The 288358-nt window shown below is 41.2% G+C and overlaps 3 protein-coding genes, 1 long non-coding RNA gene and 2 pseudogenes across 10 annotated transcripts; 5 read left to right on the top strand and 1 right to left on the bottom strand.

Annotated features, from left to right (window-relative positions):
* Positions 1-87862: 87862 nt before the first annotated feature.
* On the top strand, positions 87863-96311 carry CIMIP5 (ciliary microtubule inner protein 5). The gene is given in 5 exon segments (XM_082425865.1): positions 87863-88432; positions 88435-88476; positions 88479-88515; positions 91187-91226; positions 93404-96311. Coding segments are annotated over 5 exon segments (864 nt in total). The 5' UTR covers positions 87863-88275; the 3' UTR covers positions 93992-96311.
* Positions 96312-104500: 8189 nt separating this feature from the next.
* SLC66A3 (solute carrier family 66 member 3) lies at positions 104501-116053 on the top strand. Of its 4 annotated transcripts, none has more exons than XM_082425872.1 (7): positions 104501-104778; positions 107333-107415; positions 107491-107560; positions 109996-110053; positions 112319-112439; positions 113176-113217; positions 114919-116053. In XM_082425872.1, exons 1-7 carry the CDS (start codon positions 104636-104638, stop codon positions 115008-115010), a joined length of 609 nt encoding a protein of 202 aa, XP_082281998.1. In that variant the 5' UTR covers positions 104501-104635; the 3' UTR covers positions 115011-116053. The 4 variants fall into 4 exon arrangements, 2 of the variants coding, with proteins under 2 accessions (XP_082281998.1, XP_082281999.1); XM_082425873.1 differs by lacking the exon at positions 114919-116053 and adding an exon at positions 113297-114421; XR_014253654.1 differs by lacking the exons at positions 109996-110053; positions 113176-113217; positions 114919-116053 and having other exon boundaries at positions 107491-108664; positions 112319-112387.
* Positions 116054-118039: 1986 nt separating this feature from the next.
* ROCK2 (Rho associated coiled-coil containing protein kinase 2) lies at positions 118040-255324 on the bottom strand. 2 transcript variants are annotated; one of them, XM_082425819.1, is made up of 35 exons: positions 254676-255324; positions 200654-200735; positions 199524-199624; positions 184184-184321; positions 172717-172977; positions 164431-164575; positions 161920-162058; positions 159425-159516; positions 158447-158606; positions 156833-156893; positions 156229-156240; positions 154036-154115; positions 153820-153868; positions 153104-153239; positions 152918-153009; positions 152456-152702; positions 151961-152067; positions 149071-149230; positions 146909-147069; positions 146357-146541; positions 140909-140978; positions 140076-140179; positions 139723-139909; positions 137636-137729; positions 137447-137541; positions 136478-136657; positions 135797-135965; positions 135289-135459; positions 133533-133603; positions 132437-132525; positions 131922-132000; positions 130610-130871; positions 130309-130522; positions 121603-121700; positions 118040-120341 (listed from the first exon to the last, which is right to left on the bottom strand). In XM_082425819.1, the coding sequence occupies exons 1-34, from the start codon at positions 254814-254816 to the stop codon at positions 121616-121618; spliced, it is 4419 nt and encodes a 1472-aa protein (XP_082281945.1). In that variant the 5' UTR covers positions 254817-255324; the 3' UTR covers positions 118040-120341; positions 121603-121615. The 2 variants fall into 2 exon arrangements, with proteins under 2 accessions (XP_082281945.1, XP_082281946.1); XM_082425820.1 differs by lacking the exon at positions 156229-156240 and having other exon boundaries at positions 135283-135459.
* LOC309643250 (pantothenate kinase 3 pseudogene) lies at positions 121707-127486 on the top strand (annotated as a pseudogene). The gene has a single exon. The product of its transcript is annotated as a pantothenate kinase 3 pseudogene (transcript).
* LOC309643258 (large ribosomal subunit protein uL22 pseudogene) lies at positions 166061-167968 on the top strand (annotated as a pseudogene). Its single transcript has one exon. The product of its transcript is annotated as a large ribosomal subunit protein uL22 pseudogene (transcript).
* Positions 255325-262160: 6836 nt separating the features above from the next.
* On the top strand, positions 262161-277460 carry LOC309643267. Its single transcript, XR_014253664.1, has 2 exons — positions 262161-276933; positions 277016-277460. It is a non-coding gene; the product is annotated as an uncharacterized lncRNA (long non-coding RNA).
* The last annotated feature ends 10898 nt before the right edge of the window (positions 277461-288358 follow it).

The raw sequence follows: 288358 nt of genomic DNA, 5'->3' as shown, positions 1-288358 counted from the left end.
CACATATTAACCCCATTTTACGAGTGAAAACACTGAGGCCCAGTGAGCATAATTGCATGCTTGAGCTCATCCATCTGGTAAATGGAGAAGCCAAGGTTTGAATCCAGACAAGACACCAAAACTTGAGTTCTTCCCACTGTGTCTGTTGGAAGCCGGCAGTTACCACTGCAGCTCACAGAGAAGGAACGGCCTGGCCTCCAAGTTGGAGATGCGTCCGTGCATGCCCCGTTCCAACAGTCCCCGAGGACCTCTCACTGCCAGGTTCTGTAGATCCCGGCTGGGAGGAAGGGGCAGCTTTCATGTGACAACCGCACCAGGGTGTCTGATGCCAGGAGGGGTAACACCATTAGCCAATCCTAAACGCAGCCGGTGGTTTGGGTTTTCCAACCAGCCTCCTGTGAGTCTGTGTGTGTGAGTCTGGTGGCCTGCACGTGGGCCCCGGGCCCCTGGGAGACCCGGCCAGGCAGGCAGCTTGGTATCCACAGGGAACAGAATCCTTCCATCAGGAATGTCTGCTGAGCCTCGGATCAGGCGACCTCAGTTTCCACTTTAGGGGTTTCTTTTCCTTGCTTTGCTTTTTCCGTATGCTGATAAACCTTGCTGCTTTCTCATTAGAATGATGTAATTGTTTTTCTAAGCCAGGACCCATTTATGGATAAAATAATATGAACAACAAATTTAGAGTCCTATTTTATTTCTCAGTAGATGCAGACTGAGGGGACAACTCAGTGATAAAATGCACATGGTGATTTCACAGTTATTACTGGCCTTATGAGGTTTTGCAGCCAAATAATCATTTCACCAATAAAGGATCAAATTCCAGAATATTGCTCTTATCTATGGAGTCTAATGCCTCCTGATTGAAATAATAATGTGAAACAACGCTGGGATTTTCAGTAGGCTCCACTTAAAGGAGCTTATGGCTTAGGGGTACAAACGTCTCAGAGATTCAAGCGGATTTCAAATCCCGGGGTCCGTCTACAATGTGGGCTCCTCACACTGGCTTCCTCTTAAAAATAGACCAATGCAACCTGGCACTGAGCTCTGGCTCCTGCTGCCTGCACCTCCCAGCAGGGGCTCAGCTCGGGGTGGGGGGGTCAAGGCTCTGTCTTCTCACCTCCCCAGGCTCCTCCCCTGGCTTCCCACTTGGCCCTGGACTGACATTCGGCACCAGCTGGGGGCTTAGCTGTTTTCTTGCTGGAGACAAGGAGCCAGACTGAAAGATCTCTGGGGGACCTTTCCAGCTGTGGAGGACCAGGAAGCCACGAAACGAGAAGGATTCTCTCCTGGGAGGCGAGTCTAGCTGGAGCATCTGCTCCCCTGAGGGTCCCGGGGGAAGGACTTGGCGCTCAGGCTGGGAGATGGTCCCCGTCAGCTGCCTCTCTGGACTGTGCTCTTGGGCCCAAACATCGTGAGCGCCCGGCCCCCGAAACAGAGACGCCCACTTCACAGGGCGGTGCGAGCCGGTCCCAGGCACGGTGCTGTGCTCAGCCTGCTGACACGAATCCGCTTCCCGGAGAACGTGCTGCTTGGCCCGCTGGCAGGAGGGGAAGCAGCCTCCACGCGGTCACCAAGACAGGTTGGTGCCAGGCGTCCGGTGACTGTGCCCGGAGCTGCGTCCATTCACAGGGGAAGAGCATCCCCGGGTTCTGCACAGCTTGGCGGGCCAGCCTCAGAAAGAAAGCCGCAGTTCCGGTGTTGCCGGTGTCCAGGGGCCAGTGCTGGGGAGCTGGGGAGCTGGAGACCCCCAAAGGCCCACAGGGGCTTGTTCCCACCCCTGCCATGTCGCAGGGAACCAAGATGCAGGACAGCAGTCTGGGGCCCACTGCCAGGAAACGTCCCCACGTTATCCGGCCATGGGACAGGGCCTCCCGCCTGCACAAGGCTGGTCAAAGTCTTACAGTCCCTCGTCACTGCCCCAAACCCTCCGTGGCCCCTTTTGCCCAACAGCGTAAAGGCGGAAGCCTCGAGGCCCTTATTTGAGGCTCCCCGACATCTGGCCCAGGCCGTAGTTCCTATCTTCTATTCAGACTCTGCACTGGAAGCATTCATTCAGCGGTTAACTGGGAGAGACAACTATGGCCCAGGCGCTCTTCCCTTGTATTTGCCCAGGTTCTCTGTCCGCCAAGCCTCCCAGCCACCCACCCTGTCTGCACGTGTGGCGCTCTCAAACGGCCTTCAGGGCCTAACCGAGCCGCCTCCAGATAAACGACGGGTCCCCTCTGCCGGCAGGAGCCCTTCCTGAGTGCAGAGCCTCTGGCATTTGACCTCCCCTCTCCTTTGAGACAGGGCTCTCTCTAACTCACCTTCATCCAGTAACATCTGTAGCCTGTGAGCTTGTCTTGGCAGAATCGGTGTCTAATTATCCTGTGTATTTGCTGAATGAAGACAATAAAGAGGGATTGTTCACTGGGTGGGTGGGAAAGAGTGAAACCAAGTTATCTGCAGGCTCCTTTCAAGAGTCGAATTCAAACTTCTTTCAGATTTTAAGAACCTTGGAGTTTAATCATGCATTTCCCATAGCATTTTCTAGAGATTACTATGTCAAGAATTCTTAGACTGAGAAGACCTACAGACAAGAATCCCATTTATTGGTTAAGTCCAGCGTTGCCCAAACTTGCTACAGCCCAAGACTTCTTTCAAGTAATAACCACTAACATCCAAAATAAAGTGATGCAACGCATGGGATAAGATGGCTCTAGTGGAGAAGGTTGGTGAAAATCCAGCCCAGACTGTGGAAGACCTCAGTTTTTAAAACAAGAATTTTTATTCATTGCAACCCCAGAGGAATTAGCCCTTAAGAATCGGGGGAGGAGCCATTCCTGGACAAGACCACAGTAGCTGCCCACCTCCAAGGGGCTGGGGTATTGCTGACAGCAGGGCAAGCCCACACCCCTGCTGACTCCCCTGCGCCCTCCCCCTTCCCTTCTCCATCTCTTTCGAATTGGGTGTCATTTTAAAGAGAGAACAGGAGGCTAGGATCTAGAGTAAGAAATACGTTTACATTGCAACCCAGTACACACAGGCATAGGCATATAAATAACTAAATTGAAAGTTTCACAAAACAATACTTAACCTTGCTACATGCAATACAGCTTGATATTTTCTATCCTATTCTCTTTCATTTTAAAAAATACGGGCTGTGATCTACTAAATAGATTTCGTGGGCCTCTAATGGGTCACGACACGCAATGTGAAAAACACTGGACCGGACTGATCTTTTAAAGAATGAAAGTTCCTGGTAAGTTATGAAATCTGCCACGATAGAGACTGGATAAGGGCAGGGACTGGAGAAAATTAAGATCATTTAGTGTGAAAGCCCTGGCGAGTCGGATTGCCTTATCAGCTGGTTGTATTAGAAGGCTGTAAAGCAGGGTTTGCAAACCCCGAAGGCTAGCAGAGCCCATTGGGGTGACTTCCATATCAGAGTAGGTCTGTGTCTGTGACCGGGAGTGGTGGGCCATTGGAACCAGAGGACGCATGCTCCTTCTAAGGGGGTAGCTCCTTCTAAGGAGGCAGCTCCTTCTCGGCTCCAACCACTCTCCTGGGAAGAAAGGTCGGCCCATCGTTGGCAGAGCCTCTGATTTGTCAAAAGAACCTGGAAATTGGAATATTTTTGTGAAAGATCTGTTTTTTTTAATGTTAGCAAATAATATTTTAAAATATGTAATGCACTATGAAAGCAGCTTCATAGATCAAAGTCTGTCTCCAGAACATACTTGACCTGTGGGCCACCTGTTGGAAAGGCTGCAGAGCTGACAATGGGTGACAGAAAGCAAACTCAGAGAGAAGGGAAAGGAGTAGCAGGTACTGCAGGTGGGACAGGGCAAAGGCCTGAGCTAAGGTAGGGGCAGTGGGACCGCAGACCCCAGAGCCATGTGGGAGGTCCAGTCAACAGGTCTTGAGCACCTATTAGATGTGGGAATCCAGGGACGAAGGCTAAGAGGCAGCAGAACGATGGGCCAGGAAACGGGGAAGGAAGGAGCTTAAGTTCTGGTTGGCATCCCACAGAGGCAGCTAGAGAGCACACAGCTGAAGGACAAGGGGTCCTGAGCTGGTGAGACGGCCCAGTTACTCCTCGGAGAGGGGGTGGGGGACTCATGAAAGACAAACGTCTGCCCAAGGCTGTGCTGTTCATGACTTCTGCCAAAGAGGGGAGAAAATGACTTGGGATTTTTGCATCCACAAACATTACTGAGCCCTTATCAGGAGTCAGACACAGGGCGTTTCAAAGAGGGATCATCTTGCCTACAAAGAACTTACTGTTGACATATATACACTAATATGTATAAAATAGATAACTAATGAGAACCTGCGGTATAGTACAGGGAACTCCACTTCGCTATACAGTAGAAACTAACACAACATTGTAAAACAACTGTAACCCAATAAAAAAAAGAATAACAAATTTTTAATTAAAAAAGTAGAACTTACTGTTTACCATGCAGTTGTCTGCCATCATAATAAACTTTCCCTCCAGAATTCTAGAAAATTCCTGAGAAAGCAGAGAGGATGAATAAGTCAGGCAGCAAGCAAGATGAAGAAGGGGAAAGGAACTCACATTTACTGAGTAGCTACCACGTCCCAGTACTGGTTGAGAAAGCTAATTTTAAATTTATTTATTTATTTATTTTTAGCTGTGTTGGGTCTTCGTTTCTGTGCAAGGGCTTTCTCCAGTTGCGGCGAGCGGGAGCCACTCTTCATCGCGGTGCGCAGGCCTCTCACTGTTGTGGCCTCTCCCGTTGTGGAGCACAGGCTCCAGATGCGCAGGCTCAGTAGTTGTGGCTCACGGGCCTAGCCGCTCCGCAGCATGTGGGATCTTCCTGGACCGGGGCACGAACCCGTGTCCCCTGCATTGGCAGGCAGATTCCTAACCACTGCGCCACCAGGGAAGCCCGAGAAAGGTAATTTTAGAACAAGAGAAAACATGACAAGAGTGGGTAACAAGCAAGGGTATCTCTTCCTCGTGTAACTCAGGGTAGGCTATCCAGGGGCAGTGGGCCTACTCCACAAAGCCAAGAGGGATCTAGTCTCTTCTCTGTATTTCTCCTCCACAATCCTTACAATGGGGGGGCGGGGGGGGGGATCCTTGCCCTCCTGGTTACAAAATGGCTGCTGCACTTCCAGACATCACAATTTGTTTCCCACTTAGGAAGATAGCAAAATCCCTTCATTCTTTCAAGGCTTTGACTTTTTCATTTGGAGTGAAAGCTCTCCCCAGTAGTTTTCTACTTATATCTTATTGGCCACAACAGGGTCATATGGCCACCTCTGACGGGAGGTGACTAGAAAAATTGTTTTTAGCTTCCCAGGCTCTAGAGAAGAAGAATGCAAAAAAAACCACAAACAAACAAAACACAACAAGGAGTTGGGAAGAGCTTTTGTGTGGTCAATCCACAGTGTCTGCCATAGTCTCTTGCTGAGCTAGGAAGTTGAACTTCATCCCATGTATTCTGGAAAGTGACAGGTCTATCCCACTAATGCCTATGGCCACTGTGGAATGGACTGCAGGAGGACACGACTGGAGGCCAGAGAGATGGATGCTACTGTCATCCAGGGAAGTGACTGTCAGTGCAGCCAGAGGCTTGGGGTCTGGGGGGAACGAGTGAGAGGAGCACCAGCAACAGGACTTGCTGAGGTCGGGGGGACGGAAACATCAAGGGACCCCTAGATTTCTGACTTGGGAACCTTCATGAATGGTATCAGTGCCGACCACACTCAGGACTGAGGAAGACAAGCTGACAAAGGACACGAGGCCCTCTGTGAGGCTGGAAGTCGGAAACCAAGGTGTCGGCAGGGCCCCGCACTCTCTCCCTGAGGCTCTAGGAGAGGATGCTGCCTTACCTCTCCCAGCTCCTGGTGCTGCCCCCAATCCTTGGTGGTCCTTGGTTTGTAGATGCATCGCTCCAGCCTCTGTGTCTGTGGTCACATGGCACTGTGTGTGTGTGTGTGTGTTTTCTCCTCTTCTTTTGAAGACACCAGTCCTATTGAATTAAGGTCCCACTTGACTCCAGTGACTACTTCTTAACTAATTACCTCTTCAAAGACCCTATTTCCAAATAAAGTCACATTCTGAGGTTCCAGGAAGGAGGTGACTTTTGAGGGGACATTTTCCAACCCAGTACACTTAAACTTGGTTTTTATCTCATTCATTTTTAATTTATATTTTTGTATACAATATATTACTAAAGTAGACTGAATACATAAATATTTCAATGTAGAACTATATTGCAGGCGCATACCCGAAAGATTTTCACTGACTTTTGGAGATCATTGGTCCCTATCCCAGTCGTCCACGTGAAGACACTAGGGTGTCTCTAGGATGAAGCCAAGATGCTTCAGTGGCAGGTGGTCTGGAGCAGGGGGTGAACCAGATGCTCCTGGGGGGCCCTTGGTGGAGAGAAGGACAAAGCTCCCATTCTTCCCACGGTCCAAGGAGCTGCATCCGTGCAGACCGCCTGCAAAAACAGGGAATCTGTTGGGCATCTAAGTGCTGCTTGGTATTTTGCTAAATGCTAGGAAGGCATCATCTGCCTGATGCATCTGTTGATTTGTTCTCTTATTTGAAAGCAAACAAGAAAAATAAAACAAAACTCAGAAAGCCTTTTTGTTGATGGACGTCCTTCAGAACCGTCTCCAAGCTCACATGTTGTGTCAATACACACCTGCCTCTTTCCCGCAGCAGTGCTCAAGGAGCGTGTGCCGCAGAAAGGTTCAATATAGCAAAACTGGGGCAGAGGGAAGGTTCTCACAACACCCACTCAGAACCGAGTGGGCCTGGCCCCCCGGCTGACCTGCCCTCTGGAAGACACATGCCCTCCGCCCAATCTCCTCTCCACGTTCAAGTTCTCAAACTGGTTCCCTTGGGCACAGCAGACCCTAATGTGGCAGGGGTGGGAGTGGGTCAGGGCACAAAGATGCTCTGGGCTGCAGTCAGAGGGACGGAGCTGGCCCTGAGGCAGCCCTGGCCCAAAGTAAGAGCTCGATCTTAAGGATCTCCGTTTCCAGAACATCTTGCCCAGAGGTAAAGTGGAGTTTTTCCAGCTCAGATCCTGCCACCTCTCCCTCAAGAAAAGGAGCCTGCCTATTTCCTCACAGAGGTTTCCCACTGAAGGTCCAGCCCAGGGCAGTGTCGGCTGATTTAAGCTTCTTACCCCTCTGTCCAGCCTAGATGCCCCCCTGCCTCTCCAAGAAACAGGTCTCCTGTCCTCAGATTCAACTCCGTCTTGCTCTGTCTTCACCTCTCAATTCCTGGTTCCTTCCTCCTTTCTTGATTCCTGAGATCCATGAGCCAAGTTCTTTTGAGAAATTCTGGAGGCTTCTTGTTGCTATACTTCACTAGTCAACCTGGCAGCACACTCTATTTTATGAATATAAGAGACAGAAAAATATGCTAATAAAAAGAAAAAGAAAGTGGTGACGGCCATGTTTCCGTGTCGTAAGGAAGGGAGAGCATTTCACTCTTTTGTTGGAGAAAATATCCAGAAGGGCGTTTGGGTTTCTGAGGCAGGACATCACTTTTCTTTTTTTAATTAATTAATTAATTAATATATTTATTTTTGGCTGCCTTGGTTCTTCGTTGCTGTGCGCGGGCTTTCTCTAGTTGCAGTGAGCGGGGGCTACTCTTCGTTGTGGTGCACAGGCTTCTCACTGAGGTGGCTTTTCTTGTTGAGGAGCACGGGCTCTAGGGTGCGTGGGCTTCAGTAGTTGTGGCACGTGGGCTCAATAGTTGTGGCTCTCAGGCTCTAGAGTGCAGGCTCAGTAGTTGTGGCTCACGGGCTCAGTAGTTGTGGCACACGGGCTCAGTTGCTCTGCGGCATCTTCCCGGACCAGGGCTGGAACCCGTGTCCCCTGCATTGGCAGGCGGATTCTCAACCACTGCGCCACCAGGGAAGCCCTCCCAGACCAGATGGGTGAGGAGTGAGGCAGAGAGAGGGCTAAATTGTTCTGTATTACAAAGTACTAGGAATTTGGGGATTGTCTACTGTCAGCATCTTAGTGACCAGAGAAGAGACTTGGGCTCCGAATGAGAAATCTGGGGGAAAGAGAGGCCTAGAAACATAAGGGAAGCCAAGATCCAAAAGGGGACCCGAGCCAGCGAGAAATTCCCCTTGTGAGGGGGTGACTGGTCCATCTGTACAAACAGAGACACCTGAGTTTCCATCTGAAGTTCTAAACACCTCCCTTCCCCTGAATCTTGAGCGACATCGGCGATAAACACCGTGACCTTAATCCACCAGGGAGCGAAGGGGAACGGGTGGCATTCATGTCCCGGGTGATGATGGGCAGGGAGAGGGCAGTGGTCCCAGAAGGCAAGAGGGCAAGTGAGGACTGGAATAGTCACATGGTGATGACCCCAAGGAGCCTTGGACGTAAGGAGAGGGCACTGGGCTGGGACGAGGACTCAGGCCATTTTATCTGAATGTTAAACAAAGGGAAACCCCTAGGATGGAGGCCTTGAGGACCTCTGCGCTCCCTAAGCAGGGCTGTTTCCCCAGGACTGCAGCCCCCTCCCACGGATACACCCCTACTGAGCGTGCCCGCCACCCCCGGCAGGGGATGTGTGTGGGAACCCTGAGGAGGACGGGCGGGTGAAGCCCAGGAACTGACTCCCCCGGCCTGACTCCTCCTCCCTGCCCTATGGTGTCAGGGTGGGAGGTAGGAGGGAAAAGCCCACCCCAGGTCCTTTGCGCTTCCACTCACCCCTCCTCCCCTGCCCCAGGCAGCCGCAAGCCCCCTGCTCCCCATTCGCTTCCCCTTGTGTCGCTGCTCTTCCCTCTCCCATCCCACACCTTCCACGACCTCTGTGTCCTTCTCCCCACACGGAAGGGAAGGCGCCCATTACAGCCGCGAGGGGGGGGGGGTCTGGTGCCTCAGGGGTCGTTGCTGGCTTGGGTAGGATCGGGCTGGTGTCTTCTATGGTGTCTGCTGGAGTAGCAGGATTATTGTCTCACATCGTCTGTCCTGCCAGGCTGCCCCTTTCCTTGTCTTTTGGCTTGAAAGAGAAGCTTTTGTTGGGAATTTTGTTGTCTGATTGGCTACAGCTTAAGCGGTCGCCTTATTTAGAAAGGACTCCTTGGCTGTTTGTGATGGGTTGTCCTTAAATTTTGATTTCTTAACCTTGAGGCTTAGTTTGGGTTTCTTACATGGTCTACTAAGGTGATACAGCCTCTTGCCATGGTCCCGCTGGTGAACCCCAAAGAAGGCCATCATGCTGAGAGCATGACCTCGGGGTGCTGGGCAACTTTACACTCCCAGACCTCCCCCTTACCATCCAGGGCACCAGAGCCAGTCTGGTGACCCATCAAGTCAGAGCCATCCCCATCCTCAGCATCGGCCCTTCCCTACTGACCCCGATCTAATGGCCTCCTTGTTTAATTAATTTAACACCACAATCTCTCCTCAACGGGGTATTTGGCATCAGTCACTAGCCCAGGAGTCTGTTTCTGGCTCAACCTCAACCCTCCTCTTCTACAAAAGCCTCAGGAAAACTCTCACTGGGCTTGGAATCAGTCAGAGCCATGCTTTTCCTTGGCAACGGGTTTATTTTTACCTTACAGACACTGAGAGTTAAGGGAACGATCATGTTATCATGTTTCCCTGTTCCCATTGGCTGCTAGAAAGCTCAGAGCCAGGATGTAGCTTATCCCTAGTAGGTGCTTAGGACGTAGAGTCCTGTATTTTGTGTGACAGTCCCACTCCTGGCTTCAGCTTCCTTTCCTATACTTATTTTACCCTTTCCGTATCTTTCTTATTACTAACTTGACATATCTATCTTAAAGTATTATTTGTATCTTTACAAGATTTCTCCTCTTTTCTAGAGGGAGGTAAATAATGGAAGGAAGGAAGGATGGATGGGTGGGTGGATGGACAGAGAGACTGTTACTGAGTCAAGATCATATTGCTCACTGCTTGACAGGCCAATAGATCGAGAGACAAGTTGTTAGGGAAAAGAGTCGAGACTTGATTCAGAGAGCTGGCAGACAGAGAAGATGGTGGACTTGTGTCCCAAAGAACCATCTTGCCTGAGTTAGAATTCAGGCTCCTTTTATACTAAAAAGGAGGCGTCATTGCGGGGGGGGAGTTAAAGTCAAACATTTCCTGGTTCCACTCAGCCTCCAGAGGGGATGTGTTCTTTCTTTCTTCCTATAGTCATTCACAGGTGGGGAGGCAGGGTTCCCAAAAGTGGGCCATTATGTATAATTTGAGCTTATAGGCAACATCCCTTTAGTGACTAACTTACAGCAACAGCAATAGAATACAGAGGTGAAAGTAAAAGAAACAGATCCAATATGGAGTCAGATTTGTTCTTCTCTATTACAGGAGAGCTGTAGAGTGAGTCATCTGCTCTGCTGGGGTCTTGATCTACTGTTATTTCTGGCATCGTCCTACAGGATCTGACGTCTCTCCCAGAAGGTGGTGACCCACCATCCTCCTGAGAGGCCCCTACCATGAGGCTATGCATGTGACATGGAATGTACAGACCTCTCTGAAGACAGCCTCAAAGTCCAGCTGGTCCTGTGTCCACAGGGATCTCTTTTCTCTCTAGTGCATTTTGCACACATTCTGCTACGCTTCTCTTTCTATAAATCTTGGATGTCTCTGTCTCATTTTCAGAGAGAGGGGTCATTTCTTTCCCTGCGCAGAAAGGAAGAGGGAAAAAGTCTGAGAATGAAATGCGCTACGTGAGAAAGGGGAAAGAGAAAGGAGAGCCAAAATTCTGGGATTCTGGGGCTCTAGATGAGATTCTAGCAACCTCAAGCCTCTGGAATACCATCAGAAAGCCAAAAGGAAGCAAAGAAGACTCTGGAGAGCTGGAATATCTGTCATGACGCCCATAAACTTCACCCCAGAGAGGAGACGCTCCTTCCTACACAATCTGACCAGCTTGGTTTCATGGTTTCCTAGTTCACAGTAGATTAGCCGCTTCCCATGAACTGTCTTCTTTGCACTGATTAAGCACCTTTTTCTCTGGACTCCCAGCCCACCTACATTCTGCATTCTCAATAATTAAGTACCAACTTTCTGTTTTCCTGAACTAGTCTGTAGGATTTCTTATGTAGTATTCATGTCCTTCTAAAGAGTCTGTTAAAAAAAATGGCAAAATAGTACCGTTCCCCCTCTTTGTAATTTTCCTATTTCCTTTGATCGTGTTGATAGCTCTTCTTTCTTTTGTAGTTTTCTATAAAAGTGACATAAAAAATTAAAATTGCAAATGTCTCTTTTCATTTCATTCTCCTCAGGAAAAGTTGTGGGACTTCAAAGGCGTGAAGCCAGAAGAAAGAAGCTGAATCTATAATTTATTTTTGGAATAATCAGTTCCCAGTTAATTTGCTCATTAATTTCATGACTAGCTGTGAGCAGGGGGCACCAGAACAGGCCTGATGACTCATCACGTCACAGGCGTCACCGTCCTCATCATCCCTCCGCTACTGAGCTCAGCTCTGAGAGATCAGGCCAGCGGGAAGACCAGTGCACGGGTCTGAAGCCAGGATGAACTTGGTGTGCTCAAGAACCAATGTGGTGGGAGTGCAGTCATGGAGGGGACTGGGGGGGAGAGGAAGGAAGGGGCTAGACCTCAGATGATTAAGCAAGGGTTAGATTGGGTCTGCTAACCACTTGAAAGATCACTTTTGCAGCCATGTGGACAAAGGATCAGGAAGACCAGTGAAGAGGCTCTCGCAGAGACCGGGGGAGAGGTTAAGATACTCCTTAATTAATCAATTACCTTATTTAAGGTAACAACTAATAACTAAGGGTAAGCTCATGGCAGTCAATATGGAGAAAAGTCATGTTTTAGAAGGAGAATGGCCTCTCCACAGGGCTTGCTGATGGGTTGGGTGGATGAAAAGAGGGAAAGAGAAATGAAGAGTCACGTCCAGACTCCTACCCGGGGCTCTGGGTGGACGTTGACATCACAAAGGCAAAGACGGCTGGGAGAGAAACGGGTGTGGGAGCTGCTGAGAATCGGAGCAGGGATGTCAGGCAGGCTGTTGGGAACATAATGCCTGAAGCTTCTAAGAGAGGGCCGGTTGTGCCTCCGCTCCCTCCATGCGGGGAGGAGGGTCAGAGAGGTGTAGGGTCGAGTAACTTGCCACAATATATGGTAGAGCTTGTGTTTGAACCCATTCCTACTTCTAATCAACTTAGAAAATGAACAATTTTGCATAATTAAGGTTTTCACATTACTGGTTTTCCCTTTTAAGAAGTGAAACACTTGCTTTAACAACTTTGATGGGAATTTTCATAGAACAAATCACAGAGGAGCTTGACTTTTCCTGTGGCCTCACGGGTGACCGCGCTCTCAGAGGTAATGAACACGGTACAGCCTTGGGGGAAGGATGCATTCCAGGGTCTCCTGAGTGTCGGGGGTCTACCCTGGGCTCAGGGGCCCCGACTGTCCTGCTTTCCCTGGATCACTTAGAAAAAGGACTTCAGACACACACACCTGCCTTCCCCCCAGGCTCTCCATTTTATTCCCCCACTGCCGTCACCAAGAAACAATAGGCTGTTCTTGCTGTTGCCAATTGTTACTACTTTCTGGGATTCGTTGGCTGCTCATGTAGGTTGCAACATCAGAAATCAAGAGATCAAGTCTGTTAAAAAAAATATGAAAGATAAGGTAGTCTAGGAGTGAGGGCCAGAGAGGTTATCCTATGGAACAGTGTCCCAGGGCATCGAGGTTTGCACGGAGATCTTCTTGGGTTCGCGTCCATAATCAGAAAGCTGCAGAGCCAGAGGAGTCTGATTTCTGGGGAAACAAGAGGTTGCAGAACCGAGCACTCAGCCTTCCTGGGTGACTAAACCGTTGTGCAGATACCACGAGTTACCCACTAGACACAGGATCCCTCATTTTACTTACTTGAAGAATCCCAGTTGGGGGTCATGTCAGTGTGTCTAGCTAAGTCGACTTGATTTTTAGTCTTCTAGGCTGCCTTGCAGCTGGGGGTGGCCACATGACATGGGACTTACTGTGGGTTGAATCGTGTTTCCCCAAAATATATGCTGAAGTCCTAACCCCAGGTACCTGTGAATATGATCTTATTTAGAAACAGGGTCTTTGAAGATGTATTTACTTAAGATGAGGTCATTGGGAGTAGTATGATTGGCATCCTTACAAGAAAAGAAGAGACACAGAGATCAAAACACACAGGGAGAACATGATGTGAAGACGGAGACAGAGGCTGGAGTGACGCATCTACAAGGCAAGGAAGGCAAGGATTTCCAGCAACACCAGAAGCTAAAAGAGACAAGGAAGCACCCTCCCCTAGAGCCTCCAGAGGGAGAACGGCCCTGCTGACTCCTTGATTTCAGACTTTCAGCCAGAACTGTGATAGAATAGATTTCTGTTGTATTAAGCTGCTCGGATTGTGGTATTGAATATTTTGTTGTGACAGCCCTAGGAAACAAGTGCAGTATTGAACAATGAAATAGAAGCAAAAATCTCTGTGTCCTTTCCCTTATGGAAAGGGAAAGCTCCTGCTCCCTCGCCCTTCCCACCTGGTACAGGACATGTGGCCTGAGGTACAAGCACGAATGAGGCAAGCATGGGAACCAAACCAATATGCAAAGGACAGCAGGGCAGACAGACATGATGGCTGCCAGTGAAGTGTCTACCCCACCGAGGCACATGGCAGTAAGATTTCCAAAGTCGCACATCCTGACGTTTCCATCAGACAGGATGGTAAGAATTTAGACAGCTGCCGGCTTCTCTTCTCAAAGAAATAAAAGAGGGCGTCACTGCAAGTAAGTAAGAATAAACCAGGACAATTGTTATTATTTAAAAGAAAGCCATGCAGTAAAAATCACAACTGAGCAAGTGAAGTCACTTGAGAAAACATAAGAATAATTGAATTAGAAAAGAAAATCAAGAGTCTAGTTGGGGGGATGATATTGGAAAAACAAGGACCGAGGCTGCAAATGGAGAAGGTTCACAGGGTCTGAGAGGAAATTTACAATCAGAGACGGTCACCAAGACTGTGTCTCATGAAAATTTTAAAAGACAAGGGGAAAGATAGAATTCAGCAATTACCCAAGCAGAAAATGCAGGTTACAATGAAAGGGTATGAATCACATCTGCCTTTGACTTCTCCAATAATCTAACTTCCCAACAACAAAAGAAATAGATCTATAAGCCCCAGCTCCGCAGAAAATGATGTGCTCTGAGAATTAGTTACCCAAACAAGTTGTCATTCATATCTGAGGCTGCAGAATGACACTCTCAGATCTGCAGAACGGCCTTATATGGCTGTGTGGATTCGCAGATCAGAACCCCCAGAGCCCCCAGTACATATGAGAACCTATTACACACCAGAATAAGCAACACCAAACACTGCGGAAATAAAAGGCTATTTATTAAATGAAGTTAGGCTAATTGCACAGGGATGTGGAATTTAATTTAGACCTGCATCCGATATCATGTTCCCAAAATAGACTCCAGATGCTTCAAGGAGTTAAATCATTTTAAATATGTAAAATCCGAGGGAAACCTGCTAAAGATAGATTTGAATATTTATCTCAACTTCAGAGAGAGGCTAGCTTCTTCAAAATGGAGTCCATAGAAGACATTTCAACGGAAAAGTGCATTTGACTCTCATTGAAAATTGAAATCCTTACTACAGCAAAAGCCAACAAAAACCTAAAATCTAAAACCACATCTGGCAATAACGTGTTCAGCACGTATTAAGCATTAGGTCCTGCACGAGGCACTTACACGCCACCTCATTTCATCCTTGCAACAGCCCCGTGACGAGCGTGTCTACCTTTGCTTAACCAGCGACGGGGAGGCTGCGTCGTTCCCAGCCTTGCGGACAAGAGCTGATAACAAAGGTGTCGGAGGACACGGTGTGACCTAGAGACCGGGGAGCCACTACCACTTCCAGGTGGAGATGCAGAGCGGGCAGGGGGTGCTAGGCAGACATGAGGAAGCCATCAGCACCCTGGGTTGGGGCCACCACCGAACTCACCCCGATGCTGCTGGACCGGGGCTGCTGCTGCCCCAGAGCCGCCACCAGGAGCCTGAGGGTTTCCACCTTTGCCCACCTTCTGATCTGGCCCCAGGGCCTCCTGTTGGCCAACTCCAGATGGAACCCAGGCGAGGGAGCCCGGGACATGCGATCGACGGGCTTCTAGCCCCATCCGTGTGTAGACAGAATGATGTCCCCAGAGACAGCTCCGTCTTAATCCCCAGAACCTGTGAATCCACTAGGTGATGTGGGGAAGGGGAATTGAGGTTGCAGATGAAATGAAGGTTCTAATCAACTGGCTCTAAAATAGGGAGATGGGGCTTCCCTGGTGGCGCAGTGATTGAGAGTCTGCCTGCCAATGCAGAGGACACGGGTTCGAGCCCTGGTCTGGGAAGATCCCACATGCCGCAGAGCAGTTAGGCCCGTGAGCCACAACTACTGAGCCTGCGGGTCTGGAGCCTGTGCTCCGCAGCAAGAGAGGCCGTGACAGTGAGAGGCCCACGCACCGCGATGAAGAGTGGCCCCCGCTTGCCGCAACTAGAGAAAGCCCTCGCACAGAAACGAAGACCCAACACAGCCATAAATAAATAGATAGATAGATAGATAGATAAATAAATAAAAATATAAATAAATAAATAAAAATATAGATAAATAAATAAATAAAAATATAAATAAATAAATAAATAAAAATATAAATAAATAAATAAAATTAATTAAATAAATTAATAATTAATTAATTAAAATAATAAATAAATAAAAATAATAAATAAATAAAATAATAAAAAATAAATAAATTAAAAAAAAAAAAAAGATCCTGGATTATCCGAGCGAGTCCAGAGCCCTTACAAATGGGAGAGGCAATCGGAAGAGAAGCAGCGAGAGGCGGCTACGTGAGACGGTCTCGTTTAGCATCGTTGGCTCTGAAGATGGAGGAGGAGCCGGGAGCCAAGCAGGCGGCCTCTAAAAGCTGCAAAGAGCGAGGGGCCCGCTACTCCCCTGGGCCTCCAGGGAGGGAACGTGACTTCCTTTGAGCCCACGGAGACCCATGTTGGACTCCTAATCTACAGAACTGTGAATAGTAAGTTTGTGTTGTTCTAAGCCTCTAGGTCTGTGCTAATTTGTCACAGCAGCTATGGAAATCAAACGCACTTTACCATCTCACAGGAACGTTCTAAATCACCAAAAGTGTTTCGGCTTGAAAGGGGAAAGCAGTGGGCCCAGGACTCTGTGAACAGAGCCAGGCCTCGCGGTTCTAGTGACCCAGAGCCTCCAAGAAAGGTGCTATTATTGTCTCTATAAATTAAGAAATGGTGACACAGAGAGGTAAAGCAACCTACCTAAATTCACACAGCTATTTTGTGACCCAGGCAGTGTGACCACAGGGCTGTATTCTCACCCACTCCCTGATACTGTCTTAGGCATGATAAACTGGTTGCAGATACAGTAGCAAAATACTGGAAACCATCTCCTTGCCTAACAATAGGGTTAAGTAAATGATGGGGCAGCAACTCAATAGGATTTAGGGAGGTTTTCAAAATGGTAAGTATGAGCAACATGGGGAAATATCTACAAACAACCTGAAATGCCAACAGCAGAACGCAGAATTATACTTACCCCACGATGGCAATATGCCAAAGCCTTGACGAGGTAAACGAGAAATAGAGAACTTAATAGCTGGGAGGAATGAGGGGCCAATGTGACCTTTTGTAGCTCCTTAAAATAAGGAGTTCCACAAATGGGATGTTGCAAAAACAGGGGGAATTTGTCAGACTGGTTCCAGCAGACACCACTTGGCTCTGTCACTTCTCAGTACTGTCATGAGTCATCTGTAAAATGGGAAGAAGACACCCCTGGGCTCCCAAGCTGCTGTGACTGTCAAATCAGAGGATGCTGGCAAAGCTGTGGCTTTGGAAAGCTCAGGAAACATGGCTCCCTTTCCTCTCCCTGACTTTTATGTTAATATAAGTTGTAAAGAATATAACTTTTTAAGACCCTAGAACTCTAGGGTTTATTTGGGTTCACAAAATATTTGAAGATAACTTACTGAAGAGCAGGCAGGAAGAAGCCTCAGCCCTCATGACAACTGGCAGGCGGCCTTCAACTCGACGGAGCGAGCATGAAGTTGACGTGTTTGGCACGCACACCTGGATGTGTCAGACGTGTGTGATCCCGAGACCACCCCCCAATCAGGATGACCAGCATCCGTCACCCCAATAGTTTCAGGGCCCCTTTGTCATTCCTCCTCTTCATCCCTGTCTCCGGGGAACCACGATCTGCTATCTGTCAAACTGGAGGTTTCTAATCAGTACTTCTGATTTGTTGCCAGTGATGGCTGCTGTCAGAGTTTATACCCTTGTTTGTAATGAAATAGAAATGAAATGATGTCATTAAGCTCTGATGGGACATGCAATTTCAGCCATCATTTGATTGCATATTTATAGCTGAGCCCTAATTAAATAACTGTCAGGAAAATATCTCTGTAAATCTCTCCTCGGGTGTGATGTGTACTCAACCAGCAAACAGGTGAGCAGGTCTGAAAGCTCTTAACTGTCTATTGACAGATATTAGACGTCCAGATGGAGCCCACTGGGTTTATTCAATGCCACCAACACTGGCTTAGATGACAGATGTCCCTGCTGCCTGGCACAGGAGCCCTGGTTTCTGCTTTCTGCCTCTCTCCTTCCTCCTTCCCTCCTGCTGCAACTCCTGCAGTGGAAAATCTGCCCCTTCCCTGCCCCTCTCCCCCAGCTTCCTTTCCTCCATTCAAAGGTGGCTGCAGTTCTCCCTTGCCGGTTCTGTGAGGGTCATCGTCTGAGCCTTCCAAGCCCAGGGCTTGTTCCTACCCAGCACACGCAAGGCCGCTTCTCTGGATGTGGCTGCCTTGGCTGGAATGGCTCACAGAGAGGCCTGCTCCATTCTCTCCCTGATTTACCCGAGGCCAGGCAGGCTGGGAGGTGGGGCTGTAACGCAGGTGGGAAGATACGGGAGCTGTCGAATCTGGGACATCAGCTATCTAATTGTGCCTAAAATGACAAGTCAATTTCACTACCTTAAAACAGTTGTAAAAAAAATGTCAGAAATAATAATGGGCATCGGCCTTGGCCTTGGTTCTCCTACTGATAAGGTACAAAACAATCACAGCCTGTTGTGGGCACTTGGGCCTGGAACCAAGCAGAATCTGGACCTGTAACAGAGGCTCAGACAGAACAAGGTGGGTAGAAAGCGCAAGGTTTAAAGTGTGTGTGGGGGGCTGGATCCCCTCTCATTACATGAGGGTCGTATGGTGTTGGCTTTGGTGAGTTGCGGAAACCCTCAGCCTGGGTTTTCTCTCACAGGATGTCACAGCCACTTCCATGACTCCTAAGAACCAAATTAAATAGCACAAGTAAAGCATCTCAGTGTCGAGGAATAGACCAGGTACTCAATAAATGCCCTCCCCCGCCCCCCTCCCCCAGATAGCACCCAAACTCTATTTACTCTTCAAAGCTGGAGACTTTTTAAAAATTCATGAAAGCTGACAGATGCGCTCTAGAATAATTCTCGGAGGGTAGACAGATCCCAGACGTTAGTGAAAGTGATGGCCAATGGCCTGTGATGCCCACTTCAGACCCCAGGAAAGCCGTGACTACTTGGCTTTCACCGTGGCTGTAGGGCACTAGTTATGAATTTGGAAGGAGGCTTCCAGGCCAGGAATGGGAGAACACAGCGCCCCAGCTTAAACTCAGTGTGGTACAAGGCGGGGTGGGTATAAACTATTTACCAGTGCCAGGGCTGCAGAACAAGAGAAAATTTGCCCAAGTTTCTCTTGTTTTCCCAGACCTGAAAATAAACTAGTCTCCATGGAACAAACATCTAATAAATTAATCGTTTGGAATTCTACTTCACGTCAAAGATTTGGTGAATGTCTTATTAACTTGGATACTCAAAATAATTCCTAAAATAATCAAATAGACGTCTAAATTATTGTTTTACATTATTTTTACAAGTGTTGGGGAATACCAGATGGCTTGTAAGAACAATGGATTCTGCAACTACCTTTTTATTATTGTAAAAAAGTGAATTACGAGTATGCATGGATATTCTGGCTCAGAAACTCAAGCTTTCCAATGATAATTAAAATATGTGATACTGGCACGTGGATGGAAAAATCCATGGAAGAGAATAGCAGATCCAGAAACAGACCTATGTATTATCTATTTAGCATATGATAAAGATGATTATTTCAAATCAGAAGGAAAAAGACAGATAAGTCAACAGATGGTATTGTTACAATGGGCTGTCCATTTAGAAAAAAATTAAGATGGCGCCCTACCATACATCTTGCACATAAATTCTGGGTGCATTAGATATCTAAACGTATGTCTTTAGATCTGGAAGGAAATGTAATAATCTTTAAAAAAAAAAAAAAAACAAAAACAAAAACGTCAAAGCACCAGTAAGGTTCAAAATGAGGGTTTTCTGATTTCGAACCCTGTGTCTCCCTGATGCTATGAAAAGGGATTTTTCCCTACAGGCCTCCACATTTTGTGATGACAACTTAAATCTTTTTGGCTCTTTCACCCAGGCCCCTCCTCACCACCACCGCCCCCTCTTAAGCCAAATACCAAGATGGAAGAGAGGAAGTAGAAATTACTAAGACCTTTGGCAAGAAAACAACCTCCAGCCCACCTTTTCCTATCTCATCAATGTCAATTCCTTCTTTGGAACATTTCAATATATTCTGGATGAAAGGAAGTAGGAGGAAGAAAAACATAGTTGTACCAAAATGAGAAAACATCTCAGATGTGCCTGTTAGATTGAGGCTAATGATAAATGCTGGTTACAGAGAAATAATAGAAACCAAGTAATTTACAAAGGCTCCTAGGAGGAATAAGTATTGCTCAGGAAGACAGTGGGAAATAAACAGGGGCAGCAGATGAACTGAAAGGGAAACTTGCAAAGACAGAGGTAGAGGAGGAAGGATGTAAGGGGTTTTTGCCACCTGAGAAAGAGAAAAAATAATCAGCACCCCAAAACATCCCCAACAGATAACAAAGACTTGGAATAGAACAAGCAAGAAGAACTTCAAAAGAAAATTCAAAAGAAATCAGATTGTATGAATGAACAAGCATTTAATGGGCTCCAAGTACTGCACGATTGCCAGTTGAGCCTTTTCGTCTTCCCACAACTCTGCCAAGCTGCCCTGAATCCTTAGAGAGGGCGAGGACAAGCCTCCAAAAAATGAGTAGGTTTGCCCAAGGTCACATGGTCAGAGAACGACGGAGCTGGGACACAGACCCAGCCTTTCTGACTTCAGATACGAGACAATTTCTTTGGCTTCACAGATACTCTGTTCAAAATTAAAAACAGGGAAAAGGTGAAGTCAGGAAGTGAAGGTAGAACCCCAGAGGACCCAGAAGGACTCCAAGAATCTCCAGACGTCCACCAAGGTACAACTGAAGACGAATTCTGGGAATTTAGTACTTTGAGGCAAATAGTATGTATTTTCTGGCATGCTTCCAGTTTTTAAAAGCAAAACTTCATGTCGAAGACTTGTAATTAAAGCCCATATAAGCAAGTATCCATGAGTGCACTCCGCTCTATCCAGGAACACATCCATCTCCCCCATCCCAGACGAGGCAGTGTCGCTGAGGCAACACACCCCGAAGTGACAGAGATTTCAAATGAGGGCACTTACAAAAGGAAAGAGCCTCAGCGTTTATTTTTAACAGACTTTCAAGTGGCATTCTTTCGACTAACTGTTTCTTCTTTTTAACCATGCTACCCCCAGTCCACCTTCAGAAGGCAGGCAGGCGGGAAGGTCCTGCGGAGAGGGCTTGCTCATGGGTGCGGGAGGGTCAGCAGTTGTCTGATTGGGTCCAGGCTCTCTTTCTCCAATCACGGCACCCTGTGGTTTCAGACCCAACCGCAAAGTTCTGGGGTTAAGAGCAATTTCCAAAATCAGAAGAAATAGCTGAGCCTGAAGGTCAAAGCAATCAGGCACTTTGGGGATTAGACCAAGGCTTCCAAGCTGGGCAATGCTAAGCGTCCTGCAGGACCCTGGATGGAGCAGCTGGGAATACTGGGGAAAGAAAGACCTGGATCTGCAGGTAGACCAACTGGGGTGCAAACTGCAGCCTCATACTTGCCTGCACAGTACTCTTGGGTGGTTACCTACCTGTCTGAGACTCAATATCTTTCCTGGTAAAATAAAACAAGGCTGGCCTCCCAGTTGGAAGAGAACCCAGGAAAAGCAAAAGGTACCTAATAGATGCTCAGTAAATGACATTCCCGTGTGCTGGGCTTTGGAGTCTGACAGCTCTGTGTTTAATCTCTGCTTGGCTCCTCCCACGCTGTGCAGCTCTGGCCAAGGTCCTGACCTCTCTGGACCTCAGTGCTTACCCCTGTGACAATAGGGCCAACAATCTCCAACTCACGAGGCCCCTGGGGGGTCAGCGAGGGGATGCAGCATCTCTGCATTCTGATGAGCAGCGTGCAGCCGCGTGTGGAGAAAGGAATCAACATGGACCGGTTCTACTTTTCTTCGTGATCTCCCACCAACGGTGTTGGGTCAAATCCTCCTTTTCCTGCTCCCTAAATTACAGCCTGACCAAATCTCAGAACACTTCAGCCACTCTTGGTGATTGGAAAAGTCCACTAAAGGGACCAAATCCCGTCTGTAGTTTTGTTTTTTTTTTTTAATTTATTTATTTTTGGCCACGTTGGGTCTTCGTTGCTGCGCGCAGGCTTTCTCTAGTTGCGGCGAGCGGGGGCTGCTCTTCCTTGCGGTGCACGGGCTTCTCATTGCAGTGGCTTCTCTTGTTGCGGAGCACGGGCTCTAGGTGCGCAGGCTTCAGTAGTTATGGCACGTGGGCTCAGTAGTTGTGGCTCGCGGGCTCTAGAGCGCAGGCTCAGTAGTTGTGGCGCATGGGCTTAGTTGCTCCACGGCATGTGGGATCCTCCCGGGCCCGGGCTCGCACCCGTGTCCCCTGCATTGGCAGGCGGATTCTTAACCACTGTGCCACCAGGGAAGCCCCCCTGTCCATTTTTTACCTTGGTCTCTCGCCCCCGGTCCTCACCCCACCCCAAGGTGGTCCTAGGGTCTCTGGCAGAGAAGAGCCGGGCAGAGGGTCCCACAGGCTTCCTCCAGCACTGACCCAACTCAGCTCTCTGGGATGGAAGAGGTGGGGACAGAGGGACAGAGGGCTGTGGCTTCTCTGCAGTTTCTCTGCCTACCCTGAATGCCCAGCGTTACCCTCTGTGCCTCTGGTGTCCAAAGGGCACTCTCGCCAGCACATGTCTGGGTTCCCATGAAGACCTTCCCACCCGACACGGTGCTGGTGGCTCCAGCTCAGTCTCCAGCCTCCTTTTCCACCCCCAGGACAGTCTTGCTGGGGGACCGGTGCCCCAGCAGGCAGCTCTCTTGGGCAGGACACTGGCAGATGGATCAGGGGCTGCCACCTTCCTCCAAGTCTGCTCAGCTCCCAGGAGGCTCAAGCGTCCTTACCCGGTGGTGGGGACACAGGCCGCGTCACTCCGTCGCCGTCTCACCCTGCTGTTCTCCCTCCTTCCTTGTCTCCTGCTCCCAGCATCGCACCAGATCAGCAGTCACTGTCCAAGCAGACCCCCAGCCAGGGGTGGAATGCAGCCCCCCTGCTTGCAGGTGCCCCTCGTACTTACAAGTGATTCTCGTAGAGCCCCTGCCCTTGAGTGGAGGAAGGAGAATAGCTCTCACCTCACCGAGAAGGCAGCTAACTGGCTGCCGTGGGGAACCTCGGGGAGCATAAAGTCTGCGCTTACGGTCTGCCTGGGGCAAGCCTGCCCCAACTCAGCCAGCGTTGCTCCTCTTCCCGCTGCCTGCCACGCACCTCGGGAAACAACCAGAGGGAGGGGAGACGCTGGACAGAAAAGGCTGCCTGTCTGCCTCCAGGAGGCTGCGAAGGACTCTCCGTGTACCCGGCCCTCCCTTCTCTCTGCAGCCACACCGGCTCTCTTTCAGTCTCCTTCCTTTCCCGGCCGCCTGGGCTGGGCAAGGAATCCCACCTTCACAGACCCACCTCCGTTTTCTTTTTCCTCACTGATAATTGACCCCTGTTGCCCTGCATTCATCGGTTCATTCGTTCACTCACTCCACAGACATCTACTGAGTACATACTCGGAATCAAGTCCTGTGTTGGTCCCTGGGAATAGAGGGGCCAGTAAGCAATGCACCAACCCTCAAGTTTAGGAGAGGCAACAACTAGGTACACAGTAAACCAGCAAATTGTCCCCTCCCACCACCATTAGAAGAAGAAAGGGAAGCCAATAGAATTTCATCAGAACAGATGCTCCAGAGATGGGACCATGTCACCCACGTGGCAAGGAGAAAAAGCATGGACAACTAATGTTATTTCTCTGGGAAGGCAGCCAGGCCAGGGAGGGCAGGAAAGAGCCAAACCTCCTTGGCACGATAACATTATTATTATTATGTTATTCCCCAAAGGCGCAACCCCAGAGGCAAGAGGAGACACGGCCTTTCCTCAATATGAGGTTAGACCATGAAGCTGCTAAGAAACATAGATGCTCGCCCTAGGCAAGGCGTGCTGACGTTAGCACTGACATGTCCTCCTACACGTGGGCCTAGAGTCCGTCGCCCCACCCGTCACACCTGGGTCTCCAGGTGAGCAGAAGATCTGGAGGCGAGAGAGACAGGTCAGAAATGGAATGAGCTGTATCCAGAGGCAGTTCAAGGGAGCGGCTACGGGGACAGCACAGCGTTTGGGCTCTGACCCCGTAATACCCTCTGCGCTTTGCCACACCCCCTTGGAAAGAAGAGCATGCCCTCACCTTGCCATCCAGAGGGGCCGGTCTGGTACAGGCTAATGGGGGCGGAGGGCAGGTGACCTCAGGAAGGAGCACCTCCCGTGCACTGTCATCCTTTGCCAACCTGAACAGAGAACAGACTGGTGGGGCATTGGCCACCCACCCCCCCCAGCCCTCTACAGGTTGTGTGGGTCACCTTCTGCTACAGGCAGCCACTGAGGACACTCCCCCGAGCCCCTGGTTAAAGCCCAGATTCTAGAGATAAAAAGACCGGCATCATGATTGCCCCACCAGGTTCCCGGGCTCACCCTATGCCACAGGAATGGGAGTAGGTGGGGAAACGCCAGGATTGTACGAGCAAGTCAGTGAAATCAACCTTTGCTGGTGCTGAGACAGGAGTCTACCCAGGGACCTAGAGGGGACTCACATCTCCCTGCCGGGGTTCCCGGGAATCACCCCCAGAAGGTGTGGCTCACAGCTAAACCTAGAAAGCTCAGTAGAAGGAAAAGAATATTCTCAACAAAAGGGGCTCCTTAGATCATTCGTTCATTCATTCACTCAACAAACGCCTCTGTGTGCCTACAAGGCTACCGCGATGGCTTAGCCCCGTCACCGACCCCCCGAGCCTCACAGCCTGGCGCAGAGAGGGTGGGTCACAGTTATTCAGTACGAAAGGGAATAAGATGGAGGCTTCGTGCGGTGCCACGGCGCCCCCGGGAGCTGAGGGACTTCACACTTCCACCTGCCTGGAGAGGTCTGAGTGCTTCTGTCGCCCGGAGGAGACTTGAAGGCTTCCACCCAGAGGGTGAGAAGAAGCTTGCAGGCAGTTTGGAAGAGCAAGGAGAGCCTTGAACGCCAAACTGGAGCTCCAAGCGAAGCCTGAAGACTTCTCTTTTAAGTAAGGGAGTCGTACTCTCAGACCTGCATGCTAGAGAGAGCGCTCAGGCCGCCACCTGAAGGTGGACCAAAGAGAAACAAGACTAGCTGAGAGGCTGTTACGACAGGCTGATTGACAGGAGGTGAAGGCATAGAAATCTTCCAAAGGAGCCCGAAGAAACTTGGGATGGGGCAAAAGCAGGAGGCCCCCACCCCCAAAAGGCCTCAAGGGTGAGGAATGGGGATAAACCAGGGCTCAGTGAGGGGACAAAGTTTTGTCCTCCGTTAACTCATCCAGTCCTCGGGGTAACGTGGCCTCAGGGTAACAAGCAGATGTGAATGTCCCCACGAGAACAGAGCTGGGATGCCCCTTAGGTCACACAGCCGGGACTTCCCTGGTGGTTCAGTGGCTAAGACTCCACGCTCCCAATGCAGGGGCCCCGGGTTCGATCCCTGGTCAGGGAACTAGATCCCGTGTGCCGCAACTAAAGGTTCCGCGTGCCGCAACTAAGACCCCACGCAGCCAAATAAATAGATAAATAAATATTAAAAAAAAAGAAAACAACTCACACAGCAAGTCAGCATCAGAGCCGGGCTCGACCCCCAGGCTCCTGACTCTCCACCCAGTGTTCTTTCCACAGCTGCCCTTCCCCACCCCAGACCATTCTGTGCCAGAAAGCATCAGAAGGTGGATGTGACGTGCATCCCCATAGAGGACATGAGGTCTCAGAGAATCAATGAAGACGTTTCTCCCGTCACGGAAGTGGTATCCGTACATTTAAATTAGTATCCTTATAATCAGCTTAAGGGCTTTTTATTTTAATACAGCAGCTGAGAGGCAAAATCAGGTCCCGCTTCAAGTGCTACTAAAATCTGCTGTGTGGGCAGCTCTCCGGAGTGGAAGTGAGGCACCCTTAACAGCTACCCACACAGCAGCCTAATTTTCACTCAGGAGTCGTTATTGAAAAAAAAAAAGAAGAAGAAGAAAAGGTGACTCAAAACCACCAGCAACTTTGAATTTAACTTCTGAAAATCTCCAGTGATGGAGCGGGGGCTCATCCGAGAGGTCAGAGCACAGAGCCCAGTGAGGGTGGGGCTGGACTCCAGCTTTGGACCTGGTCAAGGTCTCGCGCACCTGGTGTGTCCTGCCGTCCGCACTACCTCTCGGTCGCTATTCTCTGGACAAAGGTGTGCGTGGCCGGACACGAGCCCACGTTTACACCTGACCCCAGAACCGCAGTTGTAAACGCATCTCTCACAAGGCAGCTGTGAGGGTCCGGGAGGAGGTGAAGTCGGTCCTCCCCGATCCAGGGAAACTTGATTCGTCCTTCGGCCTCATGACAGCTCTGCCTCTGCGGGCCCCATCACCTCCTGCCCGTGTCACTGGGAAGGGGCAAGCTGGTCTTCCCTCCTCCAGTGGGTCCTGCCAGGCTCTGCTCCCCTGGGATGCTGTGGTCTCTCTCAAGTAGAAATCAGACCTTGTCGCTCCGCTACCCCAGCATCCAGTTCCTGAGAAGATGTTCCAAGCTGGCCCTTCTGCCTCCTCCCTCCCCTCAGGCCTCTGGTCACACTGGGACCTCCCAGGGATGACTTCGTGGCTTCTGGGGCAGGGGTGGGGTGAGGTGGGGGGGCACAGGAACAAAGCAAACAACCAGGCTGGATCAGAGTGAACCTTTCCCCAAAGCTTTCAGACATGGGACTGATGATCCTGCATCCCCTCTGATGGAGGAGCTGGCCTCCGAGTCAGAGAAGAAGGTTCCAGAGCAGGCTATAAGGTGTGGGAGAAAGCTCGCACGCCAGATGAGCTGTGAGTGGCCCCAAGCTGGGACCCCGCCCTCAGCGCTCAGACGGGGTGAGACAGGTGCCCAGAACCAGAGGCAGACGTGATTCCTGACCCAGCTGTCTATCCAACACGCATCCTCAGTAAGAGGCATCCTGTAGCCTCCTGCGGGACCACGCCCACCGCCCACCTGGCGGGTCCTTTGCTTTATCACCTGCTGTGCTGCCTGTCTCCCTGCAGGCTCCATTCACACATCTTCACATTTCAAGAGGCCAAGTTTTGAAAGAGAACAGCTGCTTTTTATTTTTTAACATTCACAGAGTGTTTGGATCTGTGAGAGAAAGAAAAAGGGAGAGAGACAGAGCAAGAGAAAAAAAAATATTCACACATGGTTAAAAAAATTAAAAAACCAACATGATATTTAAAAGATGAAATGTCCCCTATCCCTCCCCATCACCTAGCCTTGGTTCCCCTGACAATATACAAATATCACTGTTTTGCAATTTGACTCCTGACTCTACAGATGAAATATTTAGCTCACACTATCTTTTACCTCTCTTATCTTCCAGAATTTTCTTAGTTATAACAATAGTTTCTGTTGGATTAATTTAATGCATTTGACTCTAAAAATAAATATTTAGCTCACACTATGTTTTACCTCTCTTATCTTCCAGAATTTTCTTAGTTATAACAATAGTTTTTGTTGGATTAATTTAATGCATTTGACTCTAAAAATAAACAGAAACCTCTATCTCTTGTTTCAACAACTATAGACAGTGTTCCTCAGTTTTCTACTACGTAAGGTGAAGGAAATGTTTCTCCGACGCTACTCTCCCCTGCTCCATCTTCCAGGCTCCCTGCTTTGTCAGCACTATCATTACTTTTAATTTATCAGGCCTTATAATATTACTATGTTTATTAATTATCTATATCTAGATAATTATGTATCTCTAATTAACCCTGTATCAACAACTTAATTGCCTATAGGTTCATTTTAAAAAACTAAAGTCAATGGAGTTGATATTATAATTATACAAATATTATCGTCGGTAAAGAAGGGTGATTCAATACACAGAGAAGGAAACATAATTCCATGTCATTAGAAGCTTCCTCCCCATGAGGTGGTGCCACCTCTGGCAGGTCTGCATCCTTGGGTCCCCCCTGCCGTCCTGCACACCAGGTTCGTGGTCGCCCCATGTCTGTCTGTGTGGCCATCCCTGTCTTCTGAAAGGAAGCAAAGAAGCTTATAACATGGGTCAAATCTGACACGTAAAATGATTAATACTCCACAGCAACCAACTGCAATGGGCATTTTCCCTGTGGATTTCTGAAACTGTAACTGAGCAGGACCCTATGAGACTTTCCCAAAATTGACTCCCACCCATGTCCTCCGCCTGCCTTTTGTCTGTAGAAAAACTTTAGTCAAAGAATAAATTTAATCGAAGTGACAAAATGCAGAAAGAAAGGAAAACAGTCAAGCAAGACAAAATAATAATACTTTAGCCATTAAACAAAGTCAAGGACCTTTAGTTCCTCCTCAAGGACTGTAGATAATATACTGAGCCATCTCCTCTGAGCTGTTTTGCAGATACTGAAACCCCCATTAAGTGGGAGGAGTGAACTGTATGCTGCCCATAAGCATGTAGACCCCAGACCGTTTGGAACCAGAAGGTGGATAATGCTGACTCCCTATTACCTCATCACCAACCAATCAGAAGAATGTCCACGAGCTGATCACTCCCCACTCCTTGACTCCTCACTACCCTCTCCAGAATGGGACACACTCTTGAGGGCATTAGCCCGCTGTGGCCCCCTTTGCCTGGCAAAGCAGTAAACCTATTCTTTTCTACTTCACCCAAAACTCTGTCTCCACGTTTCTATTCGGCACCGGTGAAGAGAGGCCAAGTTCCCACAACAAAATCAGCTGGACTCAAAGCCCACATCTTGGTACCAGGAATGCTACGCTGTCAGGTACAAATGGCAGGGACAATTCTGTTTGTCAGGTAACTCGCCCTGCACAGCATTTCCGGCTGCTCCCCACTCCCGTTACATTCTGGCAGGAAATTCCTCAGCTGTCAACACAAAGTGGGTCATAAAATCCTCATTTTACTTTCTCTTTTAATTCATCTAATCAAAGAATGTTGACTGTCATGTACAGCCTGAAATTTGTAAAGTGAACGTGGCAGGATTCACGTCTGTGCACAAGAATTCTTGTGTATAATTTCCCATGATGGAAGAAGGGAGTATTCTGTGTCCACAGATCAAGTGGATTCAGTATCTGCCACAACTTTCTTGTACCGTTTTTTGTTTTTCTTGGGTTTCTAGTTCTTTTTTATTTATTTATTTATTTATTTATTTATTTATTTATTTTTTGGCTACATTGGGTCTTCGTTGCTGCAGGCGAGCTTTCTTTTTAGTCGCAGTGAGCGGGGGCTACTCTTCGTTGCGGTGCACAGGCCTCTCATTGCAGTGGCTTCTCTTGCTGCAGAGCACAGGCTCTAGGCACGCAGGCTCCAGTAGCTGTGGCACGTGGGCTCAGTAGTTGTGGTGCACGGACTTAGTTGCTCCGCGGCATGTGGGATCTTCCCGGACCAGGGCTCGAACCTGTGTCCCCTACATTGGCAGGCGGATTCTTAACCACTGCGCCACCAGGGAAGCCCTCTAGTTCTTTTTTACTTTTGAGAGAAAAATAACTGTGTTTTTTTATCAGTAGGATCTTCCTGGTTCTTTATCAGAGAGCTTGCTGAACAGAAACTACTTTGTTCTTTTTTTAAAAAATTCCTTATTTATTTCTTTGTTTCATGACCAATCTCACCAGCTTCTTCCAAAGGGAGAAAGCATAAATAACCAGTATCAAAAATGGTAAAAGGGGCATAACCATAGATCCTCCAGTTCTTAAAATGTTAATGAGAAAAAAGTGTGAACAACTTTATATGTCAATAACTTGGAAAATTTAGAAAAATGAAAAACTTTCTATTAAAAAAAGGAACTTATCAAAATAGACAAAAGAAGTAAAAAACATAAATAGTTATTTAATGATGAAAGGAATTGAATCCATAATTAAAGCCAAAGAAAATTCCCCATCATACAGATTCACCAATGAGTTCTATCTATCATTCCAGAAGAAATAGTTCCAATCTAAAACTCTTCTAGAGATTCGGAAAATATGATACTGTTCCCAATTGATTTTATGTCAGAATAACCTTGCTACTACCTACTAACACGTGAAAAAAATTTCACTCATGAAGAGACATGCAAAATCGTGAACAAAGAAACAGAACTCAGAAGTATGTTTAAAAGATAGATACATAGTAACAAAGTTGGGTTTAAGCCACTGTTGATTTAACATTTTTACCAGACATGGTTTTGCATTACTTCAAATCCTCTTGGCCCTGTGTTTTACTCCAGCTACTGGGAAAGCAGTAGCACATCAGCTTTAACCATCTTTGCATAGCTACAACCTGACGGTACCTAAGCCGGCCACAGACACTTCCTCTTGCTCCCTGCTTGATGATTTGACACCTCAACACGAAACTGCTGTGTTCTTAAAGTCATTCTTTAATCTCTTCCTTTCTTTCCTGTTTTCCAGGCCCACTGCAAAGCTGTGTTCCTGACATTTATTTCCCTCATACACCTGAATTAGATCCAGTTTCCTGGAGCTCGTGCTTTGATTTTAGTAGATCCCTTCCTTAAGTTTGCTAGAGTTCATCCTTATGTAGCTGTGTGTCTGTGTGTGTTTCTCTTAATGTACAGGAGATAAATGTTTTTAACGCCTTCCGTGTAGGAAAATGTCTTCATTTTCCCATAAGCTTCATGATCATTTGGCTGGATACAGAATTCTGGTTTCAGAATTATTTGAAATGGAAGTTTTGACTGAGACCCAAAGAAAACAGATAGCACATTCCACATGGAGGGGCAAGGCCACCGTATTTTTTTCCTGTGGTTGCTGTAACACCTCTCCACAAACCAGCGGCTTTGAAAAACACAGATTTATTATCTTAAAGTCCTGGGGAGTCAGAATTACCCCAACTCCATTCATTAGATAGTTCATCCTTCCTTCACTGACCTTCAGTGCCAGCTCTGCCGACATCACATTCCCACACACGGGCAAGACTTGTTGGACCCTCTCTGTTCTGCTCCCTGAGCTCTGCATGTCCATCTCCGAGTCAACACAAAACTGCCTTAGTAGCCCTTGCTGTGTGACATGCTTGGGGATCCAGAGGGCAAGCTCTGCCCCACACCCCACTGCCCCCGCCCGATCTGGTTTTCCCCCAAGGAGTTCTTGAGCGTTCTTAGTCTATTATTCTTCTATGTAGATTTTAGAATAATCTCATTGAGTTTAACTTTAAAATCCTATTGGAGTTTTAAATTTTTTTAATCTAAAAAATGAAAATTATATTTAATCTATGGATCAGTTTTGGGAGAATTCATACCTTTATGATATTGAGTCTATCAATGAACATGACATATCTCTAGGTTTTCCAAAATGTCACTCAGTAAATGTTACCATTTTCTCCACAAAAATCATGCATATCTTTTTTTAGATTTATTTCTAGGTTGCTGGGTTTACTTTTGTTTGTTTTTATAGCTGTCCTAAATGTTATTCTGTTTTAAGTGACGTTTTATAGCTGTCTGATGTATGGTCTAAGGAAATACAGTTTTTTAATTTAAAAAATAATCCATGCATTTAATTTAAAAAATAATCCACGCATTAATTTAAGGTCAATTAATCTACGACAAAGGAGGCAAGAATATCCAGTGGAGAAAAGACAGTCTCTTCAATAAGTGGTGTTGGGAAAACTGGACAGCTACATGTGAAAGAATGAAATTAGAACATTCTCTAACGCCATACAGAAAAATTAACTCAAAATGGAGTAAAGATCTAAATGTAAACTAGATACTCTAAAACTCCTAGAGGAAAACATAGGTAGAACACTCTTCAACATAAATCGAAGCAATATTTTTTTGGATCTGTCTCCTAAAGTAAAGGAAATAAAAGCAAAAATAATCAATAAACAAATGGGACCTAATCAAACTTAAAAGCTTTTGCACAGCAAAGGAAACCATAGACAAAATGAAAAGACAACCTACTGAATAGGAGAAAATGTTTGCAAATGATATGACTGACAAGGGATTAATATCCAAAATATATAAACAGCTCATACAACTCAACATCAAAAAAAACAAACAACCCAATTTAAAAATGGGCAGAAGAACTGAATAGACATTTTTCCAAAGAGGAAATGCAGATGGTCAACAGGCACATGAAAAGATGCTCAACATGGATAATGGCCAGGGAAATGCAAATCAAAACCACAATGACATATCACCTCACACCTGTCAAAATGATTATCATCAAAACGAACACAAATAACAAATGTTAGCAAGGATGTGGAGAAAAGGGAACGCTTGTGCACTATTGGTGGAAGTGTAAATTGGTGCATCCACTGTGGAAAACAGTATGGAGGTTTCTCAAAAAACCCAAAATAGAACTACCATATGACCCAGCAATTTCACTCCTGGATATATATCTGAAAAAAAAAAAAACCCAAAAAAACTAATTCAAAAAAATACATGCACCCCAATGTTTGTAGCAGCCTTATTTACAATTGCCAAGATATGGAAGCAACCTAAGTGTCCTTCAACAGATGAATGGATAAAGGTGTGAGATAGATAAATAAATAGATGGATAGATAGAGGATAGATAGATAGATAGATATACAGATATACACGCATACACACACACACACACACACACACACACACACACACACACACACACACACAGAATGGAATACTACTCAGCCATAAAAAAGAATGAGATTTTACCATTTGAAGCAACATGGATGGACTTAGAAGGCATTATGCTAGGTGAAATAAGCCAGACAGAGAAAGACAAATACTATATGATATCACTTATATGTGGAATATTAAAAATACAACAAACTAGTGAATAGAACAAAAAAGAAGCAGACTCACAGATATAGAGAACAATCTAGTGATGACCAGTGGGGGGTGGGAGGCAATATGGCGTGGGGAAGGGAGAGGGGCAAACTAGTGGGTGTGAGATAGGCTACAAGGATGTATTGTACCATATGGGGAATGTGGCCAATATTTTGTAAAAACTGTAAATTGAAAGTGACTTTTAATAATTATATAAAAATTTAAAAAATTTTAATAAGGATATTTTCCAAATAAAGTCTATAAATAAAAACCTGGGGCTTCCCTGGTGGCGCAGTGGTTGGGAATCTGCCTGCCAGTGCAGGGGACGCGGGTTCGAGCCCTGATCTGGGAAGATCCCACATGCCGTGGAGCAACTGGGCCTGTGCGCCACAACTGTTAAGCCTGCGCTCTGGAGCTCGCGGGCCACGGCTGCTGGGCCCGCGTGCCGCAGCTACTGAGGCCCGCGCCCCTGGGGCCCGTGCTCCGCGATGGGAGAGGCCGCTGCAGTGAGAGGCCCGCGCACCGCAATGAGGAGTAGCCCCCGGTCGCCGCGGCCAGAGAGAGCCCACGCACAGCAGCGAAGGCCCAAAGCAGCCAAAAATAAAAATAAATAAAATAAATAAATTTATTTTTTAAAAAAATTATAAGTGGATGTTAAATTTTATCAAATGCTTTTAATGCACCTGTTGAGATCACTGTATTCTTTTACTCTGTTAATGTGCTGAATTACATTAACAGAATTTCTCTGGGGGCAGAAGAAATTAAGGTTTTTAAAAATTAAAGTGTATCTTGTAATCAAAACCCTTTGCTTAGGGCTTCCCTGGTGGCGCAGTGGTTGAGAATCTGCCTGCCAATGCAGGGAACACGGGTTCGAGCCCTGGTCTGGGAAGATCCCACATGCCGCGGAGCAACTGGGCCCGTGAGCCACAATTGCTGAGCCTGCGCGTCTGGAGCCTGTGCCCCGCAACAAGAGAGGCCGCGACAGTGAGAGGCCCGCGCACCGCGATGAAGAGTGGCCCCCGCTTGCCGCAACTAGAGAAAGCCCTCGCACAGAAACGAAGACCCAACACAGCCAAAAATAAATAAATAAATTTAAATAATAATAATCTTTAAAAAAAAAAAATCCTTTGCTTAAACTCAGTGTGAAGATCAGTTGTTGCCAGAGACTAGGGCGGCAGGGGAACAGGGAGTGACAGTCAGCGGGTACAGGGTCTCTTTCAGCAGTAATGAAACTGTCTAGAAGGGGTGTTGGTTGCTCATGTTCATAAACATACTGAAAGCTTTTGAATCGTACACTTCAGTGGATATAGTTTATAATATGCCAATTATACCTCATTTAAAAAATCTGAAATCTCTCTCGTTAGATTTCAATCCTTGTGCTGCTGAGGTTGGACTATCCCAGGATAGAGTCTACTGGTGAGTCCTAACATAGTCCACACTTTCTTCTGGAGTTTTCTCCCAGAGGGAAAGGGAAAGAATGGCCTTGGTCTGGATTCCCCAGAAATTCCGCCATCTCCTTTCTGTTCTTTTTCATGGCCTCTGGTTCTTATTTTATGGAAACAGTATTTTATTAAATCACACTGAGATGCCAAATATTTTTTTGAAGTTATCTTTTGTTCACTTCTGTTTCCTCTCGTATTTGCTCCTGTTGGTGCCCTTCTCGTATACTGTTTGTTTTTTTTAAATGCCTAGTGATATTTAGTTGTCTACGTATATTTATAAATGAAGGACTTGGTTGAACTATGGAAATCACTATCCTGAATTGCTTCCTCTTCTGTGTGGCTCTGTTTTCCCTGGGTGCCTGGGCACTAGATATATGAGATCTGGGTGAAAGCATATGTATGGCAGACTTTATTTTGAGATTCAAGGGTGAGAAGCAGACAAATGTGGCAGTGCCCACTCTCATACCCAGGCTAGGATGCTTTTATTCTGGTGTGCAGAGCTCAGGCTACAAGATCCAGCCCTGCCCTGGTCGATAGTTCAGCTTTTTAGTAAGTGTTTCTCTTCTTTTACTGCCAGCTGGCACACTGTCTCTATGTCTGTATGTGCCCCGCATTTAACCCTCTATCGCCACCCAGGCTCGGAGGGCAAGAACAGCTGCCATTTCCACTGCAGCCCTTTCCTGGGCTATTCCGAGAGCAGCTTTCTCCACTCTGCTTTACCCAGTGCTGTCTGCTATCCATTTTCTTGAAACCCATAAAAATCTCTTGCCTTCTGGTAGTTTTTCTGCACACACCCTCCCCTTTGTTGTTAATTTTACATTTCTTTAATATTATTCCAGTGGTGATTTTGGAGGCAGGAGAGATAAATATATATGCTAGGTTTACCGTTTTGAATCAGAACCCAGCCATATTGTTAATGTCTAGTAAGTCATCCAAGGAGCCCATCATAAAAGCATTTCCCTTCTTTCATGCTCCATCCCTCTTTCCTCTCTTCTCTCCCTCTGGGTAGCACCTGCCCCATGGGGCTCTCAGCCAGTGAAGGCAGGAACCACGTTCTCTCTTCCCAGTGCCAAGCACAGGGCATGGCCTCCAGCAGCTGTTCTGCAAAAGGCAGGGATGGCTTTCTGTAAGTGAATATTTGTTGAATGACTGAACAAATGGGTTAATATTAACCTTATAGTCAGATGTTAAGAATGCATCTGTAAATGTATTGGACAGAAGATTTCCTTTTTCTTCCTCATTTGAAAATCAAGGAGGAAGTATTTTTAATTATGAAAAATTGGGGGTTTTTCTTATCTCAGTCCCACAGCGCAGTCTGCACAAGCTCCAGCCAGCCCTGCTGAGAAATAATTGACAGACCCTTCCGGAAGCTGTGCCATAGCCCAGGCATGAACAATGCCAGGGAGATTCCACCCCATTCCAATACTGAAAGCTGTTTTTCAGGCCAAGAAAAAAATCTTTCAAATGTCCAAGATTTTCTGACCAGACTTATAAAATAAAGGCGATGACTCTAGGGAGGTAATAAGAAACTTTTAAAATTGCACTAGAAAATTCCTAGGGCTTAAGCCAGCCAAATTTATGCATACACATCTCTCATTATTGGGTAGAGTTAGTGCTCGCTTCGGCAGCACATATACTAACATTGGGTAGAGTTAGATGTAAGGTGAATCAAAATAAATGATCCAGATTTACCAGGTCATAAAACAAACCCCACCCCTCTTCCTGCCATTGATGTATGTGGGCACCTCCACGAGTTTTATATTATGATGCATTGGGGATGGCGTATGCTCTAGATCCTATCTTCTAAGAGGGGGTAGCTCCTCAGAGGGGAAATTGGAGCTGCGGGGAGATCTGGAAGCCCAGTTTCCTGCAGGGCTTTCCCTGCAGGACACGGATCCGCCGTCTCAAGCAGCATCACCTGCCTCAGCCCACACCTGACAGGAAACACGAGCGAGATCAGATGGCACACCTTTCTCGCCTGAGCTGACACACCAGGTCTGATCTACCGCCCACCTGCCAGGTCCCACTTGTACCTGACACCCAACAGCCTAGATCTTTGGAGAAGATCCCAGTTTCCAGTTCTGTGGCCCACAGTCCTACAGGGACGCTCACTGAAGGGTCATTGTTTGGGATTTGAGTTTGGTCATCTCTCCTTCCAGCCTGTCTACCTTTCTGTACCCTCAACCCTGACCTGACATGTTACGGGAAGTTCCACCTTCCTGCTGCCCACATCTCAGGATGGCTTAACTTTGGGTGTTTGTGACCTACCTACATGGGCTGAAAGAACTCAGCTTAACTGGCAGCAGATCTCTACAATGTGGGCTCTGACATCCAAGCCCTCATCCTGTGCCCTGACCCACAAAGACAGCTTTGAAAAGTGAGGCTTTTAGATGCCTATCCCCCAAAATGAGACAAGCCTTGCACCCAGCACCTATTCCTTTAGGTAATAACAGTTTTGGTCTGTGCTCATCGTTGCTGACCTCTGTTTTTTGGGGCCTCAGGCTACATCTGCTGGTGATAAGGGCAGTCGATAAACATTAACTAAACTTCCTTCAAAATGCAGGTGTCTCCCACCCAGAGCCAAGAGCCTCGTTTCTAAATACGATTCTCCAAAAAAAAGGAAACAGGGTTCCTTGGAGAAATCACTGATTCTAGAGATGAAGCAGGGGAAAACACAAGATAAGCCTGAAGTATCCTATAGTATCAGAAAGTAATGCAGTGTTCAAAAATGAAAAACAACAAAAAAAGAATGGGGCATGTCCAAGGAACACAGAGGCAACTTTAAAGAGCCAAAAGCTGGAACGATTTGAGCAACAAAATTTATAATGTCCTGGATTACAATCCAAAGTATAAAATAAATAGGCATGGGTCCGTACTGATATAAAAGAAACACTTGAGTTAGTAAATAAATGGGAGAAGAGACAAATCTCCCATATGGAAGAATTCCAAGTAATGTAAGTACAAACTACCCATCTAAGAGGTGGAACTTACCCTCCTCCCCTTGAGAGCCTCTGGACTTAGTGACCCCCCTTCAAGAGCAGATCAAGGGAAGGGAAATGGTACCTTTACAGTGGAGAAACCTGGCAGACACCATCTCAACCACGTGATGGAGGTTAATATCACCAGTGACGTCATGTGCATCTCATGCAGCCCCAGATGTGCTGTGAGGAGAAAGGCACTTCACCTCTGTCGTATTCTTTCCAAAGTAACAAAACCCCAGTCTAATCATGAGAAAAACGTTACACAAACCTAGATTGGGGGAACGTATTACAGAATACCTAGCCAGTTACTCAAGGTGATCAAGGTCCTAGAAAAGAAGGAAAGTGTGGAAAACAGTATGGCGGTTCCTCAAAAAGTTAAACGTAGAATTATCATAAGATCCAGCAATCCCATTCCTAGGTATAAACCCAAAAGAACTGAGGGCAGGGACTCAAAAGGATGCTTGTGCACCCATGTTCATAGTGGCGTTATTCACAATAGCCCAGGTGTCCCTCAACAGATGAATGGATAAACAAAATGTGCTATATGCGTACAATGGAATACTGTTCAGCTCTAAAAATTCCTTTTGATAGGTGATACAATGTAAATGAACCTTAAAAACATTATGATAAGTGAAATAAGCCAGACACAGAAAGAGAACTGTTCTATGATTCCACTTACATGAGGTGCCTAGAGACAGATTCACAGAGACAGAAAGTAGAATAGAGGTTATAGGGTGGGGGGGAAGAGAACTGGGGGTTATTGTTTAATGGGTGCAGGGTTTCTATTCAGGATGATTAAAAAAAAAAGTTCAGGAAATAGACAACGGTGATGTTTGCACAACACTGTGAATGTATTAATGCCAGTGAATTGTGTGCTTAAAATAGCTGAAATGATAAATTTTATGCTATATATATTTTACTAAAGTTAAAAAAAGAAAAAAGAAAGGAAAGCGAGGAGGGGGGCAGTGAGAAGGAAAGACCGAGAAATTGTCACAGACCAGGAAAGACAGGGACAGAGTGACAACAAACTGCAACCTGTGTCCAGGATTGGATCCTGGAACAGAAAGAGAACTTTAATAGAAAAATTGGTGCAATCCAAATAAAGGCAGGGGTTCATTAACAGTAATGTACCAATGTCAGTTTCTTAGCTGCGACACAGGAACCATGGTTGTGTAAGATATTCATAGGGGAACCAGGGAGGGGTATACAGAAACTCTCTGTGCTGTATCTTGGCAACTCTTCTGTAAATCCCCAAATTATTCCAAAACAAATTTATGAAAAAAAAAAAATTAAAAACAGGTGTCTGTAAATCCTCAGCCCTGCACAAATGAACACATCTCCCAAGGAAAATCTCCAGGATGGAAACCCCAGTATTGTTCCTGCTTCCAATGACAAGGGACTGGGGAAACTTGACATTCTTTCTTAACCTCCATTAAATCCCTGGAGCAGGGCAAGCAGCTGGGCCTGACCTGGTTATCCGCTCAGCCAGGAAACACAGCAGCCCAGAAACTGCGAGACCAGGTGTGACGTTAACAGTGCCACTGCAGGCGGACCAGCAGCCATCTCGTCCCTCTCCTGATGGATAAACTTGGAACAATTTCCAGATTGTTTGCAGATAATATGTAAAAACAGTGAGAGTACAGAAGGGGGTCAAGGGATGATGGGATTACCTCCCTGCTCACCAAAGCTTAAAATGAAAGGCCTGCAGGAAACGGGCATTTTAGGAGCCTGCAAGGAGGTGACAGAGACAGACCGCTACCGTGGAGACTGTCAGCAGCGGGACACGGATGTCTTCAAGCACGTGTACACGGGTAGTTAAAAGTTACCTCACCCAGAGTACGTGCCGTATATCCTCACGTTCGGTGCCCCCAGACCTTGTGAGCTGGGGCATCACCCGCTTCCTGAAGAGGAGACCCAGCTTGAAGGGGCAGCTGGGGTGTGTGCTGAGCCAGTGGCTTCACAGTCGGGCCCCGGGGGACGGCCTGCTGGCCCCCCAAGCCCACGGTGCTAATTGAGATGCTAGGTTGTGAGAACCCCCTCCACGCCCTAAACGCCACCTGCGGGGAAGGGGGCTGGAGGAGAGGGGAGCCCAGCTGTTTGGAAGGAGGACGGGCTTTACTGTCCACAGGCAATTGATGGGGAGATGGGGGGGATCCTTACCAAAGACAGGAAGAGGCGCCAGGGCCAGAGGACTGAGCCCAACCCAAGAGCCTGGGTCAGCACTGAGGGCAGACCCCAGAGAGGCCAGACACGGGACAGAGGTCCAGATGGCCAAGACAGACACTTGTCTGCTGGGCCCTCCAACACCACTGAGCTCACAGGAAAGGCCTGTGTATTGCTAAGGAGCTAATCCCCAAGGCAGAGGAGATGTGAGAGCCATTGCTATGGACCAAGATGTGTCCCCCCCAAATTCGTGTGTCGCAGCTCTAACTCCCAAAGTGATTGTATTTGGAGATTGGGCTTTTAGGAGGTAATTAAGGTGAAATAAGGTCATAAGGGTGGAGTCCTAATCTGAAAGGACTGATGGCTTTATAAGAGGGAGGGAGAGAGATTTCCCTCTCTCTCCCTCTCCCTCTCCCTCTCTCTCTTTCTCTCTCTTTCTGCCACTGTGCACGCACCAAAGAAAGGCCAGGTGAAGATACAGGGAGAAGGTCGCCATCTGCAAGCCAGGTAGAATGTGCTCACCAAAACAGAATCCACCAGCACCTTGATCTTGAACTTCAGCCTCCAGAACTGTGAGAGATAAATGTCTGTTGTGTAAGCCACCCACCCAGTCTGTGGTATTTTGTTATGGCAGCCTGATCAGACTAAGACAGTGATATAGAGAGGGTGCTGCACAGACTCACAGCCGCGAGCCCCCGCTGCTGACCGGGCAACCAGGGAAAGCTCCCTGGAGGAGGAGAGCCTTAGCTGAGAGGTGGGGTTCAGGAAGGACTGGAGGGGAGAGCTCCCCAGGAATATGGTGATTGAAAAGGCAAAGGTACCTTCTCAAAATATGTTCTGGGAAGACCTTGTGCTCTTTTCTGTGGTTAAAATTCCACGTCATGTCAAGAAGATTTATATTTCCATCTTAAAAAAAGAACCATCCCAGGCATTTTTAAAACCTGTTAAAAATAGAAAACGAGAAGAAACAAGTGGCCAGAGAAGTAAAGATGTGAAACCAGTGTGTGTCCTGCTTTAGAACAGAGGGAGGGTTGGAGGCAAGTTCTGGGGTCTCCCCTTCATCCTGCCCCAAACCCACACACCCAAGATACAGTGCTCATACCTGTCTACAAAGAACACCCACCTGGAGCTCGGGGACTGGCCAGAAAGCCCTCCTCTTGTGTTTAGAACACACGTATTGCTGGTGGAACCAGCTGTGAAAGGAGGAGGGTCTGAAGAGAAGACCTTTGTTTTCTACATTTTGTCTCGAAGTAATTCTCCAGCCTGGCCTTGAGGAGAGGGGTAGAGTCTGTTTTTGTCCCGACTTAGGAGACATCCAAAGTGCAACCTAGTACGCACAATCAAAGAGGCCAGGATCTGAACAAAATCCCAGATAGAGAGGCGGGACCCCAAGCAAAGGAAGCCTGAGGCTGGTTCCTCAAGGGTGTCCAGGAGGCAGGAAGACCCAGAGGGGGGCAGCTGCCTGGCTGCCAAGGACGACACAGTCATAGAGGACCCCAAAAGTAGCGTGGCCCTGCAGGTGATGGGGGAAGCCTGCAGGGGAAGGGGGGCAATTACCGGGCAGGCGTGGCCCGAGCGAGCGTGGATGAGAGAGTGATGTCGACCTGTGGGCTCTGACACTTGGGAGGGACGGAGGACACGGCAGCGGCCGCAGGAGCAGCGGACCGCGGGAGTCCATGTGGACACGTGGTGCTTTGACCTAAGCCCCTCGGTACCTAGATGCTACCCAAGGAGAAAGAGGAGACCCCTGTTTGACCAAAATTAAGTTTCTACCACCTCAGGAGAATGACAACTCTAAATAAAAATCATGAATAACGGATAAAAGGGAAGTCTTTATTTCTTGTATACCATTTGCTGCTATGCTTCATTTCATGCAACAGATTTTTATTCTAAGGTCCTACTGTTTTCACTGTACACTTGGAAAGAAAGAAGGTGACATAGATCCTCGTTCATGGGTCCAGAATTGAGAGTTGGAGCTAAGGAGAGGAACTGTTTCTAGAACAAAAGAGGGGTGCACGTTGGGTGGGAGGTCCACGGATGCTTTCTGGTCTCCTCCTACGTGCCACCCAAGTGCCAAGGGCTCTGCAGGAAGTCTGGACTCAACCTCGCCGCCCCCTGGAGCCCCCGTGTCACTTCTGTGCCTCCATCGCCCGTTAGACCTTTGAGGATGGAAGCTGTGCTTGCTCATCTCCTTGCGCTTTGGGGAAAAGGAAGGAATGTAACAAAACAGCAGAAAACAGCATCCCAACTGCTTAAAAGGAGAAAAGGAAAATGAAGCCAGTGTTTCTTGAATACCACGTGCCATAGTTACACTGCCATGGGTATTTAAGTGTATTAATTCTTTATAAATTTATTTATTTATTTTTGGCTGCATTGGGTCTTCGCTGCTGCGTGCAGGCTTCTCTAGTTGCAACGAGCGGGGGCTACTCTTCGCTGCAGTGTACGGGCTTCTCATTGCAGTGGCTTCTCTTGTTGTGGAGCACGGGCTCTAGGCGCGTGGGCTTCAGTAGTTGTGGCACACGGGCTTAGTAGTTGTGGCGCACGGGCTTAGTTGCTCCACGGCACGTGGGATCTTCCTGGACCAGGGCTCGAACCCGTGTCCCCTGCATTGGCAGGCGGATTCCCAACCACTGCGCCACCAGGGAAGTCCCAAAATACCTTAATTCTTTAAATACACCCAACACCCTAAGGTAGATACACTATTTGCATATCGTAGATGAGGAAACACACCCAGGGAGGTTAAGTAATTTTCCCAAAGTCACTCAGCTAGTAAAATGGCAGAGAAATGATTTGAACCCAGCTCTGTCTTACTCTAAAACTTATATTCTTTCAATTAAATCGTCTGCCTGTGACAGCTGTAAATGAATGCTTGCAGGGCTGAAGAATCACCGATTTCCCTTTTGGAAAATCACACACCCTTTTACAGCCTTTACCCACAAAATGCATATGTACTGACCATCTTCCTGTGTGAGGTGCCAGGGCTGCAGGTGCTGCAGGAGCCCCTGACCTCCACACCCTCCATCCAGTCAGGCTGGAGGAAGAGCCCTGACTCAGTCAACGAATCTTAGAGTTTAACAGGAAAACCATCAAATAGGATCGAGTTAAATTAGCATAAAAGCGAATTAGCAATTACCAAGCTGTCAAGTTACAGCAGAAGCCCAGGAATTTCGACAACTATCAAGACATCATTTAAAAATATTAAATTCCACTTAGATCATTCCAGCTGGGGGATCAGACTGCTTCTGCTTGGTTAGAGGTGTTCTTTGGGGGAAAGCATTAAAAGTGCCAATAGGTATTTTTTTCCCACATAATGGGCAGACCCATGGAGAGGTGTGTAGACATGGGGTAGTAGATTCTTGTGCAAGTGGATTTTGTAATGTTCGCTGAGTTACCTGGAGAAGCAGTATTGGTCCTTAATGTGTGAGTTTGAGGTTTTTCAGTGTGCGTTTGAGATTTAGATGGAATAACAAAGCATTTTTATCTGGCTATCCAAAAACAAGATGAACTTTAATTAAATAAGATTAAAAAATCCATCACACATAAACTTTTCAGATAATTAGCAAATTTTACTGTTTGCAGCGTTTAATGCCATAACATCTTAGGATCTTCCCTTTTCACACTGAAATGTCTGAAAAAGGACTCCAAGGACAGGCAGTAACATGCAGTAACAGGCCCTGGTGCTCTGAGGGCGCGCGTGTGTGTGTGTGTGTGTGTGTGTGTATCCCCATGTCCTTGTCCCCCAACGCCCTGCTCTCATTGGGTGTCAAGGAGACTCTGCTTGTGGTATCGGAGAAACCACAGGCTCAACAGCTGGAGGACCTGAGTTCACACCATCACGCCGCCACCCACGAGCTAGATGTCGTGGAACAAATACCTCCAATTTCCTCTTTTATAAACTGGAGAAGATAAGACCTATTTCGTAGGGTCGTTACAAGCACCCAGCCACATAGCATACTTCAAAATGCTTTGCAAATTGTAAAATGCTTAAGAGATGTAGAATTGCTAGTATTATTGAACTAATACGTTGTGAGGTACACATTACTGATAATGGCTCATATTCTGAGCTTTGTCACTGTGGGAGATAGAACAAGCACGCCTCGGAGACATTGAGGTTTCGTTTCCGACCCGCACAACAAAGCAAATATTGCAATAAAAGGAGCCACACGAATTTTCTGGTTTCCCAGTGCATAGAAAATTTATGTTTACACTATACTGTAGTCTATTAAGTGTGCGATAGCGTTATGTCTGAAATAAAAATGTACATCCAGTAATTAAAAACTACTTTATTGCAAAGAAAATTCTAACCAACACCTGAGCCTTCAGAAAGTCATAATCTTTTTGCTGATGGAGGGTTTGAAATATTTCAAAAATTACCAAAATGTGACAGAGGGGCAGGAAGTGAGCAAATGCTTTTGGAAAAATGGCACCAATAGACTTGCTCGACGCAGGATTGCCACAAACCTTCAATCTGCAAAAAACACAGTATCTTCAAAGTGCAATAAAATGAGGTCTGCCTGTATAGTGTGGTGGTTAAGAGCAGAGGCTTGGAAAAAAGCAGACCTGACCCGCATTCTGGATCCGCCTCTGCCCTAAGAGGACCCTGAGACCTTGTGCGAACGGTTTGGTCTTTTCGAGTGTCGGTTTCCTTATCTGTGAATGGGAATAAGAGAAAATCACAGGGTTGTAAGAATGAAATTAAGGGAGACCATGAAGCAAAATACATTAAAGAAGATAATTCACATAAAGTGCATGGACTATGTCATTCACTGTAACTTTTATTCTTAAAATTTAAAATGGAGTCGGCAAACCAAAAGCTGACCTTTCCTGGGTGGAATGGGTAGAGGAGATATCCATCTGGGGAGAAGAAGTCGAGTAGAGATACAGATTAACTACAGGGCTCAGTCCTATAGGGTTTACCAAGGCAGCGGGAATATAGTAGAACATCAGTTTGCCAAATGAATGGATGAATATGAATTATATACCTAAAAGCCCACCTGGACAGGATGCAAAGCTTTTAGGAGAAGAATTTTTATTTTAATTTTTTACATTTATTTTTATTGAAGTATAGTTGATCTCCAATGTTAATTTCTACTATACAGCAAAGTGATTCAGTTATACATATTTCTATTCTTTTTCATATTCTTTTCCATTATGGTTTATTACAGGATATAGAATATAGTTCCCTGTGCTATAAGAATCGTTAAAATTGAAATCGGTAGAAATACTTTCACAATCAAAAGCACATTTAAAGCAAGGCTCTGACCCCTGCTGGATGAGTCGCAAACACCTTTGTCCCCATGTTAACCCTGCCTCCTGCTCTGAACCGTGTATAGACGTCCAAGGTGCTGGTGGTTTTGTTTTCCCAAAAGGCAGGGTCCAGTCACCTGAAGTTCTCTCTCAACAGCTGCTCTCCCGGATGCTGGTCTCCTGCGACCTGAGCTGAGCTATCCTCCTAGGTTTATCCATCCCATCCCTCCTGCCAGCTCTCTCATCGTGACTCACGCTGGTTTCAAGTGAAAAGCATCTGGAGGCAGAAGAAAGAGGCCTGAGGCTTAGATTCTTAGCTGTACCACTTTGCAGGTGTGGGACTTCAGACAAGTCACCTCTTGTCCTTCTACCTCCATTGCCTCATCTGTAAAATAGGTACTCATCCTTGGCAATTTGAAAGGAAGAAAGAGCCACACAGAGAAAGGCAGCCACATGGTCCTGGCTGAGCAAGGTAAAAAGAAATGGTGTCTCCAGTGTAACTTTGGCCAGGAAGTTTGTCGATCATCACCATTTAATTGAAATACGTCCTCATTTTCCCCCTAAAATCTAAAAAAGTTATCAATGACTGCTTTACCCAGGAAGCTCCAACAGCTTCCATTCAATCAAATAACATGAATGTCTTCTTTCACTCATCCTTTTCAAACAGGGAAGATTCCTGTGAACAATCACAGGAAGAAACTGTGACAGAGACGTCTTTGAGATTATTCTATCAAATACCTGTCTGTCTCCTCTTCAGGTTCCAGAACAATCTACCTGCGGAGAACAAAGCCAACCGGCATGCTTCTTCCCACGCAGGGACTACACAGGCTCAGTCCCAAACCTGGACCACCCACAGTCTCTCCAACAAACAAAAACCTGACATTTGTGCCGGTGCTTTTTTTAAGGTCAAAATACCGAGGAAAGATTGAAGAAATTTGCATTTAAAACACACAGATCCCTGATATTTTAGATCAGGATCTCTGCCCCGGACCATGAAAGAACATACAAGTCCTCAGACACACATCTGTACACAGGGTGGGTTCCCTCTACCCTCAAAAGTCCCTGTGGAAAGAGGTTCTGAGGAAGGCAAGCCCATTCATGTCCTGTGCATTGACTAGGTTACGACAAAATCTCTTCAAAAATTTATTCATTCAAAAAAAGTGTCGAGTACCTATGACGTGCCAGGCCCTGAGCACGTGCCAACAGCCCAGTGTAGAACACAGGGACAGGGTGCTGCCAGCAGAGATGTGACGGTCCAGCCTGCCAGACTCAGATACAAATCAAATAATTGCACAAATGGTGTTATTTCAAACTATGATGAAGTCAGTGAAGGAAGGGGCCAGGACTCGCATGAGGATGAAGGTGAGGATGGCAAGGGAGGATTCACGGCCACAAGCCCTGGGCCTTGCACATAGTACGTGCTCAATAAACACAACGGACTGAATGTTTGTGTCCCCCTCAAAAAAATTCATGTGTTGAAATCCTAACCCCGGTGTGATGCTATTAGGAGGCAGGGCCTTTGGGAGTTTCCACCCTCATGAATGGGATTAGTGTCCTTATAAAAGGGAACCCAGAGAGCTCTCTCACCCTCTCTTTCCATCCTGTGAGGCCAGGGTGAAAAGACAACCATCTATGAACCAGGAAGCAGGTCCTCACCAGACACCTAATTTGCCAGTACCTTGATCTTGGACCTCCCCGCCTCCAGAACTGTGTGAAAAAAGTGTTTGTTGTTTAAGCTCCAGTCTATGGTACTTTGTTATAGCAGCTCAAACTAACCAAGACAATAAATATTGAATGGATGGATGTTAGATCTGAGTCCTGAAACACAAGTGGGAGTTAACTGGGCTGGGGTATGTGGGGCAGAGAGAAGAGTGGTCCAGGAAGAGGCAAAGGCTTGTGCCAATGTCCTGAGGCAGAAGGGAGAATGACTGTTTTGAGCTAAGGAAGAAAGCTCAGCGTGGCTGGTAGGCAGAGAGCAAGTGCAGACGATAGGGGAGATGAGGTGAGGAAGGCATCAGGGCATCAAGCTCTTTGCTCATTTCCAGAACCAAGAATTGACAGTGAACCCATTCAGTTCCCCTCATTTTGATCAGTTCCACTAGCACATATTTAATTCTTACAGTACAGGTGCTAGATATGAACAGAGATCAATCAATTTGGGCCTGCACGCAAGGGTCTTGCGGCCTTTATTCAAAAGGCTCAGGAAGTAGGAAATTCCTGTGTCAAGGTACCAGGCAGAATATTTGCACAGATAAACGAGAAAGACTAATACTAATGATAGTTTTGAGCACCGCTCTATATACCTGCCATTATTTATACAGCACGTCTCAGCCCTCTTGAGTTTCTCAAGTCAGCATTACCTCAAACCCCCAGAAAGACACAGATTTAAAATCCAAGGGAAGGGACTTCCCTGGTGGTGCAGTGGTTAAGAATCCACTTGCCAATGCAGGGGACACGGGTTCGATCCCTGGTCTGGGAAGATCCCACTTGCCGCGGAGCAACTAAACCCATGTGCCACAACTACTGAGCCTGTGCTCTATAGCCCGCACACCACAACTACTGAAGCCCACGCGGCACAATTACTGAGCTCGCGCTCTAGAGCCCGCAAGCCTACTGAGCCTGCGTGCTGCAACCACTGAAGCCTGCGTGCCTCGAGGCTGTGCTCCACAACAAGAGAAGCCACTCCAATGAGAAGCCCGCACACCGCAACGAAGAGTAGCCCCCGCTCGCCTCAACTAGAGAAAGCCTGCGCGCAGCAACAAAGACCCAACGCAGCCAAAAATTTAAAAATTTTTAAAAAATAAAATAAAATCCAAGGGATGAATATCATTAGGACTTAATCCTGGTCCAAATATTCTAGGTCATGTGCCTCCATTAGCACAGCAACAAATAGAGGGGAGAAATCTGTCCCCTGCTCTAGAGGGGGCAGGTGATGCTGTCACACTCTCAGAACACACAAGTGGGTAAAGAGTTCTAGAGTCCCTGACTGTGAGAGCCAGAAGGGACCCCAGAGATAGTGTTATACAAACCTCTCTTTCTAAAAAGAGAAGACTGAGGCCCAGAGAAGGCAAAACACCCTTCACAAGATCTCTCATAGAGCTAGTGAAAAGCAGAATCTAGAATTTAGTCTTTGGACTTAAAGTCCAGTGCTCTTTTTATATGACCACTCTAGCTCCTGGTATGAAGAATATAGGTATGTATATAAACATTATATTGGGTGAGATTATAAGCTATCTGAGCTGACCTCTCTTGCTTTTTTCAGTTGTCATTAGTTACAGAATTTCCCTTATCCTCTCTAAGGCAAAGACATCCACCAGTCTCCAAAGATCCCACCAGAACTTTCACGTTAATGAACTTACTACCTGCATAAAGATACAAGAAGAGAGATATGGGGAGATTAGAAGAGTTCATTTCCTTCTCTGTTGGTGAGGATGCTGTCAGTTGCAGGGGGAAAAAATGTATTATCTTACCTAATAAAGCTTTCCAAGGCAAGATGGGTCCAGGATTGTTTAATTCAGTGACTCGGTAACATCTTCAAAGATCCCAGTTCTTTGCACCTTCCCCTTTGTTGACCTATCTTTGGGCTAGTTCTCCTCATGGTTGCAAGATGGCTGCAGCTGTCTAGCCATCACATCCAAATCTAACAAGGGCTAGAAGAAGAGTTGTTTCTCAATTTCATACCTAAACCAGTCACAGAAAAGGAGAATGACCTTCCCTGAATCCCATGGGATGAAGTGGATACCTAGACAAAATCAGCCAAGATGAAGGAGAGATGGATTTTGAATCAGGAGCCAGCTGCCCACTTTCCCCTACTGGGTTCCAAGCACTTCTTTCTGCCTTCTGTACCATTTCATTTTTAGTCACTATAAGCAAGGAGTGTGAATGCCAACAGCACAGCCATTACAGAGGAATTCGGCTGCACCAAGACAATAGGTGTGCCCTATGGAGTTTATTATATTGGATTTAAATTCCATTTCATTTTGTTTGGTAGAAAAGTCATATTCACAACTCACATTTTCCTCCCCTCCGGTGGCCTCCTCTGTTCAGATTCATTCCACCAATAAGCACTCCTAAAAGCCTGTTGAATAATATAAATGAAAATGAGAACAAGAAGGATTTCTGTGCTATTTGTTCTTAATATCCTGGGGCAGGACTTGGATTTACTTATTTGGAACAATATTGTGGCTTATGAAGCCTGTGACAACTTCCAGTGCTATAAAATCTTCTAATAAACGCAGTTCTTGAAAACAAAATTCTTGCAGGAACTGTTTCTTTGTTATTCTGTAGCTTAAAAAAAAAACACTAACATAAAAATTAATGTGGTATCTAAACTTTAAGCCTCAGATGGTTTTAGTATCCATGCTCGGGCATAAGATGTTGCTTCACAGAATTTGCAAATACAATGACAACTGCCCACGTTGTAAGAGCACTTTGTGTGTGTGTGAAAATATACATTACCCAAGGATGCTCTGACCTCTTCTCCTATTTCTCAGTGTTGCTTTTAATTCAGCAGCTCCCCGTCCCCTTCGTGGTGATGTCCGTGAAGCGATCACTCCCCCTCCCCTCAACGGCCCACCCCAGCACACATCTTGTTCACAAGAATCAGATGTGGTTTCTCTGAACGTTGTATATTTTCTCACACCTCCGTTCCTTTGAAGGAGGTTTTCCCTCTGTCTAAAATACCCTCCCCATCAGCACTCCCTCTTGGCCTGGATGATCCTGACTCATCTTTGAAGCCCTCTTTCAAATCCTGCTTCTTACCTGCCAAGAACAGGTCCCTAATTCCCGCCCCCCCCCCCCCCGCCATCAACTGTGTGTAGGGGCCCTTGGCGACCCCTCCACGTCCTGGATGACCCCTTATTGCACCTGAAGTCAGGTGAGCTTTGCCTGTGGACGCTGCCCTTGGCCCCACGTTTCAGAGGTGCCGCTCTGACCTTCACCATGGCTCAAGCCAATGCTGTGCCCACCTGGAGCCCATGCCTCCCCTCTCCCGGACCAAGTGCCAGGTGCCCAGGGTCCCGGAATTCCCACCCAAATGACCCCAAGTCTGCTGCAGGCCCACCCTCCCGAAGGGGGCACTGGGCTTGCACACTGCCAGGCCCAGGGGAAGCTTAGTGGTGGCCCCTGGGAGGCTGTGACAGCTGAGGCCTCTCATTTACAGGCTCTGGTCTCTCCAGATGCGGGGAGAGGAGAGAAGGGCAGACATCGGGGGGGGGGGGCGAGGCCTGGGGCCAGCAGTCATAGCACAGCCACTTTTCTCATGAAACCCGTGAGAATCGCCCAAGAAATAGAAAAGCAAACCTTGCCTTCCAGACACAGGTGTCAGGGAAGGAGACTAGGGTACGTTGTATTGAACAGTTGGTACTAGGCCAGGGACTGTGGGCCTCCACTCACGCTCCGGCTTAGGCGCAGGTCTGGGGACGGTCCAGTCGCGTGCGTGGTGCGCGGTGTCTGGTGTCCCGGAGTGGAGTTAGTGTGGGTCCCCCTCCAGACTTCGGGGGACTGGCCGGGGTCACCATTACCTTGTGGGGACCGTCAGAGCAGGGACACCAAGCCTCCCCAGGAAGCTTTTCTGGAGAACTTCTTCAGGTGTTGACAAGGTATTGCAAAACGTGAGTTCCAACCTGTCTGGTGTTTAACATAAATTGTTCCTGTTTGAATTTTACCTCCTGGGAATACCGATGTTTCCATTTTTGAGATTATATTCCTTTGTGAGGAAATTTCTTCTGCCATGATAAATTCCAAGGAGGCTTTTCTGGCAGTGCTGTGGCTAGGGGCTGAATATTGGCGTGGGGAATGTGCACAGTTGGAGACCTGTCTGGTGGTCACAGTTTTGTAACTTTAAACACTCTGGGCCCGTGGATCTCAAACGCCAGCGCACGGAAGCGCGAGAATCGGTGCGGGGCAGGCACAGGGACCTGTGCTGGTCAGGATTTTGTGTGTTTTTGTTTTGTTTTGAGTTTCCAAGATGATTCCACGGGTCTTTGTGTGGACACCTTTGCCCTAAACTAGAAATGGACACAGGACCTTTATCACCTGCCAAGCACTGTACCATTTAATTGTACATGTAATTTTGTTTTCAAACTTTCCAGCAGTCCTATGAGACAGGATGTGTATTCTCCTCTCCAACAGATGAACAAACTAAGATGAGAGGGTCGGGTGATTCGCTCAAGTTCACAGAACAAGCTCATGGTGAATCCAGGGCTTGATAAAAAGACTTCCGGCTCCAAGCCCAGGGGTCTTCCACGGGAGCGCCAGCAAATGGCCGGCCTGAGGAATTATGTCAGCTTTCACAGTGTTACCAGAAAGGCTTATGGCTTAGCTTTCTCTTCAAAGAAAGGATAATTTGTCAGGATAATTCCAAGCGGCTGTGCATTTTCAACATTTAAGAGAAAGTCTGGCATTAGCGCTTAGAAATTCAGGTGGCCCCATCAATGATGGAATCGGGGCTGGCAAAGAGAAACCATGGCATTTCTAAAGACGTGGGTTTCTGAAGCAATAATAGACCATTATTGGAGGAAAAAAGGCTCTCATTCCATTAACAACACTGTTTAAAGCAAGAGCATACAAAAGCTTTCAAAGCTTCAAGAGCAAACACCTGACTTTTCTCTCTTTAAAAAGAAAAGTTCCCAAACAAAAGCTCTGCCCTTAGAATGGTCCCCAAATGATGGGGGTTTTTTTGCCATTAAGTCCGCAGTCATAAACACATCAGCTTGTTTTCCACAGTTCCTTCAGGAAAACGAGTGAGCAAACACCGTCTGTTCAAAGACAACTGGAGAGATGAAATCTGCTATAAGGGATTGCTATCATCCAATCTCAAGTCGCCTCTTCTTTACAGCAGAAGGAACTCAGGACTCACCCCACTTCCGTCTCATCTCCTGGTCTCCTCTCCTGGGCAGAAGCCTGAAGCCTCTCCTCCCACCCTGAGAGCCCCTGTTCTGCAGTCTAAGCACAGAGCACCTCTCTTCCTATTCTTCACAATTTTTCTTGGACCTCTTTTCTTCCTAGATGCCTGGATTTCCTGGTCACACTAATATTTCTGTGGGCCACAGGGAAAGGCTACCATGACTAGGTTTTAGCTCTAAAGTAGCGGTCCCCAACATTTTTGGCACCAGGGACTGGTTTCGTGGGAGACAATTTTTCCACGGACTGGTGGGGACATGGTTTTGGGATGATTCAAACGCATTACATTTATTGTGCACTTTATTATTATTACATGGTAATATATAATGAAATAATTATGCAGCTCACCAAAATGCAGAATCAGTGGGAGCCCTGAGCTTGTTTTCCTGCAACTAGATGGTCCCATCTGGGGGTGATGGGAGACAGTGACACCCGAAGCGTGTTGCTTTATGTCCCGTCTACTCCATAATCTCGTTTTGGTTGCTGTCACTGCAGAAAACCCTGCTTCACAAGGATAGGATGCTGGAAATGGAAGCAGGCTTTTCAGTGCTTCTGTGGCAATCTCAGGCTATTCCGCCTTGACTTTAATTTGGAACGTAAGGAGATTTGAAGTTGTCTCAAACATACTTTTGAGGGCACCGTCATTTGCCATCTCAAGCAGTGCATCCTCTTCTAATACAGACAAAGTCAATTCACCTGGCTTATTCACAAATGGGTAGTGGATCCATTCCTTCCCAGTTCGGGGGTCTTTTGTGGTTGGGAAGTGATGCTCAAACTCTTTTGAAAGCTGAGATAGGTGATCATGCACCAGCTGGGAGAAAGAAGGCCCTGGCTCAGTCTCTTTCAAAATCTCTACTAATGTTTGAAACATGACAAAAATCCCAATGTTCACCGGTGGCTCCCATAATTCCAGTTTGGCTTTGAATGCAGCCACTTTCTCTGCCGACTTGAATACAGTTATCGTTCTCCCCTGAAGTGACAGACTGAGTTCCTTCAGCAGGTTGAATATGTCACACCAGTGAGCAAGTTTTGTGACCCATTCTGTGTCACTGAAATGTGCTGCCAGTGGTGACTGTTTTTCTAAAAGAAATCTCTGGAGCGACTCTTGTAACTCAGAAACTCTGGCCAGTGACCTTTACCTTTAGAAAGCCATCTCACTTCTGTGTATAAGAGAAGACGTATGTGCTCTGTGTCCATCTCCTCACAAAGCTGCGCGAACAGACGTGAGTTAAGGGCATGTACTTTAATGGGGTTGATAATTTTAATCACATCCTGCAAAAAGTTGTTAAGTTCAGGTGACATTTTTCGGCTAGGCAGCATTTCTCTATGGATGACACAGTGCGTAGATTCACATTCAGAAGCGACCTCTTTGACCCGAGTAGTGAAACCAGAAAGCCATCCGGTCATGGCAGCCGCTCCGTCCGTGCATATACTGACACAAAATGACCAATTCAGTTTTCCTGATATGTAATCATTCAAAGACTTGAATAGTTCTGCAGCTGTGGTGTTGGTTGGCAACAAAAGTGCACATAACATATCCTCATGCACATCCTCCTGAAAAATATATCGCACAGAAACAAGCATTGTTGCCTTGTTGTCAACATCAGCAGACTTGCCACCCTGGATTGCGTACCACGGTGACTCATTAATCCTCTCTGACAATTGTGCTTCAATATCCCCTGCTATTTCATCAATTCATCTAGTTATGGTGCTAGCCGAAAGAGGAACACGTGCCACCTTTTGAACTGCAGTCTCTCCTAAAATTTCACAACAAATGTCCTTAGCAGCAGGCAGGATCAATTCTTCACCAATAGTAAGGGGCTTCTTAGCTTTAGCAATGCAGTTAACCACTAAGAATAAGGCTCTCAGTGCAGACACATTTGATGAAGTGGTGGCCTTCAATAATTGCTTCTGTTCTTCGTGTTTACTTTTTTTCTTTTGAAAAACCCCAAAGGCTTGTCTTTTAATGCAGGGTGCTTGGTCTCCATGTGGCGAAGTAGTTTTGAAGATTTCATGGCTTCGTTGGCTAGCCAGTCGTCACATATTATACAAAGCGGGCTTGGAGAATGTGAATCACCTGTTGCAACGAACCCATAATTTAAGTAGGAATCTTGGTATTTTCTTTTAAATGCAGCTTTCTTTTATTGGCAGTCTTAGAGTCTTCTGCTGTCTCATCATTGGGTCTTTCCCCCTTTTCACAGAAGCTCTCCAGCGACGTTCGTTTTTCACTCATTTTGCTAGGGTTAGCTTGTGGGCTTACCAAAACTGTGACTGAGACAAGTGTGCAGTGTGGGAAAGAGGCACGGATGGAAGTGGTGAATAAAATAATGGGCAGGCCACACGGGGACTAAAATAAGTGTCGGATTCTGACTTAAAGGCTGCCACCAGATGCAGCTGTACAGTTGAAGTACATCAGCTCACTTGCCACTATAAAGCCTGCCACTAGTTGCAGCTTAATTGTCACTTGCCACTCACTGATAGGGTTTTGATATGAGTCTGCAAGCAATTGATTTATTATGGTCTCTGTGCAGTTACACCTCTCTGCTAATGATAATCTGTATCTGCAGCCTCTCCCCAGCGCTAGCATCACCGCCTCAGCTCCACCTCAGATCATCAGGCATTAGATTCTCATAAGGAGCACGCAACCTAGATCCCTCGCATGCGGAGTTCACAGTAGGGTTCGCGCTCCTATAAGAATCTAATGCCCCCGCTGATCCGACAGGAGACAGAGCTCAGGCGGTAATTCGAGGGATGGGGAGCGGCTGTAAACACAGATGAAGCTTTGCTCGCTCGCCCGCCCCTCACCTCCTGCTGTGCGGCCCGGTTCCTAACAGGACACCAACCGGTACCAGTCCACGGCCCGGGGGTGGGGACCCCTGCTCTAAATCAGACCCCATTTCTCCCCGCAGAAGCAACCAGTGGTTCCCCTTCTTGGGTGTCCCTCCAGAGAGAATCTTTGCATGGCTAAACATATCCGGTAGATGCATATTTTTTATACACAAATGCTTACAAACTATATAACTAGTCCTACACTATGTTTATATATATATATTTGAAGGGTATTGATTTATATAGTTTTTTTGTTGGTTCTTTTGGGTTTTTCAGCTAAATAATGATAACATCTCACAGTAGTGATAGTTTTACCGCTGTTTATCTAATCTGTATGCTTCATTTTTCTTTCTCATCTAATTGGCATCAGCTATCCAACAATGATAAATAATAGTGTGATAGCACATTTATATAAATTAACTCTCTTAGGCCACAAAGAAAATCTTGGTGAATCTCTCAGAATGGAAATTGTACAACATATCACATAACACAAGAGTTGTGATCTGATCACAACACATACAAGATCATAACACAAAAAGAGTTGTAACATTAGTAATAAAATAAACAAAAAAGTCCTGCTACCTGGAATTAAAATACATACTATTAAACAATTCTTAGGACAAAAGGGAACTACAAAAGGAGTTTACACAACATCTTGAAAATAATGGAATGAAAACATGATATATCAGAATCAATGGGATACTGCAAAAGCAATTGTCAGAAAAAATGTATATATTAAATTATAATAATAATATATATGGGGAAAATAAAGACAATGAATTAAATACAAATTCAAAAGGCTTGAAAACAGAGTAAACTAAAATAAAATAGGAGAAACTGCTTAAAGATAAAACACGACTTAAAGAGTTAGAATAAAGCAGTAGTTATAATAATCAAAAATCTGGTATTTTAGGTAAAACATAGACAAGAAAATAGACAAACCACTGGGTAACATAATCAGGAAAGAAAACACAAATACGAAAAATCAGAAATGACAAGAAGGATATAAACATCACAACAGATACAAAAGGTGAGACGACTTTGCAAAATTCTATGCAAATAAATTTGAAGACTTTTATAAAATGGATAATAGTCTACAAAAATTACAATTTACCAAAATTGATGGGAGTGGAGACAATTCTGAAAACACAAAGTAGTTCATAAGCCCCACACCACCTCCCCTTTCCCTCAAAACAAACCAGGCCCAGATGGTTTCACGGGCAAATTCTACCAAACCTCTTAACGCTCAGATAATCCCAATGTTACTTACATTATTCTAGAATATAGAAAAAGAAGGGATTATTCCAAATGATATAAAATGAGCATAATGTTAAGCCATACACCTGATGCACTTGTTTAAAAAAACCCCACACAGACCCATCTTGCTCATGAACACCAGTGTAAAAATCTTAACTAGAACATTAGCAGACAGAACCCAACAGCTTATTAAAAAATGATACATTGGGGCTTCCCTGGTGGCGCAGTGGTTAAGAATCTGCCTGCCAATGCAGGGGACACAAGTTCGAGCCCTGGTCTGGGAAGATCCCACATGCCGCGGAGCAACTAGGCCCGTGAGCCACAACTACTGAGCCTGCGAGTCTGGAGCCTGTGCTCCGCAACAAGAGAGGCCGCGATAGTGAGAGGCCCGCGCACCGCGATGAAGAGTGGCCCCCGCTCGCCGCAACTACAGAAAGCCCTTGCACAGAAACGAAGACCCAACACAGCCAAAAATAAATATAAATTAATTAATTAATTAAAACTGGTGATTTGAAATTTCACTACACTATAACTTTAAAAAAAAAAAAAGATACATTATGATCAAATGCAGTTTATCCCAGAAATGCAAGGTTGATTCAATATTAGGAAATTCATTAATGTAATCCATAATATTAATAGTGCTAAGAAGCAAAATTACTGAAGAGGCAGTTGGCAAAATCCAAAACCCATTCATGTTAAATAATCAGTAAAATACGAATTCAAGAATATTTTTCTTAATATGATTTCATATATACATATATATGGAAAATATATATACATGTAAAGTCCAACATTACATTAAATGGAAAACACTAGAAGATTTTCGCTAAAGTTAAGAATAAGACAAGGATGCCTTTTACTACCATTACTATTTAGCATTGTGTTGGAGTATTAGCCAATGCAATTAGGCAAGAGGAAACAAGAAGAGGCATAAGATTTAGAAAGGAAGAGGTAAAACTCTGTCCGCTAATGATTTGTGTGTGTGTGTGTGTGTGTGTGTGTGTGTGTGTGTGTGTGTGGAAAAACCCCAAAACACCAGTGGGAAAACTACAAACAATAAGAATTTAGAAAAAGTAGGTTATAAAATGAATACTGTATAGAAAAATCAGTAACTTCCATGTGTTAAAACAAAGTCCACTTTAAATGGCATTCCATTCACATAATAAAAAAGGAAAGAAGATATACTCAAGTGTAAACTTGAACATTTAAAAATAAATGTTCATTGCAGTGTGGTTTCTCTGGAAAGCAGATGCCAAGATAGAGTCAAGAGCAAAAAGCTGAAAGCAGACGAGGCAGATGGGACAGAGAAAACCCTCAGACCCGGAGTTAGAGTTGTCCTGTGTTGGGCAGAAATGGCCAGGCTCTCATCCTGGCCTTGCTCAGCTGATTGCCTCGGGGCGTCCTGAGAACACTGTAATTGGCACAAAAGCTGAGACGGATCCTGTGTGCTATTTTGTGATTTATAATAAGAAATATGTATTTGGTCTTGTCAGTTCCCCTTTCTGGAAGAGCTCCTAAAACCCTTGGAATTTCCTAAGTGATGAGAGCAACAAAGGTGTCTTTTGTTATGTCAACGAAGGCACTTTTGGAAAACACTCAAGGATGGGGCTGGTTGCCAGGAGAACGAATCTGTCATTAGAGGGTCTGATCTTCCAGTCCTACACCACCTCCCACGACCCCCCCCCCCCACCCCAGGGAGAGGAAAGGGACTCAAGGTTGAATCAATTGCCAATGTCCAATAATTGAATCAATCATGCCTTTTTAATGAAGGCTCCATAAAATCCCGAAAGAACTGGGTTCAGAGAGCTTCCGGGTTGGCGAATACAGAGATGCAGGGAGAATGGTGCGCCTGGAGCGGGCATGGAAGCTCTGGGCCCTTTCCCTCGCCCCGTGCATCTCTTCTATCTGGCTGTTCCTGAGTTATTTCCTTTTATAATAAACTGGTAATCTAGTAAGTAAAATGTGTCTCTTAGTTCTATGACCTGGTCTAGCAAATTAATCCAACCCTAGGAGAAGGTGGTTGGAACCTCCGATCTATAGCCATTCAAAAGCACAGGTGATAACCTGGACTCTTGCCTGGCATCTGCGTCCATGTTGAAGACGGGGGAGCAGTCTGCAGGACCGAGCCCTCAATCTATGGGATGGGACGCTCTCTCCAGGAAGGTAGTGTCAGAACTGGGTTGAATTATAGGACACCCAGCTGGTGTCGGAGAATTGCTCACTGGTGTGGGAAGACTCACACACGCATTGGAATTGGGTACAGACTCTTACCCTGGGCAAAGCTACCTGCTGGAGGCTGTCGACTAACCACCTGTTCCTAACTGAAGATCTATCTGAGCAGCAGTTTCTCTGTCTTCATAAAGTCCAAAACCTGTATGAGAAAGAGACTAGAAAGTACCGTTGAGAAGACAAAGAGAAACATAAACAAACAGAAGGACATCCTAGGACCTTTGACAGGGAAACTCAGCTTCATAAAGATGTTAGTTCTCCCTAAATTAAGTTATAGATGTAAATGCACGAGTTGATTCTGAAGTTCATTTGGAAGAAGAAGTAAGTGAGAGCAGCCAGGAAAATTTTTTAAAAAGAAGAACAACAAAAAAGAGTCACACTTGATCTTGAACAACAAGTTTGAACTGTGTGGGTCCACTTTATACGTGGATTTTTTTCAATATAGTATCCATATTTTCATTAGACAGATCTTTAAATTAAGTGTGGGGAGAAAACTTTGTGCTCTATTAGAGATCGCAATAAGTGGAATCAAAAGAACTGGAGTTTGAATCTTGATTCTATCCAAACTGTTTCAGCTTCCCGCCCTTGGGTGAGTCATTTATCAATCCCTCTGTTTTTGAGGCAGAAAAAGCAGGACTTGGAGTTTTGACTTTGAGAAAAGTCAGTGCCTTTAACCTCCAACTTGTTCAAGGGTCACTATATATGTACCAGTTATAATCTCTTCAACCAAAATAGTATGATATTAGTGAATGAAGACGGACCAACGGAACAGAATAGAAAAATTAAATTATAGATCCAGACATGGTATAAAATAAAGGCAGCCTCCCAAGTCAGTGGGGAAAAGATGAACTTTTTAGCAAGAGGAATAACTGGGTAAACAAGAAAAAATGATAAAACTGGGTCCCTTTCTCATTAATCAACACCAGGATAGACACCAAATCGAAAAGACACATAAGTGCAAAACATAAAAACCTTCAAGTACTAGAAGTAAATATGGGCAAACTCCTCCATACTCTGGGAGTGGGAAGAACTTTCTTAGCAATGACTCAAAAGCCAAAAGAAATAAAAGGAAGAAAGGATAAGTTTCAGGCCTGCTTTGCTTCTCCTTCATACGCCACGTGGAGAGAAGCCCAAGCACGTTCAGCATAAGACCCGTTTGATCATCTTGTGACTTTCTCTGCACAGCTGTTCAGCTCAGAGAGCACTACCGCCAGCACACCTTCCCAAAACGAAAAACAAAGAAGAAACCAGAGCAGAAAAAGCCTAGTCAGATGCAGGCAGGTTTAATTATGTCACCCACTGTGCTCTTCACGCCAGTGGAAGTGTGTGGTGAGGCTGGTTTTTATTCCGAGGCCAGTGTCACTCTCGGCTATTGTCTGCAGCTGGCACGCTCTCTTTTCTAATAAATAGCCCAGCTGCTTTCCTTTCCATTTGTCTCACTCTGACCTGGTGTAAAATTTAAAATGGCAGCAATAATGGGTGACCGTGCCCCTGGAAGTATATAGTTTGGAGACAGCACGTGGAGCCGTGGGAAGAATTCCCACTGTCTTATCCAGGAACAGAGGTGCCATGGCCACCTCTCTGCCTCGAGCTGGCCCATGGCCCTGCTGGGTCACTCAGCCCCTCGCGGCCTCACCTGTAAGACGTCTCACCTGTAAGGGGCCCACAGTGACCGGGGCTGGAGTCCCAGAACAGCTGCCAGGAGGGTGACTTGGGATAATGTCTTTGAGGACCCACCTCCCTTCTCCGAGGGACTGAGCTGGAGTGGGCAGGGTCACGCAGCCAGAAGAAGAAAGGGTGTGCGGGTTGGTGAGAGATGGCATCAGAGGTGGCCAGGTGAGAGCTCCAGAGGAACGGATGGGGCAGGCAAGTCCTGGGACGAACATGGAAGACAGAGGAAAGGAGAAGGATTGAAGGGAAAGCCGGAGCAGGTGGGGACGTGAAGGGCAGGAGGGGAAACCAATGCAGGGGGCTAAGTACCGGGAGCAGCTGCCCAAAGGCAAGAAACAAAGCCCACCCTGCAGCCCCCTTCACCGGGCCAGGGCGCCACTCCCCACAGCCTGAGCGACAGGTGGATGGACAAACAAAATGTGATCTATACATACAGTGGGACATTAGTCAGCCTTAAAAAGGAAGGAAATTCTGACGCATGCTACAACCTGGACGAACCTTGAGGACACGACGCTAAGTGAAATAAATGAGTCACCAAAAGACAGATATTGCATGATTCCACTTATAAGAGGTCCTCGGAGCAGTCAAATCATAGAGACAGAGAGTCGAATGGTGGTTGCCGGAGGCTGGGAGGAAGGGGAAGGGAGAGGTATTGTTCGTTTGTCACAGAGTTCATGTTGGGATGATAAGGTTTGGGGTATAGATAACGCTGACGGTTGCATAACATTGTGAATAGATTCAATGCCACTGAATTGTGCCCTTGACAAATGGTTAAACTGATAACTATCATGTAATGTGTATTGTACCACATTCAAAAACAAGAACTAAAACTGACCTAATGAGCCAGGAATGGGCTGGGTTTTGGCGCCAGAAATGAGGAGAAGGGTGGGTGTGCTGGGGGAGGGGTTCCGGCATGGGAAGGTCAAGTCTGGCCTGTCACACAACAGGGCGCAGACACCTGGGCTGGGCCAGGGTCTGGAGGAGACCTGGAGAGGCTGTGGCCTGGGTTTTGCCGTTTCCCAAACCTGGCCTCCATGGGCCCCTGCCCCACGGGAGCTTACGGCCACCCTGACCCAGGCATCTTTAGCAGATTAGGCAAATGAGCAGCCCCACCCAGACCCTCTGCCACCAGTGGGTGACAAGTGATTATGATTAAGGAGGAAAGCGTGGTCCCTTTGTCACTTTTGACATTAGAAGCCCAGAAGGTCTTGGTGACTGTGGAGTTCCCTTCCTGTAGGATGTGACGGGCCATTTATCAGGCCGGCTCTGGGATCTTTTATAGTCATTCAATTTACAAGGAGCGAGCACAGCCTGGGGGATTGAAGCAATATAATTTTTTTTTTCAATTTAACATAATTTAGTCCATCCATTTTATTTTATTGATTTATTTTTTTTAACATCTTTATTGGAGTATAATTGCTTTACAATGGTGTGTTAGCGCTTAATTACTTTGCTTCCTCCTTGACAAGACAGCTGCATCCAATGCAGTTTGTCATTTCATTAAGCAATAAATATTGAAAACAGTCAACAAACCACAGCGGGCAAGCAGAGCTGCAGCGAGGCGGCAGCAGCTCTCGGAGCTGCGAGGGCAGCGGGACCGCCTCGCCCCTCACTCTTCCTCGAAATCAGATGAAACCACGTGTCTGTGTTGCATTCGCCGCCACCGTCAGCTCCAACCACAGGGACACAATAGCAGGTGAGGTCAACACTCAACTGTTGGTCCTTTATCATAAAGACACGGAACCACCGTTCAGAAGCAGAACTGTTTCCCTGCCTCCTGTTTGCAGGCTCGTGGTGACCCTCGTCTGGAGCAGAGCATCTCCTGCGACGCGTGGAAGGCAGGATAGAGCTGCGAGGGAGGAAGGAGCATAGGAGATGCCGGACAAGGTGAGGCGGTGGTGCTGGCGGGGGCTGGGAAGGACAGCGCGGGGTGGGGGGAAGTGCTGGGAGCCGGAAAGTCGGTCCAGACCCGGGGAACAGGGGCCAGGCAAGGAGAACTGTGGCCGGGCCCTGGGACAGGGAGGGGACCCGGGGCCAGACCAGAGGCGCTGCTGGGGGTCTGGTCGCTGAGAGAGGTGGGCTGATTACGCAGGGTCCTGAAGCTCTGCAGAGGACCTGCCTGTGGAGGAAAGCCTGCTGAGCCCCTCTCCAGACAGGCGGTGGGTCAAAGGGATGATCCAAGTTCACTCCCCACTCCCAGACGCCTTCCAGCATCATCGCCGTCACGATCATCAGTGACCACTCACTGGGCACCTACCAGGGCTAGGCACTGTGGTGAGGGCTTCACAAGCACACACTCTCTCTCTCTCTCACACACACACGCACACACACACTCCGATACTCAGCTCTGCTCGCCCTCTCCCAGCCGCTTGGGGTGTCTGAGGCAGAAACAGCACCAGACAGGCCCCCATCAGGTTCCTGCAGGCTGAGGAAAGTGCGGCCAGCAAGCGATCAGATCTGCCAGTGAACCCCTGTCTGACTGTGGGTTCATCTAGAACGAGAAGGAAGAAGCTGCCATCGACTCTCAGAGCGCCCGAACAGGAGGAGCAGGAAAAACTCCTGCGTGACACCAGCCCAGTACCTCCTCTGTGGCTGGACGACATATGTTATCACATTTAACTCCAAATGGCCGTGTGAGGTAGGCGCCTTTATCCCCAGAGAGGCTAAGTCACCTGCCCAAGGTTACTCAGCAAATACGTGACGCAGTGAGACTTCAACCCACATCGGTACTTGTTTTCCTTACTGCACGCAGCTGCCTCCCTTAGCAAAGCTGGCAAAGCCAGGGGTTTCTCTATAACCTCTCTTCTTGACCCTTCAACCCACTGAATGACAGACTCTCTTCTAAGCCTTTCATTCCTGGTGCTCTTTCCACTCCTCCACCCAAAATCAGTACACAGATCTGATAGTAGTCATGTACACTTTAGTCTAATTCAAGTCCCAGAGCTACTCTTCCAAGGAGGAATTTGCAGGTCCCACCTCCATTCGAATGGGAATGGGGGTGCAGGGAGGGACACAAACATGTGGTTCAAGTGAGCAGACACAGGGAGACTAAGCACTCTTGAACTCCTACCAGTAGGGAATCAAATACCCATCCTAGATATCCGGTTAGCCATTTCCAGTCTTTATCAAGCCATCGCCCATTTGTCTCAGCAATGACATAAATTAATCACGAGATGAGACAAGTGGTCCCAAAGTCCTTTTAAACCTATTTTTTAACTTTCTCTTGTGCATATATACACATCAAATTTTTACAAGAATGCTTAAGTGGGAACACATCAATCTCTGAACCATACTGTTGTTTTACTGGTTTTTTTTTCTTTGGGGCTTATGGCTCCCCTCTCCCCCCACAACTGTATCCTCTTGGTCTGTTTCTCCGGAAAACCCAGACTAATACAGATTTGAGAACCCAGGCTAATATTATACCCACAAAGCCCAAATTAAGAATTTAGCATGTACACATTCATATTTTCCTCCATGCCCATATAATCCTTTACAGACCAACAAATACAGGAAGTCAGCATCTTTTCTAAAGGTAAATTATGGAATTTCCTAGAAAAAGGCTATAAAAAATTCTATCAATTCTACTTCCTAAATACCCTCATCCTTCCCTTTCTCTCCAATCCCGCTGTGTCTCCCCAGGCGAAAGCCCGTCCTAACCCTCTTTCCTGTACCTAAACTGCTTCCTGACAGGCTCCTCTGAATCATCTGCCCAGCTTCTTCTCTTTTTATAATAACAGGTAGGTTTCCCAAGGGCAGGAACCACGATTCTCTCAGTCACCATGGTGAATAAACACCTGGGACTTGGCCTGTCACATAGTAGGTGCTCCCTAAATCTTTGTTGAATTAAAAACCTGACTGGGGAAGAATAAATACTTTATCTGTCAGTGGAGGAGAGTAACAGTTGGGTCTGTCTGGACAATGGAGTCAAGGCCAAGAGGAAATCAGTGTCATCTGGGAGCTGTAGCAGGATTACTCAGTCCTCTCTGCCACTGATCGCTGCACTTGGGGGGTCTGTGAGGGGCCTCCATCACCATTAGGAATGTCTGCAAAGAGGCAAAACTGATCTTAAGCCACTTTAAAGATAGATGTTACTCATAACTTTTATTAGAGGCAATGTGGACATAAGGTAGAAAATTCTTGTCAAACTAAACTTATGATTCAGTATCACATCAAGCAAGAATTTGGAAATCATTGGCCTGGGTGATTACTTGAAAATATTAGAAACAGAAATGATTGATCTATGGCCAAAAATGCATCCAACACAGAACACAGAAGCCAAGTAGAAATCCATCTTTAATCCATAAACATCTTCTCCGTCAAGAAGGAAGGAAGGACTGCCCATCATGACTTATTTACAGCCCCTGCTTGTAAAGCTCAGACACTGGCATGCAACTATGCTTAAAATAGGAATTGACAGTAGTACTGCTTTCTTGGAGGCTAAGAGCCACAAAAAGATAAATCATAAAACAGCCTGAGAAGTAACTAAAATCAACAGGGCATTCAGACTAGGAAAAAGGATCGGGGAACACGGGTAATGCATGTTTTAGATTTGACAGATATGACTCATACGTGAAAAACTTTGAAATAGACCAAAATGATTACTGGGTGTCTTCAAGGGAAAAGTAAGCATGGTCTATGCTGGATTTTCTCATTCTGTGGGGTTTACACCTTTCATTTTATTTAAGCTGTTTTACAGTTCTGTAAATTATAACTAACACTAGCAAGCCAAATGTTTCTTGTCCATAGATATGCCAATTAACTCTATCTAGAAGGAAAATGGCTTTCCCCCCCTCCCTTTCCTGTAAAAAGGCAAGTTTGAATCTATCCATAAATTCTTTTTTAGCATTACTTGTTCGTGTTTGTCTCTGAATTTTCCTTTGAACTATTGTAACGCCTTGCTGGTTCCCCCATTAATAAATGAATTAAGTAAAATCTTTGACATAGTTTATTTCATATGTCTATGGCAGTTATTATCATACCCTCTTTTAAAACACATATCAGTGCATTCCGATGTTCACTGCAGCGTTATTTACAATAGCCAAGATATGGAAGCAACCTAAGTGCCCATCAACAGATGAACGAATAAAGAAGATGTAATATACGTGTATATATATATACATACACACAATGGACTATGAGCCATAAAAAGAAAAGAATGAAATTCTGCCATTTGCAACAACGTGGATGGATTTAGAGAGCATTATGCTTAGTGAAACAAGTCAGACAAAGACAAATACTCTGTGTTATCACTTATATGTGGACTCTAAAAAAGAAAACAAATGGATGTATATGACAAAACAGAAACAGACTCACAGATATAGAGAACACACTAGTGGTTACCAGTGGGGAGAGGGAAGGAGGGAGGGGCAGGGGAGGGGTATGGGATTAAGCGATTCAAACCACTGTGTGTAAAATAGATAAGCAACAGGATATATTATACAGCACGGTGAAATATAGCTATTGTTTTGTAATATTATAAATTTAAAAGAAGTATAATCTGTAAAAATATTGAATCACTATGTTGTACACCTGAAACTAATATAATACTGTAAATCAACTATACCTCAATAAAAAAAAACAACAAACACTCATCAGGGAATTTTTGACTACAAGAAATAGAAAACCCGGACTCCACTAGCTTAAGCAGTAAAGGAGATTTATGACCTAACATAACGATAAATACAGGCTAGGACAGGATAGGACAGCTCCAGGGCTGGCTAACCCAGGTTCTCCCCATCTTCCTGCTCTGCTCTCTGCTGTGTGCAGCTCGCCACATTGGCTTGGCTCCCCTCAAAGTGACAAGATAGCTGATGCAGTGCTGGTACCTCAAGGACACACCATCATGTCCCGTGGAACAGGGCAAGAAGAGCACGTCTTTCTATACATTTCTTTCGGTGAGTAAGACTTCCACTGAGGCCCATGGGAGACAACCTCTCCCATACTTCATTGGGAAGAAGTTCACAACGGGCCCATTCCTAACCCATTGCTGTAAGGAGGTGACAGCAGAGTAACTGGCTTGGCAGGGCGTGTGGCCATGTGACAAAGAGAGATTATCTTCGTAAAATCACGTATCAGTTGGAAGGAGGAATAGACAGTACAGCTGTTTAATAAGCATCCACACACACTGGAAACCACACCTGCTTCTGCTCCGTCCTTTCCGAGGTCCCTCCCATACTTATGATGCGGGATGTGATAACACCCCAACTCTGGTATCAGAGCCAACTACCCTCTGGCCTTCCCACTTCACGCCCCTGGGATTTGAGAGCCCAGGAGATAGAAGGAGCTCTCAGATCACTGGTTCTCTTCACTCTCAGAAAAGCCCAGATAATAGTGGCTCAAGCAAAATACTGTTTTCTTTTCCTCTCCTGAAAAGTCCAGTGGTGGGCAGCCCAAGGCCGGCACGGTGAGCGCCCCAAGGTTATCAATTCCTTAGAGCCCTTCTCTCTTAGGGGCTTATCATCCTTCAACTATCCTCAAGGAGTCCCCGGAGAGGCGGCTGCTGCCACTCAAGCATCTTGTCTGTATTGCAGGTAGAAAAAGGGGGACATGGATCTCAAATGGTGTCAGCCAGCAGAGTCAACCCCCTCTTCACCTGAAGCTTTACCTGAAGCCCCACCGCAAAACTCCCACTACATACCACCTAGACACCGCCATAACTCCGTCACACAGCCACCCATCTACAAATGAGTCTGGGAAGTACCCTCTCTCTGCTAGACCCAGCCCAAAAGAGCTGTAAGCAGCTCTTTTGCCCCTTTCCTGCTTGCCTATTTCTGTTGCCCTTAAACCTTAATTATAAAAATGAAATCACTAGGTAACATTTAACCTAACTCCTGACATCTGCTCTACTAAATGTATGCAATGCCTTGCCTAACCTGTTTGTCCCTTTCCTGGATCAAAAGGAGTAAGAATGAAGAATTAAGTAGTTAAAGAACGATTGCCTCCCACTACTGGGCATATACCCTGAGAAAACCACAATTCAAAAAGAGTCATGTCCCACAATGTTCATTGCAGCACTATTTACAATAGCCAGGACATGGAAGCAACCTAAGTGTCCATCGATAGATGAATGGATAAAGAAGATGTGGCACATATATACAATGGAATATTACTCAGCCATAAAAAGAAATGAAATTGAGTTATTTGTAGTGAGGTGGATGGACCTAGAGACTGTCATACAGAGTGAAGTAAGTCAGAAAGAGAAAAACAAATACTGTATGCTAACACATATGTATGGAATCTAAGAAAAAAAAATGGTCATGAAGAACCTAGGGGCAAGACGGGAATAAAGATGCAGACCTACTAGAGAATGGACTTGAGGATACGGGGAGGGGGAAGGGTAAGCTGGGACAATGTGTGAGAGTGGCATGGACATATATATACTACCAAATGTAAAATAGATAGCTAGTGGGAAGCAGTTGCATAGCACAGGGAGATGAGCTCGGTGCTTTGTGACCAGCTAGAAGGGTGGGATAGGGAGGGTGGGAGGGAGACGCAAGATGGAAGAGATATGGGGATATATGTATATGTATAATTGATTCACTTTGTTATAAAGCAGAAACTAACACACCATTGTAAAGCAATTATACTCCAATAAAAATGTTAAGAAAAGAAAAAAAGAATGATTGCCTCTCTACCCCTGGCTTCCCCCTTAGCAAATTTGCAAGTGGACCACGCGGGCAAGATAGCATCCAAAGGAAGATCAGGAGAAGTCAGCAGGTCTGTGCACAATGGGAAAATGACAAAGAATCTGACCTCCTAACTTAATGATTAACTGAGATTGTTTCCCCTTTAAAAATTGTCATGGCTGAGCAGAATCTTCAGAGTTGGTCTCTGGACACGAGTCCAACTTCACCCCAGATTGCCGGCTTTCTGATGAAAGCAACTTTCCTTTCTACCAACCTTTGCCTCTCAATTATTGGCTTCTGAGGGGTGAGCAGCCAAACCTGAGTTCGGTTACACCTCATCCCCTAAAATAAGACTTCAGGTGTTAAGGAAGAAGGGGAGAGAGCTTTCAAGATGGGCAACTAGGAGTTTCTGCAGCATCCACCAACCTCCTGGCCCAGAGGCCTCCATCCTCCCCGCTCCCTGACACCTGCTCTCTTAGTTTCACATCTTCGTGGTTTCCAAACCCCACATCCCTGTGAGCTGCCACTTCCTTCAGCAACCTCGTTCCACCAAGCAGTCAGAGGCTTAGTTGATCCACCACCCTTCCCCCAGGGCCCCCTGCCGGGAGACAGGGCCAGACAAGGATCAGGGTTTTTCTACATGAGGAGTTGGGGTCTAGCTCCTGATAATCTGGGAAATGTTCTCCCAGTCCCTCCCTTTGCCTAGCCCTGTCATCTTCTGTTCTCCATTTTTACTGGGATGCAGACTTGCTATTTCCATTAAGACAGTCAGTTCTGGAACCTTCACTGAAAAGGTTCTGAGATGCTAAACTAAAAGCACTCCGTCATTAAAATAGTGCTGCTGATGACAGATGTAGCTGGGGAGTCGCCTGGGGGTGGGGAGAGCAGACAAGTACAGCACTCACCGTACACAAACCTGGAATTACAGGCAGGGGCTCAGGAACACCCCAGCTCTGTGATGAGAAAGTGTAATAGACTCCATACCACTTGGATGTTGGTCTTACACAGAAGATTAAACCCATGGTACAACCTAATCACCTCCCAAAGGCCCCACCTCCCAATACCACCACACTGGGGCTTAGGATTTCAACATTTGAATCTCAGGGGACATAAACTTTCAGTCTATAAAGTCACTGGGCTTTTGAATCATTTTTGCTAAGTGCTTACTCTCATATGTAAGTTGGATCCTCTTTTAATCCCTAAAAATTCTCCCAAGGTATCTGAGATCTGTCGCATCATGCCTAGGCAAAAAAGCTTTGTCTACATTTATTGACTACGATTTTATTTCCTCAAGACCCTTTTAAAAACTTGCTAATGAAGTTGCAAAATGTTCACAATTTCAGTTAGCCTGCTTAAAATCCAGAACTTTGTGCAAGAGAGAGGGCTCATTGTTTAAGAAAAAAGGTACAGATATCAAACTAGATTGTCTCTATCTGGGCAACTCTTGAAATGCATGATGAACAGAGAGGCATTTTGGTGTTGGCAAAACCCAAAGTTTCCTCTCTGTTTCCTGTTTTTTCCCAATTGCTCTGTAGAAATTTATGGATTCCACAATCTTAAAAACATATCTTAGTACACAATGGGTCCCCCAAATGGGCTGGGTAGATGGTAGCTATTAGCCCAATGGATCTGCCACATTGTTTCACTTCTCCTTTATTACCTCTCCGCTTGTCTCTGGGTCATTATAACTCACCTCAGTAATACATCGGCACCTCGCTCACCATTTCCCTACCAGTATTTTTAAAAACTGTCCAGGTGCAGAAGAGCCTCTCAGATGGGTAATTAAGGAAATTGCAAGCTTGTATTTTTTCAGTAATGGTTTTTCAGATCTGTACACGTGTAAGGCAGCATGATAATAAATTCAATATTCCCAGGGCTTGCTTCCACAATTACCAAAGAAATGAATCCAATTTACCACGAGTCCAGCCAGCTTTCTTTGGAGCTGGACATATAGGAAAGAGTCAGCTGCTTTTCACACAGCACAGAATCCCTGCTACAAAAGCACTGGGTATGCCAGAGCAAACAGAATGCTGGCTTTTGAAGGGAGCAAGAGTGAATTCCAAAGGATTAATAACAATGAATTTTAAAGCACATTTCCCCCAGTATAACTACAGTGTGAATCTCTCCCTTAGAAAAAGACTGCAAAATTGCACTTGTAACAGATAAGCTCTGCAGATTCATTTTAATTTTCATAACAGAAATTATGCAGAAAACAAGATTTCACCATTCCTCCCTGTCTTTCTTCCTTAAAACATCCGTTGTCTATAGTTTGGCCAAAAAAGTAATACTGCAAATTCCAACAAGTTCAACATTACCATGTCTTTTCCTTGCTTGACTTCTGGAAACTCTGCCAACTTCCCCTCAATGTTTTTTTCAAAATTTTTTTATTGTGGTAAAATACACATAACACAAAATTTACCATCTTAACCATTTTTAATTGTACAGCTCAGCAGTATTAAGTACATTCACAATGTTCTGCAACCATCACCACCATCCATCTCCAGATTTTGTCTTGTAAAACTGAAACTCTGTCTCCATTTAACAATAACTCTCCATCTCTCACCCTTGTGGTCCCTGGCAACCACCATTCTACTTTCTGTTGCTATGATTTGACTGCCCTAAGTACCTCAGATAAATGAAATCATTCACTGTTTGCCTTTTTATGACTGACATTTCATGTAGCATAATGTCCTCAAGATTCATCCATGTTGTAGCATATGGCAGAATTTCCTTCACTTTTATGGCTGAATAATATCCCATTGTATGTATAGACCGTATTTTGTTTATCTATTCATCTGTCAGTGGATACTTGGATTGCGTCCACATTTTAGCTATTGTGAATAATGCTGCTACGAGCATGTGTGTAGATCCATATAATGGGAAGTTTTCATCCATAAAAAGCAATGAAGTACTGGGGACTTCCCTGGTGGCGCAGTGGTTAAGAATCCACCTGCCAATGCAGAGGACATGGGTTCGAGCCCTGGTCCGGGAGGATCCCACATGCCACAGAGCAACTAAGCCCATGAGCCACAACTACTGAGCCTGTGCTCTAGAGTCCACGAGCCACAACTACTGAGCCTGCGAGCCACAACTACTGAAGCCTGCGCGCCTAGAGCCCATGCTCCACAACAGGAGAAGCCACCGCGATGAGAAGCCCGTGTGCAGCAATGAAGACCCAACGCAGCCAAAAATAAATAAATAAATAAATAAATTTATTAAAATAAAAAAATAATGAGGTATTGACATAGGCTGCAACATGGATGAGCCTTGAAAACATTATGCTAAGGGAGAGAAGCCAGAAACAAAGAGCCACATATTGTATGAATTCCAGTTATAAGAAATGATCAAACTAGGCAATGCATACAGACAGAAAGATTAGGGGCTGCTGGGCGCTGGGGGGAGGGAAGATGGGGAATGACTGCTAATAGGGACAGGGTTCTTTTGGAGGCGAAGAAAATATCCTGAAAGTAGGCAGTGGTGATGGTTGCCCAACTTAATCAATATCCTTAAAACCACTGAACTGTATACTTGAAACAGGTGAATGTTATGGTATGTACATTATAGCTAAATTTTTTTTTAAAAAGGCATACATTGCTGCCTCCCTCAGCCCCATGCCTGCTCACACAGGCTGGGCAAAGCTGTCCTGGTAAAGGGGAGCCAAGGAGGAGAAGACGGGAAAGTGCTGTGCATCAAACTGCAGGCAGTTCCCTCAAATCAGTGTCTCTGGGAGAAAGGATCAGAACACGGGAGGGGCCCAAGCAGACAGGTACCCACGGGGCCTGGGAAATGAGAAAGGACAAGTTATCCTGCCGTAAGCAGCACCCACGTCAGCAGAGCTGCTGAGCCCACGCCTGGGGGAAACACCAGGACACGCTCCTGAGCCCTCGGAGGTGCACGCACACATGAGCAATGAGTGGATTCCTAAAATCTGAAAAATCAATCAGTGCATCCTGCTTGCAATGTGTTTAGAAGAGCTGACTACTTAAAGGGAATCCTATCGTGGAAGAGATTGGGTTATAAATCAGAGTCAACTATGATCTTTCTGTTGGATAAAACTAAATTTTCATTATAGGGTTTAAGGTATACCTGGTTCCTCCTGGTTTAGTCATGTAAAGTAATGAACAATTATTAATTGCACACTGACTGCCAGACATCAAGCTTGTTCATTCCGTCACTTCGTATCCATCACCCCCATCACCCCAGAGCATGCGACGTTTCAGATAGGCCTTGCCCTCCAGAGCTCACCGCTGTACTAATACCAGTCATGCCCTTGTGATGCTGGTAGCCGGACAGCTCCCCACCTGGAAGTGTGGGTCCAGAGTAGAAGCCCCGGCATCATCTGGACCTTGTTAGAAATGCAGAATCTCAAGCCCCACTGAGATCTGCTGATTCCTATGGACATTAAAGTTTGAGAAGCTTAAACATATATATTCCTGCAATTTAAAAAAAAGCCTTAATTTCCAATTTATTCCAATGCATAGCGTTGTATTACCACAAGCAATGCTTCTGGGCAACACAAGGTCTTCACAGACAATAACCTAGCATCCATTCTTTCCACTACAGAGAAAAGCAGTTCTCAAATGAACGGCTGTCCAGATTAATGATTTGTGAAGACAATGCTTATAAAGTACTTGTTAAGTGACAGGCTCAGGGAGGGGCTTTCCCACACATTACTATCTTAATACCTTCCCCATACAAACCCTCTGTGCAAGCCGCTATGGCACCAGATTTTCAGATGGCTGCAAGTCCGTGAACAAATAGCAGCACTTATCGGGTCTAATGGTGCACTTAGCCACTGAGGAGCCAGGAGAAAAGAAAATTCAGCTAACAGATGATTATCCCTCATAACTGAAATCTTTCTTTCCAAACCCACCTAAGTGGAATTTATCAATTGCACACTGGACACATCAGCTGCCATCTTCTCCCAGAGCCTAATTAGGATATACGTGTCTGTTATCCCCAGTGAGACCAAGAAGTGCATTTTCTTCACTGTCTTCGGGAACAAACGTCACCCCTATTTTCTGACGCACTTAAGTTAACATTTATGAGGGTAATTCTTTCAGGCCCCCCGCACTGACTCCTCAGTCTAAGAGCTGGGCAGAGCTGACCAAAACAATCTAGAAAGAGAAAAGTATTCTCACCAGCGGTGTCATTAGCAAGCTGACTTTTAGACCGTGTACCTTTTGGTCACTGAATTAGGGAAATTGTCATTGCAAAATAAGGAGACCCCACACAGTTCCAAATCCCTGAGCCTAGGGGGAGGGTGTGCACCCCCTTCAGATCCCATCATCAGCCCGACAGAGGGAGGGAGAAGAACGATTTCAGGCAACCGGGTGAGGGCACTTTGCACGTCTCCACGCGTTCCAGCACCCGAGCCACGGAAGAGTCCTCCGAGGGAAGAGATCCCACCTGCTGTGCCCTCAGCCAAGTCACTCCATCTCGAGGCTCCAAAGTCCCTGGCATCAGCCAGTGCTCGGGGCTCATAGTGACAGCTACCGCATGCCAGCCCTGTGCCAGGCACTGTGCTAAGCTTCCAGAAGCCTCCAGAACCACCGTGAGGAACATCAGTGTTCGATGTCAGGGTCCATCAGGATCACCTGGAGGACCTCGTAAAACACTGATTGCTGGGTCCCCCCAGACGTAGATAAGTATGCCCCAAATATTGCATGGGTAATATCCATCGTCTATCTAAAATTCAAGTCTACCTGGATGTCCTGTAATTTATTTGGCAATCCCACCCCCCGGGTTTCTGAAACAGCAGGTCTAGGGTGGGGTTTGATAATTTGCACTTCCGGTAATTTCCTGGGTGAAGATGTTGTGGCTGGCCTGAGGGCCACACTTTGAGAACCACCGAGGAAGGTGACAGTACTATCCCCATTTTACAGGTGAGTAAATGGGGCGCAAAGAGGTTCAGCAGCTTGTCCAGGACCAAACAGCCGTGACTGGGGCCGACAGCCTGGCTCCTGACCTGCTCCTGAACCACGTGCTGCAGCGCCCCAACAAGAAGAGGTGCAGCAGCCTCCCCTGGCGGCGGCCTCCTTACCCGCCTCCCCGCCCAAATCCATCCTCCACACAAAGCCAGAAGGATCCTTTTCAAACTGAAGTTGAATCACATCACTCCTTTGCCCAAAACCCTTTGATGTCTCCCATCATGCTCACAGTAAAATCCACATCCGCGCTGTGGTCCTCAGGCTACTGATCTGTCCCCTGCTTCCTCTCTGATCTTATTTCCTGACCTCCTCCCCTGGTTCACTCTTCTCCAGGCACACTGGCCTTCTTGCTGGTCTTGGGACACACCTGGCAGACTCCAGCCTCAGCTGCCTCAGGGCCTTTGCACTTGCTGTTTCCTCTGCTTGAACACTCTTTCTCCGTGTATCCCCATCGCTCCCTCATTTCATTCAGGTCTCCACTGCAATGTCACTTCATCCGAATCTTCCCCAGTCACCCTACCTAAGACAGCACCCACCTCCTTTGCTCTCTATCCCCTGCTCCTGACTTATATTTCTCTGCAGCACTTATCACAAGGCAACATTTTATATGCATTATGTACTTAGCTACATACTTGTTTATTGTTTTCTTGTATGTCTCCATTCACTAAAAAGTAAGCTCCATGAAAGCAAGTCGTTTGTGTTTTTTTTTAATCAATTTTTATTGGAGTATAGTTGATTTACAATGTTTTGTTAGTTTCTGCTGTACAGCAAAGTGAATCAGTTATACATATACATATAGCCACTCTTTTTTAGATTCTTTTCCCATATAGGTCATTACAGAGTATTGAGTAGAGTTCCCTGCGCTGTACAGTAGGTCCTTATTAGTTATCTATTTCATATATAGTAGTGTGTGTATGTCAATCCCAATCTCCCAATTTATCCCTCCCCCCACTTTCCCTCTTGGTAACCATAAGTTTGTTTTCTACATCTGTGACTCATTTTCTGTTTTGTAAATAGATTCATTTGTACCATTTTTTCAGATTCTACATATAAGTGGTATCATAGGTTATTTGTCTTTCTCTGTCTGACTTACTTCACTCAGTATGACAATCTCTAGGTCCAAATCATTTGTGTTCATCACTGCCTAGAACAGTGTCTGGGATAGAGTGGGTACTTGAGAAAAAATATTAAATGAATAGATTGTGTATGTCCACCCCATTCTCACCCAACTCATTGTTGCCAATGAATGATGCCAACCTGTTATACAAATAGTGTTAGACATTTTTTTAATATTTATTTATTTATTTATTTATAATTTTTGGCTGTGTTGGGTCTTCGTTTCTGTGCGAGGGCTTTCTCCAGTTGCGGCGAGTGGGGGCCACTCTGCATCGCGGTGCGCGGGCCTCTCACTGTCGCGGCCTCTCCCGTTGCGGAGCACAGGCTCCAGACGCGCAGGCTCAGTAGTTGTGGTGCACGGGCTTAGTTGCTCCGCGTCATGTGGGTTCTTCCCAGACCAGGGCTCGAACCCGTGTGCCCTGCATTGGCAGGCAGACTCTCAACCACTGCGCCACCAGGGAAGCCCCGAGTGTTAGACATTTTTATGCAAAATTATCATTCAAAGTATCTGTCAGAAATGTCTGAAAAATACTAATCATCATGTTAACTTGGCTTCGGGAAATAAACACAGAAGTGAAGTATCTAGTGCCATGTAGGGTACATCCCACAGCCCCACTTACACAAAGCTGCCTTCTTACTCTGCTACCGCCTGCTCAGAACTTAAAGTGTTAACACACATGGGCTATTCCCTAGCAGCAACTCAACATTCAAGCAGAGGCCTGGAATTAAAACGTCTCCACTTTTCTTTAGTCAAATGGTAGTTCTAATTATAGCATTCAGACTGGCATGCATATTTATTTACTCATCTCTAGCCTTGGCTTATAATTAAGAGTTAGTGCCTTCTACCTTGGAAAATGGATGACAAATTATTACAATGTGTTCTGGGGTTGTGTATGATTAGAGCAGGGGGGTTAAGGAAGCTCGGGGTGTTATCCATTTCTATAATTATGCCATCACATTACATCTAGTGCGTGTGGCCAGGGCCATGGCAGGCGCGCGGGGAATGAAGCTGCTAGTCTAGATCCTATGGGAAAAGAAAGCAGGTTCATCCATAGAAGCCTAGAAAGGCAGGAGCCGGGAGACCCCAGTTCTGGTCCTTGCCCTGCCCTGACTGGCTGGTAACCCCAGAAAAGCCATTTAGCGCCTGGCTGAGGGGCTCATGACACCTCCTTTGTGTGCCCCTGGTGTGCCGCTAATACAGCACATAGCAGGTGCTCAATAAATATTTGTAAAATGACGGAACTGTGTGAATAAATGAATTAATGAATGAAAAGCACTCAGCCTACTTTGGATTTCATTTCTGACAGCACGTCTCTTACCTACACTGCCCCACAGTCATAAGATCCCTGTGAGCCCTATTTTTCTGTAGCAGATTCTTGCATATTCAGAGGTGCCGGGACCTTAGGAATTCAACACATCTTTTTGGAGGGACACAGCTGAACCCATAACATGCCCCTCCCTGCGGGTGGGGGCAGCCTCCATCCCATGATGGTCATCATGGGGGTGTAAAGGCCTGGCCCCCTGCTCCAACTTAGGGAACTTGGAAGGGCGGCAGAGCACCCCCGGGGAGTAGCTGAGATCCCCCGCGCCCACTGTTAGGCATCGCTGCCGACCTTCTCCGTCTGGCCAGCAGGGCGGCCCTCTCTCCTCCCACGGACGATGATCCCAGAGCACTGCCCTCACTAACCTGCCTGAACTCATTCTCTGTCTCAGGGCGAGCTTCCTGGGGGACCCACCCTGCGTGGGGAGATGGGCCCCCAACACACCACACACGGCAGCCAAAGGAGGGTCCCCCCTACGGTCACATAGTGAAAGGACACACTTGCTCCAAGGATGATGCCCTTGCTCAGAAGCTTCCAGAAACCGCCCCTGATTCCTTTTATGAGCAGGTGTGGGAACTTCCTCCCGCTGATAGTTCATCCCGCTTTGGTGACCTCCTGGTGTATAAGCCTTGGCTTGGGTGACTTTTAGCTATTTTCAGTTTTTATTCATTCCTCCACTTGAGAGAGATTCGTTGGGCCTCTGCTATAGGCCAGGCTCATGCTACGTGCCAGCGACACCCAGGAACTCGGGATTGCAGCTCCCTGCCTTCAAGCTGCTCAAACCCAGGTGGGGAGAGAGAGACAAGCAAGTGCCTGCAGTACAGGGGAGGGGCGTGAGACAGGGGAAGTCCCAGGCTGCGGGGGAGAGGGGCTGTCCAGAAAGGAGAGGATGGAACCCGGATTGGGGCTGGGGTACCGGACGGTGAGTCCTGTGGGAGGATGATCTTCTGGGAAGACGACACTGCAGGTGCTCCTGACACATCTTGGGAGTGACAAGAGGTTTAGTGTGTCTGGAGCAAAGGGAGGACGATGGGGAAGCAGTAGGGGGTGGAGAGGGAGGGCAGGGGCCAAGTCTCGAAGGGGCTTGAAGTATGGGCAGAGGAGTGACTCTTAGAAGCTGAGTGCGATGCTCAGGTTGGCAGCAGCTGGAAGGCTCGCTGGGCGCAGTGGGCGGGGAGTGGATGAACGGGATGCAGATAGTAACGAACATTATGGGCTCACGCAGAAGATGTGCCTGCGAACTTGGCCCAGCTCTGAGGATGGTCCTCATGCAGCCCTCGCGTCCCTCGCAGGGGGTGAGCTCCTGGGGACCACACTGCCTTGCGGGGACCCTCCGATGCACCACATTGTTTCACGGTCACCACCCCCACCCCCGAGCCAACTCCCATCTGTGAACAGTAAAGGGAAATTCCATGTCAAAATGTGCCCAGATTGTCAGTCACTCTGCCTTACTTTTGGAATTCAGCTTCAGAGCCTCTAACAGCTGCCTGCATTCCCAATTAAAATATTAAAAGAAATATTTTTGTTAACAGAATTTTTCTGCTTTACTAGAATCTTGCTGTACATTTGCAATGATTTTCTGGGCTCTTTGGAAGGCTAAGGAACAGCACAGAAAGAGAGGGTAGGGAAGGACCAGGGCAGCACTGCCGACTTACACACCAACAACCAAGCTACCTGTCCGCTCAACTCTGCCATCCTAATATCACCTTCCCAGTTTAAAAGAAAAAGTGCACATGAGCCCAACACAGACATGACAGTGGGGAAAATCAGCACCAGTGCTTGCCCTGTCTTCACTGAGGACAGAAGTCAGACCCCTTGCTGACCTGGGCCCCCTTTCTGTCCGACCTTAGTTTTTCCACGTTGCGGTAGCTGGAGATATAACTTGGAGTTAGAAGGTCCCCAAGATACTATTTAGCCCACCCCTTCACCTCGGCTTACAGATTGGAAAACTAAACCAGAGGGGGCAGTTACTTTGTATATACCAAGAAATAAAAATAAAATAAAATATATTTAAAAGATTGATGGGTCCATACATGAATGTACAATGAACAAATAATTAAATTCCACAGGTTACAAAACCAGCTGTAGGCAGCTCTCCACCATCCTAGTCAGGCCACACAGCAGTGTCTGAGGCTTCCAGTGGCTGTAGGATTTGTGGAAGGGTCTGGCATGTGGCCTGGGAAAGAAAGGAGTTAAATAATAACTGTTAGTCTCCACCCCCTTCCCTTTCCCGGTCCTGAGGTTTAACCTGAATCCTACTCGTTCCACGTGGGGGGCTTTTTTTTTTTTAATAGCTTAGTCCTTAATCTGGCCTACTGATGCAACTTCAACTCTGATCCACACACTCTGTTACCAGACTTCTCACATCGTAGGCATTGCATTATCATCATTCCAGATAAGAGAGAGATGGTAAAAAAAAAAAATGTTTCTGGTCCCATTAACTAATTTCACAGTTTCAGAACTAGACAGTTCGTAGCCCAGGAAAGTGAAAGAGTTTGAGCCCTCATTACAGATCAAATGCAAGAACACGTAGCAAATCAAGAGAGGAAGAAAGGGGGCAGTACACTGAGGACAGGAAAATGTGATCCAGTTTTCAAGAATGGAGAAATGGTGCAATCTAGAAACAAACTAGCAAGACTGACCAGTTTTGAGCAAAATTCCAGAATGATGTAATTTTTAAAACTTTTTTTCAGTTTTAGTTTTTTTATTGAAGTATAGTTGATTTACAATGTTGTGCTAATTTCTGTTGTACAGCAAAGTGACTCAGTTATACACATAGAAACCTTCCTTTTTAATATTCTTTTCCATTATGGTTTATCCCAGGATATTGAATATAGTTCCCTGTGCTAGACAGTAGGACCTTGTTGTTTATCCATTCTAAATGTAATAGTTTGCATCTACTCACCCCAAACTCCCAATCCTTCCCTCTCCCTCCCCCGCCTTGATAACCACAAGTCTGTTCTCTATGTCTGTAAGTCTGTTTCTGTTTTGTAGGTAGGTTCATTTGTGCCATATTATAGATTCCACATATAAGTGATATCATATGGTATTTGTCTTTCTCATTCTGACTTACTTCACTTAGTATGATAATCTCTAGTTGCATCCGTGTTGCTGCAAATGGCATTATTTTGTTCTTTTTTTATGGCTGAGTAGTATTCCATTGTATATATATACCACATCTTCTTTATCCATTCATCTGTCAATGGACATTTAGGTTGCTTCCATGTCTTGGCTATTGTGAATAGTGCTGCTATGAACATAGGGTGCTTTTATCTTTTTGAATTATAGTTTTGTCTGGATATATGCCCAGGAGTGGGATTGCTGGGTCATATGGTAATTCTACTTTTAGTTTTCTAAGGAACCTCCATACTGTTTTCCGCAGTGGCTGCACCAACTTACATTCCCACCAACAGTGTAGGAGGGTTCCCTTTTCTCCACACCTTCTCCAGCGTTTGTTATTTCTAGACTTTTTAATGCTGGCCATTCTGACTGGTGTGGGTGGTACCTCATTGTAGTTTTGATTTTAATTCCTCTAATAATTAGTGATGTTGAGCATCTTTTCTTGTGCCTACTGGCCATCTGTATGTCTTCTTTGGAGAAATGTCTGTTAAGGTCTTCTGCCCATTTTTCGATTGGGTTGTTCGTTTTTTTGTTGTTGAGTTGTGTGAGCTGTTTGTATATTTTGGAGATTAAGCCCTTGACTGTCGCATCATTTGCAAATATTTCTTCCTGCAGAATGGTGTACTTTTTAAATGATTAGAGGAAAAAAAAGAGCTAATTGCTGGGAGCTGGTGAACAGTCACTGGGAACCAATCTCATTTCACTTTAATGAGGTTGTTAGGATGACAGCCCTGGGGAAGGCAAGGAGCTAAATCATCTTTATTTTAGCAAGAAAAATTGTCCACCTCATTCCACAATTCTTTGTAAAAACAAAAGAAGCACCAGAATCTAGAGATGAACAATGACATATGGTAATTGGCGGCCTCTGTGTGACAATAAGGGAGGCTGGTGTCACCAAACCACACTTCCCAGCCCAAGTTGTCCACATACCTACAGGCCCATGAAGGTACTGGTAGGGTCTCTGAGCCAGATGTGGTATCTCCAAAGGCCTAATGGGAAGCATGCTTTTACCCACAGGTCAGCCTGTATGTTAGCAGGGTGTAACAGAGGGGGGTGTGGTCTAGCTCTGTTCAGGCTGCGTGGGTTTGAGTTAGTCATAAAATCTATCTAGATCTTTTTGTCTCCAGCGACACAGAAATCTCCATTATCTGAAAAGCCTATTGCCACAAAACACCTACAAATCCTGGGTAATATATGATAAATATCCTCTTAAACGCATAGCCATGCATGCAATCAAGTAAAAGAAATCCCCAGGTGCCAAAAACAGAGGCGAAGCTGAGAACTCAAGCTCCTGCCCTTTGGGGACATTTGCCAAGTTCGGAAACAAGGAGGCTTGATGTTCACGCTGTTTTGAAACCAGAACAAAACCGCGGACCTGCACGAGGTAGGGACTTGGAAATGAGACTCCTCAGAAATGCAGGATCCTTGGAGGTCATACCCTCAGTTGACAAGGTGTCATGAAAAGCTTAACAAAGCAAGATGACAAGGAAACCTATGTCTCAACTCCCACTTGCTAAGGGGGAAAGAGAGGCCCCCATGAGAATCCATATCTACTTACCTGCCCTCATTGGGTTTGGGGTTTGAATTGACACTGTTTGGCCTGAAAACCAAAGTCAAGAAAGTATCTATGAGTGGCCTTGTCTTGATGGTTCCCCACGTGCAGAAACAAGAGCAAATTCTCTTTGGAGTGACATGCCCTCAGCCCAAGGAATATAGGATTTCCAAGCTAAATCCCAGCCATGTGTCATAAGATGAACCTTTATTGAGTACTTACCTTGTACTTAAATCCTTTACGTGTATTATCCCACTTAATGCTCACAACATCCTTTTGATGGTAGGTATTTTCCTTATTATTGTACCTCTGAAGGGCATCCTTCAAATTTTTCAGGGTCCCTGATAGAGATGACGTTGAAGTACTTAGAAGCACCCATGTCATAGGAGGAATGTTTAAAGAGACTGGGGGCTTGGCTTGGAGAAAAGCTGACTCACTGGAGGTCTGAGAGACACCCTCAGTTACTTAGAAGGCCATCTTGAATCTTGTTCTCAGCAGTTCTAGGGGCAGAATGGAGAAGTTCAGACCCTCTCTAAGAAAGCCATTTCTAACGGGAGAGCACCAGGCATGTCACAATGGAGAGCTCTCTGCAGTGGACATGGCTCAACAGAGGCACGGGAAGGGTGCTGCAAGAGGGACCACTGGCTTGAGAGGGATGCCAGACCCAGGACGTCAAGCTCCTCTTCCAACCCCTTAGAATCCTATGGATCAAACAGGGAAGAGTCATGTGTAGGGATATTCCTTCCTCCTTCCTTCCTTCCACAACTGTTTACTGAGTACCTACTACATGCCAGGCGCCATTCTAGCTGGAGATGCATTTGTGGTGTTTTGTCTCTAGTGAAGGAAACAGACAGTGAACAAAATAATTTGAGATAATAATGCTAAGAAGAAAATAGTGATGAGACAGACTGGCAGAGAGCCGGATGGGAGCTCGTTATTAAGAAGTCATGAAAGGGATGGGGTTTGAGCTGAGACCTGAATGTCAAGTAAGAGCCAACCACAGAGAGAGTCCCAGGGTGCAGGAAGCACGGAGATGTAGGGTAGGGCCAGCCTGGTGCAGCTGGAGCCCAGGTGCAGTCATAAGGCTGTGGGAAGGTTTCGCTCCAGTTTCTATTGGGAAGAATGATCATGTGTTGGCTTCAGTGAGACCCAAGGCTTTGATAGCTAAGATCCGTATAATCATTGAGAAAGTGAAAATTCGCCCTGCTGGCAGGCAAACCGAGGTAAACGAGGTTTCCAACAGGACACGGATGAAGCTAACAGAACAACAACAAAGAAACCTAGGCAAGGCCATCCTGCAGCTGCAAAATGACTAACACTCTCCCTAGAATTCCCCAGCACAAGGCCAATCACAAGGCTCTTTTCCAAGATGGCCTTGGGTTCCTGGCTGCAGCAAGCCCCGTAAAGCCAGCATTGGGGCTGCAGGAATGCTCCTGGGGCTACTCTACTCGGAGGCTGCCACGGAATCACGACAGTATTAGCCAGCACTACTCTTAACAGCTGCCAGGCAGTTTGCTAAGAGCTTTACACATGCTTTGGGACATTGCATGTTGCCGTGACCCTCTGGGGTGACTACTGTTATTACCACCTTCCTCCGAGGGGGTAAGACAGGGATTGAGACAGGAAAACTATAAGTAGCAGAAAGGGGATTGAGACAGAGTCTGCCCCATAAAGAAGCTTGTCCGACAGCTATCTGCAAACCAGGGCCTTCACCAGCAGAGCTGCTCTCAGCATTCTGAGTGCTAGCGAGGGCAGGAGCTAGCGCTCGCATCCAGGTCTGACCCCTAAGTGCTTGCTCATAACCACCATTATTTTACCACCTTTCTGCAGGTAAAGTCACTAAGTGGATTTCAGACCCGATGCAAAATGCAGGAGGCATCCCGTTCTAGTGCCCTTGTTCCCGGGAGAATTTACAAGATGCAAATGCAAACACATCCTCTCTCCCCGGGAGGCACTAATCACCCGTAATTCAGACGCCGGGAGAGTCGATAACCTGCAGCAGAGCACCTTTCTTCCACAAGCAGCTGCAGCATTTTAAGGGGCTTTCCCGGGCCCGGGCTGAGTTTGTGGCGTCTCCCGGGGACCCCTTCTGATTTACAGATTCCCCGCTAATTTGTAGAACCAATGTGTCTGAGGCAGCTGTTGGCCTTTGCAGTAATTAAAACAAGGCTAATATTGGCAAAACAATAAGCAGGAAATCGTGAAAGTTCCATCAGTAAACAAAATATTTTTCCACCCAATTTGGTTGTGCAGCCCAAAAGCTAACTCTTGTATCCCCCAGCATTTGCTTCAAATATTCCTTCTTCCTCAAAAATCACTGTCAGATGTTTTCCTTTAACAAGGCTTCCTTTAGAAAAGGAATCTTTTCCTTTTCCTCTAAAAATCTCCTTCCTTTAGAAAAGAACAGAAGATTCCCACTTGGAGAGGGAGTAAAGAGAGGTCAGAGAACACGGGTCCTGGGAGGAAATGATGTGAGATTGACCCCAAGCTGCACAACTTTCTGGCTTCAAGAGCGCAGGCAAGCTCTCGGAGCCTCTGTTTCTTCATCTGTAAGTTGGGGTGAAGACAAATCAGACACCAGCACGAAGTCACCCAGCACAGGGACTACAGGGGAGGAAGACAGATGAAGTGGCTCAGCCAAGGTCACACTGAGGGTGAGGCCGGAGCTAGGATGGAGTCGGCCTGACACACATCCTGCGCTCTGTACCTGGCCAGGTGCTCTCTTCCACACCCCCTCCCCCAACCTGCCCAACCGCTCCAGCTCCAGCACAGCCCAGGTCAGAGACCACGTGGGAGCCAAGCCTGGAGCAGGCGTGAGGTCTGCCAGCCCGGGCTCCTGGGGACCGCGACCTGCGTGAGTCAGTGGGGGGCAGGGGGATAAGCCATGAGGACTCAGATGGGGGCTCAGAAGGCCAAAGCCAAGGCGGTCTGGTCCACTATTATAGTGTAGTTTGTCCCCTTGTCTTGGGAAAAAAACCAATCCTATGAGCCACTGACACCACGGCACTTGGGCTGGAAGGCACCTGGGCTAATATTCCGACTGTAAGTACTGGTGCAGTTGTTAAAATATTGATATCCCCCCATACCAACCGGAAAAGAGCTGGCCCTGCTCCTCCACCCCGTCACCTCTGCACACTTGCAAGCGGGAGGCCTCCGGTCCTTTCCGATTGGCCGGGCCAGGCCCCTACCTGTTGTTAAAGCCTCACCCCAGCCCTGAGCCACTGCTCACCGAGGGCTCTGTGCCTGGCACGTCTTCCCTCAGGCCCGCTGCTGGGTTCCATCACGGACACCTTCTCTGGACGTCACACTCATTCTCACAGCGCCTCAAACCTGAAAGACGCCTGGCTTCTTTCGGGAACCCTGGGAAGACTGTTGGAGAGGTACCTGGTGTTTCTAGGCCCAACAGAGGATGCAAAGCTACAGGCTGCCCCCTGCTGCCCCAGATAAGTATTGCAATCATCCCCAATTCAACTTCTTTCTCCTGAAACGCACTCAGCTGCCTATTAGTGGGAAGTTACAGAACATAGAAAACAATAAAGAAAATAAAGACAATGGCCCAGAATATTTTTTCCAATGCTCCCAACTTCCAGGAATCCAGAGCCTCCAGAGTATCAACCACTGAGTTTCTTTTGTGCATAGCCAAAGTAAGACCGTTTATGAGGGATGCTTTTCCTCTGCAAATAACAATTTAAGAAGAGACCAAAAATGGCAGTCAGCAGGGGCTCTGGTCCTGGCACCGCATCTCCTGCCCGTGTAAGCAGTGAGGGTGGTGATTTTTCTGAGCCCCCAGGCTCTGCGCCCAAATCCAGCCATGATCAGCCCTCTGCACAAGGCTGTCGTGATGCGTCAGGGAGAAATGCAGGCGGGCACACTCTCAGTCCTGAAGTGCTACACAAGTGCTATTTTTAATGTAATTACCTATCAGGGAATATTTAAATTATCTCCCAGAGCCTAGATTGGTATTGAAAATGTAGAGCGCCTAATTGCTGGAAATTTTCAAGGACGCTCCTGGGGGACACGGGGGGGGAGGTAGTGTTAGGCAGCCACGTGGCACAAGCACAGAAGACTTGACACAGCAGGCCTGAGACTGCTGTCCTCAGAAGGGCTGCTCATAAGACTGGCCCTTCGCTGGTGTCTGGGACCCTGGATTTCGGGAGGGTCCCCTCCATCCCCTGAAAAGAATGGCTCACTGTGCATAACCAGTTTGTGCCCCAATACGGTTTAAGCAGAGCCCTTGCTTTCCTTCCGGGAGTCTGGGATTTTGGTATGTGCTAGGCAGAGGGTGCCTGCGTGACCAGCCCCCTGGGAGCTGAGTCTCCAAGGGGCCTCTCTGGTGGACAACGTTTCACATGTGTTGTCACAACTCGCTGCTGGGGAATCGAGCTCATCCGTGTGGCTCCACCGGATGAGGGTTCTGGAAGCTTGTGCCTGGTTTCCTCTGGACTTCAAATCACGTGCCTTTTCCCTTTGCTGAGTTTGCTTTGTTTCCTTTTGCCATAATAAATCACAGCCGTGAGTATCACCATAGGCTGAGCCCTGTGAGTCCTCCTAGCCAATCATCAACCTGGGGTGGCCTTGGAGACCCCGACACACCACCCAGCTTCCAGTTCTGGCAAGACCAGTAAAGCCGACACATTCAGGCCTTGCTGGAGAGCAACACTGCTCTATACACTGAAAGTCATTAAAATGTCTGTGTGCTTTGACCCACAATCCCATTCGGGGAATGTGTCCTGTTGAAACAATGCAACAGAAAGAAACAGAGGCAGGAAGATATTCATCACAGCTAATGCCACACCCGAAAACAAAATAAATGCCCAAGAACAGAAAAAATGGCTAAGTAAATTAAGGTATATCAACTCTAAGAAACGGATTAAAGGGAGAGGTATGAAAAGAGAAACACGAAAAGATGTTTCCAATAGGTTACCTTTTTTTTTTTTTAAGCAGCATACAAAATGGTGGGGACATTGACAGCGAGTACATAACAAGCAGTAAGATGGAAAGTGAGTTTTCAAAAGTGAAAGTGGTTGGGCTGCGTTGGATGACAAAGGGGTGTCGATTTAGCTGCAGATAAATTACCTTTCATGATGCTGTCCTAGTAAACTAAGAAACTTTCTGGGGACTTGGTAGGAGCAGTTGGAAAGGTGTGAATGGTGGCCCTGAATCCTTTCTTTATTTTCACCGCCTTTTATAAAGCCTTCAAGGTGTGTGTGCACGCAGGGAAAAGGGGATTAGTGTTGAGCCAAAACTTTCATCCGGGAAAGGGAGGTGTAGCGGAGAAGAAGGAGGCCTGAAAGATGCAGACAAACATTTCCTGGCAGCGACCCTGCCTTCCCCGAGCCCCGCTTCTTCCGGCACCCCATCCCCGCCCTCTCCTCCGCTGACCCTCATTTCTGCTCCCTCCCGACGCTTGCTCAGCTCTTTAAACCTGCTGCAGGGTATCCCCCCGAGGCTCTCGGGCCCCTCTGCCCTTCCCCGCAGTGGGGAACTACAGTTAAGGACTCTCTCTAGACGGCCAACACGGAAGGGGCGGAGTCTACACGAAGCGGGCGGGGCTCCTGGAGCAAGCCCCGCCCCCACATGCCCGGCCCGGCGGGGCCTCCCCCAGCTTTGGGGACCTCGCCGGGTGCTGCTCCCACCTGGCCGAGTCCGCAGCGCCTGTCACTGCACACCTGAGCCCAGGCTGTACGGATCCACCAGCACTGCGGTTCAGGTCCTTCTTGGGGTTGAGATAAACCCGATAAAATACAGCTCCAGCAACCCCCCAAATCCAGGGATTTTTGTCCTCTCTCAGAAAGTCATGTGTAAAGTTATATCCCAAGTCGTGAGGTGTGCAGGGGGCAATGACTTGCTCTGGGACACCTGGCAAGTCACTGGCAGAGCTGGGACCGGAACCGGTGTCCTGATCCCACGGGGCTGGGGAGGTTGGGTGGAGGGTCGTCCCGGGCTGGGGCTCAGTGAGACCCGCCCAGACTGAATCTGGACGCTTTTCCAGGGCAGTGACTGTGGAAAGAAAATGTGTTCAAGCTAGACTGGCAGGTGCAATCTTTTTTCCCATCAACGTTTTATTTTGGGAATTTCTAAACACATAAAAAAGTTGAAAGACTGGTACAGTGAACGTCCATATACCCATCCCCTAGATTTACAATTAACATCTATTGTATGTGCTCTGTTGATATTGATCCATCCCTCTACCATCGATCAGTCTGAAATAGTTGCTAAATAAATTTTAATCTTTTAAAACCAAGCCCCATGGAAATATTCAGCCTCTCCATGCATCAGGCACTTGGTCACCCTGGAGGCCCCTGCTGGCCTTTCTGGTCCTGTTCCTTATCTCTGGAGCATGTGGCCGGGGGACCCGGGCCACGGTACCTGAGCAAACTGCACAGCTGTTCCAGGCTGTTCCAAGCTGCCCTGGACCACAGTCCGCAGTCAGCCTTGTGAGTGGTTTTCCACGTAGCAGGCACTGTGCTCTCCAAACGCACTCACGGGGCCCCTTCCAGAGGTTCCAGGAGGTCAGAGCCGCCACTCCTCAGGCACAGCAGGGACCTGTCCTGGCTGTGCTGGGGTCACAAACACCCAGGAGAGAACAACCACCAGGGAAGCCTGTTCCTGGGCCCCAGGGGTTTTCAGTTCATCCTTTTTGGAGAAAAACTTCAAAGTCACCAGATGCCAGCCGTTCTCGTCCCAGCTCTGGAGGAAGAACAGAGGGAGGAGGAGAGACAGGGTCCCAGCCCCACAGCCTCTGCTTTTACACTGATGTCCCAGCAGGGCACACCCGCTCAGTTCCTTCCTCATACAAGTGCTGGCGGCTCTTTGTGGCCCGGCGGCTCTCACCCCGTCTCCTCCGCTCCAGCCCTCTACCAAGGCCAGCATGGGCTCCACCACCTCCTCTCACCTGGACCACGGCCATGTCACCTCACCTGCTTGTCCTTTCCTGATCTTCTTTGCCCTGTGGCTTGAAGGCAGCAATATCCCCGTTGTGCACGAGCTCTCGACACAGCTCCAAACAGCCCGGGACCCAGGGCCCCCCTGCAGCCCCAATGCCACTGCTCAAATACCAGTGTTCTCTCTTGCATCCAAGCTTTTGCATTTGCCCCAGTTTTTCCAGCTGGTAAATCCTTTTCACCCATGAAGACCCAACTCCTTGGCACCTCCTTCATGAGAGCAGAATCCAGAAGAGGTGCCCAGGGCGGGGCACACGGAGGAGGGTTGGTATGTTGGCTGCACCTGTGCCTGCACGCTGGGGCGCTTCATGCCCCCTCCACGTAGCAGGGCTGTGTGTGTGTGTGTGTGTGTGTGTGTGTGTGTGTGGCCATCCGCCCCAGCGTCTGCTTCCCAGTCATGCAGAGGTGGACGCACCACGCCCAGCTGGGTCAGCCCACAGAAAAGTTTCATGGAAAGAACCGTGACTCTGCCAACACACAGGGGGTAGGAAGGAGCCGAGAGCCCCAGAAGTGTGGCGTGCCCAGGGCAGAAGCCACGGGGGGCGGCGGCTGAGGAGATCCGAGCAAGAGAGGCCCGGGAGCTCGGGGCGCAGCGGGCTGCATGCGTCAGAGCGGAAGCGGGGCGCAAGGTTCCGAATGGGAGTCCGCACCCGGCGCTCTCCTTGTTTCCTTCTGAGGAGTCAACCTTAAGGCCCGGCTTCAGCTAGTAACGGAGTGACCTTGGGCAGTCACTTATCTTGCTGGTGAGGGCCTCGGTTCCCTCATCTGTAGAATGGGGTTGGAAACGCCTGCCTTGCATGATTGGAGGGGTTAAGCAAGATCAAGGGCAGCACTTTGTAAACCCTCCAGGTTCATGCAGAAGAGCAGGTATTAATGGTGCAGCATCACTAATTGTCGTTGCCTGGCGTGTACTCGTAACCGCTTCCATGATTCCAAGAGAGAAACAAAGCGCCACACTCTAGTTCACAAAGCGCCTCCCGTCCATCTTCTCCTGCGAGCCCCACGGCTTCCACCAGGGGGCGCATCAGGATTATCGTTGCCCCTTCACACACCCCCGAATGGGCCAGGGCTGCCCAAGGTCATGTGCCTGGGCCCAAACCCACATGTCCTGTCTGGAACCCCATGTCTTTTCTTACTGTCCAGAGGTCAGGGCTTTGGTCCCTCTCCACTCCCCCATGCTGTACTGAGGTCTCCAGCAGGGGGATGGGGGGAGCAGGGGGCAGAGCTGAGGGGCAGCTGAGCTGGGCATGGCACAGACCAGGAACTCTCTCCACCCGACCCTGGGGCTCAGGTGTCTCTCCACACACACACACACACACACACACACACACACACACACACGGCCCGCCCCTTCCTTCGTACGCTGGGGAGCTGCCGATTCCCAGGGCAACAGTCAACACAGGCAGAAGCTCAAACACAGCAGGGCTCGAATGCTCTCTCCAGCCTGGAGGGTCTGGTCCCATCAGCCACGCTGAGCTCGGGTCCGGGGGGCGGTGAGGAGGGCTCCTGCACAGGCTGTCCTGGGGTTAGGAGGGAGGGGAGGCGTGGGAGAGGTCACACGCGCACACGCATACACACACACACACACCCCTGCACCCATGGGAAGCCACCCCCGCCCCGAGCTCCAGAGAACCACATCAGCTGGGTACCGACAGCCTTCAACCAGGCCGCCAGCCTTTGTCTCCTCTGCTGCCCGGGGTGGCCCTGCTGTGGGCAGGAGCCCTGCTGGCGCCCCCCAGGCCCCGACGGCCGAGCGAGTGCCCCGGGAGCTGACGGTGTGCAGCGGGACCAGCTGTGGAGGGGCGTCTAGAGGCCGAGACGAGGAGCCAGCAGCGCTGGTGAGTGCCCTGCCCCCCCTAGAGGCACCCCGCACCTAACTCAGGGTCTAGGAAGCTTCTGGAGAAAGAGAGACGAGAGACAGGGGTGAGAGGGAGTAAGCCAGGCAAAGGGCGGCGGTGGAAAAGCGTGTAGGCTGAGGGGGGAGAACCTGAGCTGGGGGAGGTGAGGGAGCCCAGCCTTGGCCAGACTCAACAGAGTGAAGAGCAGGGCCCGGCAAGGGGGGCGGTGCATCCCGGGAGCCCATCAGCCCTCTGCAGTCCCTTTGCAGTAAGCCCCCCAGCTGGAGCTCAAGGGATAAAGTGCGCCTGTGGGTAGGGGGCAGCCGTGAAGCCGGGGCTGCAGCCTGGGGAGGAATGCTGGCCCTCCGACCCAGCAAAGGACGCGCCTTCAAGCATCGCTCAGCCCGGAAGTTCCTAGGAGAGCCGCCCTGCCAGGCTGCCGTGGGGGGCAAGACGGGCCCGGTCCTGGCTGCACGGAGCCCTCACGCTCAGGACTGGCAGCCAAAAAGCAACGGAGGCACAAGCAGGAGCCAAGTGTGGCTGGTGTCGGGAGGAAACGGGCTGGGCAGAGCGCACGCCTTGCTTTCCCAGGAGCTCACGGAGGCCCCTCCGAGCAGGCGACATCCAGGCTGAGACCTGGAGCATGAGAAGGGGCCGCGGAGGAGTCTGGTGTATTTAAAAAGAAAAAAACACCACCACATAAAGAACGTGCATGTGGCCAAGGCGGTGATGAGGGGACAGGAGCCTGGGGATGAGGAGAAGGAAACGCCCACACACTTATTAAAGTCCAGGTACTTTTCTTCAAATGTCATGAGACGCCCTGGAGGGTCTTAAGCAAGAGCCTGATGTGACCGATTTACAGTTTAAATGACCAGTCTGGCCGCCATGCTTAGAAGGAATTGAAATGGTGGGCAGGGGTGAGGAGCAGAGTGCCGGTTAAGGAACTGGGGACAGCAGGGCGAGTCCGTGGCGGCCTGAGCGCGGGCGAAGTGTAGCTGGAGGTCCGTGGAAGAATGCAAGGAATGTTTTGGTGGTAGAATCGCGAGCATTGCTGATGGATTGGAGAGAGAGAGTGTGTGCGCGTGTGTGTGTGTGTGTGTGCATGTGTGTTGGGGTATAGGGGACGTTTACAAAGACAGGACCGTTTAGTGCCATTTAATTTTTCCAGCTAATAACAGAATAAAGGAAGTTTTCTTTTTGAAAAAAGGAGAAAGAAAAATAAATTACTCAGAAGAACAGTACAGTGGAAACCATGAAAGAAGAGCTAAAATCTAGAGAACAGGGCAAGAAGGTCCAACATACCTTCAAACTGAGCTCCCCAAGGAGAGAATGGGGGACATGAACTACTTGAAGAGAAAATGAGAATTTTCCAGAACCACAGAAATACATGAATGCACAGATACTGGAGGATGTGCTTCACAACCACAGGAGGGAAAACAAGCAAGGAAGGCACAGGGTCCACAATGAGGGGAGTCCCAGCATGGTGGTCCTGGAGAGCAGCCAGCCCCAGGGAGGGGGAGGACCCAGGGTCCCAGGGCTCGGGCTCTGGAGAAAACTTTTTTTTTTTTTGGCCACGCTGCGTGGCCTAGTTCCCAGACCAGGGATCGAAACCAGGGTCCTGGCAGTGAGAGTGCCAAGTTCCAACCACAGGACTGCCAGGGAATTCCCTGGAGAAAACATTTAAAAGAAATTGTTCATGACCTGATGCATTTGATTGTGTGGAAAATAATATTGAGAGGGAGCCTTACAATTTATTTGGAGAGTTTGGAATCAATGATCAGTACATAGAAACCTAAGATAATCAGGGAAAATATCATTATTAACGCTAGAAAAAATTCTAAGCTGTACAAAGAAAGGAACTGGGGTCATATTATGCAGTAAGTAGTATAATTAGTTCATCAATGAACAGTATTTATATAACTAGAAGGATATAAACAATACATATCAAGTGAACCAAAATCTATAATGCAGTGATTTTGGAAGAAATGGGGAAGAAGAAAGGGTCAAGAATGCTAATTCATAATCTCCCATAGTAGAAAGCCAATAGATAAGCTTACATTTTTAGGACCTCAAGAAATGGCAGTGCAGGTTTATTCTTTCAGAATATGGACGTGAAAGGCTTGAAGAGACAGCTAAGAAACTGACTCTAGGTTGTGGATCTCGCGGGCTCTGAGGATTGGGGCAGAGAAACCTGCTTTTCTTCCAAGTCTTAGAGAATTGTTTGACTTTCAAAAAATAGATTAAAAATTAAACTACCAGCACAGCTGACGCCATTTTTCTCATTGTCACTTTCCCTCCCCCGCCCTACCTTCCTCTGCCACACACACTGGAAGGTTACCAGGCTTTGGGGAAGTGAAAACTGGTTTTTCTTCACAAAATACTGGCAGATACCCCAGCAGACCCCGGCACAGGGCGAGACGGCATCCGGGTTCCTGACGCACCTGCTACACCCTCTGGCATCAGAGTTTCCGCTCCATTGAAATGTGTGTTCATTTTACAGGCTCCACCATAAACACTTGTTGATCCTTGGCATCTGTTCCACTTACTGATTTTAGTTCCTCCATGATGTAATCCATGCATCCGTGGCAGCAACTGATTCCTGTGACCCGGGGACAATCATGGTCAAAATGTCACAGGGAAGGCTCACACTGCCACCGTGTTTTCTTTCCAGGGCTCAGAATTGGAGTTTCCTGAAAGGCTATGACCCCATGGTAAGACAAACCACATTCCTGTCCGACATACTTGCACTTAGAATGTTTATTTATTCATCTAATGTTTATTGAGGACCTACTGTGTGCTTGATGCTGAAATGTACAGAGACCAATAAAACACAACCTTGTGTCAAGAAACTCGGGGTCTGGTGGGAAAGAAAAGACTTACGTAGAGTATTTAGAAATTACTTTTCCCCAGTGTTTCTTGATTTTAGTTAAGACGAACCCATTGGAAACGACAGGCATCAGCTGCTGAAATGTTTTCCTCTGCCTGAGGACGTCAGCATTGTAGAGTGAGTGGGGTTGGCGCCACAAGGAGAATGAGTTTGGGTGAACACACTTTGTAAACTAATTCCCTGTGTCTAATATGACCACCGACAGTCCATCCTCCACCAGAGTGATTTTCCTAAACTGCAGAACTGACTATATCTCTCCCTGGCTTAAAATCCTTCAGTAAATCTGCATTTTTCAGGATGGTTTACACTTCCCATGATCCAAACTTGCCTCCCTCCCCATCCTCCTTGCTCACCCCACGGTGACCCACAGGCTCTCTTTTATCCATGCCTCTGTGCATGCTGTTCCCCTGCCTGAAATTCCCTTCCCACTTTGTCAGCCTGATGGCCTCCTATTCATCCTTCAAGACCCCGCCCAAGTGGCTCCTTCTGAGAAATCTCCCCTTCCTGAGCAAGCATGACCGGACCACTGTGGTCTTCTCTCACTGGCACATCTAACCCGTTCCTTGGGAACATCGTGTAATTGTGCAACGAGCAATCTCACCTGGCCGTGGGCTCCCTTGGTGAAAGAATAAAGATGGCTTCATTACTGCACAAACACCCCCAGCACCCAGTAACTATTTAGCACTCAGTTCATGTTGGAGGAATGAACAAATGGGAGAAGGAATCTGGCTGTATAAAGTATGGTTAGAGAACCAAATTGGAAGCCAAGCAGTGTAACAAGCCAACCAAGGTGGTGGCCACACTGGCATGGCCCTTGTGGGGTTTAGGGAAGGTTTGACATCTGTATGGCTGGCCTTGAGGGGTTGCTGTCTGCCCTGCGATCGAAGATTTAGTTCATGGGGCCTGAGTTCCTACCCTGAGCCCCTGGCCCAGGCTCACAGGCTACAGAGCCTCTCCCTGCCCCGGGCTGTGTATGAGCAACCTGACCCCTGAAACCCTCAGCCCGCCCAGACGATGGGGCCACCTCGGCATGGACTTTGCCAGCTGAGAGCCCGGATCCTATTTCTTAAGACTGGTCCTGTCTCTTCTGTTTGACACGGAGCAGCACAAAGTTAACTATAAACAAGGGCAGGGAAGGCTTCTCAGATTAGTCATAACTCAGACATTTACTCACTCCTCCATCCATCAGTGTCAGAAGTCACCAGAAAGCATGTCCAGGGCAGCACCGCTCCTAAGGCCCCAAAACTGGAAACAAACCCAAGTGTCCCCGTGGCAGAACAGATAAGTAACTTGCGGAGTATTCGCCCAAATCACACGGCGGAACACCGTTCAGCACTGAGGGCCAAGCAGCTGCCATCACACACGGGAACACAGGGGAACCTCAGGAACACGTTCTTGAGAGAAAGGAGCCAGAGGGAAGAGACCGGGACCTGTCAGGTAAAGTTCAACGCCAGGCAAAAGAAGTCAAGACCAGGTCGCCTTGGAGGTCGGGGCAGTGACGGAGGGGTTAAAGGCGGCATCTGAGGTGGGTCGCGTTCTAGTTCCTGGTCCAGGCAGGGCTGCATGGCACTCACCGCGTGGGCGCTGGCTGAGCTGTACAGTTGTGACTGGTGTACTTTTCTGTGTGTGTGTTAGATTTCAAGTAAAACTCAACCAAAAACCAAAACCACCCCGTGGCGTCCCCACCACGTGTGAGGCAGCGTCTTAGGCCTGGGGGGTGGGGTGGAGGAGGGGTTAGGACGTGGTCCCTCCCTCGGCTGCTCAAGCATCCCGGTGAGGGGGTCCTGGAAGCACCTGTGTAAGGAGCCCTGGGTGCGAGGAGGAGGAAGCGAGCCTCTCTCGGCTGGAGAGTTGAGTCGCGGGTCCAGAGCGGAATCTGGGATCGCATCACCCAGGGGATGCTTCCCGCAGAGGCCATCGTCCCCCGGCTCCCTTCTCTTCCCCGCTCAGGCCCCTCCTGTTTTCCCGCAGCCGGTGACCCTAACTGTCCCCTCTCCTCAGGGCAACAAGAAGGGGCCCGTGAAGCTGCTGGGGTACGTGCCTCTCTTCTCTGACACAGTCCCCAGTTCCACGAGCCAGGCTGTGGGCAGCAGGGTGGACACGCCCCGGGAGAAAGCCCTCATCAGCCTGGACTTCTTCTTTGCGGAAGGATTCCGGAAGAAGGAGCTGGGAGACGAGCTGCAGCCCATCCGGGAGGAGGGCCGGGCGGGCCTGCCCCCGGTGGGTGCGGGGCGGCGGGGGCACCGCTGTGGGCCCGGCACCTGTGCCCCGGACAGCGCCCTGCGTACAGCCGGGGGTCGTTACCCGAGTCCCACGCGAGCCTTAAGAGGGCTCCTGGCTCATCTCCGCGCCTGGCATGGAGAGGACTCAAGGACCTGCCCGAGGCCATATAACCGGCAACAGGGGGGCTTCCCGAAGGGTCAGGGCCCCATGAGAGGGGGCCCTGCGTGTGGCCAGGAGCACCGTCCCCTGGCTTCGGGTCCTGCTCCTGACTCTGAGCAGCTGCAGCCTTGGGCACGTTGCTGGAGCCTCTGCGCCACCGTTTCCCCACCTGTAGCATGGTGTGTTCGTTTCCCGTCGCTGCTGTAACCGGTGACCACAAACTGAGAGGCTCAAAACAACACACACATGTTATCTTGCAGTCCTGGAGGTCAGAAATCCAAAGTGGGTCTCACTGGACTGAACTCAAGGCGTTGGCAGGGCTGCATTCCTTTCTGGAGGCTGGAGGAGTCTGATTCCTCACCTTTTCCAACTTCTGGAAGCTGCTGACATTCCTTGGCCCGTGGCTCCTTCATCCTCAAGGGCAGCAGCGTGGTAGCTTCAACTCTCTCTCTTCCTCTCTCCCTCCCCCATCTTTTAAGGACCCTGTGATTACACTGACTCGCCCTGATCATCCAAGACGATCTCTCCAGCTCATGGTTCTTAATTTAATCACATCTGCAAAACCCCTTTTGTGTGCAAGGTGACATATGCGTGGTCCCATGGACATCTTGGAGGAGCCACTTTTCTGCCTACCACGTATAGGGATAAAATGGTAGATTTTGTAAGGTTGCTGTGAGGATTGAACGAGTTACCCTGTGTAATTCTTTAGAGCAGTGCCTGCAACACGGTACGAGGATGTGTTTGCGGAGGACGGCCCTCTCTCGGGGGGAAGAGCACCATCCTGGTGTGGTCACCCGGGGAGGATGCGGGTCCTCAGACAGGGGCTGCTGAGAGGGTCGGCTCTCCGGTCAGGGTCTCCATCTCCTTTGTTACCCGTGTAAGGGTCAGGGGGGTCAGAGCGAAGCTAGAGCCAAGAGGGGGGAGCCTGCCTACAGGGGACCTGAGTCGAGGTGGTGCTGGCCGCTGTCACAGGTTCCCTGGATCCATCCCACATCCTCGGTGCTGTGGGGCAGACAGAGAGGCACCTGGACCTGGGCTCGGGCCAGAAAGGGAAGCAGGGAGCCTGGGGTCCAGGTGACGCTCACGTGAGCAGTGCTGGCCCAGGGCCTGGAAGGAAGGGGACACTTGCTAAGTGCTGGTCTCCTTCCCTCCCAAGGGTCGTGTTAGCAGCCCGAGTAAACTTTACGAAGGAACTGTTTTCCAATCTGCAGAGTCCTTGATCACCACCAAGAATAGGTCCTCAATGTTATCAGGAGTTACTCAGGACGCACTATTTACACACAACATAAAGCCCACCCCACTTCACTGCCAACCCTTGACTCCTGCAAAGTGTAATGGAACAAACCAGGCCTGATTCTGACCCAGCTGGGAAGAGACAAGGTCACCCACAACAGGACACAGCCCTTTGCACTTGGACCTGGAGGCTGCAGCCTTCTTTTTCAGAGTCTGAGACGGAAGCTGGGTTCCCTGTCCAATCTGATATCACATGCCTGGGCAAAAGTCAGTGGTCAGTACAGTCAGGGTCAAGGTCACATCGTGGCAGCATCACAGGACGAACAAGTGTCCCCCCTTGGACTGGGCTGGTCAAAGACAGCTGCTGGTGGCTCCTTAAAGACTCTATCTGCATTTTTGCCATAAGGATGCTCCATTTTATGTTTATGCCCAGAAAATAAAAACAACACAATAAAGTTATTTCCATTAGAGACAGAGGGTCAAAGCAAGAGGTGTTCTGGGAACTCCCAGGAAGTGAGAGAAAGCGAGGTTAAATATGGATGCAGATGCCTGCTCCAGGAGGGAAGGCAGGAGGCCGGCTGGCTCACACTTCCTGGAGCACGGCCACCCGGAGACGGTGCGGTGTATTGCGCGCAGACGCTGTGCCTGGCGCATCACCGAAATCGCCTCCTTTCTAAGTATTATTGTCACCATCTGAGAGATTTGGAAACTAAACCAAAGACTTCATTCAAGCTGGTCCGGGTCCCACAGCTAGCAAAGAGTTGGGATCCCATCTCACGCCATCTCCTCTCCAGGCCTCAGTCTCTACGTCGATGCGGGAGGGGAGACAGATTCCTAGGACATCCCCAGCTAATGGCTCCGTGCTCTGAGCATTCGGTGAGCCCTGAATCACAGAGCTTTGGGGGCTCTTTTAGAGAGTTGGTACAGTCATGCAGCGGGACACACCAGCCCATTTCTTGCTCACAGGTCCACATGGAGCTGGGGCTCAGCTGGACTTGGCTCCAAGCTTCGGACGGGGTTCACGTCTGTGCACGTGTCTCTCGTGCTCTCGGACCAGCAGCTTCCTGGGAGTGCTCTTCTCATGGCACGTCACTAGAGCCCAAGAGCCAGACCAGGCAAGGCTTCCGTACACCCCATCCGATAACCTTTATTGGCCAAAGAAGTCACGTGGCCAGCCCCAGCCTCACTAGGGCAAGAAAGCATACTTCACCCCCAGCAGGAGGGTCAGAGGGCAAATACCTGACCGATTCCACAAGCTTTGGACAAGAGTTTTCTGTAAGACACTTAAAACAACATCTGAAATAGAGCCCTGGGTCTCCGGCTGCGTGCAAAGTCCTTGGACTGAAAGGATCCCAGACCTGGTCTGTCCAGACTTGGACGAGCCCTTCTAGAGCCAAGCACCTGCTCCTGTTCCTGCTCCAGCTTATGCCTGACCCCACCCTGGGGCTGCGGACCCTGGCCCTCTCAACCTGTGGGAGCTTAGACACTAGGTGCACACTGATGTCTGTCTGTGGCCCCGACGCCAGCCTCGTGCCTTGTTTGGGCCAGAGCAAAGGAGGCTGGATGCACCAAGCCTGCAGGGTCAGCACCAGCCAAGGCAAGAAGGGGCATTATCAACAGGTAAATGGGGGCATCTCAGAACCCAGGGGCTAGGAAGCAGCAGGTTCTGGGAAGGACTGGAATCGGGGCTGATGAGCCAGAGTGAAGCCTGAAGGCTTCTTTCATCAACTTTTATCACTGCTTCTCTGAGCACGCCGGCCTCACTCTCCTCTCCATGGCCAAACCAGCATCCCTGCTTCCATGTGATTAAAAAATGACCACTGCCCAGGGAACACCAGCCCAGGGCGCCTTCCTATGCCAGAAAGTAAGGAAGTGTTCAAAACAGGAGGGAGAAATGTCAAAGGGACATAAGTGCCCACCTGAATGGGCTCCCACGGGCTAAATTTGGGATAATTTGAGCATCTAAACGACGTTCATCCCTGACTGCACCTGTGAGAGCAAAGCCAGTGCCCACAAATCCCACCCGAGAACAATGCTACTAATAAAGAATCCACAAGTTCATACCAATAATTTTTAAAATTTTACGTAGAGGAAGAAAAGCTCTTCTCAACTGAAGAATACAGAAGAAATGATATAAACAGAAAGTTACCATTTTATAACTAATTGATTTAAACAAGAATCCATAAAAGACACTGTAACCACTGGGTCAGAGAGTCTTAGGGAGCGGCAGGTGGTGAAATCTGGGAGATTCCACCTTAACCAAATACTTATTAAATGTAACCTCCCCATCATAGGCTGCTGACATCATGAGTCTCCTGGTGGGACCCACAGTGGGGAGACTTGCCCGGGGAGTACTCCCAGCCGCCTCACCCAACCTGAGGGTAACTGAAGAAACACCAGATTCCCTACAAGACATCAATGTCATAAAAGACAAAGGACAATTGAGGACGTGATCCAGATCAAAGGTGACCTGCGTTTAAGGTTGTGACCAGCTCTAAAGGACACTGTGAGACTAAATATCAGATAATGGACTAAATATCAGATAACATGAGCTAAGTATTAGCTAATGGCACTGTATCAGGGTTAAATTTGCACAGGGTGATAATTATATCTGGGTTAGGTAGAAGAACACCCTCGTCCCTGCAAGATGTATGCGGAAGTATTTACGGGTAAAGCCACATGTCTGTTACTAACTCGAATATGGTTGAACGACAACAACAAAATGTGGGTGGTGTGTAAGTCGAAAGACAGGTGAAGCAAAGGTGGATAAAAATGTTAGCAACTGATAAACTTAAGTGAAGAGCATATGGGTATTCATTGAACTATTCTTGTAACCTTTCTACGGGTTTGGGGATCTTCAAATAAAAGCAGGGGTGAGGGGAATGGCCATGACCAATGGCCCCTGAGTTGACGGCTTCCCTGTTGAAGAGCCAGGGTGAGAACGGAGTCAGTCAGTGCTTGATGCCAAGGTCCCTGGGAAGGTATTTCCAGGCCTACTTCAGTCAGGGAGTTGCCCTGCTCCAGTCAGCTGTGGCCCTGGGAATGGGGTCAGGTTCATGTGACAGGCTGCGTCCATGTAACCGTGTAGAGGGGAAGAGGCAGCGTTTCTTTCAGATGAGGACACATTATGGGCTGCAGAGATATCCCAGTGGGTGTGCACTGAAGAACCTCCCCCATCCCAGCACTCCCCACCTTCCTGAGGATACAGAGAAGCCCTGAAGATCAACCATCGTGCTAGTGGGGTGTCCCAGCTGGGACATGGGGGCTGGGACCCGCACGCCTTCCTGCGGGGCCCACACCTGACTCCACCTCGGGCCACTCTCCCCCGCTGCTTCAGGAGCAAAGCCAGTGCCCACAAATCCCCAAAACGTTTTGCTAGTTTGCACGTGGTAGGGAACTACCATATTTTGAGCACCAACTGTGTATCTCTCAATAACCTTACGAGGTGGGTATGGTTTCCCCTATTTTAAAATGAAGAAACTGAGGCCAATGAGAGTCAAGGGCTTGCCCAAGATCATACAGCCTGTGAGGGCCATGCTGGGGGGACAGTAGAGGTGTACGTGACACCCAAGTCCTACACCCCACGTCCCGTCCCGGGTTTCAGAGACAGCCCTCAGGCAGCCAGCACTCCCAGAACAGCAGGGGAGGGCTGGGCCCCAGGCTGAAGCAGCTCTCCTACGGCTGGTCCTGGGGCAACAAGATAAACAGAGTCCAAGACGGGGGGAGGGAGAAGAAGGAGCCACAGCCGTGTGGCAGGACTAGGAACTCCCAGCCAGGACCACCTCGACATGGGAACAGCCTCCTTGCTTCCACAGATAAATGGAACAACTTAACGAAAGTCAAACACCTGGCACACAGCAGGCGCGCAACAGATTCTAGCCACATCTATAGTTGTCACTGCTGCTGTTGATAAGCCTCTGATGCTTGTAAGAAAGCTCTTTGCTTCAAAATAAACAAATGGGACCTAATCAAACTTATAAGCTTTTGCCCGGCAAAGGAAACCACAAACAAAACAACAAGACAGTCTGCTGATTGGGAGAAAATATTTGCAAATGATGCAACTGACAAGGGCTTAATTTCCAAAATGTACAAACAGCTCATACAACTCAATAGCAAAACAACAAACAACCCAATCGAAAAAATGGACAGAAGACCTCAATAGACATTTCTCCAAAGTAGACACACAGACGGCCAAAAAGCACATGAAAAGGTGCTCAGCATTGCTAATTATTAGAGAAACGCAAACCAAAACTACAATGAGGTATCACCTCACACCGGTCAGAATGGGCATCATCAAAAAGTCTACAAATAATAAATGCTGGAGAGGGTGTGGAGAAAAGAGAACCCTCCTACACTGCTGGTGGGAATGTAAATTGGTGCAGCCACCGTGGAAAACAGTGTGGAGGTTCCTCAAAAAACTAAAAATAGAGTTGCCATATGATCCAGCAGCCCTACTCTTGGGCATATATCCGGAAAAGACAAAAACTCTAATTCGAAAAGATAAATGCACCCCAGTGTTCATAGCAGCACTATTTATAATAGCCAAGACAAAGAAGGAACCTAAGTGTCCGTCGGCAGATGAATGGATAAAGAAGATGTCGCATGCATATATATATGATGGAATACTACTTGGTCATAAAAAAGAATGAAATAATGCCATTTGCAGCAACATGGATGGATCTAGACATGATCATACTAAGTGAATTAAGTCAGACAGAGAAAGACAAATACTATATGATATCACTTATATGTGGAATCTAAAAACTAGTACAAATGAACTTATTTACAAAACAGAGACAGACTCACAGATAAAGAAAACAAACTTATGGTTCCCAAAGGGGGAGGCTTGCAGGAAGTTCTGGAAGCTGTTCCTGAGGGACTCTTCCTCACACCTGCACCTCGTCCTTCCAGTGACCCCGCACTCCGCTTAGCGCCTCCAAATATGACCAGCTGCCGAAGGAGGAAGATTCTGTAGTCTGTAGTTGAACCCTCACTGACACACTCTTCTCGGCAGAGACCCCTTCTGGACCCCTCAAAGTTCCAGAACATTCTGTTATCTCCCAGGACTCTGTCTGGGTGGCTCATGGGATTCATTTTGAATTTGCCACAGAGAGTGAGCTCCCAGGCATGCGAATCTGTGACCCGAAGAAGAGTGATGTTGACTCTTTCGTTCCCAAAGGCTGTGGTGAGGGCGGGGTGGGCTGCTCTCAAGGTTACTTGATTTTATAAGCTGGTGCAACAGGGTCTTCCATGCAGCCAACCGGAAGGAAGCCGCTCCTGTACTGAGTCACTTGGCTGTCTTTGAAGGTGAGCTGCACTTTAAATGGATGTCAGGCCTGCAGACCGGTCCATCTGTACCATTTTTCTAGGTTCCACATATATGCGTTAATATACCATATTTGTTTTTCTCTTTCTGACTTACTTCACTCTTTATGACAGTCTCTAGATCCATCCACGTCTCTACAAATGACCCAATTTCGTTCCTTTTTAGGGCTGAGTAATACAGAGGCACAGATGTAGAGAACAAACGTATGGACACCAAGGTGGGAAAGTGGGGGGAGGTGGTGGTGGGATGAATTGGGAGATTGGGATTGACATGTAGACACTGATACGTATCAAATGGATAACTAATAAGAACCTGCTGTATAAAAAAATAAAATAAAATTCAAAAATTCGAAAAAAAAATGGATGTCAGGGAGTAGCGTTTTGAAGTCACTGGGTCCGTTATGCACGTAGCAGAAGTTTGGCCAAGGAATCAATGTTTATGACGGAGTCCTACAGGGAGGGCAGTCTCCTTCCTCAGTGCTCTAGCCAGTGCTTCTCAGCTCAGTGTGCGTTTTATATATATATAAATGTATGTGGGGATGTGGGGATGTACAGAGTGCATATGAACATATATATATACGTCTATTGTGGACTGAATTGTGTTCCCCCAAAACTCACATGTTGAAGCCTTAACCCACAATGTGATAAAATTTGGAGACAAGGCCTTTAAAGAGGTAATTAAGGTTAAGTGAGGTCATAAGTGTGGAGCCCTAATCCAATAGGATTGGTGCCCTTATAAGAAGAGAGAGAGACACCAGGGATGTACACACAGAGGAAAGGCCACGTGAGGCCACAGCGAGAAGACAGCCATCTACAAGCCGAGGAGACAGGTCTCATCAGAAACCAATCCTGCTGGCACCTTGATCTGGGACTTCCAGCCTCCAGAACTGTGAGAAAATAAATTCCTGTTGTTTAACTCACCCAGTCTGTGGTATTTTGTTAAGGCAGCCCAAGCAGACAAATATAATACACACACACACACACACACACACACACACACACACACACACAAAGAGTCTCCTGAGAGGGCAAAAGCAATGTCATCTCAAGAGCAATAAGCACATCCAGTCCCAGTGAGACAGGGTGGGACCTGGGACCCTTTATTGGAGAGTTTGCACCTGGACAAACGTCTCCTTGAGCAACAAAATACAAAGACACTTTAAGGGACCGAAAATAACTGCATGCTTGTGCAGTTGGGGCAGAGTATGAACAATAAGATACAAAAAGGCCAAAATTCAACTGCCACTTCTGAGGTGCTGGGGGCAAAAGCAGGGTTTCACGCATGACCCCTGCACACGGCACCGCCAAGGGGGTGGGCAGACCACCTAAGCCACCCTTCTGGATCGACCCACCAATCTGCTGGGACCCATGTCCCAGTAAAGCCTCGCCTGAACTTCTCGTCTGGCTTCTTATTGATTTCTATTGCTTCAGGAGTCCCAGAACCCAGGTCAGTTACACCAGGACTAGATCTAATCCCGGAACTCGGGCTCCCTCAACTTTCTGGAGCTCAGAATCCGCACATTCAGAGTCACAGCACTTCATACACATCCTCTCTTTTGTTTTTGAACTTTTTAATACGGAACATATCAAACCTGTGCAGAAGTAGAGAGTCTAGTATAATAATCCCCCATACACCCATCACCAACTTCAAAAATTATCAGCTCACGGCTCTTCTCGTTTCATCTACATCCCCACCCTACCACCCAAAACCCCGATATTTTGAAGCATGTTCCAGACATATTATTTCATCTGTAAATATTTCAGGATCTCTAGAAGACAAGGACTGGACCCACTGACACACACACTCTTTGTTTTCCTCTGAAAGAGTTCTTTCTAATGCATCCCGTTCTCCCTTAGCCATGGAGAAAGAACTCAATACCTTCTGGGTTTTCCCAGCGGGTGGGGATGACGGCCAAGTGCGGGCTGGAGGATCAGGGACGGAAGGTGGGGCAGACAGAGGGAAAGCCTCAAATGCCCTGCTGAGGTTCACAGCACAAAACCAGCAATAATGGTGTCCACTGAAAGAAAAACACACACGGTAAAAGTTATGAGTTAAGTTTTTTTTTTCTTGGTTTTTGAAATGATTTTATTTTTTAAAATAGATCTTTATTGGAGTATAATTGCTTCACAATACTGTGTTAGTTTCTGTTGTACAACAAAGTGAACCAGCCATATGCATACATATATCCCCATATCCCCTCCCACTTGAGCCTCCCTCCCACCCTCCCTATCCCACCCCTCTAGGTGGTCACAAAGCACCGAGCTGATCTCCCTGTGCTATGCGACTGCTTCCCACTAGCTGTCTATTTTACATTTGGTAGTGTATATATGTCCATGCTACTCCCTCACTTCATCCCAGCTTACCCTTCCCCCTCCCCATGTCCTCAAGTCCATTCTCTATGTCTACGTCTTTATTCCTGCCCTGCCACTAGGTTCATCTCAATATCAAAAAAACAAACAACCCAATCCAAAAATAGGCAGAAGACCTAAATAGGCATTTCACCAGAGATGACATACAGATGGCCAAGAGGCACATGAAAAGATGCTCAACATCACTAATTATTAGAGAAATGCAAATCAAAACTACAGTGAGGTATCACCTCACACTAGTCAGAATGGCCATTATCGAAAAATCTAGAAACAATAAATGCTGGGGGAGAGGGTGTGGTGAAAAGGGAACCCTCCTGCACTGTTGGTGGGAATGCAAAATGATGCAACCACTATGGAGAACAGTATGGAGGTTCCTTAAAAAACTAAAAATAGAATTACCATATGACACAGCAATCCCACTACTGGGTATATACTCTGAGAAAACCATAATTCAAAAAGAGACGTGAGTTAAGTTTTATTTGGGGACCTTATTGAGGACCATAGCCTGGGAGACAACTTCTCAGATAGCTCTAAGGAACTGCTCAGAAGAGATAAGGGAGAGCCAGGATATATATGAACTTTTTTGCTGGGAAAAACATGTAGTCAAGCATCACAAGATGACTGCCAAGCACAAAGAACAGATGTCTCAAGTTAATGATTTTAGGGCTTTTCTCTGTACAGGAAGATGCAAGAATCTGGGGTCATTAGACGTTTTTCCTTAAACATGCATCTTAACTAGCTAAAAGGTCAGTAAATCTAACGCACAGAATGCTTCCTGGTTTTCTCCATCCTGAATTCCCCTCAGGGCACACTGGTGGTGGGCAAGTGCAGTGGCTAACAGGCTTGATCCTATAGAAATGGAAAGGCAGGCAGCATTTTTTTCTTTACAGTGGTTTCTGGCATTGCATTTTTGTGACTTTTCTGTTTCGTTGTAACCTTGACTCAGTACCTATACCATTTTGAGCCTGAAAATGCACCCCCAGCCCCGCAGTCTAAGTTACCTTCTTTTGTCAATAGAAATCTATTTTTACCTCCTTAAGAAAAAATTTCACTCTTAAGTGCACGTCTCTGGAGGGGAGTGTTCGGGGTTAAGGACCAAGCCCTCAGGAAGGAAGCCTCCTGCCCTTGGGGAGGACACGTCCCCACTCTCGGCTGGAGGAAAGCGCGGTCCCGCAAGGACTGTTTCTCCGTCTGTAAATCGAGGTGGACGCACAGAAACTAAGTTGGGTCGTTTTAAGTTTTTACCTCTGAAACGCTTAGTGAGAAAAAGAAAGGAAAACACTTTTCAGGAGTGAAAAATCCCAACAAAATGGCCCATTCCCCCGTGAGGGGTGGCCCTTTGCCCTCCTGCGGTTCAATTTCTGCCCATCCAACCCGTGGGAAAGCGGGAGACATCGCCCGCAGGCTCAGAACTGCACGAGTTGGTTTAACACGGAAAAGTGAATCAGCAGCGGTCAGATCACGCAAAGGCCAGCGTTGACCTGCCTCTCGGGCAAGGGGCGGACCCCGGGGCGGAGGGAGAGGGCCTGGGGAGGGGTCGGGGCGAGGTCGGGGCCGGACGACTGGGAGGGAAGCGGAGCGGACCCCGACCGTCTGGACCCGTGAGGGGCGGCTCTAGACGCAGCGCTCCCGGGGATGGGCCGGGCCAGCGGGGAGGGGCGGAGCGACTGCGGGGACGGGGCGGACCTGGGGAGGCGTCGGGGCGAGACAGGCGCCGAGCGGACAAAGGGACGGGAGAGGGGACCCTGGGCGGGGCTCGGGGCGGAGCTCGGGGCGGAGGGGCGGACCCCGACTGGGCGGCCCGGGGAGGGGAGAAGGGAAGGCGGAAGGACCGGGCGAGCCCGGCGGCCGAGTGCTGAGCGGCAACCCCTTCGCGCGGCGGCCGGATCCGCTGAGTCCCGGAGTCCCAGCCCCGCCGGCGCCATGGAGACGCGGTTGCTGTGGTTCTGCAACTGGAGCGTGTTGGGCGTGTGCGCGACGCTCAAGCTGCCGCAGATCTTCGCCGTGCTGGGGGCGCGCAGCGCGCGGGGCATCAGCCTCCCGAGCCTACTTCTGGAGCTGGCTGGGTAAGGCCGGGGCGATCTGGAGCCGACGGGAGCCCGGGAGACCCTCGACTCTAATACAGTAGGGGCGGGGGAAGCGGAGCCGAAAGCGCGGGCCGCCGGGAGTAGCGCCTGCCCGGGCCGCTCACTTCCTCTCTGAATTTGCTGCTTCCCCCAGCCTTGCGCGGTAACGAAAGACGGCGCACGCCCATTTTACAGATGAGAAAACCGACACTCAAGGAAATCATCACTCCAACCATTAGTGACAAAACTAACCATCCAGCTTAGAGCAAGGCCGCTTGCACGTCGAGGCTCTCTCATCTGCATCCTCCCTAAAGCCACCCCCCACCATCCCCCCCTCCGTTCTCGGGTCTCGGTTTCCTCGCTTGTAAAATGAGGGGTTGGACCTTCTGGCTTTTAAAAGTTACACCTTTGCGGGCGGGGGGCGCGGGGTGTCAGAGAACGTAGAGCTTTTTGGAGGGAGAGGAGGACTTGACTGGGACTTGGGCTTTAACTGGCGCTTGAAAAGCGGGAGCCGAGACTGCTCCAAGAGCCGGTTTTTCTATCAAAATCGGGAATGGGTGCCCTGATCCAGTATTTAAAAACCTGAACGTGACGGATGTTAACTAGACTTATTGTGGTGATCATTTCACAATATGTACAAATATTGAATCGTTATGTTGTACACCTGAAATTAATATAATCTTGTATGTCAAATATACCTCAATTAAAAAAAAATTTAAAAGTACTCTTTTAAATAAGCAAAGTAATAATAATAATAAAGACCTGAACGGTGAAAAACAGAGTTGTAAGACTTGGTGGGGAAGACGTGAACCCAGCAGTCTAGCTCCTCGCCCTGCAAGGCCGGGCCCCCTCCCCTCTGCTCCTCGACAGCCGGGGACCCCAGTTACCCTCCGGCGGCTCTGAGGGCCGGTCCTCAGCGGAAGCACTCCTCGGAGGGGCAGTGGACCCCGGTTTCCCGGGCTTGAGGACCCCGGTTTCCCGGGCCAGAAGGAAGGCAGGGGGGAGAGAGGGAGAAACAGGAGACCTCCAGGGCACAAGGGGTGAGGGGCCACCCGTGGACCTGCGGGGTCCCGCCTGGGACACCCCCATCTGAGGGGTCAACCGTAGGATGTATTTGAGCCACAGGCCCCTTGGGGAAGCACATCCTGCCTCAGAGCGACCCCAGTTCTCTGAGGAAAGCAGATAATTACTAGGAGGAGAAGTTCCCCATTCGGGGCAGGGGAGGCCCTGATCTGCGCCCCAGGAGGGGAGCCACCTTGGCGTCCTCAGGCAGGAGAGGAGGTAGCCACGTAGAGAAAGGGGCCCTCCAGGCAGGGGCCCTGTGATCAGAAGCCTGGAGGCTGAACTGGAAGCAGTGAGGCCAGAGAAAGAGGCAGAAGACATGACCTTAGGTAACATGCTTAAAGCATCCGTGTGTGCAGATACAGCGCATGTTGTCCCCATTTCACAGATGGGGAAGCCGAGGCCCCAGAGGTTAGTAACAGCCGGGGATTGTGAGCCCAGCACCCTAGCCCTGGAGTCTGCACTCCACTTAGGGCTCCACACTCAGCAGGTGATGCCTGCGGGACCAGGCCTGGCAGCCTCGGGAAGGTGGCTCAGCAGGCAGTGGAGGGGCAAGCGCTGGCTGGGGTCACCCAGAGTGCCGCCTGGGTGAGGGCGTGGGGCTTTGTTAACACCACATCCTGGCTTGAAAGGTGTGAGCCATTACGTCCACGTGGTCTGTGGGTTCTGGCTCACGCTGGGGGAGCAGGGGGCCTGAGGGGTCCTCACAGCCTGGGTGCGGGGACGGAGACAGACCCTGAGGGGACAGTGTGGGCATTTCGATTCTGAGGGAGTTGGCTGGCCAGGGTGTGAGCTGGGAAGGCAGGAAGCTGGGGCCTCTTCTTCTGAGAGGAGTGGGACTCTGGTGTCTGTGTCTCCCACCCTTCCAAGCCGAAGCCTCTCCAGAGCTCGAATTTTCTTGAGGAACTGAAGAGTTGTCCCTTCTGTCCCCACCGCCAGCCTGGGCAGCACTCTGGGAGGCCACCAGGCTCATCTAGGGATGTCCTTCGTCTTCAAAACATGGCCTCCCCAGCTCGCTGCTGGGCCCTACGTGCTCAGTCACTTAGAAGCCCTGCCCAGGAACCCCACCCAGGGATGGCTCTCGGCCCCCCCTCAGATATCTTTCTCGGCCTGTGCGGCTGCTTGGGTGCGACCTTCTGAGGGATCTGCCTGGGATCTCGAAAGAGCCCAGCCTCAGAGACAGGCAGGCCCGGGTCCAGAAAACCCTGTCTCTTCTCATCCTGGTCGGTGGTTCTGTAAAATTCATAAAATTTGTCTGTAACTGACCATCCAAGGGACTTGACAGACACCAGTGCCCAGCTTCAGAAATCAGGGAGATGATTAAAAATTGATGTTTCACCCTTCTTATTCTGTACCTCCCTCCTTGACATTTGCAGACTCCCGCCACCAGTTCTAGGGTTTTGCAAATGAACCTGTGCTCCTGGGTGGCGGCCAGGCCTCCGGGCTGTGGGTCAGGTTGGTCCGAGCTCAGATGCGCCCTCCCTCTCCCCAGGTTCCTGGTCTTTCTCCGGTACCAGTGTTACTACGAGTACCCACTGCTGACCTACCTGGAGTACCCCATCCTCATCGCACAAGGTAACCGACGCCCCTGTGCCCAGCCTCGGCCCTCGGGGCCCCTCCTCCCTCTCACTCAGAGCCTTTCTTTTCCAGGTCTCATCCTCCTGCTGTGTGTCTTCCATTTCAAGGGGGATGTGAAACGGGCAGCGCCGTACATCGTCCTGTATCCTTTCAGCAGCTGAGAATCCGAGATGGAACTGGGGGTGTTCCTTGCTAACAGGACGTTATTAAGCAGGGTCCTTTACCAGATATGTATTCTTTTGGTTAAACTAAAAAAAAAAAAAAAAAATCCCCAATGCAAGATTCCATGTGAGCAAATATCTCCACAGCCTAGAGATGCTCTAGAACAGTCCCTGCCCAAGGGCCACCCCTCTGAGACCAGGGAGCCCCATGGTGCCCTGACCCACCAGGTAGACTTAGTACCTCACTGCTGAGCTGCAGAAGCACTCCTGCTAAGAGCGACATTGTCCAAATGTATTCTTTAGGGGAAGGGAGATATTTCTTCCTTCCCCAAAAATGTCCCCATGTAATAACGAGTATGTCTGGCGTGTAACACGCTGCCACTAACACACCTGGTCAGCTTGGCTTCTTACTGCCTGTTGGTGGGTCTGGGCTCCTGATGGCTGGTTCAAAGTGAAAGTCAAGACATTAGGAAGGTCTCCGTGGATTCTGGTCAGCCACACAGACCTATCCCTGCTAACATCACTCAGCATCTTCTGTGAACGAGGGCCAGCCTTCCATCTTCACTCTCCTTGTAAAAACTCTTTTATTCTCTTGTTGAACTTCACTCTCCTTAAAAGGCCAGGAAAGCCTTTTAAATGGCAGTCAGTTAATCCTGCCACATCTGTGAAATGATCTGAGCTGTTTATTTATATGTCTTCAGGGTGGAGGAAAGAGGGAGGGGACGGCCAGGTGCGCTGAGCATGTGAGGAGGTGGGTGTGGAGTGGTGGGAACTCCCAGTGCCACTGCCATCTGGGTGGCCTTGGGCACTGGCCTCTAAGCTGCAGTCGCCCCATCTGTGAAGAGCGATCATAATGCCTACCTTTTAGGGTTGTTTCCAGAACGAAAATACCAGGAGCACAGGACAAGCTGAGGAGGTGGCAGGGTCGTGGTGGCTCTCGTGCTAAAAGCCTGTCTGCAGAGGGGAGCTGGGTGCGGACTGAGTCCTGACCCTCTGCTGTTCAATGGAGTTGTAAGCCCCCTGACTCAGTTTCCCTCTGCAAAAAAGAGGAATCGTGTGGCTCTACTGCCCCTCAACACTTCAAGGTCAGCCCCAGCTGGTTAAAGGTTTTTGAAAACAGAGTACTTTGAAGAAATGAAAAGCATTGTGTGATTTACTTTTTAAATAAAATGCAACAGCTTATCTTTGTGCAAATGGTGAGGCTGTAGATTAGAAAACTTAGGTACTGATGGCAACTCTGTAGTGTCAGCAAGATGTTTTATGACCTCCTTCTGCCAGTTGTGACTTACAGAGAGCCGATAAGCAGGGCAGCCATATTAACAATGCATTTTTTAAAAAGTAATAGTATGTTCCAGATATTACACAGGACATACTTATGCTAAAAAAGTATTTGTTGTTGATCTGCAATTCAAATTTAACTTGGTGTCCTGTATTTTTATTTGCTCAATCTGGCCACTCTACAAATCTCTAGGATCTCAATTGCTGGTGCTACTGCTGAAGTTTTATAAAATGTATAGTTGGAATGAATGGAATGAGGTGCAATGGTACAAAATTGGGCAACATTAGTTTAAGACTTGAATTAGAGAGTGTGCAAAAAGCAGGATTCCATCCCCCTAGATTCAGGCTGCCTTTCTGGTGTTGACTAGTATCTAGTTCTACTGACTTTGAGCACAGGGCATTGTCTGTTTCAATCTCTTCATTTAAATAATGTTATTAATTATAATCACAGCTGCCTGTTGGGTCCCTACGATGTGCCACAAAGATAAGCAAACCAAGGCCCAGAGAAGGCAAATGACTTGCCCAAGCTCACAGCAGAGGCTCCTGGCCGTCCCCTCCCTGGCCTGGTCACCACCTCCCTGTGTTTGCTTCTGCTTCTCTAGCTGGGCTCTCTTCCTGCAGCATCACTGAGCTTGATGAAAAGCCATTATCATTCCTCCCATCTCCTAGCATTGCTCACCCCAGCCGCGTCATTTTTACACTGGAGTTAGTGGGAAAGAGGAAATCAGTAAACAGCTTCACGTGACACCAGTTTTGCAGAAGACGCCTGCTATATCATTTGAACCTAAGTGCTTCACTGTTGACATTACGTTGGAGAGGTCTGCATGCTCAGGAGTTAAACCGGCAGTTAAAATCATCTGGGACGTTCCCAGCCCTAGGATCGGTCCGAGAACACAGGGTTCTTTGTAATTTTCTTCCAGAATCTGCTTCTGTGCTTTTGAACTCCTAGAAGGTGTTCACTTGGATCATTTTTGTCTTTTCTGAATCTGACGAGGTCTAGCAGAGCTGTTGTTCCCAGTTCCACACTTAGCTTAGGTATGTAACCTCTCTGGCCTCGGTTTGTTTCCACACGCACGGGGTTGGGAGGGGAGTGGAGCTGCCGGCCGAGCCACTGCTGTGTCCCTTAGCACGTGGTAAGCTATGTGTCTGCTTGGTTCCTCCTCACCCTGCAGAAGTGGATCATAGATCTGGCCATGGTGAGTAAATCGCCCCTGGAGAAGAAAGTGTGTTCACAGCAGTCTGTCTACCTCTTCTCTCCATGCCACCTGCCCTGCAAAAAACTTTACAGATCAAATGTTCAACCTGCTCATTTTTCAGCTGTACCAAAGGATAGTGGGATGAAAGCCTAGTGCTATCCAAATATTAAAAACATTATTCTCACTTAAATGTACGGCACAATTTTTTTACTTCCCTTTTTTGGGGCCCTAGAGAACCAGATTGGGATCGGGTAGGTAGTAGTAGAATGAAGAACTGAACATAAATTAAAGAGTTTCAGGTTATTATCAGGTTAATAATTACACATGGGCCACGTACTCATTATTTTTCTAACTTTGCCCCCCCCCCCCGCAAACACTTTTTTTTTTCTTCCTTGGAAAAGGGTAAGCCCTATACTCTTTTTCCTTCCTTGGTTAAGGGCCAGAAATTCCCTGCTGTGAGAATAGGATTCTGGCAGTGGGTCCGGAAGCATTTGACCACAGATCAAACGGTGGCTGACGTGAACTTTTCCACCCAGTGGGAAAAGAAGGAGCAGAACTAATCGTGGTCACCGCCTGCCACACCCAGACTCCTGAACTTCCACTCATTCTCCCTCCAGCATCTAGTCGGAAAGTGGACTTGGCTCTCAACCTTATGACGTACGGAAAGCAGATTAGTAGGGTTACCACGCTGACAACAAATAATTCTTTAGTATAATTATGTCCCAAATATTCCGTGGGACAAACTTGTGCTAAAAAATTATTTGTCGTTGATTTGAAATTCAAATTTAACTGGGTGTCCTGCACGTTTGCTAAATCTGGCCACGCTACAAATAGGGCATCTCTAGGCTCTCCGGAGCTGCCACTGTGGTCACGTGGGTGCAGGTCTGGTTGTTTGGGGGATGGTGTCCCTTCACCCCCAGGGACATCATCCCGGGAATGTGCCGCTACAGGCTCGTCAGGAGTCAGGTCCAGAGGCCGAAGGCTTCGCGTTTTTCTGTTTCTTCTGTTCCCTTCTCAGCGAATGCTCTATTCTGACCACACGGTGATGCTCTAATAGTTCATCAACTGTAGTTTCCTTTTTCCCTTGTCAAGCAGGGACTGTCCACAACACGTGTTTCCTGGGTGCCAACTCGACAGCAGCCACTGGGGCCTCGGCACAGGGTGGCTGGCTTGAGGGTCCTGGAGCCCCAGAGAGGAGAAAGCGCTTGGGTTTCAGAGCTCCCGCGGGGCAGCAAACCCTAGGATCCTGTAGGGGAGGGATGCTGTTTGAATTCACGAAAAAGCCAAGTTATAGAAGGTTTACGGTTCTATGGCTTTCAAGAGCGAGTCCCATTTCAGACCGACAGATGGTTTCCACGGAAGTCCTACACTGTGCTTTCGTGGTTAGATAAATTGATAAGTCACCTCCTCCTAGTTCATTCACAAAGATATGATTCAAGTACTTAAAAATGACCGGCGCAACAGCCTGAGCACGCTTCTCCTCTCCCGTCCTGTTCTCTACTAGACTCTGTGTTACGGGAAAACCTAATAATCTGCAGTTGAATGTGTATCATAAGATTGTGCAGGCCTTGGTTATGCCCCCAAACAAGACCACTTCATGATTCTAAAGATGGCGTTTTCTCCTGGAAACCAGTTGACGGGGTGTTTCAGCTGATGGAAAGCCTGGTGAACGGCAGCCTGGGCCCGGCTTAGGGTGGAGGGTGCTATACTCTTGCCTCGCTGGGGACCAGAGGGCAGGAGCCTCACCACGTAGCTCATCAGAACAGCCAGAAACTCAGAGCCGAAGCGCTCCAGCTTGCTGCTTTGGGTGGATGAGTCTGTCAGTGCAACGCAGCATGGTTCCCCACAGGCTCTAAAAACACCATACTATCTATACATCTGTTTGTTTTTGGCAGGTGGGGACAGATAAACCTTTGTAGTCATTGCAGATTCTTTCTCTCAGCTTCCAACTACCTGCTGCCCGTCAGTTACTCACTAAGCAGTGGAATTGGTGGGTTATACATAAATGTCCCACTGCTGCGTCCATTCTTTATCGGGAAACTTGGGTTTTGTCCTTGTGCAAGTTGGTTATCACTTGACATGAAAATTTGGCTTCAAAAGCGATTTCAGGGGATTCCCTTGGTGGTCCGGTGGTTAGGACTCAGTGCTTTTCCGCAAGCCACACGACGCAGCCAGAAAGAAAAAGAATGCTTTAAGCATCTGGTGTATCTAGTTTCTGGTGAAACTAAGGAACTCCTAACTTCCTCCTGTTTTATCTTCAAACAGAATTTCTGTACTTTCATCAGTGCAGCCAGTAAGTTTGCACAGCTCCAGTACCTGTGGAAAAGCAGGGACTCAGGAGCCGTGAGTGCTCTCACGTGGAACCTCGCTTCATATACCTGTGCCGGTAAGAACAAGCCTCTAATTGGTGGGGTGTCCTTGGTCGGCGTGGGGTGTCTACCCGGAGGAGTGCGGTATGTCATAGACCCTTGAGCTTAAATCCTTTGCAAGTAACTATTCAGATAGACCCTCCCGTGTATCCATATTTACAAGGCTGATTTAATGCACACCACTCTCCATTGTCTGCAAGTTGCTAAAAAAAAGTGAAAGCACACTTTTCTCCAAAAATCTGGCCTAGTATTAACAGTCCTCTCTTGTTGTTTGAAAAGCATCATGAGTTTGGTTGTATTGAATCCACTAGCTTGTTTTAAAAATGTGAATGTTTATGATGTAACAGATTAAAGAGATGAGAATCATACATTGCCTTTTGCGAATGAATGTGATTTGCAGCAGTGGAGTTTTTCTGGAGCCATAGTGTTCGGTCTCAACTTTAGAATTTCCACTGTTCATTTGGATTCTTGCAGGAACTACCTAAAATGAATATATGCTATATTTAGGTAGGAACATTTAAAAATTTCAGAGCTATGACATTAATTAGATTTACTAGTTTTAGATATTTGAATTATACTTCTTCATGTTGCGTCTGTATCTTAAAGGACCAGCTTCTCCATCGAGGGTTCTCTTCTACCCACATCTTTCAAGAACAGTTAGCACATATTCCTGCATTTAAAACGGAAAGATATTAGCTAAATACCAAAATGTCTGAGAAGTTGATATTTATTGCTGAAATTTTGCTTTTACAGCAAGAATAATGACAACTTTAATGACCACCAGTGATCTTACAAGTAAGCAAAATATTTTTCTGCCCACTTCCTTTTTGAATTTTATGCCGTCTGTGCCTCCTTCACTTGTAAATTGTCTTAGGGTTTAACGGAGCCACTTAGCCCCGCTGGAGGCCAGCGACAATATATTCCTGGTCCTCATCAGTCACCATGTATAGTATTAAGCATCTACTTGCTGTACCTGGGATAGAATCTGCACAAGATAGTAGATTCCTATCTTCGTGAAGCTTCCACACCAGCAGTGGAAATGAACAGTGAAGTAATCACACAATTGACTATTGAAAAATATTGTGAAACATTTTTTGAAAGAGTAGGACAGGATGAGCACCTGACATGGGAACCTGACCTAGTTGGAGGGAGCTGGGGAGATTAATTTGAAGGAGAGAGAGATCGGGAGGAGGGAAGAGACTGTTACAAGGAGCAGCGTGTGTGGAGGTCGTGAGCAAAGAGGATGGAGAGAGCACCAGTAGGGCTGGCGTGAGAGCACGGGGGCGAGTCTAATGAGAGGGAAGGAGGTGGTAGGGGCCGGACGGTCCAGAGCCTCAGAGAATTGCCCACAAGCAGCAGGAAAGGGAGTGACGTAATCATTCGACTCCATGTCCTTGTTCTGTTCTTTTTAAAGGAATACTGTGATGGAGGAGGAAATAAAATATACCTGGGTTAACTTAAAGAGAATTTCATTAATTCCTTAGGTTGAGTTTTCAACTCCCAAATTAAGCATATAAATTTTTGGAAAAATGATTAAAACAGGTGGTGTCACCCATTCTATGAAGACTAGAAATATGTCCCTTGTGTGTAGACCTTTTAAATAAGCTAATCATTGTCTGAGAAATCTCGCTATAGAACAGAATGATGCATTTGCTAGTCCCTTCCCGGAGGCTTTTATCTTTGGTTCAAATGCTTTCCATCAGCTCTGAGAGGAGTAAAGGTGTTCTGGCCAAAGCATAAACTTGGGTCAAGTGGGGAAAGGAAAAGAGAGACCTGAGTCTTCCCTACAGGACTTCAAGAATTCTCTGCTTGGAAAGGAGAGTCAAACCATAATTAAACAACAAAACAAACCTCATGTTAACTGTGATTTGTTCCGTATCTAAGGTGACAGCTGTTCCTGAAAGTGATCAATATATATGAGAATAATCTTTTAAAAACAGTTTAGCTATCTTAAAAGTGTTTTACAACCCCAAAGATACATTAAATCTCATAAACCTTATTTATCAGGAGAGTGTTTGTCAAGTCACTAAGGTTATTTTTTTCTTTTTAACAAAGAGCCACATTTCCATGGTTACCTCAATATAAAACATGCTTTGACGTTTGGGCTAGTTTTTCACAATTACCTTAACTGAGTGCGGTGTACCACCTTTGCTTAATTAACATGGAATGTTCTGAGACACCACCATCCTCAAGACTTGAAAAATGAGTAACGGGGTTTTAAAAAGTTGTAGTATTTACCAACCAGAGTCAGATTCCTCCAAATTAAGCATTTAGGATGAAATTATTCATGAAATCAGGCCAAGTGACCAAAGGTAGTCATGATAAGAAGATCATTTTTCCAGAAATATTTGGAACCAAAGTTGTTCAAAAGTCCACATGATCCAGTTCTGTTTCATTTGGGGGGGGCGGGGCGGTGGGCTTCTCCTTAGAGGTGGTGATTTTGTTTTATGTGAAAACAGTATTTTTTAACACATACTTCTTTTTGACCGATTTCAGTTCTTATACGTTTTGTGATCATGCTGGCCTTAAATATATGGGTAGCAGCTACAATACTTCACTACCGCAAGACCGATGTGAAATCTGAATGATGGATACATTATTCCCACACACAAAGTGGATTTTGAATAACTGAACCAAAGGAAAAAAAAAGCTCATTGCTAAACCAGGTCTTTTATAAATTTAGCCAACTGTGCCAAAGGTATTTTAGACTTGGAAGAGCCCGCTTAAACACTTGTTTAAAAACATCGATTTTTAAAATCCCTGTCCCCACTTCATTAGGTTAAGGTAGGGCTCAGACATCTGCAGTTCTGATAAGGCTGGTGATTGATGGAAACCTCCCAAGAAGCCCATTTTGAGGAGACAGCGTTGACCGTTATTCTTCAAGTCATGATTAAGTTCCCTCCGAAGAGCTAACTACATCTACTTCTCAGCTTTCACAATCTTTTAAAAAATAAATCCTCTCCACAACACAGACGAACATGAATGGAGTGGGATTTTGCTCAAGTGGAATTGTAATAAATTAACAGAGTTCACTTTCTGGGACTAATGTTTAATTGTAATATAGACATAACAGGATGGCCTTATTGTATCATATTACCGTGTAATACCTCCTTAGGTTACAGCAAGGATCTGAAGGCAAGCAAAAATGTAACTGGCTTGAATTCATATACCAAAGTAATCCTTTAACTTCATACTGTGCCTTCAAGTAATTTGTAACAAAAGGTACCTGCAGTCTCTACTCATGAAGAGGCAATCCCAATATACTTTCTGATTCAAGCACAATGCTGCTGTTTTTAAAAGGATCACACCTACACAATACCATTACTGGAATTTGGTACAAAATACAGCTGACCTCGACCAGGTTTTGCCTATTGAAAGTATATGCAGTGCAGGGTATTGCTGGGGTCTACCAAGTTCTTATGGATTTTATTCTCATTATAGTATACTCTGAACATGATGTTAAGATTACTGTACACTGTGTTTTCCTGTAAAAGCTTATCAACTCTAACATTTTAAGAACTCTCTTTCCCCTAATAATTGAATGGCATTATTCTATTATATGCAGTAAGTAAATGATGCTTCCTAGAAAATATTTGTTTCCTGTGTAAAATAAACTTTATTTTGAACTCTTCTGAGTCTTAAAACTCAATTGTTTAAAGTGATTAGTTTTAGGTTATGTAAAGTGCAGTTTTAAAAAATATAAACTGTGGTTAATCCTTTTAGAACTACTGCTTGGGACCAGCACGAAGAGAAACATGGCATCTAAAAGTAAATAATAAATCACTCTGTAGTTTTAAAAATCATAGTTATCATTTAAAAAAATTCAAATGAGTCTTTTCTCATATGCAGTTATAATCTGACCATTAGTATAAATTATGTGATTTTTAGTCCAACATATTTTATTTAGATATACTTTATCAATGCTTAAAGCAACTCCTTGAAGAAAATATACTATCCTAGGTGAAGAGTTCTCCATTTCTCCCCTTTGGGAGGGAAAGGAACAAACATTAGAGCTACCCGATATTCTATACACATCATCATACTTAATCCCGCAACAATCCTATAAGTAAACAATCTCCATTTTACAGATGAAAACACTGAAGCCCAGACTGTATAACCTGTGCCAGATCAGATAGTTAGCAAGTATCCTAAAAAAGACCCCAAAAAAGTGCTTTCTAGAAAACCACCTGTCAGCACAGTATTCCTAACAAAACAGGCTCCCTGCCTCTTTTCCTTATCCTCGACACTCAAATGAGATTCTCAAGTTTGCATGCCCCTTAAAATACTGACATTAAGTCAGACACAAACGCCTAGTTGAAATTCGATTTTGTATTCTCCATGGATTAAATGATAGGGCTGAAGATTCCCAAGTCGGTAACCTTAGTTGAGACTTCTTTGCTATACCCATCTTTCAGGGTAGGTAATTTTGGGGGATAAATTTTAGAAGGTTGCAGCATTCCAGGACTATTTCACAGGAAAAGTATGAAAATGCTTATGTCTTAATTTCTTTTATTTAATTTTTTAATATAAAAAGCAGGCATAAAATACAATTACATTACTACAAAGATGCAACAAAATTAAAAAATATCATGGGGGTATGATTTTTGTTCAAGGGACAGCTGATCAAATATTCATGATTATCTAAACCATGCAGTTCATAACTTATTACAATTCCAAACACAACTATTATGGGGAAGGGAATCAAGGAGAGGCCCCCCAAGCATAATATTCAGCACTGTCACACAGTGCTTATCTTCAAAGTGCTTTACAAACCAGCTACGGTATCTTCACAATATAGGGAAACTGACATCTTATCCCAGGGGAGGAGCGGTGAGTCAGTAGCAGTGTCAACAGAGACCGAGAAGCTCAGAAGTGACTTGCTTTCATCGGATTTTTAAAACATGTTATTTAAAGTATGTTTCAATAAGGTAATATAGTGTCCAAGTTTCTCTATTTTACCACCCAAATCCTGTAAGAATAGATTAACAGCAGCAGCATAACTTCTTAAATTGTGGTTTGGCAACCTAGAGTATTTCTTCTTGAGGATCTGCACATAAACTGGGATAAAGGAGCTCCTTCAGAGCCAGAATGGTGTAACTCTAGCATAGGTTAGTTTTAAAAACACTAACCTTTATTTTAGATTTATTGGTATACTTATCCTTTAGTTAGCTCCAGAGCATTTTAAACTTTCAGACAGATTTTTTAAAATGTTGCTTCTAGATAGCATTTTTTTAATTAATACTTTTCAAAAATGCACTATACAGTAATCCTCAACAGTAATCCTGGCATCAGTTTTCCTTCTACTTTGTCTCACTATTCCCACAAAAGTAAAAAAATCCAACTAAGAAAATCCCAGTATTCACTACTTCTTAGTTCTCAAAAGGAGGTATTTATGGCTCTAGGAGAAATCAAGGTGTGACGAAATAAGCAACTTTTGGTCTTAAATTTATCTTGGAAGTTTTGGAGCCTCAAGAAAAAGAGAAGCTGGCACAAAATCAGGCTGTTAAACCAAGTCAATGTCATATTTAATGAGTGTTGGGAAGAGAGCATTTGGATGGGTGTATGCACTCATGTATGTACATGAAACCAGCAACAGGGTATAAAGCAAATTCTTACCCAAGGTCAGAATTTTTTATTAAGCACATTTCCATTAGTTGAACAAACAACCTTATAAATCCTTATGTCAAACCATATAATGTGAAGACTCTTCATGGAGAGATTTTTTTCGCCCCTTAGGATATCTTTTTCCCCCAAAAAAAACTTCACATTTATTTTCCTTGTATAGTTGCATCACACCATGATTCTCCATATTCTTTAATATATACAGCATTCAAAATTTAAACTTTTGCCATTTTTACTCAAATATTTCAATTACTCATGTGTAAACTTCAAATTATTTCACCTTAATAAAGTTTATTAAAAATATATATATATATATATATACTCTCCAATTCAGAATAATATGATAGAGCCTCCCATAGTGTAACAAAATCTTTATATAAAATATTAATTCAGTCTCCTTTTAACAAGTCTAATGAATGGAAATATTTATTCTATATAAATTTTATATATTTTTCATTTTTTAATCTTACTTAAAAAAAAAAAAAAAAGAAAGAGCTGTGTCCCCAAACCAGAACAGACCTGCAAGGGAAATGGCATGCATATCTAGTTTTAGCACAGACAGCATGAAAGAGTGCAGCCTGGATAATGTAATAACAAGATTCAGTTTCAATACATCAGTAGCCAAAGGCCACTCTTCAATTTCCACAATAGTATCTATAATTGGGGATCTAACTCTTTAAACACCCTACACTGACCCCAGAAGGAATCAATGAAAAATGTCTACTTCCTTCATAGAAATATTAGATGATGTATTTCAATATCACACCAAACTCTGTGTATGTGTATGTATATAAAGAAAGACTGATAAAAGACTACATAATTTTTTTTAACTTGATTCTTACTGATGTACACTGTAGCAGTATAAAACATACACTTTTCTGGGATAATGAGAAATAAAGCAGGAATAGTCCTGCATAAACTGTAACTTTAACAGCATTTAAAAAAATAAAAAATCAAGTTAAGTGCCTTTGAGGCAACTTCTTCCCAGTCACCAGTTTTCTTAACCCAATACTGAAATATTGCCATACACAGTTGTGTGTTTAAGGGATCACATTTAAATATTTAAAATATATCTACAGTATGTCCTAGTTTTCTTTGTATTTGAGATAATTTTTGAATCTTGAGTGTGAAAATGTAAAAATAGTCACAAATATCTTTATCAGAAATAAAAACATACCTAGGGTAGCCAGGAAATTAAAAGAAAACATTTCATAGTCACACACTAATACTGAGGTCTGTAAAAAGGGTTGGATGAATAATAGATATACATAAAAGATATATTAGTTCCAATACTATCCATTACTGTTTCTATCACCAATACTTAAAAAAAAAAATTCTCTTATACAATCAAAATAGGCTGACATTGTTAACTATTATGTGTAAAAATAGTGCACTATTTTTCTTCTGCAAAGCAAATTTGCATCCTAAGAGCTGGTAAACACTTGTTCTTTTTTTTTTTTTTTTTACTACAGAAAAGGGTGGAGATTTTGAAAAAAATTAAATTAAGGCATTCAAAATGGGTAAAGTTGCCTATTATGAAGCATTAGGAAACTGATATAATTAACTTCAAACTTCTTGTTACAGTAATTGCTTAAACATGAACATGCAGCTTCCATCAGGTACACACAAATGAGTGATATAAACTCCAACATTATGGCTTTATACAAATGCATAGTTGCAACTGCAGTAAGTAATGATATCTGATTAATGTTTATAAAAAAATAAAGTGGGAAGTTAAAAAAACCCTCTTGCAGTATTACAGTACTATATAGATGTATGTGTGTGTGTGTGTGTGTGCGCGCGCGCATGTGTATATATACATCTACACACACACACACACACACACACATACACAGTATAATGGTCACTTCTTAAAGATGCAGTCTATATCACTGTAGTGGAATCCATTCCCAGATTCTTCTGGCAAATGTGCTGGTGAAATCTCTCTGCTGAAGCTGAAAAGATGATTTCTTTAACTCTTCTCAGTCCTTTTATGCAATGTAGTGTGAGTGATGCTGAGAGAGCTTTATGGAACAAGTTTGGAAGAGTTGCACATGATACTCTTACTCTATTAACCAATCACTGTTGGTTCAACTTGTTGCTCCAAAGGAGCCCAGAAAAATCTATCCAACATTTAGAATTTATATTGCAGGAATAAAGGGAACATATATGTGTGTGTCGGTCTCTCAGGAAAATATAGCTTTTTAATAAATTTTGGGCCATCATATTTCAGTCTTGTTTCAACTGTAAGAATATGATCACCTTGAATAATGACTGCATTCATAGAAGGCAGTTAGCTGGAAAGAAAAGGAAAATAAAGTTAGTTGATACAGTGAAATAATTTAAGAGATTGTTATCAGTTCTTTGAAAAGGCATTCCATTTACATCAAACAATATAGTCTTCCAACTACTATACTTTTAACACCTGAATCATGCATAAAACATATTTACTGTATTACTTTTCTTATTTTTTAGGTACATGCAATTATATTCTTCCTCATATTTTCTCACACTGGCCACAAACATGACACACAAGTTTTAATATGGTTAACTGAATATTAGGGTGAGACAATATGTCACTGAATAATTCAAGTGAATGTCAAGTTTGACTTGGGGTTTAACTGTTAGCTGCCTCATGTAGCTGAAAGAAGAGTGCACTTATGGACCAGCTTCTACTTGACTGTTTGACCCTATGCCACATTTTTTAAATCTATGAAATGGGAACAAACACGTTGTAGTAAAATATATGTAAAAAATACTCTGTAAATCCTGGTTATAAACAGATCCCAATAATGTGTGATTTAAGTATGTATTTTGCAACATGTTGCTTAGGTTAAGATAGACATTACTTCTTTTAAATTCATTCCATATAAAAGGTCTAACTCACGAGTTTCAATTTTCATTCAAATCTCTGTTAGCCACTATTAACCAAACCACATTTTCTAAAAGCACAAGAGCTTTCACAGCATATACCATTAGCATTCCTCAGCAAGAGTAACATTAAATTTTCAAAAAGTAAACATTTCACATCACAAAAAAAGCCAGATCAGAAACAGCTAGTTCACAGCATTTATTAGACTTACAAAGTTTTTATGGTTTTAATTCTTGCAAGTTAGAAAGAAGGAAAGAGGAGGGAAGGAGAGAGGGGTGGAGGGAGAAAGGAATCCCATGCTATGTTCACAAACTAATACAGTTGTAGGAACTTGAAAACACTGTAAATTTTACTTCTCTGCATATGGCTTCTTTGGAATGAACAGAAAGTACCAGAATTAGCTCCATTTGTTATTTCTACATGTTTCATTCCTAAGATAAACAATTACAATTCCAACTGCATTGAAAATATATAGCCAATAAAGAATCTGAACATAGCATTTCACTTTTATACTTAACATGGAAATTTCAGTTAGAAACTTGTCTGAAAACTACTTTTCAAATAAGTACTATCAAAAACAACTTACTAAAATTTCAAACTGGTCAAAAATAATGAAAACCCAAAGTGCAAACCACATGCACTACTTGGAAATACTAGAACAACTCATCTCTCATGTTTCGATTTACCCCATTTACTTCTTCAGAAATCAAAAACATCGTCATCATCACCACCATCAACGTCATCAAATGACCAATCCCAGTCTTTAAATGCCAAATCAAGCAATCTGCAACAGGAGGTTTGCAAATTTATACTCTAACACTCTTTAGAAACGACAGTTTAATATGCTATGATCAAAAAATCACACTTTGTGCTGTAAGCATTTTAACTTTCCCTTCATTGATAACAACATGTTTAAAATTAAGACGGAAGCACACAGGGAAATCTTCTTTCTCTTTACATGCAAATGCATATAATCATGTTGACCAGGTATGCTTTCCAAACTACCAGAGAACTGAGGACAGAGATAATGTTTCGGGGTAAGACACAATCTTCTTTCCACTGGGCCCACATGAAGACGTAACCACCCTGATGCCCAGTTTGATTTAAGAACTGAAAAGCTCAGTATGTGTCAATGTTCCCTTCACAAAAGTGCCCAGTTAGCTCACATTTTCGCAGAATTGTACCATAAGCCCTAGTATGAAAGGTGAGTAATATTAAGAATGTAGCTTTCTCAATTCCAGCAGGACCCTACTTTTTCAACAGGTCACCAAAAGTTAAGCCTTCCATAAAAAAACTACAGATAAAGGGAAAAACACAGGTAGATAAGCAGCATTAGCAACTTATCTTGGCCAAATAAACTGGACTGAGAACAGGGGTATATGTGGTCTTTTCTTTCCAACCCAACCCAACCATCTAATAGTGCAATCATTTTTATTTTTAAAAATAGGAGTAACTTTCTCATTGTTTATAACTGTGACGTTCATGAATACATTTGTGCCAAGGACCCATCTATGGTCACTGTGTCAGTGGTTCTTAAACTTTAGTGTGTATGATTTACCCAGTGCTATGTATAATGCATATTCCCAGGCTTCATCTCAAGAGATCCTGATCTAGTTAAACCGGGGGTGGAGGGGTGGGGGAAGTATTTGCATTTTAAGATGAATTCTGAGATGAATTCTGACGCAGCTGGTTGACTTTGAGGATCATTGACAGAGTAGGCTGATGGATGATTACCCGACTCAAATTACTCCAATATGTGCTAAACGCAGAATATTTGATGAATAAGCACACAAACTTATAGTTATTTATTCACTTAAAATATATCACAGCCTAGTATATACTCATACTCATTTTTTTAGGCTTACATGTAAAGTAACTTATAGCTATGGTTTCAACTCTACTACTTGGGAGACTGAGATCAGTAAGCCTTCCTGGGTATCCAAGCCCCCGTTTTAGCATACTTTATGAAAAATCTGCATTTCATATCCTTCCGAAACCTTTGAAGAACGTGTGGAGTGTGTGCCCATGTCACAATCTTCAAATTTTAAAAGTCTCATCACTAGGCTATCAGTGTAATGCACGACAAGACTTCCCTTAAAACCTCTCCCTCCTCCCCTCCCGCTCAGTCATCTAATTCTTGTCATTTCAATGTAAGAATCTTTCTTTAGAGTACTGCGGCGGCGGCTCGGGGGCCGGGGCCTTTTGTTTGGGGCGGCGGGGGGAGGCCTGCGGCTTCCCCTGCTCGCTCGGTCCCGGCCGCCCCTCGCGGGGGTGGGGGCCGACCCCTGGGCCGGGGCCTCGTCTCAGCGCCCCTGCCCCGCCCGGCCCGAGGGGAGGAAGTGGCCCTGCCACCACCGGAGTCGCCGCCACAGCCCTCTGCGCTCCCGACCGAGGCCGCCTCTCGCCCCTCGGGCCGACACCATGAAGATCAAGGATGCCAAGAAACCCTCTTTCCCGTGGTTTGTCATGGACATCGGGGGAACTCTGGTAAAGCGCTCATATTTTGAACCTATCGATATCACAGCAGAGGAAGAAGAAGAAGTTGAGAGCTTAAAAAGTATCCGGAAATACGTGACTCCTAATGTAGCCTATGGATCCACTGGTACTCGGGATGTACACCTTGAACTGAAAGATTTAACACTTTTTGGCTGGAGAAGGAACTTGCACTTTATCAGATTTCCAACCCAGGACCTGCCTACTTTTATCCAAAGGGGAAGAGAGGAAAACTTCTCAACATTACACACGGTGCTATGTGCTACAGGAGGTGGTGCTGACAAGTCTGAAAACGATTTTCACACAGTTGGAAACCTCCACCTGCACAAACTGGATGAAGCTGACTGCCTTGTAAAGGGCTTGCTGTATATAGATCCTGTCAGTTTCAATGGACAAGCAGAGTGCTATTATTTTGCTAATGCCTCAGAACCTGAGAGATGCCAGAAGATGCCTTTCAACCTGGCTGATCCCTATCCACTGCTGGTAGTAAACACTGGTTCTGGAGTCAGTATTTTAGCAGTCCATTCCAAAGACAACTATGAACGAGTAACTGGGACAAGCCTTGGAGGGGGTACCTTTCTGGGTTTATGTAGTTTATTGACTGGCTGTGAAAGTTTTGAAGAGGCTCTTGAAATGGCATCCAAAGGTGACAGCACAAAGCTGACAAGCTGGTCCGTGATATTTACAGAAGAGATTATGAAAGATTTGGTCTGCCCGGTTGGGTTGTAGCATCTAGTTTTGGGAATATGATTTATAAGGAGAAGCGAGAATATGTTAGTAAACAACATCTAGCAAGAGCTACATTAGTTACTATCACCAATAACATTGGTTCTGTGGCACGAATGTGGGCTGTTAATGAGAAAATAAACAGAGTTGTCTTTGTTGGAAACTTTACGTGTCAATACTCTCTCGATGAAACTTTTGGCATATGCACTGGATTACTGTCAAAAGGTCAACTGAAAGCACTGTTTCTAGAGCATGAGGGGTATTCTGCAGCAGTTGGTACACTTCTTGGGCTGCCAAATTTCAGCTAAGCATCGGGTTTCTCTCTGTTAATAAATGTCATTCGAGAGGAAATGAAGACCAGAGGTGTTATTACTGCATTATTTGTCACTGGGAACCAAAGGATAAAAGAGTAGCACTATTCCTGTTGATTTTTAAGTGTCAGAATGGTTAGCTGCTCTATGTTGCCATATTAAAAAGAGAGCTTCAGTAATGTGAAGTATTTCTAAGTGAAATGCTTTCCCTTCTGTATATAGCCAGTGTTAAATCCTTAAATGCAATACAGCCTCTGATGATTGAGCCTCCTCTGAAAAAGATCTGTTTATTTTATTTTATGTAGCCAACATTGGAGTACTGTATGTTCAAACATGAATCTTAAAGTCTCAGAAATGTTTAGCTCATGAAAAGAACTGATTCTGAGTATTTGTTACAAGTCTGTTCTATGTGTGCTTTGGTTACTAGTAAGTGGACAGTAACACACCCTGCATCGAAACTTACTGAAATGGCAATCAGAGATGATCATCTTTATGTGATTTTAGAAATGTTAAAGCAATATTAATTATCCATTACTGTTGTTTTCCAAACATATCTTTTCCCAAAAAGCATGTTTATGTGATCCTTCCCCAGAAGTATAACCTTTTTCAAATGTCATAATTTAATTAAAATACTATTGTTAAACATTAGTCTGAATTTTAAAATGAATCCTAGAAAATGCACATAATTGGTGATACTGCATTTTTTGTATTTTAAGTTTATCAGATAGTACATTTTAAAATGTTTTTTAATTGGAGGCTTAATTACTTATTTGAAAGTCCGTTCAGTGAGGTCCCAGGACTATTTGAATGGAGTATGGTTTATGTGTAGGGTTACTGGTAGGGTTCTGTGCTCTTCTCTCTATACCACATTTATCTTAGGCCCAAAGTTAGCCATTTCTGTTTAATTAGGTCTGAACCATCAAAGCTAAAGACTGTCTTCTACTGTGAACAGCAACAAAATCATTTATTCTAAACGGATGTTATGGAAATTTAAAAGACGAGTTGTTTTGAAACTATGGGAATCTGAGGCTGTATTACAGAATTATAAAAGGATCAATGTTTCATACATTCTGGTAATAAAAGCATTAATAGTTCCCCCCCCCCCCACCAAAAAAAAGAATCTTTCTTTAACTTGGTTTCTTCTCTCCATTTTCACTGTCAATACTTTAGTTCAGGATCTCATTAAGTCAAAACATACTAATCTCTTGTTGAAAGCCTTCTATCAGAACAAAATCAAAACTCCTATAGCATAGTGAACATGGTCCTTTTCAATCTGGCTCAGAGCTTTCTCTCCAGTGTCATCTTCTACCACTTCCTGTTATTACCCTCTCCCCACCCTAACCCAATACAACATTACAAACACATGGGTAATTCTGACAACTAGTGTCTCTACACATAACATTTTGCCTAAAGCTGTCTTTTACCTTATTTCTTTGCCTGGGAAGTTACTTATCCGTCATTTTTTTGAGACCGTTCTTGATGTTTTAATGGCAGAATTCTCTATGCTTTCCTTTGTTCTCCCATAACACTTGTTCATGCCTCCATAATAAACAACATGTTAAACAGTACTGTAATTATCTGTTTGATTGTCTATGCTCATCCATTAATTGATCAATGGGTATACACTTCAGGCCTGTAAAACTTATTGCCAAAGACTGCTTCAGAAGGGTTTTAGTTTTGAGTTCTACTAGCATTTAGTTTTGAGTTCTACTTAGCAGCACATGACTGGGCTTGTTTCTTTACATCTCACCAATACTAAGTTTCTTAATCCTTACTACTTTGGCAGGTGAGAATAGTTTTACAATATAGTTTTAATTTTAATTTCTTTGCTTAGTAATCAGGTTGATCACTTTTTCATATTCATGGTAATGCCTATATGTTCCTCACTAATTTTTATATTGGGAAGAGTCAATTCCCTTTTTCTAAATGACTTATATAAGAACTCCATGCACAAAGATACTAACCCATCTTTCGCAGATGTATTATAAAATATGTGGTGTTTTTAAATCTACAAGGCTTTAATTTTTGGTTAGTCAATCTTTTTATTTTCTTTCTTTGCTTTTATTATTAGGAAGTTCTTCTGTAATCCAAGATCAGATACATATTCCCCTATTTCCTTCTACTTCATTTATGGATTTATTTTTGACACCAAGTTGTATATAACTTTATTATTTTTTTTCCCAATTAGTCTATTAATGTGCTAATATTTAGAACTGGAAAAAATAAAGATGAGATAATGATAAAATAATAGCTCCCCCCACCCTTAAGTTTTAACTGTATTGGCAATGCTTTATTTCTTAAAACTGAATAAACTAGTATTGGTTGCATTTTTGCTTTATATTTTTCTATGTGGCTTAAATAATTTTAAAAAATCTTTAAAGAAAAAGATAATTAAAGAGAAATGCCCTCAGCAGGGACCAGTATTTTGTGTCTTGCACTGGAACAAATTAAGATCTCTCCAAACTGTCTTCATCAAAAGTAGGCATTTTATTCACAAATTTCTTACTTTTCCAGCATAGTATTTTAACTCAAAATTACCGAGGAAACATTCTTCTAGAATAGCATTTCTATAAGTTGCTTTATAAACTGTCAATTAATTCAAGTCTACTTGAATCACTGTGAGGCAGTGAAGTATTACAGTTGAGAATGCAGGATCTGGAACTAGACTATCTGGATCTAAACTCATGGCTCTGCTACTTATTAGCTGTGTGACCTTGGGCACACAATGTTTCTGTGCCTTAGTTTCCTCATCTGTAAAATATAGACATAAATAGCTAAATCACAGGGTGGTTATGAGAATGAATGAGTTAGTACAGTTAAAGCTCTCAGAAGAGTGCCTAGCATATTATAATATGCCCTCAAAAATTATTTTACATAATAAAATTGTTATTTTATATAATAATAGTAGCTAACATTTATTACTTTAAAGCACTTCACTACAGAAAAATGGAAGTGCTGCAAAGAGAGGTAAAAGGAGAATCAGAACAAAGAACGTCACAGAAGCCAAAGGAAAAAAATATAATGATGCAGTTGTTAACAAAGGAATAAAAAAAAAAGATCAGATGAATATTTATGGGTACTATGTTTTAGTGTGTATAGAAATATATATATTTGATGATGTCTAATGAAGCCAAACATTTGTTTTAAGAAAGACAGCATGTGAGTTAGTTCAACTAAAGCTAGACTGACTAGTGCTAAGACTAATATTAAATAAACACAAATGAAGAGCTAAATATTAAATTACTGGTGATACACACCAGAAATTCTGTTCCTAGGTTTTCTTGGATAATCGTTTAAAGCTCTACCTGTTCGTCCACAGGAGTAAGTTATAAATTAGTAGGGTACTGGAGACCATCCAGTCCAATGCTTAACTCCCCGAGAGCCATGCTATGCGACATCAGACTGCATACACAGGACGGATCAAGGAGCGCTGCTCCCTCACAGTTCTGCCAAGCAGTCATCTAAATCAGGTGCACACCTGTGGCGACAGGGCACTCACTATTCTAGAGCAAGCCAATTCTTTCAATTTTGCAAATCTGACTGCTTGATAGTTCTTCCCAGCTGACTGAAAAATATGCCCCTCAGCTTGGTTCTTCCAAGGAAAAATCCTTTAACTCTTTATTGTTATGTATGATCTCCCATCCTTTCAAAACACTTCCTCAGAAGACTAAAATATCCTTAGTTCCTTCACTTGCTACATGTGTATGTAACACCTTCAAATGACCCACTACTCCCTCAATAATTCTCTTCTGTATACCTTCCAATTTGTGTATGCTACTCATAAAATGTGACACCCAAAATAGAATGCAAAATGTAGGGTTATTCACCTAAGGATAGACACAGATACAATTTTATGAGTTAATGAAGCAATGGAGGCACAGATGTTAAAAGCAATGGAAATAATGTTGCAGAGGCATAATAAAATGCAAAACTGTATTTTAAATTTGCCCATCTTTACATTTAAAATTTTAAAGAGCATATTAGATTTTAAAATTCCAAAAAAAAACCCTGTACATTTTACAGTCAGTTTTGGTATTAGTTTTATCTACATGCATAGTTGTGAGAGAAAGAAATCCCTATTACTTACTGTTGCTATGTAAAATGTGTTAAAAAAAATCAGTGAAGAATGATTCGAAGGGCAGGGCCAGAACTAAAAAAAAAGTAACAAAAATCAAAAGTAAATGTGCTTTCAAATAAATCATAATGCTGAACTGGGGGGCAAGAAAATTATAAGTCAGCGAACATGAAAACTTACATAATTGAAAACATGCCTCACTTGGTCTGAAAACTGCTTCGTAAACTTATGTCTTAACACATGTAGTGAAATCATTAACTTGTCAAATAGCACAAAAGAATAAAATATACTAAAAAAACTATAGCTCTTATAGTCTTGAATCTAACAAATTATCTTCCTTTCTAGAGTCTCAAAAAGAAAAAGAGTAATACCTATTCTACTCCATGAGTATTTTAAAGATCAAATGAAAGAATATATAGAAAGTTAAGAGAATATATTGGGTTGGCCAAAAAGTTCGTTCGAGTTTTTCCATAACATCTTACGGAAAAACCCAAACGAACTTTTTGGCCAACCCAACATATGGAAGCACATTGAAAGCTATAAAGCACAATATATTGTCAGGTATTAAAATAGCTTGGCATTTATGCATTAATGGTTCTACAATATTAATAACAGAAATTTAATTTTTAGATGTTTTGCACAGGGTACATGGAATGACCTTCAGTGTCTCTGAATTCTTTGAGTTTCTTCAGGTCAATTACTATCATATAATCACTAATTCTACAATATTTAGTTTTATCATATCTCACACAAAAATTCAACATTTTCACTGCTGAAACACCAATTCTACCTTTGCCATTCTAAATTATTTCCTTGAGATATTAGTTTCAAGAACAGTTTCATACATGATGTTGTGGTTAGAATGAAAATATTTCTGATAATACAGCCAATGCACATCATTATTCATATACTGAAGGTCCTGTGTTAGGGAACAAAAAGGACACTTGAAATGAGATACATGATCTAAGTGTATACTTTATCCTTTAGCTAAACAAATCTTCATGTTCATTTCAATGAATAGCAGTATTTATTTATAAATACTGTATTAGCTAGTAAGTCAAGAAATGGTTATTCTGAATCAAAAATTACTATAATGCAGCTATATGAAAATGGCTCCATCAAAATGTTTTTGTGCAATAATAATCTCTATCATTACTCCATATTCCCAACTCCACCTCAATTATAAAAAATGCCCACTATATTCATTAGTTAATCTTTGCATTTTTAAAGCTGATCTGTATTACTCTTTAAATCTGAGACAAGTTATTATTTTAAACTTATAGATCTGAATTAAGATTTCAGTCCTGCCCCCACAAGTCTCTAACATAAAAGAGGTTTAAGAGGTTTGCAATAATAAAAACAATGTGTGTACCTGACACTTAAAGGTCTGTGTGTGCATCCTGTCTACTAAATCAATAAGTTAAGTCAATGTGCTTATAAAATACTAAAATATTATGATTATGTATTGGGTTAGCCAAAAAGTTCATTCTTATGGGAAAACCCGAATGAACTTTTTCGCCAACCCAATACATATACATGACAAAAATGAGCCCTTCATATATTTTTGGTTGAATTTAATATATGTGTGTGATTTAGTAAGTAAATTTATTACATCCAGCTGAATAAATGAATGAGACATGCACAATGAAATAGTTTCAAACATTTGGTATTCCATAGATCATGAAAATACCAAAGAAAAATTGCAATTAAGAAAGTCTGTAATTTGAGTATAAATAGCGAAATATTTTTTTAAACACTTTAAGTTTTACCACACTTTAATTTATTACCTTGGTTTGTTTGGGGCAAGCTGTCGACTTGGCCGCCTAATAGACTGGTTTTGTTGTATTTTCATTGAAGTTCTAGGAGATGACCGTGCAAAAGGGTCTGGAGCTGGAGGCTTTTTAGGTATCTTTTTCACTAACCGACTAACCCACTTCTGCTGCTCTTCTGTAGAATTTGCTAATAACAATAGATTCTTTGCCGATGAAATATCATAATACACTATAAAGAAATATTTGAAAAAGATTAATATGTTTAAAATGATCTGAACATAAATAATATTGATGGAGCAAGTAATTTACTATTTACCTTTGCAAGGTGCTATAATTTCCTCCTTTTTATCCATGTGATCTTTATGACATTTAATGTGACAGCGACGGCACTCTAAAGCAGGAGGAGGTTTAAACATATGCCACAATGGCTTCATACATGCCTCACAATTGGTTGGGAAATGATACAGAGTAGGAATAAATTCATGTCCCTTGTGGCAAATATAATTTGATTTTTCTCCCACCGGCTCCACTGGAAATTCTTGTTCCTTCTTACTTTCCCCTTCATTGGCATACAGAATCTATAAACACCAAAAAGAACAATGAATGATCTTCAAAACATAGGTTATTTTTTATGTAATAATGATTCTTATAGTGTAAATAAAATTAGCCTAAACTATTCAATGAGAAGAAAATGCATTTGATGTTCTAATGCTAGTAGGTTCAAATCAAGAGCTCAGATGAGAAAAGTCATTAGCCAGTCACTTTGGTTCACATTTCAAAAGAATCAGTCCTGTTCAAATGATGCCTCCTTATTTTCTCCATGTTATCTTACTATGTTTCAGCAATTTTATCAGAATAGGCTAGCAAAAGGTAAATCTGCACCTGATTAGTGTTAGAAAGTTTTTCTGGGAGGGAATGTTCAAAACACCTGAAGAGATGTGGCAATTGTATGAATTGAGGCTCTGTGATTCTCAAAAATAGACAACTTGGTGATAACTGCAAATATAGCTTTAATTGAAAAGATTTGTATTTGGAGAGTTGAGGAAGAAAGGAAAAGAGGAAAGGATGTATAATATACTCCAAATAAACATTCTAAGCATTCAGAAAGTAAGCAGCCAACTTTCCCACAGTACACTAAGCACAATGGCTTTTACACAGAAGGAACTCAGTAATTGTTGGTTTGACTAATTTTAAAATGGAAGTAATAAAGGGGAGAATTTGTCTTCACCTTAAATTGGAAGTAAAAGGGCTCCTGGGGGCAAAATTTAACTTCACAAGCAATTTTTTTAACTTTCTAGAGAGCTGAGCATAAAACTAAAAACAGGAGAACATTCATGCTCAAAAAATATCATAACCAACCTTGAACAAAAGGATACACAGCAAAGGCTAGAAACATGATATAAACACACTACAGAGTTTAACAAGTAAAATGGAGAGAAGAATTAAGATGTATCTAAATAGCATAAGCATGAAAGTCACAAAGGAACAAACCACCTTTAAATGGGACTAAAATTGAAAGATAATCTGAAAAAGCCCCAAAAATAAAGAAATTTGTTATGTCATGTCATGCTGAGAATGTATAAAGGTGAAAAAACAAAACAAACAAACCACAAAATAAAATGGTTTACCTGGAATATCCTTGGAATTTCTTTAGCATCTGCTCTATATACATCTGTCTGTGTAACTGGTCGGACATGAAATAACTTGCTATAAAAGATTTTTAATAAACGAGTAAAGTATTACCAACGGATCAAATTACATTAGTTATCCTATACTTATGGCAGAAATTACAACTGACTACTTTGACCCTTGTTAGAAGGTCAGAGAATATCCTGCTCTATAAATTCAATCACTCCTTGCTTTTTGAGAAATTTCCAGTAAGTCAGAAATTTTCTAATTAGTTTCAGAAAACAACATATTAAAGACCCATGAAATAAAGACGTTTTAGCCAACTCTATATCCCAGACTTTCATCTGTATGAAGCAAAATAAGAAAATGTAACAACAGTATGCTAGCAGCTATACTATATGAGTATATACATTGTACTATATGACTAATAAATTACACTAACTTGACGAAAAGGTCACGTTACTCTTAAACTTTAAAAGATAAAGTTCCTAAATATTCTAATAAAAATACTTACTCTATATCTAAAACCATGTAAGGATTAGATTGTTCTTTATCCTGTTCACTGTCATAGAAAAGGATCTTCTTACTGCTTACAATCACATACTGTTAAAAAGAAAGAGGGAAGGAATTAATGATTGAAGTTAATATATATCTTATTCATTTTTCTTTGAAAATAAATTCTATATTAGCAATAAAAATCATAGAAAATATAAATTAAATACCTAAAAAGTTATCTTAATGTATCCTTAAAAAAGTCTTCCTCAAAATAACAATAAATGTACATACTTTAAACAAGCAAATTGAGGGGGCGGGGGGGAATAAATTCAAATATTTTTTGGACTGATTTCACTTCAAGATCCAATAGCATAAGTAACCTTATTGCTATGGTTTGAATGTTTGTATTCCCCCAAATTCATATGTTAAATCCTAACACCTAATGGGATGGTATTAGGAAGAGGGGTCTTTGGAAGTTGATTAGGTCATGACACCAGAGCCCTCATGAATGGGATTAGTGCCATTATAAAAGGGGTTCCAGAGAAATTCCTACACCTTCCACCATGAGGACAGAGCAAGAAGTCTGCAGCCTGGAAGAGGACCTTCACCAGAACCCAGCCATGCTGGCTGGCACCTTGATCTTGAACTTCCAGCCTTCAGAACCATGAGAAATTAATTTCTGTTGTTGACAAGCTACTCAGTCTGTGGCATTTTGTTATAACAGCCTAAGGCTAATAAGACACTTATCAAAAATGAACATAATATCGATAATCATAGTACCAGAGGAAAAGAAACAAATGGGACTTTCTGTCATTTCCAGAGTTGTTTTCCCACTGAAACAACAAAAGCACCAAGGTCAACAGGCTTCTATTCTCCTAACACCAAAAACTATTTTATTATTAACAACATGGTAGTGATGAAAACGTTTTTTTTTTCCACAAAGATACATAAAGTTAAAAAAAAAAAAAAGATACATAAAGTTATATTATTCCAAATCAGAAAGTGCAAACAAGTTTTATGTGTCTAAAAGTTCTAGTTATATATATCTTACAACTACAAAAGTGAAATGGCTGTAGCTAAACCAAAAGCAAAACAAAAGAACCATTTTCAAATACCTTTTTAACCCATCCAAATTTCTTAGTGTTGTTTCGCACAGGCAATGAAAGCCATCCTTCTAGTCTTGATTCTATAAATAAGCACAAGATATGAGAATAAATATAACAAGTCTCTTAAGAAAATGAGGAATTTAATAAACTTTTAATATGGAAGTCACAAATCAAATATGCCGTTCAGAATTTACCATTATACATCATCTAAAATATAATAATAATGCAGGATCAGTATAAGCAAGTTATACAATGCAAAACAAAATCCAGGTTATATCACACTGGAAATACATATCCTGTAGTTTATAACGTCAAATGCCCTGTTAATTAAATTCATGCATTTGCAAAGTTCCACAGAAAAGTTGCAAAAAAGAAAAGCAGCTCTCTATTCTCACCAGTACACCTGAATTAGAATCCTCTATTTTTCCTTTGGAAGAAGGCCTAATTACAGGTATAGTGCACATCTTCTTTGAAGAGAAAACATTTTAAGTGAGTAATTACGTGTTCAGAGAAAATGGACTTTTAGAATGGCTATAATATAATGAAATAAAACTGTGTAAATTACAGATCAAATATGGCTAATAAGCAGCAATAAACCAAGATTCCTAAATTCCAAAATATTAAAATCAATAAAGTTCTAGTTCAACCAAGGAAACTCTCTGAACCCTTAGAATTTGTTCTAATGGTATTTGATCAGTTTATTTTAGTGAAATAATTAAGTGAAATAAGCATTTTTGGAGGTTATGCTAATAAGAAAAGTGCCTATCACTTAACATCTACTATGTGTCTGAACTGTGCTAGACACTACATAAATCTTCGTTAACCCTCACAACAACCCCACAGAAGGTCACATGGGGACACGTCTCTGACTCCAAGGCTTATACTCTCTCTCTCACATCAATAACCTTCCAGACTCCATGAACAGAAATGCTGTCATTAAAAACAGCCATATTCTCAACTGTCTGGACATGGTCCTATGCCAATTCAAGGGACTAATCAGATGACCTCTAACAATATGGGTAAGACTGAAATAATTTTATTGCTAAGATCTGAAACAACTTCAGTATAATCACCTATGATTTATACTGATATATACCTGGGAAATGTGACAACAATGTAAATAAATATAGCTAGTTTACTTTGAATTCAACTAATAGATTAAATTTTACTTTACGTTCAACTGCTTATACACTACTTTCCTGTGGCATTTACTTTAAACGTTTTTTGTACTCACACTAACTTTGTGTTAAACATAACAGTTTAAGGCTTTTCCATCTGGTTTCTTCACTTAAACTATAAATCTTTTCAGCACAAGGATCAGGTCAAATTGTCTTATGCTTTTCTTAAGGCCTAGCACAATGTTGACGCAAGGAAAACCTAAAAACATCCTCTAAAACGGTCTACACGTGCTTTTTCTGTACTGTCATTCTTGATATGAAACTTCAGAAAGAATTTCTTCTTGGTTAAAAATGGAAGAAACAGACAGTGAAACCGTATGTTCTTAAATGATATAAAGTACTGCTCTATTTCTTGTAAGCTGAAAAAATAAATCTATCAATTGTAATAGCAATGCCATGTGAAAATACTTTAAAAAACAAATTCTTTGTTCATGCAGCAGTTTCTTTTTAACTGAGACTTGTTAACTGAGCAACTTGTTAGAGTTAGTGAATATTAGTTAATGTTACAACAATTTTTCAAAAGGACTAAAATTATGGGTAGTGGAAAAAAACCCAGAGGCGAAAGACTTTCAGGATATCACCTGTACCATTAGGTTCCGATGAAATAGGTAAGTAAGGCACAGATTCTTCTTCTGAGTCAGAATCAGAGTCAAGAAGCATATGAGAACTGGAAGGCTTAGTGGCAATATTGAGAGAAGTAGAGGAACGTTGGTAGGTGAATGACATGGATTCCATAGTGTGTGACTGAGTGATATGAACTGAACACCCAACATAAAAGGAAGTAAGAATGCAGAAAGAAGTTAAGAAAAAATAAAATGAAAGCCTTAAAAGAGAGCTATGTACAATATATAAAGAGTTAATTTAAATAACTAAATATGTGAAATTTACATTTGTATTTTTAAATAAAAAATTTTGTGAAAAATAAATAAATAAAATAGTTTAAATTGTCATTGGAACCTCCACTCTAAGGAGTAGGTTTTCCCTTAAAGAAATGACAAATACTTTTCCTCAAGAGCAGTCAGTCAATGTCTTAAAACAATCAATTGATTTAACTTAAGACAAAAGTAAACATAAGGGCTGGAAACAAATCTGTACCTGGAAACCCATCATCTGCTTCAGCATCCCCTGGTCCGCTGCCTATACTGGAACTATCCAGACCAATATGCAAGGCCTGGAGCTGGGACCGCAACTGCTCAATGTCACTGTCTTTACTGTCCAGTGTCATCTGTAGTTCAATTCGAATCTGACTCTCTTCAGCTATTTGCTATAAGAAATCAAATTACGTTAAATTAACTGGATGTTATACATCTTATAATTTTGCTTCCTAGTTCAATAATACAGTAGTCTCTCCTAATCCAAGGTTTCACTTTCTGTGGTTTCAGTTATTCAAGGTCAAATGCAGTCTGAAAATATTAAATGGAAAATTCCGGAAATAAACAATTCATAAATTTTAAATTACATGCCATTTCTGAGTAGTGTGATGAAATCTCACATTGCTTGGCTCTGCTTGCCTGGGATGTTAATCATCCCTTTGTCCAGCTTATTCACACTGTATATGCTACCCACCCCCTTACAGTATAGGAAAAAATATAGTACGTATAGAGTTCAGTACTATCTGTGGTTTCAGGTACCCACTGGGGGTCCTGGAACATATCTCCCTTGCATAAGGGGTGACTACTGTAATTATTAATAGAAATGCTCCATAAGCTATAAAATATATACAGACATGAAAATAATTCTACTTCTTAAAAAGAAGTCTTCAAAAAGTATTCTTACAGCCTGCATTTCATTCAGTTCTTTCTGATACTTGATCATCTGCTGGGTCAGTTTTTCACGTTCAGATTTAAGCTCCATATGTAGCTTTCTATTCTCCTTTTCTTTTCTCCGCACATCTGTGTCACTACCACGCTTGACAGGTTCTTTCCGATTCATGATCTCGGCCAACTTATTCACAGCCTTAAAAACATAAAGATTAGTATGTAAATAAATAAAATAAATTATGTTGATGATTTCTTGGTCATTCACCAATAGCAAGTTACAAAACCTTCCCTACACACAGGGCCACAAAGAAACACTTTCTATATTAAAAAATACACCCTCTTCATTACTCATCATCCTTTTCCAACCAATACTCTATTACTTTTTCACTCTCATATTTTCTGAGAACCGTAATTTAAAATGTGTATAGGTTCACTCTAATGTCACTTTCTACCACTTTGGGTTTTTAGTTCCAAGAGAGACTTCTACAAGGCAGATCTTCTTTTACCCTAGAAGAGAGTTGTGCATTGGCATCACACTAATAAAATACAACATGTGTCCAACCACAGAGCAGAGCATCTCGGACCCCACAAGTATTCATGCTGTATATACAATCATGAGAGCTGAGAAAAAGAATAGTTAATAATCATGGTGCCTTTTCAGAGTGACACTTTTTCAGGCTGTCAGCAAATGGTCATTCTCTACCGTTTCTTAAAAGCAGAAAAATTTATCAGATTACAATAAAAAATTAGGATGGACTGTGACTCCATATGGAAAAATTAAGAAAAACTTTAATAAACACTGAACTCAACAATGTTAATCAAATCTAGCTTCTCCCAACCTGGTAAAAATCACATAATCCTGACAGTTCACAAGTACTGATACCAACAATGACTGCTACAGCCAATCTGTAATGTTAGAAGTAAAATGTAAAAAAGGTAAACTAAGAAAAATTTCAAAATCATATTTAGAGCATATTATACACACCTGAGTTTTGAGTGTTCTCTCTGTTAACAGCTGCTTTTCAAACTGTGCTTTAATAGCTGCGGCACTTATCTCTTCATCCTTCAACCTTGATAGTTCTGAAACAGAAAAATGTAAAAATTATACTGATAATTCAGCAACCGACAAGCATTAGGCATACTGAAACTAAATGTTATTCTTATTAGTACATACGCTCTTGGGCATCTTTCCATTTGTTATTTAATTCTTCTTTCTCATTTGCAAGATTGGCAACATCACTAGTCAGTGTCCTATTAGTTTCTTCGAGCTAAGAAATGAAAGTAGAACAAAAATCATATCCTAATTTACAAAATGTTAAGTTTTAAAGCAGTACTTCAAAATGAAAATATCCTAGAATGTTGCTAAAACTCTTGTTTTTCTAAGTACATCTATCTCTACACTTCCTGCCTTTGTCCTACCTTACCAAACTTCACCCTTGATGAAAATTTTGCTAACCATACCGACCTTCATATGCACCCAAGGAAGCCAAAAAATCGCCCTCTTTCAAAAATCCTTAGCAGTATTTTAAATGAAAAACAATTTAGTAAACTAAAAAAAGCAAATACTATAACAAAGCTCTGCATTCCATCATGCAGAATAAATTTTAAAATCATAATTTAATTTCTTACCGAACATTGCTTTAAAACAGAAAATAAAATTTTACTAAAGAAGTTGACATTCTTTGGTATTCACTTCAAATCCTATTCCTCTTCTTCCTTCCTGAAGGACATTTTATTGTGAATTATGTGTTCATCCTTCCCATCCATGATTGTATACTTTTATTACATATATGTGAAATAATATAATGAGGTCTTATGTGATTTTAAACTGTCCATAAATAGCATCATACTGCATTTATCTTTCTGTAATTGCTTTCACTCAACATTATATTAAGAATTAAATTGTTGATATACATAAAGACCTAATTAATTCATTTTAACTGATATAGTAGTTCTATCTTCTACCACATTTCATTTATCCATTCATTCATCTATTAATATAACATTTGAATTTTTTGCTATTACAAACATTTATGCTGCTAGTAGTATTGTGTCTGAATTCCTCTAGCACATTTATCTTATTATGGACTTTCTTTGGATTATATGAATATTTAAAATTTACTGGAAATTGCCATACTATTTACTATACTATAGTGTGCCATATTAAATTTACACTCTGGATAGCAGTAAATAAGAATGCCATTTTCCAGACATCCTTCAAACATTTGAAAGTAGTCAGATACTGAATTTTTGCCAAAATGATGGGTATGGAATGGTATTTCAAAGTTATTTTATCCAGCTTTTTCCTAAAAAATAGTGAGGTTAAACATCTGCTCATATTTTTAGGTTTTCTTTTTTGGCCAATTTTTCCTTTGGATTATTTAACTTTTTCGTATTGAATTGTAGGAGTTCCACTTATATTCTAGATACTAATCCCTTGTTCAATAAATACATTACAAATATCTTTTCCCTGTCATTTATTTGTTATCTTCTGTTATAAGTCAATTTTGGATTCCATTTTAATATTTAAAAATTTTTATTTTTCATATTTAAAGTTCTTAAGATAGCTAGAATTTACCACTGTATATGGTAAATGATAACAAGAAACTAATTTTATTCCTTTCCACATAAAAATGTAGTTATTCCAAAACCATTTATTAAATCTGTATCCTTTCCCATTGATTTGTATACTGCCACTGACACCGTATGCCAAGCTCCTGTATGTGCATGATGAATCTATTTCTGGGCCCCCTACTCATTTCCACTGAACAGGATTAAATATCCCTGTTCTAGTGCCAAACTTTTAAATTACTGTAGCATTTTAATAGGTCTGGATAATTGATAAGGCAAACTCAACTACTTGATATTTTACTTCTATTTGAAATTTTTCTTGCAATTTTTTCAACCTACATATGACTACCTTCATGATTAAACTCATCTTCATGATTAGTTTTAAGGTTCTTTTAAACTAAGACTGGTTTAACAAGGAAAAAAAGACAAACTGTTTTCTTTTTGGTATTTCCCTTTCACTTTAGTCCTTTAACTCTGAATTTACCAACAGGTGAAGCCATTGGAAGTAGTTTTTTTTTGAGCCTCTCTCTGCCAAACACTGAGAAGCTGATGGTTCACTAGGTCAAATATCTTGTAGCCAGCATATACACTTTTTCATTTAGATCTATGTTACTTTCTTAGTATTTCTAAGGAAGATTTATGATACAGTAATTTAATTAGAACCAAAAAAGAACCAAGCATTTTACTTACAGACGCAATTGTAGCATCTTTTTCAGTGAGCTCCTGTTTGTGTCTAGCCATCATCTCTTTGATCTCCAGCTCTTTCATGATTTTCTCTTTTTCCAAATCAGAATATTGTTCTTCAGCAATTGAGCGAGCCAGTTGCTCAGAATCTGCTTTGGTTAAGGTAATCTCCAGTTGAGCAGCCAAGGAGTCCCTACATTTTAGAGGGATTAAATTTTAATGTTCAATTTTTTACTACAAAGTCAAATTTTTGTCTAATTCACTTCATCAACAAATTTTTATTTGGAGTATATAGCAGGTACTGTTCTAGGAGTAGGGTTCATGGCCATGAACAAAAGGGACAAGGATCTTATCCTTACCTTTCATCCTGTAATTCCTGTTTCTTCTGCTGTAATTCTTTACAAAGCTTGGTCTTTTCTTCACATTCTTCTTTAAGTTCCCTAACCTGTGTCTTATAGAGGGTCTAAACAGCAAAATATAATACAAATATATATCATCATCATCATCATCAGGAATATTATTTCCACATTCAGAAGCTATCCAGACAAAAAGTCCAGCTGAGCACATACAAATATGCTCACAAAACAGTAATGTTGAGCCCATGAGCAAATTAATAGTTTAATGAGCTTTTCTATTTTCTGGTAATCAACCAATTAACTAATAAAAATTCAGCTAATAATTTAGAAGCATGATTTTCAACTGGATATCACAGTGAGATTTCTCATTAAATGACACAGATTGATAGGATGAAGAGGCAAAAAAAAATATTACTAATTTAGACAAGAAAATTTTATTGGCTTAAAATCAATGAAACAGAGGTGACAGTTACTACTTCATATTTTAAAACTGATCTCAAAAAGTACAAAGGTTAAAATGACAATTTTCTTTCTTTCATTATGAAAATATATTCTTCCTCAAAAATCAATGCTTTTAATCAACTTCATAGGGTATGAGTATGTGCCTAGAACCATTTTTTTAGCAATGACAATGGATTTCTGTTAAACTATCTACAGTCTCTTGCCCAGGTGTTCCTTTTGTATGTGTGTGGTACAAAACATTATTCCAAAATTCTGTCTGGGGTTGCTATAAGAATCTATTCTAAAGACAAGATCAGTCTCCTGGTTTTGCAGCAAAAATTTTTTAAAAATTCTACAAATACAACAATTTTCAAAGTAACACGTCTGGAACTTACTGAGAAATACTGCTCTGCTTCAAGCTGATCTTGGAGCTCTTTCATTTGCCCATCTGCATCTTGACGTTCTCTGTGGGGACATTGAATCAAAGGTTTAAATAAGTTAGACACATATTAAGCCAGCAACTCTTAAAATGTGGTCTAGGAAACCCGTGGGAGTACTGAGACCCTTTCAGAGAATTCATGAGGTAAAATTATTTTCATAATACTAAGAATCATTGCTATTTTTAAAGCTTTAATTATCTCAGTGTATATGGGCTTTTCTTGAGGCTGTATGACATATGATGATTTCATCACTCCAACAGCTAATGAAATGTGTGCTTGTATGCTCTTGTGTTTTAAAATTTTCTCAGTTTCAATTTCTAACACAAAAAATAACATTAGATATAACTCACAGGAACAAAAACTCTTTGGGGTCCTCAATAATTTTTAAGAGTATAAAGGGATTCTGAGACCAAATAGTGCTATATTAAACCAATAACACTAAATCACATATTCTCAGGCATGCATTTGTGATCAGCCATTTATGCCAACCAAGTAGCAGAATCAAAAGTGCACCTGAAAATTGATTATCTTAGAATGAGTGAAGAAATGACTGGGAGGGGGCCTGCAAGGAGGTAAAGAGTATAGGTTTTTATATCTAAATGTAAATGGTTAACTGCACAGATCTGAACACTTTGTAAAAATTACTGAGTTCTACACTTACCATTTGTTTACTTTTTCTGTACATATTTTAATCTTCAATAAAGAAAAAAATTAAATAAAAAAATAAATAAAATAAAAAATGAGCCTAACAATGCATTTAAGAGGTTGGGTTGAAATAAGTTAAAGTCTAGGCTTATTAACAAAATATATGTATTACAGTTATTACAAGTCAAAGCTAAGGGGGAAAAAAAAAAGTTGGAGAACAACACAACATACAATTAAAAAACAAAAAACACAAAATAAAATCTACAAAAAACTCAACCCTATAAATATGGTATACATGTACAGGTACAGGCACAGAAAAGGGTGTGGAAGGATTTTTCAAGTAACAGACTGTTAAGATATATTACCTCTGTAGAGATTAACTATGTCTGCATTCATAAAGGAGACCTTATATTGTTTTCTCTTTATCTTTTAATATAGTTCTGAATATTTTATAGTGAGAAAATATTTTACTACCTATTAGATATTTAAAAAATGTATCCAGCTGGACTTCCCCGGCAGTCCAGTGGTTAAGACTCCACGCTCCCACTGCAGGAGACATGGGTTTGATCCCTGGTTGGGGAACTAAGATCCCACATGCTGCAGGGCCAAAAAAATAAAATAAAATAAAATAAAAATGTAGATAGCAAGAAAAAACTCAGAAAGATTAAATGATTTAATCACACCATCTTCAATTTAATATTACTTAGGACTTTCATCCTTATTTGCGTTTAATATAATTTGGTCACTTTGTTTACTTACTTGGCCCTTCAACTTCTGGATAAAAGGGAAATTATCACTCAATGTCACTTAATTGTGTGAATTCTCTATTTTATTATTGATGAGTGTATTATTAAAGAATCATGATTTTTATTTCTCTGAGCGGAAAATGTGAAAGATACTAATTAATAACATATGAAAGAACAAGTTTTAAAAATTTAAAATCATCATCACCAGCTAAGCCCGCTTGCAGAAAACCCCAGTGTAATTTTAATATCATGATCTTCTTGAAGAGCTACCATTCATTATATGTAACTTTTAAAGCTCAACATTCATTAGGTATTTAAGAAAAAATATTTTTCAGAAAGTAACCACATAATATGCACATGGTTACAATTAGATAGTACAGACTAGCACAGAAAAAATTCTAAGTCTCCTATCCATATCCATCCATGGGCTAACCCTATTCCCCTAGAGAAAATCACTTTGTTTCATTTCTGTGTATTGTTCTTTTTGGTGGTCACCGCCACATCTCAGCTTATTTCTTGACATACATTTTAATTATTTACCAATTCCCTGCTGCCAGATGTGAGAATTTAGCTCTTACCATCCCTAATGTAGTTGTATCACTGGTCTAAGTGACATAATCAAACCTCCATTTCCTATTGCCATAAGAACATGTCTAAATGTGAGTCTTTTTTCATGTATCTTTGCTGGGTCCTTTCAATTTAAAGACTTCTTTTCCAGCTATAGGAAATTCTTTTCTATTATGTCTTTAATAATTTCCTCCCCTGGGTTTCTCTGGAATTCTTTGGTGCTAGAGCTCCTGGAACAGTCTGTCTGTGTCCTAGCTTTTCTCTCATATCTTCTAGTTATTCCTTCTTGTTCTATGTTTTGTGAAATTTCTTTGATTTTTTTCTTCAAACCCTTCTAATAAGTTTACATTGGCAATAATTTTTCATCTTCAAGAGCTCCTTCCTATTCTGGCTGTCCTTTATTATGTCAGGTTCTTGTTTAATGGAAGTAGTATCTCCTAGAATCTTTGATCAGTACTAATTATTACCAGCAGGTTTTTAAAATTTGTGCTTTCTTTTTGTTAAGTTCTCTTCTATTCTTTGATATATGTTTCATCTGGTGGCACTTTTTCTTCTTCTTTATCATAGTCTTTCTCTTTCATACTGCAGGCTTTCCTCAAATGCCTAGTGATGAGTAACCAGGAGGCATCAGAAATTTTAATCTCTGGGTACAGGGGAGGGGTTTTCTAAATAGCAAACTTCAGTTTAAAATGAGAGGCTTAGGAAGTCAGTCATAAACAGGAAGACCACTAAATGCCAGAATGAGAAAGGCTTTTCTCTGAGCTGCTGACCCCATACTAGCTGTTCTAATTATCCACAGAGGGTATGCCCCATTTCTTCAGAGGGAATGCTCTGTAGGAACCCTAGTGGTGGCAATGCCTGAATACAGACATTTCTGCAAGGGGTAGTGGCAGAGTATGAACAGCAGATTGCTCCATTTATAACATCACATCTTACTCCAGCCCTCCAAGGTATTTGCTTTGAATAATGAAACATTTTTCTTCTTCACCTATATCCCACTTCATATATACTCCTGGCTCTTGCTTCCGCTGCTCTACTTCATTAGGCAGAAGGTTTCCACCCACCTGCCACTATCTCATTAACTAATTTCCTGTCCTCCAATCCACTGGAATGACATGATGTGGGTTTACACATTTAAAAAATTCCTCTACTAGAGTTTTACTGGAATCTTGGAAGGAAGAAAAGAAGTCTACGTTGGCCATTTTCAAGTGCAAGCCTACATAGCACTTCATATGTAAATTCTCATTGCATATATATATATTTAACTTTGTATTCCAATTATTTATGTACTTGCCTTACCTCTTCCTAAGGAATAATTTCTGATAAAATGCTAGTAAGCTTAAGGGTAGGAAATACATCTGACTCATCTTTGAATCTCCTATAGTGGTTATCAGTGCCTTACACATGATAGATATGCATTCATTCATGCAACACTTACTGAGGATGTCTTATGTGCAAGAAATTAATCAAGGGTTGGAGATAGCAAAATATAAGTGTGGTTTTTCTTTTTTTTTTTGCCATTCAATGAATTTATACTCTGTTAGGTGATTAAGACAGCAGATGTGGGTATCTTTGGCAAGGAGGGGTTAGGAACTGAGGGATTAAGAAACAATAGATCCAAGTGCACTTATGAAGAAAATAATAGGCATATATACTAAGTAGCATAAATTAGGTATAAACAAAGAGTAATTAGAACAGGAGAAGAAACACAGTCTAGATATTTAACTAGCTCTTGTATTCATATAAACATTGCTGTTAGAATAAATACTATGGAGAATAGCTGTGCAGTCAAATAGTTTTAAAGACTGTGTTCCCTAAAACTGAGGATCCACAGTTTAGGCTCCTGACCAAAGCCAGGCAAATGAGTTCCATCTCAGGACTTAGAGATCCAGAAAAGCCAAATCAGGGTCGCTCCACATAAATGAAGCTATAAGACATATCTCTAGAGTTTGTCCTTCTTGAAGGACCAAGTTTTCTGTTAAATAAAAAAATGAGAGGGAAGAATAAAGCTAACACACAGGGGAAAAAACAAAGAACAAAAAAATATTGGACAAAGATGCCTGAATACTGTTCAAGTTTCTAGTTCCAATTTTTAAAAGTTAAAATCTCATGAAGTTTAAGAGTCTAGGTTTACCCAGGCAATAGATCAGCAAAAAGAACAAACTCTTTTTGACCATCCTTTCCTAGGAAGTGTCAATATTTGAATATTTGACCATCCTTTCCTAAGCAGTGTCAATCTTACTGACCTGTCACAGGTATATAAAAAGCAGGCAAAAAAAAAAAAAAAAAAAAAAAAAAAAAAAAGCAGGCAATTAGCAAAAGTGATAGGAACAAAGTAATAGTCCTATAGTAGACATACTAGTAATAGTAACAGTAACAGTTGTAGTAATAATGGTCCCTACCATTTACTATGTGCTAGATGCTGTAAATAAGTCATTGTTATCCTTTACAACAGTGGCCCCAACCTTTTTGCCACCAGGAACTGGTTTCATGGAAGACAATTTTTCCACGGACCAGGGCGGGGTGGGGGGATGGTTCAGGCGGTAACGCCAGCGACGGGGGGCGATGGGGAGCAGCAGACGAAGCTTCTTCGCTCACTCACTCCTGCCGCTCCCCTCCTGCTGTGCGGCCCGGTTCCTAACAGGCTGCGGACCAGTACTAGTCCGTGGGCCTGGGGGTTGGGGACCCCTGCTTTACAAGATCCCTAACAAGGAAGCTATTACTGCCCCCCTTCTGTAGGTGTGACAAAAGGTTTGGAGAGGTTAAAATATTTTGCCCAAAGGTGATCAGCTAGTAAGTAGTGGAAATGGGATTCACACCTTGATCTGTCTGGCCCCGAAGCTTATTTTCTTTTCACTCTGCCTCCTATCAAATAACTGGAATCCAATATGACCTTTGGTCATGATTGGGAAGAACTAATTATACTACTAATGACTGATGGGGTAAATTTTAACAGTATATTACTGTATACTTTAAAAGTATTTTACCAATGTTTTCTATTTTCTAAGTAAATTAAATATAGCACTAGACTGTATCCTAAAAAATGATTAAAAATTTTATATGGTGTTTGTTTAACAGTCAAACATTTCCAAGTCCCAGAAACTAAAGAAACAAACAAAAAGCACTTATGCTTGAGGGACAGTCCTGAGGAAAAATCCTAAGAGCATGGAGTACAAATCCCAGAAATTTTCTCCTTCTTCAACACCAACACTCTATATATTATATTATAAGGTGGCAGTAATAAAAAACTGTCGGGGAAGCAAATAAAATCTTTTTAAAGGACAACAGTGGCACTTAACACATTACTTAAAACAGAAAGAAAGAGAAAATGTGGTCAACAAAATAAAAGGGTCAAAAGAAAATCCCCAGATAAATCAAAATTAAGATAATTTACATGTGGATAGTTGTGCATATTAGTAAATTTTGTCTCAAACAATTAACTTACTTTCGAAGTTCGGCATTCTGTTTTTCCAAGCTCATTTTCATTTCTAGGAGATGATTATTCTCTTGTTTCAACTGCTTTTCAGACATTTTTAGTGTGTTAACTTGCTGTGTTTGCATCTTCAAGTCATTTTGTGTAAGGCAGCGCTTCTGAGTTTCCTGCTCTATTTTTAACGTCAAGTTTCTAACCTAAAAAATAGTGTTATTGGTATGTAAGTAAATTATTTTGACTTTCTTATCAATGAAGCTGGCAGTAAATATGATGATATAAAACAGATTTTTCCCCTTAAACAGTTAATTCACTTCAAAATAAAATATTTCTTGGATTTTCCATAATGACATATTTTTAAAATAAAATATGGTCTTTAAAAATGTTTTAATCATGATTCATTTAGTATATCATCCAAATTCGGTAAAATTTAAAGATTATGGAATATTATTTTACAAGAAAAAATTTTAAATTATAAAACCATCACTGAAAGTTTATAAATAAACCTAGTTTACTATTAATTCATTAAATAGTTTACTATTATTTATTAGTAAACTTCACACTTACATCCTCATTTAGCACATCTTTCTGTTTGAGGAGTTCGTTTATTTTCTGCTGTGACTGTTTGAGGTCACAGTCTAATATAGAGCATCTTTTCTCAGCCTCCAGCAACAAGTTCTCTACTTTCTGTTTTAAAGTTCTTTCCTCCAAGAGCTTCTTCTCCATTTCTATTGCCACAAAAATGGACATAATCATGAATCAAACAAAAGAAGCATATCAAATACATGACACAGTGGTAATAAAAATTACAGTACATGATGCTGCCTTAATAATTTTTTAAATTTCCAATTTAATATTTTCATCTCTCCTCTTAATATAATTGAAATGTCAACAATTTCATGCTTGAAAATTAGGTGTTTCATTTGCAGGGTATAAAATTCTACCACACTCCACAATATTACATCCATTTTAATGAAAGCAAAATAATTCATTTTCCTATATTTTCTAAATGATTTGCAACAAACTTTTAATTTGTTTTATTAATCAGAAAAGACTTCTAAAGACCTTTTTTCAATCTCAAAGTGAAGAGCAAAGTTTATGTCTAATCAAGTGATTTCATATTAACTGCAAGTTATTACATGTAAAGGATTACTGATGTACTGATTAGAAAATCTGTTCAAATTCAATAGATTCTTCTGCTCCTTCATACCTAATGTTCAACCTCTAATGATCATTTATTACAAAGTTATATTGGGTAAAAATTAAACCTTATGAATTTTCAGTTTTTAATGAACTGTCTTCAAAAGTGTAGAAAAATGAAACCATTTTTTACACACTACTAAAAATAGCTAGCATTTCTAAGCACTTTTCAGGTATCATTATACTTGGTTTTCACAACAACCTAATACAGTAATTGTCCCTTTACAGGAAACAAGGCACAAAAAGGATAAGTAACTAGAGAAAGTCACATAACTAGTAATTCATTGCTAAGCCATATTCTTAAACAAAGAATGCAATGCAATGACATGCATTGGAAAGACCAAAGGCTTTATACCAGATGTGAGTACCATCTATAAAATGTAAGTTTTGTGTATTCATACAAAATATGAAAGTCATCTGTATCTTACGTTACAGCTGTAAAAAGGAATTTTAAAAAATGAGTTATTATTATGCTAAATTGGTTTATTTTCAACACTTCAGAGAATAATCTATAAACAAATGTACTCATTTTAAAAACTAATCACCCTAATGTGGGCACAGCAAATAGAAAGAGGCATGAGTGAACTCACTGAGATGAGGAAAATAAAGATTCTGTATCTTGTTTTGGGTAGTGATTATATGTGTGTGTTACAAATGTGAAAAATGTTTGCATTTTATTGCATCTAAATTATGACCTCAAAAGAAATTCAACTTTGTCTTTTTAGGCCATGGACAGGGAAACATGGCCCACTAACTTTCTTGTTAGATATTTCTAAATAAAGCACTCATTTCATCTTTTATCATCTAGAATCAATGCCTTAAACTAAACTGTTTAAAAAAAAAATCTCCAATTTTAATTACATTCAATAGTTTAAAGGCTATTTATTGCTAAGTTATTAATAAATGTTATGCTTTAATATGAAGTGAAATTTCTGTTTAAGAGTTTTATAAATCTTTGACAAGAATACTTTATTTCCTTTGGAATTTCAAATCCATCATATATGAACAGTCAGTTTGGAAGACAAGAAATTATCTAAAAGACAATTAATTCCAAGATACGGGCTTGGTCTGTGGAAAAGTTCACTTTGTTATCTTACCCTACACTCATTAGTATTGTGTGACTTTGACCAAATCTAGCTAGTATCTTTATCATGCCAGATTTCAAAATATTCAGTGAACTTATATTCTATAAACTCGCAAGACTTTTGTAACACCAGCTGGTGAAATGTCAAACTAAATATTATAAAAAGAGCATATCCCCCAGATCTGAATAGATGTATCTAGAGCTTCGCACTCTGCATGCCTGCCACTGTTGATAGCACTGAACTATTAACTTCTCTCTGATCTAGAAATTTGGTTGAGTTATTCTGTGTTGGGGGCTTACTACCTTAGAAATGGCTGCTGCCTTCAAGGAAAAACATATATGTAAAGCTTTCCTAATACTTTTTAAAATATTTTTCAAAATCAGAGTTGAATACAAAATCAATTCTGTAAAATGTTGCTGAAAACCCTCTTATGAAAATGCGTACCTTTCATGGCTTCTGATTTAGCTTCTTCAATGGATTCATAAATCTTATTTTTATCTGCCAGCCGTGCTTTTGTAGCCTTATGTTCAGCCTCTTCTTGTTCTAAGCTCTGCTGTATAACTTTTAGTTGGTATGTCATATCTATTTCCATGTTGTTCTTCTCCTATTAAAGATTTTAAATGGCAGCTATCAACAAAAAAGACTGGCTTGCAATTTCAAAAACGTAGTCTTTTTTTTAAACAGGTTTACTAATAATGTTCAACATGTTCTCTCCGATCTTCAAACTTCTTGTAAAAGTAATCGATGTACTCTACCTGTTCACTTCCCTCTGTACCCATCTCCCACATCTCCGCTCTACTGTTTTGAGATCTTCATTGAGATTGCTTGAGCTCAATAAAGTGACAAATGATATCTCAATATCAAATTCAACAGACATTTATAGTCTTTATTTCATTTGAACTCACTGTAGCCCTTGAAACTATTTCCTTGACATACCTGACACTGAACTCACTTGGCTCTCCCCATCCTGCTCTCATCTTTTCTGTTGCATGTGAAGTTTTCTCCCAGCTGCCCCTGAAATGTTGGGTGTTCTCTGGAGTAGTGTTCTTTAGCCATAATGCTTCTCCTCTTCCTACATTATTACTTCTCAAACTTTTAAAACATACCTAATGTTTCCCTTTGCTATATCTAAAAAAAAAAAAAAAAAAAAGAAATCTCAGGATCCTCTACTATTCACCCTTATTTTCCACATAGGAGACTTGTTTTAAGTTGAGAATCTTTAATAGAAGTCAGTCTATTTTTGATATATCCTCAAAAGATTTTCTAATTCTTTGTTTTCTACAATTTATATTGTAAATATAGGTATTTCTTTTGTTTTTCAAGAATAAAAATGATTTTTTTCAAACTACACAATCCACCAACAGAGTAATTTACTCTGCTCTGAAAAACCAATCCTCTAAGCAATCTCTTTGCAGATGGGCTCTTCCAGTCACATGGTTTGAGTTACTTCTATATCGATGACTCTCAAATATTTCTAGCTGCTACTACCATAGCTTACTTCTTTGTAGACATCCTAATTTGGCTGTCTCACAGGCACCTCAACTTAGGACTAAAATGGATTTATCATTGTCTCCTCTAAAACAGCTATTTTTCCTTTATTCTTTATTAATTAATGGTACCACTATAGACTTCGTCACAAACTAGGAACCCGAAACTCATTCTTGAGTACTATTCACATGCCATATCTAATCAATCACTAAGTGTTCTCAAATATTCCTCCTCCAAATATTTCTCAGATTCATCCTTATTTTCCATCCTTTGAACTACTGTACTAGTTAAGTCTCCATTATCTAGGTTACTGAAAAAGCCTCTGACTAATCTACCTACGTCATCGTGTCCTCCTCAAACCTAGTTTCCACATGGTACATAATGATCTATCTTAAATGTTCCTCTAATAAAATCATCCAACTTAAAAGCCCTTCAGTGGCTAGTCCATTACTTAGAGCAACTAAGTGTTGTTAATAGAGTATTCAACATCTTGCATGGCCTGGCTCATGCCTGGCTCTGTAGCCTCACTCAGGCCAGTGAATTCATCACACTTTAACATTAGGTTTTCAGGCCAATTTTAGCCTGACGTCTATTTTTGTAAAATTTCATTAGAGCATAGCCATGCCCATTCCTTTTACTGCAGCAGAGACCATATGGCCTGCAAAGTCTAAAGTATTTACTGTCTTTCCCTTAAAAGATTAAAATTTGTTGACCCCTGCTCTTTACTCCAGAAATACTGAATGGTTTGCATTTAAACAAACTATGACTTTTTTATTTTCTATCCTCTGTGCCTTTTGCCCATGCCGTCCTCCCCAACTTTACCCTGTCAACCAATCCTGCCCCGTCAGACTGGGAATTCATTCTGTGCGCCCAATATACCCTGCCCATACCTCTCATTCTACTTACCACACTGCATTAGAATTATCTGTGTACTTTATTATTACTTTAGAAATTACCCATTAGACTGTGAGATTGTTAAGGGGAAGAACTGCATCCTGATATTTCTACCACATATGATACATTAAATACTTAAATGAATGAATAAATAAGTGAATGAAAATAAAATATTAACTGCACAGAGCCTAAAAATTATCCCTGGCTTATAGTACTTTTTGGTAAACTTCTAAATGAAAAGTCGCGATAACTTTACGTCGTTTTAAAGACATATTGTAAGATGGGCTTCCCTGGTGGCGCAGTGGTTAAGAATCCACCTGACAATGCAGGGGACACGGGTTCGATCCCTGGTCTAGGAAGATCCCACATGCCGCGGAGCAACTAAGCTCGGGAGCCACAACTACTGAGCCTGCGCTCTACAGCCCATGAGCCAGGACTACTGAAGCCTGCGCGCCTAGAGCCCGTGCTCCACAACAAGAGAAGCCACTGCAATGAGAAGCCCGCTCACCGAGCCCGTGCTCCACAACAAGAGAAGCCACTGCAATGAGAAGCCCGCTCACCGCAACGAAGAGTAGCCCCCCCGCACACAGCAACAAAGACCCAATGCAGCCAAAAATAAATAAATAAAATAAATTTATTTTTTTTAAAAAAAGATATATTGTAAGTCAAAATTTGCATTTTCCTTGGATGCCCAGGAAGAAGCATCCCCATTATACACCCCAAGAGAGATTCTCCCTTCATAAGCATCTAACATCTAAAGGGCTGCTTGTATAGTGTTATGGTAAGCCTTAAAATACACATCCCTAATCTACATAACCAAGTGTGAATATAGGAAAGTACATGAGTGTTGGAAATATTTCAGTTACTAATTTTCCTTATTTTAGAGTAAGTTTTTCAACCCGAAACTGTCTAGTCATTTACTTACACAAACGTAAAACTTAACATGTTTTACCTTTTCCAAATCAGTAAGTCTCTCCTGTAGTTGTCTCTTCTCAATCTCTACTTTTGCTAATAAGATTTTGCCATTCTTTAAATCTTCTTCTAGGCCAGATATTCTACCTAAAATTGAAACATTTTTAAAAACAATAAACTCATATAGTATATATATTAAACTTAGAGTAAAAAATTTGGAATTCACCTCATTCCTTAAAGTTGTTATTTATGAGCAGAACTTCTATAATTGTTGGTATAGGGCTTTAGAGTTAATTCGACTGGAATCCAATCTACCACCTTTAGAAGTGGTTTGTTACTTAAAATACTTCATACTATTTGAAAGTAAATCTTTCATTCATAAAATTTTGTAACAATGTATTTCTAATATGCTAACCTTACATAACAGAGTAGTATATTCAGACATGTACCATTCTAGCACATTATCCATCATCTAAGGTTATTCCCAAAACACAAATCATTAAGATGAACTTAAGTGCAATATCTACTTTAATACCTTGTAAATCATTAATAATCTCTGATCCATGGGTTCGGTCCCTCCTTTCAGATTCTAGCACTGACTGAAGATTGATAAATTCCTTTTCAAGTTTTAACTTGGCAGTCTCCAGCAGGCAATTTTTATCTTGTAGATCTCTATTGTTAGATTCCAGCTGTTGAATCTGTTTTGAACTTTCTGCCTGGGTTTTTCTTAGCCGGGCTGCAGTATCAGATTCTGTTCGCAGCAAAGCATTGGTTTCATCCAGCTGTTATTCCATTCAAAACCAAACAAACAACAAACAAACACAGGTATATATGATGAAAATACCTTCAATTTATTACCCCATTACAAACTATTTAAAATAAACAAAAACCTAAAAATATCTTCCTAATGATTTCCTTTTTGTAACACTGACAATTAAAACAAATGTTAACAGTCATAAATAAAATTCAATATCCTTATAAATTGGGATCAACCTACTTGTCTCTGGAGTTGATTCACTTTCTCAGTGGATATTTGAGAGTTCTGATTCCTTTTTTTCAAATCTTCAAGTTGATCTTTTAAACTGTTAACTGTGATAAAAAGCATTTTGGTGGTAAGCTTCAACACAACACACACATACACACAAACTTTTTCTCTTAGTATTTAATATTCTACACCACAAACCATCATTCTCCAAATTTCGCTTCTTGTCTGCTTCTTGATCAGCTTTCCGCTGATATTCTGCATTTTTGTGCTGAAGAAGCGCCTTTTCTCTTTCTAATTGTCTTAATGCTGATTCCACATTTTTCCTTAAGGTAATCTGAAATAATGCTTGAAGTTATTATCAAAGGAAAGTATGTATAAAAATCAAACGAAAACAAAAAATATTTCAGTTACATCAAGCAAATAAAAAAGACCTTTAAAAAAGCTATTAACTGCCCTTTTGTTAAAACTACAATGTTTTCCATATTTTTTAAATAGCACACTATTCTTAAATAATCAAGACCACAAGTGTTTTGTTTACTATTGAAAGTCAAAATTTCTGTAACATTCCATCACCACTGAACCATCTTTACTTAATACAAACTATGGGTCTGAATAAAAAAAGAAACAATTGTCAATTTCTATTTTTAAGCCATATAAGTAATATGAGTGCAATTTTCTTTTTACTTGAAATATCTACACATACTAAATTGACTCATTTGCAAAAACATAGCAAAATGAAGCCTATTATCATGGTTACCCTATAATCTGAGAGTCCTGTCCACCAATGCTACAAGGTAGATTTTACTATATAACAAGATATGTATTAATATGGCACTAAAAGAACTCTGTAGATAAGTCAGGCATCAAAACTTTTTATGAACAAAAATGTTAATAAAAGCACAGAGCGACTTTACCTCTTCTTCTAGCTCCTTTGCTACTTTCTCTAGGCGAGTATTAACAGATCTAAAGAATTTCAAAGGCAACAGTAAATAATTCTCTCCTAGTTTACAATAAAGACATTTACCATAAATTATAAAATTATCATATAATTACTTTGTAGCTCTTCTTTTTTAGTAAAATGTTTAAACTTACATTTTAAAATATAACACTTAATTATCTACAAAACATACTTGCACTTCTGCTCTAGTTCCTCTTTGGCTTGTATCTCACTGCTAAGGTGTTCTTCTAATGTGTATAGTTTTTTCTGAATCTGTCAGAAAATAAAAAACTATAATTATAAAGTCTGATCATATTTAAAAGATGAGAGGCTTAAAGAAAACAATGATAATCTCTTTCCTTTCAACTTAATATAGGTACAGTTTTTGTACCTTCTTAATGTGATTTTTATTGACAGAGAGAAAAAATCCTCCATCTCTTGCTTTCTATTACAGTACACATGTATGTATGAACACACTATGTAAACATAAGAATAAAAAGCTCCAATCTTGGCAGAATTCTTCTATGACACCAAGTTTCTCATTCATTATGAACAAAGGACATCCTTTGATACCCTCCATCGTTCTTTTGTAGATTATTTATTCGAAAATACTGTCACCATTTGTGCTTATAAAGATAAAAGGTCTACATCTGAAACAAATATTTGGAATATTTGACTGAACACGCTCAAAAACATATTACTTTTCTTAAAAATAATAAAAGCTCTTCCCATTTTTCCAAAGGAGACATGCAGATAGCCAAGAGATCTATGAAAAGATGTTCAACATCGCTAATTATTAGGGAAATGCAAATGAAAACCATAATGAGATATCACCTCACACCTGACAGAATGGCTATCATCAAAAAGACAAAAATAACAAATAGTGGAGAGCATGTGGAGAAAAGGGAACCCTGGTGCAGTGTTGGTGGGGATGTAAATTGGTACAGCCACTATGGAGAACAGTATGGAGATTCTTCAAAAGATAAGGATAGAACTCCCATACAATCCAGCTATTCCACTTTTGAGTATTTATCTGAAGAATATGAAAACACTAATTCAAAAAGATATATGCACCCAAGTTATGGAAACAACCTGAGTATCCACGGGTGGATCAACGAATAAAGAAGATGTGGTATACACACAGTGGAAACCACTACTCAGCCATAAAAAAAAGTGAAATCTTGCCATTTGCAACATGGATGAACCTTGAGGGTATTAGAAATAAGTCAAAAAGTGAAAGACAAACACCATATGGTATCACTCATGCGGAAACAAACACACACACACAGAAAAGGAAAGAAAATAAAACAAAAACAAAGACAAACTCAAAGACAGGGAACAGACTGGTCATTACCAGAGGAAAAGGTGGTTAGGGCTGGATGAAGTGAGTGAATGGGGTCAAGTGTATGGTGATGGATGATTACTAGACTTTTGATAATGATCACTTTGCAATGAATACAGAAGGAGAATCATAATGTTGTACACCTGAAACTTATGTAATGTTACATACCAATTTTCCCTCAAAAAAAGATATATAAAAGCTCTTCTTTATATCTTCCTACACTGTGCCAGGCACAATACTGTGAAAAGTTGTCAACAATAACTCTTTTGGATAAATGACAACTAATTAATTACAAGTCATCTTGCCATAAGGCCAGATATGTCGGGCTTTAAACAAACTAAAATTATCGAAAGTATTAAATAATTCATTTTGGGAGGCTTACTGCCTTTATAAAGGATTTAACTTTTCAAGTTCCTTTTGTGTTTTAGGTACAGTGGCAGGCACTTTACAAATACTGTCTCATTAATCCTAACAAAACCCCTAAAAAGATGGGTAGTATTATATCTATTCAATAAAGAAACTGAAATCCAAAAAAGGTGAACAGCTGGGCCAAGATAGCATAGCTAATAAGTGGCAGTGCCCCAAAAGATCCTGATCTATTAGATTCCATGGCCAATGTTCTTTCCACTATTCTTTCTAGTGATTAAGTTCTCCATGATTTCTTAAATATTTCATATACCTTAAGCAAAACTGTATACTTCCCTAGCAAGAAAATACAGGCCAATGAACTAGTCAAGTTTAACAGCTTTTGGCTGCTACTATATTAGTATAATTTGATCACACTAGTTATCACATGCTAATCAAAAGTCCTTGCTGCTACTTATATATCCTTAATAAATAAAAACAAGAAAATTACGTAATATACACTTTAAACAACAGATCCATAGGTGCAATAATAAAAAGAATACTTGGTAGAAAAAAGGTTGAGAACTTCTCTCTTGGGTAGGTGTAGTACTCCAAATGCTAGGTGGAATACGATTATAACAAAACATCGCTAGCGTGATGAGATTTTCCTGTTTTTCAACATATTTGACATCAACATACCTCTTGACTCTCCTATTTAAAACAAAACAAAAACATTAAAATGCTTGTTACGCTTTGTAAAATTCCTAAAACACAAATCATACCAAAATTACCCAACTAATTTTTTTTAGCTTTTATAGGTTTTGAAGAGAAAAATGTTTAGCATCCTCATTTATGTGTATGTGTGTTCATGATTTAGCTTTGTATAGAGGTCACAAAATATTGTAACATTTTGATAAAATTATCCTTTACATGAATTCATTGCTAAATAGTCAAAATTTAAATTATCTACTATTTCTATATCCTTACAGCTTATTATCTGTACTCTTTTATAGTACTAAGATCATAAAATTTTCTAACTGGTAGAAAATACAGCTGTTTGTAAACCTAATTCTATCACTTTTGCTACTAAAACTAAACCTAAAGCCATGTATAAGTCATCTTTTCACTAGCCATTGGATCTCACACAGTGATACTTGTCAAATAAATGAATCACTTCAATGTTATGCTGAACTGGATTGCAAGAAGGAATGCCATCTAAAAGTAGCATCAAGTGAACTTTAAAACTACAGCGATATTACTAAAATATTTGAACACGTATAGAGTAGTAAAAATTTATACATACTTCGTTTTTCCTTGATTGTATTGAATCATTTTCTTTACAAGATGGAGAGTCACTTAATAACCTAGAAGGAAAGGCAGGAAATAAATTCTTTTGCATGTCATTTTAACTCATTTTCTAATACCAAGTTATTCTCAGAATTAAATTCCAACCACAGATTCTCTTTCTTTTCACTTCAACATATTTAAAATGAAGTAATATTTTCCCCTCTAGAGATGTATAACATTTTCAATCATTTAAAATGATAAATATTTCTTGCCTCTCGCTCTTAAGCGGATGTTCTAGTCTTTAACATCGTTGAGACTGGAGTCACTAAATAGAACTACACTTTTCTCCCTATTCATCTCATTTTGAGTTCCTGTAACTATCTTATTCTTTTTTTTCTAGGAATCTTCTAGAAGGAGACAGCTCTCCTCCTTTTCAAAAATAACATCTCTTGATCTCCAGGTCTTAATACACAAATCATCACTTCTATCGAACTGCCAATTTCTCGCTTAGCTGGGTCCTTCCTCACTGTGTATAAACATGCTTGGGCTTCTCCTGGCACTGATGTCCTCAGTTTAGTCAGCACTACAGTAGCTTTCAGAACACTGTCCTTAGCAGGGTGAATAACTCATCCTGGTTCGCCTGGGATTTTCTTGGTTTTAGCATGAAAGTCCCACACCACATCCCAGGAAACCCCTCAGTCCTGGGGAAACCATAATGGTTGATCACCCTGACCATTACACACATGGAAATACCAAAAATTTCTCAAATATATGTTTCTCAAACGTCTTTAACACTTCATTCAACTGTTTAACAGTTTTCAGTGGCTCTTCACTGCCTGTCAAAGTCAAAAGTCCCTTAGCACAGTACACAACAATCATCTGTTGCATTATGCTTCCCCTAAACTCCAACTCTAGTCTGTTTTCTAATTTTATACCCAATACTCACTCCAGTTGACCAATATGTATTGAATGATCTTGTGCCAGGCTCTGCACTACATGGAGGGATTACACGCAAGAAAATCACAGTCCCATTAAATCCTCCAAATGGTCATGATACAGTGATATATATATGCCCTATGTTTGAACCCTACTGGACTATACCACTCTGCTCCCAAAGTATGCTTACATTCCAAACTTTTGCTTCCACTATTCACCTCCCCACTATACTCACCTAACCTCCTTGCATCTCAGCCACTCAAAACCCTTTCTTAACTTTAGACTTGGCTAAGATGCTACCTCTTCCCTGAGGTCTTACCTGACTTCCCCCTACCCTCGTCCCAAAGAGACGTGACTTTTATTTTTCTTCTGAACCATCTCATATCTTTTTGGTACCTTTCTTAAGGCAAATATCAAATTTTACCCTTCATTATGACTATATAATTCTCCTATATCCCTTATTAGTTGACAAGCTCCTTCAAAAGTAGGTGTTTGGTCTTACTCTATATCCCCCAAAGAACACAGAACATTGCCTTACATTCATTTGTAAATTAATATCATATAAAATTCTATGAAAAAACTCAGTTTAAAACAAATTAACACTTTATCTTCTATAATTCAGAGTCTCGAAGTAAGACAACTCTTTATAGCCAGATGCTGAAAACAATAAAAATGTAACAAACAAATCACATACAAATTTTCTCTATAGTAGGTAAATCCTATAAAAGGCAGTTGATTTCCCACAAAAGCTTTAGGAATTGGGAAGGTTTCTACATCTCCTTTATCATCTTCAATGTCATCAAAATTGCTGCTGTCTATGTCACTGCTGAGTTCAGGTACCACAGGAGCTGCCGCTATTAAAAGAAAAGAAACAAATTATTTAATAATAATATATCTGATTTAAAATTATATAAACGACCCCTGTTTTGTTTTATATTAGTAATTATATATTATTAATAATATGTGATATAAACATATTACATATTGATATTTGATTCATTAACAATACTATATTATTATGATTTACTATAGAATATTTTAGTAACAGATTTTGTTTTATCATTTCAAAGAATTGAAATTTTATGTGTTTTATTATTATATTAGATTGGTTTTAAATATAGATAAATCAAACAAGGAAAGCAGGATGATATTATTCTAGGTGCTAAAGTTACAAGCAGCAATAACTTGCATATACGTTCTTTAGTCTTCAGTTTTCTACCTTCTTTAAGTAGAAATATTTCTTACTCTTCAAATGAATTAATGTTAAATATACATGAAGTTTAAGTGAATTACTATGCTTACTCTAGTATTCACCAGAGTATGGTCTCCATAAGTAACTAATTACTGATTTATTAATTCAAACATCTGAATTAAAGAATTGTATTTCCCCAATTCTGAAAATTACTGAGGTCCATAAAACTTAGCTTGACAAATTAAGAAACCTATGTTTATCATAAAAGCACTGGGAAATAAAGACATATTAGTTTGCTAAGATAGTGAGGTAATATTAATTTAGTTATAAATACTGCTTCAGAACAAATTGAAATGAAACCTCTCAATTTAAAAATTAGTTAGCATTAAGTGTACAGACATGATTGTTAATTCAGAAGAGGAATGAATTTATGAGATTTAAAATGTGATGAAATGGAAATATTTAAATTTATTGACTTACTCTCTCTTATGTTATCCCAATTCCATTGATCATTCTTAAAGAAAGGATGTTGTTTGATTTCTTCTACCCCATTTCTTCCAAGTCGTACCTCCCTAAATAATGCAGTTAAAAACTGTATTATAAAGAGTAACATTATATAAATACAAAAATATTAACTCTTATCTCAACAAGGATCAAAACAAGGATCAGAAATGAGTTTAAGATATCTTTATTAAAAGCTTCAGCTTAAATGTTGCTCAAAAATAAGCAATCTAATTTTATAGTATATGATTGCTCTAGATAGTAAACGCCATGGAAAGGGAAATATGTTTCCACCTGTTTTGTGTCAAATGAAAGTACGAGATTTTCAATGAAAAAAATCATCTGCGTGTGCCAAAACCACATGACCAACTTCAGGGGCTAAAATGGATGGAGGTTTAACTTTTGGCATAGAAGAGTTTTTTAAAACCTTTCTAATAAATGTTGTTTTAAAAAATCCTCCTCCTTTCTTTTTTTTTTTTTAATTAATTTATTTATTTTATTTATGGCTGTGTTGGGTCTTCGTTTCTCTGTGAGGACTTTCTCTAGTTGTGGCAAGCGGGGGCCACTCTTCATCGTGGTGCGCGGGCCTCTCACTATCACGGCCTCTCTTGTTGCGGAGCACAGGCTCCAGACGCGCAGGCTCAGTATTTGTGGCTCACGGGCCCAGTTGCTCTGCGGCATGTGGGATCTTCCCAGACCAGGGCTCGAACCCGTGTCCCCTGCATTGGCAGGCAGATTCTCAACCACTGCGCCACCAGGGAAGCCCCCTCCTTTCTTAAAAAGAACTCACATATTATGTTTGAAGCTATCCATGTTTACTCTGGATATATCTACATCTATATTAAATATAAATTGTTAAATATAAATATATATTACATTTATATTAAAATTATCATTCTGAATACCAAAAAATGTTACTAATAATTTCATTCTTTGACCTGTTGAGTCTTCAGTGAAGACTATATGGAAATAAAAAACGTTTTTTATATGTCCCTGGAGCTATGTTTAATATAAACAAGAAAACCTGTAAAGTTTAGAAGGAAGTGCTCTTAGCCACACTGATGGCATTAAATTCTTTTCAAACTATCTTTTCTCCACCTACAATCATTCCTTAGACTGCAACCACTCCCCCCATAAATTGCTAAGGGAAATATTTCATTAATGGTACTCCTTTCATTAGCATATGCTGTATCTTGTTTTATATTTTACCCTTCAGCACAAATTATGGTCATTCCCATCAACTCCATCTAGTCCTCAAATCAAACAATATTTTGAGTTTATCACCATGTATTATTCATTAATCACATAATTAATAATCAAAGTTTTATTTTACAAATGATTGATAAACATATAAAAATGATTAAGCTGTCTAATGAGGAAAAATATAATTTTCTTGCTTTGTATGGAAAAGAAATAATTCATAATACTTAGTTTGGCAAGAATGAGGGAAACAATTATTAATAATGGAAATATACCCTGATGTGACTTCTTCTCTGGGGGTCAAATTTGTAACTCAAGTAGGTCAATTTTAAAATGTATCTCCTAGAATTCCACCTTTAAGATTTTATCCTACAAAAAGTATGCAAAGATAAATGTATAAGGATAGTCACTGCAGTACTGGTTGTAACAGCAACTGGCTAACAGGCAATAATAAGGTGTGCTGAGGAATCATAGCATCTTAGGGCAAGAAATGTTCTTAGTTATCACCTAATCTGATCCCATCATTTAAGGATGAGTAAAATTATTTGCCCAACAAGTAAAATAATTTTCCTAAAATCATAAAGCTAGTGAGGTAAGTCTGGACTGAGGTGGAAGCACCCACTTATATGTGTTAGTCCTTTAATAGGATGACTCCTATTACAAATATAAAATGGGAAACCAGAAAAGAATAGAATAGAGAGGGCAAGGAAGAAACTTCAAATAGCTTCTAGCTTCTCTTTTTAAGGCAGGTTTTCACAACAATGTTCATCTAGTTTGTTTCAAGAAATATAGAATTTCCAGGATGGACTTGCTCATATTCAAATGCAAATTAAAAAGGGTTGGGAAGGAGGCACTCCCAAATCAAACACAGATAGTTTTTAAGATTATTAACTTCTGAGTATTTATCTGCACAAAAATGTTCTCTTCTCAAAAGTTGTACAATCAAGAGCAGTATGGCTTAATCACCTTAGAGGATAAAATATGAATAATACAGAAGTTTTATTTCTCTCAAATGCATTATTTTACCAAGTTCTATTTTTTTCCTTTTTAGACATGAGGGTTAAGATTAGAGTTAGATTACCATTAGGCTGCACATACAAAATGACAAGGGTAACCCAACACCAGGCTTAGCAGTAGGAAAAGGCTAAACCAGAATTAAACGCAATTTGGATAAAAAGATTGATTTTATATGTACATAAGAGTTAGGTATGCTTTCATTTCTACAAATCCAAAAGTTAAAAGGATTCTCTATAAAGAAATTCAATGTATATTACCTATCTGTTAAGAAGGCACAGATGAGATTCTTCGCATGTTTAGAAATTTCTGCATCTTCGGGGAAACATAGTGAGTTTTTATGATCCATAATTTTGCTATATGTTCCTACCAGTGAATCTGCATAAAATGGAGTATCCCCTAAAGTTCCAAGAAAAAAGACACAGTGTAACAGAGAATGCAAATTAAACATTTTTCACCTAATATTTAAATATGTTAAGTTTAAATTTGTCACATGCATGGAAGAACGAAAAGGTCTATGGGCCAGGAATCTCAGTCAAAACAAACAGGCGCACACCAAGAATATATTTAAATTATAATCATACCAATGAACCATGAACTTTTAAGAGCAAAATAAAATCAATACTAACTGTAGAATTTGTTGGGTTTTTAAATACATAATGGGGAAAAAAACCAATTTACTGGATAATTTAAAAGATTACTAGGTGGGGTCAGATCAGTTAGTGCTTAAGCTAAATCAACCTTTTATGTTATACAATACAGTAGTCACTAGCTACAATTGGCACTTCAAAGTTTAATTAATTACAATTAAATAAAATGAAAAATTCAGTTCCCTAGTCACACTAGCCATATTTCAAGTGCTCGATATGGCAGGTGCCTACCATACTAAACAGTGCAGACATAAACCACGTTCATCATGATAGACTGGACAGTGCAGCTCTAAGAGTTAGATCAGCCCTATTATTTTACACATGAGGAAGCCAGACCCAGACAGATGACATGCGATTTGCCTAAGATGACACATAGCTAGAGTTGAAAACGGCAGAAACAGCCTCCTAATGCAGTGTTCCTGCTGACTGATGACTGTGATAAATAGGCATTGAAGCAAGTGTAAAGACAGAAAAAGTTCACGGCATCATCTTGGCCAGTATTCACCTAAAGCCACAAGAGTTAAAGGCCCTGCCAGTATGCCTCAACCACAAGTCACCTTAGTACAAATCAGACTTTCCCAAATCAGCCAAAAAGGAGTGTTCAGGTAGTTAGTTTTTGTTTTCCAAGGGTGGCAGAGGAGAGTTTTGAATTCAAGATTTTTCTAGTGCAACTTTTAACTGCAGTAGACTCCTTTAAATGAAGTCCAGTCAACCAACCTGATGAGCAAGCACCAGAGTAGGCTCAGAATACTGCAAATCAGTGCCATTCAAACTCATTAAATTCAGCTCTCAGGCTGAAAACAGCAGCAGGAATTTAAATGGTCTTTTCAAACCCAGGTGACTTCCTCCAAAGTATATTAGTTTTTAAAACCCTGGGAGAGTCTAGGCAAATGATGGAATATATTCTACTTTCAAAAGATTACAAGACACACCTAATGAATCATCAGATAGGGCCTAGAGGTGGGGAGAATAGATAGCTACCTGAGGACACATAGTGTGTACAAAGAGACCCACTACAAAGACAAAGGCCCAAAACAAAGTAGGTCATAGAAGGACATGAGACTACGCATAGCAAGATCAGTGCTACACATACACATATGGTCATCAAGAGAAGGTACTTTAACCACAAAAAAGTTCCATGACTAATTGTTATTTAAATTTGTACTGATTTTTTTTAGCAGTAAACATACTCAGTTACTATACAGATTTTACAGATTTCCACTACTAATTTCTTTTAGTCATCTTCTAGAAAATAAATTCCCCAACTTCTAAAACTATATTTTCAATTCTAAAGTCATTTCATATAATGCTATTAGCCTTAACACATTTGCCTCTTAAAGCAGAATTTTGCTACATCTCCCTCAACCTGAAACCAGGGAGTCAGCCACTGGCTTCCTTGGCCAGAAGATATTTTTGTGACCCTAGTACTTAGGAATAGGAAATCTTAAAAATGAAATCAATGATGTAAAGAAAAGTTTTGAAACACTTGAGCCTTTCAAATTTTGATCTGGTCAAAGTAAAAGAAATTATTTAATTTGCCTCTGAGTTTTCTGAGATTGAAATATTATTATAAAATATATTTATCTTGATAGTCAAATGGTCAATAACTATATTTATGATTTATTTGACTAGATTTACAAACCAAATATATATACAAGTAATAAATATGAGAAACACAGTGCACAAAATTAATTACATAACAATTACATAAACTAAGAGTACTTTCAGTTCCTTATTATTATTAGAACTAATAACAGCCTTATAATTAAAATATTTACAACAAATACTCCTGATTAAGAAAATCTTAGAATGAAGGCCCACTCCAACTATAAACTTGCTTCTTGTTCTAATATTTTCTTAATACAAAAGGTCTATTGGAGGAATATTTCCTAGCAGTAGACTTTCAATTCCTTTCATATTCTACTCAATTACTGTGCTAGAATGAGGCTTGGTTTTAATTTTCCAATCAATAATCTGTCATATCAGACACTACTAATTCAGTTTTCAGAACTACTACTTTTTCCCTAGAACACAAGCAATTCATTTTTTTATAGTCTCACATTCTTGACTTAGAACTAAAGTGTTATGAGATGGGTTTTGAAAAAAGAACAATTTACTTACCCACCAGCATCTCAAAAAGGAAAACACCCACAGACCACCAATCACATTCTCGCCCATAGTAACCATCACCCCCTTGTGATTTCAGGACCTCAGGTGATATATAATCAGGTGTTCCAACTGCTGTATCACAATGCACCATGCCTGTCTGGGTAAAGTGCAGAGAGAAAAAAAAAAATGTGTATAAAATGTCTGTAAACACACACACACATAAGCGCAACTAATTCATTTATTATTATATATACAGCGACTACACATGGCTACCAATAGACCTTCATTGCTGACATGGCTTTGGGAGGACAGGGGATAAATGCATTATGAAATGCATAAAAATGTCTGGATTATGGGAGATCAGGGATAATTTTCCAACTCTAAAATACAGGAGGCTTCATCAATGGAAGAAGAAAAAGGTGGTTAATTCCATGGGAATTCCATGCAAATCAACATCTTTTGTTTCTTTTTCTTACACCATGAAGGAGTTACAAGAGAAGTACAAAATGTGGTCTTAAGGCACCTGACCCGGGGAAAAGAAAAGAATCTTTAGAGAAAGGAAACTTTGATGTTTCCAAAGAAACTGCAGTAATGAAAATTACTAAGGCCCCAGTTTTGGAGGTTGTATTAAAAAATGGTTCTTATTATACCAAGAAAAAAATGGGGGGAAATAGATCAAATGTTTAAATCAAAAGATCTTAATAGTTTGAAAGCTACACCTCCAAGCTGCATGTTTAGAAATGTGGAGCTGTGGTATCAAGATATTTGGCAAAATGATTAAAAACACCTTTTTCTGTGTTTAGTTTCAGTGGGTAGTAAGATAATCCCTATCTTATGTCTTTTTGACAAGGACAAGAACCACTGTAGATATTATCTACGTGTGTGTATTTTGCAGCATGTGTGTGTGTGTGTATGTTTGTGTATATGCTGCAAGATTAAATCACGACAGTATATAGTAGTGTGCTGCTAAACAGTACCTGTTCACCTCCAGCTATGTACAAACATGCAAAGACTTTATAGATCAACTTAAACGCCCTTCATTTCCTTTACCTGCCTGGTTAAAAAGTGTGTCACCTACGTTCCTTATAAGGAAGCTATACAACTACCAAAATACTAAGTATTATGACCCCCTTGGAAAAAGGAAGTTCAATGTATTTTATAAACATGATTTATATAAATGCTTTTATTTAAATGCAATAAAATGTATGTTAAACATGAGAGATTAATTTTAGAAGCAATCTTTTCTTTCCTCAAATCAGCAGAAATAACTCAATGATTTTATTTTCCCAAGTATTCAGCAAATAGAGGTCATTTTAGTTTGAATATAAATTAATAAAATAAAAAATTTGGAAATAATTGAGCAAATTATGATGGTAATACTCTGTAAGGGTTATTACGTAGGATAAAAAATGAAGATGACAGTGCCTGACTACAAAAGGCAGGTTATAATATTAATTTTTATCATTAACTATCCTACATTTTAGACTTCTACTGAAGGAAAAATTCATAGAGACTTACTAGGGTAAGTAAAATCTCTTTATTTCACATGTATCCATATAAATTAGACTTCAAAAAAATGAATCTTGTGAGACTTAAGAGCTAAAACCTGGCCAGACACAAAAGTGCCACTAAAAGAAAAATTATTTAGCATTCAAAGGTTCAGAAGAAGGAGAACAAAGAATAAGATACAAAAAAGAATTGGCGGACAAGTTAGACTTCAGAGAGAGGGTTGGTATGGTAGCTTAGACAGAAAAAAGAGCAAAAACAAAGGAACAAGAATACTTTATATAAGACAGGTTCAAGAAATGCAGTGAAGTCCAAATCAGCTAAATGTAAAGTTTCACACTGATGAAGTTGGGAAAGGTAAGATGGAGATCAGTTTGAATAACCGATTACTTGTAGAATAAATACTTCGGTAGGAGTAAAGAATTTTTACTAGGTAAACTGTGTTACTGGTACTCTGTTTTTGAAAAATTAATATTCTAACCACCATCTTTGGCAACCACCTATTGAGAGTTAAAATTTTTTTAAATAAACATTTGGGAAAGATATTTAAAAACTATCTCATAGGGAAGTCCTCAGATTATATAAATATAAAATCTACATTTATGACAAATGTAGGAAATACAGGAAGGTTAAAATACAGAAATAAAGGAAGGCTAAACCACAAACTAAAGAGATTGGTTTACCTACAGGGGGTGAGTGGGAAAAGGGTAGAAAGAAGCAAGTACAGGAATGGGATGGTGGGATAAGGAGGGGGTAATCCTTCTCTGAGCATGCAATTTGTATAGTTCTGACTCTTAAACCAGAAGATATGCTTCACATACCCAAAAAACAAATAAACAAAATCAACCAGATGTGGTACAACTCTAAATGGAATACAAACAGTAAGAAATGGACCTGGCTTTTCCAGTAAATGGCCTGAGGTAACCTCTAAAAATGGTTCGCTATTCACTTGACCCAGAAAACCCCACAAAATCATGCAAGTCGAGAGGTTCAAATCTTCGTGTTCACTTTAAGAACACTCGTGAAACGGTCCAGGCCATTACGGGTATGCATATCCGAAAAGCCACCAAATATCTGCAGGATGTCACTTTAAAGAAGCAATGTGTGCCATTCCGTCGTTACAATGGTGGAGTTGGTAGGTGTGCCCAGGCCAAACAGTGGGGCTGGACACAGGGTCGGTGGCCCAAAAAGAGTGCTGAATTTTTACTGTACATGCTCAAAAATGCAGAGAGTAATGCTGAACTTAAGGGCTTAGATGTAGATTCTCTGGTCATTGAGCATATCCAGGTGAATAAAGCCCCCAAGATGCGGCGCAGGACTTACAGAGCTCATGGTTGGATTAACCCATACATGAGCTCTCTCTGCCACACTGAGATGATCCTTACTGAAAAAGAACAGACTGTTCCTAAACCAGAAGAGGAGGTTGCCCAGAAGAAAAAGATATCCCAGAAGAAATTGAAGAAACAAAAACTTATGGCCTGGGAATAAATGCTGCAAAAAATAGATGCAAATAAAAGTGACAAAAAAAAAAAAAAAAAAGAAATGGACCTGTTTCATAAATTAATAACATAACCACACCAAAGAGGGTAGAGAGGAAAAGAACTGACCTAGGTTACTTTGGAAAACAGTTGTAGTGTAGATAATGAGAGCCAGTTTCCTCACTATCCAAAGAAGTAATCACGAAACAGAAAGGAGGAAGACCAGAATGAACCCTGTGGTGCAGGACTAGAATCAGAAGTGTCATATGAACTCGTAATTTTTAATACACTTTCTATACAGACAGATAGGTACAGAATTAAGTATGAACATGTGTGTGCATGTGAGTTAGTAGACACAGTATATACAATATACACACATCCACTGACAGAGCCTAGAAATAATGACACTCCAGGAGCAATGAGTACATCCAGCACCCAAATACGGATTTTTAAATACCATTCTTAAATAAAAGGAATTAGAGCTTCTTGGAGAAGTGTTTGATTCCAGGCCTGGGACAGAGAAAATATAAGATAAGTGTTCAACAGATGGAAGGAAGGGAGGGAGGGAGGGAGGGAGGGAGGGAGGAAAAAAGAAATAAAGAAAAGAAATGCTCCCTAAAGGGTACATTTGGGGAAAGACATAGAAGTCAACTTAAAAAGCCTTCACAAGGTAAGCAAACTCTGGACTGAGTTTCAATGTGTGAGTAGGAATTTGCCAAGCAGAGTATATTCAACAGAATATATGAAGGCCAGGAATCCTAACATACCATGGTATAAAAAGAACTGTATGTAATTTAAGACCTCTGAACCACAAGGTACAAGAGGTCAAATGATACAGAATGAGGGTGAAAAAGTAGGCAGGGATCATATCACCATAAGAGGCTTCAGATGACTACCTAAGGAATTTGAACTTTATTCAGTAGGTGACAGAAATCTACTAAAGGGTTTCAAGCTGGAGAGCAACATAAACAGGTATGCATTTTCAAAAGCTTCTTCAAAAGTACTTTATCTTAAATGGATCAGATAGTGTGTGTTTGCTAAATACATGAGTGTTTTATAACTGACAAAACATCATAAGTCGCGAGATTTACTGAAAACACAAAATCGGTCAATCACAAATCTTGGAGTTAGTCTAAGAAACTATTCAAAATGCCTGCCGTCCAGACTTCCCTGGTGGCGCAGTGCTTAAGAATCTGCCTGCCAATGCAGGAGACATGGGTTCGAGCCGCAGTCTGGGAAGATCCCACATGCCGCGGAGCAACTAAGCCCGTGCGCCACAACTACTGAGCCTGCGCGTCTGGAGCCTGCGCTCCGCAACAAGAGAGGCCGCGACAGTGAGAGGCCCGCGCACCGCAATGAAGAGTGGCCCCCGCTCGCCGCAACTACAGAAAGCCCTCGCACAGAAATGAAGACCCAACGCAGCCAAAAATAAATAAATAAATAAATAAATTTATTTAAAAAAAAAAAATGAGCACTTGAACCAGGGGCTACTTTCTCAGAGAGGCGTGTCCCCTTCCTGCCTTGTAAGACTGCTGGCTAGTGTAAGGTCCTGCTTCTTGTGGGCTATCTAGAAGACAGCCCAGTTGCTTCAGAACTCCATTTCCATTTGCACTTTGCAGCACACACAGGCGCAAAGTTGCCTGTTATTCCAATCATCTTCCTGGATACCAGTTATAATTTCCTTTGGGCTCTGGTTACAAAGCTGCATAGCTTTTGAATGGTCGGTCCCTACTGCTCCCATAAACCTGTCCTTTTAAATGTATAATTTTACAGAAAACAGGGCTTTTCAGAAACATGAGTAGAAATGCCTGTATCTTAAAAATTGATGTCACTTGTAGAAGGGTTAAGAACACTAACATTTTACCTGCTAGCTTTTAAAAATTTATAGCTTCAATCTAATCCAATGGTATACACTAGAATATTAATGGATAAAATCTTATACTATTTTCAGTAATTTAAAATATTAATGTAAAATTGTGCCTTAAAAGGAGGTAAAGGTTGCTATGAAATGCATAATGACAGACATAGAGGGAAGTCAACTTGTCTGATCAATGCAGGTAATTTTAAATAGCAGTACTCCTTGACTGTCACTGAGATAATCTAGATGTAAATATACTAACTGTGACTTTCACTCACACCCAGATATTTATTTCAGGGAGAAAAAGAATAACAACACCCAGAAAATTATGTAATCTGCAATCTATCAATGACAGAATTTAATGAAACAGCATTACTCTTATTAGTGACAGTAACAATTTTAGTCCTTATATAAGGTTATAATTTTATAGTTGTATTCTATTTTGCCTTTATCCATGGAATAATGTTTTACATGAAGCCAGAAAAGCTAAAAAATAATTCGAGCATCTCTGTCTTTATTACAGATAAAGGGTTGGCAAACTTTTTCTATAAAGAACCAGATAGTAAATATTTTAGGCTTTATGAGACACATAGGGTCTCTATCGCATAATCTTCTTTTTAAAAACAATTTTTTAAAAATGGAAAAAACATTTTTAGCACAGAAACTATACAAAACCAAGTTACAGGCCAGATTTGGCCCTGTGCTCTAGTTTGCCAATCCCTTCTATAGATATATAGATGAATAAGAATGAAACTATGAACATTTCTAATGGCTCTAAGACCATAATAATAATCAAAGGCAAACAAAGTGATGAAGCTGAAACTTGCAATAACACTATTCACATTAACAACTAACATAACAAAATTATAAATTCTACGTACTATAGTTTTAATTAAAAATTCCTTTGTTCTTCAACATTACATAATTACTCTCACTATTAATATTACTGGAGGAACGGGGGTTTGGCGTAAAACAAACAACATTCTAAAAGTTCAATATTAACAAATATATTTGACTACATCATAATTAAGGATTTCTGTTCAAAGATACAGATGAGTAGCACACTGGAAGATGATTATCAGTGATATCTGTTGAACCAGTATCTAGATTATATAAGGAATCCTTGCACATCAACAAACCACCAATTTTTAAAGGGTCAAAAGATACACAACACAGGTTAATTCACAAAGGAGACTGAGAAGTATATGGAGAAAGGTTTGACATCAACTGTTAAGATTAATAAAAAGTTTAAAAGATACTACTTTACACACCAATGGAATTTAGTAAGATTTAGAGAGTGAATAAAAGGAAAGGTGAGTGAGGATACAGGGAGACAGGATCTCTCATGCACTATTAGCAAGAGGTGATAACATTTACAGCCATTCTGGAGACCAGGTAATACTTCATGTATCCTCTGAGATCGCAGTCTCACTTCTAGGGTTTATATTTAGAGGAAACCCTTGTCCAAATAGACAGACACGAGACACGTATGAAAATGTTCAACATGGTACTGTTGGTAACTGGGAGCTGGATGTGACTTAGGAATCCAACATGAGGGGGAATAATAAGTAAAATTAAGAGACACTATGGAATACCAAAAAGCAGTGAGCTACTTTACATATATCAGGAATAGACATAAAACAATGTTGCATGAAAAAAGTTAACAACAAAATGACAACAATCCGTTATACTATTTATACATACGTACACTAAACTAATAGTCTCTAAGAGCTTATAAACACATTACAATGGCTGTGTATTAGGGGAAAAGAGAATAAGACAAAAACTGAAAGGGGAAAAACAATTAAAAAAAAACAAAACAAGATGGGGCCTTTGTGTATACTACTAATGACAATAAGCTGTGAGCCAAGGAGCATAATTACCGGAACTATACGTACCTGAATTAAAAATAGTAAACAAAATTATATATACCATATTTTTATTTTGCCTTATAAAGAGACAATTTAAGATATTTAAATAGCTGAATTTAGTATTCACTTACATGCTTATAAAATTATCTTGTAAACAACATATTCTGTCCTGTTCTTCTACTCTCACCCTCTACACCTTCTTTCCTTAACCACCTTTACCTATCCTAAAAACACGTGGTGAGATTTCTCTGCACCCTCCCAAAAGTTTTCGGTTTAATGAAAATCAGAATACACTCATAGATGTGCAGCACATAAACATCATTCGTTATGTATAACAGACATTAAAAAGTTTAGCATTCTAAAAAAAAAAAAAAAAAAGTTTAGCATTCTATTAGAAAATTATTTCTACTTTATTTTCATTAAATACGATTTTCACTGTTAATCACTTCATACTGTAGAATGATAAATACCACAAGAGGGAGCTTTGGGTACAATCAAATACTCTACCTACTAAACATTAATGTATGCAGAACACAAACATAGTAATACTCTATGAAGAAGACCAAAGAACCAAAGGGACGTTACATTTTAGCTGGGCAGACAGGGCGTACAATCCTAGATAGATAAAAGTGGCCTGTGAAGTACAGCACAAATTCTAAATAAGTAACGTTATGGAAATTATGACAGAGAGTGATCAGTCAGGTCAGGGTTATGAGGCAGCACTTTCTATGTGAGGTAAAAGTCTGAGCTGAGCTTGGAAGACTATGGATCACTGATGACGGTAGGACAATGAATAAAAGTGAATATCACACAGGAGGCATAAATAAGTTAAGAAGTAAAGAGAAAAGAAAATCAGCTTAATTCAAAATAAACATATTGACAAGATAATTAACAAGAATACATAGGAAATAAAACATGATCCCTCCCCATCAGGAATTACTGCCAGGAATTACAGTACACTTACAGAGAAAAAGACAAGGGATATAAATTTTGCAACAAAAATAAATCAACACCATAGTTAGCTATGAAGTTAATGCTACTGAATCAATTAATCATAATATGAATTGTTCAACAGGTAAAGCACAACAATAAACTTGCCCCCAAGTTTATTCTATGTGGTTGATACAGATGGGGTTGGTAGGAGTTGGTAAATTTCTACCTTACCTCTTTTTTTAAAGGAAAAATACAGAAACAATAATGATGATAGAAATACCCATGTACCTTAATTTATATTTTGTGTCCTACTTCTTCACCTAGATCATTATATACATGAACTAGCTTTGATTGGTAGCAAATGTTTGTCAAGATTCTATGAGGAAGATAACTATTTATCTGATAACTAGTTATTTGAGTTCTTATTTCTCTTGGATTCACCAAATCTACAAACAAAGTACTCTACAACTATATGAATGATTAGTAAGTAAATGTTTTGATTTGGATATTTTATTACCTTGCCTGAGTCATTACACAGTTAGCAAAACTAAATTTATCTTTGTTTAAAACTATGAAGTCCAGATTTCAAGTGTTCCTTTATTTTTGTCTCTCAAAAAACTAGCATTTTTTTTTTTACTTGCTTGTTACTTACTTCATCCATCTTCATACATGTGCCAAAATCTGCTAATTTTAGATGTCCATGTTTATCCAAGAGCATGTTGTCAGGCTTCACATCTCTGTGAATTAAACCCATGGAGTGTATGGCATCCAAAGCAAGAACAACTTCAGCAGTATAAAATTTGGCCCATTTTTCAGGTACATCATAGTTACTCATAAGGTTTACAAGGTCTCCACCAGGCATGTACTCCATTACCATGTACAGATACTTATCATCTTGAAAGGCACAAAAGAGCTGGAAAACAAAACAAGAAGGAAAAAAAAATTTTTTTTAATTTAAAAAAAGAAAAGAAATGAAAGAACGAAAGAGAGAAAGAAAGAAAACCAAAACCATTAAGAGAACAAAACCCCAAAACTATTACTGCTATTGAAAAAGATAAATTATTGTATAACCAAAACAGAGTTAAACTTTAGGAAATCTGTGATTTTAGATTTGGACATCTTTAATGGAGAAAACGTTATCAAATAAAACTTGTACATGGGTGTCTTCTTCACGCTTACTAACAAAATATGCATAAATGTATCATTTTCCCTCTTGGAGAATACAGGAATCTACTTAAATAGAAATATTTTAAAAGAGAAACAGATTAAGAATGAGGAACATAAAAGGTGAAAGAATGACAAAAGAATAGATAATAAAAAATGCCCAGTTTCTGAAAACAAAACAAATTACTGCACATAACTCACAAAGAAGAGAGCTGAGGAAGCAGGAGAGGTTTAGAAAAACCTAAAATACCAGATTCAATAGATATAAGAAGAGGGAGTAAGTCCCATACCACTGGGAAGAGTAATTTGTAGCCACATTTGGAACTGGGCCTTCTCCTCTCTTCCCTTCCCCATCATCTTGCTCATAATCAACAGCAAGTGGCAGTGATACCTGTACTCAGACTAAAGCAGTGGCACTGGGACCAGAGAAATAGGACACCAAGCTAGGTTGCTACTGATCCCCTGGAGAGACAAGAGAAACCACAAATTCAGAAGGAAAGGTATCTGTACATTCCACCCAACGACATGTCCCACCCCTCCTGAAAGCAACCAATGTAAACAGAAAAGATTTCCACAAATAGGAAAAAGAACAAAACCAAGAATCAACATTTCAGAAAAAATCAGTATCATGAAATAGAGGCAAAGCAATTCAAGAAACAGAAAGTTAACAGTCAAGGAAATGCTTAAAATAGGACAAACTAAGAACAGCTTTAAAAATGTAAAAATCAATACCCTCAAAAGAGTAACATCAATTAAACAATAGGATGATATAGGGAAAAAATCTGAAGCTTTGGAATTAAATATACAACTGATGATACGTGAAAAACAAATAACAGAGCTTGAAAATTGAGCAAAGTAACTTTCTCTGAAGACACTGAAGGATTCAGAGATGAAAAACAGAGCAATGTTAGCAAAGCTCCGACATCTAAAAGCAGTCTGGAAGAGAGAAAATAGACCAGAAGAAAAAGAAAAAAAAGAAATAGCAAACAAAAACTTCTAGAAATGAATAAAGTCAAAAATCTAAGATTGAAAGATCTCAAATGAAAAAGAGAGAAACTAAGACAGTCAGTGCTAAACTCTCAGAAATCCAACAGAAAAATTCTAAGAGTTTCCAAAGACAAAAAGTACCTTATGTACAAAAACATAAATCATATTGTCAACAAACATCTCAGCCAACACAGAATACAAAAAACAGAGCTGTATCTTCGAAACTTTCAAGGAAAATAATTTTGATCCTAGAATACGGCAGTTTAAAAAAAATCAATAAGATGGCAAAATAAATATGTATTACATCATTCATATTCTTAGAAATCTGATAACAAACCACTTCTGAAAGAACTGTTCAAAGATATAGTTTGACACAATGAATAAATCCAAGTAAGAGAATTACGTGAGACCTAAGAAAAAGGGACAAATAAAGAATCCAGAAAAGCTTATTACTGACATAAAATTAAATATTTATTTGAGAGAGTCAAGCCAAAATCAGAATAATTTTAAAATGGAAGGTAGTGAGATGCAGGGAAGAAAGGGATGAAAAGGCATAAGGCTGGTTACCAAATTGAGAGTGTGTGTGTGTGTGTGTGTGTGTGTGTGTGTGTGTGTGTGTGTGTGTGTGTGTGTGTGTGTGTGTGTGTGATGCTATTAACTCTAAATGACAAAAGGAAAGATGTATATAAATGGAGAGACACTCATGTTCCTGGATAGAAAGACAATAGTATAAAGATGGCAATTCTCTCCAAATTGATCCACAGAATCAATGCAAACTCTAAATCCCAGCAAGTTTTTTTCCAGAAATTAACAAATTGATAATAAAATTTCTATGGAAACGCAAATAACCCAGAGGAGCCAAAACTATCTTACAACAGAATAAAGCAGGAGCACTTATACTTCCCAGTTTCAAAACTCAAAACAAAACTAATGTTTTCAGGACAGTATTGGTATGGTATAAGGACAGACATATAGATCAATGGAACAGAAGTGACAGCCTAGAAATAACCCTTATATTTATAGGTCAAGAGATTTTTTTTTTAAACAAAGGTGCCAGAGTAATTTAGTGGTGAAAGAACAGTCTTTTCAATAAATGGTGCTTGAACAATTGGATATTCAAAGACAAAAATATGAACATTTTTAGACCCCTACTTCACATCATACTCAAAAATTAACTCAAAATAGATCACAGGACTAAATTTAAGAGTTAAAACTAGAAAAACCTTATGAAAAAACAAAGGAGAAAAATATTTTATCACCTTGGATTAGGCAAAGATTTCTTCTAACACCAAAAACACAATTGACAAAATGAAAAACTGACACATAAGATTTGATCAAAATAAAAATTTTCTGGCTTCAAAAAAATCCTATTAAAAAATGAAAAGACAAATCACAGGTTGGAAAAAATACTAACAAGTGATATATATGATAAAGTATCTAGACTACATAAAGGACTCCTACAACTCAACAATAAGGCAAGTACATAATTTTTTAAAGGGCAAAAATGTGAATAGACATTTCACCAAAGATATATGAGTGGTCAATAAGCACATGAAAAGATGTTAGTCATTGGGGAAATTCTAATTAAAACCACAATGAGATCCCACTTTATACCCACCAGAATGGCCATAATAAAAACAACAGAAAACATCAACTGTTGGCAAGAATATGGAGAAACTGGAACCTCATCTATGCTGGTAAGAACGTAAAATGGCACAGCCACTTTGGGAAACAGTTTGGCAATTTCTTAAAAAGTTAAACATAAATTTCCCACATAACTAAGAATTCCACTCTCAGGTACCTACCCAAGAGAAATGAAATATGTCCACAAAAGACTTGTATGCAAATGTTCATAGCAGCACTATTCACTATTTATAATAGCCCCAAGTGGAAACAATTCAAATGTCCCTCAAATGGCAGAGGGACAGACATAACGGGGTGTGTCCACGTACTCTCTCCAGCGCAGCTGCGTGTACTGCAACACAACTCTGGTGCCAGGCACCTAGGGTTAGCATCACATGCCACAGGCTAAGAGGCCAGTCCTTCACAAGCCCCTCACTTCAGACATCAGTTGTCCTTCTGTACTTTGGAAGTCCCCAAGCCACCAGCATTTCTGATTAACTAACTACAAATTCTGGAGTTCCCATGACCCACTCAGGTTCGACAATTCACTGGGTTGACTCAAAGAATTCAGGAGAGCACCATACATATGATCAAAGTCTTACTGTAAAGGATACACATAAGATGAGGTCTGGGAGGGAACAGAGCTCCTGCAACTTCTCCTTGTGGAATCAGGGTGAATCACCATCCCAGGACACCAATGTCTTCACCAACCAGGAAGCTCCATTGAGTGTCAATGTCCACAGCTTTTATTAGGGTCTCATTATATAGGCATGATTAATTAAATCATGGGCCATGTGATTAAACTCAATTTCCAACCCCCTTCCAGTACCCCGAAGGATGGAAGGCTGAAAGTCCCCATCCTCTAATCACGTGCTCATTCTTTCTAATGATCAGTCCTCATCTCATCCAAAAGTTATCAAAAGGCCACCAGAAGTTGTCTCATTAGCATAACAAAGACACTCTTAACACTCAGAAAATCCAAGAGCTTCTGAAGCTCTTGTGCTAAGAACTGAGAACAAACACCAAATACATTCTTGATTAAACCACATAGCATAGCTTGGCTATGCTATTCAGCATTAAAAAGAAATGAAATACAAGACATTCTACAATGTGCATGAACTTCAAAAATAGTATACTAAGGGAAAGAGACAACATGTTGTATGATTCCATTTTTCTGAAATGTCCAGAAAAGGCAAATTCTGGAGACAGAAAGCACACTTGTGGTTACCTGGGGCTGGAGGGGACTGGGAAATGACTGTAAGTAGGTGTAAGTGATCATTTGGGGATGATGAAATGTTCTAAAAATCAGGTTTTAGTGATGGGTTCACAACTCCATAAATTTCCTAAAAATCATTTAATTGTACAAGTTGATCGCAAACAATTTAATTATTTGTAAGATACGAAAACTGGAAACAACCCAAATGTCTATGAACAGATGAACAGATAAACAAACTGTCATATATCCACACAATGGAATACTATTCCGCAATAAAAAGAAATGAACTATTGATATATCGCATCACGGATAAATCTCAAAACAATTTTGTTGAAGAAAGCCAGATGCGATGGGATTAAAGTTTGATTGAACACTGCAGAAAAAAAGATCAGTGAACTTAAAGACACAGCAGGGGTCCCCCCGTCCCCCCACCCCAGGCCACTGACTGGTACCAGTCCACGGCCTGTTAGGAACCAGGCCAAACAGCAGGAGGTGAGCGGCGGGCCGGTGAGTGAGCGAAGCTTCACCTGCTGCTGACAGCACCGCCTGAACCATCCCCTCCACCCCCATCCCGTCCGTGGAAAAACTATTTTCCATGAAACCGGTCCCTGGTGCCTAAAAGGTTGGGGACTGCTGAGACACAGCATAAAAACTATACAAAATGAAGCACACCTGAAAAACAAAAACAAAAACAAAAACAGACTGGGGAAAGAAAAAAAACAGTATCAGTTACCTGTGGGACAACATCAAGCAAATTACGTATGTGTAACTGTAGTCTGAGAAAGGGGTTGAGGGGTAAATGGATGGAAAGTGAGACAGAAAAAATATTTGAGAAAATAGTGGTCACAATTTTCTCAAACTTGGTAAAATCTGTAAACCCAGAGGTCTAAGAAGCCAGTCAGGGTTCATATCCAAAATAAAAACAATTCCTACAAATCTTTTTTTTCAATTGACAGACAACCTAATGGGAAAACGAGCAAGAGACTTAAACAGGCATTTCACAAAAGAGAATATTCAACTATGAAAACGTAATAAATCTCACCAATAAACTGGAGTAACCTGGATAAGAGATATTCAATGGTTTCACTTATATAAAGTTCAATAAACAGGAAAAATATAGTTTCTGAGTGCTTGTTTAGGTGGTATACTGGAAAGAAAACAATGAAACAATTACTAATAAAGCCAGAAGAACGTTTATTTTGGGGGGAACACATGGAGGTAGTGATTGGGAAAGAGCACAAGGGGACTTAACCGAGTATATACTGGCAATGTTTATTTTTGACCTGAGTTGTGAATACATGGGTGTTTGCTTTGCAATAAATCATTCTGCTGCTTTTTTATGTACTTTTCTATGCATGTTACAAATAAAACCATTTTAAAAAAATAAGCAGAACTCAAAGAGAAACTTATAACTTCAAATGAGTTTATAGGTATCTCTCCTTATCCTCCCATTATCCAATATTCAAACAGAGATATCTGTATTGGAAAATAAGGACTGACAATAAAAGTCAGGAAGGTAAAGAAACTAGAAAAGAACAATATAAACCCAAAGAAAACAGTAGCTAGAAAAAAAAATTTTTTTAAGCAGGAAATAACTAAAAAGAAAGCCAAAAAGTATATTTTGTAAATAAAACGAAAAACACGTTACGACCAAAAAGTTTACAAATATGCCATTCAACAGAAAAGTGAAAGAGAAGACAGAGTCACAGAAAATATAAACAGACTCAAGAAATTTAAAAACCTGAATCAGTCAACAATCATATGAAAAATTAAAAGGTTGGTAGACGATCCAGTTGGGAAGGAGGGAGGGAGAAATTTAAACACAGAAATGGCATAAATTAATTTTAGGATAGCAGCTATCTCTCAGAAGAAAGGCAGGGAAAAAAGATTGGGCCGGAGAACAAAAAGTATTTCAATCACTTTGCTGTACAGTAGAAACTAACACAACATTGTAAATCAACTATATTTCAATAAAATAAATATTTTTAAAAAGTATTTCAACAGTTCTTGTAATGTTTAGTACTTCAAAATTAAAAGATTAAAATTAAGTATGGTATAATTTGCTAAATGTGTGTGAAATTTGCTAAATGTGTGTAAGACTGAAACCAAAGAAAGTTTCAAGATGCCTTTTTTGTTAGACAAGCAAGAAAAGCTATTTACCAATGGTGAATACTTAAATTGTGTTTGGTTTTGCATCAGCTGAAGAAATGTGTCTAGAGAAAATCAACTTTAAATCTTTCAGCAACAATAGTTGCTCAAAGAGTTGAGAACACTGGGAGCAATATTAATCATCAATTTAAAAACAAGACAAATGATTTCAAGTGTTTTTCCTTGACTCTTGATGAGTCAACAGATATTATTAATACTATTCAGTAGTTACTATTTATTGGAGGAGTGCCAAGTTTGAAGCTGAATACAGAATTAGCCTCTATGAACAGTCCGCATAGATCAACTACAGACAAAAATACCTTAAAAGAAGTTGAGCAAACATTAATTCAGTACAACCTGAAGTAATACCTGGTAAGGTGTGTTACAACAGATGCTGGTAAAAATATATGTGGAACAGAATAAGGCTTAGTTGGACAAATTTACAAAGCTTGTGAAAATGTATGCTGTTCAAAGTCTATGGTTATTTTTCGTAATATTGATCAATAGGTACAGTGTGGAAAATATATTTGAATCTCATGTGTTAATAAATAAGTAGTATTGATGGTGTTATTTGCCCTTGTTGACTTAACCATCACCATCAGTTCTGTGAATTTTTGCCAGAAATAGAAGCTGAATATCCTGACTAACCCTGCTACACAGCAGTTCAATGGCTTAGCAGTGGTAAAGTTTTACTGCAATTATTTGAGCTCAGAGGTGAGACTGAAATTTGTCTGATCAAGAACCACCCTCAACCACTATGACTGAACTGAACAGCTTTGGAAATTAGCTTTAGCTGCAACTTGATAATGTTTCTTAATACCTAAATGACCTAAAATGGCAAGGCAAAACAGCGCTATATGCAAAACTTATTCTATGACACAATCATTTTTATGACAACTAACATCAAGCTACTGTATATACTTTCCCATGCTATCAAAATCAAAACAATACATGAGATCTCCATTCCTACACAAATTTGCAGTGGATATACTTTCTGATCTCAGACTACAGTCTCACAGTTCCAGCAGCATTTTTTGGACATGAATGTAAGTGCAAAGGAAATATCCATTAAAAAATCCATTTGAACTTTGCAACTGAGAAGCTTCTACCCAACCTTCAATTGGAATTGATTAACCTGCAATGTAATGACAGTGCTAAAAGGTAAACATCAAGAGAAGAATTTAACGGAATTCTGTAAACTCCTTCGAAGTGATAGATACGCTCAATCAAAACTACGTACTCAAGGTCAACACCAAGAGTCACAAATGATAGAGTAGTATGTACCCTTGATATGATGTGATGAAAATGGCACTTTACCTCTGTAGTTTTTCTCTCAAAAACCCATAACCCTGGTCTAAATAATGAGGAAAACATCGAATTCCAGTAACAAAGCATACACATCCTACAATAAAACTGAGAAGTATTCTCAAAGCTATAAAGGTCATCAAAAACAAGAAAAGTCAGAAACTGTCACAGCCAAGAGGAGCCTAAGAAGATATGATAACTAAATGTAACATGCTATCTTGGTTGATCCTGGAACAGAAAAAGCACATTTGGCAAAAACTAGGAAAAATCTGAATAAATTATGGACTTTAGTTACTAATCATGTATCAATATTGGTTCATTCATTGTAACAATGTACCTTACTAAAGCAAGATGTTAGTAATAGGGGAAATGGTACAGGGGGTATACGGGAGTTCTCTACCATCTGCTCAATTTTTCTGTAAATTTTTAAAACTGTCTAAAACTAAAGCCTACTGATAAAAAATAAATCATATGCTGGTGGATGATAGTATTTAGCAGTAACTAGCTGTGTGAAAATATATTTTCTGATAAGATAAATATGTAAAATCTTTTCATACATCAGTATTAATAGAACATCTACAATCGATTTTGATAGGAAACACTAATTGTGAACCCCAATTTTGCAAACTGTTATTGCCTCAGAAAATAATTTCACTCTTCTCCCTAACAGACCTGTATTTTTTCAAATGTATTATTATATTTTGAATTTCATCAATAAAAAATTTGTACAAATTTGTTTGCTTGTTATGTAAGTACCTACATAATATCTTTGATTTTGCCTCTTGGGCCACAAAGCCTAAAATATTTACTATCTAGTTCTTTACAAAAAAAAGTTTGCCAATTTCTGGTGTGACTGAAACAAGACTCGCCATGACTGCTGTTGAAGCTGAGTGAACAATACATGGGGATTCAATATACTTTCTTTCTTCTTTGGGATATGTTTGAAATGTATCATGATAAATTTTAAAAATTAAGAAATATATCATTAAATACACTGAAATTTTTCCTTGAAAGATTTGCAAGCAAGTTCAAACAAGCCTCATGGAATGAATAGTTTCTACTTTATATAAGCTGTACCAAAGCTCAGAAGAAAGTGGTGTGCTTTTCAACTGTGTCTGTCAGGGTGATCTCACTATGATATGAAAACCAACCAGAAGAGCCCATGTTAAAAATAAATTAAATTAAATTAAAGGTCATATGTCACTTATGCAAATAGATGGATAATTACTTAAAATGTAAGTAAGTCAAATTTGGTATTCTATTGAAAATATCATACTATAGCAAATAGCACTTACTTTAGATTTTACACTACCCTGAAATTTATTTTTTGTGTGTACTATAATAACAGCTTAAGAAAGAAAACCATCTCAAAAGATGATGAAGGAAACATTTCAAATACTTTAACATTACTCCTGATAAAAAATATTTGATAAGCTAAGAACAGATGGGCAGGCCAAATCCTTTACTGTCTTAACCAGAAAGCTTCAGCAAACATCAGATTTAATAGTTAACCATCAGAGCTCTACCCACTGAAGTTTAAAATAAAAAAGATAAGGATGAAAAATTTCTACTATTCAATGCTACACTGAAAGACTGAGCCAATTCTATTTTTCTTTCGTATGTTGAATATCTACATATTTTAAATTATTTTCTTATACACACGTTTCTTCTGATCCTATTTTGGGGGAAAAAGTAATATGGCTTTACTGAAGATCAATCTCTATACAAAGAGATATACTATTATTGTTATGGGAAGACCTAATAGTTCAAAATAATAAAAACAACCCACCCCCCCCAAAAAAAGCCTACCAATTAAAGTAATGCAAGTCAAAATTTTAACTGTATTTTTTAACAGAATGAAAGGCTGATTCTAACTTTATAGAGAAAAATTTTAAGAACTGCCAAAAAACTATTATAAAAGGAGAATAATGAGAGGAGACATGCCCTACCAGATACCAAAATAAATGAAAAACTACAGAAATTAAAACAATGATTTTAGTGTATAAACCAATAACAAATCAAAGTAATGGCAAACAGTCAAAAGAGAAATTCATGTGTATACATGAATACACATGAATGATATACAGGACCTTTCATTTACTTCACGGGGAAAACATGGGCTTTTCCACAAATGGCACTGGGGAAACTGGCTACCCACTTGGGAAAAACAAATCCTACTTCATAATAAAAATAATAAATTCCTAGTGACTTAGAAATAGAACCCCCCCCAAAAAATAAAAATATAAAAAGTTAAAGAAAGTATAAGAGAATATTTTTATAATCTTGGGGATTATAAACTCCTCATCTTAAGGATGGGGAAGGTGTTGCCAGCAAAAATTAAAATATGCAATCTACAGATTTGACTACATCTAAATTTAAAAATTCAATAAACAACAGACAATAGTCCAAGAGAATATATTTCCAACATATATAACAAAGGATTAATATCCATAATGTATTAACATTCTAACAAACCAATTTTAAAAAAGCAAAACAACACATTAGAAAATGGGATAAGCAGTGGAGAAGGAATACAAATTACTAATAAGCATACGAAATATGCTGAACCTCATAATAAAAAATGCAACTTAACACAATAACATCTTATTTCTCAAGGATGCAACTAATAAAAATTTAAAATAATTACAATATGCAGCATTTGCTAAAAATTTAGTGAAATAAAACATCTATTGGACAATTAGAGTGTAATATAAACTTGTAAAAAACCTTTCTTTACAAGGCAATTTGGCAATACCAAACAAAATGCCCAACGTGCACACCATATGTCCTAGCAATTCCAATGCTAGGAATCTATTCTAAAGAAATATTCACACATGTACAAAAGATGGACCTACAAGCAAGGTTAACTCCATGTGAAGGACAGAAAATGTACAAGACAGGTCTGGAACACTCTGTTATGTATCAAGACGGTAAGCTAGCTATCGAAGACTAACTAAGGTTCTGTCAAAAGGACTCAGAGCCAACCTGAACATGATCACTGCCAAAGGTGTCACAATTTGAGTATGAATAAGATAAAGGACTGAAACACATCAAATAGGTTTTAAGTCCGTGAGTTTAAACTGATACTTCTCCCAAATTGGTCACCTTTGAGGATAAAAGTAAACTAATCCCTTATTTTGAAAACTGGTAAATACAGGGAAAGAATAAAGTATTTATCCTGTCCTTCCTCTGTGACCTGTACTACTGGGTAACCAAGTAAATTCCTTACTTCACAGTCAAATAAAAGGCTGAATTAGGAATCCCAAGAATGTCTTACATTATAGGTAGTAAGAGAATTTTCAAAAATTTTAATGTAGAATTTTTCCCCCTCTTCAAGATAAGCTGATTATTGTTCCTATTATGTAAATCATGAGAAAGAGTAGGTGGAGAACAATGGCATATTGGTAATCAATCCAATTCTTTATAAAGGAATTAAAAAAGAGAAAGTTGCAAGTAATACTTGCTTTTATACAACAATTAAGTATTACATGTCATTTCTATATAACACACTATTTAGGAAGATTAAACAAGTGTAATGAATCAGATCTTATTAAAAAATAACTGCACTGTCATTATGTGAATGAGATATAGGACTTTCAGCATGCAAAATCAATTCTTAAAAATAATAAACACTTATAAAAAGGGGAAATAAACTTATAAAAGTTAGTATGCTTACCTGAACCACCCAGGGACTGTTGGCAAAGGCCATAATATCTCTTTCCTCCCAGAAAAAAGCAGAATCTGACCTTTTTATCATTTCAAACTTACTAAGAAGCTTCATAGCATAAACTTTCTGTGATGCCTTATGACGAACCTGTTGATTTTTTAAAACACAAGAATTAATTCTTTAATTTTATGAGAAAATGGTGAACAACAGATCATACTATAATGCTGTTCTTAAAAGACTTTAGTTACAAACAAAATGATCCTTAGCTAACTAATAAAAAGTAAAAACATAACATTTTTAATGAAAGAGAGGAGAAAATTCCCCACAGCCTAAATATTTCATGAAATATACAATACCTTTATATGCTAGATTCAATATATAACTACCTCATTTCATCTAAATAAAACTGAATTCATGAAGCTTCATTCCCTGTTAATTAAGCTAACCAATTTTAAGAATAAGATGTTGTTAAATGAGAAACTTGTAAGATATGTACATGTATCCATCACGATCTGACCATAAGAACCTAGTAAATTTAGATATCAAGGGTTATTTGTGATTTTGTTAAGTCATCCTTATTTCTTCCTAGGTATCCTATTTAAAAGCTTATTTTTTTTTAAGGGAAAAACTACCAATAATATGGTTATTTGATCAATTCTTATCTTCTTCATTAGACTGCTAATTCCATAAGGGCAAGGACAGTGTCCATTTTTGACCATCATTTAAATCCTAGAATATAACATAGCAAACTCTACCACAGAGCCAATAAATATTTAATGAATGATTATAAAAGTTAACATCTACTGGATAATTAATAATAAATAATAACTGCTAACATTTATACTTGGATATCTAGTAGGATGACCAAAACTGAACTCCAAATCTTCACCCCTGAGTTTATTTCTCCTATAGTCTTCCCTATTTTAGTAAATGGCATCTTCATTCTTCTAACTGCTCTGGCTATAAACCTCTGGCTCCTCTTTTTCTCATATAGCTCATAAAAACTCATCAGCAAATCACATCAGTCCTACCTTCAAACAGTTTCAGAACCCAACCATTTCTAACTACCTCCACTGATACCACCCTGGTCCGACATTTTTTACAGGCATACGTTGTTTTATTGCACTTTGACTTACTGTACTTTGTAAATACTACATTTTTTACAAATTGAAGGTTTGTGGCAACACTGTGTCGAGCAAGTCTGTTGGTGCCATTTTTCCAATAGCATTTGCTTACTTCATGTCTCTGTCTCACATTTTGGTAATTCTCACAATACTTCAGACTTTTTCATTGTCATTATTATATTTGTTATGGTGATCTGTGATCAGTAACTGTTCTGGGGTGCACCAAACCATGCTCATATAAGACAGCAAACTTAATCAATAAATGTTTTATGCGCTCTGACTGCTCCATTGACCTGCTGTTCCCCTGTCTCTTTCCCTCATCTTGGGCCTCCTTATTCTCTGAGACACAACAATATCGAAATTAGGCCAATTAATGATCCTGCAATGGCCTGTAGGTGTTCAGATGAAAGGAAGAGTCCCACATCTCTCATTTTAAAGCAAAAGCTAGAAATGATTAGACTTAGTAAGAAAGGCATGATGAAAGCCAAGAGAAGTTGAAAGCTAGGCCTCTTGCGCCAGTTAGCCAAGCTGTGAATGCAAAGAAAAAGTTCTTGAAGGAAATGAAAAGTGCTACCCCCCAGTGAACACACAAATGATAAGAATGCAAAACAGCCTTATTGCTGATATGGAGAAAGTTTAGGTGGTCTGAATAGAAGATCAAACCAGCCACAACATTCCCATAAGCCAAAGCGTAATCCAGAGCAAGGCTCTAACTCTCTTCAATTCTATGAAGGCTGAGAAAGGTGAGGAAGCTGCAGAAGAGAAGTCTGAAGCTAGCAGAAGTTGGCTGCCAGTGAACTTTCCCCATAATGTCAAAGAGCAACGTGAATCAGCAAGCGCTAATGTAGGAGATGCAGCAAGTTATCCAAAAGATCTAGCTGAGATAATTAATGAAGGTGGCTACGCTAACCAACAGATCTTCCCTGTACATGAAATAGCCTTATACTGGAAGAAGAAGCCATCTAGGACTTTCATAGTTAGAAAGGAGAAGTCAATATCTGTCTTCAAAGCTTCAAAGTACAGGCTGACTCTCATGTTAGGAGCTAATGCAGCTGGTGGCTTTTAAGTTGAAGCCAATGTTCCTTTACCATTCCGAAAATCCTAGGGCCTGTAAGAATTATGCCAATCTACTGTCTATGTATGCCTTATAAATGGAACAATGAAGTCTAGATGACAGCACATCTGTTAACAACATAGTTTACTAAATATTTTAAGCCCACTGGTGAGACCTATGCTCAGAAAAAAGATTCCTTTCAAATTATTATTTCTCATTAACAATGCACCTGGTCACCCAAGAGCTCTGATGGAGATGTACGATGATATTAATGTTGTTTTCATGCTTGCTAACACAACATCCATTCTGCTGCCCATGGACCAAAGAGTCATTTCGACTTTCAAGACTTATTATTTAAGAAATACATTTTGTAAGGCTATAGCTGCCATAGACAGCAATTCCCCTGATGGATCTGGGCATAGTCAACTAAAAACTTTCTGGAAAGCATTCACTGCTCTAGATGCCAGAAGGACATTCGTTACTCAAGGGAAGAGGTCAAAATACCAACATTAACAGGAGTTTGGAAGAAGTTGATTCCAACCCTCATGGACGATTTTGAGGGGTTCAAGACTACAGTGAAGGAAGTTACTGCAGATGTGGGGGAAACAGACTCATTGTTCTCTACCCCACAACTCGATTTGTTTTCTTCTGAGAAGACATCATAACTTGCAATTTTTTGATGCTGTTTCATTGTACTGTCTGAGTCCCATATTAGAATGTAAGCTCAACAAAGGTAGGGATTATCCAAAGAGGAAATAGCAAAGGTATACCAGAGAGCAACTGCAATGGGGTTGATAACAAAACAGAGTCACCAGATGTTAAACAGCATTGCAGGCACATTCGATTTCCAGCCAAAAAAAAGAGTGGAGAAACCTTGATGATTTCCTGGACATCAAGGTGAGACATCTTAGGAGAAAGAACCATGCTCTAAAGCAAGGCCTACTCTAGCACTACCTAACAAAGCCTTATAATACCAAACCCTAAAAGATCAAAAGGGGAGTAGAGTCTGGAGTCCTTAAAAGGACTTGGGAAACAACTTGGTCTTTAAACACATCTACATTTACAAAGTAAAAAACTAAGGCTCCAAAAGTTAAGGGTTATCAGCAAGTAACTGGACAGCTTATTAAAATGAAAATCAACACTTGTCAAAGAAAAATAACAAAATTCAGTCTCTATCACATATCAAAAAGGACCTGTACATAATTTAAAAATTACCTGACAGGCAAAGAGGAAAATGTGACTCATCATCAAGAAAAAAGCAGTCAATAGCAAACATCCCCAAAAGATGTTGGATTTAGCTAACAAATACTTTAAATATTTCTTATAAATATGTCCAAAGACCTAAAAGACAGTATGTTAAAGAAAAAAAGGAAAAAATAGTCTCAATGAATGAACAGAAGTAAATACCAACAGAGAAATGGAAACTAAAAAAAGAACCAATTGGAAATTCTATAACTGAAAAATAACTAAAATGGAAAATTCTTTGGAAGGGCTTAACAGAGAATAGAGATAGAAGGACATTCAGTGAACCTGAACACAAATCAATCTAGAGAATAAAGAGAAAGATGAATAAATGAAAATGAATAGAGACTTAAGGGCCTACAAGACAATTTTAAACAGTCTGAAATATGTGTAAATATAAACGGACTAAACACACAATTCACAGGCAGAGATTATGAGAATTAAAAAGCAAAACCTAACCTCATATATTTTAAATATAAGATCAAACAGGTTAAAAATAAAAAGATAGGAAAAGATACACCATGCAAACAGCAAGGATAAGAAAGTAGACAGAGCAATATTAATAACAAAGTAGACTTCAAGGCAAAGAGAAAAAAAGGATAATTCAGATAAAAGGAGTAATAATTCATCAGGAAGGCATTAAAAATTCTAAATATGTTTGTATCTAATAAATAAGCTTAAAGACTCATGAAGCAAAAATTGACAGAACTAAAGAAAGAAACAGGCAAATCCTAATTTCAGCTGGAAATTTTAACATCCCTTCTCAGTACTTTATATAACAAATAAATAAAACATCCATATGGATAGAAAGAAAATACAGCCCAGGATGAAAACTGCCTAATCAAATTATAATTAGAAAGGTTATTACATCAATGGGTTATATCACTTATTATTTTGAAATACTTTGAAATTTAAAGTATTTTAAAATACTTTGAAATTTAAAGTGTTTTGATATACTGTAACTTTACATGAAAAGATTCCTATATGCCAAGGGCCAAATAAGTTATGATGAGGGTCACAGATTATAGCCATCTTCTATATTAAATTACTAAACTGGAAAAACAATTCCTTTGATTTGTATGGTGTTATGCCATTTATAGAATGCTGAAGATAAATATATGGGAAAGCAATACGAAAACATGGGTGGGAGGGTGGGGGATTAGAGGATGAAGGATCCTAGTCTTAAAAGGAGAAATCCCTTCCACAGTAGATAGACCAGATTCTTACTTAGCAAATTATCTCAAAGCAAATGCTCAGTCCAGCAATGCTTTTAATAAAATGTTGTGGGTTTTTTTTTAAAGTTTAAAACATTACTAAAAAGAGACAGCTAAGGTACTCTCGCTTCTGTATTTATGCCATTCTTCAAATGTTCACTTATTCTAAGAATAAATCGGATTTGAATGTTATCTTAACTTCATTAGAAAAAGCAATCATATAACAGTAAGAGCCAATTAATTTATACCATAATATTATTTATGTTTGACTCAGACCATGACAAGAGTTTTAAGAATTCTGCTATAAAGAACAGCTATGAACAGAAACTAAAAGATATTTGTCAGCTAGTAGGAAATAGTTAAACATTTATTTATGTTTAATCTTTTATATATGAATTAACTAAACACAAACAAACCTAGAGAAAAGAGCCATTCATTCAAATAAACAACAACACAGGCATAAGATGATTTTCTGAACATGAGAAAAATGCCTCTTCTTGGTGCTTTATTCTTGGTGATTCTTTATGCAAAACGGTTTCCCTTTCTGTGTTTCCAAAATGCTTACAATAATCTAATATCAAAATTAGTTGTGTACATGTCTGCTTCATAAGCTCCTTTAAGAACAGAATACAATACAAACTTTCATTTGTGAGGCTGCCTAGTGGTTGGCACAATGCTGAATTATCCAATTTAACAAATTCAGCAAAATTATAGCTATGAGATCTATAAAACTTTTAATAAATAAAGACAATTTTGGTTAGATGTTCTAGTTAATGAGGCCTGAATTTCATTTAAACTACTGTAATAGAACACTTTACAGGCTCATAACACAAGAGTCAGGAACCACCAGCTTGTAGTCTTTGACTTTATCTACAGAACAAACATTAAGAGGCAATAGTTGTATTCATGCCAAACGTCTGCCTCATACCTTAAAATACATTAGTACTAGTATTACAAAGTACTACAGTAAACCACTGTTATTTCAGGAAAGCTGGTTTCCACTGACCTTCCTTGTGAGGATCTCTCCTTCTGAATGATTCTATTATAATCTTCCTCAGCATCTCTGTACGTTCCCCTTTGTTCTCTAGCTCTTTCTCCTTTATTCAATATGGATGGATAAATAGATATAGTAGCGATTCATTACAACAATGCAGAGAGTACTGCTTAAAAGCATGGATGTAGATGTCAACAAACCTGGGCAAAAGTCCTAACTATTTATGAATTATGTGGCCAATTCACTTAATCTCTCTAAATTTCAGTGAATTCATCTACTTAAGAATCTCACAGAATTGTTGAAAAGATAAAACAAGATAATGAATATAAATACTTAGCACACAGAATATAGTCAATGAAAATGTTAGCTAATTCCACCATAGACAAATGGAACTCAGTTCATTCTGTTATGAAACTTTACATGTGTCTCCCCTATGTCACTAGTCCATGATTACCTAAAGGACAAAAACACTGCTTCTCTTCCAATGTCTCTATCTGTTAGAGAAAAAATTGCTATATTCCTAGTTTCTAATTTTAAAAGTGGATGAATGCAAAAGTACCAGCTAATTGACTATATGTATGTGGAAAAAAAAAAAAAAGATAATAAGGGTCAAAACAGTTAACAGTTTTATCTCAGCTGATGGAATTCTGAGGGATTTTTATTTTCTTAGATTTGTTTGTGTTTTTTATAGCTAATATGTACTTCTTTAAAAAAATTTTTTCTAAAGTAGATGAAACATTCCTAAGTGTAGCTAGAGACATGTTTGAAAAAGTCCTAAAATGGACCTAGATCTCCTAGAACACTTGTGGACAAAAACTTTTGAAAATCATTCTAACCAAAATGCCCCATTTCAGGCTTTAAATTTTATTTTATTTTTTTTTAAATTTTATTTATTTATTTATTTATTTATGGCTGTGTTGGGTCTTCGTTTCTGTGCGAGGGCTTTCTCCAGTTGTGGCAAGTGGGGGTCACTCTTCATCACGGTGTGCGGGCCTCTCATTATTGCGGCCTCTCTTGTTGCGGAGCACAGGCTCCAGACGCGCAGGCTCAGTAATTGTGGCTCACAGGCCCAGTTGCTCCGTGGCATGTGGGATCCTCCCAGACCAGGGCTCGAACCCGTGTCCCCTGTATTGGCAGGCAGATTCTCAACCACTGCGCCACCAGGGAAGCCCTAAAAAATTTATTTTTGATATCAAAAATTACAATAGATTATTTTTACAAAAAGAACCAATGCATCTATTTGACAGATCTGGAACAGTTATTGTGTGCTGCTGGGGTTTCCACTAAAGACACAAGAAAAGCATGTCCTCCTGCTTTCTGCCAGGTCTGGTTGTGGCAGCTAAGATTGAATGGGGGAATACAGGAATTACCAAAACATGGAGGAAGGGAGATAATTTTTACAAATCAGAAATAACCCTGTAACCAGCAAGGAGCCTGTTTTACTCCAAAGAGGACTAAAAAACCTGAGTTTACGTGACAAGTGTTAGAGAATCATTTCCCATACACTCTTTCCTTCTGGTTGGTTCCACTTTAAAACCTTAGTTTAAAACCATTTAAATTAAGAGCAAGCCAGCAGGAGATTTAAAAAAAAAACAAAGAACAAGATCCTCATCTCATATCAGCCTTGAGTTCTATCACTGAGAATCTGTATCCCCTTAGCATTCTGGATCCCCAGGGAGCACCTGAGCCCAGGGAGCAGGAATAATCACAGTCAATTCACATCAATGAAAACTTTCTACATTTCAGGTTCTGTGTTGTACAGGACATAAAAAGACAAGAAAAATCCAATCACAGATATGATCTAGCTGCACAAACACGTCCTTTACCAATGTTCAAGACTGAATTAACAAATGGCTCCATGGTGAGGGTTCCCCCCTTTCTCCCTGTTGCTCTACAGACATTCCTACTAAACTGTGTACTTGACTAAAGAAGATCATCTTCCCAGATTATAGGTGAACTATTTTCAGACACACAGCTATGAGCTCCTGATGGGAATGCCAAAAGTACTGAAAAGACACAGTTCCTGCCCTCAAAAAATTTACAATATAAAAAGATTCAAAGAAGTATACATATAAACTACAGCACAAGGCATAATATGGGAAATTAAATAAAGCAATCATAATTAAAAGATGCAGACGAGAGAGGGCACACTCAAAGGGTAGGAAGGAAAGCAAAAGGAATCAGGAAACTTCTCTTTTAAAATAAGTACTGAGAGTGAGTGAAACAACATTTTTGGAGGAACAGACAAGTAAACAAGAGCATGCGCTGAAATAAGTAGCCTGCTCAGAAAGGATAGCATGATGGAAAATAAGGGTTAAAAAGATTAATTGGTGATATCTTAAATAAGAGGGCCTAGAAGGCCGGGATGAAGACTTCATGCTTCATTTAGCAGGCAAGGGAGCCATAAAATGCAAAGGAGAGATACAATGAATGTATTTCAGAAGGGTCAATTTGGCAGCAGTTTGTATTAGATAGATCTATACTTCCCATCTTCATGTATCTCATTATAGAGAAGTGGGGAAATAAAGAAAACAAAATGAAACAAAGCATGTATGTTAGAAAAGCCCCACAGTTGATTCTATTATACCCTTATTGGCGTTAGGAGTGGTATGTGAAAATACAAGGCTATGAAGTATGGGGAAAAAAGTTTGCCAAATAGTAATGTGGGTTCAGCTGAGCTTGGAGAGCATGAATCTGCAGAAGATTTAATAAATCCAGTCTTGGTATTTTCTCCATCAGCACTCCCAATCCAAAATCAATAGTACAATGGTGAAACTGTTAGCAGAAGTAGAAAACAAAGCAGGACACAAAGTAGGCCCTCATACCTGACTGGGAATGAAAGGGTATCTTGGAGAAAGGCAGTGGCAGTGAATACCCCCCAAAAAGTGGAGAGACTAGAGAAATATTATGAGCAGGACTTACTGAAAAATTAAATATAAGAAATGAGGGGAAGAGAATCAATAATGACTCCCAATTTTTTGGCTTGAGCATCAACTGGGTTGATGCTAGAGTCATTTATTTATTAAGATGGGAAAATAAGAGATGGAACAGATTTGTGGAGGAAGAGCAAAGTTAGAGAGGGAATCAAGCATTCTAATTTCACATGTTTTAGATGTCTGTGATACATCTTAATGGAGTTGTCAAATAAGCTACCATGAATATGAGTTTGGAAAGCAAAGTAGAAAGTTCTGAGCAGTAGCTATAAATTTGAGCCTTGACATCACATGGATCGTATTTAAAGTTAGAGGACTGCATGAACTTGCCTTGGGAGAAAATGCAGATCAAAAAAAATAAGAGCCTAGCCTTTGGGAACTACAATACTTACAAGTCAGGTGGAGAATGAACCACTAAGGAAACTGAGAAGGAAGAGCCAGTAATGTAGAAAAAATGGTGTTTCAAGAAAGGAGAACTGAATACTTGTAAGAGGTTAAGATGATAGTGAAACACCATGTAGCCAATAAAATTACATACAAAGTCTATATTGGCACAGAAAACTGGTTATGGCCATAGAGCAAAGAGAATGGACTCTGGAGTCCTCTGCCTAAGTTCAAATCTCAGTTCAACCATTTAGCAGCTGTGTGAACTCTCGCAAGTCATTTATCTTATCTACCTGAATTTCCCCACCTGTAAAATGGGAATAACAGTAGTTATACCATCTAGAAGGACTGTTGTAAAGACTGGTTACTATATACCAATTGCTTAGCAGCCTGCCTGGCATATTGTAACTGTTATACAAGAGTGTGTTACTATTTACTGTTGCATAAAAAAACACAGGTTGTAAAACCATGTACATAACATGGTCCCTTAATATACATATATTACACATATCTTTAGAAACAGAAAAGTTGGAAAGCTATACATCAAAGTAATAAAAGTAGTTATCTCTCAGTAGTGGGACTGCAGGTGATTTTAAAAAGTATAATGTTGGCTTATTTTATTATTCTACTATGAACATATTTGATGTTTAAATAAAATAATTTTTAATTTCAAGGGAGAATAATTAGCATTGATGCAATTTTTATAACTCAATACGGAAAGGTTTCAACTTTCCTAGAATGAAAATAATTAGAATAAAATAAAAATATCCACTGAAAATAATTTGACACTAGTTTTGCAACAGTCCCCAAATATTTCTAATCATCAAAGCACTAAAAGATTACCAACAGGCTGGTTACCTTTATGTTTGAAAATGGGAATCGAGAGAAGACATGATAGAGATTTTCATATTTTACTTAATTCTAAGTAACTTAGACCTTTGAGAATGAGAATACATTCATATACTAATCTGTGTAGCTTTAAATAAAACCACCAAGAAAAAATTTAATGTCACATTTTCTTAAGGAGAATGAGTAGACAATATCGCAAAACCAATTAAAGGTTTCCAAACTCCAAAATAATAAGATATAACTTCAAAATAAAAATATTTCCACTGCTACCATGAAAACTTGTTTTTATACATCTCCCCCGAGTAAAGAATCATATATAAGTAATTCCTAACATATACGCATTACATTTAAGAAGATTAATTTATAACTCTACTTTTAGAACCCAGACCACAATTTCTTTCTGAAACTATAACAGTTTCAAAACAAAAGCTCCATGAATGTAAAGGTGCCTTGTCTGAGTAGTTTACCTGTTTAACGTGTTGACGGTAGTTATATGTTTATGATGATACTTGACATTTAATAAACATTTGCTAATCAACTAACCAAAGGAATATCTGAAGAACAATGTATATTCTAATAGAGAGGAAGACTGTATTTTTACCTTAAGAAGACATTTGCGAGGCTAGAATTTATAACTTTCTTTTTCAAAGAAAAGAGAATTAGTGTCCAAGAAAAGTTAATAAACATAAACAAAAAAAGTAAGCATGCATACCATGGTCAAAAGGTTATCTCACTGAAAAGTTCATCCTAACATACATACATACTGTAGTGGGGTGAATCATGTGTCCCCCTCACCCACAATTCACATTTTGAAGCTCTAACCTCTAGTACCTCAGAATGTGACTGTATTTGGAGACAGGGCCTTTAAAGACATGATTAAGTTAAAAAGAGGCAGTTAGGGATGGTGCTAATCCAACCTGACTGGAGTCCTATGAGAAGAGGTGATGAAGGACATACAGAGCGACACACCAGGGATGTGCATGCACAGAGGAAAGACCATGTGAGGACACAGTGAGAAGGTGGCCATCTGCAAGCCATGGAGAGAGACCTTGGAAGAAACTAAACATGCTAACACTTTGATCTTGAACTTCTAGCCTCCAGAACTGTAAGGAAATAAATTTCTGTTGTTTAAGCACAGTCTGTGGTATTTTGCTATGGCAGCCCTAGCAAATTAACATACATAAATATATATGAAAGTCAGGACAAGACTTCTGATTATTTATTCCAAATTAAAACTCATTTAATGCCATAAATCCACAGAAACTGACAATAGTGACAACAGCTAGTATTTACTTGATACCTACAATGTGCCACGTCCATGATAAGTACCACATATGTATAACATAATTTAGTCCTCACAAAACCTCTTATAAAAGTTCTATTATTAGTGCCACTCCAAGATAAAGAAATGAAACCTTTGATGACAGGACATCTGCATACCACAGAACAGAAACAAAAGTAGATGGCTTTGACTGTTTTTCCACAGTACCAGAGTACTTTATGCAAAAATATCTATTAAAAGTTGAACATTACTACCTTAACTATAAAAACATGTTTTGTTAAGCCAATATGTGAAATTAGTAAATGAGTCTTTAAAAGGACCTTAACTGCTTTTCCAGCAGGCTCCAATTTTAGCCTACAATTTATTACCTATTCACTATGTGTCAGATACTATTCTAGATATTTTCCATATATTAGCTCATTTCACACTCATAGCAACCTATGAATAATGAACTATTATTATCTTCACTTTACAAATGAGGACACTAAGTCAACAAAGAAGTTAGGTAGTTGAGAGGTCTAGCTCCAGAGTACATGCTCTTTTTTTAAAGCCAGTTTTACATTTATTTATAAACTCATTTCAAAATCCTTGATTCACCTTTTTTTTTTTTGGCCACACCTCGCAGCATGTGGGATGTTAGCTCCCCGACCAGGGATGGAACCTGCACCCCTGCAGTGGAGGCGCAGAGTCTTAATCACTGGACCACCATGGAAGTCACCAGAGTACATGCTCTTAATCAATATACTATTCTGACTCGTATTATGTTCCATCAAAATGAGATGTGATAAAATATTCCAAAAGAGTAGAATCCAAAAACAAGAGGGATATTAGATAAGACCATCCATTGTTGTGGACCTTTCATGATACAAAAACATAAATGTACATCTCCTCTGTAGATAGGGGAAAAAAAGACAAAAGACAACAAGCTGAACAAATTTTGCCCTCCTGGGATTATAGAACTTTTCAATCCACGAGAAATGCCTTTTCTGATGAGGAAATCTACACCCAAATAAATTAAATGACTTGTCACTTTCCTGACTCATGACATTTTCACATGTATTCCCTCTGTATTTTAACTCCCACTCTATCCCCACTTCTTCATGTGGTCAACTCCTTTAACTTAACTCAAATGTCACTTTCTCACAGCAAGACCTTTCCTAACTGCCCAGTCTGAGTAAGGCACATTCCTCCATTATTCTCTCAGAGCATCCAGATCTTTTCCTTCATAGCATTTATTGTAATCTGAAAAAACTTCACTTGCTTAAAGTAAAATTCTTCCTCTCCTCCACAAAACTACCACTTTCAGCAAGATAGAGGCTATATTACTGTATCTTTAGAGGCTAGCACAGCTCCTGGAACATAACAGATCCTGATTAACTATTTCATTGATGGATATAGATAAATGCGCTGTTTTATGTCTGACAATTAATTGCTAACATTTACTAAACACTTACTATTGAATATATTCCAGGAACTGTTCCAAATGCTTTATATATATTGTCACATTTAATTCTTCCAGTAATCTCATGAGGTATAAACACTATTGTTATCTTTATTAACAGATAAGAAACTAAGCACAGAGAGATTAAGTAACTTGTCTGAAGTCACAGCTAGACAGCGAAAGAGTCAGAATTCAACCGTAGGTAGTCTGGACCCTAGCTCTTATACTGTGGTATAGTTGCTGTGACATACCGAAGTTACTTTTACAATGAGAATTTTCTACGTGGAAATTGATTGGTAGGTCCTCTGTGACAACATATTTTTACTTGACCAGAAAAAGCATTTCACAAGGGAAGACACATTTGTACCTACTACTGTAACACTTTCTTCAGATGACTAGAAAAAATAATCATAAAGATGTGCCAAATATGGAACATTCCCTATGTATCTGCCTAACTAACTTATCTTCCACATACGAATCAACTTCAAAAGGCTATGGGAGAAGCACTTGGGCTTTCCCTTTTCAATCTCATTCTTCTTTTTAAGAGTCCCTGCCTAAGGTAACAACCAAGAACTAAAGCCAAAACAAACATGTACAAGCTCTCAGGTCAGGTCATCAAATTAGTGGAACGTTGAAATATTTTTCATTTTTAAAAACATATGACTTTGTTTCTGCATATCCTGTGGCCAAAATGAAATACGGGATGGAAATTAACAACAAAAATAAAAGCCTCTGTTTCTGTTTTTCCTTTCCTTTAACATACTGAACTTTAATGATCAAATTAATCTAACACAGAACAATGACTACCCTGACACAAAAACATGACAAGTCAAGGTCTGTCATATTTCCCTCCAAAAATACAACTTCAAATTCTAGTGTTTATTCCCTAACCACAATGAAATAAGTATGAAGAAACAATGTGCCTGTTTCAAATACATGTATTGTATTTGAAACATGCACACAATAGTATGACTCCTATATCAAATACTAAATAATAATAATGGTTAACAGTCAGAGAACACTACAACCAGGCTTATTTATTTTGTTAATTCATTTAGTTTCCTATAACAACCCCCATAACATAGTTGTTATTATCTGTATTCTACAGGTTGGAACTCAGAGAGATTGAGAAATCTGTCTGAACTCACCATGATCTTTTGAGTTTGACCATGGCAGAGCTAGGATTCAACTACTTTATAATTTCCCTATCTTATAGAAACTTTCATATCAACTGTCATGTAATCTAATCTCCCACCCTACCCACTAGAGCATTCTACCAGCTGAAGCTTCAGCACTTTCACTGACTAAGAACAAAAGTAAAACAAAAACAAAACCTCATTACTTTCGAAGGCAGCCCATTCTTCAAATCTACTCCCATCAACGGCTCAATTCCTTCAACCATACCTCAGATGGCATTATTTCAAGTGCTTGAGCATTATTCGTCCCTTTTAAAACAGGGCAACAGGGCATCTAGAGTGGATTGAATATGCCAGGTATGGCCCAGTCATCTCAAATTAGAGAAAAACCTATCTCTATTATCTTAGAAATTTATTACAGCAGTCCAAACTTTACTATTTTGGGTAGCCACATCACCAATGACTTTTGCCTGGTTTACATTCAGGAAAACTGCTCTTTAATTCATAATCACTGTTAAGCAATCTATTCCTTGAGTTCTTCACACCCAAATACAGGTTATTATCCTGGTTAAATTTCACTTCTTCTATTTGGCTAACGACCTCCCCATTTGATGATTTCTGGGTTTTGGCTCATCTTCATACTTCAGTTTTAACTCATTTGCAAAGTTATTCAACATGCCACCAGTGCCTCCATACAAGTCATTAATAAAATGTTTAATAGGAGAGGAAAGAATCCTAAAACCTGACCTTGGGGATCTCTGTCCAAGGAACCATTCATGCCTTCATCGGGCTCCTTAGAATACAGCTATTAACGTAGTTATAAAGCTCCCTATCCATATGCTTATTCGTTGACACTTCTCCGTATCATCCTAAGTATGTCAGACTTTTTCAAATATCTTATGGATATATATTACACCTATTGCACTATCCTGATCTACAAGTTCAATAAACCTATCAAAGAAAGAAAGAATGAAAGAGAAAAAGACAAAAGGTTAGTCTGTCATGACTTGTTCCTAGAGAAACCCATGCTGGCACATAGTCAGTTTTTCTTGGTGCTCCATCAAAAAGAGTAAAGCACTATTAAGTTAAAAACAGAATTTGACTCCATAGTTTAACTGTAAGAAGAAAAAAAAAAAAAAAGAAGAGTTTCATATTCGGGTGATGAAAATAGGAATATTACATTATAGTTCTTCATATAATAATAATATAAATAAAATATTTGAAATATTTGCAAACATTTAGAAGTATTTCCAGTGCTACCACTTTGGCCTACAAAGGTAAGTTTTATATTTACTTTCAGTTATTAAAATGCCTTTGTTGGGTTTCTCGTATATCTAAATAAATCTCAGTTAATTAAGCAGAGATGTTATTAATCTGAACATACTAAATAAAAACACAGTAGTTCTGGAAGAATATTAACTGTTAGGCAGATCATGAGTGAAGCCAAGTTGGCCTTATTCTAAATCCCAGTGTTTCAGAGCTGGAAAAGACCTGGTATTTACAGCACAATTATCTCTTTTTATAGATGAAGATACTGAGGCTCTCAGAGATGGAATGACTTGACCAAGCTCATAAAATTAATTTTCTGGCATGGTTGGACACAGAAATTAGATTTACTCAAGGGCCACTGATAATGTTTCACAAAACCATGTCATTAAAAGAAATAATAAAAAGAACAAAACAAATTCTTTCTTACCAACTGGACTTCACCAAAAGCACCTCTTCCAATAACTTTTACAACATCGTAGTCTTCTGCCTTCATCTGTAGACCTCTGATCTTTTTCACAATTTTCTCATCTACAGTAAAAAGATCACCATAATATCAATCACATTTATAAGCAACCTTTTAAAATAATCACCATATTTGTAAACAAATTTTTATTTCAAGAAACTGGGCTTTGTTTCCAGCTAAATCCGTCAGTTTTTAAATGTTGCTATTTAAAACTCTAAGACACATACACTTTACATCAAAGGACAAAAACTCTCTGGTTTAACACATATAAACACATTAATGACTACCAAAAAGTAGCAGTTAAACTATTCTGTTTCTGACTCTGTTGCTTGGCAAGTTATATGACAGCTGAAACTGCGACGACCCAGGCGACCCTGGAGTACACTCTGAATCACTGCAGAAAGCTGCTACGAACGTACGCAAGGCTCATCTCAGTCATGAATGTTGGTAGCTTACTTCTTTGAAAAACAGTAATCACGTATTGTAGATTTGATAACTATAGATAAGATTTTTTAATTAGGAAAACAGCCTAGTTTCTGATTAATTACAAATTAAAGAGCATACTGTGTTCACATAAAGTGTATACAATTATTTTGAGAATTTCTTATTCTCAGAATTCAACTTCATTTACAACTTCATTGCAACATCAATACTGGCATATATTAATAGTTACTACGTTTATGGCAATATCTGTTATCACATTATCTTTCATTAGCTATACTGAAATGTCTACATTTATACAAACATAAAGCTCATTAAGTCTTCTGGGTAATGTAAAGCTAAGTCTTAGAGTTGTTAACATTAATTGAAAACTTCTCTTGGAACTGCCATAAATGACCTGTCCTGAAATTCTAAGCAATCTTAATTTAATCAAAACCTTGAACTTTACCTACTTTACATACTTTAATTGGTTTGGCAATTCTGCTTTGAAATAAAGAATATTAGTATTTAAATAAATCAAATGGCAAACTAAAAAAAATTTAAATTTAGTAAGTTAAGTTATAAGTTTGTGGACTGTAATAATATTCATTAAACATAAATCTCTTATCAAAAGTAGAGCCATATGATCAAATATGAAGTTTACACATACTTACATCTATTTAAGAAATTATCTATATTTTTGTTTTTCCTCAAAGCAGGGAAATCCAAATCAAGGACCAAGGAATTTAAGCCATCCTGTTTAACAAAAAAATAAAAAGAGAAAAAAGAAAGTTGTTACAATTTTCAAGCATTCAAGATAAAAAGCCTTTAAATTTTATTGTTTTGCTCTCACTGAGTTAATGTTAATCCACCTTGATTTGAAATTGCCCCCAGTGGCACCATATCCAATAGCTTTAAATAGTTTCTTAACTTCTGCCAGAGAATATTAGGGTTGACCCTATCATGTTTTCCATTGTAGTTTTAGCCAAGAGAAAAATGTCATTTTAAAATATGCATCCACTATTATTTTTGCTAGTCAGATGTCTTTTCTCTCTTCCAATGTCCAGTAAAATTTTACCTAGCTTTTTACTTTAAGAAATACATCCAGACTAAGTTCCCATTCATTCAACAAGCATTAATTTTGTGCCTAGTGTATACAAAGAATAGAAAAATCTAAAAACAAGTGAGACACTAACTATCTTTACCCTCAGGAAATTCAGGCTCAAAACTAAATTTCCCCTAAAAACATGAAAACAGGATGATGCACTGTTCAGGTTTCTATTTTCTTCTGTAAGTTTTCTGTATTTTCCAGACTTTCTACAACAAGCATGCATTAAATTTATAATCAAAATATGAAAAAGTACATACATATAAGTTGGTGGGAGTGAAAAAAACTAGTAAGAAACAAACCAAGTCTCAAATTACTCAATGGATATGCTTGTGAAGAAAACAGTATTTTTAAAACACTAGTGCATATATTGTTTCATCCCCAAGTAACTGAGGAGGGCAGAAGGACATATTCTCATTTAAAAAAATAAACAAACTAAAGTTCAGAGAGATTAAGTGACTTTGGCATGCCCAAGATCTTGCTATTAGAAAACGATGTAGCAAAATACTACCTAAATCTTAGAGGTTCAATATACTTAACTCATCTCCCTCATCTTAACCACCAGTGGAAGCTTGGAAGGGGAAAGAAGGAACCTGGAGGATTGCAGAAAACAAAACAGTAATAAAGAGAACTTTTGAGGATCTGGGTAGGGAGAAAATGTGGGGAAAATTACATGCAAAACTTAGAAAGGTAACTTGAGTTTTTAATTTACTAATTCTAGAAGAACTGAAAGTTATCACAGAGAAATGGAGTTACACAAAGATGAAATAAACAGGAAAAAACTGGAATCAGTTTATAAATATTTTCCCATAATATACCCCACTAGTGTAGAGTCCGAGAGCTTTTTCAGCAGTTGGAACATTTGAACAGTTGCTCAACTCAACAATAATACTATTTTGTTTTTTTTTAAACCATTTCTTAAAGATCACATACTATTTCACTTGTGCAGTAAGTTTTTTTGGTAATATTTATTTTTGAATAATACTAAAAAATACCTTAATTTGCTAATAATTTACATCAGAAGATAATGTAGGGGTAATACATATTTATATATTTACATTTATACTTAAGGTTCTATGTTTATAAATTTTTACATTTGAAACTTATTCTATTTAGTACCACTTTTTAAGAAACAAATTCTGAATTTTTAAAAGATACTAGAATTTTCAGTACACAAAACTGATACTGAGTTACAGTTGCTGGATTACCTCAAGACTTGAATGAAAGCCTATGTCTATGACCATCCTCGTTAAGCAGTTTCATATAAACCTTAAGAGGTAAGACTTTTTTTCAGTGTCTTGTGATTTCAACTGTGATTCTTTTCATAGAAAGTGATACTAAAGCTAAGATAAAGAAACTTTTAAAAGAATAAAACTTATATTAAAGAAAAGCCTACAACCAAAACTTCAAAGCAATGAAGAAAATTAACACTATTTGTCCCTTTCCCTACTTTCAAATGCACAGAAATGACAGGAGAACATTTAAAAGTCATAGCCCCACTGAAAGGAAAAAAACACCACCACCACAAAACATTCAAGAACGAGAAAGAAAAATGCTGAGCAATGTAGGAGCTAAAGTAGGAGCTAAAGTCACAAAGATCTACTGGATTTCAGGGCAGAAAGCTGTAAGACCAATAATTGAGAATTAAAAGAACCTAAATGTGGTAATGGGCGAAAACCAGACTGATTACTGGGAAAACGGTAGCTGGAGTGAAAATCCCAGCTCCTAAAAAGACACTAAAAAAAAATCTTATTGCCCAAATTTCATATGAAACTGCATAAAGAGGTAGATCAGACACAGCTTTCAAGAAAATCTTAAACTAAGCCCCCAGAGCTTGCCCAGTTACCAGATCTCCCGCATCTCTAATATCACTGGTTTAAAATATGTGAATCAGCTGTAATACTGGAACTGACTTGGGTTGCCTGTATGTAAAAAGTTAGCACCAGAGGACAGCAGAGAGAAAAGTGATTTATTCTACTCTCTTTCTGAATAAACAGGTACAAGCCAACACCCAATTTTTCCCATTACAATCATCATGGTGGAAAAAAGTATGTATAGAATGGCCTATTTTCCTAACTTTTCCTGAACACAGAGCCTTTTATACTTTAGTTGCCATGAAGGAATGAAGTATTGGACTTGATTTTACTCTCACTATAAACTGCTTCTAAATATCTAATTGTTTTTAAATCTCCAAATAAAATGCATCCACCGAGAAAAAAAAGAAAAAGAAAAAGAAAAAAAAGGAAGGAGGTCAGAAAGACTTCACCAACCTGGAATGTCTAAAGTGATAAGCAAAATGATGGAGACATCCTTCTAGGAATTTCAATTGTTAAATGCAGCAAATTATCTTTTAGCTGAAAGTTTCATAATGTTATGAGTTGTGAGTATATGGGTGGTATTTAAAGCCATAAAACTGGATAAGATCACTAAAGGAGTGAGTGTAGACAAATAAAAAAGGACCAAGGACTGAGTCCTGGGACACACCACTTATTAAGAGACTGTGCAGTACAGGAGACTGAGAAGCAAGTAGTAAAGGAGGGAGAAACTCAAGACTGCTGTGGTGTCCTGGAAGCCAGGTGAAGCATGTAGCAAAGAGGGAGAGAGTGATCCACAAAATCAATATGACTGGTAAGTCAAGTAAATCAAGACTGAGACATTAGACACTTTGAGGTCATCAGTGACTTCTATAAAAGCTATTTAGATAATAACTTTGTTATTTCCAAACCACCGTTCACCACTTTCTTAGCACTTGTTTTTCTATAATTGCTGCATGTTTAAAAAACAAAACAAAAACCTCCTTTAAGATGTTACTGGGAATTCCCTGGTGGTCCAGTGGTTAGGACTCCGCACTTTCACTGATGAGGGCGCAGGTTCAATCCCTGGTTGGGGAACTGAGATCCCACAAGCCGCAGTGCGCAGCCAAATTAAAAAAAAAAAATGTTACTGTGAGTTCACATTCACAGACCCTAAATAATACCAAGCATTCAACTTGACCATAAGTTATGTGATACCTTACAGTCTATCTACCAAAAACTATAACTAAATTACACAGGTCAATACAGTATTTATTAATAATAATAGGAACTTTTCTTGACTACTTTGTACCATGTGCTGAGCACAGCTCAAGCAATCAACATTTTAATCCTCACAACAATGTATAAACTAGGTACTCTTATTATACTCACATTTAGTAGGCACAGAAACTGAAGTTTACAGAGGTTAAAAAACCTGCCCCAGCCAATACATTTTATAAGTGACAGAATTAGAATTTTATGATACATTTATACTTTATTATTGAAATTAAAGTTAATAAAGTTATTCCTCTAACAGAGTACTGAACAATATCCACATTTTAAAGTTAAGACAACAAAATAGGAAACATATTTCTGTGTATCTGCTGTACAGATAAGTGACCAGGAAGTGTCATGTAAATGAATTTGTAATATTTACATTTTCGCCTTCTGTTATTACAACTCCAAATACAAACACAAAAGTAAAAACAGTGGGGCCAAACAAATCCATCGCTAGTGTATAAAATATAGATTTTAAAGCCCCCTATAAGCATGCAGAAAATGTTCTGAATCTTATGTATACGCCATATTATTTTTTATAGTACACTTTCTATTTCACCTAGAAAAATCTAAGTAATATTAACTAATCTGCTATCATTTATCAACATCAGATGAATAAAATACGTAATGCTTATTTTACAATATAGCTTTGTAAGTACATTAGTTTAAGGTCTGTCAACCAAATTAATGACAGACTAAATTTATCCTGTCCCCTATCAAAAAAGAATATTTGAAGGAAAAAAAAGTTATCTAGGAAAATAAGAAATTAAAGAGTACTGGGTGAAAGTGTCCTGTACATATTTTGTGTGATATAAGTTAACTTCACCATAAGCTTGAGTAGCTAATTTAACAAAGCGTAAGAACTGTTTTCTGGTTTGCTTTTATGAATCTTTACCTATAGCTATAGTAAAATCAGCTCTTAAAGCTCTCTACAAAACAATATAGGTGGTACATTAATGAAGTAATAGGTGTCTAAGAGAATAAAATTCATATTTAGAACAGTTAAGGGAATATTATAACAAAAACTTGTTTAAAACCTGAACTCTGAATTGTGGGGAAGGGGAACCTCTGAACAAAGAATACAGTTCCCACTGATCTTAAGCCTTTCATGCTATATATCAATACATATAGTATATATACTTTGTGTGTGTGTGTGTGTGTTATACATCATTAAAATTGTTTTGGATGTACTGGACAACAATCAATTAACTGACAAGATAAAAACATCACAGGGGCAAATAAACAGTAAAACATTTAAAAACCTGTATGCCATCACTATTCTCAGGCATTTTCACATACCTTATCTAATATACTGTCTACTTCATCAGAGAGGAAGTATGAGACAAAAATTAGTTAAAAACTCCCCAAGTTTGCTAAATTTCAACGAAGGTTTTCTATTCTAGAGACTTATCCTCCAAACACTTTTAAATCCTTATTTGTGTTTGAAGTGCTGGGAGGGAGGGTATCTTGTTGAGTCATACAACCTTATATTCTGTATCCCATCTTCCAAGTAAAGAAAAATACGTTTCTTGTAATTTTTAAAACCAATCCAGCAATTGTAAAGGAGAAGTGGAACTCACTGCTGAGTGAATCTGAGATGGAATTAAAAGAATTTCAAACACAAAACTGTCCTTCCCTATTATTAGACATGTCACCATTATTTGATATGTCACTACAGTTCTCACTAATATTTTTTAAAACTACAGAGATTTAACTCTTTCATTTTATATCCCACATAAAAACAATCACTGAAAATATTTCAGTATCACATCCATTATACTCACAAACATAATATCCTCAGTTTTCCAGTCAAATATTAATCAAATCTAAACAATGAACTTAAGGCACAACCAAGTACTTTACAAACCAAGTTCACAGGAAAATTAAAGGGCAAAAATATATACCCACAAATCACACTAGGAAATCAACATTCATTAAGCAGCTACTTTGTGCCAGATAGAGTAGAATCACTTTCTCATTTAATTCTCATAAAAACCCCCACTGGAAAAGGAATGTATTAGGAAATGGAAAAGTGTTTTGGGACAGAGCCATTTTGGTACATAACAAAAGCAAAAGTTGTAATCAGAAGTAGCTCTTTCTGCTACCCATACAACTACCACTAGGAACAGTGAAGAACATTTCAGCAAAACAAAAATAGTTGTTAGTGGTTGTTTTTAAAGAACATGCTCTTTGCTCCCTCTGACTACTTATGTAGCTGTACAGACTCAATGGCCCACCTATCTATCTATCTATCTATCTATCTATTTATGGCTGTGTTGGGTCTTCGTTGCTGCGCGCGGGCTTTCTCTAGTTGCGGCGAGCAGGGGCTACTCTTCGTTGCGGTGCACGGGCTTCTCACTGCGGTGGTTTCTCTTGTTGTGGAGCACGGGCTCTAGGCGCACAAGCTTCTGTAGTTGTGGCACACGAGCTCAGTAGTTGTGGCTCGCGGGCTCTAGAGCGCAGGCTCAGTAGTTGTGGCACATGTGCTTAGTTGCTCCGCGGCATGTGGGATCTTCCCGGACCAGGGCTCGAACCTGTGTCTCCTGCACTGGCAGGCGGATTCTTAACCACTGCACTACAAGGGAAGTCCCTGGCCCACCTACTTTTAGTGAAAAAGCAAAATATTCTTCTCAGTAGAACTACAGAAGCAAGGTGTACCTCTTCCTTACCCAGGAAGCAGTATTTCTTCTACACATCTGAGGGAATTTTTTTTTTTTAGTAACACTTCTAAAAATTAGAAAAAATTTTAAAACCTTTTAGATTCAATATCTGTCCCATCTCTCTTTTGTCCACTGTATGTGCACTTCCCTACAAATAGAAGAAGTGAGCAAGTCTTGGTAAGGGAATCTAATGCACTATATTTTGGTCTGTTTTACATTTTGGTAGTCTATAAATTTTTATTTGGCAGAGAAAAGGTCTCATTGCTAAAACAATTTGAAAACTAATAGTTTAGGCAAATCTAAAGTTTCTAAAGGCTGATTACCATCATTTCATACACAATTCCTCTGCTTATTGATCAATTGCTGGCAATAACAGTACTTCAAGTAGGAACAATTTCTTGTCAATTTAGAGACACGTTAGTATCACTGGTTTAAAAGACAATCACTTAAAAACACTGAACATAAAATCACCCTTAAGTGGAACTCACAAATAGCCATAATTTCTCCTACGCTCAAAGGGAGTAGTTAGCGAAACAAGCACATATGTGAACTTTATTCTGAGAACCATCTTCTATGGCTCATAGCTCTACTGACTTCTACCCTGGGACTCAGTACCGTATTTCCAAGTGTCCAACAAATATCCAACGGACCTCAGAAATCTCCCAAGTTGGGTAAATGTACTCAGTGGGAATGTATAAGATGATCCACTGAGGTGCAAGAAGAAAATATTACAATTTTACACATTTAAGCTTAAAAAATTGTAAGTTTAACATAGAGGTTTTCAGCAACATCTCACTCTTGTTAGCTTTCATTGAATTGTGACATACTACAGCTTACATGTACCCAGATTTTTAAAACTTTACTAGTAGAAATATTACCAAGCAGATTAAAAAGCATTCCATTTTGGGGTGCAGACATATGCCAAGGCTTACCAAACTGTACAATTTCATTATGTACAATTTATTTTATGTCAATTACACCTCAATAAAGCTATTTTTAAAGTGAATGTAATGTATATAATCACAGATTTAAGATAATACCAAAATGCAATTAGTAGAAACAGAAAGAAAATGGCAGTATTAACTCTTAACCTACTCCTTATATAAGCTCTTATTGCCCAAACTATGGGGCTAAAAACAATGGCAAGCTAATCACATCACTGCCCCCCAAATTAAAAATTACCTAAAGCCTATTTGAAATATGGAATTACATCCATAATCATTAATGATGTACTGCTATAATCTGGATTTCTGTAACACAAATTATCCCACATGTAACTGAAAAGTAAGGGAATAATTCAATTAAGTAAAATATGTGATTTTTTCCAGCTTGTTAATGTTTTTAAATGATGGGCAAGCTTTCTCAAGTCAAAGAGAAAGCCTTAGCAATACAGGATGACATTAAGAAAAAAGCCAAATATCACGCAGAAATGCCTTACTAATGTACAAATAGTAGCTTCAAAAACCCCTACACTGTTCATGACATTAAGCTATCTAGTAAGGTTACAAGTGCAGATGAAAAAGCTGAGAAGATATTTTTCCTTTGTTAAAAACAAACAAAAACCTGATAAAGAAGGCTATAGAAATAAAGGCCTTCATAGGCCTAAATCTCAAAGAAAAAAGCTCAAGCCTCAGGGTTTAAGGCTACAGATATTCAAATGTCTGTGATGCTGGGTACAAATGCCAGCAGAGATTTAACTTTGTTGCTATTTTTATTTGAATTATTGTTTTTGTTAGTGTTATGGTTAAAATTTGTATAGGTTTTGCACAGTCTGTTCCTACTCTATTATTCTCATAAGCTGTGTTATTTATGGTGCATGATTTTGCAGAACACAAAGCTTTTCAGAAATTCATATTTCATGTTAATGACTGAAGCCATCACAATTTAAAACCTAAACAACAGGAACATGAAAAAAAATCTCTATAATTATTTGCATAATATTTAATGCCTGTGTGCTACCCAGAATTTTACAAATTTTCATTGAGCTTAATGATAAACGTTTGAAAGCCTTGTGTTTTAGTTTTGTTTCTTTTTTTAAATTATTTTTATTTTTAATTTATTTTTTATTAAAATAAAAAAATAAAACTTGTTTGTTTCTTTAACATCAAAAAAAGGTTTCGTTTTTTTGTTTTTAATTCAGACATCATTGGGAAACACTGGATTTTTCTAATGGCTGAAATGTTATGAAAAACAATATGGTAACAAACTAAAATACATTTTCTTGAGACCAAGTATCTTTGGAACGCACACAGAAAAAAAAAAACTGAAAAGTTGATGTAATAAGCAACAAAATAAATTACTCCATAAGAGAGGGTTACTACACAATTGGAAGAAAGTACACACTTTTTCTAACCTGATCAGTTAAAATATGGTTGGATACTGTTGTAATGAAAATATACTGTATTCTCAATAGTAAATTATTTCTTTAATAAAACTATATTTGGGGCTTCCCTGGTGGCGCAGTGGTTGAGAGTCTGCCTGCCAATGCAGGGGACACGGGTTCGAGCCCTGGTCTGGGAGGATCCCACATGCCGCGGAGCACGTAGGCCCGTGAGCCACAATTACTGAGCCTGCGCGTCTGGAGCCTGTGCCCCGCAACAAGAGAGGCCACGATGGTGAGGGGCCCGCGCACAGCGATGAAAAGTGGCCCCCACTTGCCGCAACTAGAGAAAGCCCTCGCACAGAAACGAAGACCCAACACAGCCAAAAATAAATAAATAAATAAATAAAACTTTTTAAAAAAAACTATATTTGAAGGAAAAACCTCTGTAACAGTAACCATTGAGAGAACTGATACTTCAGCTGAAATACAAAACTGCCTCTAGAACTACATTACATATAGTATATACATGCAATTCATTCACTGAACAGCTTTTACAACTAAGAAATTAAATCCGTAAGAGCACAAAGTGCTATGTCATCAACACTGTAAAATTTATAAAAATAAGACTGTTAAAGTGTAACAGAATTTTTCAATTCTTTGTAGTGAGATGAAGAACGACCATCAAAAATTTTAATTTCACATAAAAGTTTTCTAGCTATCTTGTCACAATGAACTTTTAAAAGCTATTGAACTTAGAGATGAATTACCATTTTTCTTCTATTCTATAAAAAGGCAAGTGTTCCAAATCTGATCTTGCCTATGGTAACGAGTACTTATTATAGTATGCTGGCGAACATTTGGAGGAAAAATTAATAGATTTTGTCTCAGTAAAGGTAATATGTTAACAACAAGTGAGAAAAGAAAAGAAAAACTTTCTTTTTAGAAGAAATTCTTGCTATGGAAGGAATATTTTTGAAAAGGGTGTGTCTGGAAATGTTTCCATCCATATGTGAATTTTGCAGATAATAAGATGCTTGGCCTATTAAAATTGTTTTTTAACTTTCACATCCATGTTTTTAAAATTTGAAAACATAATTTTCTGACCCAGTTAAAGATGTTCAGCCATATGTTAAAATATAAAAATAAATTATTTCTGATTTGCTTTCAAGAACTGGCCTCATCAGAGAAAACAGCAATTTACTAACCGAATTTCAACAACCACACAAAAAAGTCGTATAACTAGTGGACGGAACTGGAAAATGAGTGTTGTGATTAATAACTGCAGCCACTGATATACTGTGCTTCTTCCACTTGTATCCATATATCTTTGTGAAATTAAAAAAAAAAAATCCTGATAGTCCTTAAAACGCAGTAGCAAAATAAACTGAACTTCAAACCTGATCTTCAATTCACTGTAACAACATGAAGCCAAAACTTTTAAAAGCAATTAAGCATATTTAATTTAATGAGAAACGTTTTTCTGGTGTCATAAATATCTCAAAAATATGTTTATAGATTTAGCTTATACTTTTGAACTCCTGTTTTATGTGTATTTTATAATGTACACAGTATTTTAATAGATGTACACAAATTATAAATAAGACATGTCTATTTGAAGATATTTCAAAACTCTTTTACTGATGGAATACAAGAGTAATAGTTTGGAGATCACAAATTCCTTAAATGTAATGAATTTTTTATTATCCTTAAAGGTAAACATTTTTATTTTTCATATTTAAAGTAGCGAATATATGCCCCAAGACTGTTGGGTAAATAAATATTCAGCCAGCATCTTGGCATCAACATATCCAAAACAATTCATATTTTCTCATTCAAATCTTACCTACTCTATATCTAATAAGCAGTGCCGTTTTATGTAAGTCAGATTCAGAAATCCTTTTCTTTGTCCTTTACATCAAGTCATTCCCTCTGTACTGCTGATACTTCCTCTAAGGTCTCACAGGTGCTTCCTTCTCTACTCCATTCCCCATTATGCTTTGCTCAGATTCTGATTATTTATTACCTACTAACTTGTTTCCTTGCCTTTAATCACCCACTGCTCCAGCCCATCTCCAGCCTACTATTAAGTAGTCAATCTTCTTGAAATTTAAATCTGTACATTTCATGCTCTCCTTAAAATTATTTGACAGCTTACAAATGCTTAGAAAAGAAAATCCTTAACTAGCATTCAAACTTCTGTGCCATCTGGCCCCACCAACCTTCTGCAATCTTACTTCCCATTGTTCTACTATTCTTCACTCATATTTGCTCTAGATCTGTACTGTCCAATACAGACGCCACTGGCTATGGGGTGGCCATTGAGCACTTGAAATGCGATAGCCCAACTTGAGATATGCTGTAACTATAAAACACACACTGGATTTCAAAGACTTAGTACCAAAATAAGAATGTAAAATATCTCATTAATATTTTTTACGTGTTAAAATAATATTTGGGTTATACTGGGTTAAATACATTATTAAAATTAATTTCACCTTTCTATTTTTTTAAATATGACTACCAGAAAAATTTTAATTTTATATTTGACTCACATTATCTCTATTTGAGAGCATTGCCTAGACCAACAAAACTTTAACCTTTCACACTGATCTTTCTACCCTCGTAACTTTGCTTATATCATCAGTCTTTCACCACAGAACATTCAACACTTACTAATCATTTGTCAAGGGGCAACCATGTACCACGACTGAGTGCTAAGCATAAGAAAATGTTCTTCATGATCATCTCTACTTGCCAAATCTTATCTCTGCTTCAAGACCAGCTCAAATGCAGTTCATTTCCATGAAGCCCTCCTTCATATGCCAGGATAAAAATTTCCCATCTTTTGAAATTTGACATATTACATGTTCTTCAATGAACATGTCACTTTCTACTTACAACAGTTATTCCTACACAGTGCTTATCACATCTATTAGCTGTAAATTCCTTAAGTACAGAATTCTTCAAATTCAATTTGATTCCTCTAATGGTTCTGTCATAAAACCTTACACAGATAAGAGTCTGCCCTCAAACACTGGTGATACAATTATCTAAGATTAAATAAGTTACACTTAGTAAAGCAAGAAAGTAGGTATTTATGTTAGTATTATTCACATAGATATGCAATTCATTTATTATCTTGAACTTCTTTATGACCATTCCTTTCACCTTCCTGCTCTAGCTGAAACCTTACTTTTTCCCTTGATGACACTACCTATCTTACATTACAACCCTCTCAAATGGTAGATCTTGCAGGTGGGGTAAATGTTCTCTTTGCTTCTAGTGGTCAATCTTAGATCACTCTTCCTCTTTCTGCAAACTGTGAGCTTTGAAACACATCATCAGCCACCCACCACGTCCCTTCTTATGCACCCGCCACCCACCGTCACTGACCCTCAGTCTCTGAAGATTTTAGTTCCTTGCTAACTGACACACTCTCTAACACTAATCCTGTCATAATTCTTGGTGATGTCATTATACTCCTAGATATCCTAATACTCTGGACAATCCACTTGTGTGGTCTCCTTAACCTTACCATTACCAATAATTGCAACACCTCATAATCTCAATTTTAAATATCCTACTCATTGACCACCACCTCTTATCTTACTAGCTCACTCTAATACTTCAACTCCAACAATCTTTTGACTCAAAAGGGACCTTCATTCCAGATCCTATCATTTTCCACTGTCCTTCATCCTCTCCACTCTTATGTTTACTCTTTACATAATTCGTATTCCAGTCAATCATCATAGTCACTGCCCTGTGCTTACCCTCGTACTCCTCTTAATCATACTCTCCTGGAAGAAGTACATCACTGGTGAAATCCAACTCTCTCTACTCAGTATTTGCGCCTCCAGAACTAAATGTGACTTAAAAAACACACAACCATGCTCAAGTGGCCCTCTGCTGACTGACAATCCTAGACTATCTCCCTGGTCCATTGTCTCTCCCACTCTCCCCTTCATGATTTCACACTTTCTCCTCTCTTCTCAAACCTCAAAAATCTCCTCTCCCAACCTCATTCTCAGCTAAGATCTTGGCTTCTTACATCAACTGAGAACTTACACAAGCTCTCATCACCAAATCTGTTCATATTCCCGCATTTGTACCCATATAGTCTTTCTTTTCTGCCATTATATTATATATTAATTACATTACAGTACATTATATTCATAGTTACAGCCAACCCCTCACCCATACACTACATCTCCCATCCCCTCCTACCTCCTAACAGACAACACTGTAACTACTCCCCTCTGCCCCCACCGCAGCCACCCTATCATCTCTTCATCTTTTATTCTCTATTTGATTACTGCCACTGGCATATTATTTCTTCTGCTCTTAAGAAAATAAAATCCCTTGACTCTATTTCCCATACAGTTATCATTCTATTTCTCCCTTTGCCTTTATAGAGAAATTCCTTGAAAGACAAATCTATGCTATCACCCCCGATCTTTTCTCTTCCTATTCTCTTTAGAACTCGCTCCAATCAATCCCTCCCAACCACCACCACCACCGCCCACCACCACCGCCACCACCCTATCTAAAAAGTTTTTCTCAAGCTTATCAATGACCTCCACATTTCAAATCCAATTATCATTTCTCAATCCACATTTTACTTGACCTATAAGCTTATTTGAACAATCCTTCATTATCTACATCTTTAAAATCTTTCTTCATTAACTTTGATGAAAATGCATTCACATGGTTTTCCATGTATCTCTCTGGTTGCCCTTTCTCAGTCTCTTTTGCTGATTTTCTCCTCAGTCCTTGGGCCTCTTCTCTTTTAAATACACTCACTCCATAGGAGATCTCATCTCATCTTTAAGTACCAATGGCTTTCAAATTCATTATCGCTATTCAAGATACTTAAAATTCTGAAGTCTAGACCCATATCTCCACTTCAGGATGTCTAATAAATATCTTAAATGACAATATCCAAAATTGTGCCCCTACCTCTTTCCACTGCAACCACTTCCTCTTTTAGTCTTTCACATCTCAGTCAATGGCAATTCCATCCTTCCAAATACTCAGGTCAACAACTCTGGCGTCAAGCTTGACTTCTTTCTTTCAAGAGCCTAAGTCCAAACACCTACAAATCCTGCCAGCATTGCCTTCAAAATGAATTCAGAATTCCACCAGTTTTCACTACCCTTACTACCATCACACTAGTTCAAGACACCACCCTATGAATTATTGCAAAAGCCTACTTATCAGGTCTCCCTGCTTCCAGCTTTGCCCTTCCTTTCTCCTTCATATTATTTTCAAGGAACACAGAGGTGATCCCATCACTCCTCTACTCAAAGCCTCCAATGCCTTCCATTTCATTGAGCGTAAAGCGCAGATTCCCTGCTACGACCTATGAGGCTCTTCATGATCGTACTTCACCCACTTAATTGGTTAACTCTCAAGCCTCATCCCCTATTAGTTTCATTCTCACTCATTCTACTCCAGCCACACTGGCCTTCTAAAGGTTTTTAAAATCACAACAGGGGCCCTACACAAGGAATAAGTGGAACAGAGTAGGAAGGTAGTTCGGCAGCTGCCAGGGCCTTCACAAGACGGTACATCTGAGCAACATCACAGTTCGGTGGGGTGGTGAGCTGGCTGCATATGAAAGAACTGAGCAAATTAGTAACTATATGATAATAGGAACCAGCTCTTAATTTTGGGAGAAGAGGTACAAATGTGGGGGAAAAAAAGAGCTAGAATGAATACAGGGTGTTGGGCTGAATTGGAGGTATAAGTGTAAATTTGTGATTTCCAATATATAAAGACATATAAAAATATATATGTAAATATCTATGTGGGTGTACACACAGACACCCCCATGTTTCCTTGACCTGTCCACTGCAACGGTCTGAGTGCAGAGACAGTTCACCAGCCATGAGCTTACCTGCCACCCAGACCATGGTTTTGAAATACTCTTCTCCACTAAAAAAAATTAGGGCTCCTTGGAGAAATAGCTGATTCCAGAACTAGAACAGGAAAATTTTAAGATGACCTTGTGCCAAAAGTAAGGAGGTGCACAGATGATAAAACTGCATAGAACTATACATATGCATTGTATCAATGTCAATATCCTCATTTTGTTAATGTACTATAGTTATGTAAGATATAAACATTGGAGGAAATTAGGTGAAGGGTACACAGGACCATTCTGGACTATTTTTGCAACTTCCTGTGAATTTATAATTACTTCAAGATACAAGTTTTTTAAAAAAGTAAAGGGAATTCCCTGGCTGTCCAGTGGTTAGGACTTTGCACTTCTGCTGCAGGGGGCACGGGTTCGATCTCTGGTCAGGGAACTAAGAACCCACATGCTGCAGCCAAAAAAATTTTTTTAAAAAGTTAAAAAGAGATATTAATTAATTCTCTTTCTTCCAGTAAAATGCCAACTAATAAAAGTCAAAGGAACACTTGAATCAGAATATCACCCTTTGGCAACCACCATGGTAAAAATTAATTTAGGTGAAAAACATCAATGGATGCTAAAACTAGTGGATTGAAGTGGGAATAGAAACATGATTTTACATAGTCTCAAAGTATCTCCCCACAAAATACTTATTAATTATGGGGTGGGAGGCACTAGAAACTTGAAAGACATCATCTTTAATCAAGTGATCTAAAGTTAACACTACCTAATAGGATAAACTGTATGCCACCAAAAAGGATTCATTAAGAAGAAAACAACATAACTTCTATGAAACTGCAGCCAGAAATACATATCTTGAGTCTAGTTATCAGGAAACATTAGACAACCCAAATTGCGAGATAGTCTACAAAATGAGTGGCTTGTAATCTTCAGTATGTGAACAAATGAAAATCAAGAGAGATTGAGGAACTGTTCCAAATTGAAGGAGATTAAAGAGACATGAGAGCTGGATGCAATTCATGGTCCTGGATTAGATCCTTTTTGTCTCAAGGACATTATTTGGGCAATTAACAAAACTTGAATGAGGTCTCTAGCAAAGTGTACACAGAAGTGTTTTTTTAACTTTGCTGTAGTTTGAAATTGTTACCAAATTTAAAGTGTTTTTTAAAAAAACCACACCAAGGCATGTTCCTGACTCATGGCCTTTGGATTTGCTATTTCCTTCTGTCTGGAATGCTCACATCCACGTTTCTGCATGCCCAGCTCTCCTACTTCCACCAGGTTTTTACTTAAAAGGCACCTTCTAAACTATCAACACCCTATATAGTCATATCTTCCTCCTTTTTTTACTCTTTTCTCTTTACCATAAATCACTATCTTACATACAATTATCTTAATTATTTATTATTATCTGGCTGCCCATTAAAATCTAAACTGATGGCAGGGAATTTTTATCTATTTTGTTCACTGTTACATTCTCAGGGCCTAATCCAGGCCTAAACCAGGACTTGGCACATGGTAGTTGCAAATAAATATTTAGTAAATGACTGAAGGTACACAAAGTCCTTGGAACACAAAGGACTTAAGATACAATTACAAAATAAGTTTCCTTTCACAATCATAGCAAAGGAATACTAAAACAGGTAAAAAGAACTCTACTGTTAAATTTGATAGTTCTGGGATATCATTTTGACAAATATGTCTATAGCACAAATGAATGAGATAATGTCCCTGCTCTAAAGAGCTTAGTGAGCAAACCTATTTCCATCAGAAACAAAGCTGTAGTATTGCAGTCAGCTAATACAGCAAGAAAATATCTACCAACAGCACGTACAACATACAGTATAAACAATCCAAATGCTGACAGACAAGAGTTAGCTGTATCAGACTTGATTGAAAAATACAGATACAAGTTTTCTCTTGGGAAAAAGAATGATGGTAAACTCATATTCATATTAAGTCAATGGTGTGAACCACAGGACATACGTAAGTAGAGGTCTCTGATATTTTATTACCATATTTCCTTGAAAAACTATTGATACCAAGACTATAATTAAGCTAACCACAATGATCTCAAGTAGTTTACAGTATAATAAAACATACTGAATTGTTTGGATTTAAGAAAAAAGTATAAGTCCAAAAATCTGCAAAATGATCTAACAGTTTCTATATATAATATAAAGTGGTCAAATCAGTAGCATCTCACTTTATAAATGCTATTTTCTCCTATGGCACTAGGTAATACAGCTGATCTTCCTTTCTTGAACAACTGTCACCAAAATGACAGGCAATAATATCTTAATACAAACATATCTGAATCTAACCCAATACTTCTAAAAATGAAACACATACACACGAAACTGTATGTATGTGTGCATGTACATATATATGTATTAATAAACATGGTTTGATAATCATTAATTAGCTACACACATGACCCCCATCCATCTTACAAACTAACAGTGAATGAAATCCAAATGTATAAATCCAATTCTAATTTCAAATAGAAATAGTATTACAAATTAGGGTTCTATACCCAGAAACCTTATTTCAATCACTCTCCTCAACAACTGCCAAAAAGTAGCAACAACAAAAAATAAAAGAACATAAAACACAAAAAGGTAGTTTAACATTCCTAAGTGTGAAACCAATCATTTAATATAAAAGCTGTGTCAACATTTTTTGAGGGGTTTTATGAATGGGCTGAACTAATTAAGTAAAATAAAAGTCAAACTAAGATGGCCTAAAGATACTTTCTTTTCCTGGTAAACTTCCCTGTAACAAGTATTGGCATGTTTTATTTCTCCTTCTAACTTAGTCCACACTATGGTAATCTGATCCCAAAATCTGGGGAATTTTTTAAGGGATGTAGTATAACTATATTTGCGTTACCTGTGTTACCACTGACTGCAACCCTCAGGAAATCCTAAATATGAGTTTGGCCATTACTGTAAAGTCTTACTTACAATAAAAAAAGTTTTCTTTTAAAAGGTTAAAGTTGGAGTTGGGATCAAAAGTCAAGCAAATTTTAAGTGGGAGATTCCTGTACTTAGTCATATGGTTCAGACTTCAGACTTCATAACTGCCAACATTATTGTAGTATATGTAACACTGAGAGAATTCTGAGGGCACAAAAGTCTCTGACTCCTAGATAAATTCTCAATATAAAAGGCAAATAACCAGATTTATATAAAGGTCATCATACTGCAAGCATGAATACCATACAATACTCCATTTTGTAATTATTCTTGAGAACACAAAATGTTTTATATTTCAGCATGTTCAACATTACAACTTACTATAAATCCATGCTTTATAGCCAAATTTATAAAAATATATGATGCAAGAATCATAGGTTGTATATAAGAGACACAGTGAGCACAACTGCTATTGACAATTATTTTAAGTTACACTAAATTACTTAATTTACTAGAATCTTGACCCATATAAATGATACACACTAATTCTCATCTATCCTCATTTTTGTGATAAACACAGCAAGGAAGATTCTGCCTCTGTGTGAGAGATCTATCTGTTGGAAGAGTCCAAATCTATTCAGGAAAATGAATCTAATCTGTCCCAAATCTAAACCTATATCCTAGATTCTACCAATAATACATTTAGTTACCTAATTTACTCCTCTCTCAACTGGCTCTGAATTCAGCCTAAGAATAACTGCTACATATCAAACCCCTAAAATTCCAATATCTGGTACACTGAACTGAGACTCTTAAAAAAGAACCATGTAATTCATGGACAATGTAACAGGGAGATTTCTACCTCCACCAACTACCGACTTAATGCTGCAAGCCAATCCTACCACTGAGACTAAAATTGCAAAGAAGGGAAGGAGGCACAAGGAGGTGAGCCTAAATCATCTAAGCAGATGTTCATATACAATGTCCAGCAGTCAGTCAAGCATTAGGAATCATACCAGAGATAAAACTATCATTAAAACCTAGAAAAAATTTTTTTAAAAATCAGACCCACAGGGGCTTCCCTGGTGGCGCAGTGGTTGAGAATCTGCCTGCCAATGCAGGGGACACGGGTTCGAGCCCTGGTCTGGGAGGATCCCACATGCCGCGGAGCAACTGGGCCCGTGCGCCGCAACTACTGAGCCTGCGCGTCTGGAGCCTGTGCTCCGCAACAAGAGAGGCCGCGATAGTGAGAGGCCCGCGCACCGCGATGAAGAGTGGCCCCCGCTCGCCGCAACTAGAGAAAGCCCTCGCACAGAGACGAAGACCCAACACAGCAAAAATAAATAAATAAATAAATAAATTTAAAAATCAGACCCACAAAAGAGCCAGAAATTTAACACAAACTTCAAAATCACCACTACTAATATGTTCATGATAGTAAGATGGAGAATTTCAGCAGAGAACCTGAAATTTTATTAAATAATCAAATGAAAATTCTAAAACTTAAAAACAGATGAAATTAAGAATTCAATAGACAGATTAGACACAACTATGCCCTTTAGTGAATTGCCTAAAACCTTTAAAACATGTTTCTACTGATATTTGAGGTTGTATGGTGAATTTACACAAGCTCTTTATATTAAGAATATTATTGCATTATCCACCTTCTGGGGCATATGGTTTTTCCCAGTTTGTTATCTTTTAACTTTCTTTCTCTTTTAGTTGTGTTCACTTTCAGCAAATAAAAACTACTAATTTGTCTTCATGATTGCTTTCATATCAGTTATGTTTAGATCGGATAGGCATTTCATATAGCTTCATGCTGTTTATGGTTTTATATTCTACCTTTATCCCCAATCCGTCTGACTATTTGGAATTTACTTTGGTGCACGTTATAACGAGAGAAAATAACCTCATTTTTTCCCTCAAATATTTAACCAACTTTTTAAGGAAAGCTTTTCATTATAATCATAAACTTATATTTTGTTCTTATTGTAAAAATGTGTAACACTAATTGAAATGTGGGAAATAACAAAAAATAAATTCTAGCCTTTTCCTAGAGCCTGCATAAATATATAAACATGCATTTTAAGAATATCATTTGGTACTTAGATGTAAGTAATTAAAATGACTTAAAAGTCCTTTAGTATGGGTAATGTATAAATAATTTATAACACATCCAATGGAATACTACAGAGCTATTAAGAAGAATGAAGTAATAGGACAGAATAAACTGATGAGGATGATTATAAAATTTTTATAACCTTTTTGTTTAAAACTTTGCTAGTTCTTTAATGTTTTATTTTCTCGATATAAGGGACACTTTTTCTCTTTTCTCATAAGCTATTTATAACTTATAGCAATTCAATAAATTATACCATTGTAAACAGAAATAAAACATTAATTCTTCTCCCCCGCAAAAAAAAAAATAAAAAAAAGAACGAAGTAGATTTGAATGTGAAAAGAGTATACTGCTCAATGAATAAAACATATTATGATATTTTTAAATGGATAAGAAAAAACTATTCAGTCAGTAATATGCATTTCTGGTCTTCCCTGGTGGCGCAGTGGTTGAGAATCTGCCTGCCAATGCAGGGGACACGGGTTCGAGCCCTGGTCTGGGAAGATCCCACATGCCGCGGAGCAACTAGGCCCATGAGCCACAACTACTGAGCCTGCGCGTCTGGAGCCTGTGCTCCGCAACAAGAGAGGCCGCGATAGTGAGAGGCCGGCGCACCGCGATGAAGAGTGGCCCCCGCTTGCCGCAACTAGAGAAAGCCCTCGCACAGAAACAAAGACCCAACATAGCAATCGATCAATCAGTCAATAAATAAATCTTTTAAAAAGTTTAAAAAATAAAAAATAATATGCATTTCAGAGTAACAATAATGCTCTCCTCATAGTGCAACGTAGCAATTAAAAACATTACCACAATGTGTTTTGATTTGCTGCTCTTTTTTTAACCAATTTTAATTTTGACTGACCTATATGCTTTGTCTACATGTTCTGTAAAGGAACTGATTCAGACTTTGCATATCCGGCTTTTTAGTCACTATTATACACTGAAACACAGGACTGTTAAGTACATTTAAAATATCATATGAATGGTTTAGGACTACATTTGCTGGCACCAATATAATTTTCAACATATAACGTGCTATATTCCATAAATAAGGTCTCATATCCTCCACATTTTACAGGACATCAAATCCAGTAAGTTTAGAAAACAAAATATTAACTATACAATTATTAATTTTGCTTTTCATGCTGCCATGTATTAGAACTGTTGAAATCAACTTTTAAAAGTTACAAAAGCCATATCATAATTAAATTTGGCCAGTGTCCCAGCACCCATGATTCACCGTTTCATGTTTGCCACTGAAGACGTTCTTCAAATAGCTAAACCATATTGTGGCATGTGATAAAGCCAGGCAAATAAGATGCTTAAATATGGATGTCCTTGAAAAAATATTCATCTCATTAAATGTCATATCCAAAAACTATCCCCAAGAGCTACAAATAAAGGGGAAAAAAAGTATATTACAAATGAGACTATAGTCCTTAAATGCAAGGAATATGTCCTAAAAACTGAATTATCCTTTTATTAAAATTTCATGCATATTCCCACCCACAGGCAAAACCTATGAAAACGGATAATCCAATTATCTAAATTCAATTCATCAAACATTAATGAGTAACTATATGCCATGTACAATTGCTATAAATTGGAAATGCAAAAGTAAAATAACTTTATTTATATCCTGTCTCATTGCAAAAAAGATGTAAGGTAATTAAGGCATAGTCCTTAAACTCAAGTGGCTTATACGCTACTAAAAGACAAAAACTTAAAGCAAATAATTACTATAAAAGGTAAAAATTTTCTTAAAAGGATTATATTCAAGTTACAGACATACCCCTGTAATCACTGTTACAAAAGCACCATTACACAGAACACTATGTCCAAATTATATTCAATATTGTGGTGTGCTTGTTTTAAAGTTTAAGAAAAAATTAACAATATCTAGGGAAATCCTTATGCCACCATGTTAAGAACAAAATGACAATGAGGTACATTCTCAAAAGTTTAAAAAAAATTTTAAGATTTAATTAGCAAAACAGAAAAATAGCAGAGGAAAAAAAAACCCCAAAACACGGTAAGAGTAATTATCTCTGGAGTGGTTATAAATTTTTATTTTTTACTCTTTACATTTCCAAATTTCTATAATAACCACATATTACTCCTAGAATCAGGAATGTAATAAACACCTAAAAAGATATCCATAATTTTCTTCTGGCAAGGCATTTAACAAAGAACAATGTCCTATCTGCTAACTAGGCAACACTATATAATGACTTCTGAAAACGTCCTCAAAATATGGTGAGAAAACTTTCATCAAAATGTAGGAAGGCTTATATGTGTAGAGACGAATGATCTCACCTTTCTAAACAACCTCTGCTAAAAATCAGAACCAATAATTACATTATTAAATGACCTATATCTAAAGTAATAAGAATCGCACTAGGTCACAATCTGATTATCGGCATTTCAGATACTCAATAGATGCTCTATTTCTGTGCTGTCCAATATGGTAGCCCCTAGCCACATGTGACCATTGAGCACTTGAAATAAGGCTAGTGCAACTGAGGAACTGAACTTATTTTAATTAATTTAATTAACTAAGCCACATGTGGCTAGTGGCTACCATATTGGGCAGAGGCATATTTGGATACAATTCTAAGGCAGCTCTCTTAAAAATAACTACTCAATACAACTACCCTCAACTGGTAGCACTCAAACACGAAAAGTTAGAAAAGTAGATAAGTACTGTAAATGCAAAAGAAGAAAAAGCAAAACTATATATATCCAGTATCAGAGGTTGGCGGAAGGGGAGGCAATGGCATTTACACAACATTTGTATATATAATATTATCAATTTTAAACAGCTTTCCTTGTTAAATTTACATCCATACTTCATCAACTAAAGAGAAAAATTATACCAGATTTATAAAGTAATAAAAGTAGCGTTAAGAATTTCTACAGCATAGTGAACATCTGACCAGCTGGGAATGGCAAATTCTTCCATACTTTTTAATTTCCTGTACTCCAAAAAAGGAAAGACTCAACAAACTAAAAGGTTATACAAACAAGGGCTTATTCTCAATAGTTCTGGCATCTGTCTCTTCCACCAGTGAATTTCTCTTTCAGGTATGCAATCAGCCTTTATTTCACTTAAGAGATAACAAGTAAATCGAGTTCTAGAACACCCAGGCTTTAAAAATATTTTTCATAACATTACAAAAATTAAATTTCTTTAAGAAGTAAATGTTTTATGTGATCATGTATTTTAAGTAATTCTTGGCACTCTTACGCTCCTAGGATGTGATGTGTTTGTCCTGTGACTGCTATCATGTCATTACTGAACAATAAGACTAGGCTAAAACAAGAGAATGAAAACCAAAAATGCATCAAAATTTCTCAACAAATTAAGAATCTACAAATAAACTAGAAGAGTCAAGTTATATTCCTCAGATCTTAAGTACAGTAAATTAAGGCTAACCATGCCTAAAACTAAATCTTTAATTGATAAAGAACACTAGAATAGTTAAATGACTTAAGGCAAAGGCTAGGTTGAGACCTTCAGAATAATCATCATCTATGATGTAAACCTTAAGGTTGAATTACCACTAGTCTAGGGTTTATGGCAGTTTTCAACTCTGCAGATTCAGGGGAGTTTAACTTCTCATTCTTCATTAATAACCAAAGAAATAGTGGCCTAAAACAATTAGTCACTTGCGCAGGGTACCCCCTAAGTAAAGGGATTAATTTACCAACCAGAAGTTGTCTCAAAAACAAAGATTTAAAACAAAGGTGTTAGAAAAGGCATGGCTTACTGAAAAAAGTGTGATTTTGGAGTCAGACAGACTTGAAATGGAATATGAACTCTGCAACTACTACCAAGTTACATAACTTCTCTGAACCTCAATAGCATCAGTAAACAAAGATAATATTACAACACTGCAGGATTGTTGCAAAAAAGACATAAAGGGAATGAAATGATGTCTGTAAAACATAAGACATACATAAAAGGAACTCTAACAAAGAGTAACTAGTAATTTTTTAAAATTATTTTTAAAAAACCAAACAAACTGCCCTTCGCTACACATTTCTAAGCACCTTATTTCCTTGGCAATATTAAGGAAATGATGGGAATTTATCAGTTCAAATTAGGTTTAGCTGCAAGTGATAGAAAACTTCCCTCAGTGCCTTCTTGTCTGCCTCAAAACAGTTAAGGGTCAATGATCATCAAGGAACCCAGGTTTCTCAGCTTTGTTACCTCAACCTCAATACACTGCTTCCACATCATGATGTGGGATAGCAAGCACCAACATGAGCCGTTAAAAACAAATGACGAGAAAAGGATACATAAGCTCCCTGTAAGGATTCTTCCACGATGCTACTCACAAACCCCTTATGTTCACATTTTGTAAGCCTCAACTTGTGTGGCCAATCACACACTGCAACAAAAACTGCTAAAATATATGTATATTTTTTGACATATAGGTATTTTAACACATATATATGTTAACATGTACATTTATGTGTGTATAGTTGTGTGTACACATACACAGTCTTTATTACATTCAGTTCAAACCAAGTAAATCTTGGGGTTTTTCCCAGTACAGAAGTAGAATATAATAGATATTTGGGCCAATAGGAGTCTCTGCTATAATTTATCTACTTTCTCAATATTCTTTACCACTACACCAACTCCCTTCAGTAGCACTCTCTCATGGTGCAGTTATAATTAACTGGATTAGATCTCATCTTAAATAATTAACATTTAAAGAAAAACACCAACATTAGATCCTTTGATGAGATAATAAGGATAACAGTTCTGCCATGTGCCAGCACTGTGATAAACACTTTACATAAATTATGGCATATAATAAAATTTATTTCATACAGGTCTTACCATAGTCTGATAATGGATTTTTATTTAACATTTAGGGGATTAAGTTAAAATATCTACAAACTTCACTTTTAGCCAAGATGGAGTAATAGGGACTGGAATTACCCACTTACCCACCCCCAACCTAAACAACCAAGAAAAATAGTGAAACAACAATTTTCAAGACACGGGATAAAAATTAAGGACAGTGATCCCTGAGAGGAAAGAAATAGTGAGCCCTAAGACGGTTGCAGCTTACCACCTAAAGACAGTTTCCAGATGCCCAATTCCTGGAGAGAGAACCTAGGCTGAGGCTAGCGGTCACCCTGGACTGAGGAGATGAGAGCTAGAACCCAGGGAGGCCAAGGCAGCTTAAAGGGCAGATTACCAGAGAGGAGAGAGATGACAGAGCGTAGAAAATAGTTCCTGTCATACTAGCCATAGTGTAAAACCTTGCAATTCACGGGGCTTGAGGTAGATTACTCAAGAGTTTTTGCCTCAGTAGCATGGAAAAATTACCCCTACATTAACCACTGTTCTTTACCTGCACAACAAAGCAAGACACAAAAGAATCGAGAAACACAACCACATCCTAGAACAAAGTTCAAGACCATTTATAATAATACAGAAATATTAGCACGCAAAAAAGGTAAAATCAGTAATACCTAACAATGAAAAGTTACCATGTAAAAGCCAAGGAGCAGGAAAACTCCACACACAATAAGTACAAAAAAACCAATTGCTTAACTAAACTTACTGCAGTAGTCATTTCACAATATATTAATATGTAGGTCAAACCACTATGCTGTATACCTTAAACTTAAACAGTGATGTATGTCAATTATATCAATAAAACTCAAAAAACAGATGTCAAAAAAATCAGTTAATACTGATCTTATCTACAAACAGAAATAGAGTTACAGATGTAGAAAACAAACTTATGGTTACCAGGGGATTGGGGGGGAGGGATAAATTGGGAGACTGGGATTGACATATACACACTACTATATATAAAATAGATAACTAATAAGGACCTACTGTATAGCACAGGGAACTCTACTCAATACTCTGTAATGACCTATATGGGAAAAGAATCTCAAAAAGAGTGGATATGTGTATATGTATAACTGATTCACTTTGCTGTACACCTGAAACTAACACAACATCGTAAATTAACTACACACCAATAAAAATTTTAAAAAACTGATCAGGAAATGACACAGATGATACAAATAATAAACAAGAGCATCAGAACAGTTAGATGACTGTATTCATTGTGTTCAAAAAGCTACAGGATATAAAAAAGGAATAAAGTACTAATAGATGCTACAACATGAATGAAACCTTGAAAACATTATTAGTGAAATAAGCCAAACACAAAAAAACAAATATTGTATGATTCCACTTACATGAGGTATCTGGAGTGGGCAGATTCAGAGACAGAAAATATAACAGAGGTTACCTGGGGCTGGTGGTAAGGAGGGATGGGGAGTCATTATTGCCTAATGGTTACAGGTTTCTGTTTCAAGTGATGAAAAAGTTTTGGAAATAGACTGTGGTAATGGTTGTACAATACTGTGAATGTACTTAGTGCCACTGAATTGTATATACACTTGAAAATGGTTAGAATTGCAAACTTCATGTTATATCCATTTTACCAGAATAAATAAAAACGAGGTTTGGGAAAGACTGAAAATGTTAAGTAGAGGCATGTAATATATAAAAAGGACACAAATCAAAAATCTAGAGGTAAAAACTATCATGTGTGAAATGAAAAATACATTGAATAGGACTAACAGGAGATTCCAAATTGCAGAAGAAATGACAAGGGAACCTGAAGACACAGCAACAGAAATTAACCAAAATGAGACGCAAAGGGAAAAAAAGACCAAAAAAAAAGAATAGACTATCAATAAGTTGTGGGTCAACATGAAGTAACCTTAAAATACAGGTAATTGGAATCGCCAGAGAGGGAAAAAGAAGAGAAGGGGAAAAAATATGTGAAGAAATTCTTGAAAGGCCTGAAATTCTCTATATTTGATGAAAACCAAAAACTGTACAGGATCAAGAAGCTCAGCCAAGACAAAAACAAGAAACATAAAGAAAACTACAGCAAGCATATCATAATCAGATCGACTAAAACTCTTTTGAGAGAGTGGGAAAAAAAAACCCAATACATTATGGACAGAGGAATGATGCAAGTCAGAAGACAGCAGAACAACATTCCTAAAGTGCCAAAACAAAAAACTATCAACTTAGAATACTATTTACAGCAAAAATATCTTCCAAAAATTAAGATGTCACTAAATAAAAATACAATTTATCAAAATTCATGGGTGGCAGCAAAAGCAGTATTTAAAGAGAAACATACTAGTAAATACAAATTTAGGTAAAGAAAAGATCTAAATTCAGTAACTTAAGCTTCCTTACGAAAACTAGAGAAAGAAGAACAAAGTAAGCCTACAAGCAGAAGAAAATAAATAAAAATTAGAGAAGAACCTCACATTCATTAAGATAGCTACAATCCAAAAACTGCAAAACAACAAGTGTTGGCAAGGATGTGGAGAAACTGGAACCCTTGTTCACTGTTGGTGGGAATGTAAAATGGTGTGGTCACTATGGAAAACAGTATGGTGGTTTCTCAAAAAATTAAAAATAGAATCATCATATAATCTAGCAATTCCACTTCTGGGTATATACTGAAAAGAACTGAAAGCAGGGTCTCCAAGAGATATCTCTACAACCCTGTTCACAGCAGCATTATTCACAATAACCAGAAGGTGGAAGCAACCCAAGTGTCCACCTACAAACGAATGGATGAACAAAGTGTGGGCTATACATACAATGGAATACTATTCAGCCTTGAAAAAGAAGGAAATTCTAACATATGCTACAACATGAATGAACCTTGACAGCATTATGCTAAGTGAAATAAACCAGTCACAAAAAGTACAATTCTACTTAGATAAGGTACCTAGAGTAGCCAAATTTATAGAGACAGAAAGTAGAATGGTGGTTGCCAGGGCTAAGGGGAGAAAATAGAGAGATGTTTTTTAAAGGGCAGGGAGTTTCAGTTTTCCAAGATGAAAAAAGTTCTGGATCTTGGTTGCAAACCAATGCAAATGTGCTTATTAACACTACTGAAATGTACACTTAGAAATGGTTAAAATGGTAGATTGTATGTTATGCATTTTTTACCACAATAATAAACAAACAAACAAACCTGGCATTTGTTGAAGGCTCACAAAATGTGTCACTATCTGCTTTTGATTACTTCATTTAAACTTAACAACTTTATAAAAGACGTGCTATTCTTTTTTTTTTTTTTTTTAAGAATTTCACTTTTTTTCTATTTATTTATTTCTTTATTTTTGGCTGCGTTGGGTCTTCGTTTCTGTGCGAGGGCTTTCTCTAGTTGCGGCAAGCGGGGGCCACTCTTCATCGCGGTGCGCGGGCCTCTCACTATCTCGGCCTCTCTTGTTGCGGAGCACAGGCTCCAGACGCGCAGGCTCAGTAGTTGTGGCGCACGGGCTTAGTTGCTCCGCGGCATGTGGGATCCTCCCAGACCAGGGCTCGAACCCATGTGCCCTGCATTGGCAGGCAGACTCTCAACCACTGTGCCACCAGTAAAGCCCCTAAAAGACGTGTTATTTTTATCCCTCATTTTACTGAGACGAAACTAAGTTTGAAGGTTAAGTAATTCATAAGGAGACACAGTAAAGACAAAAAATAGACCCAAATATGACTCCAGAGCCTGAGTCCTTAAATACTGATACTATGTTATACTGCCTCTGTTAAATGGCTATCACTTTTATGAAGGAAGTGTTATCAAAAGAAATGTTCATAATAAATATGGGGGGAGAGTTCCCAGCTAAATCAATTTATGTGTTTTGATGATACAGCATGATACTCTTAAATTTAAAATTACATATACAATGGAACAAGTCCATGTTTATATTCCAAACAATATCATTTCAATATATGTTTGTTGCTATGCAACAATACCTCCATAATACGTATGACCAATATTTTTTAGTCATCTATATGAAAGGGGACTCTTTTTGGTGGTCCTATAAAGTTTTACACACACATACATATATACAAGGGTATGACTAGGTCTTTTGATTTGTTTTAATCCAATGTCACTGTTTTTTAACAATTTTCAACAATCCTTTCTTCAAAATTTTTAATTTTCTAAATTTACAGAGTACCGATTTTTAAATGCAAAATAGTTACACATTTGTTCTCAATAGACAGTTTTACTCAAATATCTTAATACAGTATAATGAAAATGACACAGGTGGAAAAAAATTATCCCACTCAAAAAGGTTAAAACGTGTTTTCTTTTTTATTTAAAAAAAAATCTGCTGTGCCAATTATTTAATTTTCCTCACTGAAAACACACTTTATCTTGGAAGAAAAAAAAAGATTTTGACCAAACTTCACAGAACCAAAGCTTGTGGCCTGGATAAGAGCTTATTTTTCATTCAGAGATATAATGAAATACGTCCATCCAAAGGCCTACACATGTTCCCCACTACCAATTAAGGCAGAAGAAGATTATCCTCCCCATTCCTCCCAGTCTATTACAATCCTACTGTGTGAGATGCCGTGTAGCCCAAGCAAAGTATCTGGAGCCATACTGCAGAATCCCAGCTCCCCGACTTAAAAGCAATGTGGCCTTAGACAAGTTATTTAACCCCTCCTTCCTTCAGTGTCCTGTTCACCAAGATCGAGTAGGTAACAGTATCTTTTTCACAGAGCTGTAGGGGGGACCAAATGAGTTAATACACATAGAACTGCCACAGATAACATGTATGTAAGTGTTTGTTATTCTTACTATCACCATTGTTATCACTGTTATCATTACCATCTTGCAACATGCAAATCAAGTCCCTCTTCCTTCATAATGCTTTTCTACTATTTCCAAAGTCTGGTGACTGCTACCTTTTCTTAATTTATGGTGTTCACTGTTGCTGATCAAATAGCAAGTAAGGCACTATTTTACATTACTGCATTTACTGCTCTTCAGTTCACCATTTAACTTTCCATGTGACAATAAGCTTTACCTTCCCAAATAAACTATAACTTCTTAGGAAGTACCTGGACTATGTCTCAAACATTATCTTATATGAGGTAGAAAAATATATATTTTTAATTGCTAATTTTATCATTATAGGATACCACAGTTGTGAAGAGCTCCCTTCCTCTTTCCTGAGTCATGCATTCCATTTCCTCCCTAACTTGGTCAAATGGTCAGTGAACAATATCTACACTAACACTAGTAAGTTGTAAAAACACTGTAATTTCTTAATCATTATCACCTCTCACCAATTTTGCTATCCAAACATAAATAAAAGATAGAAGCTTCCATCACCTCCTTCATTTTAAAAGACATCATTACCATTTTCATGTGTATCCCAGCCAGACCTATAAGAGAAAATTTAAGGCTATCTCAATTGAAATACACCACTTAGCTACCCTGAAGTCTGACAGCAAACCAGTATGAGAGAGAGCAACAGTAGTCCTCCTTACAGTAATTCTTTGCAATTTGGGAGATAATGCTACTCATCACCAGCAATGAAAATAAGGTCAGTGCCAACAAGAGAAAACTAGACATATGAAAGTCCAGGATTCTGGTTGCAGCTTCATCATCTTAAGATTTATTAATCTGCAGAATCCCACACATATCCATATTCAAGTGTTCCACAAAAACCCTTAAAAGATGTATAAATAAAAAGTGATCATTAGATAATTTACTGTTCTGGAACTGTCCATCATATTGTAGCCCTCCAGTAAGTGTAGATTATACAGAATTAAATGCTCTCTCCACTTACAGACATAAAAAACAAAACAAAACAAACAAAAAAACCCAAACCAAAACAAACAAAACTCACTACTCCCTTTTGGAAAAGATCAACCCAAACCTAAGGGGATTTTAGGGTGAATAAGTTAACAATCATTGATTTTTAAAATATTCTGAAATTTGAAATCCTTTTAATGTTAAAACATTTAATTTTTTTTTTAAAGACATTTATTTATTTATTTATTTTTGGCTGTGTTGAGTCTTTCTTTTCTGTGCGAGGGCTTTCTCTAGTTGCGGCAAGTGGAGGCCACTCTTCATCGCGGTGCGCCGGCCTCTCACTGTTGCGGCTTCTCTTGTTGTGCAGCACAGGCTCCAGACGCGCAGGCTCAGTAGTTGTGGCTCACGGGCCCAGTTGCTCCGCGGCATGTGGGATCCTCCCAGACCAGGGCTCGAACCCGTGTCCCCTGCATTGGCAGGCAGATTCTCAACCGCTGCGCCACCAGGGAAGCCCGGAACATTTAATATTATTTTTCTAAGATATCTATCCAGCTCATCTAAAAATAACAGCTACCAATTTCTTATAAAGAGCTTGAAGTTTTACTTAAGAACACTATCTTGGAACTCTAAAGACAGACTCTTTTCCAGTTCTACTATTTATTAGCTGCATTTCTTTGAACAAATTACTTAGACCTCTCCGAACCTCAGTTTCCTCGTCATTCAGATAAATATGAAGAATAACATCTGCCCACATATTTCACAGATTGTTATATCAAATGAGACATCATACAAAGGTGCTCAGTAAAATATTAAATCTAAAAACTACTAAATCTTTTAGCTACAGAATAAGTAAAACCTTTACTGAAAGAATTGGTGAGATTATACTAATAGATAATATGCTACTCAGGCTTTTTGACTTTAATGTGACTTTAATACAGACAGGTAACAGATTTTTTCCTTATGTTTGCAAAAAGCAGGCAACTAACTCTGTTCTACCTAGAAGGGGTCATAATTTTTTAGAAATATTTGAAACCATATCTGAATTTATACATATTTTGAAAGACAATATTTTTAAAAAACATGTCATTTTGATGCTACTGGAAAAATGAAACAGAACTCTAACAAATTAATAAAGCACTTCAGAACAGTGCCTGGTACACAGCAAAAACTACATGTCTTGCTAATATTATTATTATTATTCATTATAATTATCATTATTATTATTATTGCTACTGACAATAACTTCAATGATACACAGTTTTTAAAAGCCTCTATTCAACATGCTAAGTTTCAAGTACTTATCATTAAGAACTCACTTATCTATTTTCTAGAGTTTAAAGAAAGTTTTATGTCCAGCATTTATATTACCGTTTTCCATTAACCATATTTTATACACACTTCTCAAGACAGAAATGCTCACAAGAAGTATGAGTTCACATTAGCAACCTCTACCTGGAACACTTCTCTAAGGAAATCCTCTTTTGAGTTCTATAAACCAACTGTCCATTATAATTAACATTACTAGGTCACTTTCTGAAAAATATCACTGTAAATATAAATTTGTCCTCTCCATACAGAATCAGAGTTCAAACCAAACTAAGTACAATGCGGCGGAAGCATTCAATATTTCCACATGCTGCATATCAGTAATATTTGTGGAGTTAGCATTTTTATTCTAAGCAAAGGGATCTGCATATTTAGAAAAAAGAAAAAAACCTTGGAGGTGGGAAGGAAGCAGTTTCAAATGAAGTTATTTAATATGGGTAGAATTGGGGAGGAAGGGAAGGAGTGACATGAAATAGGGTTGGAGAAGTCAGCAGAAGTCAGATCATTAACAATCTTGTAAGAAATAATGAGCATTTTGGTTCTGAAGAACCTAGGGGCAGGAGAGGAATAAAGATGCAGACGTAGAGAATGGACTTAAGGACACGGGGAGGGGGAAGGGTAAGCTGGGATGAAGTGAGAGAGTGGCATGGACATATATATACTACCAAATGTAAAATAGATAGCTAGTGGGAAGCGGCCACATAGCACAGGGAGGGTGCTTTGTGACCACCTAGAGGGGTGGGATAGGGAGGGTGGGAGGGAGACACAAGAGGAAGGGGATATAGGGACATATGTATACTTATAGCTGATTCACTTTGTTATACAGCAGAAACTAACACAACATTGTAAAGCAATTATACTCCAATAAAGATGTTAAAAAAAAAAAAAGAATGAATGAGCATATTGAACTTTTCCCTGAATGAATGGGAAGTTAGCCATTTAAGTACTTTAAATTTGAGAATAACATGATTAGATTTGCATCTTGTAATAAGTAGTTTGGCTGGAGAATAGAAAAAGAAGGCTAGAAATGCTGGAGGAAAGAACACCAAGGGAGAAAATACCATAACAATTTAGAAAAAACATGACCACTTGAAATAAGAAAGTAGCAGTGAGAAGTGAATGATTTTTAGGAGATAACACTGACAGGATCTGGCGACTGACTGAAATGTGAGATTAAGGATGCAGTTACCCAGATTTCTGGCTTGATCCAAGCTAGGACAGTGGAAAGAATCACTGATTCCTCATTAGAGGAAATGAAGATACAAGAACAGAGAGAAAAAGAATATAGCTGGAGATTTGTTGATCTTGAAGTGTCTATGGTATACAAGTGGAGATGCCTAAGTAGGTGGCTGGAAGTGTGAGCCTGAATCTCAGAGGCAAATTTTCATATGGAAAAAGGGAAGTCAGCACCATACAAAAGACAAAGAAAGTCCTAAAACTGATACAAGCTTAAGAAGAAGACAAAGAATGCATTAAAAGGGGGGAGGGGTTCCCACTCAGAGAGGAAAAAGGGGCAGCAAAGGAGCCTAAGAAACAACTAGAGATGCTCTGAGTAACTGTTACAGAAGCCAAGAGAAGACAGTAATTCTAGAAATGTTAAGTACTTCTGAATATTCAATAAAATGATAGCTTTAGCAACAAGGAAGTCAGCATGACCTTGAAGCAAGCAGTGTTAGCTGAGTGATGGGAGAAGATAGACTGCAGTGCATTGAGTGAACAGAAAAAGTCTGGGGCTTTGTTTTGCTGGGGAGGGGGCAGAAGGCAGAGAGAATTAAGATTTCTTTCTAGAAGTAATTTGTTTATTTGCTTTGTTTTAGGTGAGATATTAGAACAAGTTTAGCAAGATGAGAAAGAATCAGAATTAAGAGAAAGATTAAAAGACAAAATAGAGTTAATCAGCAGGAAGGACAGAATGAGATCCAAAGCACAGCTGGAGAATCAGGCTGAGACAGAATGATGGACATCTCATCCTCTGAAACAGAAGGAAAAGGGAGAACAAATGGTACAGAGGAGATAAACTGATGAGTCAAGTAGCCCGAAATTTAAGGGATCTCCTTCTGATGGCTTCTATTTTCTCATGAAGTAGGAAGACCATCTGTGGAGAATACTTTGTTTCTTAAGTTTAAAGAAAGAAAGAAAAAAAAAAGTTTAAAATAGCCCCTGTGGAGAATGAAAAGAATTGCTCTGCAGCCCTGACAGCTCTTGCAGGGACTGGAGACCATGAACTCCTAGTACCACTAATCGGGGCAATTTGTGATTTTTCTCCATCAGTACTCAACAAACACCTTTTGTGTAAGTCACAGAGACAAAACGACCCAAAATCTAGGTTTTACCAGATGCATATGATAGAAATTCAACAGAGCAAGGAAACTGAAAATTCTAGCAAGAGTTTTGAAGTGACAGACAATGGATTTTTGCCTGCTTATAAAGGAAGCATTTGGTGGAGAGAGGTGTCAAGGAACTGCAGATCGTAGAAGCACTGATGAGTGGGTTTAGTAAAAGCGTAAGGGATCAGTGTCAGGAGCAAGAAGTTTAAATTAATGATCTCAAAGGAGAAGCTGATTTCAAGTAATAGTGAGGTCCAGAGTAGCTTCATGGGAATAAGCAAGTGAATTAAGTGAAGATAAAGACCACTAGAGATGAAGAAACCGTGTGAAGCCAGGGACCTGGGTACTCTGTTCACATAATCACTGATTTCATCTGGAATGGTGGCACAACCTTGCAGGAAAAGGAAGTCTGTAAGCCAGAAGCCTATGTCTTCAGTAAGCAAGAGAAGATGTATACCCGTAACTACACAAGACTCAGTAACAGGAATTTTACCAGGAAGGTTTTATAGGCACTGCAGCAGAACGAAGGAAACCCCCTCCTACCCTTTCCTACACTGAGATATGTAGAGAGTAAAAGCAGGTACAAGTTCCAGAAAAGAGGTCCTTCTCTCCAGAGAAAGATAGGTGTTATTTAAACAAATATAAAAGTAACATTCAGGAAAGAATTTGAAGATGCAAGTGATTATGTTAAGATTAGAAGAAGGGTGGGAAAGTTTTTAAAAAGCAGGGGAAGAACAGGCAGGGGAACAAGAGTGAGAAGAGATGTGTGTGTATAAGGTCTTATATCTTCAGGCAGGAAAGGCAACAATGAAATGTGATTTGGTGGGGTCACTTCATGGGAAGGTAGCTAAGAGAACAGGTTTCAAGAGTTCTCTGGAAGAAAAGACATCAGGCCTCTCAGGAGTCTGCCAGTGCCGGTAACAACTGCAATTAGAAAAGTCTGTTTCTAGTGTGTGAGAAGACTCAGACTTCTTTTGGAAGGAGCCAAATGAAATTTGGATGAATTGTATTGGCTTAAGGCTACATGCTAAGACCATCAGGCAAAAGCCTCATTGGTTAGGCTTGGTCTGTTAAGAACTGAGAAAAGCATACCACCTATCTCAGATTATATAAATCAACATTTGTCCCTGACCACAGATAACCCCCCGTTTGGAGCTTTGCTATGTTTAGCGCTAGGTGCTATGTCACAACACCTAGTAGAGTGTGATAAATAAAAACATCTCATTAACCAAATAAGACATCCCTCCTTTAGATCTGATTTCTGGTTTGTAAAATGAAGGGGTTGAACTAGAACCACTACCATTAAGTTAAGAGCCAACCCTCTCCCTCCCCAACAAAAGGAGGCAGCAAACCTTACATATAAACTACCAGTTGGGAGTCAGACTAACCATTTGATAAAACTTCCTGAACACATACTAAGTGCTATAGGCTCTGTGCTAGATACTGAAAAGAGACATAAAAATGAATACTACATAACCATATAAGGTGATGGATGTTAGGTAAACTTACTGTGTAATCAGTTTGCAACATATGTAAGTCAAGACATTATGTGTACATCCGAAAGTTATGCAGTGCTGTATGTCAATAACATGTCAATAAAAATGAAAGGAAAAGAAATTATCTTTAAAGCATTTATGCCCCATTACCATAAAAACTAGATTTTAGCCCCCATATTGCCAATAAACTGAGATATAAAAGTTAACAAAGAAGGGGCTTCCCTGGTGGCACAGTGGTTAAGAATCCGCCTGCCAACGCAGGGGACGCAGGTTCCAGCCCTGGTCCAGGAAGATGCCACATGCCGCGGAGCAACTAAGCCCGTGCGCCGCAACTACTGAGCCTGCACTCTAGAGCCCGTGAGCCACAACTACTGAGCCTGTGCTCCAGAGCCCCGCGAGCCACAACTACTGAAGCCCAAGCCCCTAGAGCCCGTGCTCCGCAGCAAGAGAAGCCACCGCAATGAGAAGCCCGCACACCGCAACAAAGAGTAGCCCCCGCTCGCCACAACTAGAGAAAGCCTGCACGCAGCAACAAAGACCCAACGCAGCCGAAAATAAATTTATTTATTTATTTATTTATTTATTTAAAAAAAAAAGAATACTACATGTACTACACCGTCACAACCCTGGAGGAGCTCCTGGTCTGGCACATCATAAGTAAATAATCATAATACAATATGATTAAAATCATTTACAACAGAGATATATACAAAGTATTACCTGCGCAAAGAGGAAGAAGTTCATTGCCTGGGGTTAGAGGAGGGGTAAGTAGGGATTAGAGAAGACCTCACGGAGAAAATAAATTTAATGTGGATCTTAAAGGAGAATTAAAACCCAGAAATGATTAACAGCGGGTACTCAATCTCATTAGTAATCAAATACTGAAATACATATAAAAACAAAAGGTCATAATGGCTTTTTTCGCCTACCAGATTGGCAAATAACATAAAAGGCTGATGTTATTCAGCCTAACAAAATTATGGGAGTACGTGTGTGTATTCTCATCACTATTGGGAGTGTTCAATTTGCTACAGCCTTTAAAAAAGGCAATAGAGATTATTTTGGAATTTTAAACGTGCACACACTTTAACAATTCCATCTCTAGAAATCTACAAAAATATTCACATACATGCACAAAAATATTTATAATGATGTTCACTGCAGCAATGTTTATAATGGAAGAAAATAAACTAAATGTTATCAATATTGGAATAGTAAAATAAATTATATCAAATCCAGATAATGGAATACTCTACACCATTTAAAAAGAACTAGGTGAATTATAAATTCTGACTGGACGACCTCCAAAATAAATGAAGAAAAAGCAAATACAGAACAACACATATGTTATAGTTGCATTTTGGTTTTTAAAAAACAACAAATATTTGTGTTTTTTTTTAAGTACTTGTAAGCTTTATTTTTTACTCTTTAATTTTTTTAAAGTTTTTTTGAAGTGGACCATTTTTAAAGTCTTTATTGAATTTATTACAATATTACTTCTGGGGTTTTTTTTTATGTTTTGGTTTTTTGGCCGCGAGGCATGTGGGATCTTAGCTCCCTGACCAAGGATCGAACCCGCACCCCTTGCATTGGAGGGCTAAGTCTTAACCAATGGACCGCCAGGGAAGTCCCTGTATGTTTTTTATAATGCAAGGGGGGGAAAATGAAACACCAATATGCTGTTATATTATGCACAGAGAAAGGGAAAGTGATACCCTGATGCGTTAAAAAGTGGTTGTCTCAGAAGACTGAGATCAAAAAGAGAGGGCTAAGAAGAGAACTTACATTTACTTCTATAATTTTTAATTTTTTAGATAGACATGTATTACTTTTGTAGTTAAAAAATGAAGTTTATTTTGTTTTTTTGTAAATTGACAAAAGCAGAGGAGAGAGAGCATTCCAGGTAGAGACAAAAGCTAAGAGTATAAAAAAACATGATATATTCAATTATTGGTGAAAAGATGATTGGTCCTGTTCACTCTCTTCCTTTTCACATCTCTGAAGATAAGCCTCTATCCCCCAAAGCCCATCATCTGTGAGCCATGTCCTGCTATTATGGAGACAGATACATAGGCACCTAAGCATAGAGACCAACCACAAAACAGAAAACAGTCTATGCTGAAGACTCTCTAAGAAAAAACACTGAAATTAAAAAAATAAATAAAAGTAGATAAAATTTATTTCCTAACTCATAAATGCCACAACAGGGAAAGTGTTTAATGTATCACCATAACAGTGGCTACCAACAGAACTCTCCCCATATTCATTTCAATTATGCCTGGATAGGGACTTCCTTGGCAGTCCAGTGGTTAAGTCTCCGAGCTTCCAATTCAGGGGGTGCGGGTTTGATCCCTGGGAACTAATAAGATCTCAGATGCCATGCGGTGAAGCCAAAAGATTTTTTAAAAAAAGAAAAAAAAATTATGTCTGGATACCAATTCAGTTTTTCTAGCCTGTAGAAATACAAATTCCAAATTCATGAGGTTGTTAAACGGTTGACAATGGACTTATATAATAAGACCCACCTCTGTTACCAGATCCTAAATCCCCAAATCAGCTCTGAAATTACATGAGCCAAGAAAATCAGTTACTGACTGCAGTGGCCATCAATACAGAATGATCATATACTATTATGCTACCTGTGTATATTTTTCTAGATGATAAATTTATAATTACCGTGGTATACCTAAAGACCAGAATCTATATCAGAGGTAATACAGGATAACATCTGCAATTTACATCTTCCAAACTATACTTCATCGTTGTTCCTAAACTTACCTGTGTTAAGAAATGTAGGCCAGGGGACTTCCCTGGTGGCACAGTGGTTAAGAATCCACCTGCCAATGCAGGGGACATTGGTTCAGAGCCCTGGTCCGGGAAGATCCCACATGACGCAGAGCAACTAAGCCCGTGCACCACAACTACTCAGCCTGCACTCTAGAGCCCACGAGCCACAACTACTGAAGCCCGTGCGCCTAGAGCCGGTGCTCAGCAACAAGAGAAGCCACCGCAATGAGAAGCCCACACACCGCGACGAAGAGTAGCTCCCGCTCGCTGCAACTACAGAAAGTCCACGCGCAGCAATAAAGACCCAACGCAACCAAAAATTAATTAATTAATTAATTAATTTTTTTTAAAAAAGAAATGTAGGCCAAAATTTGCTAAATTCAAGCCACAGTTAAGAACTGTCGGTGCAACCCAAATTCTCCTGTAAACCTTATATAAAGCATAATTAATATTCTTGCAAGTGAATAATGCAATGGTTTAAAAATTCTGTCATGACTCTTCCTCATATATTTATGTCAGGATTTCTGAAATCTTAAACATTACATAAGAACACCAGACTCTGTTCTGATAATTCAATATCATACCTACTGAAAAACAATAAACATCAGTTGGGAAAAAGTGACATTTGCAGTGCAATAAAGTAATCCAAAGAATGCATATAAGCAAATATTCACCCAATGAAATGAATTATCCTCAGTAAATTAAAAAATAAAAATGCCAACCACTTTTCATTCATTAATTTAATACTTCAGAGAACTGAGTATGTGCAAATTAATGTGCTACCTTTTTGGAAAAATCAGGCTAACATCAGGAGACTGATTCTGTATGCACATACCTTTTTGAAGACAGAGACATATAAAACATAGGCTGTGTTACACATAGTTCTGCAACTGCCTGTAAAACAGCTAAAGTTCTGTTCAGTTTACAGAAACTAGCACATATAGTTAGTTTCGCACTGAATTTAATCTTCACCTCTCCTTGAGGTGGACAGATAGAGTCTTGTAAATTATCACTCATGGACAGAAAGATAATTAATGCAACACCTAATTAATTAACACCAGTCTTCTGACTCTAAATCCAGCATTCTCTCCATTATACTACTCTGCTTCTCTTCTAAAAATACTGACTCTAAATCCAGCATTCTCTCCATTATACTACTCTGCTTCTCTTCTAAAAATACGCTTGAAAAGAATCCAGCCATTTCATTTTTTTCCATCTTTACTACCTTAGACCAAAAAAAAAATTCCTAAGGAAAAAATTCACCTGTATTTTCATATATGAATACAGCTTAAACAGTATTCATTTTATGGACTTATTACAATGGAATTTTACTTACAGAAAATAATTTGAAATAAGCAAGTCATTGTTCAGATTTTTTAAACTTTTATTTCACAAATTTGTTTTAACTTGGACCAAACTGAAAAATTCTGTTTACAAGTGAGGACAAAAAGCACAGTAAAACACTATGCCAGGGACTTACATTCTCCATATCATCTTGAAAGACAAAACTTCCTTATGCTAAAATTTACAGCAATCCCCTCTCTACAACTCCCTCTCCCCAAAATCAGTAATTAACTTCTTAAAAATGTAAGTGTTTTACTTTATGACTTCCCTCTGAAGGAAATTTCATAAGCCAATTTTGTACTAGAGTTTCCTTTTATTAGTTCTAAATTTAGTTTTATTTGTAATCATCCATCGTTTTCCTATTATGGAAATGTCTTAAATGTGGAAAACAAATCTGTTTTCAGTAATGCCTTCAAAATTTGTAATTTTACAGCTTCCCCTTTTATACAAAAATATATGCTTGCAGCAGAAACAGTTTATCAGAACTACTAGTAAAATCCTTTAGTTCAGTTTTCTCATTCTTTTATAATGTAATATCTTGCTTTTGTGACTAAATTTTTCACTAGCCTCAATGTAAGATTAACAAAACACATTCATACTCTAATTTTAAATTTTGCAATATATTCCACTTAAGCTACAGTCAGAAATAATACCTTAAAATTCTTTTAGCATGGATATGGCATAAGGAATCATGAAGTCTCAAATTAAACTGCATTTTGTCAAATATTTAGGAACGCTGACTAAAGCAATAAAATACTGAGGTATATGGAATAGGGATTCTAATCACTAGCTGTAAAATGTTTCTAAATCAGAAAAACACTTCCAATGAAATGTTAGTAAATCACATGTAACAAACTTCTAAAGACAATAGTAGAAGTATACTAAGGCAGTAAAAGAAGGGTCACCCAATTTCAGATGTTTCACATTTGTAGTTATCTTTCTATTTAGCAATCATTTGGAAAGGATGCATATGTTTTAAAAGATAAACTGTCACAAAATTTTAGGGCTTTAAAGATACTCTTATGTATCACCCTAGTCTCATAAATATTAGTTAATTGTGCCTTGGCCACAATTATGCAGTTTTATTAGCCACAAGATAAAATCTACAAAAAGTGAGTTGCTGAAGATTTCAAATACTAAAAAAAAGACAAAAGTCACAACTGCTATTCCTCTAAGAGCTTAACTATTTTGACAAGAATCAATAAATACAAATTTTAATTTTCAAATTTATGAAATATGCACATACCCCTTAACCACCAAAATTAAAATGGCCTAAGAACAGGAAATCTGATATACAAATACTTTAGTGAATGAAAAATATGGATATCTTCCACTGCCTATGAATCATCTGGATATCTCTAATTTTAAATGAAGAGAAATAATCGCAAAGAATGTATACTTTTAAAAAATCTAAACACTAACATGTTAATAAGATGACTATTAATGTAACCAATGACTTGAAGGCTGCTTTGAAAATAAAATTTCAAAATAGTTTAATATAAGGGTTTTGAATATTTTACAATATTTTTTTGCTTGCTTGTAAAGAGACCACAAAATAATTTTTGAATGATTTTATTATTTTTTTCAACACAGATAACAATCACAGACATAAACCATCCTGCTTTAGGTGCTAGTCTCTGAAGGACCATACATTTCTAGTGAAATTCTTCTTCCTAAATTAAATCAACTGTCAGGGAATAAAAAGACTGTCACTATTTTCCCATCATCATTTGTTAAGTGTAACACATCAGAAGTATATATTTCGAGGACAGTAAGTCTCTGTAGACTATATTTCCCACTGAAGGGTAAGATGTAATGATAACATTTCCACATTGAAATTTGTATTGTGTATATTTTACCACAATACAATTTTTTTCATTTCTATTTGGTGTATCTTGTCTGATTCTCCCTTCATAAAACCTCAGCAAGTTAAATTTTCTTCTAAAATGAGAAAAAGAAAAGCCTTGGTCTGATTCCTATGGAGCTCTAAAAAAAGATATACAATGTGATGACACTTGATATTTCAGAAAATCTGGCATCCCTCCATATGCCAGCGTTTCCCACATATACAGTTCTGTGTGCCAGAGATCTCAACCATTTGATTTTGGCTTTTTTCAATCAGTATAAGAAGCAACACAAAGTGTTTCTCAAACTCTGACCTGCAGATTACCTAAATCATAATCAACTGAGATGGGACTTCCCTGGTGGCGCAGAGCTTAAGAATCCACCTGACAATGCAGCGAACATGGGTTCGAGCCCTGGTCTAGGAAGATCCCACATGCCGCGGAGCAACTAAGCCCGTGCGCCACAGCTACTGAGCCTGCGCTCTAGAGCCCTGGAGCCACAACTACTGAGCCCACTCGCCTAGAGCCCATGCTCCACAACAAGAGAAGCCATCACAATGAGAAGCCCGCGCACCACAACGAAGAGTAGCCCCCGCTCGCCACAACTAAAGAAAGCCCACGCACAGCAACAAAGACCCAACACAGCCAAAAATAATTAATTAATTAATTTTTTCAAAAAACAAAGAATCAACTGACATGCTTGTTTAAATGCAAATTCCTGGCCCCACTACAGACAACCTAAATCACAAGATCTGACACCATTTCCACCAAGCACCCTAGCTGTGATTCTGGCTTTCATCAGGTAATTCTGACTTTATGGTTTCATTCAAGCCTCTCTGAGCCACAAATATAAAAGAAGAAAAAAAAAATCCTCCTTTTCTCAGATACATTTTGGACCCAATGGCCCCTCTGCCAATCTTTGAACACTGCACCTCTCAGCTCAGTGGTTCCCACATTTTCCTGCACTTGAGAATCAGATGTGGAACTTTTAAATCTCCCGATCCCCAGGTCACACCACATACCAATTATATTGGAATGGGTGAGGGTGGATTCCAGGCATCAATATTTCTAAAAATCTCTAGTTGAGTCCTATGTATAACGAGGTTTGAAAACTACTGCCTTAGCCATCGGCTTTAGCAGATATAGATTAGAAAAATCTTAACTTAAGAGGACCTCTAAGAGCTAAGACATAAACTGTATTGGTATTAAATTAAGTTTTTAAATTTCCAGATACATGAATATATTTTCCCTTTTTATTTTATTCCAGTAGGGAAATTTTTTCAATGCATTTATTAAATTAAAGCTTAAGATTACCTTTTTGAAAGAATGTAAAACAAAAAGAAAATTGTTTCACGTTGAATGCCACTAATGTAGGATCATACCATGCATTTAAAGTTCATAGAAAAAATTCGTCATTATTTCATTTGCATACTAATTTCAGTGATTATATTTTGGGAAATATAATCATGGAAAAGCCAGTACAAAAATTCAAAGTCTGTGTTTTAGATATTTAAAAGCAACTCCAAATATTCTGGAGACTCCAAATTTTTCTAAATTTAGAATAGATGGAATATTGTTATTAACATTAATACTACATTTTGCATTATCTCTTTTCCCAATTTCTGACTTGGCATATCATTTCCCTGAAAGAAAATCGCAATCTTGATATCTTTTCCTCTATTCTTTACTAATTCCCATAGATGCTGGTTATATGACCTGTTAGCAGCACTTGATGAAATCTAATGGTCCATGAAGAAAAATTTTTTTTAATTTTGATTCTTTTAACAAAGGCACACTAGTCAACCATAATACACCATTTTTAACCATTCAACTTCAACCTGAACTTTATCCACTCTGTAACACAAAAAAATATGGCCCTATTTATTCAATGCACAAAAGTCTAAAGTGCCACAAACTCTAACTCTATAATAAGTTATCCCCAAAAGGTAAAGCATTTTTCAAAATCATACTAATGTTCAGACATATAATACTTTAAATACTTTTACAGGGTTTCAACATACAAAAACACATTTCACTACACCTTGCAGGCCTCAAAGTGCATGACAACTGCGCTGGTGCACTTTCCTTGTAGAAAAATAAATATCACTATGACCAAAAATTTTTTTAATTCATCTTTAATATATTAAAGCATCTTGAATATTAAAAGAATTATTTCCTAAATTTTCCCTTCAATGCTCAAAAGAAGCCCCACGTGTGGTTATCTTTAATAAAAACTAAAAAAAAAAAAAAAAAATACAATCATCTAAACTAAAGCTAAAGGGAAAACTTCAATTTCAATAAGCACACTTTTATGACTTCTAAAGGAATCATACTGAAATACAAGGTGAAACAGTAGGGTCATATCTTGATACAGAATGCACAAATAAGGCAGTTACCGTTACATCTGAAAAGAATACTATTTTGGTTACGTTCCAAAACTTTGCACATAATGTAATCCCCAAAATCAATATCCAATGCCACCTACAAACAAGAAGAACATTTTTTTCGTTGTTAAGTTCAGGTGGGTACTCAAAGAATAAACCAAAAGACGAGTGTAATATACAGCGTTTTAAATACCAATAGTTATCCACCCTCAAAGGAACCAAGTTACTAAATTGATACGAAGAATTGTTGCCTGATCTTCACGTAAAACAGAAAAGTATAAAGATGAATGTTGAGTCAACAAGAGAGAAATAAGCTTACTTCAAGAGGCTCAAAATAATAAAAAAAGAAAAGATGAGCACAAAGCAGAATGGAGAAACATTTAAAGGCCATATGTGTCAGAAGTACTTCAACTTTAGCTTAGGAATAACGCAACTAGTAGAGACTCTACTGCCATTACTGCCATTACTGCGGGCCTACACAGCTCACCAAGGCTCATACATTACTTGGAAGAAAAAGGTACCATAACAAGGTTTAAAAAAAAAAAAGGCCTAGTATTAATTAGGAGGCACTAGTGGAGACACTAGCGGAGGCACTAGTCAGTAGGATAATTCCACCTACAAAGGGCTGTGATCTGTATTTATTCACATTCTATTTTTAAACATCGGAATTCGCCTGTAGCACACAAAATTTAAAAACTTTTATATACCACACTCATGGTATATTAGTAAAATATCAAAAGAACAAGCAAAATTGACAAGCACATGAAATAGTGTTCAGTCTCATGTGTCATTAGCAACATGCACTACAATGGCTATAATCACATAGACAGACCACACCAAGTGTTCTCTGAGGATGTAGAGAAACTGGAACCCTCATACATTGCTGGTGGGAATGTAAAATGGTGCAGCCACTTTGGAAACCATTTTGTTCACTCCTTAAAAGTTAAGCATAAGCTTACCATATGACCCAGCAATCCCACTCCTTGCAATCTAGCCAAGAGAAATAAAAACATTAAGGTAATTTCATAAACAAAATGTGGTATATCTATACAATGGAATATTATTCAGCAATTTAAAAGAACAAGATATTGATATATGCTAAAACGTAGATGAACCTCAAAAACATTATGCTAGGTGAAAGAAGCCAGAACAAATGACTGCATATTGTGTCGTTCTACTTGTATGGAATTTCCAGAAAAGAAAAATTTATAGAAACAGAACAGAATCAGTGGTTGGCTGGGGCTGGGGCTAGTAATCAGAATGCCTGATAATATCTGAAAAGTTTTCAAAACAGTCATTCATAGTGACTTGTAATAACACTCTTGAATCCTGATCAAAATCTCTCATGCCCTTTGGCTTTGTTTTTAATTTTGTTAAATGAATATTGCCCTACCATTAATCACAGCCAACATGCCATTTTAAGGAATTTCACCCTGCGAACACACCACCAGCATTTCATTTGCCCTTACTCATGAAACGCTGTTTCAACACAGGCATCACCTAGGTACGTAAGAAGGAACTGGATACGTTTAACCAGAAGAAAAGTTAGGGGGTAGAGAGAACAGAAGACACATGATAAATGATAAAGGTTGTTCAGTCCACACGAGCTGTTTTTACTTCACCTAAAACACTGAATAAAAGTAGCTTAAATACTTTCCAAGACAAACTGCTTCAGCACAATCCAGAAAATATTCAAATCACAATTCACTTTCCTGCTTGACTTCCAATTAATTCTACCACCCAAACCTTCCAATTAATTCTACCACCCATATCCTCTCTGCATATACACGTGTTTACTTATCTTCCTTCCCATAGGTAGATAAGAAATAAGTGACAAGGACATATACCAAAATTTTTACTTCGGGAATACTTTAGTATCTCTTCAAGCAGGGATATATTTCTACAGTTTATCACTCCTGTTACTTAAAAAAGAATGATTTGTTAGTTATTCAACAAATATTTACAAGACATATCAAGAGGAAGACAAAAAAGACCCAGGTCCTAAAAGAGCTTGTATTCTGTCCATTAAATAAACTCAAAAGCCAAGAAGTACATAAGACAAAACTTGGTATCTTAAGCATTCCTCATCACAAACATCCAGGTAATTAAGATAATGCCAACCCTGCTCTGCTCCATTTCTATCTAAATAAAGTAATAGGAGGCTCTGCTATTCATTTCCATGGCATAAAAAATAACCCCAACAATGAAATGTTAAAAATTAGTTCCAGGTCTATAATCTCTTGAAAATGAAGAAAATTTCTATCAGTTGCTTTATAACTTAAAAAGTCTGAAACTCTTTTAGAGAATAAAAGAAATTAGACACTGAGTACTAAGTGATCAGTTAACTATAACAAAAAAAAAAATTATAGAGCACTTCATATATCAGACCTGAAAAATCCATACCTTACCAAAATGAAGCAACAAACCATATAATCATTCTTGGACTTAGAAACATTCCCCAAAAGATTATCAATGATGAACCAAAAGTGAACCTCAATATTTCCTTTTTCTCTGTCTCTGTCAGTCTCTGTCTCTCTCTCTCTCTCTCTCTCACACACACACACACACATACACACACAGAAATGCTAAACCCAAATGCTTTCTAAAAAGATAAGTGAGGGTCATCTGGGACACTGACATGCAGAATTTACAAATATATGCCTGTAATTTAATCATACTTTAAAGGAAAAAAAAAAAGTACAGATGATACAGATGAGAGGAAAGGAGAATGACTCCCATCAAGGATAAAGTGAGAAGAGACAGTTTTAGCAGAGTCCCAAATGCCACCACGATTTCACATCAATTTAAATATTAGGGACTTCCCTGGTGGCGCAATGGATGAGACTCCGTGCTCCCAATGCAGGGGGCCCGGGTTCAATCCCTGGTCAGGGAACGAGATCCCAAATGCACGTTGCAACTAAGAGTTCACATGCCACATCTAAGGGACTGGCGAGCCACAACTAGGGAGCCCGCCTGCCAGTGCTACTAAGACCTGGTGCAACCAAATAAGTAAATAAATATTTAAAATAAATAAATATTAAGCGCTATAAAATAAGCTAAGCTACCAATGAAAATGTTATTTTGTGGTTTTCTTCCCCCCAAAGGCTATATTGTAATAAGCTGCTCTCAGTCATCCACATTCCCTTTACCAGTAACCCTTATCACTAACAGCTCATATTTATATATTTTTGGAATATATATATCTATATATATATATATATATAAAAGCACAGAATAGGATTTTAAGTATAGTTGTAAAGTTGTAATTTCCATGAAGAAACTCAAGAAGCTCAAGTGGAGACCAAACCTATAATAATTACCCTCTCTATTCCCCCAAGCACCACTCTCCAAACAAAGTTATATGACAATACAGAAATATAAACAGAGGCTCCCAATTAATATTTTGGGAACTCTAGTGCTGATACTTAGACAAATCTCCTGATGAAATCTTTGTACCCCTACTTCATAGTTTCCATCAGAATTCCAAGTGAAATAAAAGTAACATTAAAAATAAAACCATTAGAGTACTAAAAGAAAATTCAGGTCTATGATATCATAATCTTGATAATGGAGAATGTCCTAAGCATGACATCTAAGCCAGAAATCACTCTACAGTGAGAAGACTAATAAATTTGACTACATAAAAGCTTCTATTATTCATTAAGTGTTAAAAACAACAATGACAAAGCACATATACAGTGTAATTTTACTTCTTTTACATTTTAATTTCTTCAGACAGATATTTACACCAAAATGTTAAACAGTGGTTATCTCTATGTGAGGAGACTATGTAGAAGGGTCACTTGCATTTATACCTTTCTTTATTCTCTAAATTTTCTACAATAAGAACATATTATTTTTATAATTTAAAAAATAACAAATCTTTCTTCACTTCAAACAATAAAATCTATGTTTCCCTGTCTCAACCATGGTTGCCTGCCCATTTCCTTCAGGTAAAATGATATAAATTAAAAATTAAAAAATTAAAAAAGAATTCTGAACAGAGCATGGGTTAAACAGGAGAACCATGACTGAAGACTTGATGTAGTTACTAAGGTGATAAAAAAGCAAATAAAAAGTGCACCTATCAGTAAACTGATTTTCGACAAAGGTGCCAAACAAGGCAATCCAACGAGAAAAGAAAAATATTTTTTTGAAAACTGGTGCTGGTGACTATAGTTAATGATACTGTATAGTAGACCCTAAAGTTGCTAAGACAGTAGATCTTAAATATTCTCAACACAACAACAACAACAGCATGGTAATTATGAGAGGTAAAGGGTGTGTTAACTAACCTTACTGTGGTGAACAGTTGGCAATACACGTGTATCAACTGTCAATGTTAAATGTCAATAATATCTCAATAAACCTAGGAAAAAATGGTGTTCAATAGTCGATTTGGGGAATATGAGGGAAAGAAATGAACCCTGACCCCAAACTCACACCACACACTAAAACTGGCTTAACACATATCCTAGACCTAAAAGTAAAACTATAAAGCTTCTAAAAGAAAGGAAAGGAAAATTTCTTGTGACATGGGGATAGGCAACAGTCTCTTAGGCAGAAAAAGCAATAACCATGAAAAAATGTGATTAAAGAAATAGACACGCCACATATTTGACAAAGAACTGGTATCTAGGATATATAAAGAGCTTGTACAGCTCAAAAAGAAAGAACACAATTTTTTCAAATGGGCAAAAGATCTGAACAGATGCTTCACAAAAGAAGATATACAAATGGCCAGTTAAGTGCATAAAAAAGTACCTCATTCGTCATCAGAGAAATGCAAACTAAAGCCACAATGAAATACTACTATCCACCCACAGAATGGCTAAAATTTAAGACTCAGTGTTGGAGAGGAACTGGAACTCTCCTAGGTTGCCGTGTTAATGTAAAACGATATGACCATTTTGGGAAGAGGTCTGACATTTTTCTAAAAAAACTAAACATACACCTACCCTAAGACCTAGTAATTCCACTACTAGGTAGGTATTTAACTCAAGAGAAATGAAAATATGTCCTCACAAAGGCTTACTACAAGATTGTTCACAGCAAAGTTTATTAAGAGCCGAAGTATATATACAAAATAGCCAAAACCTGAAAACAGCCCAGGCATCCATCAACAGAAGATGCCTAATAAATTGTGGTTTATACACATAATGGAACACTAGTTAGCAATAAAAAAGGAACTGCTGATACACAAAATAACATGAATTAGTCTCAAAAACTATGCTGAACTAAAGAAGCCAGATATAAAACAGTACATACTATAAAGGATTCCATTTATATGAAGTTCTAGAAAAGGTGAAAGTAATCTTTAGTTACACCCCCCCAAAAAAATCAGAAGAGCGACTGACTCCAAGAGAATGGGGTGTAGAATTAGCTGAAAAGGCATATGAGGGAGATTTCTAGGTTGATAAGAGCGTCCTATATCTCAATAAGGATTTGCATTACACAGGTGCGTGCATTTGTCAGAACTCATCAATGTGATATTTAAGATTTGTGTATCATTGTATGTAAATTTAATCTTTAAAGAAAAAAACTCTACTTAATGAAATGCATGCTTAAGTGTTTAATGGAGAAGTGTACCACATCTGCAACTTACTTTAAATGAATCAAAAACAAAAGATGTATTGACAGATGAATGAAGAGATGGCTAGATATAATAAAGCAAATATAGCAAGCTATTAATTAGGTGATGAGTATATGGATGTTTATTATCAATTCTTTCAATTTCACTATACTGTGAAACTTTCCACAGTAAAACGCTGGGGGAAAACTTAAACCCTACCTTGTTAAGTTGAACATAGAATATATTAAAACCCAACAATTCCACTCCTCGATATATATCCTAGCCTACAGAAACTTCACATGGGCTCCAAGAATGATCACAACACTTTCCATGATAGCAAAAAAATGAAAAATAATCTAAATATCCATCAAGTAGATTGAAGCAATATATTATGGTTTATGGTATGAGTGAAAATTAATAAACCACAATGTGAGTAATTTTGAGTGAAAAAGCAAGTCACAAAAGAATATATACAGATGTTAACCCTTTATAAAGTTAAAAGAAAAACTAAACAATATTGTTTGGGAATACATACTAATGTGGCAATCTATGAAATAAAGCAAGGAAATGATAAAAAAAAAAAAAAAAAAAAAGTTCCAGGTAGCAGATGAGAGAGGATGAAGGAAGACTAAATTCAGCAGCAGCAGAATACAGGTAACTTCAACAGGTTAGTGTCCTATTCATTAACTTGAGCAGTGATTTCAGGAATGCTTGCTTTTTATGCTTCATAATTCATATCTGCATGCTGTATTCTCTTAGTATGTTTAGAATACTTCAGAATTTGAAATGGGAAAAGAGAGCTATCTGATCAGGACTCAACCAAAACAACAACAACAACAACAACTTAGGCTTCAAGATAATTATCCACTATTTCTTTACAACTATTTAAGGTGTATATAAGTCAATATTTCCTTACTTAGTCTATGTTGGCCTTACCGTGGGGCAAGATGTTTCCAAATTCAGAATTTTTTGGATTTTCGAATAGTAATAAAGTACATATACTATATACAGTATATTCCCGAAAACCCTCTGGGGAGTCTGAGGTAGCACCCTGAAATCAAACACTAATATTTCTCCAGGGAAAGCTATTACTATTTACTCCAAGAGAGATGAATCGCCTAAAATACTGTAACATCAGATCAGGTCAGATGTTACATCAAATAAGTTTTACCAAAAACTAGGTTTTCAGAGCTCTTTATATATCAGAACTGTGGGGGAGGGACTGTGGACCTGTACTTTCAAAGGGGTTCAACTTCACCTAACTAGTAAATTCTATACATTACTTTTTTCAACTTCTCTAGCTAATTCATTTTCTTTAAAGATTTCCTGACCATCAAAATGCAAGTTTCAAAGTAATATAATCCCACTTATGCTATAAATGCCCAATGTTTATTTCACAAAAGAACAACACATATAAAACCTTCTTTATTCAATTTTTATTCTATTCCACTTTTGTATCTTTATCATATTCACACTTGTTATATAGTGGGGGAAAAATGCACATACAATTTTATTTTAAATGAGCAAATAACCATCACAAAGCTGAAAATCTTAGCACTGTGATAAGAAATATTTTCACATAGTTTACAGGTATAATAAAATCAAAGTGTTTTGTATTCTAAGTGGCTGAAAATCATAAGTAAATTTTTAATCACCTTTCCCCATCAACACCAGCCTTACGGAACAGTTTACCCAAGCCTGAATCCCACAAGTTATAACAATCATTTACTCTCCTAAAAAAATAAATCAAAACACAAAAGCACAGACCTTTAGAAAGACATCTCTCCATCATAACACTAAAGGACAATTCTTTTTACCATAACATTTGGGTAAGCAGTATCAGAAGCTTAGTCTTGACAACAAAGCATGGGTATTTACCCGAAAGTTTCAAACACTGCAAAAGCACACTACTGACAATCCTTCCCTCCAAAAAAAAAAAAAAAGTATTACAGAAGCAAATCTCTCTCAAAACTCTATTTTTAAATAATACCAAGCAACTCACAATCTGCAACCACAACGGGATATATTCTCTTCAGATTAATCTTAAGGACCCATATAAAGCCTCCATAAAACGAGCTGATGCAGAGAAAAAAAGACAATTTAGTCTCTATACGGACAGTCTTGGAATCCAGTTCTAGGTATGCCTCATGATTGCTAGCACTTTTCTGATGGCAAATTCAAAAGACAATGCTACTCATTCAGAATTTTATAGCAAGAAATAGTTGCCAATAAAACCTTTTCCTTTTCAAAGGAAATATAAAGCACTTACCTAAAAATATGCTAAATGCACACAGAAGTGAGCTAAATTTAACGAGCACTACTATGTACCAAGCATTGAGCTAAGCACTTTACATGTTGTATAATATTTTTTCCAACAAATAGTTCTACCTTCTAGGCCTAGCCTACAGTACCCATATAGTAACTATTATACAGTAATTTCTGGTATACTTCATCTTCTTACTTTTGTCATCTTAGGCAGTATACAATTTTAAATGGTACTTTCTAAGCTCCTGAATAAGTAACTAAGATTAGTGACTGTGTTTTTATCAGATTATATTACTTTAAATTTTCTCTGTTAAAGGAAAAATATTTTCTATAATAAAACCAAAAGAAATGCCATTCGCAGTAAAACAATGATCAATTGTGACATGAAAGCTAAAGGGTAAGGTTTCAAATCTTTAAAGTGATCCGCACCATTATTTCAGGAAATATGTTTTTATAACACTCTTTTAAAAATTAATTCTTGGAATTTCTGTCTGGAAAGATGAAAAAGTCCTGGAGATGGCTAGCGGTGATACTTGCACAATAATGTGAATGTAATCAATGCCACTGAACTATACACTTAAAAATGGTTAAAACAGTAAATTTTATGTTATGCACATGTTACCACAATTTTAAAAATTAATTCGTTCTACTACTTGATACAGTGAAATACACATGATTTTAAAGCTAACTTACTATAACATGGTTTAGAAAAAATCTTCAGTTCGTCATTTTGCAATAGAAAACACCAGCAACCTCGAAGAGTAAAGGACAATTTTTGGCCTGATAAGATTTACTGCAACTCAGAACCATAACAGTTAATCAGCTAAAAACAGCAAAAACAAAATCCGTCCAGTCAGCAGCATCTGATGTCATACCAGTAGTATGTTACCTTAATAAAGGTGTAAAGTGTCTTGGAGGTATTAGGCACTCAATAAATGAATGGACCAGATTGTTTACTGAGCATGTGTAATGCTTCCTTTTTTAAAAACAGCCTTCATTTTAATAATTTAGAAAACACTTTAATAAAAAAGAATGTATGCTCATTACCATGTATAAATAACTTAGGCTCAAGCTCATAATAACCCTAATAATTATGATGAACATCAGTAAAGACCCAAGAGATGAAAGTGAAGTGTAAAAAATTTCTATCTGAGGTTGAATATGAACTTGATGAATACTTGAGATTTGCTGTACTATTTTTAACTGAACTTTCTGGCCTTAGGTCAAAGTTTTGCTAGCAAAATACCAAAGCGAAAATGCTGGGAGTGAAGCCCAGAGTCTCTGCTTTGGCCTTGGAAAAGCTATGCCCTTCATGCAACCAATCCTATCCCCAATTGAAGACTTCTAAACACTATTCATAGTGCCATGCTCCCATGAAAACATATGAACAACCCACTAATATGAAAATCGGGAAAAGGAAATGTCAAACGCGTCTTACAGAGTACAGTACATCACTACATTCTGCGCATTGTACAGAAAGACACTCTTCAGTCAGTTCCTGCACTTCAGCCAAACGGTACTGAGTCACTCTGCAAATGATTCCAGAAACCTCAAAGGATAACCAACGGCTTCTGAAGGAAAGTCAGTCAGTCACTGGAAAGGGAGGAGACAGTTTTTCTCATCATACAGTCAATAGATTTCTCCTGTCAGGGAGTAGAGCTGAACAAGTTCTGGAAGGGAGTTCTGGAAGGGAATATCTGAAGGATCCAAGGGTCATCTACCTGAATTCTAGTCGTCCAGGGTTAATTTAACATCCAGCGCATCTTTTTCGCTTTCTTCTCCTCTCCAGGGTAAAAACCCACACCCCCTTTTCCCATAAATGCATCTCTACTGCATACTAATCAAAGAGTCTGTGAAATACAACAGTCTATCCTAACAAAAACAAGAAATAAACAAGCATTCTACAGTGCGTTTCTGATCTGTAAATCATGTCCCTTTCTTAAACAAAGCCAACTAGCAGACGTTACGTGGCTATCAATTTGGATTTCAAAGGCCATCTCAGGAAAGAGATACAATGAAAAGGAGAGATTGATTCCATTCTACAATTCAGATGGATTCTTTAGCTCTGGTGCAATAATCTCGGAAATTAAATTTACATAAATTAAAATGCACTAAATTGCAACTAGTAACGTTCAAACACAACTGAAAACAGGAAAACCTTCGCTGTGTGTTTCAAGATTTCAGACTGAACTCTTTGTCCTGTACCCCAGGTGGGTACTGCCCATAGGGACAGCCCCAGGTTTCTCGCTTCCTCGGACTCACGTCCCCACGCAGCATGACGCTCTGCAAACGGGCTAGCCTGGTGCCTGAAGGGCAGCGTACCTTCCACCCTACCTCCCCGAACCCCCAGGGCAGGCGGGAAGGAGAAGAGGGGTGCTTCCTCCCAGAGCTCCAAGAAAGGGCCAGCCGGGGATGACACCGGCTCCAGGAGACAGAAGGGAAGAATCAAAGGTGGGTCTCTACTCCCGGAACTTAGTCGCAGAAATGTCTGGTCTCCGACCCGGGCCCCGGCTGCCGGAAGCTGGGCGGGGTGGGGCGAGACCTCCCCCCACGGACGGGTGGGCACGGAGGGGTGGGCAGTCGGGGGAATCGGCGGTGTGAGCGGTCAGCAGAGAGGGCTCCCGGGCCCCGGCCACCTACCAGCAAGCTCTCCACGTTGATGGGCGACCGAGGGTCTCGGATGAGCGCCTCCAGCTTCCTCTGGCGGCTCACGCCCGCGCCGTCCCCCGACACGGCCTCGGGGGCGCCGGGCATCTTTCCCGTCGGCGGGGGCCGGCTCATGCCGCCGCCGCCGCCGGGCCCGCACCCCGCTCCCCGCGCTCCGGCCCGGCCGCCTCGGGGCCTAGCGCCGCCCTCGAACCGCCGGCTCCGGCCGGGGCTCCGCCCGGGCCCACCGCCCGCCTCGAGCTCCGGTTTCGGGTCTCACGCCCCGGGACCTGGGGGTGTCGGAGAGGCCGGCCAGGCCCGGCCGAGAACGGCGAGGAACAGACGGCGTCCCCGCCCCTCAGTCAGATTCGCGCCGCCCGGTCCGTTCCTCCGCCGCAAGCTCCCTCAGGACTCCGAGGGCGGGAGCGGGGAAGTGGCGCCGCCACCGCCGGACCGGGACTGTCCCGCCCTCTGGGGCTCTGGGAAGCTGAAGCCCAGGCTCCGACAACTACGGCCGCCCCCAGCCCGCTCCCATGACCGCCGTCGGCAGCCTCAGTCCCACAAGCCCGTGCCCCTCACACACTCCCGCGCGGCGCCTGTCTACGGCCGCGCGCAGCCGCTACCCACAAGCCCCTCGGCCCGCGGCTGCCGGCGCGCCCCCGCTCGCCCCGCCCCGCGCGGCGCGCGCCCCACCTCCCCCGCCCGCCGGCCTCCGCCTCCTCTCGCCCCTTTCCTCGTTTTTTATCGTTTCCTCCTGTCTGTTTGGCTTCGCATTTCTCCTTTTTGAGTCTCTTTTCTTCTCCGCTTCCTCCTCCCCCTTTTTGAGTTCTCAGAGGGTAAATGGCTGGGCGTGCGGTCACCGCCTCACTTGACCCGCGAGCTCCAGCTGGGGGAGGGGAGGGCACGCCGGGGGCTCCGGTCGGCCCGCGGCTCCGCTCTCGCCTGACTGCCCGGGCGGACGACCCCGCGGACTCGGAGGCCCACCCCCACCGCCCCGACCCGGCCCAGCCCGGCCCGGCCGCACCCGGCGCGGGGCCGGGGGGTGGGGGGCGGCGGGCGGCTTGTAGTGGGGGGATGGGTCGGTCCGCGCCCCCCGCCTCCGCCCGGCCCCAGCTGACTCAGCGCGCAGCTATGCGGGCCTTGCATCACCCGCGCCAAAATAATAGCGACCGCCACTCGCTGCCTTCGCCTGCAGAGCTCTGCGCTTGCAAGGGGCCTGTCTGGGCCACGAAGAGTTTAGTGGAAAGGCCGGGAGGGTGTGCCTTGGGAATCGGAAACTCGAAGAGGACGGGCGGTTGGAATCCAAGTCCTGGGGCAAGAGGGCCTGGAAAAGCTGCTTCTGTCCCCAGGGCAGGAGTCCTGGACTCCCGGAAGCCTTTCTGCGCATCCCTAACAGTCGCCTTCCCAGCTGGGCTTCAACACCAACCCTGAAGAGAACAAGAGGGCGATAGAAAAATGCTTTCCCTCCGCAGACCTTCTCGAGGTCTTTGCCTTTTGGGGGGGCGGAAGAGGGGCGGTCATAGGGGCCGCTCGTCCACATTCCTGCCTCTCGCGGCCCTTGCCATTGGTCAGATCCACCCAGGGCGCAATCTGAAAAGTATGTGCCAAGAGCTGTAAAACTGTTCATTGAGCCCCTTTGACCCAGTAAACCCATTTAAGGAAGTACATTTCTAAGGAAGTGATCCAAAGGGGGGTGGGGGGAGAACTTGCATAAAGATGTTTATAGCAGGGCTATTCAGAATGTTCATAATGACCAAAACCTGGGAATGGACCCAATTGTCCAACAATTGGGGAATAATCCAAACAAGTTCTGTCAGATTAACAGAAGGAATCCTGGCAGGTATGCAGGATTCAAGTCAAGCACGTCAAATTTTGGCAAGTACATGAAAAGATGTATTGGAAATAAGGTTGAATAAAACAACGAGGACAAAAATTAGTTTGTACACACTACTCGAAACTATGTAAAATGAGTAGCTGTAAGAACAAGAGGTGAATACAGTTGTTTTTAAGTGAATGGGATTTTTTTTTTCCTTGAAGATGCTTAAGAGAACATTTCAATGTCAAAAACTGAAAAACTGTCATAAGATAGATGGGCCACTCCAAAAATCTACACTGATATCCATTAAGTAGTAAAAATCTTAAGAACCTTTCTCACCGGCATGTCAGAGAGAAGCCCATAAAAGGGCAACCTAGTTCCAAAGGCCTAACCTTATAAAAGTAACATTTTAATTCAGTGAGTTTTCCAGGAGTCTCATCATTCGTTTTGTGTTAAAGCTACCCTCACTTGGACTAGGAGGATCCAATACAGCTTTTTCCTCTCAGATAGTAACACTGACTTCTGGTCAAAGGTCAGTCCTTTAAGTGTGTATGTTGAGTGACTCATTCATACCTCCACAGACCACACCAAGAGGACAGAGTGAGCTAGACACTACACCTGCTTCTGCACTGAAGTAAAATAATGAGATAATCCATGATTACCAATCCTTTTACCTGATGACAATATAATATGCAAAGCAAAAGGAACACCATGTGCAGTTTTCAAATTAATTTTTCAACAACTGTCTGGCCATATATTTTTATGGAGCTTGGTGGACTAAGAGAAAGCCATGATCCCACATACTGGACATGAAAACCTTACTTAAAAAGAAAAAGGTAACGATCAACAAGACACAGATAATGGACACCTTCTGCATATGGCCATTTACATAGGCTAGAAAAAGCCACAGTGGAGATTTTTATCCAAGACCTACACCATTGTCTACATGGAAGAAAAGAAGACTAATCTCTTGATATGAGTTAAACCTTTATTTCTTTTGGTCAGTACGACAATTCTTGTTTTACCTAAAGAGAGCACAAATACATTCTTGTAAAAGTTCACACAAACCAGAAATATATAAAGATAGCTTAAAAATCACTCTCCCAAATCTCCCCACACACACATTCTCTTATCATTCAAGGCCTTTATCCATTCTCATACATATGTATTTGTATACACCCATATGTGTATCTTTTTCCCACATATATAGTGTTACACCATATCACAGTGTTTTGCAACAGATTTTTTCCCTTTAATCATATGTCTTAGAGACATCTCCATGTCTGTACACAGAGATCAACCTCTTTCTTTTTAACTGCTGTGCTATGTTCCATAGTGTGGATGTATCATACTTTCATTTATCCTCTATTAGAGGGCATAGTGGTTAAGAACAGGTTCTAGAAACGTTGCCTGGGCTAAAATCCTGCCACTACCACACACTAGCTGTGTGAGTCTCAGTTTCCTCATCATGTTTGTTACAAAGCACTTAGAAGAATGCTAGCCCCCAATAAATGTTAGATATTATTAGTGCTTTCTCACTATCACAAACATTATTGCAGTGGACATCCTTCTATTTTTGCCTTCATGTGGACATATTTAAGTAGTATAGGTTCCTAAAAGTGAAATTGTTGTAATAAAGGGTAGGCATACTTTAAATAGTGACAAATACTGCCAAAACGTCCTTTAAAAAGACTACACCAGTTTACGTTCTCACTATCAATGGAAGAAACTGCCAATTTCCCTTTACCTTTGCCAATATTAAATATTATAAATCTTTTTAATTTTTGCCAATTTTATGGGCAAACAAAATGGGATCCTGTTTTAATTTGTATTCCCTTAATTACTACTGAAGATGAGCATTTTGTGTTTCCATTTCTTCTGAAATTACCTGCTTATATGTTTTGTCCTTTGGATTTGTCTTTTTCTTACTGATTTATAGGAGGTTTTGTGCATTACAGATATTCCTTCTGTTAGAATGTTAAAATATGTGTTACGGTTTGCAATTATTTTCTTCCAGTCTGTCATTCAGTTTTGGTTTTGGTATCTTTTGTCACACAGAATTTTTACCTTTTATGAAGTCAAATCTACCAATATTTTCCTCTACAGCTCCTGGGTTTTGTATCTGGATTGGGAAAGATTTTAAACCCAGCTTTTAGGGCACACAGAGGACCGAAATTGCATTAAGCTATGAGGAAATGGCAGTTTCCTGATAATACCAAAATCATCGCATCCCAAATGACCCATAGAAAGAGGATCTCCCTGGGCTTGCTTTTCTTAGAAGGATTTTGGCTGCTCTGTCACTCTGTCCCAGGTTGACTGATTCCTTTTGAACGCTCTCTCTGATGTGTCCTGAGCACAGGTTGGACAAAAACTTTGTTCCAGGGACTTCCCTGGTGGCGCAGTGGTTAAGAATCTGCCTGCCAGTGCAGGGGACACGTGTTTGATCCCGGGTCCGGGAAGATCCCATATACCACAGAGCAACAAAGCCCGTGGGCCACAACTACTGAGCCTGCGCTCTAGAGCCCGCGAGCCACAACTACTGAGCCCACGCTCCACAACTAGGGAATAAAGTACGAGGTAAGTAAATGAAAAAGTAAGCAATGACTAGAGAGTAGAGGCATGAGAGGTTAGAAAGAGAGCAGAGGAGGTAAGTTGAAGCCAGATCAGGGAAGACCTAGAGTCTGTCCTAACATGCTGTGTGATGTCACATAAGCCACCGCTGTCCTCCAGGACTTGCTGAAATTGAAGATACTGGCAGAAGACACCATCCTCTGGATCTGTGACCTCCATGATGGGCATTAGGGGACTTTTCAATTATGGGCATGATGAGGGAGGGACTTGGGACTCAGCAGCAGTATGAGAAAGCAAAGTGGAAAGAGGCCAATTTGGGAGATGTGCCATAATCCACAGGCCACCGTTTGTAATTAAGAGGTTTATGATCACGAGTAATTAAAAACTTACAAAGCATGCAGAGAAGAAAACTGTAAAGTGTTCGGTCATTAGAATACAAGGGTAACACTTAGTTTTCCTAAAAGCCCACCTTATTGTGAAATCAGGAACCACTTTAAACTTCCTGGCCTTTAGAATGGCACTTTGATGGCTAACTTGCCCTTGTAATATTCCATTTGCTGCCTTGGTCTCTAAATGAAGTTGGGCCCTTCATGAAGTGAACACAGAGGAGGTGAGCCCACCCGAGTCAGAGCTGTGTGGCCAGAAGTGCAAGCTGGTCAAGGCCATATCTTCAGACAGGCAGTGAGTGGCGGGAACTTACAGTAGAGTTGCAGAAACCTCATTCCAGGCCAAGCTCTGTCCCTTACTAGCTGTGTGACCTCAGGCAAATTAACTTACCTCTCTGAGCTTCAGTTTCTCTCCTGTGAGGAACAAATAAGGCTCCCACAGCATTCAGCATCCTGAACGGGCAGTCCAGAAAGGCTGATTCCTTCCCACCTGTCAGAACTGACAGGATACCAGGCATTGTTTCTTTCATCAATTGATTTATTCATTCAATGAAGATATCTACGTGCCTGTCACACAGTAGTAAACAGCAGAGACATAATCCCTGTGTGCCCTTATTAGGCTTATAATATAACAGAGGGGACAGATATGACACAAATAACCATACAAATGAATAGGTAATTGCAAATTTGGTAAGCGCTACATACAAAGGAAAACTGTAAGATGTGAAAAGAATTATAAGAGGGGGGCCTAGTCCAGATGGGGTCAGAGAAGCTTCGTGAGAAAGTAATAATTCTCCAGGAGTTCCCTGGTGGTCCAGTGGTTAGGATTCGGCACCTTCACTGCGGAGCCCCGGGTTCAATCCGTGGTCAGGGAACTGAGATCCTGCAAGCTGCGAGGTGCAGCCAAAAAGAAAGAAAGAAAGTAATAATTCTGATGAAATCTAAAAGGATGAATAAGAGCTGGGAAAAACTGGGCCGAGGAGAAGAGGGTGCCCCAGGCTGAGGTCAAGTAGAAAAGTCTCTTTTTATTTAACAAATAAAGGCATTTCATTACAAGCCCGTAGTTATGCCACCTGCAGTGTGGTTTGTTAAGAGTGACACCAGAAAAGTCACAGGCCCACAATGGGTAGAGAGGAAGCCCCTGTTTTTACAGAACCTTGAAATTTAGCCCACTGAGCTTTCAAGAGTTTTCTTCTACCTATCCACACGCTTGTTGTTTGCAGGGTTCTTTGTGGCCATTTTTCTAAATACTTTTGGTAGTAACTCTTGGAAGCAGGTGAATCTAAAAGCTCCTGGTCAGGTAGATGCTTGTTCTGATCACCGCTGGAGGGGGGCCTAATTTTCTCCCTTATCGGAAGCAGCAGAACCCAATGGGAGAAGCAGATGATGGACACATGAGTCCTGGGTTTGGGGCCACCATCTATGGGTTATGTGACCTTGGGCAAGTAACTCAGCCTTGCTGAACTCCACTTCCTCATCTGTAAAAGCTACTCCACAGAGTTGATTCCAGTGTTAAAATAATATATGCGAGGATGCTCTACAAATATGATCCTGGCTTGCATCCGAAGTCTATCCTCTTATATCCTGTGATATTCCCAGCTTTCACTCTGGGCGTGGAAGAGGAGAGAAAGGGAGGAATCAAAAATGACCTCCAGATTTCACTAGGCATCCCCAAGGAAGTAACCAAGATTGACTCTTGCATCTAAATGCTGTGAATTTATCTTAAGGTACATAAAAAATAGATAAATTTGCAAAAAAAGAAGAAGCAAGTAATAGAATCGTCCTTTGTGATTCTTTTGCACTTTTCCAGAAAAAAAAAAAAAAGAAATATATTGTGGCAACCACCAGAAGCTGAATGCCAATGACCACAGTCTTCAAATCTTTCCGTCTCTTGTTGACATCCTCACTGACAGTGTTTAAACAGGGCTGGGCTGTTTACACACGTTCATTGCTCGCTGTAGCCCAGCAGGACCTATAAGGGAAAGCCATTCAAACCTTGACATATATCACCTGGTCACCTCAACCAAGAGGTGTGAGCCACAAGTCTGAAGGAGAGGTCAAGCTGTACTTTCATCTGCTTTACCACAACCCTCAAAGAAGGGGCGCTGAGATTTCACAGCCAGAGCTGAGAGCTGGGAAGAGCTCAGCAGAGTAGAGATGCTCTGGAAGCAAGACATGGGTGTCGTAACTTTGTGTTGTCAGAAGTGGTGTGAATTCCCAGAGCGCCAGAAGCATCTGCCCTCAAGTATAATCCACATTCTCATTCCAAGACAACATGAAAGTGACTTAGGGATGGGTGCACCAACACCCCCTCCCCCTGCCTCAAAGAATGAGAGCAGGCGTAAGGCTTAGTCTGGGGCAGCATCCTTTAGCACAATTCATAGTGGTACTTAGTGGAGCTCTTTATTCATCAACCACATGGGTAGAATGCCTACCATAACATACGAAGGGGAACTTGGAGATAAGTAAGGCAAAGTCATTGACCTCATGATGTGGGGAGGGAAATGAGACATACACGTAAGGCTTGTCAAGGAGTATGCACTCAGCTTATTACCTGAACAAAGGGTTGACTGAATGAATGAACATAAGGCCATAAATGCAAGCAAGCCCATGGTACAGAAGAAAGCACAGGATTTGGAGTCTGAAGACAGAGGTGACATTCCAGCTCACCCACTTTCCAGCTAGATATTAAGCTGGATACCTCCTCTATGCCCCAGGGACTGGCCTCTATGGACCACCTCCCCTGGGCTCCCCTGTTGTCTGTCTTCTGGCTGGGCTCAGCCAAAGGGCATCCCTGGAATGACATTGGGAAGGAGAACAGGGTTTCTTCCCCTCCTCGCTGCCTCGTCCTCTAGTAGCAGCCCTGTACCTGACACCTGCAGCCCCACCACTCACTACATTCCCTTCTCACTGGGATCCAGGAACAGTGGGTCCTCCCCCTGCCCTTGTGGCCCTAGCTTCTCATTGTTGCTGATGCCTGGAAGCCTCAATATGCCTTGCCTTCCTTTAATCCTGTCTACAACTCTGGAAAGAGTTCCTTCCTGGAAACCACCTGAAACAATTCTGTTTCCTGTTGAGACCCAACTCATTCAGTAAATTAGAACATGACATGGAACTTCTTAGAGTGTTAGGTTCTTCCCTTTTGAAATGAAAATAATAATAATACTTAGTATCTAGCACCATGCTTGAACATGGGCCCTCAATAAATGTTGACTGCTTGAATAAATGAATGGATGGATGGATGGGTGGGTGGATGGCTGGCTGGCTGAATGAACAGATGAATACGTACGAGAATTAATGACAAGATGTTAATGTATTAGGTATGAAAATATTTATTATAATTCTTATTAAATGGCGAATGAATGTAATAGATAACATTAACTCTCTTGTTATCATACAATGAGCATGGGTCAAGAATCAGAAAAACTGAGCTGGTTTTTCCATTTGTTAATTGTGTGATCGCAGGCAAATTATTTTCCCATGCTGTGCCTCTATCTCCTCTTCTATAAAACAAAAGAGTTGAGTTAATAACCTCTAAGGGGCCATCCAGCTTGGACATCCTATCAGGACTAAGCATTCCAGAGAAACATACAACAATTTGAATTGGAGAAATTAGGGAAGCGCTCAGGGCAGAGGCAGAGATCTGAACAACATAGTAAGAACTAGAACAGTAGAAGGACATTCCAGTGAGCAGAAACTGGAGGGGATGAAGGGGAGAGAGGTCAGTCAGTTCTGGTGGCCAAGAATAAACATCCGGCTGGAACAGAAGTCTCTCGTGGGATCTTAGGGGGCCTTGAACATCAGGCTGAGGAACTGACACTGCAAAAGGAAGGGGTCTGACTTCCTCAAGGCCCCGGAAGCCAGTGGAGAAGTAGGATTCTAGTTTCCTCCACTCAATCCTCTGAACTGCCATCGGGGTCCCTGTCTTCATCTCCTGATGGCAGCTGCCTTCTCCCTTTTGTGATTCCTTTCTTTGAGGAGAATGTTATTGGGTGAGGAAACCATGTGCTAAGGGATATTTCTGGCACTGTTCAAATCTTGGCAAAAGGCTTGTTCCTGTCGTCATCCTACTTGCATTTTAAAATCTGTTAGTTTGCAGGAAAGTCAAAGGCAAGATAATCAAAAGAAAGTGATTTTTTTAAATTACTGCAAAAGTATCAATCCAGACAAAAAGTTTATTGGCTCTTGAGCAAGAATATTACCTTGAAGGACCCTAGACACCAAGTCAAAGCACTTGGAAAAAATTATGAAAATTAGCAATAAGAATAATAATCCCAAACTACTGTAAGATACATGGGGTTATCTGACAATGTGGCTAGCCCTGGGAGTTTAAGCACGGCCCTTCATTCTCGGGCCTCAGTCTCCCCATATGTCAAGTAGACCCAATGGTGGGCTCTAAAAGCCTCTCCTGCCCAGGCGGGGCCTGAGCTCCCAGCTCTCTTTCCCCTCTGCTGAGAACAGCATTCCTGGGAGGGCACAACGGAACTTGCACCACTTTGGTTTCTGCTTGCCTGACCTCTGACCCCTGTGTGGCCCCTCAGAGCTGCGGAACTGAGGCAGCTGCCCAGCTCTGTACCCTCTGTGGCTTTGGCCAGAGATCAAGAGGAGTCAGCGCCAGCCTGCAGTCAGGCTGGGCCTCTGTGAAGGGGTCATCTAGACATCAGCCTCACTGCCACTGCTGGGGACAGGACTCGTCACCTCTAGTGAATGCTCCCCAGGGTGGCCCCCTGACCACTGCCCACACCATGTGGCTCACAGGGTGGTCATTGCAAAATGTTCCTCCATGGTTGATGTTAGTCCCAGCTCAAAAACGTTGGCAAGGTCTTCCCTGGTGGCACAGTGGTTAAGAGTCAGCCTGCCAACGCAGGAGACACGGGTTCGAGCCCTGGTCCGGGAAGATCCCACATGCTGCAGAGCAACTAAGCCCGTGAGCCACAACTACTGAGCCTGCGCTCTGGAGCCCGCAAGCCACAACTAGTGAGCCCACGAGCCACAACTACGGAAACCCACGTGCCTGGAGCCCGTGCTCTGCAACAAGAGAAGCCACCGCAATGAGAAGCCCACGCACCGCAACGAAGAGCAACCCCCGCTCGCAGCAACTACAGAAAGCCCGCGCGCAGCAACGAAGACCCAACGCAGCCATAAATAAATAAATAAATAAATTTATTTAGAAACAAAAACAAAAACGTTGGCAACAGCCCCTTATTGAGCTGCAGCAGCGTATCCCCAAGAGGCACCCATCCTGTAAGATGTTGCTCAGAACCCCAGGCCACGTCACTTGAGTTTGGAGAACGCAGCCTGCTGTGTCTCGCTCTCCCTTGCAGGGTCCCAGGGCTCCAAGTCCCCAAGGAGAGAGACCTGTTCAGGCCCATCGAACCCAGTCTGGTCCCTGGTAACTCTCAGCCTCACTTCCCACAGCTCCTCTGTCCGCCCTAAAGTCCAGTGCAAGTGAGTTATTAATTGATAGTTGATCATTTTTTTGAGTGTGAATGTTGTAAAAATATAAACTTGGAGAAAGAAAAGGAGAAAAAAGCAGGATCTTAAGCAGGAATTACCTGAAGGAGCCTAGGTTTCAGTTCAAAAGCCCTTGAAAAGTTCAATTAGACTAATTATTCTCTCATTTTTTTTGTCCATAAACTACGAGTTCTACACCCCCTCCACCCCCCACTGGCCTTTGTTCATGCCGTTCCCTCAGTCTAGAAAACCCCTCCTCTTTGTTTACCTATGAAAACCTTTCATCTTTCAAAGCTTTATTCAAATGTCTCTTCCGAACACCCTCCCCGAATTCCATACTAAGAATTTATTACTCATTACTATGTGTAATTTATTACTCATTACTCACAGGACTTTTCATGAATTTCACTTGAAGTACTCTTCTTGATAGCCATGCATAAGAGCTGTCATTTATTGGTACCCCTCTGTGCCAGTATTAAATTTTGTAACCAGTATTGCCAGTTGTGTGCGAGAGGCGTACTGGTTAAAAAAAATTAAAATAGCCCCTGTTCTCCATGATTCTGGGTCCCCTCCTTTTAGATCATTTCCTGGGAATCTTTTCCACAGACATGGCTCCATCTGAGTCTGTCTTGGCTACCTCGGTGGAATTTAGGCATCAGCTTCCCTCATATAAAAATAATCTGTTGAAATCAGAAAGAAAACGGTTCTGAGCTCTAAAAGGAAAGAAAATGAGGTCTTAATTAGCAATATTTCCCAGATTAGGAGGTTTAATTCTTTGGCATTCCGACGGTCAGAAAGGAAATTGAGAGCAATGAAACGGGCACAACAGGTCCCGTGGGAATAGGCAGAGCAGATGTCATAAAGCACCGGCATTAAATGTTAGGCTTTTGCTCAAGTCTTTTTCGTCTGGAACCAACCCTAACAAGCCAGTGGCATCTTAGAAACAGCAGATGAAAGTTTGGGGGTGGTGATGTAGAGACACTGCGAGATGCGAGAGCTGAGTGGGTGACATATATAAAATCTGTGCAAAAGGAAAACAGATTTGGGGCCATTGGGTGGAGGGGCAAATAGTCCTCTGAATGTCGTAATCTCAACCTCTCTGGACATCACTACACAATAGTCCAAAACTGATCATCACAGAAGTGCCTGAATTATCAAAAAAAAAAGTTAGATGACCTGCTGTATCCTCTCTTAGAAGACAGTGAAATGTATATAAGCTCTTTGGGAAAAGAAAAATCATTGTAAAATTATAAGTGTTTGTTCAAAAAGTTAAGATTTTCCCCAAGAGATCCTTACAGTTTATTCCTCTTGTTCCCGGGGCTATGTTTAAATATCACTGTCTTGAACCTTGATTTAAATTGCAGCCCCACTCACCCCTGGCATGCCTAAGCTCCTTTTCTTCATACCACTTGTCACTTAATGTAATATGTAACTTAGTGTTTGGTTATGAGCCTTCTCTCCTATCCCAAAGGAATGTAAACTCCACGAGGGTAAGGGTTTGTCTATTTTGCTCACTGCCGTGTCATGGATGAACTATGTGTCTGGCAGCTAGTAGGTGTTCATTCTTTACTGAATGAAAGCATGAATGAATAGACTTAGTTATTTGGAAAACACATTTAAATTTTTAAAAGTCATTCTGTGGAAATACTGGCTAAATGCAGAAAAACTATTTGAGAATTTTTAAACATAGGCACGTTAATTTGTTGGCAAATACTTAAGGTCATACTCTATGCAGACATTATGCAATGGGGATTTGCTTATTGTGTTCACATTCACAATTTTGAGTGCCCCAAAACTCCAAGTATTCCACATGCAGAGTCACTGACACACCTGAGAGACACATGAGTGCACACACACACACACACACACACGCACACACGCAACATTCTGGTTCCTCCAGTAGCCTACCTTAGGTTTTTATCAGCTCTCTTATGTAAAGGTTTGACAAGTCTGGTCTATGTCTCCTTCAGAAAATTCTTAGAAATAGTAAGTGATGATATTGATTAGAAATGCTAGTGTTTCCCGTGAGTGAGTCTAGAATCAATATTTAATCACCATTTATTGTGATGTTGGCGGCAGAGACTGTACCCTGGAAAGTGTACTGGACGTAGAGCCAGAGAACTTGAGTGCGAGCCCTGGATCTGTTGCTGAAATGCTGAATGATCTTGGCAAGTTATTTAACCGCAAATACCTCACTCAGAGGTTTTTTCTGTACAGGACTTGGTAAGCTATGAAGTGCTATACAATTTTAAGAAATAATCATTATTTTGGTAAGAAGTAAAAAGTGCATTACCTGTCACCAGAAATAGAGGTGACATCAGATCCTGATGACTAATGACCCTTGAAACGCATGGGTATCAATCTCGATATCTTGCCCACCTTCACTGCTATGCAATTTGTTGTGTGACCTTTACATGTAGGGCCTCAATTTCATCATATACAAAAAAGGATTCCACCCAGTTCCAGCATGCTGGGTTGATTTCTCTGATTCTAATCGCAACTGACAGGGTCTGTAGGTCTGCAGCAGCAAAGTGGGATGGGTTCCAATCGTTCATGCAGTCTAACCTGGTAGTTTTCTAAATTCAACACTATAAACTTCATTCATTCATTCGCTCATTCATTCCTTCAACAAATACTTGCTGAATGTCAATTATGCGGCAGAGGCTGTATTAGATGCTGGAGACAAGAAATGGCAGAGGACACAGTGCCAGCACCATCCGTGATCCGAGTTGAGTTGGAGAACCAGTTTGATAAACATATTGTGTTGTTCACATTAGGACCCACGAGGAGACAGCAGCAGGGTGCAGGGGACCACAGAGCAAGGCCTGACTTACTCTGGAAGAGACAGAGACAGCTTCACACGGAGATGGATTTCAGTGGGACGTCAGAGGACAAGTAGGAGGTAGCCAGGCAGGGGCTGAAGAAAGGCGTGTCATTAAAGGAAGGAAAGAATGTGGAAAGGTCCAAGGACATTGCACTTGGGCGGTTTAATAGCACTTATTGTGTGCCTCTTGTGTGCTAAGCACTGTAGAGGAAAGCAGATAGGATAGAGCTGACGAGGATTAGATTGTCAAACGCTTGAATGCCATGCTCAGGACAGACGTACAGCATTGTTGAATGCAGACAGAGAGATTACAGAACATGATCTCTTTGTGTAAAAGTATTTACCTTCATCATTCAAACATTCAACAGATATTAAGTGCTAATTATAATATATGAAACACTAGGGATCCCTATCTGAGAAGAACATGTCCATAAAGTGTGATAAGTGCACTGATTACAGGAACACTGAGCAGGAGGACTGAATCTAATCTGGGAGGAGGGATGGCTGAAGGAGGACTTCCCAGGGGAGGTGACGTTTTAAGCTGAACCTCTAAGGGTGAAGAGAAACTATCTAGGTGGCTGGAGAAGGAAGTGGTTTAAGAAGCAGCAGAAGCGTGTGTGAATGCCTGGAGACCCAAGGAAGGAGCTGGGAGACGTCAGTGAGCCTGCAGTAGAGTGCGCAGGAGGGATGTGGCCTGGGGTCTGTGCTGCAGAGTTTGGGCTCCGCCTCAAGGGAAGCCATTGGTGGATTTTAAGCAGACAGTGACATGATGAGATTTGTATTTTGGATATGTATGTCTATATCCATGTAATTGACATTTCCCACTTCACCAGCTTGGTATGCAAAAATGTCACCCTTCCTGAATATTCAGATCTTAGTGGCCAGGAGCCCCCAGATCAGTCAGATTAGAAGAAAGATTCTATCTTGGAGAGTCTCTCCCCCAAATATTTTTTTAATTGATATAAAGTTGACATATAACACTGTGTAGGTTTAAGGTACAACATGTTGATTTGATATACTTGTTATTGAAATATGATTACCTCCCTAGAGTTAGCTAACACCTTAGTTACATCACATAATTCTCCTTTCTTTTTTGTGGTAAGAACGTTTAAGGTCTAGTCTTTTAGTAACTTTCAAGTATGTAATACAGTATAGGTAACAATAATCACCATGCTGTGCATTGGGTCCCCAGAACTTATTCATCTTCTAACTCCAAGTTTCTATCCTTTGACCAACATCTCCCCGATTCCCCCACCCCCCCAGCCCCGGTTTCTATGAGTTCAGCTTTTTTAGATTCCACCTTTAAGTGACCCAAATATCTCTCAAGACCTGTCCCTGGTCTGTGAATCAGTCTTCACAGGCATGTCCTTGCTGCCACCTCCCAAAGAACATGAACTTGGCTGTGTCCTTTGAAGCTGCTCCCCTCGGTGGAAGGCCAGCTTCTGCCCACTGCCTCCAGGGTGGTCTTGCTGCAGTCATTTAACATGGGGGTCCGTGTCTTTCCAGAACAGTGGCCTTCTGGGCAGCCAGGGTCCCTCTGCAGCCACGTGTGCGTCTTCTGCACCCTACTTGCTGCCTCCGTGGTGGCCGGTACAGGCCTTCTGTTTCACCTCAGTGTCTCCTCAGGAGAAAAGGGGGGACTCTCCAGCCCATGTCACTTTCAGAAGAGGCCTCCTGCAGCAACTAGGGGACAATTGTGGCAGCTCTTGTGGATCAGCCCCTTCTATGCACATAAGCAGAAGCTCACTTATCAGAAGGCGTGACTGAGGACCGGTGGGGTCATGTCAAGAGTGGCTCTGAGGTCAGCTACCTGCTCCGCCCGGAAACAGCATCCTCTCTGACCTCCATCCCCCTCCTGTCCAAAGGGTCATTCCTAATTCCTTTCACTGCTGTCGAGGGGGGCACAGCTCTTCTGGAGGATGGAGACCATTGTCCATCCCACACACTCACCAGGCACGTTGTGGGAGGCTGGCCACCTGCAGGTCGAGGCAGCTCACCGCCACCACAGGGAGCCCTTCGAGCACCGCAGGGCAGGTCCTGGGCCTGTCTCCTCCTCCCTCACCCTACGACCAGCCTCATTTCCTGCCCAGGATGGTCCACTTTTCAGAATGAGTGACAGTGGGAACGTCACACCCTTCAGGGATGTGGTGCCATAACCTCCACAGAGAGTGACATCAGCATATTTTGTAATATATGGTAAAAGGTTATATATGCATAGAGAGATGTCTGCAGGGCTGTTTCCCAAATTTTAATAGCAGTACCTCTGGGTTTTAGGGATTCTTACAATCTTCATTTTACTTTAGTGTCGTATTTGAATTTTTTCTTCACAGTGACTATACATCATATTGTATTTTCAGGAAAAGAATTTAGGCTTTGGAATCAGATAGCCTTGGCCTATGGCAAATCAGATCATCAGTTTCCTCATTTATAAAATGAGGAAAGTAATACTATTTCAGAAGATTGTTGAGAAAAAGTCAATATTATTTCTATTATTTTCTTTTTTTTTAATAGATTTTATTTATTTATTTATTTATTTATTTATTGGCTACGTTGGGTCTTCATTGCCGCGCGCGGGCTTTCTCTATTTGCAGCGAGCGGGGGCTACTCTTCGTTGCAGTACACGGACTTCTCATTGCAGTGGCTTCTCTTGTTGTGCAGCACGGGCTCTAGGCGCGCGGGCTTCAGTAGTTGTGGCTCGTGGGCTCTAGAGCACAGGCTCAGTAGTTGTGGCGCACGGGCTTAGTTGCTCCACGGCATGTGGGATCTTCCCGGACCAGGGCTCGAAACTGTGTCCCCTGCATTGGCAAGTGGATTCTTAACCACTGCAGCACCAGGGCAGCCCCTCTAATATTTTCATTACTTGTAACTGACCTGGATAATTTTACACAAATACATAGATATGATTACATTATATACCCAGGTGAACTTTCTTGGAGTCCTTTTTTTTCCTTTTCCTCTGTTTTGACTCCTCCCTCCCGCTCTGGTCAGCGCTACTGCTGTCACAGCTCCTGTTACAGCTCCTTGTCAAACCCAGGCCAACGGCCCATCACGCACAAACCATGTTGACAACCTAGAAAGTACCTTCCATATCTTCCTCTATGATAATACAATAATAAAAGCATACTGATATATACACTTAAGTGAATACACATAATCATATAAAAGGTTTATGGTCATTTGTAAAAAGAGATCATATTACACACAATTTTATGCATCCTACTTTTCTCACTCAACAATATGTTCTGGAAATCCATCCTAGGCATCTGGAGAAGGTCTCATTTTAATAGCTGCATGATTTTTTATGATTTGGAAGCAACGTACTTTATTCATCTGTTCCCATGTTTATTGATATTCACTTTGTTTCGGCTGCAACACATATATACACACACACACATACACACACACACACACACACACACACACTACCCCTTTGTTACATAATCAATTTTATTTCTTTGCAATAGATTTTCAGGAATAGGATTTCTGTGTGAAACAGATACAGCATAGCCAGTCAACAGTGTTTCAAATGTATGCCTGTTACATAGTAATTGCTCAATAAAATGAAACCTGCATTTATTCTTATTATTAGGCGAGAAGTTATATTTTGGAGAAGTTGAGTCATTTATTAGATTCCCCATTTAGATAAATGACATACACCTTAAAGACATGGGTTATCTGTAATAACCAAACTAACAACCGTCCTCTCTTTGTTTATACGAAGTCCAAAGGAAACGGGACTTCACTGGAATACTAAAATAGACATGAAAGTTGACCTCCTTGTTTCCTCTTTGCCATTTCAAATCCATTTCCTCAGTGAGGCAGGAACTCAGAGGCCAAGGGCGCTCCCATAATTGGTGATTCTTGTTTTGTATTTTTGAAAATTGTTATCAGCTTATTTGTATATCTGATTTGAAAAACAAAAAGAGGGCTCATTAAAGCATTTTCCCTGTTGTGAATAAGGAACCAATTTGTAGCCTTTGAGTGAGACTGATGAATAAGTTCCTGTGTCTGCAGCCTCAGCCCTGCCCTCCCCCGGCAGAAGCTCACAGAGGAAAATCAGGCAATTTCTAGTTTGAAAGTTCTCGTTATATTCAGCTGCTCTCAACGAAAATTGAGACAGCACCTTGTGAAGAGAGGGCAGTTGTGCAAAATGCAGACTTGGTGGATTCCGGACATGAGCGCAACTAAGCCGTTTGACCAAAAACGTCAGCACAGGACAAATTTCAAACTCCAGACTGAAATGGAATCTTGCAAGTTGGCCGAGGGCCAGGGGCTGGGCCCTGGACACAGCCTGAGCCCAGAATGTGAGAGAGATTCTGGGAGAGAAAAGGCACTCACAGAGTTTTAATGAAACAGGAAATAGGTACCTCCGTTTGCCTACGGCTTTGTTCCCTTTTTGTCTGGACACCAGAAAGCCAAGGGAAGCTGGGAGGCCTGTGTGGGCATCCTCGGATTCTAAGCCGTCAAAGCGGGCTGGGCCTCCCATGTCCCAAGTCCACACCCATAAAAACGAGCTTCAGGCTCACAAGTCTCTCTCAGTCATTGTTTCTGCTCTTCTTACCCTGTCTTTCCCAGTCTTGTCTACATTTCAGTGAGTGACCGACTTCTGACTTTCTGGCTTTTGGAAAACATTTTTGGCTTCACTCTAACCCCTTGGACAGAATTCTGCTCTTCTGCTTCAACTCTCATGACACCCTAATTCAGCTTTGGTTTATGCGCTATAGATTTTCCCACTGTGATCCAACTCCAGTCCTAAAGCTCTGTGCACCCTCCCAGGCCCATGCTATCCCCTGGGAAGGAGGGTTTGGAGTTATAGTGATGGGGTCACAGACCCAGTTCAGAACGAGAAGGAAGAAAAGCTGATTCACACTTAAATGCTTTCCTAGCCTGTTCTACATCCATGATGCCTTGGTTTTTAAAAGGCTCTAAGGCCTGGTCCTTACTTATGGAGCACCAATTGCACGCAAGGCCAGGCCTGAAGTCAATGTTCTTTGGGGATAAGAATAGCTAGGCTATGAAGCATGACGCTGAGTCCCTGTCTGCAAGAAGCCCAACATCTGGATTTAGAGACCCACGTGCTCGGTGGATAAATGTCTCAGTTCAGAGTTTGCTGAGTTACCAGTCAATTGAAGGCGGAGGAGGTAGTGGTGTGGGAATTCAGAGGATGGGACACATTCGGGGGCTGGAGTGGAGTGGACGAGGACCAGGGCCGCCCCTTGACAGATGGAGAAGAGAAGGGAGACAGCAGTTACTAAGCACCTACTATGTGTCAGAGCTAGCTTAAGAGCTTGGGTGGTTATCTCTGGTAATTCCCAAGATAGGGGCTGGAAGAGAAGAGGGCATATCCAGCAGGGAAATGGTGCAATTAACATGAATGCACATTTATAACATTAATGCACATTCATAACATTAATGACAGCCTGGTCTGAGCTTTGGCGGAATCTATTCAGGTTGAATGTTTTTCTAGACTAGCTGTGCTTCTCTGCCAGCGCAGAAACAGCCACGATCTACATGTCTTAAATAGTTAAAGAGCAAGGTTAATTGGCTTACGCCATGGTCGTGATGAATTCTCTGAGCGCCTGCAAGGCTGTGGGGACTGTGTAAATTATGAGATGGGCAGAGACGATTGTGGATCCAGGAACTGGCTGGAAGACCTTGGCCTCACTTTGCAGCCAGATGCTCAATGATTTCAAGATGAGAAAGATTATGGGAACTTTTGTGGCCTTATTGAAGAGTCCCACCCCTAATATCATTTCTCATCTCATATCTCGAAAGAAGAGTGGTGAAAAATGACAAAGGAATGAATTAAAAAATCAGACGATGTACGTTTAAGTTTTTAATACCTGTATTTATTCTGATAGTTTGTTCAGCAAGTGTTTTCTTGAATGCCTCTGTAGCACTAGGACAATCATGGTGCGCAAAATAAAGTTCTGGTTCGTGTGTTTACAGTCTAGCTGGAAAGGTAGATGTTAAAAAAGGCAACACACAAAGAAGTATGTCATTACAGAGTTATTATGTACAAGATCCGGGAGCTGTGGGAGAGAAGAAACATGGAAGGCGTCTCAGAGGAGCTGACATCTGAGAAGAAACCTAAGCAATGAGAGGATCCAAATGGGTAGAGAGTGGGGCTAAAGGCGCTTGGGCTGGCCGTGTAGCCCATCTGAACTCACGAAACGGAGATAACAATGATGCGTCAGCCCAGGTTGTCATGCAGACTGTTTAATGTCTATAAGTCACCTGACCCGGTGCCTGATGCATATTGGTGGCACTGAACAAATATTTACTGAATCTGATCCAAAAGTCCCTCCTAGCTCTAGCATCCCAGGGTTCCAAGTTTCTCTCTGACTTTGACCCCAGGGAGCCCCACCCTTGCTGTTGGGGCCTGATGCGGCCTCTGGCTACCTGCACAAGCAGGGACGCGCTGGGAGCAGGACCCTTCAGGGACCCACAACAGTGAATTTCCTGCGATGGTCCTTGGTGTCCGGAGTCAGCTTCCCCAGTCGGCAGTGAGGGCACGCACTGCTTCTCCCTGGGAAGAAAGCTGCCCGCTCTTTCCCACTTGGCCATGCTAATGACAATAACCACAGTCCTGAACTCGAAACAGTAGATATTTGGAAGTACTTGAATAGAGTCGACCTTCTCTTTACAGCTACAAAGTACGTACCCATCATCGTATATCAACTGACCATCACGTGTAACTTTATGAGCCAGGCAGGCAGATACCAAACCGTGCTATTTTGCAGACAAAATGGAGACTCTGGGAGGGAAAGTGATGTGCTGAGGGTCACACAGATAATTAGTGGCCTGGGCCTGGGTCTCCTGTCGTTGGTCCGGTTCTCCCTCCACCGTGGCCCCCTGTGTTGTCTGCCCAGAGCAAGCCCCAGGGAGAGGACAGGGGCAGACAGGTGGGCGCTTGTACTCTGCCCCTTGTTCATTTTCAGGTGCAAACACCTGTCGCGTGTTGTCCTCTGCCAGGCCCTGCTCTAGGCCCCATGGATGCGTCGGCCTCTTCTTCGGTGGTGTTTTAAGGCCTATGGTGGCAGGGAGATGTCACAGAGGAATGCTGGTATTTCCACCCACTGCTGGAGACTAAGCCTGCATCTGAGCATTCCCTGGTCTGAAGGCTGTGCCAGCCCTGTGGTAACACAGTTAACCTTTGAAACCGAATCTGATCCGCTGCCGTCCTGTGGTGTCTGGGCCTCCGTCAGCCAAGGGGACAGCCAACAAGGGGCTCAACGTCCTCCTTCATCAGCCCGACATTCCAGAACAAGAGGCAGAATTCCGGCTGTCCCCACTTGTGGTGAAGCTGTCCCTCCGGGTTTCCCTGCTGTCATCCTTGGGGGTCGTTTCTCACTCACCTCCTCCATTCCTGGCTGGGTGCAGAGTGTCTGTCACCTCCAGGAAGCATGCTCCCTAAAATGCCCAGCCTCCCCCCCGGGAGACCGTCTCAGGGAACCCACAGCTGGATCCGGCAGGTGGGCCCCAGTGCCGGCCCCTATAGTGGCGGGCTTCGGAAAGCTTCCAGGCCCCCGGTCAAGCTAGGGGTCTTGGGGCCTTTTGCGTGCTGTTCTCTGTGTTTGGAATGCCCTTCCTCCTCTGGCCAGTCCTCCCCCAACGCAACCTTGTGATCCCAGCTGGGCTGCCCCCCACCCCCGGCACCTTTCCCTAACCTCTGTGAGCACTTTGCACTGACTTCTAGAGCCCCAGAGACGTTTGTAATTAGCTCTTCTTTGTTTAGATGCCCTTTGGACTATGTCTCATTCTCCAGTGCATCTGTAGCGCCTAGCCCAGTGCTTGGCACGTGGTAGGCCCTCACCGTACTTGATGAATGAAGGAGAGTCATCTAGCCTTCCACACCCCAGCCACGTTTGCACCAAGAACTCTGCAGCCCCCGCTGGTCTTTCATTGGGGGTCTTCCTTGATGACGCATTTGACACTTCAACTGAAATAAGCTATGCGTTTGTAGGTTTCTACTGCTTGCTTCCTGTCTGTCTCTCACCCTGCTGGTCAACACCATGATGTGTGAAGGGGCGTTTGGAAGTACATTCCATGGGTGCGTATGTCAAGATAGGGGTAAGGTGGCAGCAGGAGTCCCAGCTGCTGGGGGGGGGGGCGGTTCACCCATGAGGGTTTGAAGACAGCCACCTACTGCCTTCCTGTCCTTTGGGGATTTCAAAGATGAATAAAGTAGTCCTTGCCCTCCAAGAGCTTAGCCTGAGGATCTGGGGACGCAGGACAGAACTAACAAAGGGCAGTTCAAGAATGAATACCATTAATAGCATACACTATTTGTTAAGCACCTACTATGTGTGGGACGCTTAATGCGCACCATCTTTCTTTTCTATAATGACCTTGCAATTTGTGAACTAGTGCCATTTTATCAGCTACAGAATTGAAATAGGTGAGCTGCCTTATGTATCAGGGAGTAGAACTTCTGGGACCAGGATGTGAAACCAGACCTTCCCAAGGAATGACCACGGCTTATTCCTTATGAAGATACCACTTTGGGAGCCTCGTCTGAAGAGTGCCTGTGTGCTTTCCTTCTGGTCCTGGCCGTCTGGAGCCCTCCTCGTCCCTGGGATCTCACAAAGCAGAGCCGAGGCGCAGGGCCCCCCAGCAACGCTGAGAACACCTGTGTCTAATTTAGTCGGTGACTCAGAAGTCCCATTCCCGAAATAGACAGCACAGGCACACGCCAGCTGTGTGTCCCTTTCTTCAGCCTCTTAACAATAAACCCAAACTTCTGACCCCGTGTTCTGTGATTTAAAAGAAGCAAAGCAGTGGCGTACACTGTTCGCAACCTGAACCTCGTACCCAAATGAGGTCACCGGGTACAAATCAACATGCCAATTGTTAAGTGAGAAGCTAAAAAAAAATACAACTCATTGAGACTTAGTGGCAGGGCTGTGCGTGTGTGTGTGTGTGTGTGTTTAGTTTGTCCATATCAGGGGAAAAAGTTATTTACAGAGGTTTCACCTTTACTTTCTCAAACCTAAAGAGATCATCACATCAAGATGCCAGTCAGTCGGGGGGGACTTGACAAACCCCCAGCCGAGGGTGCGGCCCCGCAAGGAGGGACCTCCTTTTACAACTTGGTGTCCCCAGTGCGGGCCTCGGCAGCTGTAGAACCGAAAAAGTTCTATTTTCCCGTTGAGTAATAAGTCTACAGTTAGAAGCAGGACTTTATCCTCTTTTTTTAAAGTAAGAATAAAGACAAATTTTATTCAGTTTCTACTGTATCTTGAATCATTAATTTTTACACTAACGAGACTCGATCTCGCAGGACTTTATTCTTGATATACTTGGACGGAGACTCTGCTTGTAAACGAGTCTGTTTAAAACTAATAACAGCCACTCCCCCGACGGATCTTCGGGCGATCGGACATCCTTGGAGTCCGTTCAGGATGACACGCCACAGCCAGACTCCACCGTCTTAAAGGAGAGAAAACATGACACGGGGGGGAGCAAGCTGGCCTGGGGCCCCCCGGCCTTGCTCTCGGGGCTCCCCCTGGGAACCGAGGGCAGTGGGTCTCCTCACCCGGGCTGGCGCGTGGCCCCCGTCTCCTGCTGCAGCTCCTGTCTCTGCCGTGAAGCGCTTCCTGCAGAGGACACAGCGCAGCGCGCACAGCGGTCTCTCTGTGGCATTTCTGGAATGTCCTTCCCCACTTCTGCTGTTCTTTTTTCTTAGCATGAAGGCAGGGGAATAAAGAGGCCTATTTATACTGGTCTGGGCTTCTGCGGAGCACATCTCATTGCGGAGTGTGTAAGACAGTTAGTGTTTCAGAGACAACCTGGGCACAGCCGGGCGCCTCTCCAAAGGGGTGGCCGTGGAGTTGGCACCTCCGCCCTTGACTCGGGCGGGGCTGGGCGCTGCCTCCAGGCCGGGGGGCGCGTGGGGCTGAAGGCACACAAGGCACTGAGATGCTCACGCCTGGCTCTGGCGGGTGGAGGGGGCAGGATCAGCGCCGGGCTGGCCATGGCGACTACCCCCAGGAGAATGTCACCAGCCTCCACCCAGCCCCTTAGACTCGGCCGAGTCCTCGCACATATGACCCATGTTCTCAAACAACTCAAAAGAGGCGGGTGTTACCATCCATATTTTAAAACAGAGCAATAGCTGAAACCCATCCATTCTGTATAAAGTCACGGGCTGTTCTGGACAACTTCGGGGTGCCTGCCCCGCCACCAAACCCCCTTTACTTTGAGAACTAACCCTGCCTACAGCAGGCTCAGGCAGCGACCTCGCCTCACCAAGCTTTAGTTAATTGGACTAGAGATGGACCAGTGACCCAAGCCGGGCCAGGAGGATATTCTCTCTCCAAGCTTTGATTGCTGACTCGGAAATGCTACTCAGCCTCTGCTGGGCCCTAGAATGGGAGGCCCGGCAACGGAGGCCTGAGGCAGCCACGCTGGCCATATGCAAAGATGATCAGAGGATGCTTGTCACACAGCACATGACGGAACTGTCCCCCAATGACCGCTAGCACGCAAGAGACAATTCCGACAGCTTCCCTGTTTCTGATTCCGGTCACTCTTGAGACCCTTTTGTTCCCTGAAGTATCCCTCTGTCTTCTTGTAACAGAATGTTCTATTAGGGCTTAAATTTATGTAACAGAATGACCTATTAGAATTAAAAAAAATTTTTTTAGTGGAAAAATCTCCCAGCTGCTATCGGGGGAGACAAAGACAAAAGGTCAGTGTGGGGCAGGTCCTGAGCGGCCTCACTTGTTCAGTGAACCACAGGCGAGCTCTGACTTAGCAAGGCCAGCCCTGTCAGGTGGCCTGCAGGGCACCGGCAGGGGCAGGCCCACCCCAGGAGTGACCTAGGAAACTTTGGTGAGGGAAAGAGCCCTTTCTACCTGGTACTTGGAGACAGGAAGGGCTATTGGGGTAAACTAGGATGTCCCAGCCAAAACCAATGTCAGAAAAGCACAGCGAGAGGTCCTCTGACCCCCCAGGTTGACTTCTGTTCCAGATTCCTCTGGTAGATGCTCCGTAATATTTATTGAATGCACGATTATTGCCCAAGCTTTGAATTATTAGGAAAAGAACATTTAAGGAAATGAGAAAATTTGGTAAGGTAGAAACCTGGGCCTGCTGAAGGCTAAACTCACTTTCTGATTATGAGGATCCCGGCCACACACTTCCCCGGAGAACTGTTCATCCCCCTCCTTTGCTGCCGGCTACAGATGCCAATGACCCGCCTAACTGCGCTCAGTGGACAAAGCCACCCAGAAAGGGCTTATGCAGGCTTGGGCGTCATCTCAGGGGTGGGGCGTTTGATGTGTGGCGATGCTCCCCACCCCCATCACGTTTATTATTAGTTTGCCTGTTAAGCAGACAGAATCCATCAAAGATTAGCACTCTGCCGGAGTTTCTGGGTCGAGTGATAAAACACAAATATTTCCCTTTCCAAGACGCTCTGAACTCTCTGTAGTATTTCTATGGCTGTCACTCTCCTAGTCACAAAAATAAACCCAGGCTAAAGTAAGCTTCTCTTCCTCCCTTTGCTTTTCCAAGCCTTGCAGCATCCGAAATAACTGTGTTTGTTGTAGCAGCACGTGGTGACATTGTCTGCTGTGATAAATGATCCCTTCCCCCAAATCATCACTGCACCTCATGGGACTTTCTTCTCAGTGCTCTGAAGAGGGAGAGTGTGGGTGGGCCGGTGGGTCCTGGGCATGGGTGCTGTGTGGCCCAAGGCTGGCTCTTCCTCCTTAAAAGGGGAATGAGAACAGGTTTTAGCGTCAGATTGAGCCTCCATGTCTTAGTTCTTTTGGGCTGCTATAACAAAAATCTCATAGACTCAGAGGCTTAAACAACAAACATTTATTTGTTACCGTTCTGGAAGCTGAGAAGTCCAAAATCAAGGCAGTGGCACATTTGCTTCCTGGTTCTTAGAAGGCCATCTTCTCGCTGTGTCCTCACATGACAGAAGGGTGAGAGAGCTGTCTGGGGTCTCTTTATAGGGGCACTAATCCCATTCCTGAGGGCTCCACCCTCATGACCTAATCACCTCCCAAAGGCCCCACCTCCCAATACCATCACACTGAGGGTTGGATTTTCAACATATGAATTTTGGGGGGACACAAACATTGTCTGTAGCCACACCACCCCCTCATTAAGGCACTCATTAACTGCACAACCCTGGACAAGTTATTTTATCTCTCTGAGCCCCAGGTTTCTAACTTTATTTGGTTGAGAAGAAGAACAAATGAGATAATCCATAAACGGTGCCTGGCTCAGATCGGACCTTTATAAATGACAATCCATTATTATTAGCCTCCTTACGCAGGCAGGGAAAGATGTGGTTCTTGCCTGCTCTTCTAGACGGTTCCCTTTCACCCACAAGTGCCTGTTCCACTGTCTCTCCTGGCTGAGCACTGAGCAGAAAGTTCAAAGGGGTAGGTCATCCATCCCACATCCTGCCCTGTGCCTACTTCCAGAGCTGGGCACACTGAGTGCCTCATTCCTTTGCTCACTCTCTTGTCCCATAAACATGAAATGGGTGTATACTGTGCACAAGAGACCGCGCTAGGCCACAGGGGATACAAAGACAAGTAAGACATGGTCCCCACTCTCAGGTACACAGATCTTCACAGGACGTGTGTGACCCTAACACAGCTGTGTACAATGTGAGCACAAAATGCCCATGCACTGGAGGGAGAGAGGCCTGACATCCACAAGAAGCTTCTGGAAAGGCTTCGTGGGAGGAAAACCTGGCTGTCAAGCTCCCCAGAGGCTGTGGGGTTTCCTCACTCACAACAAGGTTGCAAACACTTATAGCTCATTTAACTGTGCCAAGGGTTCTCATGAAGCTGGACCACGGAGGCCAGGGAAGAGTGATATTCTGGGCAGGAAGAACTCCATCTCAAAGGCAGCGAGGGGTCCCGAGGCTATGAGTGTCCAAGGAATGGCCAGTAATCCAATGTAGCAAGAGTAACACAGAGTGTTTACTGGGAAGAGTATGTGGTAAAGTGGGAAAAAGCAGCTCACGAAGGGCCTTGGGGTCCTGGATCGTCTCCAGACACAGGCTGGCAGTCCAGCTGGTCAGAGGCCATTAGAACAATGGCTCACAGACTTGTGAATTTCACACATCACAAAAAAATTATTTTAAAAAAATTGGGAGGTGGCTAATGTGGGGTTGACAACATTTTGTTTTGCCTTGAAAGGGCAATAAAATAATTTTCAGTGCCATCATTTCATAAAATAAAAGGTATTTTTAAAACCAAAAAAGGGAATAAATTTAGTTTCTTGAAGAACTCACTGCCTCAGCCTTATTCTTCTGATCGTGCTTCAGACTAAAAAACATTCTTACGCCCTGACCCTGGCTCCTAGACGAGCATTTGGGAAGCAAGGATTAGAGGACCAGATAAACTGTCAAGTTGTCAAGGGAGACACAAAATTTAAATCCTTTAAGGCTCGGCCGCATCTTGGGTGGTGGGAAGACCACCTCTGTGCTCGTTTGTTCAGCTCTGATCTGTGCTAGCTCTGTACTTCCAGCCAGATACAAAGGAGCTTCCCAGGACCAATGATGCAAAGTGACACACTTAGGAATAAACTTTATCAGGGAAGCAGGGTGACTGGTCACCTGAGAGGAACCCAGTGACATCCTGGGGGCCTTGACCTCCCCATATGTGTGCATGGGACCACGTGCTCTCTAAGGGGTTCCCTGGCTCTGACATCAGCAGTCCTAAAATCAGCAGTCCTAAAAGCTGATTACTCTAAAGCGGTCCCAAGTTTGGGTCTAATTTCCTGGCAGCTAAAACGCAGGGAGGAACGTATTGAGTTACCTAGTTTTCTTTTCCTGACCAAAGAATGCATACATATTGATTTGCAAGAGCCCGACATTTTCCGGGAACGACGCTTCGGCCAAAACTTTCTCTGAGTGTCCCTGTGAAAGAGAGACTGGGTTTTGGAATGGACCGTGGCTTCCTCCTCAGTGTTACATAAGACCCATGGATGTTGTTCAAACAGATGATGCTTGTAGGGCATTTCCAAGAAGGCAGAGATCACTGGGAACATCTTAACTCATGGAAGGCACTTCTGCCTTCGATGTCCCTGTGCTCTTAGGAAAAGCACAGGACGCACCTGATGAAACGTTGCCTCACCTGCATCTCAGAACCAAAGCAGCGTCCTCAGCATGGCTTTACTGCAAGGACCCATCGAGGTTCTGGCTGTGTTCCATTTCTTGACCTGAGCAATGGATATTGACTAAGCTATACATTTACTTTGTGCCCTTTTCTGTGTGTACATCACAGTAAAAATATAAAAAGAAAACCTTGATGGATTTTTTTAAATGTACAGTTTAACTCACAGTTAATTTGGGATGGTTAGTTTTTGTTCAGTTCATTTTTTAGCTTAGTGTTTTAAAAATGAAATAATATATTTTTCTAATCATTGTAACAAACATGTTTTCAGGAAAGTCTCTTTTGCATCTTAGGAGGCCCCATGCCATACTCAGTAGGATCTGTTACATACAAGACCACTGTTGGGTTTGTCATTCTAGCATTTAAAATTTAAACTATGTTTGTTTACACAAAATAACCCCTGAAGAAAATTACTGATGTTCCTTCAGAACCAATGGGGACGTCAGCTCTTGTGTGAGTGAACAGAAAAGCAGTTGATCACTATTCTTTGAAAAGAGTTCTCTGTTGTCTGCATGCCATAGCCCCCTGTTGGCCTACTCATGATTAAAAACCTTTGAAATTTCTATAGTAAAATTATGTGATTATATCTTTGGTAACCCTTCCGAAAATTATTTGACCAGGTAACCCTTTTGCGATGTAGAATATATGTTTAAAATCTCATGGAATTACTGTCCTGTGGAACACACTTTGGAAAACACTGAATTAGTTCATTCTTCTAATTTTACAGTTAGAGAAACTGAGGCCAGAGAGAAGTGACTCACTCAGGGTCACACGGTGAGTTCTAGTTGGAACCCCTGTGTGCTAGGATGCTTTGAAATGAGGGAGTACTCAGCCAGCAGTCACACTCACCTATTCTTGTGGGTTTAAATTAAAAAATAGAGAGAATAATATAACAACATTCAGGTACGCACCATGCAGCTTAAAGAATAAAATATTGCAATCACCTCATACCAGTCAGAATGGCCATCACTAAAAAGTCTACAAATAATAAATGCTGGAGAGGGTGTGAAGAAAAAGGAACCCTTCTACACTGTCGGTGGGAATGTAAATTGGTGTAGCCACTATGCAGAACAGTATGGAGGTTCCTTAACAAACTAAAAATAGAACTACCATATGGTCCAGCAATCTCACTCCTGGGCATACTCCAGAGAAAACTCTAATTCGAAAAGATACACGCACCCGAATGTTCATAGCAACACTATTTACGATAGCCAAGATATGGAAGCAACCTAAATGTCCATTGACAGATGAATGGATAAAGAAGATGTGGTACATATATACAATGGAATATTACTTAGCCATTAAAGAGAATGAAATAATGCCATTTGCAGCAACATGGATGGACCTAGAGATTACCACATTAAGTGAAGTAAGTCAGACAGAGAAAGACAAACATAATGTGATATCACTTATATGTGGAGTCTTAAAAATGATACAAATGAACTTATTTACACAACAGAAATAGACTCACAGACATAGAAAAAAACTTATGATTACCAAAGGGAATAGTGGGGGGAGATAAATTAGAAGTTTGGGATTAACATATACATATTACTCTATATAAAATAGGTAAACAACAAGGACTTACTGTATAGTTCAGGGAACTATATTCAATATCTTGTAATAATCTATAATGGAAAAGAATCTGAAGAAGTATATATATTAATATTATACATATAATATGAATAGCTGAATCACTTTGCTGTAAACCTGAAACTAACAGAATGTTGTAAATTAACTCTACTTCAATTTAAAAAATGGTTAAAAAATATATTGCAAAGATAATCCAAGCCTTCTGAGTACTCCTCCCTCTCAAATTCTGCTTCCTTCCTCATAGAGGTAACCACTGTCTTGAATTTTGTGTTTATTACTCCTAGTCATATTTTTATACTTATATCACTGTGTTCGTTTGCTGGGACTTCCATAACAAAGCACTACAGATTGGGCAGCTTAAACCACAGACACTTACTCTCTCACAGTTCTGGAGGCTAGAAGTCCCCAAGATTGAGATGTCGGCAGGGTTGGTTCTTCTGAGGTCTCTCTCCTTGGTTTGTAGCTGGCAATCTCCTCCCTCTGTCCTCTTTTTTCCTGTGTATGCACATCCCTGGTGTCTCTTTGTTTGTTCAAATTTTCCCTTCTTATAAGGACATCAGTCAGGTCAATGGTCTTCCTTCTGTGCTTGTCTATGTTCTAACGTCCTCTTCTTATAAGGATACCAGTCATACTGGAGTAGGACCACCCTCATGACCTCATTTAACTTAATTACCTCTTTAAGGACTACGTCCTCGTACAGTCACATTCTGAGGTGCTGGGGGTTAGGACTTTAACATATGAACTTTGAGGGGCACAAATCAACCCATTACAACCACCCACACACAAATCTATCTCCTGGGGATAGATTTTGGGCATTATAAATGATACTGCAATGAATATTCTCATATAAAACTCCATGTCACATTTACTAACTAGATTTGTGTGCACGCCTAGGAGTGGAATACTGAGTTATTTGGGTTATTTATTGACTAGACCATCCTTTTCTTTTTGATCCACGATGTCATGTATCATGTTGTCAAATATACATGAGTCTATGTCTGAGTTCATCAACTTGTAAGTCTATTGCTCTCTCTGGACCAATTCATAAAGGAGAGGGCCTCTGCTATGCGTTGAATTATGTGCCCCCCCCCCAATTCATATGCTGAAGTCCTAACTCCCTAGTATTTCAGAATGTGAATCAATTTGGACATAGGGCCATTGCAGATGTAATTAACAAAGATGAGGTCATACTGGGGTAGGGTGGCCCCTAACCCAATATGCCTGGTCTCCCTATGAAAGGGGGAAATTTGGACACAGACACACGAGGCGGATGCCATATGGAGAGGAAGATGGCCATCTACAAGCCAAGGAGGGAGACCTGGAATAGATGCTCCCTTGCAGCTCTAAAAAGGAACAGTGATTTTGGACTTCCAGCTTCCAGAGCTGTGAGACAATACATTTCTGTTGTTTAAGCCACACAGTGTGTGGTACTTTGTCATGGCAGCTGTAAGAAACTAAGACGGCCTCCATTTTGCTTTTTACTTTTGACCTTTCATCCCCATCTCTCTTCACTGCTTGAAAAGCTAGAAATAACATAGGATGTTAGTAAGGACTTGTGGGCGTATTCAGGACTGGCATTGCTGGAAAGAACTGCCAACTACACCCTGTACCTCCTGCGCCACCATTATGAGAAAGTACGGAGCAGTGATATGGACCAGGACTCCAGGGATGTGCGTTGAGCCCTCAGTCAGCCACAGATGGCCTATGTGTTTCTGACAAGTTGCTGACCCTCTCTGGGCTTTGTTTTCCTCACCTGTAAAGTAAGGCTATTAAATGGTAGTTGCCAGGGGCTGAGGGGAAGGAGGGAATGGAGAGTTATTGTTTAATGAGTACAGAGCTTTATTTATTTATTTAATAAATTTATTTATTTTTGGCTGCATTGGGTCTTTGTTGCTGCGCACAGGCTTTCTCTAGTTGCAGAGAGCGGGGGCCTTAGTTGCTCCACGGCATGTGGGATCCTCCCTGACCAGGGCTGGAACCCATGTCCCCTGCATTGGCTGGCGGATTCTTAACCACTGTGCCACCAGGGAAGTCCATGAGTATAAGAGTTTTAGTTTTACAAGATGAAAAGAGTTCTGGAGATGGATGGTGGTGATGACTGCACAACATTATAGATGTATGTAATACCACTGAACTGTATACTTAAAAATGGTTAAGATGGTAAATTTTATGTTATATAAATTTTACTGCAAGAAAAAGAAATTGGGGGGAAAATAAGGCTGTTAGTCTTGGGATCTTCCAGCTGTTCTGTTTATGGCACAGCATTTTAGGGCATCAGGAATAAAAATATTCTGCTGCCTCCCACTCTCTGCAAACTTGGGTGGCAAAGATGATTTCAGTTCTCCTAATTATCTGGGCCGTGGATGGTTCTGTCTCATCCTCAGGATGAGTTTTTTTTTAATCTGAGCCTCCGCTGGTTTCACAGATGGTTATCTGTGAAAATCTGTCTATTGTAAGACTCTGTGTATGTGTGTGTGTGTGTGTGTGTGTGTGTGTGTTGGAATTGCTTATAGTAACTGCTTATCCGATTTCATAAGGATGCTGTCTGGCCAGTGTCAGGATGACTAAGTCCCAACAGAGCTTGGCCAGATTTGAACCAGAGCTCCAAATAACGTATATAAATCTTCCCTATCCCTGGACCCTGGGTAATGGAAATCATCAGACACCAAGCAACTGGTGTGCTCCAAAGGTTTCGGAACTGAACGTTGGCTCTCTGGTTCTCTGCCTGGCATCTGGCCTTCGTTAGGTTATAAAAAACAGTTTATGGCCCTTCTGGTTAGAACAATAACTTTTACAATATTCCTGGTGGCTGAGTGGTTATCAGGGAAAGGAAGCCAGCCAAATAATTATCACTGCATCCTGGCTCTCTGTCATGGGTGGTGCCAGCCATATGTGTTAGCCTTTTAATCTTGCATCAGCCCTGTAAAGCAGGTGTTGTGATTGTTGTTTTCAGCTTTAGCTCAGAGAGGCTTAGAGACTTTACCAAGTTCACATAGCCAGCAGAGCCTGGGTTCGAATCCAGGTTTTCTGATTCCCAGGCCAGCATTCTGTTCTCTTTTTCATGCTGCCTAGCCAATTTGTGATGACAGCTTTACTTGCTAAAATTTTATTTCTTAGTTCAGCTAAACCCTGAGCTCCTACGCCTCTGTAGGCTAATGTCTCTCACTCAGTAAGATAGTGCTTCTGCGCTGGAATTACTAGACCACATTCTGTGAGGACAGGGCCTGCCTATGTAGGCGCTTCATAAATATGGGTTCAGAGGGGGAGCAGGTGGGCCCCCAACACGGTATACTGCGCTAGAATCTGGCTTCCTGTAGCTTCCTCTGATTGGTTCCTAGTGTGCCCTCTGCAGAGAGGGTCCCTTTGGTGGACACCATGATGTGCCACCTAGACCCCCTGCACCGGAGGACTCGCTTCCCCAGCGGCTGGGAGTGCTGTCTTCAAAAAAACCTCGGCTATCAGCCCCTTCAGGGTCTGCTTCAGCAGCAGAGAGAGCTGGCTAGTCCAAGGTTATGCACTTTCCGTGATGGCTGCATCCAACGGGGACAGTAAAAAGGCCTGGTCAGCTCAGTCCCAAGGGAGACAAAAGTGAAAGTCATCCTGGCTCCTGTGTTCCCTGTGGAGGTGACAAGGCAACTGTCAGGCCGCATCTTCTCCCCCTGCCCAGCCCTGCTTCCTTCCTCTCCCCTCCATGACACTCCTCAGCAAACATCCTGTGCGCACACTCTTCTGAGTCTGCTTTCCAGGGGACCCACCCTGTACCAGCACCCACCTCCCCCTTCTTCTACAGGAAAGCCCTTCAGAGACTGCAAGAGTGGCCCGGCACCCTGGAAGCTCCTCTTCTCCGAGCTACACAACCGCACAGACTTTGGCGAGGCCCTGGCTTCTGAGTGTGCCCGATCTTGGGCGCTCTCTCAGGTTCTTCTGAATTCACTCTCTGGGGCAGGCGGGGAGGCTGGTTTTCTGGGGCAATCCCACAACACTGGGACTTTCTCATTGACTGTGGAGGCTGTCACTGGGCTGCTTCCAGCACGGAGGGAAGCATCACTCCCTACCTCCACAGGAGCGAAATTTAGTTAGAAAACCTAACAGGTAGGTTAGGCAAAAACTTGGCAGGTAGTACGGGGTTGCATTTCATCTTTCCAAGTCTCTTCTGCCCCAAGAGGGGAGCGAGCTTATCAGGCATCTGGGAAAGGCAATAACTAAGTGGACGCAATCGCTGAGGCTCTTGAAAACTGGTGTCTGCCTGCCTTTGCAGAATCTTGATGTTGAGGGGGATCCGAGATGAAAACAAAGTTTATGACCCTTTTGCTCAGCAGGTGGGAGTGACTTTATTATTTTTAAAGCCTGAGGCGTGGACCCTGGGTACCTGGATTCCTTCAGGGTATCACTGCATGTGCCCTGCCCTCCACATGGTGCCTCCCTGCTGAAAGGAAGTACATCATTTAGGATTCTCTGGTTGCAAGGAACAGAAATAATGACCTAGTTTAGCAACAGTAACAACCGAAGCCAGAAGGGGAAATTTATTTTAATGTGTTTCACCAAACCTAAGGTCAGAAATGCTGCCGGGACCCAGAAAGGGATCCGATGCATGATCTGGGACCTCTGTCCCTGAATTCTGCGTCCGTGCATCAGTGTGCGCACGTGCATGTGTGTGTGTGTATGCATGCATGCTTCTGCACGTGTGTGAATGTGTGCACATTCTGGATTAGGTGCCTCATCAGAGCAAATTGCCAATTGTCCACTCCAGGGTTTATATTTAACCACATCAAGATACTAAGATCCCAATCCTAAATTCCAGGGAAATACAATTTTATTGGTAGGTTTTGGTCAGACATTAACTTCTGATGCAATTAGGCAAGGATACTAGGGAGGAACATGTA

Source organism: Balaenoptera physalus, assembly GCF_965194825.1.
Source record: "Balaenoptera physalus genome assembly, chromosome: 15".
Taxonomy (NCBI): domain Eukaryota; kingdom Metazoa; phylum Chordata; class Mammalia; order Artiodactyla; family Balaenopteridae; genus Balaenoptera; species Balaenoptera physalus.
Note: the sequence above shows the minus strand (reverse complement) of the source record. Positions and strands in the feature narration are given on the sequence as shown.

Excerpts from the sequence above, each read along its gene's own strand:
- SLC66A3 (XM_082425872.1), top strand. The coding sequence starts at position 104,636 with ATGGAGACGCGGTTGCTGTGGTTCTGCAACTGGAGCGTGTTGGGCGTG. Across the intron at positions 112,440-113,175 it reads CGCTTCATATACCTGTGCCG|CAAGAATAATGACAACTTTA; the intron begins GTAAGAACAAGC and ends TTGCTTTTACAG. Across the intron at positions 113,218-114,918 it reads GACCACCAGTGATCTTACAA|TTCTTATACGTTTTGTGATC; the intron begins GTAAGCAAAATA and ends GACCGATTTCAG.
- ROCK2 (XM_082425819.1), bottom strand. The coding sequence starts at position 254,816 with ATGAGCCGGCCCCCGCCGACGGGAAAGATGCCCGGCGCCCCCGAGGCC. Across the intron at positions 162,059-164,430 it reads CCTTTTTGAGATGCTGGTGG|GGGATACTCCATTTTATGCA; the intron begins GTAAGTAAATTG and ends TTGGAACTTTAG. Across the intron at positions 121,701-130,308 it reads CTTGCCCCAAACAAACCAAG|ATTGCTTGATTTGGCATTTA; the intron begins GTAATAAATTAA and ends CTCCTGTTGCAG.